The sequence below is a fragment of the Thalassophryne amazonica genome, chromosome 4 (genome assembly GCF_902500255.1).
Source record: "Thalassophryne amazonica chromosome 4, fThaAma1.1, whole genome shotgun sequence".
NCBI classification, from domain to species: Eukaryota; Metazoa; Chordata; class Actinopteri; order Batrachoidiformes; family Batrachoididae; genus Thalassophryne; species Thalassophryne amazonica.
In genome coordinates, this window is record NC_047106.1 from 98,681,553 (window position 1) to 98,889,436 (window position 207,884).

General features: G+C 41.0%; 5 protein-coding genes and 1 long non-coding RNA gene across 8 annotated transcripts; 4 read left to right on the plus strand and 2 right to left on the minus strand.

Annotated features, from left to right (window-relative positions):
• The first annotated feature begins 5,585 nt into the window (after positions 1–5,585).
• LOC117508536 lies at positions 5,586–8,768 on the plus strand. Its single transcript, XR_004560119.1, has 2 exons — positions 5,586–5,731; positions 8,707–8,768. It is a non-coding gene; the product is annotated as an uncharacterized LOC117508536 (long non-coding RNA).
• Positions 8,769–20,250: 11,482 nt separating this feature from the next.
• On the plus strand, positions 20,251–24,187 carry LOC117508538 (alpha-(1,3)-fucosyltransferase 4-like). The gene has a single exon (XM_034168319.1). It carries the CDS (start codon positions 20,371–20,373, stop codon positions 21,427–21,429), a length of 1,059 nt encoding a protein of 352 aa, XP_034024210.1. The 5' UTR covers positions 20,251–20,370; the 3' UTR covers positions 21,430–24,187.
• Positions 24,188–52,795: 28,608 nt separating this feature from the next.
• LOC117508539 (collagen alpha-1(XXVI) chain) lies at positions 52,796–152,755 on the minus strand. The gene is made up of 14 exons (XM_034168320.1): positions 152,191–152,755; positions 151,930–152,052; positions 151,695–151,798; positions 77,308–77,369; positions 76,995–77,118; positions 71,337–71,435; positions 71,105–71,224; positions 65,543–65,626; positions 58,624–58,667; positions 58,423–58,485; positions 54,108–54,143; positions 53,987–54,031; positions 53,829–53,913; positions 52,796–53,698 (listed from the first exon to the last, which is right to left on the minus strand). The coding sequence occupies exons 1-14, from the start codon at positions 152,361–152,363 to the stop codon at positions 53,604–53,606; spliced, it is 1,257 nt and encodes a 418-aa protein (XP_034024211.1). The 5' UTR covers positions 152,364–152,755; the 3' UTR covers positions 52,796–53,603.
• On the plus strand, positions 133,315–168,606 carry srprb (SRP receptor subunit beta). Of its 3 annotated transcripts, XM_034168323.1 has the most exons (9): positions 133,315–133,319; positions 137,673–137,677; positions 153,707–153,855; positions 154,168–154,262; positions 154,345–154,422; positions 154,505–154,587; positions 159,583–159,719; positions 162,857–162,911; positions 168,065–168,606. In XM_034168323.1, the coding sequence occupies exons 3-9, from the start codon at positions 153,714–153,716 to the stop codon at positions 168,273–168,275; spliced, it is 801 nt and encodes a 266-aa protein (XP_034024214.1). In that variant the 5' UTR covers positions 133,315–133,319; positions 137,673–137,677; positions 153,707–153,713; the 3' UTR covers positions 168,276–168,606. The 3 variants fall into 3 exon arrangements, with proteins under 3 accessions (XP_034024214.1, XP_034024212.1, XP_034024213.1); XM_034168321.1 differs by lacking the exons at positions 133,315–133,319; positions 137,673–137,677 and having other exon boundaries at positions 153,673–153,855; XM_034168322.1 differs by lacking the exons at positions 133,315–133,319; positions 137,673–137,677 and having other exon boundaries at positions 153,673–153,855; positions 154,345–154,419; positions 154,502–154,587.
• A 10,008-nt stretch (positions 168,607–178,614) lies between these two features.
• On the minus strand, positions 178,615–181,709 carry wdr53 (WD repeat domain 53). The gene is made up of 3 exons (XM_034168324.1): positions 181,652–181,709; positions 179,670–180,165; positions 178,615–179,569 (listed from the first exon to the last, which is right to left on the minus strand). The coding sequence occupies exons 1-3, from the start codon at positions 181,666–181,668 to the stop codon at positions 178,922–178,924; spliced, it is 1,161 nt and encodes a 386-aa protein (XP_034024215.1). The 5' UTR covers positions 181,669–181,709; the 3' UTR covers positions 178,615–178,921.
• A 6,701-nt stretch (positions 181,710–188,410) lies between these two features.
• neu4 (sialidase 4) lies at positions 188,411–195,404 on the plus strand. Its single transcript, XM_034168325.1, has 3 exons — positions 188,411–188,639; positions 188,968–189,223; positions 194,127–195,404. The coding sequence occupies exons 1-3, from the start codon at positions 188,439–188,441 to the stop codon at positions 195,254–195,256; spliced, it is 1,587 nt and encodes a 528-aa protein (XP_034024216.1). The 5' UTR covers positions 188,411–188,438; the 3' UTR covers positions 195,257–195,404.
• Positions 195,405–207,884: the final 12,480 nt, after the last annotated feature.

The following is a 207,884-nucleotide window of genomic DNA, read 5'->3' on the forward strand; positions in this document are numbered from 1 at the left end:
TGCCCAGTGTCAACTGCTGGTTCCTGCAGGAAGCAGCAGGTGACACTCTGATAGTCGGTAGTCCACAGCCTATGTTAAAGGCCACTGAATGCTCTGCACAGGCAGCAGTACCGTGCACAAGTAATGGTGGCCACTAACATGCCATGCACACACCTTCTGTGTGATAGCTGCTTTACGTAGTCCGTGTTTGGACTAAATTTTGTACACGTCATGTCATGCAATGATGTTATCTAAACATCACAAAAACTTCAAAAATTGATGTCAAATCAGAATATTCTCGTGGCATTATGATATAACAGTGACTCTAACAATTACTTCATGACACGCCCACTATATAATGTGGGCAGCGTAGTGGAAAGCAGAGGCACAATATATAGAGAGAAGGATGCTGAGGATAGAGCCACCCGGGAGGAAGAGAAGAGGGCGCGGTCAGTGAGGAGGTTATGGATGTGGTGAGGGAGGACATGCAGGTGGCTGGTGTGACAAGAGGAGGATGCATCAAAAATTATGGCCTGTTTATTTGCTCAGTAATGACAGATTAACTCGATCTAGCAGCATGAAGCTATAAATACCTACTAAAAATTCTAACACCTTTAGCATCCAAAATTGCATAAGACAGGCACACAAGTCTCAGATGAATTATTTGATGAATTAACACATACACTAAGCCATATTATTACAGGTATTTGTAATAAAATACTAAAAAAAAAAGTTAGACCTTCATAGGAACTACAGCCGGCAACCTTTGACCAAACCGCAACAACACAAGCTGTCACTCAAAGCAGCCACACCCCTGATGTGTTAGGAGATCTGGGCTTTGTTGCATAGTGACATGTGAGAGTGAATATTGTAATGATGATGTCTGAAAGACAATAAGTACATATTTCAAATCTACCACTGGCTTTAAACATGTATTTTGATATAAGTTGTTTTCATTTCTTCAACTTGCTTCAGCAGAGTATTGTGCAATAGTATATTGACAGATACTGACAATAACCATTGTTTACCCACAAAAAATGAGAACGCCCATGATCAGTATTTACAGTCTTTTTCAAACAGTTCTTTTCCCTGACTAATATAATATGATCACTGTGTGTGTGTGTGTGTGTGTGTGTGTGTGTATACATATATATATACGTGTATATATAAACCAACGGGTATTTCTCCTAGTAATATTAATCTGATGCCCAACTTTAATTTGAAAAGAAAAAAAAAGCTACTTCAAATTTGTCGATTTGCTTTTTTTTTTTTTTGTCTGAGTGAAGTCTTCTATGAGCAGCATTTAGTGGTATTTCTTGTGTTTTGGATTGATTTGCTTTTGGAAGAAGAGAATAAAGGCTTGTTTTATGAACAGTACATGATACTGTATTTCTTAAAAGACCATGACAGCACTTAAATCTCATTTGCAATAAATAAGTGTGGTCAAAGATTACACAATGCTTTTACACCTTATTAAACAAATATCCTGTTTCACTTTGAAATGAGCAGAAATGAAATTATTGCTCCTAACGATGGTTATGTTATTTCATAAAAAAGTATAAATTTGAGCTTGACTACCATTTAGGGGTCATTCCTCAAAAACAGTTCTTCACTTTTTAATTTAATAATAATCTGGAGATTCATATATTTTATTAAAGACTTGGAAATGATTGTGCAAAGTAAAACCGTGACCTTGATCCAAGAGTTATCAGTTCCCTGTTAAACTGGTGTGAGTGGAAATTTAAAAGTTGTGTTTTTAGTGATGGAAGATCCTATAGGAACTGGAAGGCATAGTAAATAGAGGATAAACCAGAAAAAAGACAGGGCAGAAGATATATTGCTTGTTTGAGATCATTTTCCCATCGCTGACACTTTCAATTTGCAAAATATAAAATGCTCAAAGTGCCCAGTGATGCCACACCCACATAGTATCAGGCATGTACAGAAAGTGAGTCAAGTTCATGAACAAGAAATCATTTGAAAATTAACCATTTTCCTGTGTACTAATATGGTGCTGGGAGTTTGACCTTGATCTCTGTCCTCACCACCCAAATCACATTAGGTGTTTATAAGAAATCTTTTTAACAAACATGGAGTCAAAGGTGATCACAAGAGTGCACGCTGTCAGCAGCGTCACAAAAAAAAAACCTTAAAATGGAGAGTGCATTTTTCTTTTCCAACTTACAAATGCCTACATTTATACAGTGTTTGGAGAATGCTAGACCTCGTCTTCTGTTGTAATGCTTATGTAAAAGCATCTTCTTTGGCCAGATTAAGATTCTAAAACGTAAAGACATTCTTCTTTTTATACGATCCTAAATTTCAGTCAGAGGGGGCAACGTGTCCCAAGGTTAAGCAATTAAAGGGTTGATTGTTTTGTGTCAAATATGTCAAAAACAATGTGAATATAAGCTGTGCTCCTTCTAGATAAGCCTTGAACATGAAAGTCTTTCTTAGTGCAGGCCTCTGTTCTTGAACTCTGTATTCATCAACAGTATCTCCATAAGGCACTGACTAAATCTTAACAAGGCTGTGGATTACTTTGAAGCAGTACGGAGAACACATTTATTATCAATTCACCTTTTTCCAACCACAGAAGTTCAAATAATATTCTGTAAAACTGGAGAGGAGGGGAAAATGTGCAATTTATTTGTGGAGCCCCCAGAAGGATTTATGAGACCACTGTAGTGTGTGTGTGTGTGTGTGTGTGTGTGTGTGTGTGTGTGTGTGTGTGTGTGTGTGTGTGTGTGTGTGTGTGTTCTCGTCTGGACAAGTACGTATCTCAGAAACCAAGTATGGTAGCCCTGAAGTGCAAGACACAACAGCAAATCACACAGCACAACAACAAAAGAGAAACGATAACATTAACCAAAACGGAAAAGGTAGGTACCTTCGGGCAACACGAATCGTCGCTGATTGGACAGTGGTCCATCCTGTCCTGTGAACCGGAAGACCATATACTCAGGTGCCAGATGAACAGAAACAAACGAACATGCCGCGATGTATTGCCAAAACTGTGGCAAAGAGTTCAAGGAAAAACTAAACTTCTGCAGTGATTGTGGGAAAAGGCTAAAAGAAGACGTGACAACACTCATGCGCTACCTTCAAGTTTAAGAGCACGTGCATTTTCACTAGCGGCACTCATATTTTGAAAACATGTAAACCTTCCGGTTCACAAGACAGGACAGACCACTGTCCAATCAGCAACGATTGTGTTGCCCGAAGGTACCTACCTTTTCCGTTTCGGTTAACGTTGTTGTCATTTCTGTTTTGCTGTTATGTTGTGCAATTTGCTATTGTGCTGTGCAATTTGCTATTGTGCTGTGCAATTTGCTATTATGCTGTGCGATTTGCTGTTGTGTTGTACGATTTGCTGTTGTGCTGTGTGATTTGCTGTTGTGCTGTGCGAGTTGCTGTTGTGTTTTGCACTTCAGGGCCACCGTACTTTGGACGATTTCATATTGCACATGATTTGCTGGAGATAACATCTTGGCATGACATTAGTATGAACATCAAGGTCAATGTCGGTCAAAGAACTATCTGGAAATCACATTTTCCACAATAACTTCAAAACTAAGAGAGTTAGACAGATGATTAAGAGTGCATATGAATCAGCAAACAGACTGCTATATGCTAATTTGCACAAGACTATAATTGACCTTGATCTTAGTATGTCATTAATATGAAGGTCAAAGATGATATCTTTTCTTTTTTTTTTTTTTGTAAACATTTAATGTTCTATGAGAGCAATTTTCATTTCTTCTGGTTTCCAGTTCCACCTGCTGCTTCCAACTTCTGCATATTTTTTTTTTCTCATCATTACACATTCATGGCTGTGATGTACATTCTGTACAGTTATGGTTTGTAGTGACCAATAAGGCTGATCTTGATTATGTCTGTTTATAAGCGAGTAGTTACTAACTTTTCTCACTTCTTATGATTGTAATTGTTGTGATCATCTCAGTGACTAATTTCCATCACTGTTACTGTGTCGGCAATATTTGTCAACACTTGTACAGGCAATACTGTGGATTCTTTGAATGCTTGTTTTGCATGTTTTTGAATGCCCAGTTGACCACATACGTATTTAGCCTCTCAATAAGTTCATCAGTTCATGTGTATTTGGCTAAAGTTTAAACGCAGAGAACAAAACACACATTCTTTGTGTCATTACCGTTATACGAGGTCTGTCCATAAGGTATCATACCTTTTTATTTTTTTTTTAAACTATATGGATTTGATTCATATGTTTTCAGTCAGACAAGCTTGAACCCTTGTGCGCATGCGTGAGTTTTTCCACGCCTGTCGGTGACGTCATTCGCCTGTGAGCACGCCTTGTGGAAGGAGTGGTCCCGCCCCGTCGTCAGATTTTCATTGTCTGGAAATGGCGGAATGATTTGTGGTTTTTTTCCATCAGAATTTTTTCAGAAGCTGTTAGAGACTGGCACCTGGAAACCATTTGAAACATTTGGACATGTCTATCTCGGCTTTCAATGCTTACCAGTCAAACTTGTCCTCTGACACGCCGAAACGGAGGTGTTCCTTTGTCTCGCTTCCAAAGCGAATCGGTCGTGACGCGCGAAGCCTCTGCGTGGCTTTCCATGACAAAATCTCTTGTTAAAAGTGAAATCTGCCGGAAAATGGCTGATGTCCAGCTCTTGTGATAACCAGAGAAAGAGCACACGATGGTCTCGTATCCACAGAGCCATCAGCTCAGAAATGGTCCGGTGGCTTGTGCCGTGTCGTCGCAGTTCGGAGCACGGCGCGCTGAGTGTCCTTAAAGGGGTCCTTAAAGCTGTACTACCAGACCTTATTCTCTGTGAAGCCCGTAAAATTTTCACCGAAAGCCAGATACATTTTTTCGAATAGTTTCCAGGTGCCAGTCTCTAACAGCTTCTGAAAAAATTCTGATGGAAAAAAAACCCAAATCATTCCACCATTTCCAGACAATGAAAATCCGACGACGGGGCGGGACCACTCCTTCCACAAGGCGTGCTCACAGGCGAATGACGTCACCGACAGGCGTGGAAAAACTCACGCATGCGCACGAGGGTTCAAGCTTGTCTGACGTGAAAACATATGAATCAAATCCATATGGTTTAAAAAAAAAATAAAAAGGTACGATACTTTATGGACAGACCTCGTACACAACCAGACCTCGTCCCCTGACAAAGCTACAGGACATAAAATAAAACGGCCTCTCTGTCCTTTCAATTTCCCACTTTCTGTGTTTTTGTCCATCTCCCTCCTGCTCATTGACTGTGCCTGTAAGGTGCTTTTAGCGGGCCCCGTGTGGCCGCGCTACAGACGGATGTGTGGCCCTCGGGAGCCGCAGGCGGAGAGCAACACTGATCATGTCAGACAGGCCAGGGAGGCTGCATAAGATCATCATCACCCAGAAGTGAAGTGAATTGCCGCAGTGGCACTTTCACACAACCTCTGACCTCTGGAGTAACCTTTCAGGTCATGATCAAGGTCATGGGTCACTAGGGGCCTCTGTGATCATAGACCTGACAAACCTCCTCTCTCCTTTTCCTCATCTTTTTCACTGCACTGCCTGTTTGTGTTTTCTTCCTGGCTATCTTTCTTTTTCCATTTGTTTTTCTATTCCTTACTCCCCGTCACAGACCAGGACGAATTGAGACATCCTGTCCCCTGGGAGTGCAAAAGGGAAAGCAAGAGAAAATCAATAGGGAGGATGAGTGAAGACCCAGGGGCCCCATCAAAAACAGAATGTTTCTCATCTGTGCTGGTATGATTCACATATGATTCACAGTAACATAGTGCAACTGCTTCTGACAAAAGGGAAGGCAGCAGTAAAAAGAGAGACCGTGCCAGTGTATAGCACTGACAGGGACGTCGTGTAAAGTCTGCAGTCTGTGCATCTTTTGTGTGCACTGTCTGTCACCAGCACTCCTGCCTCGACTAAGTGCAGTGTTATCATCTTATAAGGATTAGGTTAAAACCTAATCCTTATAAGATGGACGGCATGATCCATATAAAATTCCACGATGAGCCCTTGTGCGTGTGCATGTATCCTTCTGCCTCAGTTGCAGGCATGTTCAGACAAGATTGTGGCTAGCTGGGAGCAGATACTGTAATTTGTATATAGACCATTTGCAACAGGGTCTAACAGAAATTGATGCAAAAAAAGAAAGAAAAGAAAAAGATTTTGTAAAAAGAGGGGGAAGGAAAGAATAAACCAATGTGAATTCAAAACTTTGTATTGCATTTTGACCTTAGTTTGAGCTACGATTAAATATTAATAAAAAACTGACAGAAAAGTATGATTTTGACCTTGACTAACCAGTGCTTTTTTTGAAAAAAGGCATTCACCAAGATCAATATACAGTTAGTTCAATGATACAATGGCAACATTTCGTTATTTTAAATGTCCATCACAACATGTATGAGCTCACAGTGCAGACTGACATCTTCAGTTTGAGGGCACATATTTTATAATTTGTTGAACAATGTTGGAATGGTAGCACTGTGTATATATTTGATACCTGTTTTTAAGGGACCAAATGTAGTGATCTGATTAGCACATCAGCTCTTTCACAATTAGTGTTTTACCTCTTTTTATTTAGATGGAAAAGGTCTGGGGTTGATTAAATATTGCATCTGGAAATGCTTTTTATTAACTGCCAAACATGAAGGTAAAAGAACAATAACTACCAATGAGGCAAGCAATATTTAGGCTGAAAAAAAACCCCAAATCCAACAGACAGATAGTCTGGGTATAGGCATTAGAGTTTACCAAATCAGGTATTTGCTCTGTTCTTAAAATTAAAGAACACACCAGTAAATTCAGACATCAAAACAAGCGGAGATGTGTTGTACAGGTTGTCTGGCTGGAGGGTTGCCAACCAGGACCCAAGGTGGTTCCTTGATGCCGTGAAAGTGCGGCACCGACCCGTGCTCCCAGACTTGACTATAACAGGTGTGGTGGATTACAAAACAATTCTTTCCCTTGGTAAAAAAAACAAACAAAAAAAAAAACTCCTATAACAATGGGCTAAAACAAGAACACCCTCCACGGGGGAGGCATCAATGTGCAAAAGTCAGAGTTTACCAAAGAACACATAACTGAAGACATTTACAGTTCTAGAACAACATCCATTGGGTGGATGAGGAAAATATCAACTTATACCAGAAAGATGGGTCGAGAAGATTACAGTGCTGTTCAGAATTATTGACATCTCCATATTTAGGTAGATAAATGACCTTTTTTGTTAAACTGCCCCAATTGCTCATAGTTGCTAAAGTGAATCCAGTAGAGTTTCACATTGGAATTTGCCACTCTTTTACACTGGATGCCCTTCCTGACACACCTCCAGTTCCCCAGAGAAACACATGTACTCCATTGCTAAGCATGTGTCTCCCAGTCAAACACTAATCACAACATACTGTGCAAGACCAAACAGGATCAGGTGTGGTCAGAGTGGCACTGCTGTGCAAACACATAATTGACAATATGCAAATAACCTATTTTTCATAATCAAAATATTTAATAACATGTCCAAAGTTATTGAAAAACAAAAATGTTTTCATGTCATGAAAAAAGGTACTACCATTTTTGTAGCTTTTGCAGTTGATTTTCTTTAGACAAGTCAGGGGATGGATACATAAACATTTCTAAATCACTGAACATGTTTTGGAGAAACAATAGCATTTTCTTAAAGAAAAGAAAACTGAGCTACTGTCCAACTTCCCAGGAAGCACACATGAGAGATGAACCTAGATTTGATCTGTTTACTTGTATTAAAATGCTTCTTTGTACCACTCCATCATGAAGCAGATTAACTGGTGATGCAACTGAAAAAAGTGACACGAATCACAGTTTCTCCAATCTCAGCCACATATGCCTATAACACCTTCAGAGCTGTCATGGGTGTTTTCCCTCATGAATCTCCATTGTGCATCCTCACTCAATTTTTGAGAACTTCCTACTCTGTACAGATTTACTATATAGTACTACATGACTTGCAAGTCTTAATGATTGAGGTAAATGAAGTCCAAGACATATTAGGTCATTTGGAAATGTTTATGTATCCGTCCCCTGACTTGCCTCAAGTAAACTGGCTGCAAAAATTATAATTTCTCAAAATGTGCCAATAATTGTCAGGGGTACGTTTTATGTCAGTTTTAATTTCACTACATGAAAGTCTTCTTGTTGTTCGGCCTTTCTCAAAGAGTGGTTCATGGCCCCAAGTTGTACATGACTGATCTCTAGTGGTTCGTGAGTATATTGGTAAAATATCATATTTTAAATTAATATCATATTCTAACTGAAACCTGTTTAAAACAACTCTAAAGTCTAATAGATAATAACATATATTACCTTATATATATTAACTAACTTACATTATTAACTTAATGATGTAAATTATTATTGTTTTTGGATTTTTGAGGGGTTAGGTTATATTTTTTTAACTGGGCAAGCGGTCTTTGGTCTGAAAAAGTTTGAGAAGTATGGTTGTTGTTCATTGAATATATAATAACAACAGTATAATGCAAAATTGGTTTGTTTATATTTATGTCAAAATAAAACCTATAATTCTGCACTTAAAAATGAACTGTGCCAATAATTCTGATGAAGGTTGTGTGGTTTCTTTACAATTTTTAAGAACTTCTGGCAAAAGGAGCAGAATGAAGTCTGAAGTATATTCTGCACAAGACTGCATTATCTGCTCTCCTTCCAAATGCTTTCAAACTCTTTTCCAGTGTGGACAGACGGTGACCTGAAGCACGCTGTGAAAGCAATGCCCCAAAGAGTAAACAGGAAATGAAGACAACTGTAGAGTATCATCGGAGAACTAATCCAGCATCTGGTGATGTCTGTGGCTTCTACATTAAGGACACACTACTAAAGGTCTGCAACAAAGCACTACAAACTAGAAGGGGAACTAGCAGAGTGCATACCTCATGCAAGCCCCACGGTCTCCTTTATTACACCCACCAAGGACGTAATAAAATCATCGGCCTTTATTTATTTGTCTGTCTGTCTGTCTGTTAGCAGGATTACGTCTAAACTACTGCACGGATTTTGATGAAATTTTCACAACAGATAAATATTAGGCCATGGAATAATCCATTAAATTTTGGAGGTGATCTGGTTCCGGATCTGGATTCTGGATCAGGTTTCACGTTATATAGGCTTTGAAGGATTACTGTTAGCAGGATTACGTCAAAGCTACTTCACAAATTTTAAAGACATTTTCAACACAGATACATATTAGCCCATGGAAGACTCTTAGAGGTGATCCAGATCTAGATCCAGATTCATATTCTGGATCAAGATTTCACTTTATATCGGCTTTGAAGGATTACTGTACGTCAAAACTACTTCACGGATTCTCACCACATTTGCACCACAGATAGATATTAGGCCATGGAAGACTCCACTGAATTTTGGAGGTGATCCGGATCCAGATTGGTGGACATCAGAAATATCTGATTGCTCTTGTTTTAAATTAAGCCCCACATCAAATTCCAATCCTTAGTTCAAGATGACAGTATTTATTGGTTTTGAGTCTTCATGTTAACAAACTGGAAGGGATAGACTCTTTCACTGCACTGTGTCAGGACACATGCCTAGGCTTTTGTTATTTTATGTAAAAACATAATGCCAACGCCAATACATTTGTTTTTAACTCCAATCTTTTGTGCAGACAGCTAAAATTACAAGTCTGCCCATATCCAAATATTTACGGCCCTCAGTCTACATGCGCTTTTAAAGTTGTGTTTCAGTCGGTATGGATCCCAACACAAGACAAGCCCAGACGTTAAAATACTGACCGAAAATACTTAAGATGAAATGCAGAATTTAAAAAAAATGCAGAAAAAATACAAACCCTCTTATGAGGATGACTTGTCACACATAAACATGTGCACATACACAAGCACACACAGAGACCCCACCCCCACACCCCCACCCCCACTCACCCCACCCCCAGTGAGGAAAAGTGAATGGATGTAGCAGGAAGGAGGAGGACCCAGTGGAGACACATGCATCTTGTTTCATCTCCTCCCACTCCTCCTTGTTTGCCATTTTTTTCCCTGCTTACACTCAGACTTGATGACATCGTGTGTCTGTGGGGAGAAATCACGCTGTCCCACTCACCGCCTCGCCTGTTTTTCCTACCCATCTCACACCCACACACACACACACACACACACACACACACACACACACACACACACACACACACACACACACACACACACACACACACACACACACACACACACACACACACACACACACCTGTCTAATCATTTTCCCTTTGACTTTGGCTCATAGTCACATAATGACCTTATAGTTGATTCTTTACACAGAATAAAGTGCCATGAACTAATGGGACAGCTTTTACTTAGGTGTTTGTTCAGATCACCGAATTAAAAATTGGAGTCAGTTACTTTGATTTCTAGTTAGAGGGTGGTGCAGTTTTGGGTCTTATCTAATAAATAAAACATTCCTGACAAACCTTTTCAAAGCCACTCTGCATGCCTAATTTTCAGATCAAATGTTTATTCATTGGCTAAATTAAAAATGCATACTGTGAGATAAATCCCAAAAATCTCCATAAGATGCACGAGGCAGCTGTGGGTTTGAGTAGGGAGACACCTAGTGGCCACATGCTGACGTAGCGTTTTATGAAGGGCTGAGAGCACGTGCACTGTCGTTTTTTATTTCACAATTAAACAAAATCAACCAATCACATTCGGTATTTTAGAATGATCTGAATACGACTTTCCAAGCTTGGGATCTAAATTTAGTCCCAGTGATTTCATTTCTCCATGCTGTGGTAGATCCTTTAAAAAAAAAAAAAAAAAACAAACAAACTGAGTTTAATTTATTATGAGCACATAAAGGACAAACAATATAGGTTGATAAATAGTACCAGTCAAAAATTTCCTTTCTTTACAATTTTTTTTTCCACATTTTAATTTATAAATAAAGTTATCCCAACTCGGGCAGCATAGAGTCCCTTTATTCAGAGAACAGCATCAACTCAGAACATGGCGCCATTTTGGGGCCAATTGTGCTGAACTACTGAACCTTTTGTTTTCAACATTTTTAAAAAAATCAGTTAACCACATACAGCAACACATCAAGGTACAGGTACGATCAAAATAAATATAAAAATAGTTAAGCTATCAAATTTACATGAATTTACATTTTATGATGATTTATTTAATTAATGTAAAGCCTGATTTATGCTTCTGGAGCTCTGGAACTCTGTGTCATGCAGTGACATGCATGACAGTGTTAAAGTTCTCTGTCACTGGAATATACTTTATCATGGATTAATTTGACCCTCAACAAGCTTTTCTTTCTACAATCATCACTTCCAATTCAAAGGTAAGCTATACAGTTTTCTCTTTTTCTGACTCCGTATTGTAAATTTGCAGACTTTTCTGCCAAATGTATGTGATCCCGAAATATAATCGGAGTGCGCACTCCAAAAACTATTATTATATGAGCGATGCGTCGCAAAGCTCACTCATGGTACAGGGCATCCTAAACAGGATGTGCCAACTTTTAAATCCACAGTAAAACAGGAAATGTTCAAATGTCAAACAGTTCTTGGATCAACACTTTCTGGATTGATAGACGAGATCCCATGGAATCTCACGAGAACTCAGTGGCAAGCTCACACTCAAACAGGAAGTGCCAATTTATCAGTCAGAGTGAAACAGGAAATGTTGAACACTTCCTGGCATGGATGGAGCTACAGCGGAGGCCGGGGTTTCACTGGACTCTCCTGAAATCTGACTGGACACAGATGATTGACATATCACAGCACCACACGTCTGGTTGAAAGACCTGCATTTTCAAATTAGTGAGTCACATTGACTGCTAAGTTCCTCCTGTCCAGTAGTGGGTGCTGTGTACCACAAAAAGTTATAATACAACTTAGTAGAAGAAGAAAAATGTTTGACTCAGATTTGAACTGAACACGTTTGAACTATGGACTTCTAATCACACCAAACTTATATTGGCGAGTAAACGACCGTATTTTATGTCAGAAATGAGGTCCAGGTTGTTAAAAGCAGCATTTCTCCTTTAATTTGGGTTGGTTTATATGCACGTTTAAGCTAACAGACAGCAGCTGGTTCATGCTCTGTTGGCTTATTAGTGCAGCAGATAATTGAAACAATCCTTCAAATGGTGATACAAGCATCAAATCAGCACAAATACAGCTGGAGCTAAATTAATGGAGCAACTTTAACTTTTGACCCCTTTACAAACTGAAACTGACCTTTGTCACCATTCTTGCTGCTTTTACTTCATTCTCTGTAACATTCATTCACAGATTGTCCAAACTATACCTTTTTTTGGAAGCTTTATGATCAGGCAAATAATGTGGTGTAGTTATCTATATGATTGGAGCATCTTTTAATTTTGACCCCTGTCTAATTCTTCAATTGACCCCTACCTGGCTGCCTATTGAAAATTCAAGTGGCCAATCATTTTTTTTAAAGAGTTCATGTCTATGGATTATTTGTGCCGAATGTGCTTATATCACCTATTTCACACATTTTGTTTATTCCATTTCAAATATATATTTTTTTTCTAAAATTATCTCCCTTAACTCAAACTGAAAGAAAATCTCTACAACTTGATATAAATTAATTAAAAAAGATAAAATCCAGCTTCCTCATGAAGTGGTGTAGAGGAGGATTTTCCTAAAAAGAAGACCTGAAAATTCAGCTACAATTTGACAGAAAGTAAATTTGAGATGAAAGCCTAGATTTGATGTTTTGGTGAAATAAACTTTAGTATTTCTTCATAATTGTGGCATTATTACTGTTTTGTTTAAAAATGTTTAATTTTCACTGTTGTTGCACTTTGTGTCAAATCATAGTTCATATATATCATATTGATATGAAAATTCAGTAAGGTATATCTTCTATTATACATTCCAAAACTAAGGTGGAACTCTACTAGTGTTTACTAAGGTGCACCTAAATATCTTTAAATAAATAAAGAGAGAGAGTAGAGCCACTTTAGTGCCTGGTCATGAAAACCAGGAATGGTAGGTTGAAAAGCTTTATTTATCCCATGGAAACTCTCCTACCCACCTAAGCAGCTCAGGAATATGGACAGCATGTATATAAGTGACATTTACATGACAATTTATATGACAATATTGAGATACGATAATTTGTCCATATTGTACAGCCCTACTGTCAACCAGCTGAAAACTGAATATTAATTTATATCTACATTAAAAATGCTTAAAGTGGCAGGGGGCTAAGAGGGCTGTAATTGGGGGGGGGGGGGGTCAGCTGAAAAGTAAAAAAGAAAAATGCTTAAAAAGGTGGGTAGTATGGGGGGGGGGGCAGAGCCCCTCCAAAAGCTGAAAGGCAAAATAAGGAAAATGCTTATAAAGGCGGGGGGTCTGCTGAAATGTTTTAGTCATGCTCATGCTCTCAAGAAGTGGCGTTTGCATGTTCTCCCCATGTTTACGAGGGTTCCCTCCGGGGGCTCCGGCTTCCTCCCACATCCAAAGACATGCAGGTTAGGCAGACTGGAAACTTTAAATTGACCATAGGTGCACATGTGGGTGTGAATGTGTCTGTCTATATGTGGCCCTGTGACAGACTGACGTCCTGTCCAGGGTGTACCCTGCATCACGCCGCAATGACTGCTGGGATAGGCTCCAGCCCCCCATGAGTAAGCAGTTGATGATGAGTGAGTTATCCCAACTAATAAACATGCTCCCCCCCCCCCAATAAAAGCATTAAACATATTTAATGTTCTTTGTTGAGGAATTACTGTAGACTGTTCCATTATTTCAATTTCAATTTATTTTCATTTATTTAGTGCCAAATCACAACAAAGTTGCTTCAAGGCGCTTCAACCAAGTAAGGTCTAACCTTACCAACCCCCAGAGCAAGCATACAGGCAACAGTAGTAAGGGAAAAGCTCCCTTTGATGATTTGAAGAAGAAACCTTAAGCAGACCAGACTTAAAGGGGCGACCCTCTGCTTGGACCATGCTACCTACACAATTAACATAACAATTTACAAAACCAATGTACAGGAAATGTTGCCAGTGCACAAGACAGGAAGGTTTCAGAAACAGACACCACACCCATTTATGGATGGAGCCGCACCTCAGAGAGGGAAAAAAAAAAACAATCAGGCATCAGAAAGACAACAAATACAGTATAATTATTTATAGAACTATGCAAAAGTCTTAAGCCCCCTGATGTTTCACTGTAAATGTTGTTACTGATTTTCACCCTTTATTAGTATATAATTAAAAAGCAAAAGCAAACAAAAATATATATTTTAAAATTAAAGTTGAAATATAAATAAATAAAAAATACATAAAACTCTGGGGAATTTTGCCCATTTGTTAAATAATGAGTCAATTAAAACAGACTTTTTCAAAAGAAAAGCCAGATTACTTTGTAAATTTAGAGGTTAGTGCTCGATTCCATGAAGAAAATAGAGGATAATAATTAGAGAATAAAGTACTGATCAGCATGATGATCGTCGCATATTTATTTTATTTAGTTTTTAATGCACAGCACTGTTTACAATAACATTTCACATTTAGTTTTTTATTATTTTACAGCATCTTTATACAACCCCTGGCAATAATTATGGAATCACCGGCCTCGGAGGATGTTCATTCAGCTGTTTAATTTTGTAGAAAAAAGCATATCACAGACATGGCACAAAAGTAAAGTCAATTCAAATGGCAACTTTCTGGCTTTAAGAAACACTATAAGAAATCAGGAAAAAAATTGTGGCAGTCAGTAACGGTTGCTTTTTTAGACGAAGCAGAGGGAAAAAAATATGGACTCACTCAATTCTGAGGAATAAATTATGGAATCACCCTGTAAATTTTCATCCCCAAAACTAACACCTGCATCAAATCAGATCTGCTCGTTAGTCTGCATCTAAAAAGGAGTGATCACAACTTGGAGAGCTGTTGCACCAAGCTGACTGACATGAATCATGGCTCCAACACGAGAGATGTCAATTGAAACAAAGGAGAGAATTATCAAACTCTTAAAAGAGGGTAAATCATCACGCAATGTTGCAAAAGATGTTGGTTGTTCACAGTCAGCTGTGTATAAACTCTGGACCAAATACAATCAACATGGGAAGGTTGTTAAAGGCAAACATACTGGTAGACCAAGGAAGACATCAAAGCGTCAAGACAGAAAACTTAAAGCAATATGTCTCAAAAATCGAAAATGCACAACAAAACAAATGAGGAACGAATGGGAGGAAAAACTGGAGTCAACGTCTGTGACCGAACTGTAAGAAACCGCCTAAAGGAAATGTGATTTACATACAGAAAAGCTAAACGAAAGCCATCATTAACACCTAAACAGAAAAAAACAAGGTTACAATGGGCTAAGGAAAAGCAATCGTGGACTGTGGATGACTGGATGAAAGTCATATTCAGTGATGAATCTCGAATCTGCATTGGGCAAGGTGATGATGCTGGAACTTTTGTTTGGTGCCGTTCCAATGAGATTTATAAAGATGACTGCCTGAAGAGAACATGTAAATTTCCACAGTCATTGATGATATGGGGCTGCATGTCAGGTAAAGGCACTGGGGAGATGGCTGTCATTACATCATCAATAAATGCACAAGTTTACATTGATATTTTGGACACTTTTCTTATCCCATCAATTGAAAGGATGTTTGGGGATGATGAAATCATTTTTCAAGATGATAATGCATCTTGCCATAGAGCAAAAACTGTGAAAACATTCCTTGCAAAAAGACACATAGGGTCAATGTCATGGCCTGCAAATAGTCCGGATCTTAATCCAATTGAAAATCTTTGGTGGAAGTTGAAGAAAATGGTCCATGACAAGGCTCCAACCTGCAAAGCTGATCTGGCAACAGCAATCAGAGAAAGTTGGAGCCAGATTGATGAAGAGTACTGTTTGTCACTCATTAAGTCCATGCCTCAGAGACTGCAAGCTGTTATAAAAGCCAGAGGTGGTGCAACAAAATACTAGTGATGTGTTGGAGCGTTCTTTTGTTTTTCATGATTCCATAATTTTTTCCTCAGAATTGAGTGATTCCATATTTTTTCCCTCTGCTTGGTCTAAAAAGTAACCGTTAATGACTGCTACAATTTTTTTTCCTGATTTCTTATAGTGTTTCTTAAAGCCAGAAAGTTGCCATTTGAAATGACTTTAGTTTTGTGTCATGTCTGTGATCTGCTTTTTTTCTACAAAATTAAACAACTGAATGAACATCCTCCAAGGCCGGTGATTCCATAATGTTTGCCAGGGGTTGTAGTTTGTTTTGCTGTAAACACACACTGTGGGAAGAATTGCACGGATGCATGCTGTGTATTTTGTTTTCAGACAAACAACTCTGTACAACTTGTGACAACCCACAAAAATATATCAGACTAGAAGTGGCATTCAGAGTGCAACACCCACGTTACGTTTGACACTTATGAAAATTCATTCTTTGTGATTTAGTGATACCATAATATATGGTCCTGTGTGATCTTGAGCCATTTTACATGCAACCTTTCCACCACGTCTAATCCACACTGGTCCAAGCTGTTTGAGTTAAAGTTACAATCCTGAGTTTGATGTTCAAAGGTCAATGAAGGTCAAAGGTCTTATGACTAACTACTGAGTTGCCTGTGGGGATCCACGGGCTCTAGATTGGTGTGTGACTCCAGAATGTTTTTAGACCTTAGACTTCAACTGTTTTTAGAAGAGGAACTCAACCCTTTTATTTCCTGTTATTTATAACCCCAATTCCAATGAAGTTGGGACGTTGTGTAAAATGTAAATAAAAACAGAATACAATGATTTGCACATCCTCTTCAACCTATATTCAACTGAATACACCACAAAGACAAGATAATTCATGTTCAAACTGATAGACTTTGTTGTTTTTGTGCAAATATTTGCTCATTTTGAAATGAATGCCTGCAACACATTTCAAAAAAGTTGGGATTGGGCAACAAAAGACTGGGAAAGTTGATGAATGCTCAAAGAACACCTAATTGGAAACAGGTGTGTGTCATGATTGGGTATAAAAGGAGCATCCTCAAAAGATGGGGTGAGGATCAACACTTTGTGAACTGCGTGAAAAAATGGTCCAACAGTTTAAGAACAATGTTTCTCAATGTTCACTTGCAAGGAATTTAGGGATTCCATCATCTACAGTCCATAATATAATCAGAAGATTCAGAGAATCTGGAGAATTTTCTACACGTAAGCGACAAGGCCAAAAACCAACATTGAATCCCTCAGGCGGCACTGCATTAAAAACTGACATCATTGTGTAAAGGATCTTACCTCGTAGGCTCAGGAAGACTTCAGAAAACCTTTGTCAGTTAACTGAGTTTGTCGCTACATCTACAAGTGCAAGTTAAAACTCTCCCATGCAAAGCAAAAGCCATACATCAACTTCCAGAAACGCCACCGCCTTCTCTGGGCCCGAGCTCATCTGAAATGGACAGACACAAAGTGGAAAAGTGTGCCAAAGCCCCGCCTCCTCTGTGCTTACAGTGTCAAAAATAAGATAATTCTGTGCAGTTATACAGTTTTGTAGTATATTATCAAGACTTTTGTCTCATGGTCACCTTGAAAAGAAGCTGAGCTTCTTTACCTCCTGGATGTCCACTTCATAGGCAAAGAAATAGTCCTTTTGGGGAGAACCATAGATGTAGATGCCAGAATCACCAGGCCCCGCCCTGAAAAATCACAAGACTAAAAAGACGGGTGGAGGTTCGCCTTTGCAGGCCGCCGCTGGGAGAGATCTGACTGCTGTCCACAAGCTTCATGCCACGGTGATCTGTCAGCACTCTGGTGTCCTCAGAGCTGCTGGAGTGCTTCTGATAGAACCACACCACTGAGTGGACCTGAAAGAGACGGAAAAAGGAAAAAGTCGAAGAAAATCTGAGGATCAATGCAGCCATTTTGATCAACAATAATGTGGCCTGCTGTTATTATTGTTATTCATCAAGGCATCTTTCATCAGTCTTAATACTAACCTACAAGGGCTTACAAATGTACTTAGAAGAGTGCAAAGAAGTTTGTAGTTGAAATGCACCAATTTAAACTTTGTCCTAATTTTCATAAAAATTTCCCAGCTTTCAAAAATGATCCACTTTATCAGATCTCATCATCACTGAGCAAAAATGTCCAGTGTACACTGTGAAAATCATTTTACAAAAATGTTGTCAAATTCAAAGAATAAATCAACTTTCCCAGTGTTTGCAAATTTACATTGGAAGGTGTGTGTGTGTGTGTGTGTGCGTGCACGCACGTGCACGCACAAACACCAAGGATTGACAGCATCTTTCAGCTGACAGAACAGTCAGAATTCTGACTTTTATTCCCACCAGACGTCAGCGTCATGAGGTCAGAGTGCCACACAACAAGATGAAAGGAAACACGATCTGACAACAACAAAATAAGATGAAGATGCAGATAAAAAGAAAAATTCAAGCACACATTTGGATGACCACTTAATCATTTGATCAACTCTTGTCTGAGTCAAGAACAGTTCATCAACAAAATTTCCGTCATCTGTCGATCACTTTTTGACATCTTCAGTCTGTAAACACAACTAACTGTTAAAACATAATTTCTGCTGCCCTCTGTCTGTTACTGGATGTAACTACAAGGGCACCACTCTGATGCAGGTTACTTCCCCTAGTCAAGGCTCGTACCCATTTACAGCTGGATGGACTGAGACAATGCAGATGAAGTGTCATGTACATGGACACAGACAGGCAGCATGAGCAGGAATGAAACCTGCCAAACCCACGTCTACATATTCTCAAGGTCAGTCATCCAGGCATTTAACCTCAAGGGGCAGGTTTTCTCTGTGAAAATATCGCCGAACTCAAAATAAAAACATGCAATTTGGTCACTTTTCAAATGGGTCAGACTCATCATTAAAGTCAGTTTAATGGTTCATTTCAGGTCAGCTTGGTGTATAAGTTTCATCGTTCCGGGCAGTGAGAGCTGTCAGCCGACTGTTAGAAGCAACTTAGAGACAATAAAAAACTGGCTGATTTCAACAGAACAGCATACAGACCGAGCTTGTTTTCACCGAGCGGCCAGTCACGGAAGCGTGAATTCTCACCTTCAGATTGGCCACTTTGCTGAAGTGTTGACTTTGAGAATAGGTCGTCCAGCTCCTTAACCTCTCTCTCAGTTAAATGGCCTATCTCACAATATTAAACTGCTAATTTCCATTCTGTCATTTACTGTTTTGTGCAGTTTGAAACAGTGAATCAATGATGTGAAGTGAAATGGTTCATTTATGCCTATGTTTTGAACACACATCCAAAGTTAAAATTAAATGATTTCACTGATGAACTCATCCTGTCTGCTGTTAATCAGTGACATCACCTGGTGGAGTTGGTTTCAAAGAAACCTGCACCCCCTTTGCCTTTGAGTTCTGAGGCATTCTGCTGTCTCCACCTCGCTGTCCAGGTTATTTATTGTTCAAATTACAAAAAAAATCATTTTGTTTTTAATGGTGTTTATTTCTGAGATTTTATTTTGTTTCTCCACAGATTATAACTGCATTTCATTTTAATGGAAGAGATTATTTTGTATGTAAGTTTTATATTTTCAGGTAATTCATCTTGAGAGAATTTTATGTTCAAGTATTTAAAGAAAGAGATGTGTTTTGGAATATAGAGTATCAGTCTTTCAGCAAATAATTGAATCTAAATGAATTTGATTGTATTTTCAGTGCTTCCCCTACCAAGTAACTGTCATGCTTTTCTTTTCACAAACATGGGAATGACAGACAAAAACGTCAGTAACATGCACAGCTTTATGTAAAACGGTATCAAAATTTTCCACCATCCTAGCAGCGACCTGTGGGGGAGAGGGGGGGGGGCAGTCAGATTTGTTTTCACGGGGCCTATAATCCCTGGCTGCGCCCCTGCTTCTGGGTCTGGGCTTCAGGTGTTGACTCACCATGTGAGGCCTAGATTTTAGTGAAACTCACAAAAGCTCCTTTGAGTGGTAACAGGAACCCGGACAGACTGCCACGTCGAAATGTTTGCACACGCACACACACCACTAATATGCATCTTTGTGTACATTTTGGATTAAAAGCGATGGAAGTGTGTGCATTTGTGCTGTAACTCCTGACTCCTGGCTGTAACCTCTGTGACGTGCGTGTTTATTGACACGGCTGTAAAGGTATGATGGCACTGGGTGTGGCACAGCAGGGTGTCTTGAAGGTGCTTCTCGTCACATCTATCAGTTATTCCCTGAAGTCGTGCGCGGCTGATGAGGCGGCGGCTCGTAAAACACAGTTTTGGAGGTATTGGGGGGGGGGACGCCTAAAGCTGCACTTCGTCCAAACTGAAACTTTTACGCCTTGGGGGACACGCGCATATGAATGAAGATGCGCGTGCGCGGCCGCCGCTGGATCCTGCTGCTGTTCGGCGCGTGCCTGCTGTACCGCGCGGGCCGCCGCTCCCGGGAGCCGGCGGGCGCCTCCGCCGCCGCCGACGCGCGCTGGAACAGCTCGGCGCGGCTGCTGCTGCTCATCTGGACGCATCCTTTCGGCGTGTACCGACCCCTCCCGGACTGCTGGGCGCGCTTCAACATAGCCGGGTGCGTGCTCACGGACAGCTGGCCCGCGTACCCGTACGCTGACGCTGTGGTAGTTCACCACCGGGAAATTGCCGACGGCGACGCGGATCTGCCGCCGGAGCCGCGGCCGCCTCACCAGAAGTGGATATGGATGAACTACGAGTCGCCCACCAACACGTACGCGCTTCCGCGTGTGGAGGGCGCGTTTAACCTGACGATGACCTACCGGACGGACTCGGACATTTTCCTGCCTTACGGGTATTTAGTCCCACGCACGAGCGCCAGTGCGCTCAACCCGCGACCTCTCCGCGTGCGCTCGCGCGAGCAGGTTCTGCGGCCACGCCTCCTGGCCTGGGTCGTCAGTAATTGGTCGCCATCGCACGCGCGCGTGCTGTTCTACTACATGCTGAGGAGGTACGTTCGAGTGGATGTGTTCGGGCGCGCGGGCCGCCCCGTGCCGGGGGGAGACGTGGTGCGCATATTGGAGTACTACCAGTTCTACCTGGCCCTGGAGAACTCTCAGCACACCGACTACATCACGGAGAAGCTGTGGAACGCCGTGCTGGCCGGGGCCATCCCCGTGGTCCTGGGGCCCCCCAGACGCAACTACGAACGCTTCCTGCCCCCGCAGGCCTTCATCCACGTGGACGACTTTCCCACAGTCAGAGAACTGGCGCAGTACCTGGTGACGGTGAGCCACAGCTCCGCGCAACTGATGCAGCACCTCGAATGGAGGGAGCGCTACAGCGTCCACGTGCCCCCCTTCTGGGACGAACACTACTGTACAGCGTGCAGAGCTGCAAGGAAGACCAAAGGCCAGACCACCGTGGTCCGACACATAACACAGTGGTTCGAGTCATGAAACAAAATTGAATCATAAAGTGAAACTGCATCACTTAAAGGGGCCTTATTGTCAAACATCAGTTTGTAGCTTCCTTTAATGGGTGATGTTTCATGTGAAACATTTCCAGAGTTACACAGTTCTGTGAGTGAATGTAGAGATTCTGCTGTCAGGAAAAAAATGCAGGCGTGAAATTGCTCATGTTCAACTTGATAATAAATATCTTTATTCAGGATATCCTGGCTAGTCACAGTAAACAGTATTAAATACAGCACCCTGAGTCTCTTAACACCAGGGTGCTCACACATTCAAGCATTCGATTACCTATCATCATACCATTGCACATTGTGACTAAAATAAAAAATTTAAATAACAACATTAAAATTCAAAGTCAGTGGTATGTTAAGAGTGTTTTTCATTCGACAAACAGCACATAAATATCAGTAGTAGCACTGAGAGGCTGAGAGAGACAGCAAGAGAGGGAAGTAGGGGACCAGCCTATTTCCAGATGTGGACTTCTGTGACGAAGTCATCACCATGGAGATCCGCCGGTTGTGTCTGTTATATTTTTGTATATGTTCTTTCTTAGTGTTTTAAGTGTTTTCAATGTTATTGTTGTGCCTGACTAACATGGATGCCCTTCTCTGTTTGCTGCTAGTCAGATCTACCTACAAGTACAAATAAAGTCACTTGAACCTAATAAACACCTTAAACGAGGTTGGTCAGTTAGACTCAAAGATAGGGGAGGCTTTTTTTGTCACACAACTGAGTCACAAAAGCTCCACCTCTTTATCCATTTATGAGTTAGTTGTGACGTAGGCAGAGTAAGTGCTGTCACCGTTGCAATGCCCAGATATGTTTTGGTCACCATCTTGAGATGGTCAGCAACCAGAGGTGGGACAGAGTCACCATCAAGTCATGAATTAGCAAGTCTCAAGACATAATGACCACCAGTTGTTTGCAAGCTGACTTGGGACTTGCAGATTGATGACTTGACCGTGACTTCGTCCCACTTCTGTCAGCAACTATTCAGTATCAAGGAGTTTCTTGTCAGTGGCTCTTATGGGCCTTAACTTTTGTGCATTGCTTAAAAGAACCAAGGTAAGTTCACTGACATACGTCACAGAAGTCCACATCTGGGCTCCTGGTTGCTGAGACATGTTAATGAACGGCTTTGTATGATACACCAATGGTGGGTGGGGGTGCAGCAATCTAATGTCATGCACCTGCCATCACCGTGGAGATCCACCATACTGGATACAACTAGAAGATGTTGACATTAAACACTATAACTTAAGTGTTATTTACTGATTACACCTGCATGGCAGCACGGTGGATTAGTAAGCACTGTTGCCTCACAGCAAGAAGGTCATGCGTTTGATTCCCACTTGTGGTTTTTCTTTAGGGAGTTTGCATGTTCTCCCCCTTGTTTACGTTAATTAATAAATTAATGCATTAATTTATTAATGCATTACAAGTGTGACTCCTGCATCACTCAAGATGGAACCAAATGCAAAAAAATAAAATAAAAATATAGGTGATTACAATGAAAACATTCTCACCACGTGCAAGAAGATGTTTATTCACAAACTTTAAAAAAATGAAGTTGTACAGTAAAGTAGAATAAAACTGCTGTCCTTTTATAGTGGCTTCAGCTTGGCTTTTTAAAGTAAAACTTTCCCAGTGGTGCCCAGGGTTGGGTAGGATTACTTTGAAATGTAATCAGATTACAAGTAATCCAAATGTATGTACATACATACATGTAATCCACATGTATTCTCTCAAAGTAATCCTACCTAACCTTGGTGGTGCCATCTTCATGACATGTCCTGATTAGTTAACTACAGTCTCATCTCACCTGTTTAGCCTTGGCTCATCAGAATAGAAGGCAAAGCCAATCTGTGCCATCCTGCTGATTTGTTTGTAGCCCTCAAGGCTTGTTGTTGCGACACTGGAGCAGAATCAGACTGCTGTCATCCGCTGACATGAAATAAAAAACGTTCTCCATTAAGGCGGCAAACTTTGATGGTCTCAGATGAAGCTCACTCATAAGAAGAAAACGTTGCAGTTCCTTGACTGTCCGTTTGAGGATGGCTCCAAAAGTTGAGCTGTTCCCAATGAAATCAATGTTAAAATGTACAACTTTAGAGCAGAAATAAATATGTTTACAGCCTGGTACAAAAAAAAAAATTTTTTTCTCTCTATAGATAGTTTCTCCCTCCATGACAACTCTATGGGAGGTGATTTTTAATGTCTTTTTTTTTTCCTGACTTCTTAGTTTAGGGTACTTTAAGCCAAAAAGTTATGTGTAATTAGGGGCGTTGACACTTTGAGTAACAGCTGCTGAGCCAAGCGCCTCTGTCTCTCACAGTGTCGGCCATTCAGACGTCACTCAATACAGCCTAATATGGCTTGTTATGTGGTGAAATGTCCTAACAGATCATTGAAGACATCCCTGCTGCAATATTTGCACTGAATGAAATTCTCATCTCAATTAATGTTATATGTTAGCACTTTTAATATTTGTTGGTAGCGTCATACGCTACTGTCCGGTTCATGCATGACTACTGAGGAAATAAAGATGCAACCTTTTAATGCCCACACCAGTTAACAGTTATGAGAACCTCACGCAGTCCCCAAAAATATGATTTTAGTGGTTTAGTAAGCTTGTGAGTGCTCAGTTGTGCCTGTGTTATACTTTTGTATATGTTCTTCCTTAGTGTTTTCATTGTTATTGTTGTGCCTGACTAACATGGACACCCTTTTCTGTTTGCTGCAAGTCAAATCTACCTACTAGTACGAATAAAGTCACCTGAACCTAATAAACACCTTAAACGAGGTTGGTCAGTTAGCTGGTTCAGACTCAAAGATAAACGCAAAATAGACACAAAAGCTCCACCTCTTTATCCATTTATGGGTTAGATGTGACGTAGGCAGAGTAAGTGCTGCCAACATTGCAATGCCCAGATATGTTTTGGTCACCATCTCGAGATGGTCAGCAACCAGAGGTGAGACGAAGTCACCATCAAGTCACTCTCAAGTCATGAATCAGCAAGTCTCAAGTCATAATGACCACCAATTGTTTTCAAGCTGACTTGAGACTTGACTTGGGACTTGCAGATTGATGACTTGAGAATGTCTTGACAGTGACATTGTCCCACCTCTATTCAGTATCAAGGAGTTAGTTGTCAGTAGCTCTTACAACTGGGCCTTAACTTTTGTGCATTGCTTAAAAGAACCAAGATAAATTCACAGATCCAGGATCCGCTAATCCTCATCACACCAATCTGTTAACGTGTTTCTTTGAACTCATCAGGTTTTGATTTGACAAATTGGACCAAGTCATTAGAGATAATTGTGCACACTGGAGGTCTATGACTACAGTGTACTGTGTTTGTATGGTTTGGGTGAGTATGCGATCTGCAGAATTTTAGAATTTGGACACTTACAGAATTGAAACTGAGCCATAACAATTCTGCTACTGCAAAAGACAGAGGTGAGCAGAACTGTTAAACGGTTCTGGAAATGTCCATGTTTTCAGATTAAAAAGAAAATACATTTAACAGAAATGAAATCTTTAATCTGAAGTGATTTATGCAATGATGCTTGAAAATCTGTGAAACCAGAAAGGAGGGGTGGAAAAGAGTGACAAATTTATATCAGTGAGGATTGTTCGAGTGCAGAGGTCTTCAACTCATTCCAGAAAGGGGTGAGAGGGTGCAGGTTTTCTTTGCAACCACCCACACTCCAGCAGGTGATTTCACTGATTAACTGATTCCATCTGCTCAAAGTGATGTTAATCAGTGAATTGTTTTTATGTTAAGGATTGTTTTTATATTACCTGTCAGTACCTTCCTTCCCAGTGATAGAATGTACAGTAAAAGGTGTTAATTATTTAATGCTGCCAGTATGCTGTTAAATGCCTGCAGATCATTTCTCATTTGGCTGCATTGCCTGAATGAGTCCACAGCCACACAGCATACCGTTGGCAGATACCACTGATGGTTTCCAGCCAAAATGCTGTTCAAAAACTGCCACAGTGCACACAAAACCAACCAAAATATTAGATCTATGTTTTTCAGCATTTTAACTGTTCTGATTGCTTAGATTAGTGTATCATTAAATAGCAATTTTCTGAAGCGAAATAAATTTTTTAATCCACCCAATCTGGCAACACACACAATTTGTGCCATTTGTGCCTTGGCAGTCATGGCTTTTGATGAGCGGGGCGTTGAACTATACAGAGCTGAGAGCTGGTGCTGTGTCATATTTTGATAAATCTTGTTTTGGAAAGGAGTGAGAAGTTGGCAGAGGCTGCTGCCAGTGTAGTGTTTAGTGTCCTTCCGCATGCTAAAATGGAGATAATTTCAAAAATATCAATAGGTGTTTGTGCCATGGGGGATTATCAACTTACTAATGCATCGGGGTACTTTGAAGGATTTTGATGGCTGCACAATATTCTTTTATTATGTCCACCAAGGACATCGTAAAATCATTGGCATTTATTTATTTAGCTGTCTAAACTACTGCACAGATTTTGATGAAATTTTCATCACAGATATTAGGCCATGGAAGACTCCACTGATTTTTGGAGATGATCCAGATCCGGATTGACAGACATCAGAAATCTCAGATTGCTCTTATTAATGCACTGACTGCAGCAGGTACTTCCCATAAGAACAGCACCGCCAGGGGAGCAAGTTTTTTTCAAACATTTTTAAAAAAAAACCTTTGTGCTGGTGATCAACTGTAAACTTGTGTAGTTTCTTATGTCAAGTTGAAAAGAAATAGTTTCTCCTTGGTCAACAGCCTTTTAGGATGTGACAATGGAGTGTTCTCGAAAGGTGGATGATGTCATTTTATATACAGTAGTGTTCAGAATAATAGTAGTGCTATGTGACTAAAAAGATTAATCCAGGTTTTGAGTATATTTGTAAAAAGAGTGTGCATATCATGAATGCTTGGTCTTGTTGGATTTGTGAGAATCTACTGAATCTACTGGTACCTTGTTTCCCATGTAACAATAAGAAATATACTCAAAACCTGGATTAATCTTTTTAGTCATAGCACTGCTATTATTCTGAACACTACTGTGTGTGTGTGTATATATACATATATATATATATAATACCCCCAACTGCATTAGTTCCTGGTTTAGATCCTGAAGTTTTGTTGAACTTTTAAAACATGTTTTTAATTTCAGGGTGTTAATTTTGGCTGCTTTCCTCAATGATGTAACACTTGTACAGTCCCTAATCTATGGTAGTGCTGCTTGTGGTCCCATGATTTTTTTCAAGATGTTTACTAAGGAAGAACGTGACTTATTGAGATCCAAAATTTGGCTCCGAAAGCCTGAAGAAAAAGCATGTTGAAGAATATGGGAGAATATAGAGAATATAGTGTGGTCAGATGAGAGCCATAATACACACCATAAATGCAGAGGTGTCAAGTAACGAAGTACAAATACTTCGTTACTGTACTTAAGTACACTTTTTAGGTATCTATACTTTACTCCATTACTTATTTTTCTGCCTACTTCTGACTTCTACTCATTACATTTTCACACAAGTATCTGTACTTTCTATTCCTTACATTTTAAAACAAACAGCCTCGTTACTCTTGGCTTCAGTTTAATGTTTATATATATATATATATATATTTCACGTCATGTGCGCCTGTAATCAACTTTTCTGCAGCACGGCTTTGCTTTGAACCGTGAACCAATCGAAGCAGTGGTTCGCAGATTGAAGCAATGCTTCGACCTATTGCTTCGTTTATTCTTTCTTTCTTTCGCTTAATTTTCCCCCGCTAAAACCATAAAGAGCATACTTCTGTGAGTATTATTTACCTTTTCTATGTTAAACCGACCTGTTATGGTCTTCTGAAACAGTTGATAGATGTATTTTATAACTTAAAAACAGGAGCGATGCTAACGCGTTAGCATGTCTATGGCATTTTCAATGTTAAAACTTAGCATTAAGCAATTGCAGCTGTCTTCACGTTCGGGTGCATTTGTTTTCAAATTGTAATATTTCGTAAATTTATTTTTGTTTATATATTAATAATCTAATGATTATTATATACAATTTTAGAGAAAGAGGCAAAAAGAACCTGAATAGAAACACAACAGAAAATATAAAAGCAGCTAACAATGAACATACATAAATAAAAATAAATGTTTCCTGTGAACAAGTGACTCTTACACCTCCATTTCATCCCTGTCTTATTTAATGACAGTTTGTTTCGGTCAAACCATATTTTCTATTTGTTAATTTCTTCAGTGATTTCCTCCAGAACTATCTGCCAAACTAGAAAACTGTTGCTTCCTCATAAGAGCAGAATACTACTGGAATGAATCTGAATAAGGAAAGTTGTGTTTTGTTTTGTTTTTCCTTCACTAAATGGATGCTGCACTCACTGCAGTTTATTGTCTGGAATAGTCCCAGATTGCATTTCAGAGCTTCTAGAATTGAAACATTTTCGTGCAGGTGGTGTTTGGGGGTAATTTTGGGTTTTGGGTCTTGGGCCACATGTAGAACGAATCAGTTTTTAAATTAAGCTTTCAATTCATATAGTGGTATCTACCTTTTTTTTTTTTTTTTTTTTCAAGGTTACTTTATACTTTTATACTTTAAGTAGGTTTTGGAGCACATACTTTTTCACTTTTACTTGAGTAAAGAGGTCAAGTTGATACTTCAACTTTTACCAGAGTGTTTTTTATACTGCAGTATCTATACTTCTACCTAAGTAACAAATGTGTGTACTTTTGACACCACTGCATAAATGTCACTGCACATCACCCCAAAAACATCATGCCAACAGTGAAGTTTGGAGGTGGGAACATCATGGTGTGGGGCTGCTTTTCAGCATGCAGCACTGGCAAACTACATATAATTGAAGTAAGGATGAAAAGAAAATGTACCAAGACAGTTTTTTTTAATAATATTTTATTGGATTTTGCATCATCAGAATAAACCAACAAAGCACAGATCCTACTAAATAAAGTACATGGGTTACATCAGTACACTCTGGCTCTTATACATTGTCATTTGTATTAAGATCCTGTCAAAGTAAGACATTTAACACCCTGTAATTTGGATACAAACACAAAGTGCAGGTGTCCTTTCTGCAATAGATTAACAAGGTCACTGGGAAGATGATCAAGAAGGGGCTGCCATATTTTATAAAAGATGCTGCTATTATCTTTTAAAATGTCACTGAGATGTTCCATAGGAAACACCTTAATGCTTACCATTGAGCAACCGAGCAACCCGAATCCACTGAAACAGAACACATCGCCTTGCTAGAAGCAAAAGTTTACACATGAAAGTCTTCTGTCCAGTGGACAGAGAGAGCTGTGCGGTAGGTACACCAGAAGAAACAAAACTGGATCCAGTGGAACAGATTTGCGAAAAATGGAGCTAAATTCCTTAGCAACATTCTTCCAGTATTACAAGAGTCAAAACACAAGTCAGACTACAGAGCAAGAATTTTAGCTGAGGAAGCTTCTGTGCTTAGAAGCGAAACGTCCTCACGCCAAGCAACCCAGTCCAGTCGAAGATTCTAGCTTCTCTACTATGGAAACCACCTGGACAACTGAGAGCCTTCACAGAAACATTGCTTCCAGTATTTGGAGATTAATGAGCATTGCCAAATGCAGTGGTAGTAGGTCCCAACTTCTTTGTTACACCTCACACAAAGGGAGGATGTGGGGTGTGCACTGCACTCTGTGTAAAATTATATATTGACTCTCTCGGAGTCTATTACATGGAAATATTTTCTTAGCAGATACAAAGGCACCTGACAACACTTATGCAATTAGCTCCTCGCCCAAGTCCTTTTGCCATCATTCCCTGGCTTTGTCAGCATTAACAGTCTCACAAGAAAAATAATTTTCCATAAGAAAGTGAAATACATTTCTTCGTAGTGACCACATGATGAATGAAGCTGAATGATGAGTGTTTGGAACATAACTAATAATCGCCACACCCTGGTAAGTGCCAGTAACTGTGTGGTGTGCTCATGCCAGGTAATGCTGAGTTGGGAAGGAAGTGCTACACATAACTGCCATGAAATATTCGTACCATTGAACTCATGAACATTCATTATTTGTACAATATACTTGTATAACTGTGCAAAATTTATCTATCTGTCCTGTCTTGTCATGCATTTTGGATTTTACATTTTACATCTAATGCTACAAGTCCAAAACCACACATTTTTGTTGAGGACAACATGCACTGAGCTGATTAGGTCACCATCAGTGTACACAATATTAAAGAATTTGAACACACCATTTTCATTTTATTTATGTAAATCTGTACATTTTCTAATGAACAGATGTCATCCATGCTATTTTGGCACTCTGTGAATAATAATAATAATAATAATCGTTATATTGTAATTTTAGCCTTGAAATCACACACAATTCCTGGCAACTCAGCTACTGTAAATGTACAGTAAAATAATAAATTACAGCATTTTACTGTAAAAAAAAGTCACAGTAGCCCACTGTATAAATACAACACTGTACCAAATTTACAATAAATATTTCTTTCTGTAAATTTACTGCAATTAATTGTCAGGAATTTCCTGTAAAAATATAAGAAACTTCTAACAGTTCACCAGCAACGCATGTTGTAAGTAAATGTAAAATGTAGGAACAAATTATTAACTACAATTTTCATTGTCAGAAAAAGAGGGTTTAAGTTTTGAGTTCAATTATCATTGCTGCAGGTGCCTCACCGGTAGCTGCACTCAAAGTATATTTATAATGTAAAGCTGTATGACCTTTCAAATTTCACAAAACTAACAAAATGTAATTTCTACTCAAATCCAAGTATTTAATGTCCATTTATTGTTGAAACGTGTTGCAAAAATTACAGTTCATTTTAATAAAAACATATTTACTTGGCGGGAATTCTATAACAAATATTTTCTTTTCCTTTTAATGCTGTCTGCAGGAGGATGAGATTTTGAAATTACCGGAAATTACATTTGACCTCGCGTGATGCACGGACACATCTGCAAGATGTCTTGTATTCACTCCAGAGGTATTATCTGGTTTCAAAAACTGCATTTTTAGACTTAGAAGTACTTATTTCCAACTACAAAATATATGAGAAACTTATTAGATTTATTATTAGACAGAAATAAGTTGTTTTGGAGCATTTTCCACCATCTTGGATTATTTTGTGTGAGTGAGCATCTATCTGATGTCACCGTGCATCTCTACTCTGATTGGCTGTTGCCATGTGCTTCCCAGCTTCCTTCCCTCAAGCTGGGGGAAGCCCCAAGTGATCTATGACGTCACTATGGTCGCTGTCATAGACTGCCATCACTATCATAGACTGGGTCATTACCGAACGTAGTTCAAGGCAATCTGTTCATTTGAAATTTTCCTTTAGGGGAACTATTTTTTCGTGTTTTATCTCTGTTATCTGAGTAGCAATAATGAATAAGGGAGCAAGACTGAAGTGGAGCATCTGGAAGCATCAGGAGGAACCGGTCTGTCACTTGATAGCAGTCAGAAGCTGAGGATCGTTTAAATTTACACCTCTGTGTTTGTGCCCTGACACCGTATTAGCACTTTACACTGTAAAAAGAAACGCTTCCTCAGGCACTGGGTCAGGAATAGTGCTGCTTCCCATGATGAGCAGATGCCTTAGCAGCTGTTGAAATCCCTGACGGCTGTCAAGAATAATGCTTTCAGAAGGCTGAATCACCGGTGTCATGAAGTCATTCTTGTTCAAGACATCATTAAGAAATATTATTTACTGTGGACAGACGGCACACACAGTAAAAATCACTTGTGCCTTCAGTTGTAGAGCCAATAAATTGAAAATATCCTACACGTCTCACATCATGTTCCACTGAAGCGTGCACACAGTAGCCTCTTATTGCAGCAAGAACAGGCCCTGGACAGTAAAGTAAACAAAAGACACTCAGTTATGTATTGCACAGTTTTACAATGTTGGAGTGGTGACCTGAGTCATCAACAAGCAAATGAGTCACACTCAGATCACAAATAAAAAGATTACAATTAAAAAAAAAATGCAAATCTAAATTACACTGAAGAAGTATTCCACTTTATTTGACTAATATAAAGTCAACTTAATTTTCTTCAGCTAATTTTAGCCCAGAAAATGTTAAAAAGTCTGAAACATTAATCCTATTCTTTCTCCTGAATTCAGCTGTGTACAAAACCTGTAATAAGAGCCATGTAATGTGAGAGATTGAAGCGTGTTTGCAAAGATTTTTGCTGTAAGTAAACCCGGAAATATTATCTTTTACCAACAACACCAAGCATGCATTTGCCATAGACTTTATCTCTCTATCTATCTATTGATCGATATATCTTGCTGTTGTTTGAACAGGCATAGTCCACGTGCTATACAAAGACTTCCTTGTATCATGGACACATTTTATGAAAAGGTGATAGAGTCATTCAATGTAACAAAACATTATTTAAACAATATTTTTGCAGGAAGGTCCAAGTCTTCAGGGTCCTGGTGCTCCTTGTCTTGCTGTATGGTTGTGAGACTTGGATGCTAAATAGTGACCTAAAGTGACCATTGGATGTTGGTCTCGTCTCTTCTCTTGGGTACCACAGGAATGACTTTGTATCAAATGAGTAGTTACTTAGGGAGACAAAGGTCCCTCCCAGACTTGACCTGAACAGAAACAGATACTTCTATCTATCTATCTATCTATCTATCTATCTATCTATCTATCTATCTATCTATCTATCTATCTATCTATCTATCTATCTATCTATCTATCTATCTATCTATCTATCTATCTATCTATCTGTCTGTCTGTCTGTCTGTCTGTCTGTCTGTCTGTCTGTCTGTCTGTCTGTCTGTCTGTCTGTCTGTCTGTCTGTCTGTGTAACATCAGATGTACGAGGTCTGTCAATAAAGTAACGGTCCTTTTTATTTTTTCAAAAACTATGGATTTCATTCATATGTTTTTATGTCAGATATGCTTGAACCCTCGTGCGTGAGTTTTTCCACGCCTGTCGGTTACGTCATTCGTCTGTGAGCACGCCTTGGGAAGGAGTGGTCCCGCCCCCTTGTCGGATTTTCATTGTCTGGAAATGGCGGAATGAAAACGACTTTTTTCCATCAGAATTTTTTCAGAAGCTGTTAGAGACTGGCACCTGGAAACCATTCGAAAAATTTATCTGGCTTTCGGTGAAATTTTTACGGGCTTCACAGAGAATAAGGTCTGTTACTACAGCTTTAAGGACTGCTTTAAGGACGGTCGGCGCGCTGCGCTCTGAGCTGGGACGACGAGACACAAACTACCGGATCATTTCTAAGCTGATGGCTCTGTGGATACGAGACCGTCGTGTGCTCTTTCTCTGGTTATCACAAGAGCTGGACATCAGCCATTTTCCTGCAGATTTCACTTTTAACAAGAGATTTTGTCATGGAAAGCCGTGCGGAGGCTTCGCGCGTCACGACCGATTTGCTGATGAAGCGAGACAAAGGAACACCTCCGTTTGGGAGTGCCAGGGGACAAGTTGGGACATGCCTATCTCGGCTTTCAATGCTTACAGCCCAGTGAGTATAAGAGAAATTGTGGAGAGCTGGACATGTCCAAACTTGTCCTCTAACACTCCGAAACGGAGGTGTTCCTTTGTCTCGCTTCATCAGCAAATCGGTCGTGACACGCGAAGCCTCCACGCAGCTTTCCATGACAAAATCTTTTGTTAAAAGTGAAATCTGCCGGAAAATGGCTGATGTCCAGCTCTTGTGATAACCAGAGAAAGAGCACACGACGGTCTCGTATCCACAGAGCCATCCGTTTAGAAATGATCTGGCGTTTTCTGCCTCGTCGTCGCAGCTCAGAGCGCGGCGCTCCGACCGCGGCACTCCGACCGTCCTTAAAGCTGTAGTAACAGTCCTTATTCTCTGTGAAGCCCGTAAAATTTTCACCGAAAGCCAGATACATTTTTCGAATGGTTTCCAGGTGCCAGTCTGTAACAGCTTCTGAAAAAATTCTGATGGAAAAAAAGTCCTTTTCATTCCGCCATTTCCAGACAATGAAAATCCGACGAGAGGGCGGGACCACTCCTTGCCAAGGCATGCTCACAGGCGAATGACGTAACCGACAGGCATGGAAAAACTCACGCATGCGCACGAGGGTTCAAGCATGTCTGACGTAAAAACATATGAATGAAATCCATATAGTTTTTGAAAAAATAAAAAGGACCGTTACTTTATTGATAGACCTCGTATCACTTCTGCCCTGTGACAGACTGGCGTCCTGTCCAGGGTGTACCATGTCTCATGTCCTATGACTGCTGGGATAGGCTCCAGCCACGCAGCATTTTTTTTTTTTTTTTGGTATGAGAGGAGGTATTCAACAGTCTTGGGAGAATAGTGGCTCTGAGATGCTCTTAGAGGCAGAATATTCAGCTAATGAGCTCATCTTTGAGCATGGTGCTAATTTCAAAAAGTTCAAAATTTAGCAACAACAGCATGGGGCAGTTTGTGTACGGGTTACTACAAGGACAAACGAGGATTTAAAGGCATGTGTGTGGTGAGGGCAAGGCTGTAAAAGCCCATTATCCAAGCACCTGGCAGCTATGAGGACAGGACAAGCTATTTTGGACAAGCTATTTTGGCTCAGCCCTCTTGCACACTACAATTCCACCTGCTTTGTGCACTGGACACTGTATATAAAATAATTATTTTGTATCAGATTAATCATTTTCTGTCAGAGCTTGGATGCTGAAAACACCTCTAATCACTTCTGGAATCACAGAGGACTGTTTCATGTGGACCCTTTTTTCCACTCTCTGTCTCTTGTGCACTGAGGTGGAGAACATATTTGGAACAGCCTAAAAGGTAATTATTTGTAATGTTTTAATTGTAATAGCTTGGTAAAACAGTTGCATGTTCATTCCTTCTATATAATCAGCTGTGAAAGTATGTTTATGATAAATTTAACATCTTGTTATAATGGATAAGATGAGTTCCGCTGTGTGTGCACACTGATGCAATGACTCGCGCTCAAAACAAGCACTTAGGCAGAATGCCAGCTTGCAAAAAGAGATTTTGCAGTCAATAACAGATGGACAAAAATGACTGTGTGTTTAAAGCCACGGAAGAAATAAAGCCAGCGAACCTGCGGATGGAAAGGAAGCCAGCGAGAAGGAGCGCAGAGGTGACTGTCCAGGAACGCAGAATGCCAGCAATTTTGCAGACATTAGCGGACGAACACAAAGTTAAAAGTTGGATCGCGGTGTCAAAATGACTGTATAAGCTGCGGAAGAAATAAAGCCAGCGAGAGGAAGCACAGAGGCGACTGTCCAGGAACCCGTGGTTCAGTTCTAGCTGGTCTGGTGCATTTAATTACTGTGGAACACAGGGGAACAGCAGCCTGGCGCACAGCACACACTGGCCAGACTGTGCAGGAGCATGTTTTTTTTTTTTTTTTTTGTTGGACTGCGTTTAAAAAATCTTGAATGGATGCTGTGAATTGAAAAACCCACACTTTAAAGGGACCAAGTGTGGGAGGGCTGGAGGTTTGGACCAAACCCATGCCTCAACGTGCACCAACATTGCGTTACATGGTGCTACACGGATCATATGTGGCTTGACGTGGATCATATGCAACGACATGAGTCGTTCGAGGCTGGACAGGGCTCAAATGACAGGTCGGTCGTGGTTCACTAGAGGCGGATGCCTGGCACATGTGAGGTACAGAGAGGCACATAGAGGTGCCTTAGTAGCAGATATGTGATAGCTTAAAACATGGATCATTCTTTGGATAATCGCTGACAGGCCCATGCGTGGCTCATTATTCATGGCTTATTATTGGGTGGGACTGAGGCTTAAGTGGGTATAGTAAATGGATGGATGTATCACTTCAGTTTCTCAGGGGCGCTTTTGCTACACACTTTCATATTTGTTTTTATATTGTACGATCCTTTTGAAGAAAAATGTTTTTTAAAAAGAACAATGATACTCTTTAAGTGTCACATAAAATGTGTCACTTGGTGTGTGCATCATGTTTGCACATATTAATATAGCGTGGGCACCTTATTCCAGTTTTTGTTGTTGTGCTATGAACTGTCCTCAGTGAAGTGATTCTCACATCTTCAACAAAAAGGAGACCTCAGCTGGGAGGAGTGAGTGTGCCTCACACAAATAAATACACACCCGAGTGATGCACCACGAAAACGGCTCACTGACGAAGTTTGACAACTCACCTAAAGCAAAGCTTCAGCAAAGTACACTCAACAAAAATATAAACGCAACACTTTTGGTTTTGCTCCCATTTTGTATGAGATGAACTCAAAGATCTAAAACTTTTTCCACATACACAATATCACCATTTCCCTCAAATATTGTTCACAAACCAGTCTAAATCTGTGATAGTGAGCACTTCTCCTTTGCTGAGATAATCCATCCCACCTCACAAGTGTGCCATATCAAGATGCTGATTAGACACCATGATTAGTGCACAGGTGTGCCTTAGACTGCCCACAATAAAAGGCCACTCTGAAAGGTGCAGTTTTATCACACAGCACAATGCCACAGATGTCGCAAGATTTGAGGGAGCGTGCAATTGGCATGCTGACAGCAGGAATGTCAACCAGAGCTGTTGCTCGTGTATTGAATGTTCATTTCTCTACCATAAGCCGTCTCCAAAGGCGTTTCAGAGAATTTGGCAGTACATCCAACCAGCCTCACAACCGCAGACCACGTGTAACCACACCAGCCCAGGACCTCCACATCCAGCATGTTCACCTCCAAGATCGTCTGAGACCAGCCACTCGGACAGCTGCTGAAACAATCAGTTTGCATAACCAAAGAATTTCTGCACAAACTGTCAGAAACCGTCTCAGGGAAGCTCATCTGCATGCTCGTCGTCCTCATCGGGGTCTCGACCTGGCTCCAGTTCGTCGTCGTAACCGACTTGAGTGGGCAAATGCTCACATTTGCTGGCGTTTGGCACGTTGGAGAGGTGTTCTCTTCACGGATGATGTGAAGGAGATGTGTTGCACTGCATGAGGCAAATGGTGGTCACACCAGATACTGACTGGTATCCCCCCCAATAAAACAAAACTGCACCTTTCAGAGTGGCCTTTTATTGTGGGCAGTCTAAGGCACACCTGTGCACTAATCATGGTGTCTAATCAGCATCTTGATATGGCACACCTGTGAGGTGGGATGGATTATCTCAGCAAAGGAGAAGTGCTCACAATCACAGATTTCGACTGGTTTGTGAACAATATTTGAGGGAAATGGTGATATTGTGTATGTGGAAAAAGTTTTAGATCTTTGAGTACATCTCATACAAAATGGGAGCAAAACCAAAAGTGTTGCGTTTATATTTTTGTTGAGTATATGAAACAGTTCATTCTGAGTCAAAGATATTGAAACAGTTCATTCTTCTTCTGTCACCCTCCTGTTGTGTAAAATGTCACCTGGTGTCACCAGCAGATAAGTTTACACAGGCTGAGGTGAGGTGTTGCTTGGCAACAAGGTGAAATATTGGATGTATCAATGAGAGAGGGATTCAAAGGTAGTGTCGGTGGCGAGGGTGTTGAAGCTGAAGGTGAACATTGATGAATACCCAGAATCAGTGGCACTTTAATTTGATTTACACTGTTTAACTAGAAAGCTACAGCTTATTACAAAGATCCTTCTCTTCTCTCTTCCACGGCTTTTATTCAATAATTGTGCCATTCATAACCTAAATAGCTCCTGGCTGGAGACAGTAATCTCATTATACCGCAACAGATGTTTCTCTTAAAAAAAAAAAAAAAAAAAACCTGCCATTGACTCCGGAGTGAAAAGTCTGGCTGTCAATGTTGAAAATGCTGAAAAATGTCCCATCTCCATGTTACAGGTCATGTTTTGGTGCTTAGGTTTGATCTCTGGATTATTTTCAGCACGTTATCTGGTTAATTCTTCCCCGTGGTAAATATTCTCTTCTGCTTTCATGTTGATGTTTCTTCCATGTGGCTTTACTTCCCGGTTGTGGTTATGTGTCCCTGCACTTCTGGGTTTGATTGGTTGTCGAGTTACCTGCTGTCAGAGTTTTCCCTCATCACGAAATTGTACAGGCTGTTCCTGCTCCTACAGCCTGTATTTTGGATAACCCTCTGCTGCTCCTCTAGAAAGGCTATTGCCTTTTGGATTGATCACCCGTGTGCCTGCCCGCATCCTGTTTTTGACAAACCCTGCTTTTACCTTCCATTGTTGTGGTTCTCTCTGCTGGGATCCTTTTGCCAAACCGTTACATTCCCAAAGTTAAAGGAAAAAGAAAAAAATCTGGATTGTTCCAAAAATTAAAGGGACATTATCATGGTGAAGCATTTAACTCTGTTGTTAATACACAACACAAGGCACGTATGCAATACACGGCATGTACAGAATACAGGGCAAGTACACAATACACGGCACATACGCAATACACTACTCGTACGCAATACACGACTCGTACGCAATACACGGCTCGTACGCAATACACGGCTCGTACGCAATAAATAAAATCAAATCAATTTTATTTATATAGCGCCAAATCACAACAACAGTTGCCCCAAGGCGCTTTATATTGTAAGGCAAAAGCCATACAATTACAGAAAAACCCCAGCGGTCAAAACGACCCCCTGTGAGCAAGCACTTGGCAACAGTGGGAAGGAAAAACTCCCTTTTAACAGGAAGAAACCTCCAGCAGAACCAGGCTCAGGGAGGGGCAGTCTTCTGCTGGGACTGGTTGGGGCTGAGGGAGAGAATCAGGAAAAAGACATGCTGTGGAAGACAGCAGAGATCAATCACTAATGATTAAATGCAGAGTGGTGCATACAGAGCAAAAAGAGAAAGAAACACTCAGTGCATCATGGGAACCCACCAGCAGTCTAAGTCTATAGCAGCATAACTAAGGGATGGTTCAGGGTCACCCGATCCAGCACTAACTATAAGCTTTAGCAAAAAGGAAATTTTTAAGCCTAATCTTAAAAGTAGAGAGGGTGTCTGTCTCCCTGATCCAAATTGGGAGCTGGTTCCACAGGAGAGGAGCCTGAAAGCTGAAGGCTCTGCCTCCCATTCTACTCTTAAAAACCCTAGGAACTACAAGTAAGCCTGCAGTCTGAGAGCGAAGCGCTCTGTTGGGGTGAAGATAAGATGGGACCTGATTATTCAAAACCTTATAAGTAAGAAGAAGAATTTTAAATTCTATTCTAGAATGAACAGGAAGCCAATGAAGAGAAGCCAATATGGGTGAAATATGCTCTCTCCTTCTAGTCCCCATCAGTACTCTAGCTGCAATACACGACTCGTATGCTATACACGACTCATACGCTATACACAGCTCGTACGCAATACACGACTCGTACGCAATACACGGCACGTACGCAATACACGCCTCGTACGCAATACACGGCACGTACGCAATACACGGCACATACGCAATACACGGCATGTACGCAATACACGGCACGTACGCAATACACGGCACGTACGCAATACACGGCATGTACGCAATACACGGCACGTATGCAATACACGCCTCATACGCAATACACGGCACATACGCAATAGACGACTCATACGCAATACACGGCACATACGCAATAGACGACTCATACGCAATACATGCCTCATACGCAATAGATGACTCGTACGCAATACACGGCACGTACGCAATACATGGCATGTACGCAATAGACGACTCATATGCAATACATGCCTCATACGCAATAGGTGACTCATACGCAATACACGACACGTACACAATACACGCCTCATACGCAATACACGGCACGTACGCAATAGACTACTCATACGCAATACATGCCTCATACGCAATAGATGACTCATACGCAATACACGGCACGTACGCAATACACGGCACGTACGCAATACACGCCTCATACGCAATACATGCCTCATACGCAATACACGGCACATATGCAATACACGCCTCATACGCAATACACGGCACGTACGCAATAGATGACTCATACGCAATACACGGCACGTACGCAATAGATGACTCATACGCAATACACGCCTCATACGCAATAGATGACTCATACGCAATACACGGCACGTACTTAATACATGACACATATACCAAATGATCTCCATGTTAGCAGATGGGAGGCTTCTGCCACTCTAATAATCACCCTAAACCAGGGCTGCCCAAATCAGTTCCTGGAGGGCACCTGCCCTGCCTGTTCTCATGTCGACATGCTCCACTCATGCTTGATTATTTAATGCTGGTGTTTCCCAGCTTATCATTGGCCGAGTGCACCTATCAGAGTTAATTTGCTGTGGGTGGTGTTGGGAAAATTAAAAAAATATGCAGATCAGGAGCCTTCCAGGAATTAATTTGGGCAGCACTGGACTAAACAATACTCTGGCAGCTGCAGTTGTTTCTGACTTCTTCCTGCTAACATTTATCTTGGATAGTTAGATATGCATTAAGTGTGTGCAGCGGCATGTGCTCTTGGAGCACTCTAGTTTTATTTTTATTTCCTTTTCCATATTGACTCCTTCTGTGTGTGTATGTGTGTGTGGGGGGGGGGGTGTCAAGGGGTGGAATTCAAATGGGGTTACAATAACATTATAGGAATGTTATGTCACAATGTTCTTGCACAGTTCTTGGACTGCTGGACATTCTTAGTAACATCCCAGCAGTGCTCTGAATGAGTGTAATGTTGTGTTTGCTAGCTGGGAAATTAGTAATGACGTCACCAGTGGTTAATCGACCTCAACTTGACTTTCATGACATAAGCATCAATTTAAAAACAAAAACACTAAAATTGCACGGCACCTATGTCACATGTTTTTAAGAGGAAGGTTTCATGGAAAAAATAAGGGCAGAAACAGATGAAAGAATGTGTACGAAGCAACAAAACCTCAAGACAAATAAACAGTGTTCCCATGGCAGCTGAGCGTAGTAATCTGGTGACAGGTTTCCCATGGCTGTGCCTCTCCGCCTTACAGAACTCCACTCTGTCTCACTGATGGCTCCTGTGATTGCAATCATCCATCTTACTGTCAGAGGCAAAAAAGGGCAAAAATAAAAAAAAAGGGGGGGGGGGGGGGGGGGGGAAATGGTACATAGTGTCTCCCTTGTGTCCATGGGACCCCGCTGCGAGCAGAGCGACACACGGACCGCAGGCTCGCTGTAGACTGCTGTGTGATCTACAGAGAGAACACGTGTGGGTGTCTCTTTGTGCACATTATACTGCATGATCAGTCGCCTGTGATTACACAGGGGAGCGGCAGACGTGTCTGATCTTGCAGCTGATCAAAAAGCACCAGAGACGCGTTCTCTTGTGACCGTGCAAGCAGGCCTCATACCAACATGTCTCTGTTCAGCAGACAGGAAAACAAGAGGAGAGAAGAAAATGGAGACAAGTGGGCACAAAGCACAGATGAAAGAATGTCGAGAGAGGACATACGACATGTACTTATCCCTCAGTGCTGACGAGCTAATCGAATGGCAGAAGTCAGCGTCCTGTTTGTGTGTGATCCTCTCTGCAAAGATGACAGCTCTGCTACAAGAGTGCACTTTTGTTTTCTGTTTCCCAACAGGTAAGCCACATGTTTACCAGCCTGCCTGCCTGGATTTCGGCGGTAGCCTTGACTACAAGATCCTTATATGCTATCACCCACAGAGAGGACAAAGAGCAGGAAGCTAAACAGAAGGATCAAAGGACAACAAGGCAGCGGCGCTTCTACCTGTAAACAGTCTTCCCCTGCTGCGAGGTTGTGGCGTACAGTGTGTGTAAATGTAATTATATGTAGTAAAATGGTGACACGACAAAAAAGAAAAGATCCCTTTGTTGTTGCACACTTTAATCTTTAACATTGAAGTGGCATATCTGCTGTGTACAAGGTCTTACAAATTAAAGGACAACAAAGGAACAAACAGCCTCTACAATGTCAAGGAGAAAAGATTAACAAATGCACATATCAAATTCATGATAAGACTTTTTAGCTCAGCCAAGGAGGTCACATTTCTGCTTGCGTCTGACTGCTGATTCGTTATCAGTAGTCAAAAATCACTGAACCGAGCTTCACCAAACACAGAAACAACATTGAATCCGATCTGGTACAGAAACTTGCATTTCAAGATCCAGATAAAGCACCAGAGTCATGGAATTAAAACAACAAAGTTTAACATGCAGGGCCTGTTGCACTAATACTAGAAGTGTTCTACATTCAACAAAAATATAAATGCAACACTTTTGTTCTCGTTCCCGTTTTTCATGCATTAAAGTAAAGAATGTAAGTTTTTTTCTATGCACATGAAAAGATTATGTCTGAATTTTGTTCACAAATTTGTAAAAACAAATTCTCAATCTCAACTTGTCACATTTTGACATTCGGTCAGTGCTCCTTTGTGTGACATGCAGGGAAATGTTTTTTTCACAGCAGAGTCATTTGTGATAACAACAAAAATAACTATGTTTCCATGTCAGAGAACATTCATTTCTCCTTTGTGTCACTACTGTATGTGATGCAAAAGGGGAAACCCAGCTCATGACATAATGACAGTCAAAAAGAACTTTTTGCGTCCAAATGTTGGTTAAAATCCATGTCAGCGAGTGTGTCCCATCTACCAGTATAACCCATTAACCTGACAGGTGTGGCATATCAAGATGCTGATTAATCAGCATGATTGTTGCAAATGTGTGCACACTCAACTCTAAAATGTGCAGTTTTATCACATAAAGACAATACGTAACAGGTTTTGAGGGATCTATGCTGAGTGCAGGAATATCCTCCAGTGCTGTGACCCATGACCTGAATGTTTCAGTGAAATAAGGTGACTCCAACCAACCAGTCTCAGAATTGCAGACTACATGTAACCACGCCAGCCCAGCAGGACCACCACTTCTGGCTTTTTCACCAAATTGTTTTGTTTTTTTCTTCCCAAGTTCAACTGCGTATTTTAGGGCCCCTTCACACATAACATGATTTAAATCGACTAGCGCACGGAGGAGGAATTGCATGCCAATTGTGAAAAATCAGAGCTGCCTCCAACGCCTCATACACGTATTGCTACAACTATTTGTGCTCACCAGCGGCTGAAAGACAGAGAGTGCCCTGCGAGAGCCCGTTCAATCCCTTTCGTGGCAGGTGTCGGCCAAATTCCAGGTGATACACACGAACATCTAATGCCGTTCGCTTGGCACTTAGAAAATGTGTGGCTATTTGCGCTGTTAGCACGAAAACAGTTAGCAGACAATCACATTCGAGCTGGATGTGAAATTTGTTTAAAGCCCCTTTCTCACCAGCATCATGATGACACAGGAATGTGTGCATCAGGTGCGCGCAGCAGGGGGGCAGAGAGGAGATGAGGGTGCAGATAAAGGCACTGTAGGCGCAGAGGAGGTGCTGCAGACAGACTCTGCTGCAGCCAGTCTGTGTGCGCTCTGATTTCTCTTCTAGTTTCTATGTCTTGTGCTGAGCTGCAGGTCTGCGCTCTAGTTCTGTTATAGTTCATCTTTCTTCCTGTGACCAGGAGCTGCAGCTGGCTTTCGCATGTTCACCCGCACTGTCTGTGAGTGGACATAGAGACGTCTGGAATTTATACTGGATGTGGACATGTCCTGTCTCTGGCAGTCAGTCTGTGAGCAGGACTTATTTATGGACTTTAACACAATCTGAGGGAACTTGATAAGGTGAGCGCAATGAGCTGCAGTGAGGCTGCAATCTGAACATTTTTTTCTTTTAATTTTTAATAATGCGGTGTAGTTTTACTGTATTGTGTACATGGTATAAAAGGTTTGTGTCAACAATCCTGCATGATTTATAGCTTGGGAACAATAGAACACAGCAGGAATCATAAACTGGCACCGGGTAACGTTGTGTTGTGTGGGTGTGGCATCCAGTCACGTCGAGTACCGTCGCGTTGCCTGGACTTGCGTTGGAGCCACTTCCTTTATGTGTCCTGTGCTCGACGCAGAAAAAAATGAAACATGTTTAATTTTGGTGTCTGATTCGCTTCGTCCTTTGCGTCCATTGCGGTGTTGTGGCATTGAGCTACATCGTCTCGGCACTAGGTTGCATCCATGTGGCGTCATCATGATGCCGCATGACGCAACTTGAAGTGGGCCCGGTGTGAAAGGGGCTTAAGTGTCCCCATGACTGTGATGTTGCCAAGTATACATGTGGCATGCCAGAGTGTTGGTTCCCCCAACAACATGTGTGCATGCGTTTCGCGCGGGATCATCTGATCACACAATGACACCTTGGTCTGTGTGCTGAATGGGCAGGAGCGTGGCTGGCTGCCAACAGCAGAAGCTGTTGACATCTCTGGTCCTGGACGTCACAGCCACAGAACACGTACCGTGTTTTGACTGACACGTGCATGTGTGTGCTTGCTGTCCTCACGTGGAAATACATAAAAACATAGTGCTTTGCGATGGGCTGGAGAGCGCGCACATTGACAGGCTGCCCTGGGTGATACATACCGTCAGATCATAACACACAATGGGTGATATGAATGTCACGTCACCCATGTGACCTCTGTTCCACATGACGCGGCGTCTGTTCTGCAGCATGCCATCCACAATACACGGGTATCAGGCAGGACACGCACTCGGGGCTGGCTGGACATGCCGGGTTCAGCAGATGTGGCCATGATAAGAGCGCACTGTTCCATTAATGTCATTTCATGACTGTACGTCTGTGACCATGGGTCATCTACAGAGGAACAGACGGTTCATACTTATATTGCCCGCTTGATGAGAGGAATTAAAGTGTTGTGTTTTTTTATGGTGTGTGGTTTTATTATTTTTTTAATACAACTATGTCCTTGTTGATTTCAGGCATTTTTCTGCACCTTTTACAGGCCGGCGATGTTAGTGCAGTGGTAAAGTTTCTGGCTGGCAATCAGAGCTTTTAGAAATTGCAGGTTTGAATCCCGTGGGTGGCATGTATTTTTTTTTTCACAGCAGCTGCGCGATGTGGTAACACATGCTCCAGCTGCTCGAATTGTGTTCCCGCTGCAGCGGTTTTGTGCACGTTCGTGCACGACACCGTTGCGTGTACAACACTGTCGCAGTTGGATCGTTCACGCCTGCCCGTCGGATCAATGTTTTCATGGTTCGCTCATACTAACTGTTCTGCTGTAATTCGCCCTGATTTGTGCTATGTGTGAAGGGGCCCTTAGAGTACTCTTTTATTGTGAGCAGTGCACGGTACGTCTGTGCAATAACCATGCTGCTTATACAGCATGTTGATATGACACACCAGTCAGGTGGACGGGCAAAGGTGAAGTGCTCATCAACATGGATTTTAAATAAGCCATTTGTGTGCACTGAAGTTTCTGATCTTTAATTCAACTCATGAAAATATATGTGAAAACTAAAGTGATGTATTTCTATTTTTGTTGATTGTAAATTATGTTTCACTCTTATACAGCAATACCGGTAAAATACACTTAGGCACATAAATGACTGCACATTTACAATTTATGCATTTTAGCAGATTACCACAGCATAATGGATCTGAAACATAATCATGAAGATAAGATCAAATTATAGCTTGTCATCATTACTTTCAGGTTATTTAGTCATTTATTCTTTTATTTATAAGTAAAAGCAAGGTGTTTAATTTTGCACTGCTGCTCATCTGCATTGCCTGTGGCCAATGCAGAGAAAAGAAATATGCGTAATCAAGTGAAACAGAAACTTTTAGACATGCTGCTGTGCATTCACAGTGCTTTCAGGAGACGGATTTCACTCACTAGAAATTAAGCACTTGATCTTTGTAATAACTGTCAAGAATCGAAGAGGAACTTCAGTACATAGGGAAGCAGCGGTAATTGCTTTCTTTTATAATTTATTAGCCACGCCTGAGATGCTATGTTAGGCTAACAGGGTGAAAACCACACTCACAGAAATATTTACCCTAACTTCTAAGATTTATGTAATTTTATTACATGACAAATTCCCATTTACTTTTTTAGATAATTTTAATACAAACCTACAAAATAAACCTTACATGATGCATATTCATTAATCCTATTTATTTGAAATGCATAATCCTCAGCTTTATGTATTTAGTATTAATAAAATATAATTACTCTAAATCAATAATAATGACAGTATTGATTTAAAATACATAAAGTATATTGTTTGAATTGCATAATAATGTTACCTATGCCATTTTTCTTGTATAGGTAACATAATTATTATGCAATTCAGACAATATACTTTATGTATTTTAAATAAATACTGTCATTATTATTGATTTAGAGTAATTAGATTTTATTAATACTAAATACATAAAGCTGAGGATTATGCATTTCAAATAAATAGGATTTATTACAGTAATGAATATGCATCATGTAAGGTTTATTTGGTAGGTTTGTATTAAAATTATTTTTAAAAAGTAAATGGGAATTAGTCATGTAATAAAATTACATAAATCTTAAAAGTTAGGGTTAAATATTTCTGAGTGCACTTTAGGTTTCTTAACAGCCTGGAACACTGCCTCTAGTGGCAACATAGGACTCCGAACACTGATACCCAACAATGCAGAAGTAAAAAAAAAAACAGCTTTAAAATGATAAGAGGTCTTGAGCTGATTTGTAATGGAAACCTGTTGCTATATGAAGTTCAAAGAGCTGTCACTGCCGAGGAAACAAGCCATCATTTCACTGAAAAACTTCAGCAAACTCATCAGAGAGAAAACAAAAAGGTGAGGGGTAACAAAACCAGCTATTTAGTACATTTAAACCAACCAAACAAACAAACACACACACATCTTCAACCACTTATCCAAGATGGGGTCGCGGGGGGCTGGAGCCCATCACAGCAGTCATAGGGCGTGAGGCGGGGTAGACCCTGGACGGGACTCCAGTCTGTCACAGGGCCACATATGGACAAACAAACACATTCACACCCGCAAATATCCACTTTCCAGTTCAGCTAACCTGTATGTCATTTTGATGTGGGAGGAAGCTGGAGCACCTGGAGGGAACCCATGTAGATATGGGGAGAACATGCAAACTCCGCAGAGAAAGGTCCCAGGTGGGAATCGATCCCATCACTAACCACTAAGCCACCATGCTGCCCAACAAACAACAACAAAAAAGAAAAACATAAGGCTTCGTCTCCAAGGTATTGGGCAAAAGAGGTCAAACTTCACTAGATGTGTGAAATATGACATGTATTACCAGCTAAAATATTTATACATTTCATTTCAGCTGACTTACCTCAACCAATAATTTTTCTCCCTTTTTACAAAAATATGAATATTTTTTACCTCTGTAGAATTGAAACTGGTCTTTTTCACAATTTTTTACTGTTTTTACCCCTAATTATACCTTTTTGGACAGTTTGTGTGATGACTGATTACGAAATCTTTTCTCGTAATTAAGATATAAGGTGTTTAATTTTTTTATATCCAATGAATGCAATGCGTTTCTGTAAATCAGAAGTAAAATCATGGCAAAATTTGGCTCTTTATTATTTCTTTTAACTGGTCTTTTTCTAGGTTAGAATAGTTTAGTGCATTTAACGTTGCAGCCTTTATTTTACTCTGGCTTTCCTGGATCAACACATGGTCCAACTTATACTCACTCGTACATACGGATTGGGTCAGAAATACAGCACATCAAATATTTAGCTGGGTTAAGCCCAGGTTACACATAGATGGTTTTGTCCGCGGGTAGTACGTAGACCGAAGTTCGCGGTAGTTCCGGCTGTTTTCGCGGTGGAAAGGAGCGGAGCATTTCGCCGGCATTTTGAGCGCCGTACTAGCCGCAAATACGCGGATAAAACGCCGCTAAATCCGCCGAATAAAGCGGAGTTTTGACGCTGTAGCATCCGGCACACGTCAGGCAACGGGGGTTAATATTCAGTTCTATCCTTTACAATTGCAGGTTAAGACGCGCGTGAGAACGGCGGTGTTCTGCTACCGCCAATAATGCCCTGTGTGCCGCTGGATTTATCCAGGCAAATCCTGCGTTACTCCAGGAACTTTTGCTTATAGGCACCACCCCCAGAGTATAATAGGCTGAAGCAGCTGTCAGTGTGGGGGGAGGGAGTGACAGGGAGCTCATCTCTTAGCCTTTTTTCCCTCCTCAACGTGTTGCTTGTCTGCACCACAGGACCACCCTCTGCTTCTGAACCAGACCTCTTGGTACGTCCTTGCCGCTGCCAATTTTATTTTAGGAGGTATACTGGAGCTTCTCTGCAAAAATATCTGGAGCTGGCCGCAAGTGAGAGACCTGCATGCAGCGCGCTAGCGTTTTTATACTGACCGCCGCCTATCGGCCGTTTGGAACGCCGTTAACCAGGAGGTGGCATTTAGAACAGCATACTGTCCGCTAGCGCCGCCGTTTTGTATGCCTCTGTCGCCGGTTAAAACGCCTTTGAGGACGCCGATGTGGGCTCTATCGTCGTTTTACATGCTGTTGGTTAGGGATACAACGTCGGCCGCCAATTACGGCGGTGTAAATTGCGGGACTACAGGAAGGGGCAGGATGACACGGCGATTAAAAAGTATCAAACGCCGTTGTTCGCGTTGTCTCCGTCGTCAGGCCACTTCTCTGGGAGCGCTCCCGGAATTATTCAACATGTTGAATAATTTTTTCGACGATTCCCGGTGAAGCCGGAACCAAACCACACCCCCATGCACCGGCGTTAACTACGGCGTGGGCGTGTGATCCCTAAAACGGCCCGGAGGGGGCAAAATCTCTGCCAGGACGCTTCCGGGAGAGTTTACCGTCTATGTGTAAACGGGACTTTAGGTCCCTTAAGAATTTTCATCTTGACCAGACTTTTGTGGTAGCTATCAACAAGCTTCTGTCAGAATTGTTGTTGGATATTTGACCACTGTTCTTGGTACATTTAGTAAAGTTTAAATAAAACTGTGGGTTTTCTGGCATGGACCTGACATTTAAGCACAATTCAGATATTTTTGGTCGGGCTGAAGACAGGATTTTTTGGAAGGCCATTCCATATCCTTAATGTTAGCCTGTTTTATCCATTCTACAAACAAAGTTGATTGTAGAATGGATTACACTGTTTGAACACATATTTATGTCCAAGTTTCAATGATATACCTGATGGTTTGTGGTTTTAACAATTCTGAGGTTATCCTTTGTCTCTCACCAAAACATTAAAACTAGGCTTGTACGTATCTCAGATGCACCTTCTGTCAAATTGTAGCTGAGCTTTCAGGTCTTCTTTTTAATAAAACCCTCCTCTATACCACTTCATCATGAAGCTGTATAAATGGGGATACAAAATGCAAAACATGCATTGTGCAAAATTTCTCCAAATACAGCCAGAGAAGCCTATAACATCTTCTGGGTTGTCTGGGTGTCTTGGTGGCTTTCCTCACTCTTCTCCTTCTTACACAGTCAGTTTTTGAGAACTGTCTACTCCACACAGATTTATTATAGAGTGCCATACTGTTTGTATTTCTTCATAATTGATGTCAATAAAGTCTAAGACATATTCAGTGACTTGGAAATGTTAATGTATCCATCCCCTGACTTGTCTGAAGAAAACTGGCAATAAAACAGATTATTTACAGGTATTATACCAAAATGTTCAATTACTTATGTAACCCATCATCTTGGCTTTTATATTTATAATTAATTTATATCAAGTTGTAGAGATTTGCTTTCAGTTCGAGTTTTATTGAAAATAATTTTAGCCATCCTTATATTGAGAAGCCAGATATACTTTTTGTATTTGAAATGGCATAAATAAATTAAATGTGTGAAATACCAAGCAGCCCAATACTTTTAGAGGGCTCTGTCCATGAGTATTAATAGAGCATCTGTAACTGCACTCTCAGTACTGTGTTTCCCAAACCTTAAAGTTGCACAGTGTAGTTATAAATATATTGCTCGTAATACTTTTGTCTAGAGGGAGTATTTGTAGATTCCTAACAAATGTTACTACATACTGAATATTCACATGCAGGGATGTATATTTTATGATACTTGTGTTACTTATATTGCCTGATTTTGGTTTTATGCTATTGTTTCCTATACTGTGTGTTCAATATTTTATTAATAATGCAAAAATAAATAACAGACCTGCAAAGGAAAGGGCAGCATGATGGCTTCATCATTTGAACTGCTGCCTCACAGTGAGAAGGTCCCAGGTTTGCTTTTGACTTGGTCCTCTCTATTTGAAGTTTGCATGATCTCCCCATGTTTGCATGAGTTCCCTCCAGGTCCTCTGGCTTCTTCCCACTTCCAAAGACATGCATGTTAGATGATTTGGTGACAGTAAATTGACCGTAGGTGTGAATGGGAATGTAAATGTATTTGTCTATATGAGTCATCCCTGCTGTAGACTGGAGGCCTGTTCAGGTGTTCCCTGCATCTCACCCAGTGACTGCTGGGACAGGCTTCAGCACCTTGTGACCCATAATTGGAAGAAGTGGGTTCAGATAATGAATGAATAGATGGAACGGTAAGGCAAGAGCCATATGTAACATCCCTGGTGAAGAAACTCAAGTGAATTTCTAAGTCAATGAAGGGTTGATTTAAACAGGTATATAAAAATAAAATGCACCTACCTGGTCATAGTTTTTCAAATATTATTGTACTGTACCACTAACATACTAATGGTTACAATGGCGGTTTCTAACATTACTTTCATTGCTACATCCCTTCTCATTTATTAATTCTGAAACATTTTCTTGGATTTTTTGCAAACAAAGCAAATGTCAAAGGTGAGTAAAGCAGTCAGATGTTTTATTGCTCATAATGTTTTAATAAGACCAATGTTGTAAAAAAAAGTCAACTTTTCCTTTAAAGTTGGCACTCTGCACTCTGATCTCATCTCACATTTACTATTTGATAAAATAACAGCAAAAATAACAATAACTTTCCATGCACACTCTCTATTAGTGGATTCAAGTAAGTTAACAGTTAATGAACAACCAAAGATACAGAACTTTGGATCACTTTAACATGAGTAATGGTTAACATATGAATCTCATGAATGAGAAGATGAAGACCGTACCAAAGTCTGAGCTTGGTCTCTCCGAGACCTATTGTAAAATAATATCAGTTTGGATAAAAATCTCAGTGTAATCCTGGATTTCATGCTCCAGTCGCGTGAAGGTGTGCTGCATTTGGGGTCAGGTCTCAACTGTTTGTGCATCTTCCCTTTGCTTTCCAGATGCTATTCATTTCACCCCACTTATTTTAAGCAGATATTCTTGGCAGCGTGTCGTGTCTTACATCAGCTTTAACAAGGCAGAGCACAGATAGAGAGAAAGAAAAAATAAGAAATATATCTGACAAGTTAACATGAGATGAACACTGAGGCTGTCTAAGAATATATTTTACACTAAATAGTGCCTTTTGGGTCCAGGTATCTGGACCTCCCATTGTGGTCTCCAGAGGTTTACAAAATCAGGCAGACATACAGCCGTGTTTTATCTGAGGGAAAAAAAACCTTCAGAACACTTAATGAGGTTGCGTTGCACTGCAGAATATTTTGAAAGCTGCCTTCATGTCACAAAAGAGGAGTGGAGGATATCAAAATTTCACATCTGCAGAAGGTTCTGGTTTGTTTTTTTGGCACTTTTCCACTAGAATTACCAGCTTAACTCGCTTCCTTTTCCTGTACGTGCTGCTGATTTGTCATCAGTGTTGCGCAGAGGTCAGTTAACAGCTAATTACCCAAGATGATTTTTTAGGAATGGATTAGCTTTTGCTAACTCTGAAAACCACAATTGGACCAGTTAGCTTCCACTAACTTTAAGTCGGCCTAATATTTTTTAATAAAGTGTAACAGTCAAAAAGGTTAAAATCCCCCCAAAATCATGTTTGTTTTTAGGCAAAACATTGCACAAAGGCAACAAGCATCACCTCAACGCAATGGAGGAGCACGAGGTTAAGCCAGAGTAAATGCATTAGTTAGATTAGGCCCCATTAAAAAAAAGTTTGTCATCCTTATCCTTGACATCAGAAAAAAGTGGTGAGGGCTCGAGCTGGGTGGATCAGTCCTAATCGATTCACACACCAACGCTGGTATTGATACTGAATGATCCTCGCACTGACTGCTGCACACGCAGATTCATCAAAGTCTACTCTCTATAAGAGCAGCGCTGCGCTGTGTCACACAACACGGAGCAGCGCACCCTTATATTGTGGTTTGTCAGCCCTCTACCTGAGGAGATTTTGTTTTAAGTTGTGTTGAGTGATATTTTTTAAACAAAAATGTTGATTGTGATCATAAAGTACCTTTGTTGTCACATACATTTGGCGAAATTCTGTCCTAGGTCTTTTGGATCCTTTGGATCTGTGAAGCTTAAATATGAAAAAGTATCGGTATTGATATCGGTGATACTGGGCCTGTATTTACTTGGTATCGGATCACTACCAAAATTCCCGGTATTGCCCACCTCTAGTGAGGGCGGGTGTTTTTTTTTTATTATTTTCTTAGAAACAGGTAGGGGAAACCGGGGCACAGTGAATCAGAAATGTTTTTGGCAGCATAAACACATTATACATAGGTTTAGGTCATTCTATTGTAGATTTAATACAGCAAGTTATTGTTTATTAGGCTGTGTTATTTATTTCTCCCCAAGTGTAATTGACAGGTGTTTAAAATTGATTTTAAAATTTTTGATTCACTGTGCCCTGGACACTAATTCACGGGGCACAGTGAATCAACTTAGAATCTAATAAAAACACATGATTATAAAGATTTCTTCAAAATTATTAAATATATGCTGATGCATATACAAACTATAATCCAGCAAACCAGCTCTGTAATGTGTGAGTGTCTTATATAGTGATATAAGTCCTTTAAAATATATTATAAATACAACTGTCATAATTTCTGTTCAAATGTGAAAACAGTTGTTTATATACACAAATTATAGAAATAATTCATGCAAAAATAAGTAATATTTGTCATCCACTTGATACTGGGGCTTAGTAAATCACTTTCTAGACTGATTCACTGTGCCTCAGGTGCATGTGACACACATGAGTCATGTTATCAAATAGCTGATAGTCTGGAGAAGACATAACACATGCTCATCAGTTGGATGGGGTAGTCTTCTAATTAATAATTTTTTGGGCCACTTTTCCTCTGTTGTGAGAAAAACAATATAAAGACACTGACATCCACAAAATTTACTTTTGACAGGAAAACACTTACTTCACTTGCCCTTTTACCCTTAATGTATCCAAAAACAAAACATTAATTTATAAGGGGGATGTCTTTATGCATAAATACATGGCATAACTGCTGCAAATATATATGTAGTTTTGCAGATATACCTATTGTGCCCCAGTTTCCCCTACATACAATGTCATTTCAAACCTGAAAAATGACATATACAGCACCTGCATACCAAGTGAGGAACTAAAAATATCAGATATTTTTAAAAAAATCTTGTGTGCATGTTGAACACAGTCAGTGTACTGCACGCTTGTAGTGTGATAAACATCCACACTGTGTGCAAGTGAGATGCAGCAAATGACGGTGTGGTTGTCAATGACCGTCTTTGGCCAAAGCACACTCATCACCTTGCACTAGGTTCCTGCACCAGCTGTACCACCGTCAATGAAATTCACCCAAAAAAAAAAAAACAACTGATGGAGGCCAATTTTGGCATGTGGGCGGGGATGATAAACTATGTTTTTGTGTGTGTTTTTTACGGGGCCTTTTAAAAAACCTTTTTGGGAACATCCGTGTTTATGCTGCAACATATTCAAATTTTCAGTTCTTTAAGTCTGTTTTTCAGGGATTTAGAAATGGCACATTTGTTCAGGATGTCTTTTGTTTTCCATCTCGCACAGCGATGATGCACTGATAGTTAACGCTATGATTTTCACTGACCAGTCAGTAACTTTCAGTGCTGTCATGGCACTTTTTGGTATCACCTCATCTTGCTTGGAACTGTGATGGAGGTGATACCAAAAACAGGACCAGGTGACAGGTACCAGATTTAGCCAATGGAAAACCGAAAAAGGCAGGTAGAGTCATGTCAAGTCGAGCAGGTACGATGTGGTAGAAAAGCATCATTTTGCTATTGACAGAGTTAGGTAAATAATTTTTTAAAAATGCATATGATATGGAAAAAAGGTAAAATCTTACACCCAGTCATACAAAATTTGCAACAGATTCATCTGCACATACACAGATCACATACAGAAAAAAAAATGTCACTCTACTTTTAAACAGGATCTTGAATTTCTCCTGACAGTGGAGATTAAGGAAGGGTTTGACTCGGCTGGAGGCGCTTGATCTTAATACTAGAGAACAGGGCGTCTGAAATGCTGCCAAATCCAGATCCTTCCGAGTTTTCTGTGTAATGGCACAAAAGAGATAAAACACCATAAAAGCACGACAGAACTACAGTAATTGCTGTAATGGATTAATTCTTAATCCTGGAACAAAAAAAAAAAAAAAACCTCATCACCATCGTTATCCTTACCGTGAACACCGATCATGTGCTCCAGGATCAGGACTCTCTCTGCCAGGATCTTCAGGGCCTCTCTAAGCTGCTGTATGGCCTCGCCCTGAATGACAAATGCCACATTCACTAAAGAATGTTTTTCAAAGGGTAAGGACGCTAACGTCATCTTCTCTTACCTCAGACAAGCCCTCTCCAGGCTCTCCCTTTGTCCCTGGTGATCCCTGACAACACAAAAAGAAACAAGCTTGTCACATCTGCATTACATGTGTGTGTGGAAAAGAATAACTGGACACTCACAGGTAAGCCTGGCTCCCCTGTGATACCTGGAGACCCCTGAGAGAAGAAAAGGAAACAAACATAAATTAGGACTGACTTTCAGCGGCTTCCTTATCCCGAGCGTTAATCTGCCACATCAATAGATCTCTGATCTTAAATCATGATAGCAGAGATGGGGGATCAGGTTTATAGACAGAAGGGACCCGATGTGGCTGCTCTGATTAGTGAGGCCTGGCCTTGGATGAGAGAGGAGGATTAGTCACGGCTTGGAGTAAGTCTTTGAAGAAAAAGCTTATTCACTCTTAATTTGTTTTACATTGTATGACAGCTATGACCATTTATAAAATTGACAACAAAAAGGATTTTAATAGCTCAACATAACCAATAAGGCATTCTCCTGATTCAATAATGACCAGTATCTTTTAATGACTCTTGAGCAAACTAATACAGGTCACCAGGTGTTTTAAAAACAGATGTTAAAGTTTATATTAAAGAAAAGACTCTAGAAACGAAGATAATGCATCTTAAAACACATCTTCAGTTGTCAAAGAAAGTTGCTCAATCAGTTGCTTTAATGCCTTAAAAACAGAATGGCTCGAGGGTGGGCCCAGTGACCTGCACGTTACATTTGCAACTCAGTGTCAAGATGTTGAGATGTCAAGAAGCAGCAGCCATCCTCACTGGCGCCATCTTCAGTGTTCAGTGTCACATGAACCTGCTTATGTAAAACAAGTCTGAGTGTAATGCACTTTGTCTGTTGGTCAAGTCGCCCTATTGAGATATCCCATAATCCCTTGTGTGCCAGAGAGGTGCTGCAATCAAAACAACATGGAGAAACCACATGACAACAATTGTAAATTAACATTATACTACCAAAATGTAAATTTGTGTGCCTTTCATAACATTTATAAGAGACTGCATGAGACCCTTGAACACTTGCTAAAACAAATATTCCAAATATTACACATCTACTACCTTCAACCTGGGTGGAACTTCATAAACGCAAACTAAATTTCAGACATTTTATAGATATTACTCTGGAACAAACAGCACAAACTGTGTTGTAAACAATTGTGTAACAATAAGCAGGACGTTAAAGAGCAAACTTCAATTTCCTTCACAAACACATGAACAGGAAGCTCACAGGCTGCTGTTGTCCGTGTGCAGCAGATAAATTGCAGCTTGATCTGAGCGTCTCAATGCATTTTTCAACCATAAGTGTGCCAGGTGGAGACTTCAAATAACATTTGTGATGAGCTGTTTGGTGCTTTGCACCAGTTAGAAAAGTAAGGTGTTCAGCTACCACTCATTTCCAGAACAGTTGCTTTGGCATTGAATCTCAAATCAGGGATGGAACACGATTCTTCTAAAAGAAATTTCATTATTTCTTGTTTTTGATGCTTGTAGTGGAGAGCGCTGTCAAACACATTGGTTAAAAAAAAAAAAAAAAAAAATCTCCCATAGATGTTTAAATGGGTTGAGATTTGCTGACTGCATCCTTATACTTGCCACAAATCATGAGAAAAAAGTCCTACTAGCGCGTTCCCTGTGGAGATCCATGGGCTCTAGATTGGGTAGTGTTTATAAACTAGGTAAAGTTTCTATAATGAGTTGGAATGGCGTGTGAGTCCAGGAAGTAGAACCTTAGACCTCAACAATTTTTAGAAGAGAACTCAACCCTTTTATTTCCTGTTAATTATGTAATTTTTTTATGTTAATTTACTGTCTTAATGTATTTATAAATTGTTTAGGTTCTTGTTATCATATCCACTCTGTGTTCTCAGGGTGCAGGACTACTTTGTGTCCCTAGGGTGAATAATAAGTCTGTGGGTCACAGAGCTTTCTCTTATTGTGTCCCTGTTCTGTGGAATGATCTCCCTGCTTCAATAAAAGTCAGATTCTGTAGAGACTTTCAAGTTCAGACTTAAGATGCATTTATTTTCCCTTTCGTATGGCCAGCATACTGGCATAGTATGTTACTATGCTTTTTACACTTTTAAATTCATTTTATTAGGAAATGGAGCAGGCTGCGGCCTCAACTTTTTCTAAAGTCTGGGTCTTTTTGTGAAACTTAGGGCTAGTGGTCGGCAATCACCTTAGTATTTCTTCAGTTTTTCTTGAAGCTTAATGCTGACAAATTATACTGTATTTGTCTTTCTGATGCTTGATACTGTTTTTTCTTTTCTTTCTGTTTGAGGTGCGGCTCCATCCAGAGATGGGTGTGGTGTCTGTTCCAGAAACCATCCTGTGCACCGGCATTGTTTCCTGTATGTTTGTTTTGTGAATTGTGTCAGTAGCATGGCCCAAACAGAGGGTCAACCCCAACCTGGTCTCACGGCATGTCATGATTCAGCAGCACAAAATATACATTAATCTATTGGTTTGTCATATTGTCACGAAAAGTGCAAAATTTTCGTTATGGGAGCACAAATTTATTCTAATGCATTCTGTGACGGGTGCACATAATTACAAGTGTAGCGGGGGGTCGGGGGTGGTTAAGGTGAGGGTTGGGGGTAGGAGTAGAGTTAGTAATAGTGAGTTAAAAAAAAACCCAGTCACAAAAATTTGACTAATTTCGTGACGGGAGGATGAAAAACAACAACAACAAAAAACAACAACAACAACAAAAAAGTGAGATTGGGCTGCCTTTGAGTCTGGTCTGCTTGAGGTTTCTTCTTCAAATTATTATTATTAGTATAGTATAGTATTATTATTATTAATTATCAGTTGGAGTTTTTCCTTACCGCTGTCACCTGTGTGCTTGCTCTGGGGGTTGTTAAGGTTCGAGCTTACTTGTGTTAAGTGCCTTGAAGCAACTTTGTTGTGATTTGGCGCTATATAAATGAAATAAAATACACACTATTATTATTATCATTATTATTGTTGTCAGTATTACTATTATCACTGTTATTGTTTTATTTTTACTTCTATTTTGTCTTTTTTTTTTTTTTAAATGGACCACAATGGAAATAAGTGTTTTCACTTTCTCGTGTCATCCGTGTATTTTTAACGAAGCCATACGCATGCATGTAAACATGTAAACGTGTAAAGCGCCTTGGGGCAACTGTTTGTTGTGATTTGGCGCTATATAAAAAAAATTGATTGATTGATTGATTGATTAAACATATTATAATATAGATAAAGGTGCAGAGGCCGATTGGTGCTTTTTCCCAGATCCCACCACAGAACATGATTGGATTTGAACTATTTAATTGTATCTATCTGGCTGATCTAAAACCTTATGTACCAGTAAGTGCCCTGTATTCTTGGGAGGCAGGATTACTGTGTTTTCCAAAGGTTAAGAAGAAATCAGCACATCAAAGACCTTTTTTTTCACTGTGCACCTGTTCTGTGGAATAGTCTACCTGCTGAGATAAATAGTATGATTCTGTGGAATCACTAAAATCCAGATTAAAGACTCATCTGTTCTCTCTATCCTATGGCAAATATAGAGTTGGTAGTATTGAATCAGTTCTTCTCTCCACCAGTTATTTATGTTCTTAGGGCTCATTCGCACTGTGATGTGACTGAACACTGGCTGACGTAGCAGGTTCTCAAAACTCTGTGAAACACCGGAGAAGGCTCGCTCAAGGGGTCCAAACTTCCTGTCTTCAATGCAACTTGACGTTTGGTGACAGCCCACTATTGGATTTAGTTTAACTTTTGCTGTCGGAGGGCTGGTGCATTGGTTGCTCACTCCGCGGAGCAGTAGAGTAGCTTGGCGGAGCTGATTGTTGACTCAATGTTTGAGGTGTCATGTGACATAGCCAACCCAGTCTCACTTTTTTTTTCATGCTCCGATCACAAAATGATTCAAATTTTTGTGACTTTTTTTTTTAAACTCACTAACCCTACTCCTACCCCCACCCTAACCTTAACCATAACCTAACCCTACTCGTTCCCCTACCCTAACCATAACCACTCAACCCGCCTTTCACTTTTAATTTAGTGCAGCCATCACGGAATGTATTAGAATGAATTCATGCTTCCGTTACGAAAATGTGGCGCTTTTCGTGACAATAACATGAACAAATAGATTAGTGTATATTTCGTGCTGCTGAATCATGACATGCAGTAAGATATGGTAGGACGTATATACCTACAGTATATAAACTCAATGGAACTCTGATTGTTCTTCCTAACCACTGTTGCTTATGTTTTTGCTCAGGAGGTGAGTAAGGTTAATACCTTGCCTTTTGTTAAGAGCCTTGGAGCGGCTTATGTTGTGCTATTGTGCGATACAAATAAATTTAATTGACTTGAATTGACTGTACTTCGTAGTGCACAGTGTGTAAGTATCTACATTTGTGTTTCTCAAAGAAAAAAAATACCTTACCCTTTCTCCAGAATCCCCTTTTGGTCCAGGGTCTCCAGGCCTGCCATGGAGACCATCCTTGCCCTCATGTCAGAAAACAGAAGATATATTAGTTATCATACTCATAATGCGTCCAATGTCATATACTCGTACTGACTTTACTCAATAATCAGCTGTGAAATTGAGTTGAAAGCACAGAAACACGTCAAACACAGGACTTACATTTTGTCCTGGTGGACCTGGAGGTCCTCTAGATCCTGGAGGGCCTGTAGGAGCATTCATAAAAGGATGGTTAAAATGTTTAAAAACAGAGAATATTTTCTCACAACAAAACACATTTCAGTCAATATACCTGAGATATATTCATCAGAGTTTACCATGTAAACATCATTTCCATGGATTGGTTTGTTTTGTTATGTGATTGTTGATATGCTGTCTCAAAAAGTCATAAACAGATTTCAGTGACATTTAGTGGAACAGTTGGCTTTGAGTGAAGGAAGACAGATGCACATTCAAGATAAATTGTTTGTATTAATATTTACATCCACTAAGGAGGTTCTTCAAGATATATACACTCAACCAAAATATAAACGCAACACTTTTGGTTTTGCTCCCATTTTGTATGAGATGAGCTCAAAGATCTAAAACTTTTTCCACACACACAATATCACCATTTCCCTCAAATATTGTTCACAAACCAGTCTAAATCTGTGATAGTGAGCACTTCTCCTTTGCTGAGATAATCCATCCCACCTCACAGGTGTGCCATATCAAGATGCTGATTAGACACCATGATTAGTGCACAGGTGTGCCTTAGACTGCCCACAATAAAAGGCCACTCTGAAAGGTGCAGTTTTATCACACAGCACAATGCCACAGATGTCGCAAGATTTGAGGGAGCGTGCAATTGGCATGCTGACAGCAGGAATGTCAACCAGAGCTGTTGCTCGTGTATTGAATGTTCATTTCTCTACCATAAGCCGTCTCCAAAGGCATTTCAGAGAATTTGGCAGTACATCCAACCAGCCTCACAATCGCAGACCACGTGTAACCACACCAGCCCAGGACCTCCACATCCAGCATGTTCACCTCCAAGATCGTCTGAGACCAGCCACTCGGACAGCTGCTGAAACAATCGGTTTGCATAACCAAAGAATTTCTGCACAAACTGTCAGAAACCGTCTCAGGGAAGCTCATCTGCATGCTCGTCGTCCTCATCGGGGTCTCGACCTGACTCCAGTTCGTCGTCGTAACCGACTTGAGTGGGCAAATGCTCACATTCGCTGGCGTTTGGCACGTTGGAGAGGTGTTCTCTTCACGGATGATGCGAAGGAGATGTGTTGCACTGCATGAGGCAAATGGTGGTCACACCAGATACTGACTGGTATCCCCCCCCCAATAAAACAAAACTGCACCTTTCAGAGTGGCCTTTTATTGTGGGCAGTCTAAGGCACACCTGTGCACTAATCATGCTGGATGTGGAGGTCCTGGGCTGGTGTGGTTACACGTGGTATGCGGTTGTGAGGCTGGTTGGATGTACTGCCAAATTCTCTGAAACGACTTTGGAGACGGCTTATGGTAGAGACATGAACATTCAATACACGAGCAACAGCTCTGGTTGACATTCCTGCTGTCAGCATGCCAACTGCACACTCCCTCAAATCTTGCGACATCTGTGGCATTGTGCTGTGTGATAAAACTGCACCTTTCAGAGTGGCCTTTTATTGTGGGCAGTCTAAGGCACACCTGTGCACTAATCATGGTGTCTAATCAGCATCTTGGTATGGCACACCTGTGAGGTGGGATGGATTATCTCAGCAAAGGAGAAGTGCTCACTATCACAGATTTAGACTGGTTTGTGAACAATATTTGAGGGAAATGGTGATATTGTGTATGTGGAAAAAGTTTTAGATCTTTGAGTTCATCTCACACAAAATGGGAGCAAAACCAAAAGTGTTGCGTTTATATTTTTGTTGAGTGTATATGTATATGTATATGTATGTATATCTCAAAAAAGATCAAAAGAAAAAAAAGCTAAATGAATCAGGTCAAGTCAGGTCTGGAGGCATGCACGGGCACATTGCTACATCGACTGTACTGCAGAGCTGCCTTGGGCCCTGGATGGCAACCGCCGAGCAGTAGCCTTTTTCAGCTACTGAGGGCCTTAATACTAATTCAGTTTATTTCATTTCAACCTGGTCTCACGGCAAGTCGTGCTTCAACAGCACAAAATATATATTAATCTATTGGTTTGTGATATTGTGACGAAAAGCACCTCATTTTCGTCACGGCAGCACGAATTCATTCTCATTCATTCCGTGATGGCTGCACAAAATTAAAAGTGAAGCGGGAGGGTCGGGGGTGGTTATGGTTAGGGTGGGGGGAAGGAGTAAGATTAGGTTATGGTTAAGGTTAGGGTTGGGGGTCGGAGTAAGGTTAGTAATAGTGAGTTAAATAAGCTCCGTCACGAAAATTTGACTCATTTCGTCATGGGAGCATGAAAAAAAAACCAAAAAACCTGAGACTGGGCTGTTCATTTATATAGTGCCAAATCACAACAAAGCTGTCTCAAGGGGCTTCACACAAATAAGGTCTAACCTTACCAACCCCTAGAGCAAGCACACAGGCAACAATGGTAAGGGGAAAACTCCCTACTTCCCTGATATTGAGGAAGAAACCTCAAGCAGACGAGACTCAAAAGGGTGACCCACTGCTTGGGCCATGCTACCAACACAATTGACAATACAAATATAGAGGAAAATTTGGGAGTCCATGCTGGTGTCTAGGGCAGGAGGCCTGCAGAAAAAGACACCAACTCCCACTTCTGGATGGAACTGCACCTCAAACAGAGACAAAAAAATATATATCAGGTGGCATAAAAACTACAAATAAGGTACAATTTGTCAGTATTAAGCAACAAGAAAAACAGAAGAAAGACTAAGGTGATCGCCAGCCACTAGCCCTAAGCTTCTCTAAAAGACCCAGGCTTTAGATCAAGTTGAGGCTGCGGCACGCTCTGCTTACTAATAAAATTAATTTAAAAGGCTAGAAAGCATTGTACTATACTATGTCAGTATGCTAGCCATACTAAAGGGAAAATAAGTGCACCTTAAGTCTGGACTTGAAAGTCTCTACAGAATGTGACTGTTTTATTGATGCAAGGAGATCATTCCACAGAACAAGGGCACGATAACAGAAATCTCTGTGACCCACAGGCTTTTTATTCACCCTAGGGATACAAAGTAGTCCTGCACCCTGAGAACACAGAGCCCGGGCCGGTATGTAGGGTTTAAGTAGGTCAGCTAAGTAGGGAGGTACAAGTCTGAATAATTTTATAGGTTAGTAGCAGAACCTTAAAATCTGATCTCACAGGGACAGGAAGCCAGTGAAGAGATGCCATAATGGGTGTAATGTGGACTTTCTGCTTCCTGTCAAAAATCTGGCAGCAGCATTTTGGACCAATTGGAGACCCCTAATGCTGGACTGTGGTAAACCAGAAAATAGAACATTGCAATAGTCCAATCTAGAAGAAACAAATGCATGTATCAGGGTCTCAGCATCAGCCATAGACAGGATGGGATGAATCTTTGCTATATTTCACAGGTGGAAGAAAGCAGTCCTCATAATATCTCTAATGTGGAGGCCAAAAGACAATGTAGGATCAAAAATTACCCCAAGGTTCCTCATTTTGTCAGTGTGATGTATGACACACAAGCCTAGGCTATGCATTAGCTGGTCAAACTGATGCAGATGTCTCACTGGACCAAGAACCATCATTTCAGTCTCGTCAGAGTTTAAAAGTAGGAAATTGCTAGAAATCCAGCTTTTCACTGATGCAAGGCAATCCCCTAAGGATTTTACGTGGATGAGATTACAGGCAGATATTGGCATGTATAACTGGGTATCAACAGCATAGCAATGAAAGGTAATCCCAAAATGCCGCAATATGTGCCCAAGGGGTGCTGTATAAAGGGAGAAAAGCAGGGGGCCTAAGACAGACCCCTGTGGAAGCCCAAATTTCATGTCACTGAGGTTAGAGGTAGTGTTGTTGTACAAAACGCAGTGAGAACGACTGATCAGGTATGATGTCAACAATGCAAGGGCATTCCGAATAATCCCAAAATGATTCCCAGCCTATCGAGTAGAATATGATGAGCCACTGTATCAAACGCAGCACTAAGATCTAACAGCACCAGAACTGTAGTGGTGCCCAAATCCATTGCAAGCAGAAGATCATTCAACACTTTAGTGAGAGCAGTCTCTGTGGAGTGATATTTTCTAAAAGCAGTGGCTCAAAAAGATTATTCTTAGTAAAATAGTCCACAAGCTGCTGTAAAACCACCTTTTCCAGAATCTTAGAGCAAAATGATAGATTTGATAACATTAGATTTCTTAAGTAATGGTTCAGTCACTGCAGATTTGAAACATTTAGGAACAGATCCAGAGGCTAATGACAGATTAATAATCTGTCATTAATATTTATAATAACACTAACACACTAACATGGTGGTGCCCTGGATCATGCCCAGGGAAATGCGCCACATGGCCAAAATGTCATTAAATAAGCTTTTCCCAGTCCTTTCTGAATCTCAAAGGCAGAGGATCTAGAGACATGAGTGTCCCTGTAGTCATATAGAGAGACTTATCTCAGAGCTTTTACCAAATACAGGTGATGGCCATGCCCAAGACGACGTTGAAGCACAAATGCCTTAATTCATGACAATCACAAACACAGACACTCTGACTCCTCACTCAGCTTCTTTAGTGCTGCAATCAATTGATTCCACAAAACTGAACAACATCGTCCATAAAGTCAAGATCAACCAACTCAACAACCCTAAACCCCAAGTCCAAGCAAGCACTGTCCCGAACAGAAGTCAGAACACATCCCTGACAAACAACAGAATTCACTGAGAACACGTCAAACACTGTGTCCACTCTGCACGCCACTTGCAGTGACTGCAGTGTCGGCTATGATATCCAGTAACTTACTGAGGAGCCCACATAGAGCTTAGGCCAAGAGCTGATTAAAATGTGGTTTGGATCCAAATCAAGGAGCATATATTTGATCGTTGACTGTAGGCAATTAACTTGAAAGTTAGGGTAAGTGAATGACTTAAAGTAACTACAGAATTAAGGCGTAACTTAGTTAGTGAAGTAAATGGTGGCAGATCTCTAAGTAAATTTAGTTTGGCAGCTTGAGACTACTGTATTTTCCGGAGTATGTTTTATTTTATTTTTTTACTATTTTGGGAGGTCCTACAACTTACACTCTGGTGGCACTTAAATAACAAATAAATACAAACCTATGTGTAATCTGACGACCATCTAACTGCAATCTACATATTCTGACAAAATCAAAACAGCATCTGAAACAATCTGATCGCGGTTGATTGAGCTCTGAGATCGATTGATCACAGCACAGCCTGCTGACATGTTGTGCCACCTTTATCCACCTCCACTGGACCTCGGCCAGAGAGGGTGAAAGAAATGTTGTTATGTAATAACATGTATGTGGCACAGCCACATGATGACATAAATAAACATGTAACTCACCCCCGGTACCCCCCGTTCCACAGCGCAGCACAGACAGCTGATCAAGTTCCTTTCACCCGGCTGTGCTGTGCGCTGGCGATGTCGATGTCGATCAGATTAAATCAAATACATAATCTAAGTAACCATTAAGCCCCCATCATACATAGCAAGAATGTGAAGGAACCATTCCGACACAGCAAATATTGCCATAATCTGACGCAGTCGGGAGGAAAAGAGGCGTGGTCAGCCGTGGTCCGAACGATCAAATACATAATCCACCTCTGGTATAAATAAATCCTATGTGAAGCGCCCTCCCACAGCAATAATCCAACTACAGTTGTGTTAAGATGTGTATCAAGTAAAATGACAACAAAAAGAGTTTAAAAAAGAGAAAAGAAAAAGTCCACTGGCTGCAAATGAAAGTTGCACACGTGTGGGAAGTTGGTGCACTGCCAGCACAGTCAACAGCAGTTACAGAGTCCAGCCGGACAAATAAAATTTCGCAATGCAGGTATATACTGATGAAACACCTAAAGGGTTTTGTCACCGGACTAACAGCAGGCGATCACTGACAGCTGTCAAGCTGTTTGTGTGCTCTCTGGATGGACAGCGCCTGTGCTCGCGTGTGCACGTGGGGCGGAGTGGCTGGTACAGCGTTTATGAACACATATACACACAGCTGAGCGAACATTTCGGCCACACACTCGCACACTGCTTTGATCAACTGTTCTACACATGCAGGCACACACGGCTCATTCAGCCATTATAAACGCGCGCAGGTGGGTGGACACTCATCACTCAGATCACCTGTTCTATGCACGTACACGCGTGTACTCCATCATGTGAGACACACACTGATGAGAAGTGGAGATTTGATTGCGTGGGTGACTGACAGCTCCAATGTCAGTGTCAGTGACACCAGTCTGTGTCATCTGACTGTTGTCTGAAATATGTTTGGGCTGCATCCTGCAGGTGTGCATGAGGCAGTCCGGATGCGTTCGGACCACGGCTGACCACGCCTCTTTTCCTCCCGACTGCGTCAGATTATGGCAATATTTGCTGTGTCGGAATGGTTCCTTCACATTCTTGCTATGTATGATGGGGGCTTAATGGTTACTTAGAGTAACTAAGGGACTTAATATTTTTATGATGTTAATTTTCCTGTTATTTGTACATAAAATATCAGTACCAAGTGCACTTTGACTCAGATCATTTATGCAAAACAGAAGAATGTTGCATCTTGGGAAAGTTATTCCCTTAAGTTAACCATTTGAAATATAGGCTGGAATATTATCTTTAAATTGGACTCAAACATCCCGTTTTGCATGTCCTTGTGTTTGACTGAACCTACAAGCGTATCTTTACGGCCTACTAATTCAAATTTCCATATCCAAAACACACTTTTTGCACAAAGTTAAATTAGCAAGACATGTTTGTCAAACATGGGAATTTGAGCTGAATTGCAAATAAACCTGTGTGGGTTTGAATAGTGGTTTACTGCACAGACTTTTTTTTTCCAAACTTCAGTACTGACATAATACAGAGGACACATCATGAAGTGCTTAGACACATTGTTTGCTTCTTTCCTATGGACGGGAAATGTTACCTGAGGGGCCAGCAGGACCAGTTTGACCAGGAGGCCCGACAGCAATCTGAGAAGTGGGAAGAGATGGAAGGTTGTGGTTCTCCTCTGGCAAAAATCAAAAACACACTTTTAAAGAACACATTCTCATGTTTGGCATGAACATGATACAGAAATTGCAATAACAAGTTTGAAAAATGATGTTCAAGTGGCAGGAGGTTAGTGAAAATATGGTCTGATTAGCTACAAACGAGGGCACTGGGCAGTTGGAGTTTGTCACTTTAAGGCTTTTCCCGGGGTGTGTTCAGTTCTGGGTGTTACTGTACACAGTTTAATGATAGATTATAATGGACGGGGAAACCGGACACTCCCATTGTGAGCTTTTCTCTGTGCTTGACTGCATGATGGAAGGAAAATTTGACTGATTTGTTTCAGTACAACATGTAGGGTTGCCACCCCTCCCTTAAAATACAGAATTGTCCTTTATTTGACAATTAATTGTTGCATCCCGTATTGTTCCATATTTTCATAAATGTCCCACAGACACTCAAAAAATAAATAAATACAAAATAAAAGTAGCGAGGACTCGACGTGAGGACCTGACGTGAGGATAGACCTCAGACTTTCGCCTCTGCATCTCCGTGTGCCCACCTTTCTGGTCCTGTCACGGGTTGCCTGGTATGTCTACACCCGAAACTCCACCGCATCCAAAGAAGCAAAAATGTGTGCAAATGTACAGAAGTGAGCGGGAAAAGTCGAACCCCTGGCTTGACAGCGTTAGTGGCAATGGATACAAGGCAAACAAGTTTTTTTATTTTCTCTTCTTAAAGTAAAAATGTCCTCACTTTAAAGATGAAAATTATAGGTCTGTTTTCCTTAATATTTATGTTTATTATTGCACTTCAGTGACTGCACAGTTTATCCTTAAAGTAGACCTGCATTGAAATAAATGTGGTCAGATTTCAGAAAGAAATAGCTGATATGTATTTATAAGACCCTTGTGAATGCAGTAAAGTAAATCTGTAAGCCCAAATTTGTAATTCAGCGGAGAAATCTTCGTTTAAAAATGACAAATTTGCAGCTAAAATTTAGCCCTCTGTGAAAACAGTTTGTATAGCCGTATCATTTCCATGACGTCATGGACAAGACGACGCGCTCCCGCCTTCAGTCCGATCCCGCACTGAAATTGATTTTATCTGTTAGTAATGTTACTTATACACGTCCTGGTTTCAACATCCAAAAGTAAGCTGCAATGAATGTGAGATACAGATCTGTGTGCTCAGATCAGCAAGGACATCGACAGCGGGCGCCGTTCTTCCTCTCCCGTTCTCTGCCTCCGCTGCGCTTATTAAGTCTGCGGGCTCATTAACGAGCTCGTTAACCGCCGACGCAGGCCACTCACACCGCCCGTGTCTGCTTTGCAGCCGGTGTTGTGCCAGATTCAGCACACAACACTGGCATCACTGTCTACTGAATGGAGCTGCAGCACACTTGGCACAAGTCCTGAGATTACGCTCGCTGTTTTAATGCGAAGCGGCCGGTACACCTGTTGCTGCAAGGACAGACTTCTTGCGGCAAAATCCACAGCACCGCACGTCTCGGCAATCGGAGCCCCAGAGCTCCATGGACGCTGAGAGAGGTTTATATATGTTTAATGACTGGGATTCTTTGCGGGTCTCGCCTCCATATCCCGCGATGGTACCGGAGGCGAAAGACAGTAGATTTTCATTGCGACACCACTCAATCAAATGGTGTATGAAAAAGTCCCCCAAAATAATTTTCAAGCACAAATAAAAGAAATGTTTACTCACCAAATGTGCAGCAAGACAATATGAAGTTTTAAAAAAAGTAGATCCTTCCGTATAAGACAAGAAAAAGGTGCAGATGCAAACTGACGTAAATCCACAAATTACAGTTGGCGCGCAATGCATGCTGGGAGAGGGTCTTCTTCATGACGTCTCGGCAGCGTCTATGATGAGAGGGACAGTTTTGCGGAGGGCTAAATGTTAGCTGTAAATTTGTCATTTTTAAATGAAGATTTCTCCGTTGAATGACAGATCTGGGCTTCCAGATTTAGTTTACTACATTCAGAAGGATCTTATGTGTAAATGTAAGTCATTTTTTGGTCCAAAGATCTGACTGCATTTATTTCAGTGCAGGTCTACTTTAACAATTGTGTGTTAAGCACTTAAAGCTTTAAGTATAACTCACTGCTTTTTTCAAAATTAAATATACCACTCCTCAGGTGGTGGTAGTGGGCCTGAGGAGCCGTGGTGGGCTTCCTTTATTTTCATTTCTGAAAGGTGCCAACCCTAACAACATACGTCATTGTTAGCTTGCTAACATCTGTAAATGTCTTGTAAATCATTTCAAAGGTATTATCTGCTTACAAAATCAGCATTTTTCTATTTAAAAGTGTTTCTTTCTCATTAACGTTTACAACATACAAGAGAAGAAAACTGGCAAACGTCTGACCGGAAGATTTAAACAGAAATGCCGCTGTCTTGGATTATTTTGTTTGTACGTCACACTGCCTTCACTCAGATTAACAGCTGCTGTGTCACATCACTCAGCATTTGCATAAAATAGACTTCTCGTCTATGCGGGCTCAGCCTAGCTGGCAACATACTGTAGCAACCACTTGTCTCTTATCGCTGTAAAATGCCCATTTGGATTGAAACTGAATGTCAGCCGGTCATATTGCTTCTGTCTCTGGTAGCTAATGTGACCAAGGGGGTTATGTTTGAATTAATTCTAAACTCTGCAGGTGTTGTTTCTGGCCTCTAACTGATACAACAGTGGAAGGAAATCAGGGCACATATCCACAATGCACCTCAGAGTCCTCTCAGAGAGCTCCTAACTTAGCCTAAAGATTCCTGGCAAGGAATCTTAGCCTAAGACGTGATCCAGGAAGTGTCTGAGAGTGACTGAGTAAGGAGTGGACAGAAACTCTTGTCTTTGTGAGGAGGCGGGGCCGACCCCGTTGCTAGGTATGGGAAGGTCCTCTAAGAGCTGTGATTGGTTGTCACAGAAAGCGAAGGAGAAATAAAAAACAAATGCGCTCCTTGTTATGAATGGACAGTGAAATCAACTGATCATATAACCTGGAACTGTATTAATAAATGTGCAATTGTGAGGATAACTGTCACAATGATGAAACTCAGCAAGCTTCAATAAATTGTTATACAGCTTCAAAATGTTTGAACATACCTCGTTCACATGCCGATTCTATATATGAAACAATTTTATTTTGTACTTACAATGAACTCACGCATGAGTTCATTGTAAGTACATAATATAATTATAAATATGTTAAAAATGCATGCATAACACAAGAAAGTGAAAACACTTACTTCCATTGTGGTTCATTTAATCTACTGACACAATAAATCAATAACACGAGCAACATTGTTAAACTAACATAAACCACAATAACATCATTTAAAACCTCAAAATTCCAAATTCCCATGGTGCATTGCAGCACAGCATCCATTGTTATTGGTTAGCTAAAACTGCTAATTTCTCCAAAAATATTTGTCCTGTCAAATTCCGCTTTCACAGCGATACATACACTTGTGCTCAAACGTTTACATACCCTGACAGAATTTTTGCTTTTTTGGTTATTTTTAAGAGAATATGAATGACAACACAAAAACTTTTTTTTAACTCATGGTTAGTGGTTGGGTGAAGCCATTTATTGTCAAACAACTGTTTCCTCTTTTTAAATCAAAATAACAAGAAAACTACTCAAATGACCGTGAACCAAAGTTTACATACCCCTGTTCTTAATACTGTATTTCCCCTTTAACATCAACGACAGCTTGCAGTCTTTTGTGGTAGTTGTAGATGAGGCTCTCTGATGGTTAAGCTGCCGCTGAATATGTTTCAGACTTTATTTACATTAATTACAAAGAAATACAAACAGTATGGCACTTTATGGTAAATCTGTGTGGAGTAGACAGTTCTCAAAAACTGAGTGACTGTGCAACAAGTAGAAGAGTGAGGAAAGCCACCAAGACACCCACACAACATAGAAGAAGTTATGGGCTTATGTGGCTGTGATTGGAGAAATTGTGCACAGTGCAAGCTTTGCATTTTGCATCACTACCCTTAGCTTCATAGTGGAGTAGAGCAGAGAAGGATTTTCTTTCACCAAAACAGATCAAATCCAGGCTTGCATCTCAGATGTACCTTCTGGCAATTTGTAGCTAAACCTTCAGGTCTTTTTTTTAAGAAAATCCTCCTCTATACCACTTCATCATGAAGATGGATAACTGGTGATACAAAATGAAAGTGTCTCTGAGTGTTCTGGCAACAAACAAAACAGATGCTGGTTCCACCATCATCTCTCTTTCTGAACATTTATTTTGATGCTTTTTAATGTCAGAAGAAAACATAAATAAATCCTACTTCCCATATCCTGACATTTTTAAGACTTATGAAAGACTGATTTTAGATATTTTAATGCCAACTACGGCTTTATTTTTAGATTAACAAATTCAGTGCCTTTTTAAAGGATCTGCAGGAACGCTGCATTTGTTGTTCTTTGATGTATCCATCTTCCTACTCTGGAGAAAAAAAAAAAGAAGCTAAAATCTTGTGAGGTAAAGTCATTTCCAACATGACAGAAGAGTTAAGACTTCAGGGGCAACAGTCAGACTACAGAGTTCCATCTGCAGTCAACAGTAGGATTAACAGTGATCAGCACCAACAGCTGGCCCACCTCTAAGCAGCCCGTCGCCGCAAACAATTGGACATCATCCATGCACTTTGAAACTTCTGCCTTGTCCTCATGATGTAACGCATGTAGAATACATATTGTAATCATAAATTTGCTGGAGGCACTGGCACACTTTCTCTTTTTAACACATGCTCAGCGTCAGTCTTCCCTCATGTTGAGACGGCGCTGTTACATCATGGCTACATTCTACACAACGAGTCTACAAGGAGCAGGTTTCCCTCTGGAATTAATTTTCTAACATTACAGTCTGCCCCGGCCTGGCTGCCTCCCCGACAAACTCCACATGAGTGGCAGACGATCTCCCTGGTTCACAGCAGGCCCAGTTTTTGGCTCTGGGCCGCATGCCTCTTCCCCCCAAACGCAGCCTGTTGTGCTGACAGCTAACAAATAAGGGCTGAGTTACAGCCAGTTGGCCCCCCTGAGCTGACACAGTCCCACAGAACCAAATCTGCATAGTTTCAGACCCGCAGACACAAAGGACAACAAAGCCAAAAAGCTAATCTGAGCCAGCAGCCTGTATGAGGTCGTGATTATTCTACGGACTTTACTGCCTCCTGGTGGAGAAACGTAGAAATCAACAATAAGAGATGCTCTCGCCTTCAACGAAACACTCACTCACTCTTCAGCCGCTTATCCGGGATCGGGTCGTGGGGCTTCAACGAAACAAAATCTATGTTACAAACAACAAACACAAAGTTATGTTTAACTTTCCCCATAAAAGAAAAAAGCTTTAAAGACATGAAGCTGTGTTTGAATGGTTTTAATATTGGTCTTAGGGCAGAAGAAGGAAGTTCTAACACAGTTTTGTTCAGTTTTAAGAGCTAAATTTAAGGTGGAATGCTCACCTTGGTGGTCTACCTGAAAAATATCACCCCTCATTTGGATAGAGGAGGAGCTCGGCCCTGGAGGTCCAGGTGGACCAGGGAGGCCCACATCCCCTGGAAAACCTCTCTCCCCTCTCGGTCCTGAGCAGGAATGAAAATACAAACCAGCTAATCAAACTGAATGTTCCAACAGTCAACAGATGCCAAAACATTCTCATGTCTGCAGATTGGACAGATGCGCCTGCTATTTTACCCATTGGTCCAGGAAGGCCAGTTCTTCCCGATGGACCTGGAGGCCCAGCAGAACCAGGAAGCCCTGGAGGTCCAATGGGGCCTGGAGGGCCTATCCTCCCTGGGAAAGAGAGATGTTAATTTAAACATAGAAGTGAATAAAGAGTTTAGTCCAGAATTTTCAACAACTTTACTATATTTAATCCTTCACTGTGGTACTGAAAAACCTGAAGACATCATTCAAAAGCTCGGAGGAAAATGACTTGTTCAGTCCCAAACATTCAGTAAAATTTGACAAAAATAATCCAATATACAGCAAATAACTCAGCAGGATAAGGAGGTGAGCTATCAATATGTAGATTTAGGTTTGATTCCCAGTCATCTGCATTGTCTCAGTCCACCCAACTGTAAATGGGTACCAGCTTTGACGTACACCAGTCCATCTGCTGACTGATGGGCATATATGGGACTTATTGTATTTGCAACCACAGTAGACTTGACGGATTGGAACTACTGTGCAATCATTTTCTGTCAAATCACTGCACGTAAGTAGGGCTGCAAGTTTCTATGTGTGTGGTGGTTCATGAAATTTCAACAGAATCTCAGAAAAAAATCATGGTGGACTATTTCTTTAATTATCTCTGAATATTGAATTACACATTTATAACCCCAAATTAGCAAATGTTTGCATGGTGTTGGGGGGGGGAGCCTTCCTCCTTCAGGTATGCAACATGTTCCAAAAGAAACTGGGACACTAAAGTATTTACAATTCTGTAATGTTGCTATTCTGTTTCACATAAAAGATGTTTTGGGTTTGAGGATAAGTGATGAAACATTTTAGTTGTTATTTTGTTCCATTCTTCCTGCAAACAGGTCTTAAGGTGTGCAACAATACACGGGCCGTCGTCGTTAAACCTTTCATTTCAAAGTTCTCCACACATTCTATATTGCAGACAGATCAAGACTGCAGGCAGGCCGGTCCAGTGTCCTTACCATCTCCACCTACAGCCATGCCTTTGTAACGTGCTGAATTTGGTTTTGCATTTTTTTTTTTTTTTTTTTTGGAAAAAGATTCATGAATGACCCTGGAAAATGTCATCGTGAAGGCAGCATATGTTGCTCTACAATCTCAATGTACTTTTCTGCATTAATGCTGCCATCACAGAAGTACAAATTGCCTTTGCCAAGGGCACTTGCACAACCACATACCACGACAGACCCTGGCTTTTGGATTTGTTGCTGATAACAGTTTGGCTGATTCTTTTTGACTTTTAGTCCGGTGTTCTGACGAGATGTCATTCCTGACGAGAGGCCAGCTCTCCGCGCAACTGCGCATGCGCAGTTCTCTCTACACAGACTTTCACACATCCCCCCGTCGGGTTGACGTGCCTCTCTTTACCGCGTTGAACTCCCCGACCGAGAGATCGAGGAATGAAAATACAATGGCAATAAGTGTCATTTCAATTTTAAAAAGTTAAAATTTGCATGTGCACACTGTATTTACAGCATAGTATTGTCGGGACGCGGAACTGTCGATTTATGCGACGAGATGCACGATTTGACAGAACATTGGCACACATGGTGTCCATTTCTTCCACAATAAAAAGGTCTACAATACTGATTTGTCTGACTACGATACATGTTTCCACTGTATGATGGACAAACCCAGATGCCCCTGAGACTAGACACGTCAACACAGCTTCTGCACAAGGTTAACATACGTCTTCTATTTTTCACCGTAAGGTTTTAAGTATTCTTTGTGAATGTATGCTTGACCTTTACAAACTGAAATTCTTCCAGAGTCCTTGAATCGTCTGGCGATATTATGCACTGTAGAGGGAGAACCATATTAATCCCTTCTTGGCTGTCTTTGAGGAACACTGTTTTTAAATATTTCAATAATTTTCTCACACATTTGTTGACAAATTGGAGATCCTCTACCCATCTTTGCTCCTCCAAGACTCAGTCTCTTGTGGAATATGCTTTTGAGCAAAATCATGATTACAATCACCGGTTAGAAATAACATCATTATGTACGCCAAGGACGTAATAAAATTTATTTATTTGTCTGTCTGTCTGTTAGCAGGATTACATCAAAACTACTGCACGGATTTTAACGACATTTTCACCACAGATAGATATGAGGCCATGGAAGACTCCATTAAATTTTGGATGTGATCCAGATCCAGATTCTGGATCAAGACTTCACTTTATATAGGCTTTGAAGGATTACTTTTACCAGGATTACATCAAAACTAGTGCTCGGATTTTGACAAAATTTTCAACACAGATACATATGGAAGACTCAAATTTTTGAGGTTATCTGGACCTGAATCCGGATTCTGGATGGAGATTTCACTTTATATACGCTTTGAAGGATTACGTCAAAATTACTTCACAGATTCTCACCACATTTGCCGCACGGATAGGTATTAGGCCATGGAAGACTCCACTGAATTTTGGAGGTGATCTGAATCTGGATCCAGATTCTGTATCAAGCTTTCACTTAATAGTAGTTAGTGGTTCCAGCTAAAGAAATTAAACTGTACCCAAATAATAAATCATATGTGTCAAAGGACATCAAAGAAATTATAAATGTGAGGAACTTGGCTTTTAAACGGAAAGACAAAGGAACACTCAAACAGACTGAAAAAGAGATAAGAATCAAATTAAGAGAAGCAAAGTCCAGGCACCGGCAAGATTTAGAGATCGCTTTTAAACGCAAAAACTCGAAACAGGTATGGGACAATATGAAGACAATGACAGGAATGACTTCTTCTAATAAAGCTATCATTGTCGAAAATGAGTACAAATTTGCTAATGATCTAAACACATTCTATTCTAGATTTGAATCACCTGATATCTCTCAGAAATGTGACAGAATCCTTGCAAATATCCACCCTGGCTTGGACAGTATTGAAATCACTGTCGATGAGGTGAGGAAAACTTTTAAAACAACAAACATTAAAAAAAGCTGAAGGGCCTGACAAGAGCAGCCCCTATCTGTTAAAAAACTTTGCAACAGAATTAGCTCTGGCCTGGCAACCAGTCTTTCAGTTGTCAATTGATACATTCACAGTTCCCATAGCATGGAAAACTGCTCATGTCAAACCAATACCTAAAATCCCAAATGCCAAAGAAAGCAAGGATTTTAGGCCCATCGCGTTAACGTCAGTGATTATGAAGGCTCTAAAACTCTAAAGGCTCTAAAACTGGTTGTGGTACTGAGGATGCTGTTGCTGCTCTCATCCACATTATCACAAAGCACCTTGATAAGTCAAATAATTATGCAAGAGCTCTCTTCTTAGATTTCTCATCAGCCTTTAATACTATTAAACCAGACATCCTGATCTTCAAACTGTCACAGCACAGAGTTAATCCATATCTGATTCACTGGTACGCATCCTTCCTCACAAATAGAGTTCAACTGGTTAAATTGAACAACACACTCTCCTCTACCATCACGACCTCTGTCGGTGCCCCCCAGGGCTGTGTTAGTTCAGCCCTGCTTTTTACCTTATACACTGATGACTGTCGTGCAACATCCAGTAATCAGTACGTCATCAAATATTCAGATGATACTGTATTGCTGACACTGCTGTCAAACACAGACAGCCCTGAGCTGCACCAACAGGGGGTCGACAAGGTTGTGATGTGGAGCAAAAACAGAGGAGGTGGTTTTCTGTACAAAAACTGTAACAGTAGCACCCACCATCATAAACAACGAGAGTGTAAAACAGGCGGAGTCATTTAAATATCTGGGTGTGATGATTGACTGTTTATTGTCATGGAAACATCACATAGACTTTGTTTGTAAAAAGACCAAAGAAAGAAGCTATTTCCTTCGTCTCCTGCGGTCTTTTGGGGCCTCTCATCAGGTGCTGTTGCTGTTTTTCACTTCCATCATCCTCAGTGTTCTGCAGTATTGTAACGCTGTGTGGTTCAGCTGTCTGTCCATCACTGCTAAATCTGGGCTTAGACAACTGCTTAAAATCTGCTCTAAGATAGTGGGACAGTCTCTGGATGGTCAGTATGAAGCCGCATATCACAACAACATGATGCGGTTAGCTAAGAACATCGCCTTTGACCCCAGCCATGTCCTAAATTCTGAATATGTGCTTTTACCATCAGGGCGACGCTACTGTGTGCCGCGCTATAACAAAGTCAGGCTTAAGAACTCATTTATACATCAGTCTATTTTGAAACTAAATGAGGAGCTTAGTTCATAGAGTCAGAGTGTGAAGGCAAATGGATGATTGTTTATTGTTGTTTTCTTTGTGTGATGTAATTGTTTTAATGTATGATGTCTATTGTCCTTGTGTTATACGGAGCTGCTGAACAGGCAAAACAAATATCAGATCCATGATCTGACAATAAAGTTCATATCTATCTATTTATCTAATATAGGCTTTGAAGGATTACTTCAAAACTACTTCACAGATTCTAACCAAATCTGCACCATAGACTCAGATGCAACGCAATGTGAGTCTATGTAATGAATAATGAATTAATAACATTGTTGTTATGCGTGTGGACCCTACAACATTTTTCCAGGCACTATAGTTTCACTAAGTGTGGACATAGAGATTCCATATGTGGCAGCATCTTTTGTCTGGATGATTACTAGATGATGCATTGCTGTTATCTTATACCCATGTGTATTTTGGGGGTAAAAACCTGATTTTTGACCCCCCCCCCAAAAAAAATCTATGACATTGGCTATAACGTTAATACTTTATGGAATACAGTTTTTATATTCACTGAAAGTATATTATTAAATTATGGCCCTGTGATGAGGGAAACAAAACAAACTTCTGTTGATGTTTAAAGATGTCTTGTTTGTTTTTATATATATATATAAAATATAAACTCTTATCATAGGGACTGAGCAAGTTAGGCAGCAGGCAAGACCATACTGGTTATAGTTTTGATATGCCCTGAAATTGACCCTTGGAATTGATAGGGATGATACACAGGAATAAGTTTGTTACATGATAAAAGATGAGATATGACATTGTGGTCCTGTATTAGTGATTTTGGGGGGAAAATCTATTTTGAGAACTTTGATTTCACTCTTTGAGCATATCATTCTGTTAAAGACCATTCAGAATCTAGTTGTATCAGTAACCATCCATAGACATCCCTGATTCAATTTCTCCCTGATGTCTTACCAAGAGTTTAAATGATTACTGGAAAAAAAAAAAAAGATTATTCTTTAATTTCTGTGTTTTTGAGAACTCTGATTTCAGACTTTGATTGCAAGTACTATGTCACTTTATATGTCATAAATTCTTTGAATCGTGAGTGAGTGAATGTTGGAGTGTTGGTTGCATGTGAATCACGCTATATATATATGTATGGAACATGTTGTAGGCCTTAAATGCAGGAATGGATGCATATTAACGATATTTTTTCATTTTTTTTCCCCCTATACCATTCAAACTTTTTCTGGTTTGGCGTTGTGTCTTTTCCCCTCATTCTTGTTGGGGGTAATGGGCCCCACATCCTTCTGTGTCTTGTTAAAAGACACTTTGATATTGGGTGCTGAACCAAGCAACCATTCAGGTCATGGCCATTCGGCACTCCAACTGGGAAATTCTGTATATTGATTGACTGAAGCACAGCAGTTCAGTGTGTCCTTGGTATGTTCCACAACACGTGTTTTGTGTTATTTTGTCACCTGGTGGCAAGTTTGATGGTGGTCCAATAGGAGTGGGTTTGGACGTGTCCACTTCATTGTCAGTCGAAGCCTCCAGCAAACTGTTGACTGTTGGTGAGGAATGTTTATTCTCAAACAGCTTAATCTGGAACAAGATCAGTAGATATTAGACACATCTGCAAATTAAAAAAAAAAATGCATTTCTGTTATTGACAGAGTGCAACATTGTTCCAGGAGAGAGGGGGCGGTGGGGCGGTGGGGGGGGGTGAGAGAGAGAGAGCAAGCAAGCACAAAAGCGTGTACAATTATGTTCAAACAGAGAAATGTTCTTTACCTTGGTTTCAATGGCATTTATTCTGCTGTTCATCTCTGTGAAACCAGTACAGTTCATGCACTCTAAAAAAGAGAGATGAATTCACAAATTAATGCAACAATAACTTTATACTAGCCCTTTTAATATAAAGCACTTTTAATGGTTGTCCATTCGGCTGCTCCCATTTTGTGTTCGGGGTCGCCACAGCAGATACAACCAGATCCACATTGATATTTGGCACAGGTTTTACGCTGGATGCCCTTCCTGATGCAACTCCAGTGTTACCTGGAGAAGCACGCACAGCTGCCGGTGTTCCAAAGAGGTCTCCCATCCAAGTACTAACCAGGCCCCACACTGCTTATCTTCTGAGATCTGACGGGATCAGGCTAACACACAGCAGATCTGTTTTTAATATAAAGTTAATTTACTGCCCCCTGTTGGAAAGGTGTGTGAGTCCAAAATGTAATGAGCAATATTAGCTAATATTCATAGCTTCTCCAAAACTATTAGTCTCATCAACGTTCCATTTTGACGCCGTTCATCCTTGACCAAAATACTTAAGCATGTCAAACAGCAAATGTCAGCTATGCTGTTTCTCCCTGATTGAAGTTGCATGTGCGCACAGCTGCTGTAAGCGGGTGGTTTTAATTTGACAAACAAAGACAGTGGCTGAAGACATAAAACCACTAAACATTTCTCTTATGATACTAACATGCAACTTAAGTCTGTCATGGTAAGAGCAACATGAGACTTGTCTAAACTGACTAAACCAATTAAGCTACAAAAACATAATAAATTAACAACACAAACAACACTGTTAAACTAACATAAACCACAATAACATTTAAATCCTCCAAACCCCAAACTCCCATGGGGAATTGCAGCTCAGCATCCATTGTTTATTGGTTAGTAAAAATTGCTAATTTCTCCAAAAATATTTGTTCCTATCAACTTTCAGTTTGTGCAGCATTCATCCTTGACCCAAAATACATAAGCATGCCAAACGGCAAATGTCAGCTCTCCCTGGTTTTTGCGTGATTAAAGACACACACACACACACACACACACACACACACACACACACACACACACACACACACACACACACACACACACACACACACACACACACACACACACACACACACACACACACACACACACACACACACACACACACACACACACACACTTGGGTATTCTAATATAGATTCTTTCTTTCTTAGTCTTTTTCTCCAGCTTTCTAATCTTTTTTTTCACATCATGCCACACATTTTCACCAAACCTGATGAATTTTATGGTTGAGGATCTGCAAACAGGTGGAACTGGTAAATTCATTCATTCATTTCCTAAATGCACTGATTCCAGTTAAGGGTCATGGGGGCACATAGTCAGACAAAAGATATTCACATTCTCATCACACTAACACTGGGAAAAAGGAAATATGACTTAAATACAGTTGTATGCAAACTTTTGGGTACCCCTGATGATTTACACGATTTTCCTTTATAAATCATTTCTTGTTTGGATCAGCAATTTCAGTTAAATATATCATAAAGCAGACAAACACAGTGATATTTGAGAAGTGAAATGAAGTTTATAGGATTTACAGAACGTGTGCAATAATTCTATAAACAAAATTAGGCAGGTGCATAAATTTGGGCACCCCAACAGAAAAAATACATAAATATTTTGCAGAAATAACCAGTGATTCCGGTAACGCATTACTTAGTAACGCGTTACTCTAATCTAACCACTTTTTTTAGTAACGAGTAATCTAACGCATTAATCTTTCCGAATCAGTAATCAGATTAAAGTTACTTCTCCATGTCACTGTGCGTTACTATTATTTTTGCATTGTGGGTCGATAGCAGCATTAAACTTGGTCTGTGGGCAGGAGGTCGGGGTTTGACTGCACTGCCCACTTTAAGCGAGCTGTGAGCTTTTCATCCGCGGTTTTCTGCAGCAGCTACGACTCGTCCTCACCTCTTAAAGCGCGGTGACACCAGCACACCTGCACTGAGATTTACAAAGACATTTTTATGCTTTTTTTCTCCTTTATTTAGAATTCTGAACTGAGCCGCTCCGTATCTGTTGCTACAAAAACAGCTGATCCTCCGAAACGCATCAACAACTAACACTATTTTCCACTCAAATGCACCTAAACTCTCTTTCTGAGGACCACATGATGTGAAAACGCAATAAAACTTTCTTACCTGTAAATCTGGTCATGTTTTCTCCATAAATAAATGTTATCCATTCTTTGTGCTCAGACGCCAAAGCAGGGGCGAATCCAGATGGAATGGGGGCATGGGGCAGGGATGTGCCGCCCCCACAACACCATTAGATTAAAGGTCCAGTCTTTAAGCCTTTTTTTATGACAACTACTAATACTACTTATAATAATAATAATTCTGACAAGTAAAATGTTTAGAGACAATTTAAATGTTAGAAAAATGTTAGAAAGAATTTAATAGTTATATTTATAAACAATGAAGGTTAGAAATTGCAAGTTTTACTGTTACAGTGCTGTCAACAGTTAAATATGAGGTCAAGAAAGGGGTCTTTATTTTACTTTTTATAAAACAAGTATTTATTTTCGCTGAAGTCAAGAAAGGGTGACTATAAAGTGAGTTTTGGCAAAACAAGTATCATTGTCATGTTGAGGTGGCAGAGGGTTGTTGTCGGCAGCTTTACAAAACATCTCAGGTTTAGTCAGGTTTGTTAGTTTCCAAGAATGGACAACCCACTTAAAATCACACAACAGATTTTCAATAATATTCAGGTCTGTGGACTGAGATGGCCATTCCAGAACATTGTACTTGTTCCTTTGCATGAATGCCTTAGTAGATTTTGGGCAGTGTTTAGGGACATTGTCTTGTTGAAAGATCCAGCCCTGGCGCAACTTCAACTTTGTCACTGATTCATGAACATTGTTCTCAAGAATCTGCTGATATTGACTGGAATCCATGTGACCCTCAACTTTAACAAGATTCCCAGTACCTGCACTGGCCACACAGCCACACAGCATGATGGAAGCACCTCCAAATTTTACTGTTGGTAGCAAGTGTTTTTCTTGGAATGCTGTGTTCTTTTTCAGCTATGCATACTGCCCCTTGTTAAGTCCAAATAACTAAATTTTAGTTTCATCAGACCACAGCACCTTATTCCAAAATGAAGCTGGCTTGTCCAAATGTGCTTTAGCATACCTCAAGTGACCCTGATTGTATTGTGTACTCAGAAAATGCTTCCTCTGCATTACAGCATCATACAGCATGTCTTTGTGCAAAGTGCGCTGTATAGTTGAACAATGCACAGAGACACTGCAGCAAAATCATGTTGTTGGTCTTTGGAGCAGGTCTGTGGGTTGACTATGACTATTCTCACCATCCTTTGCTTCAGCTTATCTGAGATATTTCTTTGCCTGCCACTTCTGGCCTTAACTAGTACTGTGCCTGTGGTCTTCCATTTCCTCACTATGCTCCTCACAGTGGAAACTGACAACTGAAATCTCTGATATAGCTTTATGTATCCTTCCCCTAAACCATGATGTTGAACAATCTTTGTTTTCGGGTCATTTGAGAGTTGTTTAGAGGCTCCCATGTTGCCACACATTAGAAGAGATGCAAAGAAGGGAAACATTTGCAAATGGCCATATTAAATACCCTTTCTCATGACTGGATTCAACTGTGTAAGGAGGTCAAGGGTCAATGAGCTTACCAAACCAATTTTGTGCTCCTATAATTAGTGCTGAATGTATTCAAATCAATAAAATGACAAGGGTGCCCAAATTTATGCCCCTGCCCAATTTTGTTGAAATAATTATTGCACACTTTCTGTAAATACTAGAAACTTCATTTCACTTCTCAAATATCAGTGTGTTTGTCTGCTATATGATATATGCAAGTGAAATTTTTGATCCAGACAACCAATGATTTATAAAGGAAAATCATGCAAATCATCAGGGGTGCCTAAACATTTGCATACAACTGTATTTAAGTCAGTTGCACATCAATGTGTCCAAATTACATAATTTTCTTATGTTTTCTGAAAACATTTTGATTGTGTGCAACCAATGTACTTAAATCCATCATACTTCTTTTTGTTAGTCTACAATGAATTTAGAGGAACCAAGTCACCAAACCTGCAAATCCACACAAACCTGGGTCCTTCTCATTGTGAGGCAACATTGCTAATTGCTAATCCACCATGCTGCCCTTGGAGCCAGAAAATATGAAATCAATTTTTAATATTTATTTTAAGTATCAGTATTTTACTACAACAGGTTTTCAGAAATTATGCAAAAAAGGTTAGCCTGATCTGGGAATTGTGTACATTCAATTTTAGAGTGATGTGTTCTGGAAAAATGACCATTGTAAGCAAGGGGCAGAGCCAGAGATTTTAAAAATACATTGTTAACATTATGAGACAGAATCATTTGTGATCTTTAAAGGAGCAAAGCCAGAATACTTGTTTTACAAATTTTGGTTTATTTACTTATTTATTCTTCTTCATTTTTCAGTCATTCATTTATTCACTTAATTTTTAATTACAAAATTGGGCATTCTCCAGAGACAGGAAGGACAGTGATTTTTTTTTTTTTAAGAAGAAGAAATGCAGTTGAGTGTACATTCAACCAGGAAGACTTTCAAGATGTTTTCAAGCTTTAATTCAGATTCACCTCATCAGTAACAACTGCATCTCTAATAGGAAGCACCTCTCCCACATTTTAACTCACGGCCAATATGAAACTTTCATATTATTTAAAATGCCAGTTCTAACTCACCTCTCTGCTGCTTGCAGTTGCTGACCAAAACTAATGCCTCCTCCACCCTATCACTGCCAGTTGGTCCCTGTCTATTACCTGGGGTAGCCTCCACCCCTGCCTTCTTCTCATGGGAGAATTCAAGGTCAACGTACCCCTTCACAGTCAAGATAGGCACTGGCCCCAAAGACTTTCCTAATATTTTCTACAATAGCTATATGGATTAAATGTTTAACCATTTAATGGTAAAACTAGTTGAAGATACACTTATGATTACCATTAAACATTAACAGGGAGCATGGTTAGTCAAATGACATTTAACCTTGAAAGGTCAAACTCAGGGTCATAAAGTCAAACAGTTTGGAGCCAATTAGGATTAAATATGGGGAGAAAGTTGTTTGTTAAGCAAGGATAAAGTAGTTTAGTTTTGCACTGAATTGATAAAATGTCAAGGCTACACAGAACAACAGATTATGCAGGGCTGTTCTTGAGTAAACATGCCAATGGGCCAATGGCCCACTCATCATAAAACTAATGGGCTTTTTCCAGCAATATATGGTCTGACAATGGTTGCCCAGCCAGTCTCAGCAACTGCTGCATTCAGTTCAATTCCATCTAACTCACTCATCTTCAACCGCTTACTCCAATTCAGGGTCACGTGGGGTTGGAGCCTATCCCAGCGGTCACAGGGTGTAAGGCGGGGTACACCCTGGACAGGACACCAGTCTGTCGTAAGGCCACATATAGACAAACAAACAAACACAGTCACACCCGCATGCACACCTATGGACAATTTAATGTTTCCAATCCACCTGTCCTGCATGTCTTTGGATGTGGAAGGAAGCCGGAGCACCTGGAGAGAACCCACGCAAACACAGGGAGAACATGCAAAAACCACACAGAAAGGCCACAGGCGGGAATTGAACCAATGATCTTCTTGCTGTGAGGCAACAGTGCTAACCACTAACCACTATGCTATCCACTATTGCTTTATTATTTAATGTTAAACATTGTTAATCAAAGACCCACAGTAGTTACTATCATTCACCATTCTACTAGTTTTTATATTTTTCAATATTTTAATTGTTTTTTACAGTGTTGCTGTAATTTTTTTGAAATGCTGATTAGGATGATTATTAATATTATTAAATGGGTTGCATTTATATAGCACTTTTCCATCTGCATCACACGCTCAAAGCGCTTTACAGTAATGCCTCACATTCACCCTGATGTCAGGGTGCTGCCACACAAGGTACTCACTACACACCGGGAACAACTGGGGGATTAAGGACCTTGCCCAAGGGCCCTTAGTGATTTTCCGGTCAGGTTGGGATTTGAACCAAGGATCCTTTGGTCTCAAGCCCAACAGCTGAACCACTAGACCATCACCTCCCCATGTATTATTAGTAGCTTTATTATTATGTGCAAAAAATGTCAAAGGTGGACCTTTAAGGGGGGTTGGGAGGTTGTTCCCACTTCTCTGGCGCCGCTCCTGCACAGTCTGTGTGAGCAATAGAACAGACATGACAAGAAAGCGTGTGTGCTGTGTCGGTGCCGTGCTATGAAACAGCGAGACTTATGCATACTGTTGATGATGTTTGAATAAAATAAACAGCACCATTAGACTGGTTGCTCATGCCAATGACACATGTATATGAAACAAAGCTAGGGAAAACGCACACTGATTTAGTAAACCAGGTTTAATTTATCCTATACTGACCAATCAAAAAATGTCTTCATCTGGCCGATTCCAAATGGATTCAGTTAGAACGGGACATCCCTTAGGGCCCCTTCACACATAGTACGAATGTGATCGAATTGCGCATGAAGTGCACATGAAGCAGAAATCATATGCAATACGTGTAAAATCGTAGCTGCCTCCAATGCCTCGTACACCTGGTGCTACAGCTATTTGCACACACCAGCGGCTGAAAGACAGAGTGTGCGCTGTGAGAGCCCATCGAAACCTCTCACAGCAGGCGTCGGCCAAATTCCAGGTGACACACATGCACATCTAATACTGCTCGTTTGGCACTTAGAAAATGTGTGGCCATTTGCATTATTAGCACAAAAACAGTCAGCAGACGATCACTGTCGAGCTGGATGTGAAAAATGTCTGTGCCCCCACGAGTGTGGCGTGAAAGCAACACACATGTGGTGCATATGTCTTGTATGTGTGTGTGTGTCGCACACTTGCATAAAATGTTGATATGTATGTACAGATCTGATCACATGGGGGCCGGACAGCAAGGTCTGAGCGCACACAGCACAGGGAGGTTGGTCTGGGCGCTGAATGGACAGTGGGGTGTGTCTGCTCACAGCGGCTGCTGTTGTGATCTGTGCTCCTGGATGTCCCAGCTGGAGAACACCTACCGTGTTTTGAAGGACATGAACTTACAACATTCCTCCATGAGGCACGTGTCTCTGCTTGCTGTCCTTGCACGGAAATTCATAAAAACATATATCGCTTTTGCGATGGGCTGGAGAGTGCACACACTGACAGGCTGTTCCAGCTGGAATGGACTGTCAGTTCATGTGGACACGCACCAAGCGATCTGAATGTCACGTCGGTCTGCAGGACACGCATGTCCTGTGAGCGCTGCAGGACCATATGACAAGCCAACAGTGTGACAAATACGCCACTTTCAGTCATGTAACAGCAGAAATATGCTGTAACAAACGCTGTTTGGTCAGTTATCACAGCTTTTTTTCCTCTTTTTAAAAAAAATACATTTATCTGCTTGTTGATTTTAGCCATTTCACCCTCCTGTGATTGTAGCGCAGTGGTAAAGTTTCCATCTGGTAATCAGAGCTTGCAGGTTTGAATCCCATGAGTGGCATTTATTTTTTATTTAACCAGGGTGTTGTGTGGGCTGCTGAAGAGGAGGTACTGCTGGCCCACCACCACCAGATGGCGCCCTGCTTGGAGTGCGGGCTCCAAGCACGAGAGGGCGTCGGAGCCGCTGGGAGTGACAGCTGTCACTTATCAGCACCAGCTGTCATTCATCACCATCACTATAAAGGCCGGACTGCAACTCCACCTCCTCGCCGAGAAATCATCTACCACTTGAGGTAATTTTCTCTGCTGTGTTTATTCGTTGTCTGAAAACAGTGGTCTGTGTGCAGCCGTGTTCCTGCGGGGTCTATTGAAGGCTGGATTGGCGGACAGTGAGAGGACGACGGTCTTCGCCTCTCACTCCATCCAGGAAGGAGACCAACAAGAGCTGCACGGGTGACATTGTATCTGGAGGTGGAGGTTCTCCCTCCTGGAGGAACTGAGCAAGGGACGATTACTGGGTGTGTCTTCTCACACCCACCATTAACTGTTTCTGTTTCTGCCAGCAGTACCTGGTCTGACAGCTGGAGACGGTGGCCACCTGGGACTCGGGACTTGGCGGCTCCGGTGTTCTTCAGATCCGCTGGCGGTGGAAGCCGTGTGGGATCCGGCTCTTCTCTGGACAGACGTCTTCTATCCTCGAGCCTGCCCACATGTCACCTTTGTATATTGATTGCATACAAATTCTGTGATTGTCTGTATTTCGTTGTGCAATTCACAACATTAAATTGTTACTTTTTGGCTCATCCATTGTTCGTTCATTAACGCCCCCTGTTGTGGGTCCGTGTCACTACACTTTCACAACAGGATTTCTCGGCCAGTGTCACGGATCCAGAGGGGCATCAACCATCGCTTGAACAGCCAATGGAAGAGCGAGGTGAACAGGCGTCAGCAGGAGGCGTGTTAGGTGAGCTGCAGCAAATCTTAACCGCTTTCACTACTCGGTTGGACTTAGTCACTGAGCAGAATGTTATTCTCAATCGGAGGATGGAGGCTGTCACCGCCCAGGTGGAAGCGCGTGCTCAGGGCGCTGCTGCAGCACCTCCTCCTGCTGACCGGAGGCCTGAAACAGACATTCCGCTGGTCATTCAACGACCCCCCCACCATCCCCTGAAGCTTACATAAGCCCTCCGGAGCCGTATGGAGGCTGTGTCGAGACGTGCGCAGACTTCTTAATGCAGTGCTCGCTCATCTTTTCACAGCGTCCCGTCATGTACGAGTCAGACGCCAGCCGGGTGGCTTACTTAATAAATTTGCTTCGAGGAGAGGCACGCGCCTGGGCTACGGCGCTCTGGGCTACGGCGCTCTGGGAGCAAAATTCACGGCTCCTAACGACATATACCGGGTTTGTGAGGGAGTTCAGACAGGTGTTCGACCACCCTCATAGAGGCGAGACCGCTTCAAGCGTGCTGCTGTCGATAAGACAGGGGTGCCGGAGCGCAGCTAAGTATGCAGTCGACTTCCGCATCGCGGCAGCGCGAGCTGGCTGGAATGCTGTTGCGCTCCGCGCCGCCTTCGTAAACGGACTATCTCTGGTCCTTAAGGAGCACCTGGTGGCGAAGGACGAGCCGCGGGATTTAGACGGGCTTATTGACCTGGTAATACGGTTAGACAACCGATTAACAGAACACCGACGGGAGCGAGACGAAGGGCGTGGTCAGGCACAAGCTGTCCCTCTTCCTCCCGGGTCCGAAAGGGAGCCGTCTTCCCCACGCTCCACAGCCAGGGTACTCCACATGATGACAGCTCCCCCTGCTGCCGTTGTTAGGGAAACGAGCAGGACCAAAATGAGATCAGATCAGAGACAAAGAAGGCTGGTCCGTGGGGAGTGTTTTCTCTGCAGCTCAACCGAGCACATGCAGAAAAACTGCCCCAAACGGTCAATACAGCAGCACTCGTCCTTAGAGACTGGGCTAAGGGTGGGTGACAATACCCACGCAGGGAGACCCCAAAAATCTGCACGCATCCCAGTCACGATCCTGAGTGGGGATCTAACCCTTCACGCCCCAGCAATGGTGGACACGGGGTCGGAGGGGAATCTGCTGGACAGCAGATGGGCAAGGGAAGTCGGGCTCCCTCTAGTGGCTCTACCTTCACCTTTGAAGGTACGGGCACTAGATGGCACCCTTCTTCCATTAATCACACACCAGACACAGCCAGTGACATTGGTGGTGTCTGGTAATCACAGGGAGGAGATTGTGTTTTATATAACACCTTCTACCTCCCGTGTGATATTGGGTTATCCTTGGATGATAAAACACAATCCCCGGATTGATTGGCCGTCTGGGGTTGTGGTTCAGTGGAGCGAAACCTGCCACCGGGAATGTCTCGGATCCTCGGTTCCGCCTGGTGTGACAGCTAGTGAGGAGGTTAAAGTCCCCCCCAGTCTGACGGCGGTGCCAAGTGAGTACCACGATCTTGCTGACATTTTCAGCAAAGATCTGGTGCTCACCCTTACCCCCGCACCGTCCGTACGATTGTGCCATTGATTTGATCCCGGGCGTTGAGTACCCGTCCAGCAGGCTGTACAACCTCTCACGTCCTGAGCGAGAATCAATGGAGACCTACATCCGGGACTCATTAGCTGCTGGGCTGATCTGGAACTCCACCTCCCCGATGGGTGCTGGTTTCTTTTTCGTGGGCAAAAAGGATGGCGGACTCCGTCCATGCATTGATTACAGGGGGCTGAACGAGATCACGGGTCGCAACCGATACCCTCTGCCCCTGTTAGATTCAGTGTTCACGCCCCTGCATGGAGCCCAAATTTTCACCAAACTGGATCTTAGGAATGCTTATCACCTGGTTCGGATCCGGAAGGGAGACGAGTGGAAGATGGCATTTAACACCCCGTTAGGTCACTTTGAGTACCTGGTCATGCCGTTCGGCCTCACCAATGCGCCCGCGACGTTCCAAGCGTTGGTTAATGATGTCTTGTGGGACTTACTGCATCGGTTTGTCTTCGTATATCTGGACGATATACTCATCTTTTCCCCGGATCCTGAGACTCATGTTCAGCATGTACGTCAGGTCCTGCAGCGGTTGTTGGAGAACCGGCTGTTTGTGAAGGGCGAGAAGTGCGAGTTCCACCGTACTTCTTTGTCCTTTCTGGGGTTTATTATCTCCTCCAACTCCGTCGCACCTGATCCGGCCAAGGTTGCGGCGGTGAGAGATTGGCCCCAACCAACAAACCGTAGGAAACTACAACAGTTCCTCGGTTTTGCTAATTTTTACCGGAGGTTCATCAAGGGCTATAGTCAGGTGGTTAGTCCCCTGACAGCCCTAACCTCCACTAAAGTCCCCTTCACCTGGTCGGATCAGTGCGAAGCCGCGTTTAGGGAGTTGAAATGCCGGTTCTCGACTGCACCAGTTCTGGTGCAGCCCGATCCAAATCGCCAGTTTATAGTTGAAGTGGGCGCCTCTGACTCAGGGATAGGAGCCGTGCTATCCCAGAGCGGGGAGTCCGACAAGGTTCTCCACCCTTGTGCCTATTTTTCCCGCAGGTTGACCCCGGCTGAAAGGAATTATGACGTCAGCAATCGGGAACTTCTTGCGGTGAAGGAGGCTCTGGAGGAGTGGAGACACCTGTTGGAAGGAGCTTCGGTACCATTCACGGTTTTCACAGACCATCGGAACCTGGAGTACATCCGGACCGCCAAGCGTCTGAACCCCAGGCAAGCCCGCTGGTCACTGTTCTTCGGGCGTTTTGACTTTCGGATCACATACCACCCCGGGACGAAGAACCAACGGTCCGAGCTGTCAGACCCAACAGAAACCATCATCCCCGAGTCCACTGTCGTGGCCACCCTCGCTTGACACTTAGAAAATGTGGGGCCATTTGCACTGTCAGCACAAAAATAGTGAGCAGACGACCACTTTCAGTGCCCCCACGAGTGTGGTGTTGCAAAGCAACACACATGTGGCATGCCAGAGCGTCGCCTCCCCCCAACACATGTGTCGTGCGTGTGTATCGCGTGTACGTCGCGCCCCCAACATGTGTGCTGTGTCTTTCGCGCCACTCTGCAACACACGTGGTGTGCGGGGGTGGGTAGTGAGCACACTTGCAAGAAATGCTGATATGTATGTACAGATGGGGACTGGCCAGCCACGTCTGCGCGCACACAGCACAGCGAGGTGCCTCCCAGCTGATTGCCAGCCAGAGACACACTGACAGCTGCAAATGACGGCTCAGTGCACACAAAGTGTCACATTAAAAATACAAAGACCACTGCCAGGATAGGTATAAAAATAAGTACTACAATAACTACATACACAGTTACATAAATAACTAAAAAATGATCACATAACACAGAAACAGAGAGCGACACGGTGTGTGTGCTGAACGGACAGGGGACGTAGCCACTGACAACAGCAGCTGTTGAGATCTCTGGTTCTGGGCGTCACAGCTGGGGAACACATACAGTGTTTTGAAGGACATGACCTTACAACTGTCCACTGTGACACGCGTGTGTCTGCTTGCTGTCCTCACGTGGAAATACATAAAACATATATTGTTTTTGTGGTGGGCTGCAGCAAGGGAGCGCACAGCGCGCACATTGACAGGCTGTCCCAGGTGAAACAGACCATCAGATCATGTGCACACGCAGCGGGCGATCTGAATGTTACGTCACTCACGTGAGCTCTGTTCCACATGATGCAGTGTCTGTCCTGCAGTGCACCACCCACAGGACACGCCTGTCGGGCCGGAGACTCGCACAGGACCAACTGAACACACCGGGCCAGCAGATGTGGACATAATAAGAGTTCACGGCTTCATATATGTCATGTCATAACTGTACGTTTGTGACCCATGGTCACAGAGGTACAGCCCCGATTCCAATGAAGTTAGGACATTGTGTAAAAATAAAAACAGAATACAATGATTTGCAAATCCTCTTCAACCTATATTCAATTGAATACACCACAAAGACAAGATATTTAATGTTCATACAGATAAACTTTATTGTTTTTGTGCAAAGGCTGAGCCTTTTGGGGATTCTCCTCTTATACCCAATCATGACACTAACAATTAGTGTCCTCAGTTCCCAAATGCTTATTGAGTGTTGTTAGAAGGAAAGGTGATGTAACACAGTGGTAAACATATCACTGTCCCAGCTTTTTTGAAATGTGTTGCAGGCATCTATTTCAAAATGAGCAAATATTTGCACAAAAACAATAGTTTATCAGTTTGAACATTAAACATCTTGTCTTTGTGGTGTATTCAATTGAATATAGGTTGAAGAGGATTTGCAAATCATTGTATTCTGTTTTTATTTATACTCAACAAAAATATAAACGCAACACTTTTGGTTTTGCTCCCATTTTGTATGAGATGAACTCAAAGATCTAAAACTTTTTCCACATACACAATATCACCATTTCCCTCAAATATTGTTCACAAACCAGTCTAAATCTGTGATAGTGAGCACTTCTCCTTTGCTGAGATAATCCATCACACCTCACAGGTGTGCCATATCAAGATGCTGATTAGACACCATGATTAGTGCACAGGTGTACCTTAGACTGTCCACAATAAAAGGCCACTCTGAAAGGTGCAGTTTTATCACACAGCACAATGCCACAGATGTTGCAAGATTTGAGGGAGCGTGCAGTTGGCATACTGACAGCAGGAATGTCAACCAGAGCTGTTGCTCATGTATTGAATGTTCATTTCTCTACCATAAGCCGTCTCCAAAGGCGTTTCAGAGAATTTGGCAGTACATCCAACCAGCCTCACAACCGCAGACCACGTGTAACCACACCAGCCCAGGACCTCCACATCCAGCATGTTCACCTCCAAGATCGTCTGAGACCAGCCACTCGGACAGCTGCTGAAACAATCGGTTTGCATAACCAAAGAATTTCTGCACAAACTGTCAGAAGCTGTCTCAGGGAAGCTCATCTGCATGCTCGGCGTCCTCATCGGGGTCTCGACCTGACTCCAGTTCGTCGTCGTAACCGACTTGAGTGGGCAAATGCTCACATTCGCAGGTGTTTGGCAAGTTGGAGAGGTGTTCTCTTCACGGATGAATCTCGGTTCACACTGTCCAGGGCAGATGGCAGACAGCGTGTGTGGTGTCATGTGGGTGAGCGGTTTTCTGATGTCAATGTTGTGGATCGAGTGGCCCATGGTGGTGGTGGGGTTATGGTATGGGCAGGCGTCTGTTATGGATGAAGAACACAGGTGCATTTTATTGATGGCATTTTGAATGCACAGAGATACCGTGACAAGATCCTGAGGCCCATTGTTGTACCATACATCCAAGAACATCACCTCATGTTGCTGCAGGATAATGCATGGCCCCATGTTGCAAGGATCTGTACACAATTCTTGGAAGCTGAAAATGTCCCAGTTCTTGTATGGCCAGCATACTCACCGGACATGTCACCCATTGAGCATATTTGGGATGCTCTGGACCAGCGTATACGACAGCGTGTACCAGTTCCTGCCAATATCCAGCAACTTCACACAGCCATTGAAGAGGAGTGGACCAACATTCCACAGGCCACAATTGACAACCTGATCAACTCTATGCGAAGGAGATGTGTTGCCCTGCATGAGACAAATGGTGGTCACACCAGATACTGACTGGTATCCCCCCCCCCCAATAAAACAAAACTGCATCTTTCAGAGTGGCCTTTTATTGTGGACAGTCTAAGGCACACCTGTGCACTAATCATGGTGTCTAATCAGCATCTTGGTATGGCACACCTGTGAGGTGGGATGGATTATCTCAGCAACGGAGAAGTGCTCACTATCACAGATTTAGACTGGTTTGTGAACAATATTTGAGGGAAATGGTGATATTGTGTATGTGGAAAAAGTTTTAGATCTTTGAGTTCATCTCATACAAAATGGGAGCAAAACCAAAAGTGTTGCGTTTATATTTTTGTTGAGTGTATTATGGAGGTAGGAGAAAGCAGTCTTTATGATATCTCTAATGTGTATGTCAAAGAACAGTGTGGGATCAAAGCTCACGCCAAGATTTTTTACTTTATCACTGTAACGTACGCGTATACCACAAGAGTCTATGTTAAACATTAGCAGGTCAAACCTATGCCTGTGTCCTGTAGGACCAATGATCATCATCTCAGTCTGTCTGAATTTCAAAGTAAGAAGTTGCTGGATATCCAGTTTTTCGCTGAAGCCAGGTAATCCTCTAAAGTCCTTGTGTGAGTGATATTACCTGCAATTATCGGCATGTACGACTGAGTATCACCAGTGAAAAGCAGTGGTGGGCACTGTTCAGCTAATCCAATAATTATTGAAACTAATGTTTTTGTTAGCGGGTTAGCTTTTCAGATGAGTTTTAAAACCATCATCGGACCAATTATCTTCCGATAACTTCCAACAACATTCAGTCCGCTGACATGTTTTTTTTTTGCTATTAAAGTGAGCAAAGTTTAACAGTCAAAAACATTTGTAAATATTGGAGTAATGGAATATTTTCTTCAGAATTGAATGAATCACACTAAAACTAACAGGTAATTATTTATATTTACTACGTGTCTTTTACTCTACCAATCAATGCATTAATGGACGTATTTCAGTTGGGATATAGACCATATAATACAAAAAACAAGCTCAACTTCCAAAAAAATGATAAATACAGTAGGATCAGACCTAATGAAAAGTATAACCAACAACAGTAAACCATGGAAAAGGGAAGTCAACAAGATTAGGGAAAAACTGCAAATAACGGATCAAACAAGCAAAGGAGATATAAAAAGGAAAACAGGTGAACAGCTAATGAAGAATATCAAAGAACAAGGAGAGATCAAATCAAAGGTAAAACACTACATTGAAAACGTAAAAACGTTGGAAATAGGAAAAAGGAAACCCTACCTGGACAAACTAAACAGGATGGAAGTACACAGCATCATGATGGCAAGAACAAAAATGCTGGCAGTAAAATGCAACTATAGGAATAAATATGCCAATGTATCCTGTAGGTTCTGCAATGCTGAGGAGGAAACCCAAAAACATATACTAGAAGCAAATCAATAGACAAGAGTACCCGAAAGTAACAACTGAGGATATCTTTGAAGAGGATACAACCAAACTAAGAGAAACTGCGAAATCTCTTACACGGATCAAGGAAAATCTAAAATACTAATGTGCTGCTCCCCCCTCAAAATGGTAGGGTAGCACCCAGCAGACCTGGGAACGCACACGAAACGAGACGAGAGTTGTTTAAGACGCAGGGTTCAAAGCGTGTGAAAAAAGCAGCAGCTTTTAGTTCATAAATGACGGTGTATCTAATACCGAGATAAACTATGACTTCTAATACTGTGTTTTACTGTGCTTTTGAAAGATGATGACAGTGTTTTGGATTTTTGTGTTCGTGATCCTCAAATTTACCCAGCAGCCCCTACAGCGGTTAAAGTGAAACTGGTTTATCAGAAGCCGACAGTGTAATCTGATGTGGCCACGTCCAAATCAATCCTAAAAGTTATGTTATCTGTAATAAAGATACATTTTTTAGCAGTTTATCGGTTTAGCGTCATAAAAGGTAACTTTTCAGTTATCGGATTAATGGTTATTGGTAACTTTTTGGTTAGCTGTGCCCACCACTGGTGAAAAGTAATCCCATAACATTGCAGTATCTGTCCAAGGGAAGCTATATAGAGGGAGAAAAGCAGGGGGCCGAAAACAGACCCTTGTGGAACCCCATATTTCATAGGAACAAGATTTGAAGTGACATCAATGTATAGGACACACCAGCAATGTCAACGTGGTTTTCAGTATACAGTAGTATACATAATGAATGTTTATGAGTACAATGGTACGAATATTTCATGAGGTGAAAGCTAGAACATACCATTCAATGAGGCAAAGGTGAGTTGAATCATATGTTCCATCTTTCACCGAATTAAATATTTGTTCCATTGAAAGAATTTAAAAACGAAACCAAATTGCACTCTAAATGCAACGCAACATAAATGGGATGAATAATCCATGTCACGTGACATACAAAGCACCAATCAAATGACAAGGATCTACTCAACCGTTATATAATATAAAATGATCCACTGTGGAAACACAGCGGTGAGATCTAACAATAGTAGCGCCATAGTGGTATTTGTGTCCATTGCAAGCAGAAGGTCATTCACAGTGTTGCCAAAGTAACTTTGAAAAGTTACTTCATTAGTTACTTTATACAGTTATATTTTTACAGTTACTTTATACAGTTACTTCATTAGCAGCTGCAGACAACTTGTCGGCAGCTGCTGAATGTAATTAATAAAGTAACTCATAATCTAACTTGGTTATTATTAAGATTTAGTACTCAGAAAACTAACTATAGTTACTTTGCTGATTGCTCAATCTTAAGTGTAACCAAGTTAGATTACTCGTTACCTTATTAGTTACATTACTTATTAGTTGCAAATTTTCTTCAGATTCTAATAAAGTAATTGCATAAAGCTGCTAATGAAGTAACTGCATAAAGTAACTGTATAAAGCAACTAAAAAAAAACTAAAAAGTAACTTTTCAAAGTTACTTTGACAACACTGGTCATTCACAACTTTAGTAAGTGCTGTTTCTATGGAATCATGCATTCTAAAAGCAGACTGCAGTGCCTCAAAGAGGTTATTCTCAGTAAGATGGCCACAAGCTGCTGTGATACCACTTGTTCAAGGACTTTAGAGCAAAAGGATAGGTTTGATATTGGTCTGTTTTAAACTCGAGTACAGGTTATCTTTCTTAAGAACTGGTTGAATCACTGGAGATTTAAAACGTTTAGGAACAGAACCTCAGGTTAATGACAGGTTAATAATTGTCAACATAGAAGTGTAGCCCACAGGTCTTTAAACAGTTTTGTTAATATTGTGTCAAAAGGTGCTTTTAGCAGAAGTTCTTCCTCAATAGAAATGAGATACAAAAAGATGTAACTAGATAAATGTAATCCTATACAAATGGGTCTTCAGCTTCTTTTCAAAGGTCTTGTTAGATAATATCTGTGCTTATTCTTTATTTTATGTTAGCTATTAAGTATTTGTGTTATTTGTTTGGAAGTTCTGAGAAATATATTAAGTTTTACTCTATCATGTGTCCAGGGGAGACACCCCCTGTTGGTGAGAGCCAGTAGCATTAGAAATATGAGACTAAACCACACCCATGTTAACACCCACATTGTATAAAAGTGTTGTACAAGTTACTTAATGGGCCTTTTCACAAGATCGACACTGTCTGTGAGGGTCCCAGGCCTGGTTTCTAACGTGACCTTAAATAAACTCAAAATGAGGAATACAATGGTATGGTTTTTGGTAAGGGGCAGAATTTTACATAAAAGAACCAGGTAGAAATAACAGTCTGTTCCTCTGAAAAGAAGCTGGGAGTGTGTCCCATAATTTGGGAGTCACAACCTGGCAAGAAATCTGTTTGTTCCATACGGCCAAAGTTCATTGATGTGGTGATGCATTTGACCATGTGGATCCTTTAAAAGTGATCACCAAAATGTCTAAACCTAATGTTTATGACACAACAATCTGTGGCTGCATCCAGAATGTAACGTGGTGAGACCTCTTAGAGGACCTTGTACAGCATTTTGGATGGTTGTAAGTGATCCAGAGATGACTTACAGAGGCAGAAAAACAATGACTTCTATTAAACTAACTGTGATGAAATGAATGCATGATGATCATTCCATTTCAGATCATGATACAGTATGAATGAGGCAGACAGTGTCCTGTAATTGGGGGGAAAACAAGCTCATATAAGACATGATTATCTGAATTGTGGGCCTTTTCAAATATAACACCTGGATTTCTAAAAGTTACATCTGAAGATGACAAAGAACCAAAGTTCTCAATCACTCTCTGGAAAACGTTGCCCAGGTCACAAATAAGAACCTCACTTTTCCCTGTATTAAATGTCACATTATTAGCAGTTCTTTATAATGTCCAGTCCTGAAGGATAGATAATTACGGCCGCTAAGGACGTAATAAAATCATCTGCGTTTATTTGTCTGTCTGTTAGCAGGATTACATCAAAACTACTGCACGGTATTTGATGAAATTTTCATGACAGATAGATATTAGGCCATGGAAGAACCCATTAAATTTTGAAGTTGATCCAGATCAAGTTTCATTTTATATACACTTTGAAGGGTTATTATTAGCAGGATTACGTCAAAACATTTTGGCAAGATTTTTTTTTTGGGGGGGGGGGGATAAACTGTTACACCGGTGTAACACTATCTTCCCCCCCAGATACCCCCCCCAGGGGTAAGATATGTTACCCCCTTGGTGTCCGAGGATATCTTACCCCTTCCCCAAAAAAATTCTGTTTGTCAGTATGTTTGTAATCATTGCATTTTTCACCTTTAACTCGCTGTGCAGCACAATTTACATTGCAGGCTCTTGCAACTTCACATATAGCAGCCCTAGTAAGGTACCTTTCAGTACACAAAAGGATCAAGCTCAAGGTCAAATGTCAAGTTCACAGGAAGGTCAAACACTAAATTCAACTAAACGACTTTCCTGATTGCAATTTTTGAAATTTTGCCTACAAATTTGCCCTGAAAATAGTCATAGGCATTGCCCATTACCTGGGATAAGTGATTGACCTTGACCTTCAGGGTTTTGCTTGAGGTCAAATGTCACATTAATTCAGTCAAACTTCAGATTACAGTAAAACATGTGTAATACACCAAATTAATAATATTTTATGATTACATTAGTACTAACATAATATAGTTATATGATTACAAATAGATAAAACTTTAATTATAAGTAAAGTGTTCATTACAGCAAACTATTGCTATCATACTGGGTGTTGAAAAAGTAACAAATATGTTGTTTGCTTATTATCATACTGTCAGTATTACAAGAAGTAAACTGATTTTTGCTGGTAGAGAAGAATCTGTTTCAGGGACGTTGTTCTTTTGAATACATTTGATCTTCACTTATTGTGGGCTCACTTGCCGTGTAGATCAAAACCAGTTGGGACTCTAAAGTTTGACTCATTCTTCATATTACTAAAACTTGAAACCACTTTGCTGTAATATTTAGTGGATAAAAATGATTTGAACACATCTTTATTAATTCTTTCCCCTGCCGAGCTGCTCATCCTGTGAGAATCAGACTGTTTCAAATAATTATATTTGTCAATTTCATGCTACATTTATATTATTCTGTTGATTCCAATGTGCCACGCTTTATATTTATGACCTAGTTTGTACAAAAGAGATTTGAGAAAGGTGTCAGACATTATAGGCCCCTCATTTTCATTATGTTTCTTAAACATATGTTTCTTTGCATACTATTGTGTCTGTTTGTGTTTGCGTACACTAAAACTGTATGTTTTAGTGTACAGCACACTGGGTCAGCGGTTTGGTTGTGGTAAAGTACTTTATAAACTAGAAGCACTCAGAGAGTGCAAACCTCCGCCAAGGCCATGGGGTCACACTGACTCCATAACATCTACACGCCGTGGAATCATTGAACCTAAAAAAGTCTAACAATGATGTTTGCTAGTAAAAAATGTTTCATCTGCTGTGACTGGATACCATGTAATCTTAGCACTTGGCATCACAGTTTATTGCAACTTGCACCTTTCCCGGAAGCTACTGTCATCTGAGCACTGATATTGATATTGCATGTGCTTATAGACAAAAACAAATAAGACAAAATTCAATTTATTATTAACTAAACTGCAAATATATGAATTTTTTAACATTTATGAAACACTTCTCTAAATAAATAACAGTAAATTCTGAAATAGAACTATTTTTTAAGTGTTGCATGTGCTACACAAGGCCATAGGGTCACTGACCCTAAAGAGATTCCCTCCTTGGCACAGTGATCTATTCAACAATTCAGTGTTACAACCAAAACTATGATACATACACTTTTCTTTCCTTTATATTTGACATCCTTGACCATGAAAACATACCACTAGAACTTGGAATCACTTTTATGTCTTTATTAGTTCAAACGTTATTGTATAAAAACGATTTTTTGGTAATGGCAGTTTTCTTCTGGATCTAGCGCCATAACATTTGAAGCTACATCAAATCTGATGACACCTTACTGAATCAGTACAGATTCAGCTACAATTTGGTGTTAGTTGTGCATCTCTAGCTTCATTTGTCACCTCACACTGACACATTTTCTATTTTCCCTATATTTTTGCATATTCTGGATCACCACATCCGGAATCCGGATCCAATCATCACCAAACTTTGTTGTTTGATAGAACATTTGACTATGTTACACCCTAATTTTTTTCAAGCATTTCTTCCTTGTTTTTGTGGAGTTAGAAACTAGAATGTCAAAATTCCCCCTATCCCGCAATGGTGAAGAATCCTTTAAAAAATTCCTGGATCCGGATCACCACTAAAATGTAATCACTTTTTCCTCTTGTCATTTCCAACCACTCCACAAAATTTCATCAAAATCTGTTCAAAACTTTTTGAGTTATCCTGCTGACAAACAGACAGACAGACAGACAGACAGACTGACAAAAACTCAACCGAAAACATAACCTCCATGGCGGATATATATATATATTTGTTGAGTATATTTGGAAGGTGGATTTAAAGATACTTCAGAATAGGAAATATTACTCTTGTAGACAGCTTTAGATATATACAGAAAGAATACAATATTGTTCACCGTCAATCAAACTGCTTCATCTGTGACCGTAAAACATCCATGAAATATAGAGTTTAAAGGTTGTCCTGATTGGGACTTATCAAGATTTGGGTTAATCAGTGCTGCCCTGTAGGAATGTTGCCTGTCAGGGGAGGGGTGGGGGGTAAGATATCCAGGGGGCTAAGATATACTGTTACACCGGATCTGGATTGCTCTTGTTTAGCTATATTCTGAGGTTTGAATGAAATTTACAACTGGATGTCATCTACATAGAAATTATACAAGATGCCTTCAGAGGTACTCAAGATGTGTCCAAGCTGAGGAATATACAAAGCAAAATGAAATAACGTTTTGACCATTAGTTCTTTTGAGTCGTCCACCCCATCAACTGGTCATGGCAAACAACAGCACCAAAACAAGTAGTGTTACAGAGATGTGATTTTTTTTTATTAATTATTTTTAATAGAATGTATCTTCTTAGTGTCTGTTTTTAGAACAGCTGGTGGTCCATATTGGCTTGGAAAAAAATAAGGGCATAATATGACACCTTTATAGCAGAGAAGCCTTGACAAGGTGACGGTTTCACTTCTAATGAGTAAACGTGTGCATTCCTCATCTCGTTACATTCTGGATGCAGCCACAGATTGTCGTGTCATAAACATGCACCACAGGAAAACACCAAAATGTGAGCCTGAGGAAAACAAGGTTTTTTGCTGAACGTGGTAGGCGGGATTTCCATTCCTGGAGTTGACATTTAATTATGCTGGGTTATAAAACCAAACTTCCGCTGTATTGGAACTGATGCAATGTTTAGAATGGGACCACGGCTACAGACTCCTTTTAGATTCTATAATTGCACCACTGCAACATGAAGACGCAGTTATTTTTCTTGGATTGCACTCAGCTCATGGGAACATTTTCAGAATCATGTTGTCTTTAGAAGCCAAATAAACAGAAACTATGGGGAAGGATTTCTGTTCTAACACAAAGGAAGATATTTGTGTGCACTTCTTCAAACACTGAGACCCACACAAATCACACAAATATATTTCTGAAAAGGCAGTGAAACATATGCCAAAATGCACATTTGTTTTACTAGGGCAACATTCTGTCGTAAATGTAATACTCTTGGCATGAAGGAAAGCAAATGTAGTGGAAGTAAAATGGACAAACTGTGGAAGGCACACAGACTAAAGTCTATCATTTCTGCGTACAGTGAAAAAAGACTTATCTTAAAGGTGTCATATTGTGCAACATCTGTATTTTCTACATTTTACAGTTAAATGCAATTTAGGTTTCATGCTGAACATTCTAAAACTGTCACAGTTGTGTCTGTGCATGTAGAAAAACTCCCGCTAAATGCAACATATTTACGCAAAAAATAAATAAATAAATAAATAAATAAAAAATCAACTGGTTTGACACACACATGGACAAAATTGTTGGTACCCCTATATATTATGTACACATTTTAATATATGGCAAGAAATAAGTGCAAACAAAGAAATTTTGTTGAATCAAAATATTTTTTTAAAATGTCCAAAGTTATTTGGCAACAAGAACAAAACAAAATGCTTTCATAAAGTGAAACAAAAAATCCTGACATGAAATATATGCTGGACACACTTATTGGCACCCTTTCATGAATTTACTGTAAATTGTCACATTTACAGCGAGTTTTCTTTAGACAAGTCAGGGGATGGATACATGAACATTTCCAGCTGAATATGTCTTGGACATCATTTACACCAATTAAGACGAAATACAAACAGTGTGGCACTCTATAGTAAATCTATATGGAGTAGATTTGAGACAAATGAGGAAAGCCACCAAGACACCCAGATAATCCTGAAGACGTTACAGGCTTCTATGGCTGTGATTGGAGAAATTGTGCATCGTGCAAGTTTTGAATTTTGCATCCCTAGTTATACAGCTTCATGGTGAAGTGGCACAAGGAAGGATTTCCTTAAAAAGATGTGAAATTTCAGCTCCAGTTCACCAGAAGGTACGTGCGAGATGTAAGACTAGATTTTATGTTATGTTGAATAAAAATCCTTCTGTGCTCCACTTCACTATGAGGCTGTGAGTGATGATGCAACAGACGAAATTTGCACAATTTCTTCAACTGCAGCCACAGAAGACTGTCACTTCCTCAGAGTTGTCTTGGTGGCTTTCCTCACTAGTCTCCCTCTTGCACAGTCATTCAGTTATTAAGAACTGCCTCCTCCAGACAGATTTACCATAGAGTACCATAATGCTTGTATTTCTTAAAGATTGATGTAAATGAAGATTGATGTAAATGATGTCCAGGACATATTCAGTGATTTGGAAATGTTCATGTTCATTTCAGCACGCTTTACTTTTTCTTGTTCCCCCGTTTTAATATTATTATATTTATGGAAATACTGGAGGAGTGGGGTACAATTAGTTATACCTAACAGCTAACATTATCTTATCTAGCCCACTGTAGCACCGTTTATCCTAGCTTACAAAATAATTGGTTCTTTTCTGTTTGATAACCCACATTAATTCATACTTTTGTCCACATTTATTTTTTATATGTATTTGTTAATACCGTTATTGTAGGTTTAACTACGCTATTATACTTTATACACTAATTACCATTTTTGTTTATCTTGTTAGCTTGCTAGGTATGGCTGGCTTATTAACGGCTAATTTAGCTCTTCTAACTAGGACTAGCTTATTTTTGTTATTTACAATTTTATTTTACATGGTGTGGATTTTTAATGATTCATAAATGTGTTCTTTTTAAAGATATCAACATATAGTACCTTAGTTCTTAGGTTTCCATTTGATAGCATATAGATTATGCTTTTTATTTTCCTATAGTATGTTAGCAGAGTTACTTTAGATAGATAACAATGCACATTACATCATAGCTTCTGTTTCTATAATAAAATACCATGACCATATTTTCTCCTGTATTAATATTTAGGTTTTAATACCTACTCCTGTATATTATATAGTACCATATTTATTGTATATGTTATTACCCTTAATAGTTAAACATAGTTATATATATGATGCCTTGTCTTTCTTATGTCTTATTTATTATTATATATACTTTTTTTCTTGAGCTGCTTGGGTGGGTAGGGAGAGTTCCCAGGGGATAAAAAAGCTTTTCAACCTACCATCCCTGGTTCTCAAGACCAGGCACCTAAGTGGCTCTACTCTACTCTTTTCTACTCTCCTATTTTACTCTTCCTTTTTAGATATACCTTAGTATACTAGCATAGTTCCACCTTAGAATTGGAATATAATATACAACCCCTGGCAATAATTATGGAATCACCGGCCTCGGAGGATGTTCATTCAGTTGTTTAATTTTGTAGAAAAAAAGCAGATCACAGACATGACACAAAACTAAAGTCATTTCAAATGGCAACTTTCTGGCTTTAAGAAACACTATAAGAAATCAAGAAAAAAAATTGTGGCAGTCACTAACAGTTACTTTTTTAGACCAAGCAGAGGGAAAAAAAATATGGACTCACTCAATTCTGAGGAATAAATTATGGAATCACCCTGTAAATTTTCATCCCCAAAACTAACACCTGCATCAAATCAGATCTGCTCGTTAGTCTGCATCTAAAAAGGAGTGATCACACCTTGGAGAGCTGTTGCACCAAGTGGACTGACATGAATCATGGCTCCAACATGAGAGATGTCAATTGAAACAAAGGAGAGGATTATCAAACTCTTAAAAGAGGGTAAATCATCACGCAATGTTGCAAAAGATGTTGGTTGTTCACAGTCAGCTGTGTCTAAACTCTGGACCAAATACAAACAACATGGGAAGGTTGTTAAAGGCAAACATACTGGTAGGCCAAGGAAGACATCAAAGCGTTAAGACAGAAAACTTAAAGCAATATGTCTCAAAAATCGAAAATGCACAACAAAACAAATGAGGAACGAATGGGAGGAAACTGGAGTCAACGTCTGTGACCGAATTGTAAGAAACCACCTAAAGGAAATGGGATTTACATACAGACAAGCTAAACGAATGCCATCATTAACACCTAAACAGAAAAAAACAAGGTTACAATGGGCTAAGGAAAAGCAATCGTGGACTGTGGATGAAAGTCATATTCAGTGATGAATCTCGAATCTGCATTGGGCTGTTATGTGTCGGACGCAGCCCGGAGAACTGACCAATGTATGAAGGACCCAGTATGAAATAAGCAGAGCACGGTACAAAGGATAACAGAGTTTAATAAACATAACAGTGAAGTGATGCGAAAACAACAAAAGAGTGCGCGGTCTGGCGTGGTGGATTGCGGTGCGCTCCCAGCAGCGCTAACGGTCCGGAGCCAGAAAACTGTTCGGACCCAAGGACCCCGCCGACACCCCCCAGGTGGCCGCGACAAACCGAGTCTGTGAAAGAAGAAATCATTATGTGAGTCCACACTCAACACACAGAGAGACCACTCAAAGGTGTACAAACAGCAAACACTTCCTGGCTTAATTGCAAATCAGCTTCCCACCCTGCAGGCATAGAACACCCCGTTCACAAAACTCCACTGCAGTGGAAGCTGATTTAAACGACTAACATACAGCTCAATATAATAAGGTGTGAGGGACACCACATTTACTGACTGTATAAATGTTAGTCACAAAACCAAACGTACCTCAGGAAGTGTGCTGACGAGCGTGAGACCTCACCCCCTCCTCTTTCACAGACCATGCATCAAACCTGGACGTTCTCTGCATCCACTGACGGGAGATGGCTCTAGAGACGACAATCTCACCCGTCTGGTCACAAGGTCGAGTCTCTGGCAAATACACACTGTGTACCCCAGACTTAAATGCCACCATGTTCCAATCCGTGTAGATGCACCTCAGCTGTGAGTCCTGACGAGCCGCAGGTGATCAGGGTGAGGTCCTGATAAACTCAGCTACACAGCCACTCAGTCCCAAATGCGCACCACCTGGGAGGAAAACCAAAAGACAGAAACAAAAGACACACAAAAGCCAGCCAGGCACGCCAGCCACAACATCATCAATAAATGCACAAGTTTACGTTGATATTTTGGACACTTTTCTTATCCCATCAATTGAAAGGATGTTTGGGGATGATGAAATCATTTTTCAAGATGATAAAAAACTGTGAAAACATTCCTTGCAAAAAGACACATAGGGTCAATGTCATGGCCTGCAAATAGTTCGGATCTTAATCCAATTGAAAATCTTTGGTGGAAGTTGAAGAAAATGGTCCATGACAAGGCTCCAACCTGCAAAGCTGATCTGGCAACAGCAATCAGAGAAAGTTGGAGCCAGATTGATGAAGAGTACTGTTTGTCACTCATTAAGTCCATGCCTCAGAGACTGCAAGCTGTTATAAAAGCCAGAGGTGGTGCAACAAAATACTAGTGATGTGTTGGAGCGTTCTTTTGTTTTTCATGATTCCATAATTTTTTCCTCAGAATTGAGTGATTCCGTATTTTTTTCCCTCTGCTTGGTCTAAAAAAGTAACCGTTACTGACTTCCTGATTTCTTATAGTGTTTCTTAAAGCCAGAAAGTTGCCATTTGAAATGACTTTAGTTTTGTGTCATGTCTGTGATCTGCTTTTTTTCTACAAAATTAAACAACTGAATGAACATCCTCCGAGGCCGGTGATTCCATAATTATTGCCAGGGGTTGTATAAGATATACCTTACTGAATTTTCATGTATCCATCCCCTAACTTGTCAAAAGAAAACTGGTTGTAAAAGTGACGATTTACTGTAAATTCATCAAATGGTGCCAATAACTGTGTCCAGCATACATTTCATGACCGGAATTTTTGTTTCACTTTATGAAAGCATTTTTTTTTTTTTTTGTTCTTGCTGCCAAATAACTTCGGACATTTAAAAAATATTTTGATGAAACAAAATTTGCTTTGTTTGCATTTATTTCTGACCATATATTAAAATGTGTACATAATATATAGGGGTACCAACAGTTTTGTCCACCTGCGTATATGACATATATCACAGAATTCTCCCTATCATGTGTAGGTAAGATCAGCCCAGACCACATTGCATGCCAACATCTGATGTTTTTTTTTCCTGTCTCTCTCTGTCAGCCAAACCTCAAGCCACAGTCACACAGTGAATGCTTCTGCTTTGCAGCCCCTGACAATTATGTTTTATTTCTATGTGTGTTGACGGGAAATCTGCACAGCTTTATCCGATTTTGTAAAAGTGTGTGGCTGTAAAAGCTCAGCGAGTGGAAGGCTCTGTTCACAATCTCAACAAGACTGTTAACTGTTTTATGGAAAGCTCCTCTGTTGCTGCCTGTAAGGATGTTTGTCAGTTGGACAGATTCACTGTGTACCTGACCTCAGCCTGTTACAGCACCCAATCTCCTCGTCTGCCACTTCATGGACATTTGTTTGGTGCAGACTGTCGTTATTGTGTGCATTCACCCAGCCTTCCAGAAGTGACAATAAAAAAAAACCTGCCTTTTACCTCCCTTTGTTGTGGTTCTCTATGTTGGGGTCTCCTGTTGTGCCTTTACAGCTGTGTAAATAGCAAAGTGGAGCTGGCCACACAGCATTCTGCACATATGCTATATCCTTTAGTGTCTAGACTGATTTACCTCCACTGGGTGAAACATGGCATGTTGAACAGACTCACCACTGCCACCTGGCGGATCACTGCTGTAGAGGCAGCTTCAAAAAGGTTTGTAACCACTACTGGTCTGTGACGTATTTTGGCGTACCAACTTCTAAGCAACAAATCAAGTTTGCTGTTAGTTCGGAGCTTTATTTTGAAAATCTTCAGGAATACGGCTTTATTTTAATGATGAATGCAGAATGAGGAGAAAGCAAAGGCTGCTTTTAATCAAACACCTGCAACTCAAACCACATGTCAGAAAAGATAAAGAAGTCTACAAAGATAAAGTTTCTTTTTAAGGATCAGGAGAATCAAAACAAAGAACATATTTCAGCACAGGCTGAGCTGTTTAATGAATCACCTCTGCCGTCGCTGTGAGATCTACGGTGTGAAATATAAGTCTGGCTTTGGCGAAAGTCAGTCGAGACATTTGCAGTGGAACAAGATGAAAGAAACCATTCCTGCACACACAAACTCCAACCACAAAACAAACCATGATGTGCAGTGCAGTCATGCTCATAGCCGCTCAGTGCTCTCTGCGTCTGCGCGTGTGAGGACAACATGATGCATTGAAACGTCTCATTGGGTCGTCTTTACAGCGTTTGTCACAACCCCAACATACACAGACAAATGTGTAGCTAGCTTCTGAGTGTTTATGACCACAGACAGCCCAGGAGAACTGGCCGGGTCCCAGCAGTCTGCTGTGTGTCGCCTGCAGCCAGCAAGTGGTCAGCTATGGCCTGGAAGAAGAGCAGCTGGCAGAGAACACACACATACACACACTTAAAATGTGGTGAATGGCAGAGGACACAAGTAAAACTGATTTTGATTTTTTTGTGTTTGTTTTGATGAAAACCAAGACGCCTTGCAGCCTACAGTGAGACCATTTAACATGTTGCACCGTGATGCCAGTTGACACGCCACTGGCCAAGGAATCTGCGGCAAACTTCCCCACTGCGTTACATGCACAGTTCCACTTTTCCACACAGAAATGTAGATGGCAAATGATTAAATAATGGACTCCAAACCCAAAATAAGGCACAGTTATTAAATTGAAAGAACATCCCGCTGAATGCTGCTGCTTATCAAGCACGTTCATGACACAGTGACAAACTGAATCTCATTCAAATGTAGGATACGCAGCTAAGACTTTGTGAGATCTACAACCCCAATTCCAGTGTATTTGGGACGTTGTGTAAAATGTAAATAAAAACAGAATACAATGATTTGCAAATCCTCTTCAGCCTATATTCAATTGAATACACCACAAAGACAAGATATTTAATGTTCAAACTGATAAACTTTATTGTTTTTGTGCAAATATTTGCTCATTTTGAAATGCATGTCTGCAACATGTTTCAAAAAAGCTGGGATAGTGGAATGTTTACCACTGTGTTACGTCACCTTTCCTTCTAACAACACTCAATAAGCATTTGGTAACTGAGGACACTAATTGTGAGTGTCATGATTGGGTATAAAAAGGAGCATCCCCAAAAGGCTCAGCCATTCACAAGCAAAGATGGGGCGAGGATCACCACTTTGTGAACAACTGCGTGGAAAAATAGTCCAACAGTTTAAGAACAATGTTTTTCAATGTTCAGTTGCAAAGAATTTAGGGATTCCATCATCTACAGTCCATAATATAATCAGAAGATTTAGAGAATCTGCAGAACTTTCTACACGTAAGTGGCAAGGCCAACATTGAATGCCTGGGACCTTTAATCCCTCAGGTGGCACTGCATTAAAAACCAACATCATTGTGTAAAGGATCTTACTATGTGGGCTCAGGAACACTTCAGAAAACAGTTAACACAGTTCGTCGCTACATCTACAAGTAGAAGTTAAAACTCTACCATGCAAAGCAAAAGCAATACATCAACAACATCCAGAAACGCCGCCTTCTCTGGACCCAAGCTCATTTGAAATGGACAGACGCAAAGTGGAAAAGTGTGCTGTGGTCTGATGAGTCCACATTTCAAATTGTTTTTGAAAATCATGGACGTCGTGTCCTCCGGACCAAAGAGGAAAAATACCATCCAGAGTGTTACCAGTGCTAAGTTCAAAAGCCAGCATCTGTGATGGTACTCAATCAAGGGCCACAGCGGGGCGGGGTGCTAGAGCCTATCCCAGCAGTCATAGGGCATGACATTGGGTATACTGTGGACAGAACGCCAGTCTATTGCACGGCCACATACAAACAAACAAAACACATTAACTTGCACCCACATCTATGGTTAATTTAGTGTCACCAATTCAACGAAGCTGCATGTTGTTGGAAGTGGGAGGAGGCCACGCAAATAAAGGGAGAATGTGCAAACTCCCCACAGAAAGGACCAGAGGCCTCATGTTCAAAGACTTACGTGGATTTCCTGCTGAAACATGGCATACGCCAAAACCCAGAAACTGACGTAAGCACTAAAATATTCAGATGTATCAAAGTGTGCATATGCATGGATCCAAGCACGTTCTGTTTGTATATCCCAAGCTGGGAATCCCCACTCCGTCAGATCAGTCAACATGACATCACAGAAAAGAAATTATACTGAGTCTGCGCTACAGATGACTGGACATGATGTGGAGACATGCAGGGATGGTTTATTTGGTACCCTTGCAAATGGACTAAACATAAAATGGGAAAAATGTTGGCGCATGTGTGTGAGGCCGCTGTGGGCTCAGAGCAGCGCACACACACACTGAAGTTAAAAAAGTGAGGTGCACTGGCTGACAGTGTGTGACATTCACAGGAAGACAATTGTGAGCCCGATAAGAAGTGCAGCAGCTGTAGTATCACCATCAAGAAAAAGAAAACATTAATAATCATAAAAAAATAATAATAATAATAATAATTTGAATGCACACATGTACAAATGCGCCCGCACTGGTTTTCACTTGGAACAATTACACGAATAAACTATTTACCCACACAGCCATCCATCGCACACCATGCCAGCCTGCCTGTTCCCACCCCAATGCATTTAAGCATCACATTTGATTTGACAACTGCTGGAATGAAATTGCTTCCTATGAACAAAATCAAAAACAAAAACAAAATACAAAGCTGATCAAAGTGTGATGTAACTAAGTGTAACCTAAATGTGGAATCAACCCAAGTGACAAGACACAATTAAACATAAACCTGGAAGTAAAAGATCAGATCACATACGCAGGACTAAGACATTAACAGCAACCGACAGAGGTGGACAACAGAAAACATAAACACGAGGAAGAAATAAAAGACATGAAGCACAAGGAAGAAATACAATAAATGCACAAGGGGCGGGGCTCTTGCAGCAAACAGCTGTCAAAACGCCAAACCCTGATAATTGAGTGTGGCCGCAAACCCGGAAATGAACAGTAAACAAAAAAATAACAACATACAACAAACCAGGAAATGAACAGTAAACAAAAAAATAACAACATACAACAAACCAGGAAATGTGTTGTATGGTTGGGGGTGCCTGGCTGCTTTTTGTTTCTGTCTTTTGTTTTTCCTTCCAGGTGGCACGCGTTTAGGACTGAGTGGCTGTGTGGCTGAGTTATCAGGACCTCACCCTGATCACCTGAGGCTGATCATGTGCAGCTCATCAGGACTCACAGCTGTGGTGCATCTCTATGGATTGGGGCATGGTGGCATTTAAGTCTGGAGTACACAGTGTGTATTTGCCAGAGACTCGACCTTGTGACCAGACGGGTGAGATCGTCGTCGTGAGAGCCATCTCATCATTATGGATGCAGAGACCGTCCAGGTTTGATGCCATGGTCTGTGAAAGAGGAGGGGGTGAGGTCTCACGCTCATCAGCACACTTCCTGAGGTACGTTAGGTTTTGTGACTAACATGAGTACAGTCAGTAAATGTGGTGTCCCTCACACCTTATTATATTGAGCTGTTATGTTAGTCGTTTAATCAGCTTCCACTGCGGTTGAGAATGTGAACTGGGTGTTCCATGCCTGCAGGGTGGGAAGCTGATTAGTAATTAAGCCAGGAAGTGTTTGCTGTTTGTGTACACCTTTGAGTGGTCTCTCTGTGTGTGGAGTGTGGACTTCTTTCACAGACTCGGTTTGTCGCGGCCACCTGGGGGGTGTCGGCGGGGTCCTTGGGTCCGAACTGTTTCTGGCTCCGGACCGTTAGTGCTGCTGGGAGCACACCGGCATTCCACCACGCCAGACCGCGCACTTATTTGTTTGTATTATCACATCACTGTTATGTTATTAAATTCAGTTATCCTTTGTACCGTGCTCTGCTTATTTTATACTGGGTCCTTCAAACGCTGGTCGGTTCTCAGTCCTGCGTCCGACACATAACAAAATGAACAGTAAACAAAAAAATAACAACATACAACAATACAAATGTAACCCAGGAACCATAAGACAACATAAACAACATCAAGAACCAGGGAATGGGGACCAGGGCACACAGACACAGCAAGCTCTCAACCACCTTGACAACCACGTGTGGTCAAAGAACAGAGAGACAAGGATCGCACACATACTCTCACATGCATGACAGACAGGAGACATGGAAGGAACATGCTGATGAACCACACCTATATATAATTCGGGAGGGACACACGGCAGATCACACATGCACCACATGTGCTCATTTCCACACACACACACACACACACACACACACACGCACGCACTGGGACACAGTACCGGACAGGTGAAACATACACTGACAAGACAAGTGACGAGGACTCACAGAACAGCACACGTCCACACCCCATGAGTCAGAAGGAACTGATAGGGACTCAGACATAAAGGACACAAGAACAACTCAAAAAAACCCGAATCCTGACCACAGACCAAAACCCCAAGTGTGTCTCTGGTGTGCACATCACTCTGATGACTTCATGTTTTCACACGTAATGGTTCCCAGCATCACCTCTGTGTGTTGGCAGTGGAACGATAGCTGTAGAAACGTGCGTAAGCCAGCCAGGAATTTTGAGTGACGCACCGCGCATTTACCCGGTCATTTCACTTTTGATACATTTGAACGTTAGCATGGAGAAGGATATAGGCCACGTTTTTGTACGTACACACACTTGTACATGAAGCCCCAGGTGGGGAAGTGATTTCACAGCCTTCCTGCTGTGAGGCAACAGTGCAAACAACAAAGTCACCGTAACACCCATCTTCATTTTATGAAAGTCCAAAATTGTTCCATTCCACCATTAGTTTGTCCAATTACCTCTAGAGACATTCCCGGTGATCATCTGAAACAAAGGGCACATTTTTGAGGTTCAAATGGTCACTTACAATTCCTTTAAAAAGCACTCATCTATTAGTCCATGAGCCAGAAGCCGATTTTGACCTAATTGATACAAGTTAAAAGGTGACTAAATGACACTTTGAACCTATTCCATGGCCTACTAAAAATGTATACCGGCCATCCCAGGGTGGTAGCCACAGCCAATAAAGGATTACACAGGGGTCAGCATTTAAAAATGCTCCACTCATCCTGAAAGTATACCACATTATGTCTGATCATAAAAATTACAAAAAGGTATACTTTGGACCAGCTATGAGTAATTGTTATGGAGTTATGGGGTAAAATAAAATAAAACATGCTAACTATACACACATACACCTTCAACCGCTTAGTCCAATCAAGGGTTGTGGGGGGCTGGAGCCTATCCCAGCAGTGAGCGCAAGGCAGGGTACACCCAGGATAGGACGCCATTCTGTCACATGCTAACTATTTCTTTCTAAAACCCTATGAATTCAACCAATAATTTGCAATGCTTTTTTGTGTGTTTGTTTAACCAAAACTGGAGCTAATTAAACTTTTGACTCTTGTACAAATCAAGTGGTAAGCATCAGACACTCAAAATGAAATCACATGGAAGAAGGAAAAATATGCAGTTCCTTGACTTGGCCACTTGAAGCCAGCGCCAAAAGGCAGCAGATTCCCATAGAAATCCATGCTGGAAAATCCAACTTTAGAGCGGAAATAAATGTGTTACCCTGGTACAAAAAACTGTTTTCTATAGGTAGTTTCCCCCCTTCATGACAATACTGGGGTGTTAATTTTTTTCAAACTCCATAGTTTCGGACGTTTTAAGCATAGACTATATTTTAAGCACATACTGGACAAACCCCGCCTGATGTCACCGCCAGGAGAGCCGTTATAAAGCCCATATCTGAGCATCCTAATGTTGCCAGTTAGAACCCCCCCCCCCATACAGTTCGGTCATAAAGCCCAACTCTGTTTTCTGTACCAGGCTGTTTTTTACTGCTCTAAAGTTGGACATTTTGATATGAATTTGAACTGGAACCTGCTGTCTTTCACCAGAGTGAAGTTCGTTACCAGTTACTTATTCTGCAATTTTTTTAAATTATTATTATTTTTTGTATGAATGACATCCAATGGATCCACAGAGATACATAATCTGGGAAATTAGGACTATCTGTCTCAATTGCAGTCCAGTCCAGACACTTATTTGGTTACCAGTTACTAGTCACTTATTCTGCAAAAAAAAAGACATCCAGCAGATCCACATAAATGTATAATATACAAATAATGAATGTTTATGAGTTCAATGGTACGAATATTTAATTCATTGAAAGCTGGAACATTCCATTCAACGAGGCTTATTTGTTTAATATCGCAGCTAAAATAGATGCTTGTCATTTGATATTTTATTAATTTATAAACAACAGAGAATGGACTTACATTTTGGTGTTCCACTGCTGCTAAAGTCCAAATTGTAACGTGTAGTCCAGTGATACAGTGCGCTGCCTTCAGACTTCCATAAAAAATAGAAAAGAAAAAAAAAGACTTTGTGTAGTTCCTCAGTCCACAAATAGAAACCGAATGATCTGCACAACCACAGAGCTCCGATACAAAAAAAAAAGCTTTAATTAATAAGACATAATGTTTTGGGCAACCTGCCCTTTGTCAGACGTCAAAAATCATGTCAGCTTTTCATCTGAACAGCTCTTCATGCATCTGGACGGCTTCCAGGAGAGTGGATTTTGTGTGTGTGTGTGTGTTACAAGAATTAGCAGCGTCAGTTAGCTCGTTGGTCCCCGTGTGTGCACACGCAATCAGGTCGGCGCTTGTGCGCACATCCATCCATCCATCCATCCATTTTCTTCCGCTTTATCCGGAGTCGGGTCGCGGGGGCAGCAGCTCAAGCACAGCCGCCCAGACCTCCCGATCCACACACACATTGTGCGCACATGTACTACCAAAAAAAAAAAAAGATTGTGTACATCCTCAGTGCAGTGAAGAAAAAAAACAAACAAAACAATCACGTCAGAAATTATTCCACCTTTTCATTTTTTCTTTATTCTTGCTAACAGAATATCTGCCCAGTTGCTCATGTCATTGGACTAAATGAATACCATTCTTGCAAAAAATAAATGAATTTTTTTTCAGCCGAATAAGTGTCTCTACTGGACAAATATTCACAATTTCAGCCCGATTTCCAGTTGTAACGCAATTTTTTCCACTGAAAACCTATATTACTCATGCCATTTGACCAAATGAACAGCATTCTGACCAAAAATTTAATGAATTTTGTTTTGTTTTTTTTCGGATAAATAAGTGTCTGGACTGGACTCACTGTACAGAAATTTAGACAGATATTTGCAATTTCAGTCCTGTTTCCTATATTACGCATCTCTGTGGATCCATTGGATGTCATTCATACCAACTTCACTCTGGTCTCACTTTTGGAGCCAGCCTCAATCGGCTAGTCAAGGAGGTGCAACTTTTTCTTTTTCCGGGTGGACCTCATCTAAGATTGTTGAAGCTTACCACCTGGATTTAAGCCATAAATTTATGGCTAATTAGGGGCATGGTCCCTTTGAGTGAATGCCAGTCTGTGCCACTGACCTAAGTGCTCAGAGCTCCGAGGGCACAAAGGCCACTAGCCGTGGTTACTAGAAGTTGTCGAGGACCATCTGTCCTTTCTGAGCATTTTATTATAAATGTCTGTAATGATATGACTGGGCTGAGCCTGGTTCTGCTGGAGGTTTCTTCCTGTTAAAAGGGAGTTTTTCCTTCCCACTGTAGCCAAGTGCTTGCTCACAGGGGGTCGTTTTTACCGTTGGGGTTTTACATAATTATTGTATGGCCTTGCCTTACAATATAAAGCGCCTTGGGGCAACTGTTTGTTGTGATTTGGCACTATATAAAAAAATTGATTGATTGATTGATTGATATGACGGCTTTAACTGCATTTAATGCTTTATGCTGTCCATTATTTAGTATTTTACTCTATATTTATATGTAATTTAGACAATATAGATTTTTTTCAGCTTCTTGTTAAATGGCATTAATTTCTGTATAAAAAAGCAAGACTTTTTAAAAATTAGCTTTCAGACCATAATACCCTATTAAAGCCAAAGACACTTAATACTTTCCATAAGTGCCACATGACGTGTTGAGACAGTAAATGAGTAGTGACATGATGGGCCTGCTTTAAATGCACACTAGAAATATTGTGACTACAGAATATAAGTGACAGAATAAAATGTCAGATGAATGTCAGAATTTTCTCAGTTCAGTCTAAATCTTTAGTTTTTAGGGAGACATTGAGGTTTATTACTAACCACAGCACATACACAACATGTCATACAAGACTTAAGCAAGAGTTTCCTAGTGAGACATGAAGTCTGCATAAACAGAGAGGTGACAAATTCAAGGAAAAAACAACATATGAGTGTCCAAGTAATGCTGGGTCACCACGAGCTGCCAGAACAAATCCAAAGCCTCCTGGCACACAGTTTACAAAGCAGTGAATGCCATCTTTCCAAAAGATATTCTCTAGTTTGGTGGCTTGATGACGGAGACAGTGAGCCCTGTCTTGACAATCTATATAGTGCACGGTCGAAAGTGGAGAGCACAAGTGCATTTGGTGCATGTCCAACTCTACTTTGCTATTTGTACAATGCATACTGAGAGCAATGAGTAAGGTGCAGGACGCAAAGAGGTGGATTTAATCTGTTAATTAGTCATGGTGGTGGTGGGGGGTGTGTGGAGTTGAGAGTTTCAATTAAATAGATTACAATAGTAAGACAATGAGTGTACTGATGCACAATCAGTCACTGAGGTAGATTTCCCATAGCTCACCCAAAACCAGATGTACTATCAACATTCTCCCCAAAATTCCCCATCATTAAGCAAAGCAAGTTCTTGAATTCAAAAGTTCCAACACAGACTACACGCATATCGATGCAAGTTCACACCCATTCATACGTGAAATAACCATCTTAATAAGTTCCCGGTTCTTCAAGGTAGTGATTGTTGTAATTCATGGAATGCCAAAAATACATCCACAATTAAATAAGCAACTAAATGCAATCCCTTTGCACTGTGTACCTTACTTTATACTCAGATTGTACATCTTTTAAATAACAAAGTGGAGTTAGACACACCAAAATGCACTTGTGCTAATGTGCTTTGGGGCTCTATCTATAGACCCTTCATAGATAATGCCTCACCCAAACATGCTATAATGATCAGTGTATGTATGTGCGACAACCCTCCCTACACACACAAGCAACCCCTGTTACACACAGAACCCTCCAACACACACACACAACCCCCACCACAAATATATATATATATATATATATACGTATATGTGTGTGTGTGTGTGTGTGTGTATACGTATATATAGTATGTAGGTCCTCTTGCTTGCCTCTACTGGTGGTTGGCTCTCACTGCGGTATTGTATCACTTCCTGTTCCGGAGCACAGCAGTGTTTTTCTGTATCTGTTAGCTGTTTAATCTGCACAGTTAGATTGATCTAGTTATCTAGATTACGATTTGTTTCCCAGTGTAATCTTTACGTGCCTTAACTAAAGCACTCCTTCTGCTGAATCACCTCAAAATTATTTCCACATTATTCACTTTGCGTGTTTTTAGGAATCCGCTAGCTTAGCATAGCTACTAGCTCTTAGCCGATTTAGCATGGCGGCTTCTCCTGTCTCTCCCGCACTTCTCTGCTCTGGGTGTGAAATGTTTAGTTATTCCTCAGCCTCCTTTAGCAGTAACGGTACTTGTAATAAGTGTAGCTTATTCGTAGCTTTGGAGGCCAGGCTGGACGAATTGGAGACTCGGCTCCGCACCGTGGAAAATTCTACAGCTAGCCAGGCCCCTGTAGTCGGTGCGGACCAAGGTAGCTTAGCCGCCGTTAGTTCCCCCCTGGCAGATCCCGAGCAGCCGGGAAAGCAGGCTGACTGGGTGACTGTGAGGAGGAAGCGTAGTCCTAAACAGAAGCCCCGTGTACACCACCAACCCGTTCACATTTCTAACCGTTTTTCCCCACTCGGCGACACACCAGCCGAGGATCAAACTCTGGTTATTGGCGACTCTGTTTTGAGAAATGTGAAGTTAGCGACACCAGCAACCATAGTCAATTGTCTTCCGGGGGCCAGAGCAGGCGACATTGAAGGAAATTTGAAACTGCTGGCTAAGGCTAAGCGTAAATTTGGTAAGATTGTAATTCACGTCGGCAGTAATGACACCCGGTTACGCCAATAGGAGGTCACTAAAATTAACATTAAATCGGTGTGTAACTTTGCAAAAACAATGTCGGACTCTGTAGTTTTCTCTGGGCCCCTCCCCAATCAGACCAGGAGTGACATGTTTAGCCGCATGTTCTCCTTGAATTGCTGGCTGTCTGAGTGGTGTCCAAAAAATGAGGTGGGCTTCATAGATAATTGGCAAAGCTTCTGGGGAAAACCTGGTCTTGTTAGGAGAGACGGCATCCATCCCGCTTTGGATGGAGCAGCTCTCATTTCTAGAAATCTGGCCAATTTTCTTAAATCCTCCAAACCGTGACTATCCAGGGTTGGAACCAGGAAGCAGAGTTGTAGTCTTACACACCTCTCTGCAGCTTCTCTCCCCCTGCCATCCCCTCATTACCCCATCCCCGTAGAGACGGTGCCTGCTCCCAGACCACCAATAACCAGCAAAAATCTATTTAAGCATAAAAATTCAAAAAGAAAAAATAATATAGCACCTTCAACTGCACCACAGACTAAAACAGTTAAATGTGGTCTATTAAACATTAGGTCTCTCTCTTCTAAGTCCCTGTTGGTAAATGATATAATAATTGATCAACATATTGATTTATTCTGCCTAACAGAAACCTGGTTACAGCAGGATGAATATGTTAGTTTAAATGAGTCAACACCCCCGAGTCACACTAACTGTCAGAATGCTCGTAGCACGGGCCGGGGCGGAGGATTAGCAGCAATCTTCCATTCCAGCTTATTAATTACTCAAAAACCCAGACAGAGCTTTAATTCATTTGAAAGCTTGTCTCTTAGTCTTGTCCATCCAAATTGGAAGTCCCAAAAACCAGTTTTATTTGTTATTATCTATCGTCCACCTGGTCGTTACTGTGAGTTTCTCTATGAATTTTCAGACCTTTTGTCTGACTTAGTGCTTAGCTCAGATAAGATAATTATAGTGGGCGATTTTAACATCCACACAGATGCTGAGAATGACAGCCTCAACACTGCATTTAATCTATTATTAGACTCTATTGGCTTTGCTCAAAAAGTAAATGAGTCCACCCACCACTTTAATCATATCTTAGATCTTGTTCTGACTTATGGTATGGAAATAGAAGACTTAACAGTATTCCCTGAAAACTCCCTTCTGTCTGATCATTTCTTAATAACATTTACATTTACTCTGATGGACTACCCAGCAGTGGGGAATAAGTTTCATTACACTAGAAGTCTTTCAGAAAGCGCTGTAACTAGGTTTAAGGATATGATTCCTTCTTTATGTTCTCTAATGCCATATACCAACACAGTGCAGAGTAGCTACCTAAACTCTGTAAGGGAGATAGAGTATCTCGCCAATAGTTTTACATCCTCATTGAAGACAACTTTGGATGCTGTAGCTCATCTGAAAAAGAGAGCTTTAAATCAGAAGTGTCTGACTCCGTGGTATAACTCACAAACTCGTAGTTTAAAGCAGATAACCCGTAAGTTGGAGAGGAAATGGCGTCTCACTAATTTAGAAGATCTTCACTTAGCCTGGAAAAAGAGTCTGTTGCTCTATAAAAAAAGCCCTCCGTAAAGCTAGGACATCTTTCTACTCATCACTAATTGAAGAAAATAAGAACAACCCCAGGTTTCTTTTCAGCACTGTAGCCAGGCTGACAAAGAGTCAGAGCTCTATTGAGCTGAGTATTCCATTAACTTTAACTAGTAATGACTTCATGACTTTCTTTGCTAACAAAATTTTAACTATTAGAGAAAAAATTACTCATAACCATCCCAAAGACGTATCGTTATCTTTGGCTGCTTTCAGTGATGCCGGTATTTGGTTAGACTCTTTCTCTCTGATTGTTCTGTCTGAGTTATTTTCATTAGTTACTTCATCCAAACCATCAACATGTTTATTAGACCCCATTCCTACCAGGCTGCTCAAGGAAGCCCTACCATTATTTAATGCTTCGATCTTAAATATGATCAATCTATCTTTGATAGTTGGCTATGTACCACAGGCTTTAAGGTGGCAGTAATTAAACCATTACTTAAAAAGCCATCACTTGACCCAGCTATCTTAGCTAATTATAGGCCAATCTCCAACCTTCCTTTTCTCTCAAAAATTCTTGAAAGGGTAGTTGTAAAACAGCTAACTGATCATCTGCAGAGGAATGGTCTATTTGAAGAGTTTCAGTCAGGTTTTAGAATTCATCATAGTACAGAAACAGCATTAGTGAAGGTTACAAATGATCTTCTTATGGCCTCGGACAGTGGACTCATCTCTGTGCTTGTTCTCAGTGCTTGTCCTCAGTGCTGCTTTTGATACTGTTGACCATAAAATTTTATTACAGAGATTAGAGCATGCCATAGGTATTAAAGGCACTGCGCTGCGGTGGTTTGAATCATATTTGTCTAATAGATTACAATTTGTTCATGTAAATGGGGAATCTTCTTCACAGACTAAAGTTAATTATGGAGTTCCACAAGGTTCTGTGCTAGGACCAATTTTATTCACTTTATACATGCTTCCCTTAGGCAGTATTATTAGACGGTATTGCTTAAATTTTCATTGTTACGCAGATGATACCCAGCTTTATCTATCCATGAAGCCAGAGGACACACACCAACTGCAGGATTGTCTTACAGACATAAAGACATGGATGACCTCTAATTTCCTGCTTTTAAACTCAGATAAAACTGAAGTTATTGTACTTGGCCCCACAAATCTTAGAAACATGGTGTCTAACCAGATCCTTACTCTGGATGGCATTACCCTGACCTCTAGTAATACTGTGAGAAATCTTGGAGTCATTTTTGATCAGGATATGTCATTCAAAGCGCATATATGTAGGACTGCTTTTTTGCATTTACGCAATATCTCTAAAATCAGAAAGGTCTTGTCTCAGAGTGATGCTGAAAAACTAATTCATGCATTTATTTCCTCTAGGCTGGACTATTGTAATTCATTATTATCAGGTTGTCCTAAAAGTTCCCTAAAAAGCCTTCAGTTAATTCAAAATGCTGCAGCTAGAGTACTGACAGGGACTAGAAGGAGAGAGCATATCTCACCCATATTGGCCTCTCTTCATTGGCTTCCTGTTAATTCTAGAATAGAATTTAAAATTCTTCTTCTTACTTATAAGGTTTTGAATAATCAGGTCCCATCTTATCTTAGGGACCTCGTAGTACCATATCACCCCAATAAAGCGCTTCGCTCTCAGACTGCAGGCTTACTTGTAGTTCCTAGGGTTTGTAAGAGTAGAATGGGAGGCAGAGCCTTCAGCTTTCAGGCTCCTCTCCTGTGGAACCAGCTCCCAATTCAGATCAGGGAGACAGACACCCTCTCTACTTTTAAGATTAGGCTTAAAACTTTCCTTTTTGCTAAAGCTTATAGTTAGGGCTGGATCAGGTGACCCTGAACCATCCCTTAGTTATGCTGCTATAGACGTAGACTGCTGGGGGGTTCCCATGATGCACTGTTTCTTTCTCTTTTTGCTCTGTATGCACCACTCTGCATTTAATCATTAGTGATCGATCTCTGCTCCCCTCCACAGCATGTCTTTTTCCTGGTTCTCTCCCTCAGCCCCAACCAGTCCCAGCAGAAGACTGCCCCTCCCTGAGCCTGGTTCTGCTGGAGGTTTCTTCTTGTTAAAAGGGAGTTTTTCCTTCCCACTGTAGCCAAGTGCTTGCTCACAGGGGGTCGTTTTGACCGTTGGGGTTTTACATAATTATTGTATGGCCTTGCCTTACAATATAAAGCGCCTTGGGGCAACTGTTTGTTGTGATTTGGCGCTATATAAAAAAAATTGATTGAATTGATTGATTGATAGGTATGTACAGTGCGTCCAGAAAGTATTAACAACACTGCATTTTTTCCCATATTTTTTATTGTTACAGCCTTATTCCAAAATGGATGAAATTCATTTTTTCTTCAAAATTCTGCACACAATACCCCATAATGACAATGTGAAAAAAGTTTTCATGAGATTTTTGCAAATTTATTAAAGATGAAAAAAGAAATCACATGTTTTCACAGCCTTTGCCATGTAGCTCAAAATTGAGCTCAGGTGCATCCTGTTTCCACTGGTCATCCTTGAGATGTTTCTACAGTTTAATTGGAATCCACCTGGGGTAAATTCATTTGATTGGACATGATTTGGAAAGGCACACACCTGTCTTTCTGGCCACTCGTTTAAACTGAGCGATCGGGAGAGAAGGGCCTTAGTCAGGGAGGTGATCAAAAGTTAAACATTGGTTTGATATAAACAGATTGTCACTAAATATTAATAAGACAAATTTCATATTGTTTAATGATAGAGCGAAAAAAAATAATAATGTGTCATTACAAATAGATGGAATGGATATACAAAGGGTAAAAGAAATGAAATTTTTAGGAGTCATGATTGATGAAGATCTTACATGGAAGTCACATAAATTACATAAAAGGAAAAATAGCGAAAGCCATTGCTGTTTTGCATAAAGTAAAATATTCATTAAATAGTTATGGTTTATTAACATTGTACAATTCATTGATTGTCCCATATTTAACTTACTGTGTAGAAATCTGGGGATCAACATATACAACCTATATACAACCTTTATTTATTTTGCAGAAAAGAGCTTTAAAAGTGATTAGTAACAGTGGTTTTAGAGATCCATCTAATCCATTGTTTATTAAGTATAGGGTACTTAAATTTCATGATTTAGTCGATTTGAAAATATTACAAACGATGTACCAAGTTAATAAAAATACTTTACCAACAAACATTCAAAATATGTTTGAAAAAAGAGTAAGTAGTTATAAATTGAAAGGAATAGAAGTCTTTAAAAAACCAAGATTTAGAACCAAAGTAAAGGAAAGGAGTATTGCAGTAAATGGTGTCAAATTATGGAACAATCTTAATAAAGAAATTAAAGAATTAAGGTCGCTTAAATTATTTAAAAAACATATTAAATTAGACGTATTAAGTAAGTATGAAACTATGAAGTAAGTCAGTGGGCTGCAAGAAAGTCAAAGAAAAAAAAAAAAGTAAACTGTTAATAATGTTTGGAGTGTCTTAAGTTTAAATGTAACCTGTCAGTGATGTAATCTATTAATTAATGGTCATAATTATGAAATGGGTCAGTGGTATGTGACAAGTTAAAGAAATGCAATCTGTTAAATAATGTTGACTATGATGCTGTATATTGAAAGATTGTATTGTTAAAAGGGGCAGAAATCATAAGACTTGTTCTTCTTTCTGCTCCTTTTCATTCTGGTATTGTGGTGCTTTTGTTTTCTGTTTTTCTTTTAAATGAATGAAATAAATATTAAATAAATAAAAAAAACCAAAAAAAAAAACCTGATGGTCACTCTGTCAGAGCTCCAGCATTCCTCTGTGGAGAGAAGAGAACCATCTCTGTAGCAATTCACCAATCAGGCCTGGTATGGTCTGGTAGAGTGACCAGACGGAAACCACACCATAGAAAAAGGCACATGGCAGCCCACCTGGAGTTTGCTAAAAGGAACCTGAAGGACTCTCAGACCATGAGAAACAAAATTCTCTGGTCTCATGAGACAAAGATTGAACTCTTTGGTGTGAAAGCCAGGCATCATGTTTGGAGGAAACCAGACACCATCCCCACAGTGAAGCGTGGTGGTGGCAGCATCATGCTGTAGTGGTCTAGACAGAATTCATGAAGTGTCTTTATGAGAGGTTAACCAGCATAGAAATATATCAGTATTGTTCAAATGGTCCAGTTTATGGAAAAATAGGATACTAATGTAACATTTTTATTCTTAGCTTCTAAATGGACAAGAAACGTACACGGTAGATAAACAACAAACTTTAAGTAAAGCCTTCAACATTCCTATTTCTTTTCTGTATTTTCCTGAATAACATCATGACAAAAATCATATTACTCTTAAAATGTTGAGTGAACACAGTAAATGTCTTAATTCGTTACTTCTACAAGTTCTATGCCATTTCATTTAGAAGCTAGAGCTGACGTTTTGTAATTTATTGATTTAACAGTGACTGTGGAATACCGCTTATGAGGAACAAATGGCTAACAAACAGTACATGTATTCGCATGTCCAGGTTATGTTTTTTAAATCATGACCAACATATAAATGAACATTAGACCAAAAGCCAAATTAGATCAAAACAAGAACTAAAGACAAATATTCAACATCCACATCATAACAACATGCATGTTTGTTGCTGAGAGAACACATATTTTATGGACTGTCATTCAAACATCGATCACATTCTGCTTCTTTTGCACAAATGCAAACTTGATAAACTTGATATGTGGAAACATTATTAAACAATATTCAAAACTGAGACAGCAATATAAGATCACATTGTACAACCCCTGGCAAAAATTATGGAATCACTGGCCTCGGAGGATGTTCATTCAGTTGTTTAATTTTGTAGAAAAAAAGCAGATCACAGACATGACACAAAACTAAAGTCATTTCAAATGGCAACTTTCTGGCTTTAAGAAACACTATAAGAAATCAAGAAAAAAAATTGTGGCAGTCAGTAACGGTTACTTTTTTAGACCAAGCAGAGGGAAAGAAATATGGACTCACTCAATTCTGAGGAATAAATTATGGAATCACCCTGTAAATTTTCATCCCCAAAACTAACACCTGCATCAAATCAGATCTACTCGTTAGTCTGCATCTAAAAAGGAGTGATCACACCTTGGAGAGCTGTTGCACCAAGTGGACTGACATGAATCATGGCTCCAACATGAGAGATGTCAATTGAAACAAAGGAGAGGATTATCAAACTCTTAAAAGAGGGTAAATCATCACGCAATGTTGCAAAAGATGTTGGTTGTTCACAGTCAGCTGTGTCTAAACTCTGGACCAAATACAAACAACATGGGAAGGTTGTTAAAGGCAAACATACTGGTAGACCAAGGAAGACATCAAAGCATCAAGACAGAAAACTTAAAGCAATATGTCTCAAAAATCGAAAATGCACAACAAAACAAATGAGGAACGAATGGGAGGAAACTGGAATCAACGTCTGTGACCGAACTGTAAGAAACCGCCTAAAGGAAATGGGATTTACATACAGAAAAGCTAAACGAAAGCCATCATTAACACCTAAACAGAAAAAAACAAGGTTACAATGGACTAAGGAAAAGCAATCATGGACTGTGGATGACTGGATGAAAGTCATATTCAGTGATGAATCTCGAATCTGCATTGGGCAAGGTGATGATGCTGGAACTTTTGTTTGGTGCCGTTCCAATGAGATTTATAAAGATGACTGCCTGAAGAGAACATGTAAATTTCCACAGTCATTGATGATATGGGGCTGCATGTCAGGTAAAGGCACTGGGGAGATGGCTGTCATTACATCATCAATAAATGCACAAGTTTACGTTGATATTTTGGACACATTTCTTATCCCATCAATTGAAAGGATGTTTGGGGATGATGAAATCATTTTTCAACATGATAATGCATCTTGCCATAGAGCAAAAACTGTGAAAACATTCCTTGCAAAAAGACACATAGGGTCAATGTCATGGCCTGCAAATAGTCCGGATTTTAATCCAATTGAAAATCTTTGGTGGAAGTTGAAGAAAATGGTCCATGACAAGGCTCCAACCTGCAAAGCTGATCTGGCAACAGCAATCAGAGAAAGTTGGAGCCAGATTGATGAAGAGTACTGTTTGTCACTCATTAAGTCCATGCCTCAGAGACTGCAAGCTGTTATAAAAGCCAGAGGTGGTGCAACAAAATACTAGAGATGTGTTGGAGCGTTCTTTTGTTTTTCATGATTCCATAATTTTTTCCTCAGAATTGAGTGATTCCATATTTTTTTCCCTCTGCTTGGTCTAAAAAAGTAACCGTTACTGACTGCCACAATTTTTTTTCTTGATTTCTTACAGTGCTTCTTAAAGCCAGAAAGTTGCCATTTGAAATGACTTTAGTTTTGTGTCATGTCTGTGATCTGCTTTTTTTCTACAAAATTAAACAACTGAATGAACATCCTCAGAGGCCGGTGATTCCATAATTTTTGCCAGGGGCTGTACATGTTGGACGAAATCATTAGCAAATGGCTGAAACACTGAAATACCATGAAATTTTGCTTATTTAGGGATACATTTCTAAGTACGTTTTTTCAATGAAAAACTTATAATCTGAGCTTGGTATCCATTTTTCCAAGCTTCAGGAGAGTTTATTCCATCCAAAAAGAGTGTATATCAACTTCAACTAAAAAATGCCACTTCCTGCAATAAATAGTGGTAAGTGGTCTAGTCTACTGGGATGTTTTTCAGTGGCAGGAACTGGGAGACTAGTCAGGATTGAGGGAACGATGAATGCAGAAATGTACAGAGACATCCTGGATGAAAACCTGCTCCAGAGCGCTCTTGAACTCAGACGGGGGTGACGGTTCATCTTTCATCAGGACATTGACCCTGAGCACACAGCCAAGATATCAAAGGAGTGACTTCAGGACAACTCTGTGAATGTCCTTGAGTGGCCCAGCCAGAGCCCAGACCTGAATCTGATTGAACATCTCTGGAGAGATCTGAAAATGGCTGTGCACCGACGCTCCACATCCAACCTGACGGAGCTTTAAAGGTGCTGCAAAGAGGAATGGGCAAAACAGCCCAAAGATAGGTGCGCCAGGCTTCTGGCATCATATTCAAGAAAATGTGAGGGTGTAATTGCTGCCAAAAGCGCATCAACAAAGTATTGATCAAAGGGTGTGAATACTTATGTACATATGATTTCTTAGTTTTTTATTTTTAGGAAATTTGCAAAAACTAAAAAACAACTTTTTCATGTTGTCATTATGGGGTGTTGTGAGTTAAAAATGAATTGACTCCATTTTGGAATAAAGCTGTAACATAACAAAAATGTGGAAAAAGTGAAATGCTGTGAATACTTTCCGGATGCACCATATGTGAAAAACTAAGAAAGGAAAAAATGGGCAGAAAATTCATCAGGCGGATCAGATCAGGAACATCTGAGGTATCCCATACCTCCCCAGCAGGTCAAAGTGCACAGTCTGACCTATTTTTAACACAGACATCAGTCATATCCTCACATTGTATAGGCTGAGTTGTAGAGAAGCATATGTGGGTCTGTTTTATCGCTTTACTCCTCAGGAGAGGACAGCGAGAGATCTAAAGGAGGTAGGAAGTCAGATAAGTGGAAAGAAGCGAAGAATGTAGAAGATAAAACATGCAGTGGGGCCAAAAAATCAAGTGCAAAGCAAGGCTGAAAGAGCAAAGGACTGCAAGTGCACGAGAACGTATGATAAAATGGGAAAAGGAAGAAGTGAATGGTATTTTTTCTGATGATAAAATTTGCTGCTGTTCCAGATAATCCCTCCAACAATGAAGTTTAGTACACTTCATTTCCTCTGCATTCACCTGTAGCGTGCCAACATGCTGCAGCGTTATCAGATTGTTTTAGAAGCGTTTCATCGCCTGTTCACTTCTTTAATTAAATTAATCCAAACATCCTGCAGTAGATTACACAGCTTTTCTTCTGCACCAAATCAAAGGTTACTGCTTCATTAGGAGAAGCCCTGCTACTTTTTAAATTAGGCTCTCCCGCATGCACACTTTACCAACAATCCCTGGTAAAACAACCACGCGTGTAGATTGGATAGATTAGATTCGATAGAACTTTATTGTTCCCTTGGGAAGACTCCCTCAGGGAAATTGTGGTTCCAACAGCATTGTATAGCAGCACACAGGGTAAGAAGCACACAGAGTATCAAAAGTGGGAAAAAAAAGAAAAAAGTTTGCAAATATAAATGCAAATACACAATATAAATACCAGACATCCTGATCAATATGTGTTTACTGACTACTAGTGTTCCTCTCATTCCTGACCTCTGTCTTCCCGTTACTCCTCCTCATCCCGAGTGAGGAGTACATTAACACCAGGATGCTACTGACTGAAGAGGAGACAGGATCCAACAGCAGGAAAATGTCCAAAATGTTCGTGTTCCAATCTCTCATATGTGAGCTCAACTATGCTGAGAGTGAAACGTAAAGCTTCAGATGCGCCGCACACAGCCGACACAAAGCAGCCTGACAGTCAGGGTGGCAAAGAGATACATTCAGAAAACAGCCACTTTCAATCAGCAGGAGCATCAAAAATCAAGCTTTTCAACAAGAGAGCTGAGCGGTCATGAGCTGGGAGACATTTTCAAACCAGTGATGTCACACACTAACACCAGCAACACAATACAAAAATCCAAACCCCTCACTGACAGTTCACCCAAAAATTTGCTGTTGCATATTTAACATCAAACATCTGCCGGTTAACTGGATACAAAAGCATTGCTTTAAACAATGTCCACACGACTGGCGGGTCACAAATCATCAAAAGCGGGTTTTTTTTGTTGTTGTTGTCTTTTTTCCAAACAGAAAACATTCCTCAGATCTTAGAAGAGCTGTGGACTGAGTTATGCTTGTTTGTTAACATCTTGTTTCTGTGTGTTTCAAAAGGAGCAGTGGATTATTGGCAGAGTCGGAATAATATATGGGATGAAATTCCAGGGGCCCCACATCACATGGAGGCTGACATTTTCTCAGCAAAAATATGGTTGTGACTTAACAGAATAACCATATTTATAGAGCAGGTAAATCAGTGGGATGAGTTGTGATAAAATATGTAGATCTGGGTTTGATTCCTTTATGCTACAAGTTTGGGTCTTTGGACAAGACACTTCGTCTGCATTGCTTCAGCTGTCCCAGCTGTAAATGGCTGGGGACATGCGTTGACTAGGGGAGGTAACTGGAGTCCCGTCCAGGGAGTCTTGTAGACTCTTGTCTGCTTCATGCTGCACTAGCCGTGACGGCCAATACAGAACTTAACTTCTCAGAGAGTCCCAGCAAACTTCTGCCTAAACAGAATACTGCCACACACATATCAGGAGATCCTTCAGGTTGCACATCTTCTCCATGATGGTTAAATATTAAACATAGCATTCACACAGCCACTCAAACAACACATAGCTACTAGCAAGTAATAACACATCTGTTCATTATTACTCTTAGAATCCCCGGCCTGTGTATGTCTGAAGCCTCCTCACTGCATCAACCAAGTCAGATGTATAGCAGCAATGTGACTGCGTCATGGTTTGGACTGTGTATATTGTGTTATTTTGTTTGAGTATTGTCTTTGGTTGTGAGTTTTCTTGCTTGTCTTTTTCCTGCTTTGGGTTTTCTGTCTCTATAGCGCTTGTTTGTCTCTTGGTGCTTGGTGGTGGGTGCTCCTCTCTGTCTGGCCACACCTTTGTTCTGGTGCTTTCTCTCACACCTGTTCCTAATCTGTAGCTCATCACCTGGGTGTATATAAACTTCAATTGGTTCACTGGTTCCTTGCCAGATTGATGCGCCATGTGCCTTCGCTTCCAGCTCTGATCCTGTTTTTCTAGTCCTGCTTGCCTCATTGTGTTTTTTGACCACCTGCCTGTTTTTCGACCACGCCTTTTTGCCTGATGTTTTTTGGATTATTGCTCTTTTTCCCTACTTGTGTACCAAATCCAGCTGATGTCCCAAGTAAACTGTCTTAAACTCCAGAGCTGTGAGTTTGAGTCTTGCATTTGTGCCCTGCCATTCCTGACCACCAAGCCTGATAGACTGAGCATAACAACAAAAGTGTTGTGTGGGCCGCTGAAGAGGAGGTACTGCTGGCCCACCACCACCAGAGGGCGCCCTGCCTGGAGTGCGGGCTCCAGGCACCAGAGGGCGCTGCCGCCTCACAGGAGCAGCCGGGGTGACAGCTGTCACTTATCACTGACGACAGCTGTCATCAATCATCAGATCTACAGTGGTATATCAGCAAGACGGCATCTCCACCTCATTGCCGAGATACCGTTCTACCTGAAAGGTAATATCCTCAGCCTGACTGCTTGATAGAAAGCCTTTTTGTGATTTTTGTGAGTGATAACAGACTTTTTCTCCAACGAGAGGTGGAGGTAGCTTCCCTGCCGTGCAGACTGCTGGGTGCAGACGCACCCACGTTTAACTGTGTTTTTGTTCCTCGCCAGCAGTACCAGGTCTGACACGCGGAGGCAGTGGCCACCTGGGAGTTCGGGACTTGGCGGCTCCAGTATTCCCGGGGTCTGGTGGCGGAGGAAATCGTGTGGTTCCGGTTCTGCTTTGGACAGGCGTCTCCTATCCTCGAGCCTGCCCACACGACACCTTGTAATTTGACCTTTGATCTATTGTGTGATCTGTTGTGTTTGTTGTGCACGTTCGCAACAGTAAAGTGTTGTTATTTGACCTATTCCATTGTCCGTTCATTTGCGCCCCCTGTTGTGGGTCCGTGTACTTACACTTTCCCAACAAAAAGCTGGGTTTCCATGATAGACTTGCACATAAATTTAGTGATATTTTCAGAATGTCGACAAAGCAGAATAGTGAAATAACAGCATTTCCATTAGCCGATGGAATGTGACTGCTGGCCTCTGTGTTCTTGTGGTAATTGTTACAAAGTGAGGCTCTTGTGAGAACTGTAAATCTCACATAATATTTTGTGTATTTTTTACTCCAATATTGGCATCATGTTATTTTTCTTCCCTTAGTATGAGGGGTTATACCAATCAGCTTGTCCATCTGTCCGTCCATTTTCGATGTCTCAAGAACCAGTTGACCAGCTCCATTCATATTTAGCATAAGGGTGTACTTGGGTGATCCCTGACATCAGTTGATTACGGTGATCTTCGGGTCAATTTCAAGGCCACCGTGATATATTCAAGATGTTGTCATTGCCACTCTTGTTTGTGTGATATCTTAAGAAGATCAGTTCCATTTAGCATTAGGATGTACTTAGGTGATCCTCCAACACTGTGTATTACTGATTTGTAGGACCGGTGGGATATGTCATCTTCTGATGACTCTTGTTTTTATATGTCATGCGATGTCTCTGTCCGTCATGTGACCTGTAATGTGTTTCCATTACTATTGTTTGAAATAAGCTTTTTCAGATGGCCCAGAATATCACCTCATGCGAGTGCAACAATTTTTTTGTGATATTTGAGAGGTTAAAAAAAAACATGTCTCTATTAAGCATATTAGCAATTCAGATGGTAATGGAAACCTGATTCATGTTACTGAGCAGAACAACAGTGTGACTAAGCATAGCAATGCGGGTCACCATATATTTACTGGGTGCTACTGGAGTGGATTGTGTACATTTATAAATATAATGCATTGCTACCCATATGAGCATTGTGTTTTTTATAATTTGCAGTTTTTTAATTATTAAGATCCTGTTGTCTTACGTACAATTTGTACATGCTCAATAAAGCTCCTTGATCAATCATTCAATCAAAAGCAATATTTACATTTTAACGGCGTCTGCCGGAGGCTTTGCATGTGCATATATATGAGCTTTTGACAAGAGCGGAAGTTGTGCAAATCAGGGAATATTTGTAGATTACATTTGCTTGTGTTAATGAGAAAATTTAATTCCATAGGAAGTTAGTTTTGAGTTAGTGGAAGTTAGCGTGCATGCTAATGCTGCAAAATGTCTTGTAAATGACTCCACAGGTGTTATCAGGTTACAAAAACAGTATTTTCAGTTTTAGAAGTGTTTATTTCTCACTAGCTTTTACATAATATATGACAAAGGATATATTTACACAAAAACAAAACAGAGTTTTGCAGCTAGCTACCAGCCTGTGATGTCACCATGCTATCATCCGCGAAATGTATTGTAAATACATTCAGAGGTGTTATTAGGTTAAAAAAATGTGTTTTCAGTTTTAGAAGTGATTATTTCTCTCTAGCTTTTATGTAATATATGAGAGACATGTATATAAACACACAAAACAAAGTGGTTTTAGAGAGACCAGCCACTGACATCACGGTACAGCTCTACTCTGATTGGCTGTCACCTCCACCACTCAAAAACAAAATGGAACACATTGAAACAGAATGTGACTTTTTAACCTCTTAAAATACCTCTTAAAATAGGTCAAGCTTAGCCATCTTTGAACTTGTCCAAGGTTTGTGTCCCAAGAATGTTCCCTGTGACTTTGAAGACTGTGGCAGTAATAGGACTGGACTTATGCTAAGCACAGACGGATAGACGGACGGATGGACGGACTGACGTACAATGGCCATATTTGATGGCCTTGGGTAAAAAACAAAAATCATGTATGTTTCAAGAAGAAGTAAGTCCCACAAAGGCCCTTCAGTCCCAGTCCTTATTTCCAGATCCTGAAACAGATGAGCCTATGACCTCCCCTCGACAGGAGCCCAGTCCGATATAGGTTACTTCCTGAGCCAAGACCAGTATCCATTTACAGCTGGGTGGACTGAGACAATACGGATTAGTGTCTTGTCAAAAGACACAAACAAATAGTAGCATGAGCAGGATTTGAAACCAGGGCCTGTATCTATGAAGCAACTCAAAGCCCTCTCAGAGAGCTTCTAACTTAGCCTAAAATTTCTTGGCAAGGAATCTTAGCCTAAGAGTGATTCAAGAAGTGTCTGAGAGCAACTCTGAGCAAGGAGTGGACAGAAACTTTTGTCTTTGTGAGGAACCGGGGTTGATCCCATTGCTAGGTATGATGCAGTCCTCTAAGAACTGTGATTGGCTGTCACAAAATGGGAAGGAGAAGTAAAAAACAAATGCACTCTGCGCTCCTAGTTATGAATGGACAGTGAAATCAACCGATAATATAACCTGAACTGTATTAAGACGTGTAATCGTGAAAATAAGTCAGTGTCATGATGAAGAAACTCAGCAAAACTAAATGAATTGTTGCACAGCTTGAAAATGTTTGTTGTATGTTACTACTCTGGGTGGGAAAAGTAAGCTCATTCCTGATGAGGTCATTCACAAACATCATCTCTGCACCACCAAGCCAGTAGCGTGTTACTGAATCATGGCCATTCAACATCTGGAGAAAGTCTCTCCTTCCTTGCTGTCTTTCCGCCGTCTTGTCTGTTTAAGACACTCTTAGGCTTCTTAAAAGTCCTCCTCCCTACTCTTAACACTTTGGCACCTTAGGAGCTCTCTTAAGACCTAAGGTGCTTTGTGAAAACCATTTATCTAAATTAAACCATTTATCTATCTAAATTCTAAGAATTCGAGGAATTCTAAGATTTTCCTTAGAATAACGTCATTTGGAGCTAGTTTTAGCCTTAGCGTACTTCATGGATGCGTGGTCGACATGATAGCAGAGCAGCTCCTTACCCACTGAGCTACCCGCTCTTAAAGGACCTCTCTGAAAAGTGTTTCATTAAAATGGATATTGTCACAGTATTGAAAAGTACAAAAAGTATTAGAAAATGGAATGTGCAATATTTTTATTTGGCAGTATATATTTTTTATTTTAATAAGATTTTAGGGGCCAAAAAATAAGTGTAGCCTGGTGGCCTATGGCAACTTTAAACAAAATCCATCCCCATCCCCAACAAAAGAACAAATGAAAACATAATTATGGAAAATGTGTAAAGGTAGAAGAAACGAGTATATCTTCAAATCATGGGTTAAATTCCAAGACTTCTTCATGTACCCTCTGTCAGCATCTGAGAGCACATCAAGGGCCTCTGAAGTGGAGCCAGAATTCCACCAAACTTAAACCAGAGTTGATGTCATTTTCACTGGGACTCTCTGTCGCCGATGAAACAGCTGCAAGACTCACAGCCACTTTATGCAGACGAGCTGAATTGCTGATGACTGTGTGGCCAAATGTGCACAGACATGCGACCTCATTGTTCAAACTGTACATGGGAGCTACACTAAATATGGGCACACAAACATGAGAGAAAGCTGGCATACACCAGGACAAATTCAGATGCATAAAGTGTAATTTTATAAAACAGTCTGCTTTTGTCAAAGTTGTGATTTGATGTTGAGTATTAGTATTACAAAAAATTGTATTTCTTCTTCTTAACCCTCAGTGTGAGTGCTGTGTGTCATAGTGATAATGCTGCTGTGTTGTCCATTTTATTTCTGTCAAATTAATAAGTCAGATCGATTAACTTACACCCATTTCACTTGTCATTTGAACACAATTTAATTAAATTTATACACATACTCACCCACAGACCTAATATATATATATATATATATATATATATATATATATATATATATATATATATATATATATATATACGGTCTGTCCATAAAGTATAGGTCATTTTTATTTTTTTCAAAAACTATATGGATTTCATTCATATGTTTTTACGTCAGACATGCTTGAACCCTCGTGCGCATGCGTGAGTTTTTCCACGCCTGTCGGTGACGTCATTCGCCTGTGAGCACTCCTTGTGGGAGGAGTCGTCCAGCCCCTCGTCGGAATTCCTTTGTCTGAGAAGTTGCTGAGAGACTGGCGCGTTGTTTGATCAAAATTTTTTCTAAACCTGTGAGACACATCGAAGTGGACACAGTTCGAAAAATTAAGCTGGTTTTCGGTGAAAATTTTAACGGCTGATGAGAGATTTTGAGGTGATACTGTCGCTTTAAGGACTTCCCACGGAGTGAGACGTCGTGCAGCACTCTCAGGCGCCGTCGTCAGCCTGTTTCAAGCTGAAAACCTCCACATTTCAGGCTCTATTGATCCAGGACGTCGTGAGAGAACAGAGAAGTTTCAGAAGAAGTCGGTTTCAGCATTTTATCCGGATATTCCACTGTTAAAGGAGATTTTTTTAATGAAAGACGTGTGGGCGGATTGCAGCGTCGGCTCGCAGCCGCTGCGACGCTCCGCCACAGGAAAAACACCTCTGTTGGAAGCCTTAAGGACAAGTTGGAACATGTCCAGCTGTTAAACAATTTCTCATATACCCACTCCACTGAAAGCCATCAAAAGCCGCCTGGATTTTACAAATGGTTATCAACACGGAGGTGTTTTTCCTGTGCCGCTGCACCGTGCCGGCTGCGTCCCGACGTGCGGACCTGTCCGCACGTCTTTCATTAAAAAAATCTCCTTTAACAGTGGAATATCTGGATAAAATGCTGAAACCGACTTCTTCTGAAACTTCTCTGTTCTCTCACGACGTCCTGGATCAATAGAGCCTGAAATGTGGAGGTTTTCAGCTTGAAACAGGCTGACAACTGCGCCTGGGAGTGCTGCACGACGTCTCGCTCCGTGGGAAGTCCTTAAAGCGACAGTATCACCTCAAAATCTCTCATCAGCTGTTAAAATTTTCACCGAAAACCAGCTTAACTTTTCGAACCGTGTCCAATTCGATGTGTCTCACAGGTTTAGAAAAAATTTTGATCAAACAAAGCGCCAGTCTCTCAGCAACCTCTCAGACAAAGGAATTCCAACGAGAGGCTGGATGACTCCTCCCACAAGGAGTGCTCACAGGCGAATGACGTCACCGACAGGCGTGGAAAAACTCACGCATGCGCACGAGGGTTCAAGCATGTCTGACGTAAAAACATATGAATGAAATCCATATAGTTTTTGAAAAAAATAAAAAGGACCTATACTTTATGGACAGCCCTCATATATATATATATATATATATACACACACACACACACACGCAGACCTGTCCTCTGCATCTTCCTCTGTCACACCAACCACCTCCATGTCATCCATAAACCTCCTCTTTGGACTCCCTCTTCTCCTCTCCTCCTGCCTGGTTACTCCATCCTCAGCATCCTTCTCCCTATATACCCTGGGTCCCTCCTCCGCACATGTCCAAACCATTTCAGTCCCACCTGAGCTGTGCCTCTGATGTGTTCATTCCTAATCCTGTCCATCCTTGTCACTGAGAACTGCAACATCATCAGCTCTGCCACCTGTCTTTATGTTAGTGCCAACGTCTCTATGCCATTGTTGTGGTTGTCCTGTGTTTGTGTTCTCTGTGTTCAGTGAACTGCCTATTTCTGTGTTTGTGTGTTAATTGTCTCCTGCCCATGTTTGGTCTGTCTGTTCATCATCTTTGTGATTGGTCCTCTGTCTGTGTCTTTATGTGTTTTTGTCATTATGTTTCCATTCTGTGGTCACCTGATTATCATATTGAGTTTCCCCTGGTTTGTACTCTTGAGTTTCATGTTAATTTTCTGCTTGTGTTTCTTTGGTTTGGTTTTTGGTTATGTTGTGGTTCCCGTGTAGTTTGATTATTGATTGTCTTTTATGTGTTTTTAGTTCCTGGTGTTAGTTTTCCCTGATTTTGCACTTTGTAGACCTTTTTTTTTATATTTTATTTATAATTTTTTCAAATACTACAAGAAAACACACAAACAAAGAAGGCTCAGATGCATGACAGTTACAAATGATTACAGATTCACAATGTCAAAATGATGCCGAAATGGACCCCAGATTCTAAAAAAGATGTCCATCGAACTAAGACGGAGTTTCTCCATTTGAATTATGGTCATCATTTCACTGACCCAAAGCTGAAATGAAGGAGGAACAGGGGACTTCCAATCTCTCAGTATCAGTCTTTTAGCAACCACTAATCCAAGATCCAGGGATTTTCGAATATTGGCAGGCAGAGATTTCAGAGTCTGCGTGCAACCAAAAATAACCAGTCCAGGTTCCGGTGGCAGGTTCGTTTTTTATGCTCGGGAAAACCAGTCAAATATTTTTGGCCAAAACACTGTCAGAGAAGAGCAGGACCAGAAAGTGTGAGATAGTGTACCATCAGAAACCTTACACCTGTCCCACACTGGAGAAACCGAGGGATAGATTCTGTGCAATTTGGCTTTTGAGTAATGTACGCAGTGAACAATTTTGAACTGGATTAGTTGGTGCCTGCTGTTCAAAGAACAAGTATGAATGTTAGACAGACATGCGCTCCACCTGGAATCAGACAACTCTATACCCAGTTCACCACACCAGGTATCCCTGATTTTTCCAGTTAGTGCAACAGTGCGGTCATCAAGCAGGTGCACAATTTTTGTAATCACGTGTTTGGAGTCAGAAGGGCTATTAAAAATGTCAAAAAAAATCATGCTCAATTGGGAAATTTTTTAAATTTTCAAATTTTGTTTGGGCATAATGCCGGACCTGCAGGTACCGAAAACATTGTGAACTGGACAAAGTATACTTTTCTTTCAATTGATCAAATGATGCAAATTTACCGTCAATGTATAAATCTTTGATAGACACCAAGCCCCTCTGTCTCCAAACACAAAAAGACTTGTCATGCCAAGGAGGCATAAAACCATGATTAAAACATATAGGAACCTGTACTGATGTTTCTGGTAATGACAAAAAGCTCCTAATTTGGTTTAAAATTCTTACTGACTGCCTTAAGGGAAAAGATAGACTCTTATGAAACTCTGAATTCTCAAACTTTGAAAATAGCATAGCTGGCAGAGAGGAATTGTTCACACAGTTGGCTTCCATTTTAACCCACACTGGTGTTGTTGGGATCTGAGTATCTTGCAGGCCCTGTCGCCAAAAAATCAACACTCTAACATTAGCAGCCCAGTAGTAGCGTTTAAACACCAGGAGGCCCAGTGCCCCCTCCGTTCTAGGTTTCTGTAAATGTATTTTTGAGATCCTGGCATTTCTGCCATTCCAGATATAAGATAAGGTAATTGAGTCTAACTCTTTAAAGAAGGCAGCAGTAAGGTAGATTGGGAGATTTTGGCATAAATATAAAAATCTAGGAAGAGAGACCATTTTTATGGAGTTTATATGCCCCACCATAGACAGAGGTAGAAGTTTCCAGCATTCAATATTCTGCTTTAAGCCTGATATAAATTCCATAAAATTCAATTTAAATATCAACTTTGGGTCCTTAGGTATAAACAGGCCTAAGTAAGTGAAATAGTTGTCAATTATTTTGAATGGAACCCCTTGCAGAAAACCTGGCGAATACACCTTGGAAAGAGGCATAAACTCACTTTTGGACCAATTGATCATGTAGCCCGATATTTTACCAAAAGATGTAATTAAATTGAGTACAACCGGAATAGAGTCCTCAGAATTACGCAAATACAGAATTACGTCATCGGCGTACAAGCTGATGCACGTTTCTATGTCTCCGATCTGAAGTCCCTTCACTTGTGGGTGGGTTCTTATTGTTTCAGCTAGCGGTTCCAGAGCAATCGCGAAGAGAACCGGTGACAGCAAACAGCCCTGTTGTACTAAGTGCTGCAAAGAAAACGGGCCGAACGGTCTCCATTTGTCAGTACAGAACACATTGGTTTTGCATAAATCAGTTTCACCGAGGATATAAAAGTCTGACCAAATCCAAACCTGCGTAATGACTCTGTAAGGCCACTCAACCTGGTCGAAGGCTTTGTGTGCGTCAAGGGATAAGATGGAGGCACCTGGAGTGTTACTATAATCAGAGTAAACAGTGTTAAGTAATCCCCTAACATTGGAAAATGAAAATCTGCCTGGAATGAATCCAGTCTGATCGGGATGTATAATCGAAGCCAAATGTCTGTTCAGTCTAGTCGACAAGCTTTTGCTTATTATTTTACGATCAACATTCTGTAGCGCTATTGGCCTATAGCTTGCAGGGTCAGTTTCAGCTCTGCCCTTTTTCAAAATAAGTGAAATGTTAGCTTCATATAAGGTTTTTGGTAATTCTTCATTATTTTTCGAGTCACGAATCATCCTGAGCAGGAGTGGCGCCAGGATGTCAGAAAATTTCTTGTAAAATTCAGAGCTAAAACCATCAGGACCTGCTGCTTTACCTGACGGGAGTGATTTTATAGCAGCAGTAACCTCTTGTAGAGTAAAGTCGGAGTCAAGGTGCTCCTTAGCGGTGTCACTCAGGCTGGGTAACTGGAGAAAGTTAAAAAAGTCATCAAAATTTGATTGTGAAACAACATTTTTGGATGAATAAAGATCACTGTAGAATTCTGCAAAACGATTGTTTATGTCAACAGGATTGCTTAACCATGTGCCAGCTCTTGATTTTATATTGCGAATTGCTCTGGAAGCTTGTGCATCTTTAAGTTGTTGTGCTAGTAGTTTACCAGGCTTGTCTCCTAGCTCGAAGTGATTCTTCCTCAATTTCAAAAGCGTATTTTTCACTTGGTCACTCAAAATTCCGTTGTACTCATATTTAAGTTTAAGTATTTCTTTATAATCATCAGGTGACTTGGTGTTCTGATAAGCTCTTTCCAAACCAGGGAGAGTATTGTTGATTACTGTTAAACAATTATCTCTCTGTCTTTTCAGAGCTGAAGTGTAAGAGATCACATCCCCCCGTATTACCACCTTTAATGTCTCCCAAAGGGTCGAATCAGACACCTCACCATTATCATTCAGGTCTATAAAATCTTTCAACTTAGATGTCATGTCTTTAACAAATTCATCATCCCAGAGTAAATTTGAATTAAAACGCCAAGAATATGTCCGTCTGGGAAGAGAGAGATTCAATGATATTGTTAGAGGGCTGTGATCAGAAATTAAAATATTGTGATATCTAGAGCTAGTGATTTGGGAAATAAGATTAGAGCTAGTTAAAAAATAATCAATCCTACTATAAGATTTATGCACGTTTGAGTAAAATGAGTACTCCTTATCTGTTGGATGCTGGTTCCTCCAAGTATCCACTAAGTTTCTTGTTTTTAGCAGGTTGTTAAGAAGCCTTACAGAAGCAATTTCCAGTGCCGGCTTTGTAGATAATCTATCTAGAAAGGGGTCCAAGTAACAGTTTAAATCTCCGGCAATTATTAGGTTTGAATCATCCTCGTCAGGCAGCTGATCAAAAACTTTTCTAAAAAAATCAGGCTCATCCGCATTCGGGCCGTATATCAATCAATCAATCAATCAACTTTTTTTTTATATAGCGCGAAATCACAACAAACAGTTGCCCCAAGGCGCTTGATTGTGTATATGTTAAGGAATGTTAGTTTGACTGAGCACTTTGTAGACTTTTGAGTTCCATATTTGTTTTTGCCTTATGTACTTGGATTTGTATTTTGGTTTAGTGATTTTCACATTCTTCGGTTGTGTTTTGTTGTTATATTTTGTTCTTACTCACTCCCGGATTTAGTTATGTTTAGTTTAGTTATGAGTCACCTTCAGTTTGTTTTGTTTATCACGTGTCTCCCCTATTCACACCTGTCAAACGTATGTTATTTGTTCGTTTGTGTATTTAAGCCGCACCTGTTCCTTGTTTTGTTTGTCAGTTTCTTTGTGTTGTTCCTCCTGTGTAGTCATGAATTGTCTTTGTCATCCCGTTTGTAGCTGTGGTTAGTTTTTGTATTTTGATCAGTTCTTGTTCCCTTCGGATTGTTTTTTTTGTGGTGTTTTTAGACTCTTTTTCCCTCATCCCATTCACATTGTTTGTTGGAGTACATTTTGTGTTGTTGGAAAAAAATCACTTGTGTTTTCACCTCACCTACAGGTTTGAGGCTGCCTGCATACGTATTTGGAGTTCATTCTGACATTGTTAAAATGTAACAGCCGTACAAACATAGCTGGTCTCATTACTGTCTTCTAAACTTTCCCCTTCACTCTTGCTGATATTTTTCAGTCACAAATCACTCCTGCCACCTTTCTCCACCCACTCCACCCTGCCTGCACTCTCTTCTTCGCCTCTCTACCACACTCTCCATTACTTTGGACAGTTGACCCCAAGTATTTAAACTCATCTACTGTCGCCACTTCTACTCCTTGTAACAGCACTGCACTCCCTCTGTAATCCACTGTGCGCCCTCTCATTCACACACATGTTCTCAGTCTTGTGCCTACTGACTTTCTTTCCCCTTTTCTCCAGAGCATATCTCCACCTCTCCAGGTTAAACCCAACCTGCTCTCTTTCACTACAGATCGCAATGTCATCTGCAAACATCATAGTCCATGGAGACTTCTACCTGATCTCATCCGACAACCTGTCCATCACCACTGCGAACAAGAAAGGACTCAGAGCTGATCCTTGGTGTAATCCCACCTCCACCTTGAATAAATCTGTCATTCCTACTGCGCATCTCACTGCTGTCACGCTATCCTTGTGCATGCCCAGCACTACCCTCACATACTTCTCTGTCTCTCCAGACATCCTCATACAATACTACAACGCTTCTCTTGGTACCCTGTCATAAACTTTCCCTAAATCCACAAACACACAATGTTACTCTTTCTGGCCTTCTCTATACTTCCCCATCAGTATTCTCAGAGCAAACATTGCATCAGTAGTGCTCTTTCTCCACATGAAACCATATTGTTGCTCACAGATCTTCACCTGTTTTCTAAGCCTAGCTTCTACTACTCTTTCCCATAACTTCATGCTGTGGCTGATCAACTTTATGCCTCTGTACTTACTGCAGATCTGCACATCACACTTATTCTTAAAAATAGGAACCAGAAGACTTTGTCTCCACTCCTCAGGTATCCTCTCACTTTCCAAGATTTTATTAAACAATCTGGTTAGAAACTCCATTGCCATCTCTCCTAGACATTGCCATGCCTCCACTGGAATGGCATCTGGACCAACTATCTTTCCACTCTTCATCATCTTCATAGCTGCCATCACTCCATCCTTACTAATCTCTTGCACTTCCTAATTCACTCTCTGCACATCATCCAGCCTTTTCTCTCTCTCATTTTCGTCATTCATCAGCTCCTCAAAATATTCCATCCACCTTCTTAACACAGTCTCCTCACTTGTCAGCACATTACCATCTGCATCTTTTACCACCCTAACCTGCTGCACATCCTTTTCAGCTCTGTCCCTTTGTCTGGCCAATCGGCACAAGTCCTTTTCTCCTTCCTTACTATTAGATATTTTTATTTAACTCACTTACATTGTGATTGGGTGTGATCAGAGAACCTGAACACTGCAGAAATTACAGCGAAATGTCAAACCATGACCCAGGACTGTGATTGGTGATGCTGAAACATTTGCAGGAGAAGAAGGTCTAAATCATTAGGGTTCTGGGGCCTCTTTTATCAAACTGTTTCTAAAAAAAATTCTAAATGGTGATGTTCAAACAAAATTTAGTATGTATGTAAGTATAAAAAAGAATCAAAAATCTGCATTTATCTATCAGGCACACACCGGTCATAAGCACATAAGTATCAACTGTTGAAGATGCTTGTGTGTGATCACAGCAGTGACACCAAAAATATAAAACAGAAATTAAATAAATACACACTTTACAACAATCACAAAATATACAGAGTGCGCAACAATATGTCAATATCAAAGATAAATAATGGAGAAAGTGCAGCACAGCATATCGTGCATCTTAAAGGCAGCACTACACAGGCATGACTGCTGCATGTGTGCATGTCTGAAATATACATGCACACATGGTGTGACCAGATCCAGGACCAGTCCAGTATGCGAAAATGGAACAAGACAGAGTGAGAGATTAGTTCAGCTTCCACTTGTTTGTGTGTCACAATTTCTAGAATTTCAAACTTCATATCTATACTCAGGTACCCCAATACCATTTTCGACACCATTAGAGGGAGTAACAAAATATTAAGAGACACACACACACACACACACACACACACACACACACACACACACACACACACACACACACACACACACACACACACACACACACACACACACACACACACACACACACACACACACACACACACACACACACACACATTCAACCGCTTATCCAAGATGACATTGCGGGGGGCTGGGGCCTATCCCAGCAGTCATAGGGCATGAAGCAGGGTACACCCTGGACAGGACACCTAGTCTGTCGCAGGGCCACCCACTGGAAAAAAAAAACTTTAAAAAGTGTTAAAATTGGTAAAACCTGAATGAATTAAGTTGTCTCAACTTAAGTTAGCAAGTTAGATCAACTCTAACTTACAAACTTAAGTTCAAACAACTTAACTCATTTAGGTTTTGCCAATTGTAACACTTTTTTATGTTGGTTCAATTATTCTGTTTTTGATCTATCTTATTAACTTAAGTTCAAACAACTGAATTCATTTTAGATGTTACCAATTGAACCAACTTTTTTAAGTTGGTTCTTTTTTCAGTGTGATACAGCCTTCACTTGATGCTTCCTGACATGATGTTATAATGGTGCGTAAACCTCAAGAGTCCTTTGTGGTGCTGTAACTTCATGTGCATGAGAAGAGTCAGTGTTTCAGCATTTTCCAAGCACGGTCACGTGCGTTACACAGTGTCATGCACAGTAATCTCTACGGGGCCGCTTTCCCACAGATATGACTCGGCTGCTGTCTGGCCAGCTTGCTGCAGCTGCAGCCCCGGAGGACACAAAACTCACTCCACTGCCTTCACTGCACTCTTCTGCTCTCTTTGTCCCTGAAAAGTGCTTTTTCTACAGATTCTCACACCTTGTGGTACTCTGTTTTTAACATCATTGTCCTCTCTGTGCAAACTCCTGCACTCTCCTCCTGCACTCCTCAGACTCTTGGTGACATCAAACCCCTCACCCAAACCAACCTGGCCTTGTGTCTCTCCATATGGAGGTGATTTTCTTCATGCTCTGTAGCCATTAGAATGTGCAAATACATTTCAGCAAACGTTAAATAAACAGGCGCATTACTTCTTCACACTCCTGTAACCACTTTGCTTTCCAGTGAACCAGAATCTCTGGCGTTGCAGACGATGTGGATATAGCTGTGCAATAAACTGTGTGCACAATAATATCTGTGGCCATGCAAATAATTACTTCCAAAAGCTATACAATAATCTAATATGTTGTGTTTTCTTAACTTGTGGTAAATGTTGCCTATCCAAGAGCAACAAAGAATAATTATGAAAAATGAACCAAGGTGTTGTAATTATGAGCAATAAGCAAATAAGAAAAACTCCCACGCTGAGGTAATTGTGAATCTGGGAAGCACTCAGAGAAGAAATGCCAGTGTTTTTCACTGACATGCTAATTGCTGCGTTGCTATAATTGGACTCAGAAGGGTCGGTGCCACCCCTGGAATTTGATTTTCTTGTGTATTATTTGCTTCCATCTTGTGTCAACAGTGCTCTAACTCTTGGCTCTCTTGGCTTTTAGGGAGAAAGTGCGAGTGAAAATTACCGCTGCCCTCTGATTTTCTGAAAGTACCTACATTTTGAACTTGAGCAGCATTTTCACAACATAATACAATATAATTACCTCCGCCAACAAAGTTGGACGGAGGTAATATGATCGCCTGTGTCTTGTCGAATGAGTTCGACATGACTTTGCTGGTGTGTCTGTTGGTTTGTTTGTTTATATGTTTGTCTGTTTGTTTGTTTGTTTGTCAGTCTTGTCGAAGTCATTTGACAAGACTGACAAGAGTATGCTGCACTTATTATCGCTCAATGGTGAGCAAATTTTTCGAGGATTGGTCACTCTGAGATGCAATAGACAGGTGTCGGCTATAGTTTGACACACCCTGGTTGGGAAATTCCGCATTTTAGTACAGGCGGGCAAAAGCTGTCGGTGGTCATATCCCCCCTTTTCCATGTGAGTATGAAGTAAGACTGAATCATCATTTTCGCCAGTAAGTGAATAACTTCTCCAATTACATTAACAGTGGGAAGTATATGGATTGAATTTTATGTCCCTCTGTGATTTAATTACTTTGTTACAAATTACTGTCACAGTTGTGAAAATAATAATTTCAGATGTACATCAGTAATTTTTATCAATTGGCAGACCAAATTAGATTCAGTGAACAAATTAATATTTGCTTGATGACCCTCTTCCTGGCTGTTAAAATTTTTATTCACAAAAATGAAATAAATTACACACAACTGAAATGTGTTCAGTCACTGACAATGCTCATATTGACATGATTTGTGTCATGTTGAATTCTCCCCCAGGCATAAAGCTGCTAAGCGGAAAAACAGGTACAAATATAGTAATCAACATGGTACTTCTTGGAAACTACGTAAACTAAAGATCGGAGGGAGGAGTCAATTTAATTAATTGTTTCTGATATACATGTAATACACTGAAATTACATTAAAGATAAACATAATCCATCAACACTAGATGTACACCTTTCACAGTGCCTGGCATCAAATATTGTAGTGCATGCATTTTGCAGATGTAGGACCGAATGCATTATGGGACTGCATTATGATAAATTTCTCACAAAACATTATGAAACAGTTGACCCAGATCTTGATACTTTTCCTCATTCATTTAAACTCTCTAAGTGCAGGCCAAATATACATCGACCTATATTTGCACCAGCTGCAATTATATAAAATCAAATAACTAAAGCTGTTTGGTACAGATGTGCGTTATGATAATGTTTGACCAAATTTTTGTGAAGTTAATTCTATTGCACATTGTAACATTATGTGGAAAGTTATTCAATTTCTGATAGCAATCCAGATGGGGGTGAATACCGGAGGTAAACGTGATGAAAGACAAATCAAAGAAGCCAATTTTAAAGGATTTATATATGGAATGTGACTTGAATCCACCTGCTGGTAAAACCCAGAAGTAATACAGCAAAAAGGCCAAAAAAGACCCTTCTAGTAATCAGCTGTATATCAGTTCAACTTTTACCCTTGTTTTAATTGACATCAGGCAATCTGGTGGCAAATTCTGCAAGAAAGGAGACAGTCCAAACTAATGATAGTCATGGAGCAATATATATATCATTTTTAAGGATTTAAAACTGGATTATGACATGAATCAGTCATAAAAACTTAAAGTAAAAGAGCAAAAACACCTTTTGACAATATTTGTCAGTGTACCACAGACTTTTCATTTGTTTGTTCATTTGTTAGTTAATAGTCTTATGGGCACAGTTCTGCATCTATTGTCATAAAATTTGGACATACGGTTCAGATAATTCTAGAATAGAGTGAGTTCATTTTTCATGGTCCTAGTTCAATTTTCAATGTCAAGGTCACACAAAAAGTGAAAATCACATAATCAGGTGTAATGTCGGAACTACTCACCACAGAAACTTCCAATTTGGCTCATGTTGTTCCTCTAATGTGATTGACATTGGCCTTTGACCTTGACCTTCAAAAGTTCAGTCAAGGTTAAAGTTTCCCCAAAAAATTGATATTCTGTATTTAAATCTGGTGCGTGGAAGTGGTGTATTGGGTCCTAGAATACAGTGAGTTCACTTTCTAAGGTCACAGTTCAAAATTCAAGGTCACACAAAACATGAAAAATGCATAATCAATTTAGATCCAACTTGAAGTTCACCAGTCTGAAGTGTCATTTTAGTGAGCATTTAGTTGGAATTTTCAAGTGGAACCACTTGCGGGACATTGCTGGCTTCATGCAAGAAATCTTTCAGAAATGTTTAATCCAACTTGAATTTTACCATTTTGAAGTCAGTTCCATCAACGTTTATTTCATAGTATGACATTAAAAGTAACTATAGCTGGGGAACTTGTGCTCTCTGAGTGCAGCTCTAGTTTAGCATTGTTCTACCAAAGGTGGTGCTGCTTCGAGTAAAAATCAGAATTGTTAAAGCCACAGTAAGTAGGATTTACTGTCATCTAGTGGTGAGGTTGAAACGGCATTACGATGTCACTGGTCAGGATTTTGTGTCCCTTCATGTTTTTGCTTCTTTGATGATGTCGACTCATGTTTCCGTGTCTTGTCTTGTAATGAGCAGTGGTGGGCACAGCTAACCTAAAAGTTAGCGTCAATAACTGCTAAGCCGCTAACTAAAAAGTCAACTGTCTATAATGCTAAACCGATAAACTGCTAAAATATTTAGCTGAAGCTTGGATCCTGAAAAAAAAGACACACTTTCAGCTTGACCTCCTACTCCTGAAGGAGATGCTCGTTGCCTTCATGCAATGTGTCAGTTTCACTTACTGGATTAGTGTTACATATAGTAAGGATTTTTTTTTTTTTTTTTCCATTTTTGGCTGTCTTAAAGTTAGTGGAACTAAATTTCAAGGAAGCTATTTGGTCCACTGATGGTGGACTCTATGGTGGCTAAAAAGCTCATTTGTTAACTGTTAGATATGCTAATTAGCGGTTATCTGATTGGCTGAATTGCACCCACACTGGTGAGAAGCAATATGTATGATCTTCTATTTCACAAAAACAAGGGCTTACAAACATGCTAAACTGTACAAACAACCAGTAGACAATGTAGAGGTGATCAACCACTGATTGCTCTTATTTGTCTTCAGTCTTCCAGCCATGCTACACAACAAAAAAGACAGACTATGTCCCTTTTGGGCTACTTTATCAACATGGTGGTGCAACATAGTGGTTTCCATGAGGGAACCCACTCCCATGTAGATATGAAAGGCTCATTCTAAGCTTATGAAAACTAGGGTACCAAAACCCAGTATTAAAGGAGCCGCGGGGCTCAATTATTAAAGACAAGATTATCTGCAATCTCCAGCTGTTAATGGTACTGCTTTCGGTACTGCAAAATAAACTGGTGCATTTTCACTGTGCTGAAGAGCGCTCTCTTGCTGTCTCTCTCAGCATGCATGTGGAGCAGCTTCTACTCTTGCAAGCACGTGCGCACACACACACACACACACACACAACCTGCTGAGAAGTTACTGATAAGCCCCAACATTGACGGTACTGCTTTCTGTACTCGAAGATAAACTGACATGTTTTTGCACCTGATGCGTTCACTGCACGTCGGCCATTTTAAAGTGTCACCAATTATCGCCTCGTTTTTGCTTAAAACTGACTTTAGAATGATTTAAGAGGTTTTACTTTGTCATGTGATGGTTTTTCATTTACTCATATTTGCAGACAGTCTGAGTAAATCATGGGACCCACCGATTGTTCAGCTAAGGCTAAGATAACGTTAGTTGATTAAACTGGTGTGGTATACACCATAAAAGAAGAAAGGGTGCGCTTGACTTTATTCACAGGCACGTTTGGAGAAGCAATGCAGTTCCCGAGGGGGCCGACCACAGAGCCGTATATGAGTGGGGCCAACCCTGTAATGAAAATAAAGGTTTCAAAATAAAGATTAATTAAAATGCAGATTAATTATTTCAAAATCATATGATGTGATTTTCTGTTTTTTTTTTTTTCAGATTCTGTCTCTCACAGTTGAAGTGTACCTACGATAAAAATTACAGACCTCTCCATTCTTTGTAAAACCTGCAAAATCAACAGTGGCTCAAATACTTATTTGTCTCACTGTAAATAAAAACATAGAAATTATCCTGGTTCCACATCTGAGTTAAAATTGAACAAACTCTTCCTTGACTCAAAGTCTACCTCTCCACCAAGTCAAGTCTAGTTTGGGGGCGATGGCCTGGTACTGCACTTCAACACATCCATGACACCACAGAACTGCCTTGCACCCTGGATGGCAACCAATCTCTCCACTATACATCATAAAAATCTGTTTATGTTTTTTGACATATTCTGCTGTCAGTCAAACAAACAGACAACAAATGTGGCCTTAAACAGATGGGCCCAACCATGCAGCTTGTTGGAACTGCTCACTGATTCAGAGAGAACTCGCTTTCATCGCTGAAATGGGTTTTCTAGGACCAGAGAAAAAAACTACACCCAAGGAAGACTCATTTGACAAATGCTGCATTTGAAATGGCGCAAAACCACAGTCACAAAAATGAATGAAAAAACTTGAGTCTGCAGCACTTCAGTTCTGTAACAACACGATGCTTTTAACCCTTTATTGTTTACTGCTGTGGTTCATGAAATCATTCATTTAAACTTTGAAAGTTTGACTTTGTTGCATCACATACGTATAGTAGGTTAGGTCTGTGGTGGAATTTGTTTACAAGCCTTGGCTGTTGTGAAATTTTCCCCATCAAGATATGTTGGGGTAAGGTTTTGGTTGCAAACTGTTTGCCCGTCTCTGCTGGCCTGGAACTGGGACTGAGAAAAGATGAGCAGCTGATCCCATCGGAAATGACAGAACTGCCCCTGTTACTGTGTGACCTAAAATAAAATTTGACAAAGTTACCAGATCCACATAAATAACTTCAATTAAAGCCACTTTGTCTGAGCCCAAGCAGCTGTTATATTTAATTTATTGTTATTTGAGTCTATCTAAAACACACACACACACACACAGCTTGTTTGTCAGTGTGGCGGTGAGCAGTGTACTTATAAGTAAAGGAAGCCTTGCATTATCTCCAGCATCGTCTCCCTCTGTTCCTGTGGTGACTCAATCTGAGGTGAAATTGTTGAAGTTCACTGGGCCTTAGACTTTGTGTTTTGTGGTGTCCAAAAGCAGTGCTGTCCATCACCAAAAAATAAATAAATAAATATATAACAGACAGGCCTACTACTGCACAAGCTGCTGCTTTGGACATTCCTTGCCACCTTTTTATCATTCACTCAATCACTGTGATGTGGTGTTTGTGGAGGGTGAATCCTTCTTAATGCTATGCACACACACACACACACACACACACACAGATTATGATTGTAATCCTTTTTCCAGGCACAGAAAACTCTTAAATGTAGGGTTGTAAAAGAAAAGGTGCAACACTCTACAACACTGAATCTCTTTCAACTGCTGTTTTACTGCAGCCCGTGTTCCCAGAACTAATGTAAAACAGCCCGACCAGTTTAGTAAAAAACAGTTTTACAATCATATCAAAAAGGCTGCACAGTGGCACACAGCGACACACACTGGCACACAGTGGCACACAGCAACACACATTGCCACATTGTGGCACACAGCGACACACACTGACGCATAGTGGCACACAGTCAAACAGTGGCACACAGTGGCACATAGTGGCACACAGCAACACACACTGACGCATAGTGGCACACAGTCAAACAGTGGCACACAGTGGCACATAGTGGCACACAGCAACACACATTGCCACATATTGGCACACAGCGACACACACTGGCACAAAGTGGCACACAGAAACACACATTGCCACATATTGGCACACAGCGACACACACTGGCACATAGTGGCACACAGCAACACACATTGCCACATATTGGCACACAGCGACACACACTTGCACATAGTGGCACACAGTGGCACACAGCAACACACATTGCCACATATTGGCACACAGCGACACACACTGGCACATAGGGGCACACAGTGGCACACAGCAACACACATTGCCACATATTGTCACACAGCAACACACACTGGCACATAGGGGCACACAGTGGCACACATTGCCACATACTGGCACATAGTGGCTGTGACGGTCCCGCCGTCCTGTAGCGGGGCGGGCCCATAATCAGGGGCACCTGGGCCCGGTGTCCCTGTCTCTTATTAAAGTGGGCCCAACTAATTCATTTTATTCTCTCCCTCTCTCTTTCTAGGACGTCTCACTGCGCCGACCGGCAACAGAGCACCTTTTAATTTATTGATTTAAAAATTGTTGTAAATAAATACTTCTATTTTTCTAATCCTCTCGTTTGTGTCTCCTCCTTGTCACTGTCCTCTGAGCCACGGGCACGTGACAAGAGTGGGGACTCGTCCTTTAAATTTAATTTTTGTAGTCACCGCGTTTAGTTTTCGTAAATTTGGTTAAAGTTTGTTTTTAGGCCTGTTTTTTGTGTTGGGGCTTTGCCGCGCGCTGATTACATGATTAGAATCTGGTGCGCACCTGCTGATTGCGCGTTCGTTCGTTTGTTTGTTTGTTTGTGGAGACACGCGAGAGGTCTGAAACCAAATTGTGTTTTTTTTGTTTGTTTTTTTATCTGAGGTGAAGTTAAGTGCTGTCTCGTGCTGCATGCTGTTTCGGAGTCCTTCGTTAGGCTTTAGTGGCTTTTCTCATGAGGAGATTTGCCTGCTTTTGTTTTGTGAAGGCAGCGGTGAACGTGGCTACAAGCTTCGGCTTGGGAGCGCGTCCGTGGTGTTCTGGTGGTTGTCAGCTTGCTGGTCGCTGTTCAGACCCATCGGGTTTTAGCGCATAAATACCCACCATATGAGACCGCAAGAAGACTAGGTTAAGCAGGTAGATTTGGGTTAAGTAGTTCAGGGCGGGGGACTCCGAGGGACGCGCTGGCCCTCAGCCTCGGTGATGTGAGTTTGGCAGTTTGCATTCAGTTCGGTTCACATTACTTTTTTTTGTAACCATGGCTTCTGTGTCGCATTTTTTTCTCCACTCCTGAAAGTTTTTTGGAAAATTGTCAAAAGCAACATTTATTGCAGATAGTTAAACACTATGGCATTACAGTGGGAAATAATACATGCAAAGATGATGTTAGAGCAGACCTGGGCAAACTGCGGCCCGGGGGCCACATGCGGCCCTTTGCATGTCTCTGTCCGGCCCTCATGAGGTCTGTGATTATTATTACATATATTAAAAATGTCAAGCTTGTGTGTTGCAAATCATTAGAGAGGTTTATTTAGGTATATTTAAATATTTGCATATTATTACAATAATAAAAATTACCTATAAAAGCTATTAAATAGGTAATTTTTTGTAAAATTTGTAATGGGAGACAGTCGCATTATCGATGGTGTGGCCCTTGGGCATAATTCAGGTTCCCTATGTGGGCCCTTGTAAAAATTAATTGCCCACCCCTGTTAGAGATATAATCACTGCTGCGCTTTTTAATAAAGGCGTCCTGAGAGGGGGAGAGCAACAGTCGGGTTTATGTCAATTCTAAACCCGAGTTGTCTGTTTCGTTTGATGGACTGAGTTTTGAGCAGCGTAAGGAATTAATGTTGCTGCAAATTGAATAAGAGAAAAGCAGAAAAGATGCTGAACTTCAATTGGAACAAATGAGACTGAGAACTGAAGCTGAAAAAGAGGTTCAATTGGAACGTGTCAGACAAGAGACTGAAAAAATGAGATTGGAATTGGAACACTATAAACTGAATTTGATTCGGGAAAGGTTATGGGTGAGGTGAGTGAAGAATCATTTTCCTCTGCTGTTTGTAGGCCTGCTCCTAACTTGTTTGACGTGGGTGCTTGTCTGCACCTAATGCCAAAGTTTAATGAAAAAGATCCAGATACTTTTTTCGTTCTGTTTGAGCGCATTGCAGATGTTAAAAATTGGGTGGATTGTGATAGAGATTTGTTGTTGCAGTCCGTGTTTACTGGTCGTGCCCAGGAGGCTTATTCTGTGTTGAGCGCTGCAGAGTGTCTGGATTATACCAAAATAAAGGCTGCGGTTCTAAAATCCTACAAATTAGTCCCAGAAGCTTATCGCCAGAAATTCAGGAATTTTGAGAAAAATGAACGTGAAACTCACGTGGAATTCGTTAGAGATTTAACCTGTCAATTTAATCGTTGGTGTTCTGCTTTGAATATTGACACTTTAAGGTTTGTCAGTTGATGATCTTGGAGCAGTTTAAGAACTGTATTCCTCAGCATGTAGCTACTTATGTTACTGAACAGAAACCCAGCACTGCTCTGAAGGCAGCGGAGCTGGCAGATTTTGTCCTGACTCACAAGGGGGCTGTGCGTGAAAATTTGTTCCGTCTAGGACCAAGCCTATAGTCAGTGAAAGTTGCTTCTACTCGCAGACCTTTGTGCAGGGTCGCTGTGCTTCTCTAGCAGGTGTAACTATTGTCAGGCAACGGTCCACTGGAAGTCTCAGTGTCCTGTGCTCAAGTCTAAAAGCAGGCGTAAAATGTACGTACCTTCAGCTCCTGCTCTGTTAGCTTCAAACAATAAGTCCAGGGAAAAGTTCGATAAAGCTTTTGCTCCTTTTATCCATGATGCGTATGTGTCCATTGTGGGGAGCGAGCAGCGCGTTCATATTAAGATGCTGCGTGACACAGGGGCTAAACATTCATTTATAGTGGCTTCTGTGCTTCCATTCTCCTCTGCTACAGAAACGGGTGACTGTCCTTATGCATGGGATGGAGCTGGGTGTGGTCTCCGTGCCGAGGCACACAATTATGTTAGAATGTGGGTTTATTAATGGTCTGCTGATTGTAGGCATGCACCCCGCTCTGCCGCTTCCTGGGGTTTGATTGATTTTTAGGCAATGATTTGGTTGGTAATGCGGTGTGGACGAGGACCCCTTTGCTCGTGGTGACCTCTGAGCCACACGCATGGGCTCTGTTTGAAGAGCAGTGTCCAGAGGTGTTTCTGGCTTGTCGTGACGCAACGCTCAATTTCGTGCGTCTGAGTCGGATGTGCTTGAGAGCTCAGTCTTGTTGCCCAAGCTCCCCACATCTCTCTGTGAAGGAATGGAGTCAGCATCAAAAGTCTGATCCAACTCTTTCAGTTTTGTTTAAAAATGTTCTTCCAGGTGACAAGGTACAGAGTGTTGCTCATGGGTACTTCATGCAGGAGGGTCTGTTGGTGCACAAGTGGGTCCCATGTCATGGTGACTTCGTTGGTGAGCCCATTTTTCAGATTGTTGTTCCTGAGATGTTTTGTGATGATGTGCTCAGAGTTGCCCATGATGACTCTGGTCACTTAGGTGTGAAAAAAACGTTGAAAGCGTTGTTTCTACAGGCGTTCAGTTTAGACATTCGTCATATTAAAGGTTCTGATAACTTGTTGGCTGATGCTTTGTCACGTGCACCAGTTTAAAAAAGGAAAAAGCAAAGTTGCCTTAATTTTTGTGCCTGTCTCTCTTCTGCCTCTCCTCAGTTTCAGGCGCCGGAACTCTGGAGGTGCAGCAGAGGACGTGTGCTAAGCTTGTGACTTTACCAATTGGTGTCATCTTTAGCCTTGTATAGCTAAGTCTAATTTGATTCCTTGTAAATCGTAGAATTTCTCTTGTTTGATAATGGAAAATAAAAGAAAAAAACTTAGTCCTATCAGATTTTAAAGTAGTTTGTAAAGGAAAAAAATGTATAGCTGAATATAGGTAAGCTGTAAATATTGCAACAAAAAATAATGTAGTACTACTAAAAACAAAAACTGTGCTGTTTACAATTGGTTTGGAAAGTCCTTAGGTGGACTTCCCTTTTGAAGGGGAGGGTGTGACGGTCCCGCCGTTCTGTAGCGGGTCGGGCCCATAATCAGGGGCACCTGGGCCCGGTGTCCCTGTCTCTTTAAGTGGGCCCAACTAATTCATTTTGTTCTCTCCCTCTTTCTAGGACGTCTCGCTGCGCCGACAGGTAACAGAGCGCCTTTTTGCACAGCTGCACATTTTTGCACCTTTTAATTTATTGATTTAAAAACTGTTGTAAATAAATACTTCTATTTTTCTAATCCTCTTGTGTCTCCTCCTTGTCACTGTCCCCTGAGCCACGGGCACGTGACAGTGGCACACAGTCAAATAGTGGCACACAGTCAAATAGTGGCACACAGCGGCACACACTGTGCTGCATAGTGGCACAACAGCGACACAGCAGAAGCACATCATCAAACGCACAGAGGTCCTGATGTTGGAGAGCCTTCTACAAATTTGCGCAAAAACATCATCTCAGACAGTCCTCCAAACTCACCTTCACGACACTCTTGTCCCACAAACCCTGGGCAGCATCTCCACTCCAGTGCAGTCACTTGTTTGTAGGCCACCTTGAAGGATGGCCTGATCAGGGTCCTGTAGCTGTAACACAGCAGTAGATACACACTGAACACTGAACTGGCAAATTATGACTGGTATCAAAATCAGGATCATAAAAGAAGTGATGAGAAAAGAGCAGTAATTTGCTGAAAGGGAGGAGAGGATGAGGATACCTGATGATTTTGGAACAGGGTCCGGGCCATCTGCAGCCCTGAAACACCCTCTGTACTGTGGTCTCTGTCCCATTGTGCACTTGACAGGACACTGTCCTGGACACAGCATACTGACACCAGTTCCTACAGCACAGAAAGAAAGAACATGAGGGGATGTAACCTCAGCATTCGGGGAAAACCCACCTTTTATAGTCGGCTGATTTCTAACTAACTCACAGTATGCCAGCACTGAACTATTTTCGGATTTGTAAATGCCCTTACCTGAGCTGGGTACGGAAGCCGGTACCCGGCGGTCCGGTGGTGCCGTCCTGTTCCGATTTGACGCGCTGCCGCTGCAGCGTGATGGCTGGAAAGTGATAAACAAACCCGGTTCCCAGCGAAAGACAAACCAAACCCATCCACATGCACAACACGTAGACGAACGAAACTGCCATAACTTCCTTTTATTTATCCCTCATCCGAGGTCTCAGATTTTTAAAGCGAAATCCAAGTCCTTTTTCAGCAGAGGACAGTACCTGAACGAAATTCCACAAAAACCCTGCTGCAACCAAAGAGAAACAAATCCCTCTTAAGCGCCCCAGATGAATGACACTCGGCCTCTTCCTATGGAATAAGGCGGTTTTCTGACGTTTGACATCATGCCGAGAGCTGAGGAGTCAAATATCCAGCATGCGTAAAAAGCGCGCGGAGACGTGCAGGAGAAGCAATGCGTAAAAGCACAGCTGGTACTGATCGAAAAACCAACAGGCTTCATTCATTCAGACACAAAATATGAACGTTATGGCCACAAGTGGATTCAATGAACTATATTTACATGTTCCGGGCAGCACATCTGGTATCAATAACTGAGGTGAATTTTTATGTTTTATTGATTTATTATGTATTCTGAGATTTTTCTTTAAACGGTTTATACACAAGTTTAAAAAAGGGGGATTAAAAGTGATATTACCATCTCATATGCATGGCACTGAATAATAAATATCACTTTGTCATATTGTTCTTGTTGACTGTGGTTCACTACGAAACAGACTGACTACACGTAGTTTTACCGGTCTAATTTTTTTTTTCAATCAGATATCAGTTGCCTTCTTTCGGACATAATTATTATTTATGTAATATTATTATTAATATTAATATAACAACTTTCTGAGCGTTTCAACGGACCGTGTTGTGTAAACTACTGCCCCCTGCTGACCAAAGAGGTCTCATGCACACATTTTCATTATTGATCCATCTATCTATTTAGGTATGTCTTTTCACGCTCACATTCATCCATTCTTTCATTTTCTGGTGCTTATGACGTGGGGACACTGAACACAGCAGCCTTTCCTCTTTTGCTGTGTGACGCGCAGATCCACTGCACGAGAATCACCACGTAGCCTTCAAACGAGTTGCCAGGCACGTGTATTGTAAGAAATATTGAGCTTTCGTGTACGTATGCGCGCGGGAGTGTAAATTCGCTTGGACTTGAGGGTCACCTTTTGTTTATTTATTTGGGCATATATAGTAATTGCCACACGCGTTCTAATCGATTACCCATTTGAATGCTAAAATGAACGTATTTCTTTGCAAGAAAGTCACGTGTTTGTTTTACCTCTTTATTATTGTAGGGGTTGCTTCAATTCTATTAATTCAGGGAGGAAAATTATCCAGTCTCGTATATCATTATTATTTTTATTGTTATGTTGTTATAAAGACTATATTAGATTCTTTTGTCCTTGTTTCTGTTGTGAGATCTGGCAACACTGCCTCTCTTTCTGTAAGCGATGGACGGCAGCGGCAAGATGGCAGATAAAACAGACGTGGAGGAGACAGAAACGCCTTTTGAACGTTACGTTGAGTCGTTGCGTTCTCATGTGGAACACCAAGATCCTGTTTTCGTGATCGGAGTGATCGTGGCTTTGGCGGCTGTTATTGTCACCTGTGGTAAGATGCTAATGTTCGCTGTGCTAGGTCAGGCCTAGCTAGCATGCTTAGTTAGAAGGTTTCGGGTTACTGAGCAACAGGACATCCAGTTTTTTTTTTTTTTGTTATTTAATATGCAAGGCTGTAGTTCCAGTTTAATTAGTGTTTGTTGATGTGTGTGTGTGTAAGGTTTGTTGGAAGGATGAATTCGGAAGCTAATGCTAACTTGCAGGTGTCAGCTGTGTAGCTCAGGTCAGCAGTCACAGCTGTTTGTGGTTCATACTTAAATCAAAAAAAGCTGGTGATCCGCCTTTCTGATTTTTCTGTTTCTAGTTTTTCTAAAGTATTTTATCACCAGCAAGTCTGTCAGGAGTGCTGTGCTGTTGGTCGGTCTGTGTGACGCTGGGAAAACGCTTCTTTTCATCAGGGTGAGGAACCACTGAGTCAGTCTTCACCTTTCAGTTTTATAAACCTGCTTTAGAAATAACTACACACTTCATCTGTTGGCAGCTGCTGTCAGGAAAGTTCAAGCAGACACAGACCTCCATCGCTGACAACAGTGCTCCATACAAAGCCAAAAATGACAGGGTAAGTTAGAGACGCATCTTGGAAATGAAACGTTTGTTTTCTGAGATGATATTTGATGTTGCTGCTTTCCTGTTGGTTTCAGGGCAGCACCTGGACTCTGATAGACCTGCCGGGACATGACAGTCTTCGGCCTCAGTATGTGGAGAAGTTCAAGTCTGCAGCCAGGTGAGTATGGCGCAACTCGTCTGGATAATGTGTAAAGCCCCTTTCACACCAGGGCTGCTCCCAGTTGCTTCCTGTGGTGTCATGACGACACAGGAGTTTCTGCATCAGGTGCGCGTAGCTGGGGGCACAGAGGAGGTGAGAACGCAGCCTGCAGCTTCTCTGCACAGAGAAGTCAGAGTGCACAGTTTGGCTGCAGACAGACTGTGCACTCTGACTTCTCTTCTACTTGTTGTGCTGAGCCGCAGGGCTGCGCTCTGAGTTCTGTTATAGTTTATCTTTCCTCCCTTGACCGTGAAATGCGCGCGCACACGAACCGTTCTTAAGCAAATGTGGAGATGTCTGGAGTTCTGCTTGATGTTGACATGTCCTGTCTCAGGACTTATGTCCTTTTTTGTCCTTTTATTAACCGTGATGTGAGAGTTTGAGCAGAGAACAAGGAACTAATGCCTGCAGCCAGACTTTTTTTTTTTTTTTTTTTCTTTTAATTGTTCACGTGCACGAACGTCCATGAGTGGACTAGAGATGTCCTGACTTCTTACTAGATATTTCTGGCAATCAGTCTGCATTTTTTCCTATGGTTTTTTTTTTTTTTTCCAGCGTGTAGTTTTTACTGCATTAAATACACGGTATAAAAACTATCCTGCGTGATTTATACTGCAGGAACAATGGAACACAGCAGGAATCATAAATTGGCTTCCGAGTCACGCCGGGCAACGCCTCTTTGCCCCGACTTGCGCTGGAACCACTTCCTTTCTGCGTCGAGTACAGGACGCCAAAAAAATTAAACGGGTTAAATTTTTCGGCGCCCGACTTGCTTCCTCCTTTGCGCCCCTCGCGCTGTTGTGGCGCTGAGCTGCATCGTCTCGGCGCTGAGTTGCTTCCACGTGGCGTCGTCATAATGACGCACGGAGCAACTGGGAGCACCCCCGGTGTGAAAGGGGCTTTCGTCTCACACAGACACCAAGCTTGTGGCATTTAGCACTTGCCACTGTCCACCACTAACGTTATGTACGTCCACTTCTGGTTGACTCACCGTGTGCAGTATTGATGCTTTGTTACAATTACTGAAAATTTAGTGCAAAGAAGTAGTTGCTCATGGTAAAATAGCTGCCGAATTACAGAGGGAACATGGTGAATCAGAGGAGCACGTTGACTCAGCCAAGGTAAAGAGCTCAGAACGGTCACAGCCATATGATTTTGGCTGCTGCTCCTCACTGCTGAAAGATGGTGATGTAGCAGTAGATCAGCCTGATGTGATCAATGCTGAATATGGGGAGAGAAATGCTCCTGCATTCAACAGCCAGTGTTACCAGGAGAAATGTCCTCATGTTTGAGGGAACATTTCATTGAAGAAACATACTGAACTTGAAAATATGGAAACGGAACAATATGGGCAGACCCTCAGTTGGCTGTCTGTGTTTGAGGCAAAGAGGAAACAGTGAGCCAGGTAGTTAAAGCGAGTAAACAAATTATTTAAATTACAAAATTTAGGACAATTAATGGAATTGGGTTAATTTACCCTTTACTTCTGAATCATGAACCTAAAAGTAAAAGTTTACTGATGTGCATTTGTGTTGAATCGCTGTCCCAGGATGAGATCTGTGCGTATTTGAGTTCACACAGAAGATGCCACTATCTTTTAAATTGGTGTTATATATGAATTAGTGTAAAATTTCATAGATGAGATGGGCACCGAATAGCAACACTGCATACATCGGTTTCAAATCTGTACAGAGCGAGGTTTTATCAGAAGCTGTCATTTGTGCAAAAGTAAAACCAACTTAAAATGGACAAAATATTGAAGGATGTCTGGTTCCACATGTTGGGCAACATAAACAGACAAAAACAAAACACTTAACATGCTGCACAGTAACTTCATCCCAACGAGAATGACGAGATGTAATCCAATTCATCAACGTTTAATGAAAAAAGAGGGTTTACATTTTGTCTCACAGTGCTTAAGTGGCTGACAGCAGCTCTGTGATGCTCAGACTAAAGCTTCTGTACTGAACTTGTACTGAACCGTGACGTGTAAACACAAATATAAACTGAACCGTGACAAATGTAATATATATATATTCCAGGAAAGTCACCCTTGCAGAGTGACTTTCCTCGAAGGGGCTTTGCAGGAAAGTCACTCTGCAAGGCCTACAGCCTCCTGGGCATCACCGAAGCACGCAAGAGAAAGGTCATCACTGCAGCATCTGAGGCTGCAGAGAGAGCCTCACGGTGGCTGTGGATCAGGAGGGACAACCAGTGGGCGATGGCTTCTTGGACACAGGCCGGGAATTGATCACTCCCGGTCGGGTTGCCTGGGTGAGGGGGTCTGAAGTTGAAAGACCCGAAACCCCCCATGACCCCAGGTCAGGTACTATCACTGATGATGTGTCCAAGAATTTGCATTAATAGATGATATAATAATAATAATACATTTTGTTTGTAATGCACTTTACATTCATGGAATCTCAAAAGTGCTACAGAGCAGAGACTAAAAACAATGTACAGGGTCAAAAACAATAAAATATATTCATAAAACATAACCAGACAGATAAAATCAAACATTTTAAACATTTTTAACATTTTTAAAAGGCCCTTTTAAATAAAAATGTCTTGAGGCCTTTTTTAAATGCCCCCACACTCTGTGGGGCCCTCAGGGTCTTTGGTAGGGCATTCCAGAGCTGTGGGGCGACTACCTGGAAGGCCCTGTCTCCCATGGTGGAGAGCTTGGATCTGGGCTGGTGCAAGCGGTAGGTGGACGTGGTGGAGCGGAGGGTTCTTGGGGTGGTGTGTGGCGTGAGGAGTTCACTAAGGTAAGCAGGGGCAGTTCCATGTATGCATTGGTGTGTAAGAAGACAGAGTTTGTACTGAATTCTTTGTTGAATGGGTAGCCAATGAAGGGATCTGAGGACTGGAGTGATGTGGTCATATTTGCGCCTCCTCGTCAGGACCCGGGCAGCACAGTTCTGAATGTGCTGCAGCTTTTGTAGACTTTTGCCGGGGATCCCGACGAGGAGGGCGTTGCAGTAGTCCAATCTGGAGGAGACAAAGGCATGGATCAACTTCTCTGCGTCGGATTGGGAGAGGGAGGGGCGGAGTTTTGCGATATTTTTAAGGTGGAGGAAAGAGACCTTGTAGAGGTGACGGATGTGAGAGTCGAATGTGAGATGTGAATCAAATCTGACACCAAGGTTTGTAACGGATGAGGACAGGGAAATGTTATGGTCAAAGATCGAGATACTGTTTAGGTTTGAGAAGGACTGGGTTTGGTGAAGGGTACCAATAAGGATGGCTTCTGGTTTGCTGCTGTTCAGTTGAAGCCATCCATGCCCTTATCTCCTCCAGGCAACAGTGAAGTGCAGATGGCAGAACTGTGGTGGGAGTAGGGTCCATTTTTATATACAGCTGTGTGTCTGCGTAACAATGAAAAGAAACCTTGTGTTTATTGATTATCTGACCGAGTGGGAGCATGTAGATAGTGAAAAGGGTCGGCCCGAGGACCGACCCTTGAGGCACTCCGCAGCTAACTGTAGGAGGTGATGATTTGGACTGTCCTAGGGTCACAAACTCTGTCCTGCCCGTGAGGTATGACATGAACCAGTTGAGTGTGGTCCCAGTAAGTCCAGCTATAGACTGGAGGCGATGAAGTAGGATGGTGTGGTCCACGGTGTCAAAAGCAGATGATAAATCCAGTAGTAAGAGGAGTGATGGTGAGCCCTGGTCCACAGTCATAAGCAAGTCGTTCACGACGCGGACCAGGGCTGTCTCTGTACTGTGAGCTGATCGAAAACCGGGCTGAAATTTTTCATACACGTTATGGATGTGAAGATGACTGTGGAGTTGGGCTGCTACAACTTTTTCCTGGACTTTGGAAAGAAACGGCAGGTGTATATATATATATATATATATATATATATTTTTTTTTTTTTTTTTTTTATTGCAGGAAATGAAAATGGCAAACACAGTTGAAATCGTTATTTTTGTATAATGCATTAAAAATGTTTTTCCACAGTGAGACATGTTATTCAAGACCATTAACCATTATATCAGTATTTATGTATTTATTTTTATTTATCTGTCTGTATTGGTCAGGGTGTACCAGTGTACTCACCTCAAATGGCCAGCCACAGAAAGACTGTAACTCAACTGCTTGCTGTTGTGGAGGCTGTGTCTGTTTTGTTTGGAGAATTTTATTACAAACACCTGGAATAATACAGCTTGTTGTGTGGTGAAATGTTCTTCCAATTCATCCAAGACATTTCTGCTGTAATATTCACGCTGCCTGAAATTCTCCTATTTAATGTTGTGTGTTAACAGCATTGGCACCTGTCAGCAGCCTGATTCATTAAGCCCTGTTAATACACAATTACTGGGGAAAATAAACTTGCTTATTTAGAGTCGGCTCCTTTCTCTGCCCCTGACCAAGGCAGAGAAGGAGTCTACATCTAGAGTTGGTCACTGGGTGCCAGACTGGCTGCTCTTAGTGGTTAGATGGTGTCCAACTGTAATTAGAGTGGGTTAAATGCAGAGGACACATTTCATTGTATGTTTGTACGTACAATGGCATTCTATTTCTTTATGCATTAATGAGTTAATCATGAATCAGTGCAATATGGTGATGCCCAGATGTGGGCTTGATATCGGCTGTTCCAGGTCTCTATAGAAAACTTATGGGTGACATCATGCAGGCTTTGTCCAGTGTGTATATATACCGTCTGTGGTCTACAATGTAACTGCTGTGAAATCATCAAAATAACTTTGTTTGTCTGCTTTAACTGTTTGAATTGGAGGCTGTCCAGACTCCTGACACTTTTTCCCATTTGCTCTGCTCATGATGAAAAAATGGCATTAATTGGTCATTTACTAACTTGCCACGCACACACCATCTGTGTGAGAGAGGCTTTACTTAGAGAAAGGCTGTAATAATCTGTGTATTTATTTATTTACCTTTTGTCATATTGTTCTCATCATTACTGTCCAATGACCTGTCCTTTTCAGAGCCATCGTGTTTGTAGTGGACAGTGCTATCTTCCAGAAGGAAGTGAGAGATGTAGCAGAGTTTCTGTACGTCTTGTTGACTGACACTGTAATCTGCAGGAATGCGCCAATGCTAGTGGTGGCATGCAACAAACAAGGTGAAGCACCTCTTTGCCAGAAACACCAAAAATAGTTTGCGCCTCACTTCTGTTCACATTCATGTTCCTCCTAATGCTGGTATACCCAACCCCACAAGGGTTTGCATTAGAATTTTTGGCCACTGAGTTCTAGGACACACTAGGTATTGAAAATGTGAGTCCCAAGGCCCAGTACTGTGTCCCAGCACCTCGAGTGCCAAATTTAGTATATAGAGCTGCTTATTTCAGGAGCTACTCAAGTGTGCTGCAGGGTGCTAAGAAAGGGGCAAATGATGCCATGAAAGCAAAGTGAGTGTAAGATTATGTAGTTTTATATCTGAAAAAGGCAACATAAACAAAAGTAAATCCTTAACACTGCAGGTCTTTTTATTTTAATTTTTTTTGCTCGTTCAGAATGAGCTGGAAATTTGTTAAAATGAAGCAGAATAAAATAAATATTCTGTCTACTGTAAGAGCCACAACTTGAGCCAGTTTAACTTGAATATGATGCACACTTCATATTTCATTTTGTTTATATATATATATATATATATATACGAGGGCTGTCAATAAAGTTACGGTCCTTTTTATTTTTTTCAAAAACTATATGGATTTCATTCATATGTTTTTACGTCAGACATGCTTGAACCCTCGTGCGCATGTGTGAGTTTTTCCACGCCTGTCGGTGACGTCATTCGCCTGTGAGCACTCCTTGTGGGAGGAGTCGTCCAGCCCCTCGTCGGAATTCCTTTGTCTGAGAAGTTGCTGAGGGACTGGCGCTTTGTTTGATCAAAATTTTTTCTAAACCTGTGAGACACATCGAAGTGGACACGGTTCGAAAAATTAAGCTGGTTTTCAGTGAAAATTTTAACGGCTGATGAGAGATTTTGAGGTGATTCTGTCGCTTTAAGGACTTTTCACAGTGCGAGACGTCGCTCAGCGCTCTCAGGCAGCGTCATCAGCCTGTTCAAGCTGAAAACCTCCACATTTCAGGCTCTATTGATCCAGGACGTCGTGAGAGAACAGAGAAGTTTCAGAAGAAGTCGGTTTCAGCATTTTATCCGGATATTCCACTGTTAAAGGAGATTTTTTTAATGAAAGACGTGCGGACGGGTCCGCGCGTCGGGACGCAGCCGCCGCGACGCTCCGCCACAGGAAAAACACCTCTGTTGAAAGCCTTAAGGACAAGTTGGAACATGTCCTGCCTGTTAAACAATTTCTCATATACTCACGCCACTGAAAGCCATCAAAAGCCGCCTGGATTTTACAAATGGTTATCAACACGGAGGTGTTTTTCCTGTGCCGCCGCACCGCGTCGGCTGCGTCCCGACGCGCGGACCTGTCCGCACGTCTTTCATTAAAAAAATCTCCTTTAACAGTGGAATATCCGGATAAAATGCTGAAACCGACTTCTTCTGAAACTTCTCTGTTCTCTCACGACGTCCTGGATCAATAGAGCCTGAAATGTGGAGGTTTTTAGCTTGAACAGGCTGATGACGGCGGCTGAGAGCGCTGAGCGACGTCTCGCACCGTGGGAAGTCCTTAAAGCGACAGAATCACCTCAAAATCTCTCATCAGCTGTTAAAATTTTCACTGAAAACCAGCTTAATTTTTCGAACCGTGTCCACTTCGATGTGTCTCACAGGTTTAGAAAAAATTTTGATCAAACAACGCGCCAGTCTCTCAGCAACTTCTCAGACAAAGGAATTCCGACGAGGGGCTGGACGACTCCTCCCACAAGGAGTGCTCACAGGCGAATGACGTCACCGACAGGCATGGAAAAACTCACGCATGCGCACGAGGGTTCAAGCATGTCTGACGTAAAAACATATGAATGAAATCCATATAGTTTTTGAAAAAAATAAAAGGACCGTTACTTTATTGACAGCCCTCGTATATATATACAAACAAAATAGAATGTAAAATAATAGTGTGTGTGTGTGTGTGATAACAAGAACCTAAACAATGTATAAATACATTTACACAGTCAATTCAATTTCTTTTCATTTATATAGCGTCAAATCACAAAATTGCCTCAAGGTGCCTCACACAAGTAAGGTCTAACCTTACCAACCCCCAGAGCAAGCACACAGGCGACAGTGGTAAGGAAAACTCCCTCTGAGAAGAAACTTCAAGCAGACCAGACTCAAAGGGACGACCCTCTGCTTGGGCCATGCTACTGACACAATTCACAAAATGAATATACAGGAAATGTTGCTGGTGTACAGGACAGGAGGGTTACAGAAACAGACACCACACTGATCTCTGGATGGAGCCCCACCTCAAACAGAGAGAAAAAACAGAATCAGGCATCAGAAAGACAACAAATACAGTGTAATTTGTCAGCATTAAGTAACAAGAAAAACAGAAGAAATACTAAGGTGATCGCCGGCCACTAGCCCTAAGCTTCACTAAAAGACCCATCGCAGATGAGTCCAGTAATTCTGATGTGGGCCTGTACAGTGCCTGTTAGCAGGAGGATAGCACGGACACGGGATGATGATCTGTGTCTCTGAAGCGACACAGATCAAAGGTATGATTTAGAATCACATTTCGTCATGCTGATGGTGAGCGAACACAAAGTATGCAATCGAGTGGTGGCTGCAGCTCTGTTCAGGTGCTTATGAAATGGGCCAATCTTTGTGATTGGAACAGTACATCCCTAATTTCAGTGAAGCTTCAAATAGAAGGAAGATGACTTTGGTCCATTGTCTTTTAGAGGAGATAATTAAACTTCTTTATTATTACGCAATGCCAAAATATGGCCATCGGGTATTGCATCGACTTTGCGTCTGTCTGTGTTCAGCATAAGTCCAGTCCTGTTACTGCCAGGGTCTCCAAATTCACAGGGAGCATTCTTGGGATACAAAAGGTCACACATTCTTTCTACACACTCTTTCATTGATTACATGGTCATACGGCCGACTTACTTTTTTTTTCTTTTCATATTCATCATATTTGTCAATTTTGTGCATAAACAGACCTGCTGGGTTCTTAAATACAGAAGTTAACCTGCTTGTTGATAAATATTTCATCACAAAAGATTTGGTACAGCCAGTTTGTAATGCATGTAAGTTACTCAGGTGGTGGGGTTGGGGGGTGTCATTTTGTGAGTTTTCTGACAGATCTGGCTTTGCCACTCTTCTTTTTTTTTATAGATATCACCATGGCAAAATCAGCTAAACTCATTCAGCAGCAGCTGGAAAAGGAATTGTGAGTCCCTATTATGTTTCTGTGTCTTTGAATGTTACACTTGGATGTCATCAGCTTTAGGCTCATTTGGTTTCTCTTCAGTTTTCTTTTATGTTCATTTTCAGCCATATTTCCACTTTCCCCTTCAGATTCTATTGTTAAGTTAATCTAACTTAATGTAATAATATTGTAACTAATAGTAACTTGAATTTAAACAATTTATAATGTTTTCATTCCATTAATAACTTAATTTGATGAAGTATGGGGGCAATGGAGAAGTTTAGAGCCTGACCCAGAAAAAGTAGGGCATTCTGAGAAACTGACATTTCTCAACATTGCACCCAGTGGGTCAAAACGTCACACATTCTTGAGAAATGTTGGTTTCTCAAAATGCAAAAGATGGAGCCCTATTTTTTTCTGGGTCAGGCTCAAAACTTGTCTCTCATATCACAGTTGAGGAAAGAAAGAAGTAGTGTAAAATTGCTTCCTTTACTGAATTGTTTTTAAATAGGCTTACATTTGGGGCATTAAAAAGGAGCTGTGGCTACCAAATTAAGGGTTTGGTGGTCGGTGTTGCCAGTGTTTAAAAATATTAGCATCTGTCCATTATAAGAGCTGCATGTATTGTGAACAGTGTGAGAGACACACACACACACACATATATACTCCCCTTTTTTAAAGATATAAATATTCTGTTGCTGTACAAAAACCTGAGTTTTTGTACCCTTATTTGATTGCTTATGGATAGAGAACAACCAACCACAGTGGCTCTGGAGGCAGAGGAGTAAATGAGGGACACTCAGTAAAATCAATTCAAATTTTGCCACACATTTCTGTCCGGCAGAATGTTTCTCTAGCAAAAAGCAAAAGGAGCAAAGGGCAAAAATGTTATTCATGTCTACAAGTATTACTGGGGTTGTGTTACTGGGGTTAATGGAGTTCCATGTAACAGGGCAGCAGTAAAAGAAGACACAGTGAACAGGTTGCAGGGAAATAACTGTTTAAAGCACATATCAACATTAGTGAGCTTTGGAAGTAAAATTTTTGGTCACAAGGGTAAAACAATGTTTGCTTGTTTGTGTACATTAAGTTAGTACAGCATAGTAGAAATGTTGCCCAGAAATGACAGCTGGTTTATTTTTGCATAAACCTATTCTTTAAGTCTCAGAATTAAAAATTATAACTGAACATTGCAGGTTATCAATGTTTTAATTGGATTAAAAATTAATGCATGATGTTGCACTATGGATAAAATCTGACTTTTTTTTTTTCTTCATTTCAACACTTTCCACTTGAGGAGTGCAACTAAATTATTTGGTATTTTAGAACTGGCATGCTACTTTACACTACAGCTACAGTTGTTGATATAAATTTACAGGTAACCCTTTCAAATTTAAAGGGAAAGTCTGGGATTTTTCAATCTGTGCCCTATTTATTAATGTTTTTTGGTTTGACTTTTCTCTTGAGACAAAAACAATGAAGATTGTTCCAGTAATTCCGTTAGAAGGCAAACATTGTCAAGGGCCAAACAGTTATACAATGCAAGTCTGTAGGGCAGTCCTTCTTAAATAGTGCACTGCCAGGGGGACCACGGGGAACATGCTGTTTTTTTTTGTTTGTTTTTTTTTTTGTTTTCTCTGTACTAGAAAAAAGTGTAATTCCACTACAGTAGGTGGCAGTGGCGCTCTCATTTTCAGAGTGTGCGCAGGGAGTATCGAGGACTCTAGCATAATGGAACACAGCTCTATGTAGGGTGTTTTTTTTTTTTTTGCACTACAGCGGAAAACAAGGAAAGACCGGTGTCTTAAAATGTTGGCAGCAGACAGCATGAAGCCAAATAAATTAAAGCGTCACTTAGACATTACACCCCAATCACGCAGATAAGCCGCTTGTTTTTGTTTTTTGTTTCTTCAGCGAAAACGTGCCAAATATTGCCAGAAATCATCCTGCTTTGTGAATGCTGCTTCAGTAAACCAGCGAGCACCACTGATCTCTATATACAACCCCTGGCAAAAATTATGGAATCACTGGCCTCGGAGGATGTTCATTCGGTTGTTTAATTTTGTAGAAAAAAAGCAGATCACAGACATGACACAAAACTAAAGTCATTTCAAATGGCAACTTTCTGGCTTTAAGAAACACTATAAGAAATCAGGAAAAAAAAAATTGTGGCAGTCAGTAACGGTTACTTTTTTAGACCAAGCAGAGGGAAAAAATTATGGAATCACTCAATTCTGAGGAAAAAATTATGGAATCATGAAAAACAAAAGAACGCTCCAACACATCACTAGTATTTTGTTGCACCACCTCTGGCTTTTATAACAGCTTGCAGTCTCTGAGGCATGGACTTAATGAGTGACAAACAGTACTCTTCATCAATCTGGCTCCAACTTTCTCTGATTGCTGTTGCCAGATCAGCTTTGCAGGTTGGAGCCTTGTCATGGACCATTTTCTTCAACTTCCACCAAAGATTTTCAATTGGATTAAGATCCGGACTATTTGCAGGCCATGACATTGACCCTATGTGTCTTTTTGCAAGGAATGTTTTCACAGTTTTTGCTCTATGGCAAGATGCATTATCATCTTGAAAAATGATTTCGTCATCCCCAAACATCCTTTCAATTGATGGGATAAGAAAAGTGTCCAAAATATCAAGAAACTTGTGCATTTATTGATGATGTAATGACAGCCATCTCCCCAGTGCCTTTACCTGACATGCAGCCCCATATCATCAATGACTGTGGAAATTTACATGTTCTCTTCAGGCAGTCATCTTTATAAATCTCATTGGAACGGCACCAAACAAAAGTTCCAGCATCATCACCTTGCCCAATGCAGATTCAAGATTCATCACTGAATATGACTTTCATCCACAGTCCACAATTGCTTTTCCTTAGCCCATTATAACCTTGTTTTTTCTGTTTAGGTGTTAATGATGGCTTTCATTTAGCTTTTCTGTATGTAAATCCCATTTCCTTTAGGCGGTTTCTTACAGTTCGGTCATAGACGTTGACTCCAGTTTCCTCCCATTCGTTCCTCATTTGTTTTGTTGTGCATTTTCGATTTTTGAGACATATTGCTTTATCTGTCTTGACGCTTTGATGTCTTCCTTGGTCTACCAGTATGTTTGCCTTTAACAACCTTCCCATGTTTGTATTTGGTCCAGAGTTTAGACACAGCTGACTGTGAACAACCAACATCTTTTGCAACATTGCATGATGATTTACCCTCTTTTAAGAGTTTGATAATCCTCTTTGTTTCAATTGACATCTCTCGTGTTGGAGCTACGATTCATGTCCACTTGGTGCAACAGCTCTCCAAGGTGTGATCACTCCTTTTTAGATGCAGACTAACGAGCAGATCTGATTTGATGCAGGTGTTAGTTTTGGGGATGAAAATTTACAGGGTGATTCCATAATTTATTCCTCAGAATTGAGTGATTCCATATCTTTTTCCCTCTGCTTGCTCTAAAAAAGTAACCGTTACTGACTGCCACAATTTTTTTTTCCTGATTTCTTATAGTGTTTCTTAAAGCCAGAAAGTTGCCATTTGAAATTACTTTAGTTTTGTGTCATGTCTGTGATCTGCTTTTTTTCTACAAAATTAAACAACTGAATGAACATCCTCCGAGGCCGGTGATTCCATAATTATTGCCAGGGGTTGTATTAATATATAGAGATCAGTGGCGAGCACTGATAGCATCATAGCACCAACGCAGAGGAGCTGAGCAGCAATAGACATGGTCTCTGTCATGCTGGATGACGCAAGTGCTGCAAAAATAAAAACTAATAAAAAAAGAAATAAAAATCACAAAAAATAATCATTAAAAAAATCAGCACATTGTTTTATTCATTTTTGTTTTTTTCTGTTGGTGTTTTATATATTGTGCTCCTGAATAAGTGTTCTGATCTATTTGAATTTATTAATTTATTATTATTTATTGATTTTATTTAATTTTGTTTTTCAGTATCAAATGGCAGCTGGTCAAAAATGTTTATAGTTTAAGGATTTTTTTTTTCTTTTAACAAGGAAAATTATGCAATTTTGTTTGTTACAGACAAAAAAAAACAATGTTAATAAAGTTATTCTTTGCTGTAAGTTGATCAAAAAAATTTTGTCTTGTTCTCTTTATTGTTAATAAGGATACAATGTTATGCAGAGGTGTACTTATAACAATTTTATGGACAAATGATACTATTTCTAGTCATGGCGGAGAGTGGGGGGGGGGTGTTAACAGAAAATAGGGCAAGCAAAAACAATCTCACTTAACTGCTTCTTTTGTTTTTTGTTTTAACTTTGTCTTTACAATTTTATGAATATGATCACTGCATCAGCCTCAGTTTATTGGTTGTCCATTAGTCCATATATTATGCCACATCTTTGTAGTTGTTATTACACACAGAAGGCTAAAATGTAAGCAGTGATTAATTGAGTTTAAAATTTTGTCATGATTTAAGAATTGTGAAGGTTCAGGGAAGAACTGACGCATGATGGTTTAATTGTAACAGCTCAGTCACACTGACGGATACAGCAAAAGGATTAGTTACATATTTAAATATTTCGTCCGGTGGCAAATTCGTCAGTCTTCTGTGGAGTTGGGGCACTAATGGACAGATGTCACATTTACAGAGTTCTGCGCTGAGCAGAAGGATTTTCCCAGTTTACAGACAAATAGGCTGCATCTGAGCAGAGTTTGGTGCTCTGGAAGCATGTCATGTTTCCTTACTTGAACAGCTCTGCCATGTCTCCTCGCAAAGAGTGAGAGAGACACAGAGTGCGCTGTGTATTTTTTTTCAAGACATGGACTGTCTGTCGTTTCTCCGCTTGCTAGATGTTCGACCAATCAGAACACCAGAGTAAACAGTTGGACAGCTGCAGGAAAAATAAATGATATGCAGAGGACAAAATGAAAAACAAAGGTGCGAGTAAGTGGCAAAATTTTCCACCTGATCTCCGCTCAGTTTTTAACACGCCTAAAACTTTAACTTGGCAGACATCAGCTGACAAGGAAGGCATTTTACGAATGGGAAAAGGACTTTTGTTGTATAAAAATGAACACTAATGTATAGCATCAGTTCCCCATATGTTTTATTGATCTGTCAGAGTGTGACTGGGGCTTTACTTTAAGGTTCCCGCTCTCCCCACTCATCAAATTAATGTCTCCTTTTTGTTAGGAGCACTTTGCGAGTGACTCGTTCTGCAGCGCTGAGCTCTCAGGATGGCTCTGTGGGTGGCAGTGTGTATCTGGGAAAGAAAGGAAAGGACTTTGAGTTCACCCAGCTTCCCATGAAAGTGAAGTTTGTGGAGTGCAGCGCTCATGACAGCAAAGGCGAGGATGGCGATGCTGACATTTCAAGCCTGGAGAAGAGCCTGGCTAAACTGTGAATGTACCGATCTACACCTACTGTGCAGGAGGTGGAAAAAGTATCTGGATGGGTTGTCTGCAGGCTTTTTTTTTTTCCCCCCCAGTTGTCCAACTGTGCCCACTCAACAAAATGAAAAAGGACATGAAAAGTGGAAGTTTTCAGATGTTCAATCAAAAATACCAAAATAAACTGTGACGTGTACGTGAAAACAGGAAATGCTGTTGCAGTTGTTAAGTGTCTTTAAAAATAAGTGATTTTTGGCTTTATGAGATAAAGGTGTGGCTCGAGCCTCTTGGTAAATTATTTTTGAGTTGAAGAAAAAGAATTAAAGGTTAATTTTTTAATTGGCAGATTTTGACTGTGTACCTTGGAATATCCGGGAAATCATGTTTGCATTAAATCATTCAAATTAGATTTTTTTTTTTTTTTTTTTTTTTTTTTGAACCAGTGAGGCAGGGATGAGCCTGGAGGAGGTACATCTGCGTGGTTCTCATCTCGACAAGGGTGGGAAAAGAACAGTAACCAGCATAAACTGTATACAGTGCATCTGGAAAGTATTCACAGCGTTTCACTTTTTCCTCATTTTCCTCAGTTTTTTTAAAGCCTCATTCCAAAATGGATAAAATAAATCTCTTCCCCTCAAAATTCTGCATACGATACCCCATAATGACATATATATATATATATATATATATATGTATACACACGCAGTTGTATGCAAAAGTTTGGGCATGCCTGATAATTTTTAGGATTTTCCTTTATAAATCATTGGTTGTCTAGATCAGAAATTTCAGTTAAATATATCATATAGCAGACAAATACTGATATTTGAGAAGTGAAACGAAGTTTCTAGTATTTACAGAAAGGGCAAGAATTTAAATTTGGCAGGTGCATAAATTTGAGCAACCTTGCCATTCTATTGATTTGACTACATTTAACACTAATTATTGGAACACAAAATTGGTTTTGTGAGCTCATTGACCCTTGACCTCCTTACACAGGTGAATCCAATCGTGAGAAAGGGTATTTGAGGTGGCCATTTGCAAATGTTTCCCCTCTGCATCTCTTCTAATAAGTGGCAACATGGTAGCCTCTAAACAACTCTCAAATAACCTGAAAACAGATTTTTCAACATCATGGTTTAGGGGAAGGATACAAAAGCTATCGGTAGGGCTGCAACAAACGATTATTTGGATCATCGATGAATCTGATGGGGTTTCGATACGATTAATCGGATTAGCGGGGAATTTTTAAAAAATGTGCCAGGGAAACAGTTTTTCTCTCCATCACTTTAACAACAGAACATTATTTGAAAACTTAAAATACTTGAAAATCAACAAATCGTCAAATGTCGCTTGGAATGTTGAAATATAAAATAAAGAATAAAATAGTTTATATTAAAGAACAAAAATAATTATTTCAAGTGGCATTGCTTTATCAAAGTGCTGAGGTGCCATAAAACATTGAAACATATAAATGTTACAAAATATGGTGAAAAAAGAGGTATTTTTATTGCTACAAATGAGCAATTAGCATAACCAGTTAACCATAAAACCTAAATCAAAAACTAGCCTGACTCATATGTGCAGCATTCTCTGTATAACTTGTAAACTATGTGGTCATTTCACAATGACACGTTACTCATGTCTTTCTCTAAAATTGTAGCATTATTATTATTGTCGCTATTATTAATATATAAATAAAAATAAATTAAAAAAATTCTAATTTGTAATGCATTTGACTTTTACGACAACAAACGCTGAGACATTAATTATTATACAGAAAACAAATGCACAAACATGCTGAAATGCCAGCAGCTTAATGCTAACTTTAACATTGAAAACGCCATATACATGCTACCACATTAGCATCAGCATTAACATAAAATACATCTATCAACTGTTTCAGAAGAACATAACAGGTCAGTTTAACATGAAAAAGGTAAATATTCCTCACAGACATATGCTCTTTCTGGTTTAAGTGGAGAAAAATTAAGCGAAATAAAACAAATGAAACCAACGAAGCAGCAGCTCAAAGCACTCCTTCATTGGTTCAAGATTCAAAGCAAAGCTCGGTTGATTAGATGGAAGAAACGAAACATTTGCGGTAAAACAAAGTTATTTAGCAACTAATCGACTAAATTAGTTGACAACTATTTTAATAATCGATTAACTCGATTAGTTGTTTCAGCTCTAGCTATCGGCGATTTCAAATGTCAGTTTCTACTGTGAGGAACATAGTGAGGAAATAGAAGACCACAGGCACAGTACTAGTTAAGGCCAGAAGTGGCAGGCCATGAAAAATCTCAAATAAGCTGAAGCGAAGGTTGGTGAGAACAGTCATAGTCAACGCACAGACCTGCTCAAAAGACCTACAACATGATCTTGCTGCAGATAGTATCTCTGCATCGTTCAACTATACAGCGCACTTTGCACAAAGAGATGCTGTATGATGCTGTAATGCAGAGGAAGCCTTTTATGCGTACATGCCACAAGCAGAGTTGCTTGAGGTATACTAAAGCACATTTGGACAAGCCAGCTTCATTTTGGAATAAGGTGCTGTGGACTGATGAAACTAAAATTGTGTTATTTGGACATAAGGGGCAGTATGCATGGTTGAAAAAGAACACAGCATTCCAAGAAAAACTCTTGCTGCCGACAGTAAAATTTGGGAGGTGGTTCCATCATGCTGTGGGGCTGTGTGGCCAGTGCAGATACTAGGAGTCTTATTAAAGTTGAGGGTCACATTGATTCCAGTCAATATCAGCAGATTCTTGAGAACAATGTTCTTGAATCAGTGACAAAGTTGAAGTTGAGCCGGACCTGGATCTTTCAACAAGACAATGACCCTAAACACTGCTCAAAATCTACAACCCCGATTCCAATGAAGTTGGGACATTGTGTGAAATGTAAATACAAACAATACAATGATTTGCAAATCCTCTTCAACTTATATTCAATTGAATACACCGCAAAGACAAGATATTTAATGTTCAAACTGATAGACTTTTTGTTTTTGTGCAAATATTTGCTCATTTTGAAATAGATGCCTGCAATACATTTCAAAAAAGCTGGGACAGTTGATGAATGCTCAAGGAACACCTGTTTGGGACATTCCACAGGTGAACAGGTTAATTGGAAACATGAGTGTCATGATTGGGTATAAATGGAGCATCCTCAAAAGGTTCAGCAGTTTACAAGCAAAGATGGGTCGAGATTCACCACTTTGTGAACAACTGCATGAAAAAAATAGTCCAACAGTTTCAGAACAACGTTTCTCAATGTTCAATTGCAAGGAATTTAGGGATTCCATCATCTACAGTCCATAATATAAACAGAAGATTCAGAGAGTCTGGAGAACTTTCTACATGTAAGCAGCAAGACCGAAAACCAACATTTAAAGCCTGTGACCTTCGATCACCCAGGCGGCACTGCATTAAAAACAGACATTGCGTAAAGGATCTTACCATGTGGGCTCAGGAACAATTCAGAAAACCATTGTCAGTTAATACAGTTCGTCACTACATCTACAAGTGCAAGTTAAAACTATCAAGCAAAGCAAAAGTCATACATCAACAACATTCAGATATGCCATGGCCTTCTCTGGGCCCAAGCTTGGGCAGATGCAAAGTGCAAAAGTGTGCTGTGGTCTGATGAGTCCACATTTCAAATTGTTTTTGGAAATCATGGATGTTGTGTCCTCCAGGACAAAAGAGGAAAAAGACCATCCAGATTGTTACCAGCTCAAAGTTCAAATGCCAGCATCTGTGATGGTATGGGGGTGTGTTAGTGCCCATGGCATGGGCAACTTACACATCTGTGATGGCACCATCAATGCTGAAAGGTACTAGACTGGCCTGCCTGCAGTCCAGACCTGTCACCCATTGAAAATGTGTGGCCCATTATGAAGCACAAAATAAGACAACGGAGACCCCGGACTGTTGAACAACTTAAGTTGAACATCAAGCAAGAATGGGAAAGAATTCCACCTGCAAAGCTTCAACAGTTAGTGTCATCAGTTCCCAAATGCTTATGGAGTGTTGTTAGAAGGAAAGGTGATGTAACACAGTGGTAAACATACCACTGTCCCAGCTTTTTTGAAACGTGTTGCAGGCATCCATTTCAAAATGAGCAAATGTTTACACAAAAACAATAAACTTTATCAGTTTGAACATTAAATACCTTGTCTTTGTGATGTATTTAATTGAATATAGGTTGAAGAGGATTTGCAAATCATTCTGTTTTAATTTAGATTTTACACAACGTCTGAACTTCATTGGAATTGGGGTTGTACTGAGGCATTCATGCAGAGGAACAAGTACAATGTTCTGGAATGGTCATCTCAGTCCCCAGACCTGAATAATATTCAAAGTCTGTGGTGTGATTTTAAGCGGGCTGTCCATGTTCAGAAACCAACAAATCTGAGATGTTTTGTAAAGAATAATGGTCTAAAATACCTTCAAGCAGAATACAGACTCTCATTGGAAGCTATAGGAAGCATTTACAGGCTGTTATTTCGGCAAAAGGAGGATCTACTAAATATTGATGTATTTTTTCTGTTGGGGTGCCCAAATTTATGCACCTGCCAAATTTTGTTTAAAGAATTATTGCACACTTTCTGTAAATCCTATAAACTTCATTTCACTTCTCAAATATCACTGTGTTTGTCTGCTATATGATATATTTAACTTAAATTGCTGATCCAAACAACCAATGATTTATAAAGGAAAATCATGGAAATCATCTCCTTAAACACTGATTTATGAAGAACATTCATGCCAAATCTGATTCTTGTATCACCAAGTGAGCAATTTGGGCCTAAAGTTATACATATCTGCTTCACTATCGGAGGCAGCAGTGAGTGAACAGACTGTCTGTGGAGTTGCCATCTCTCGATGTCTGACGTATGGCTGTAAATGTGATGTTACTATTAATTATAGTTTGTCTAGTTACTTATGAGTACCGAAGGTAGCTTTGTAGTGTTGGAGGTGGACTATCAATATACGAGTATAGACCAGGGTTTGATGCCGGAGGTGCTACATTGTCTGTGTCTTCTGATAACACTGTCTGCATTGTCGTAGTCCAACAAACTGTGAACTTATATTTAACTTAAATAACCTGCACTGGACTGATGTCGTGACCATGGGGAGTTTATAACTCATCACTTGCAAGCTACAGAATCCAGGATTTAAAAACAAAACACCACAGGGCCTATACAGCTGACATTTTTCAAGGGTGGTAATAAATTATGCAAAGTTTCTATAATGAGTTGGAATTGTGTGAATCCACAATGGTTTTAAAACCTTAGACCTCAAGGTTTTTGGAAGAAGAACTTAACCCTTTTATTTCCTGTTAATTATGTATTTGTTTAAATGTTAATTTACTGTCTTAATGTATTTATAAATTCTTTAGGTTCTTGTTATATACACACTATTACCATTCATATTTTATTTTATTACTTCTATTTTGTAATTAGATTTTTAAATGAATCACAATTTAGTGTTTTCACTTTTTTGTGTCATCTATGTATTTTTTACATATTTACAATTATATTATGTACTTACATTGAACTTACTAAATAACATCACACACGGACGCAGTCATGCTTTTAATATAATTTACTGCCCTCTGCTGGAATGGCATGTTAGTCCAGAACATAATTAGCAGCATTAGCTAATATCTGTAGTTTCTCCAAAAATATCAGTCCTATGATATCAAGGTTGAGTTCTCACACCATTCATCCTTGACCCAAAATACATAAGCATATCAAACAGTAAATGCCAGCGCTTCAGTTTGTCTGTGATCAAAATTATACACACGCAGAGAGCTTTTTGTCTTTTCCACATTCTGCCATAAGCAGGTGCTTCTATTTTTAGACATGCCCAAACAGAGACAGTGATGGAAGACATCAAACACAATACACGTTTCACTTATGGTAATGGCAACATGAAACTTAAACTGACTAAACCAATTGAATGACAAAAACCCAAATCAGTAACACTAACAACACTGTTAAACTAACATGAACCACAATAACGTTTAAAACCCTGAACTCCCATGGTGCATTGCAGCACAACATCCACTGTTTACTGGTTAAATAAAAATCATTAATTTCTCCAAAAATATTTGTCCTATCAACTTTGTTTTTACAGCGTTCATCCTTGACCCAAAATACATGAGCATACCAAACAACAAATGTCAGCTTTCCCCGGTTTCTGAAACCATATGCATGCGCATGCACGCACGCACGCACACACACACACACACACACACACACACACAGGTAGGGTTGCCAACTCTCTGAAAAATAAATAAGGGACACCTCACCGCCAGGGCCGACCGGCCGACTGACCATTGCCTTCACCCTTCCCAGCGTCTGTGTGAAACGATTTGACTGTTGACTTGACTCTGAATTTAGGTAGATGCATACATGCATTTGTTCTGATATGAACACTGGAAAACAAATTATTATTTAGCAATTTATTTTTAGTGCAAAATAAATTTTCACTCACAATTTCAATATGAGCATTCTGTCTTCTTTAAAAATAAATCTCTGTAGTGCTGTTGCTTAACTTAAAATTGTATAAATTAACAAAAAAAAAACAATAGAAAATGTGCATCATCCAAAACAATGTAACAGTGCACATTTACACATTTAGTGTAATAAAAAGTGCAAAAAATAAAGTCTGAAAAGTAAACAATACTGTTGTCGCGCACCTTTTCCACCCAGCCATTTTCCTTTTCTCATTCTCCCCTGTATTTTTGCATTCTTTTTTGTTTTTAGGAGGAGTAGTAACGACGTTAGTCACTGCTGTCCGTAGGCATATCTGCAGTGCTAGTGTCGGTGTCTGTATCGATATCAGCCATGCTGCTTTGTTATTGTCGTCGACTCATGACGTCGGTATCTTCTTGCGAGCAGATGTCCCTCGACCAATGAGATGAGTGATTCTGTATCGTCAACTCGTGTCTGTCAGCTCATTGGTGAAAAGCAGGAGAGAGGCTGGGATCAAATTTACCGTAAGTTTCCATATAAAGCGCCAGTCAATTTCATTGACATTTTACAGACTTTTTGATTCTCACAGAAATACGGGACAAACTGCGTCCCGTTTCAGGTCAATACGGAACGCACACTTTTGTTTCCAAATAAGGGACGATTCCGTTTTTCAAGGGACGGTTGGCAACCCTACACACAGGCCACTTGGCTCTTATAATATAGATGAAATAAAATCCTCACTTGATTGTATACTTAAATGGACTGCATTTATATAGTGGTTTCCCATCTGCATCAGATGCTCAAAGTGCTTTACAATAATGCATCACATTCAACGCAATGTCAGGCTGCTGCCATACAAGGCGCTCACTACACACCGCGAGCAACTAGGGGATTAAGGACCTTGCCCAAGGGCCTTTAGTGATTTTCCAGTCAGGCGGGGATTTCAACAGAGGACCTTCTGATCTCAAGCCCAACGCATAACCACTAGACCATCACCTCCCCACTTGACAGTAAGTGGGGAGGTGATGGTCACTTCACCACTTATCCCACTGAATTACTGTCAAAGAAATACTTGACAGCAGTTCAGGCTTCTGAAGGTTCCAGGGGCATATGGCAGTTCTCTCTCTCTCGTTCCAGTTTGAAATCTACATAAAACCAAAAAATCAGATCAACACACGTTTCTGTAGCAGCCCATACATCCTTCAACTTCTTTTAGCTTTCAGGTATGGTCTTCGGGAAAATAGTCTGCACACTTTTTTAATGAAATTTTAAATCCAGGTGTCTCCTTTTGTTGGACAATCCACTGTTGCTCACACATGCAGCTGCGCAACGACAGCAGACAGTAAACCGGATGTTCCGCTGTTTTTAATGTGGGGATGGTGGAAAATTCGGCCACTGATGGCTGAGAGCGACAGCCACATACCAAGAGGGTACATATCCTCACCTTACTAAAATAATGGCCTAAATCATGTTTTGGAAAATATGACGTAGGCCATTATCTTAGGAAGGTGATACTATGTTGTCAAAATAAATAAATAAATAAACTTTGTGTTTGCGACAGTGACTAAGACAGATTAGATGTTTGACCTTTAATGATGGAGAAAGACTGTAGCGAGAGATTATTTCAGTACAGAGACAACAGGTTTTATATCATGTAAACAAGAAAACTGAGCAACTTTAGGTGTAATCTCAAAAACTTGGCATTCAGAGAAAGTTTCATGTATTAAGATAATGCAAAATCCTAAAACTGTAAAATATCGTCTGTCTCAAACTACAGGATTGTTGCACCTGACATCACCATCCGCTGCTGCACGTGACTCTACAGTATGACTTACCATGCGAGTGCAACTTTAGCCTTCAGTCAAGCAGTTTGGCACTTGCGTCAATGAGACCATGTGAACGCTGCACAAAATCAGGTTTTGAACAAATACGTACTTGTTGCAAACAGATCTATCACTCTGGACTGACTGACCAACTAATCATAACAAATATCAATCACAGTCAACAGTCCCTTCCACACATCTATAATGGCACACAGCAACAGCTTAAGCCCACCCCCCCAAATACACACACACCCAAATTATATGTGATGTGTCTTATTTTAAGGGTCGCATCCTTCAAAGGCTGTGTTCTACTAAGTTCTGGTCTTCTGAGACTGCAAAGGAGGAACCAACCTTTCTTAAGTGAGACATCTCACCCCACGGAGCAATTAGCGATTGCATTACTAGCTAATCCCGCCCTTACTCCCGTTTGCTGAGCAAGCTTGACAACTAGCCCGAAACTGTCCTTTTGTTCGTTTATTCATTTTTTTTTTTAAATTTACAAACCTTTGGTATCCTATTTTTGGGAGAAAGAAGGCTACATTCATCAGCCCGTTCCAAGGAGCCATCAAAATGAGACAGCCTAGTCTTGCCACTGTGATGTATGCAGTCAACGAAAGCAGTCTTCCAAGGATGCAGCCCATAAACTGAGACAGCCACAGGTCCATAAATATTTGGAAAGTGACACTTTGTGATTGTGCGCCTGTACACAACAGAGGTGAAATTCAACAGTCAAGATGTGCTTGTAGTGTTTTCACTTTAATCCAAGTGGTTTTACAAAAATATATTCAATACTTGACATACATTTAACAGATGGTAGTCCCTCCACAACTTAATGCTCTGAGGTAAGATTACAACATTTGCGGTGTATTTCTGTTAAATATGTCACAGATTTCAAACAAGCTGTCCGGCCTAAAGAGAGTGTCTGTCGAGATCTGTGTGACTATGTAGACCTTTAATATTAAACCGCAAACATGAAAATGCAAAGGGTGGATACAAAGTAGTTTAGCACGTTTTTTTTTTAATCATATTTCCATGACTGTTATGTTTTGATGTGCAATTGTTTTATAGCAAATTATTTCCATAAGAAAGGTCAACAGGTGTTTAACACACACATATATATATATTCTACAGTCTACGGTTTTGACTTGTGCAGTGCAACACAAGAAAAAGACATCAATCACGTCTTACAACAGCCTCAGAGCTGTAGTCCTGATGCGAGCAGTGTGGAGGCAGAGAAATTATTGATTTCCAAATTAATGGATATATGGCATTTTGTTGGCGTTACATTTTGATGGCATTATTATTAGTTTAATATCTGCCTTGGCATGCACTGTCATTAGCCTGGTGGCCTGCGCCATTATATCGCCCATGGGCCAAGCAAGTTTTTGGTACCACTAAAGGATACTAAACGTCACTTACAATGCAGCCTCAGTGTATCATGGCCTACAAACAAATGAATGACAGTCATCCCAGTGTGGCAGCTGTAGCCAGGTCACAGTCAGTGAGGAATTACACAAGGGTCAATATTGATAAATGCTCCAATCATTTTGAAAAGTATACCACATTATTTATCTGATCATAGATTCCAAAAAGGTATAGTTTGGACTAACTGTGACTGAATGTTATGGAGTTATGAGGTAAAAACAGCAAAAGTGATGATGACAAAGGTCAAGTTCAGTTTGTACAGGGGTCAAATGTTGCTCCAATTTTTGTCAAAAATGATGCCAATTATTGGTCGGGAATACGAGTAGTCTGCACACTTTCATGCTTAGTTTTAACGTTACGGGGTAACATATGTCATAGAACCCAATGGACATCGACCTTGTTTGACTTTTGGAGACCAAACATTCAACACAGTCAAAACTATTCCATTTATTAACCCTATCAGGTAACAGGAGGACCACTGCTATTTGAACTGCTAAATGATTCATGTAATTGAAGTCAAAGTCAGATTTTGACTTGGAAATGTTTTGATATACATCACCTGACACATCGCCAAAAAGAATAACAAAAAAATAAATAAATAAAAAACTGTAATAGTGATGATTTGTACCAACAGTAACATTCATACCTTGCTTGTTCAATTACTTATGACCCCTAAAAGTGGCAGAACTGTGTATAACAATGACTGTAACAGCTACTTTTTTGTGAAACTCCTTGGATTAAAGCTTAAAGCACCTCTTGTTTCAGTTCAACTCCTTTGTGGTGGTGGACAAATGCAAAATTACAGGCATAAGTTACGTCGCTGTCCACATACTTATGGACCTGCTTGTATAAACAATACAATACATTCAAAACAGTGTATTAACCACACCACACTAAAAATGAAATCACTTTGAAATGCATGAAACTACAGCTGAGAGAGAGAGTAGATTGTTAGATGGCAGCTTTGATCAGCAACGATCAGACTGGGTTCCCCTTTCAGCACTGCGGGACACAACCAGTTCACTTTGTCCCCATGGCTGATACTCAGTTTGGGCCCAGAACTCTCCGTCTCCTCCTCTGTGGGCTCTTCAGGTTTCTCTTTCTCTCTTTGAACCGTCACTCTTTTATCTTGACACTGCCCTTTGTGCTTTGTTCTGTTCTTACCCTTCCTGGGTCGGGACACCTGGGTCGATTTGGTTTTTTGTTCTGATGTGACTACTGGGTGCCTACTAAGATCCCACATGGCAACCTGACCATCATTTCCCCCGGTGGCGAGCCAATATGGATGAGGAAGGAAACTAATGAAGTGGGCCTGGGAGGCTCCTTGACTGTGAGCTTTGACTGTTCCCTGCTGCTCGAGTTTAGAACCACTGCCGACTCGCATCAGATGAACCCGTCCATCCTCTGCAGCACAACCAAAAATGTTTCCACAACTTGCCACAGAAATGCAATGGGCCAGCGGCGGGTTGAAAAGCTGCCCAGTCTGCTGCTGATGGTCCCCCTCCTCTTCTGCCAACTCCTGGAGGTTGAGGGTCCAATGGGGACGGATCTTCTGCAGGCCCCATAACATTACCTGACGTAATGAGGGAGAAATTTGAACATCAATCTTGGTACAAACACACATATTTCTTAAGGTAGGCATTGCCATGTAATTGTTCCTTTACTTTCCTCACCTGCATGTCCAGTCCAGCAGACACCAGGCTGTTGGGTCTGTGAGGTCGGAAAGCCACAGATGAGCAGATGTTTGTGTGTCTCCGAAGAGTCCTGCACACTTTTCCATCAGGAAGTTCTAATATCCTAACTGCTCCGGAGTCATCTGCTGCTGCCAGGACTGAACCAGATTCATTCAGTGCCAAAGCATTGATCTCTTCTTCCCCAGCACCTTGAAATGCTTCTACGCTACCCTTCAGGTTCCGCGGGTCGAGAACACTCACCGTGTCCCCGTGTGACACATACAACAGACCCAGGGCTGTGGGTGAAAAAACTACACTTGTACTGTCCTCTTTCTCAGGCAGAGTGAGACGCCCTATGATGCTACTGTCTGGGCTCCACAAAGTTACTTCTCCACCCTCGGAGCCTGAAGCCACAAGGCCTTCAGTGTCCTGAGAAACCCTGACACAAAGAATGGATGTGGAGTGGCCGTCACACCACTGCCTGGCCATGCTGACCCTATGAAATGTACAAAGAGAAAGATATAACAGTTTGTAGGTGGCAACCCCCCCCCCCCAACACACACACACACACACACACACACACACACACACACACACACACACACACACACACACACACACACACACACACACACACCCTTCTTTAATAATAAACAGTTAATACACAGTGTATTGATTGTGGAACAAAGAGGCCTACAGCCGTTTCACTACACAAAGCCAATTTCCAAACATGCTCACAATTTCTCAGTTCAACTCAGAAATTATCACATGGTTTTGAAACATGTCACATGTTGATCAAGAATAAAAATCAACTCAAACATATTATCCATATTGGATCTGCTGTGGCACCCCAAATGAACAAGAATCATCAAGAGATGACACCCCCGGTCCCCACAAATCAGTAATACACAGTGTCAAGGGATCACCCAAGTACACCCCTATAGTAAATATGAATGAAACTGGTCAACTGGTTCTTGAGACATCACATTAACGAGCAAAAACAGACAGGCAGACATGCTGATCATTACGTCCCCCCATATGTCATACCGGGGGATAAAAACAGAGAAGTTGAATAATTACTGGAATAACAGTGTTACCAGATTAGTTATTCATATTAAGATTAAACCAAACATTTTTTTTATACTTTCAGGAAGGAACCACTATGTAAAGTTTAAATTAAATAAATACATTTTACATCACTTTCGAATGGTAACACTTTCATAAATATGCCTTTTTGACAAATCATTGATTCAGATTAATTAAATGTTGGGGGATTTCCCCTAACATTTAGGATACCTTTGATTAGTTTAACTGTAAATTAAGTGATAAAGTTGTTGCTAATCACCTTTTTAAAAATCTCTCATCCCAGTGAACTTGCCAATCAGCGAGGAGATCCGGTCAAATAGCGCTAGGTGCGTGTTTGCCGTATCCGGCAAAATATCCAGTGCCTATAAATTAAATGAATGTGGGTCTTAGTGTTAAAAATCCGATGTTACGGTACAGTTAATTATTAAAGTTACACTTCTGACTTGCAACTAAACAACCAATAAGTCAAATCTATACTTCCTATTTTTTAATAAAGACATATAAATCCTGTTTGTTGTGAAAATCTCGGACAACATGCACGTTCAACCAAAGGTGCCCAAACTTCAATAATTATTTCAACAAAATTAAGCGAATTTAAATGTTTGGTCTTTTTGAATCCTGTCTTAGCGTGACTAGCATAAGAACAGCTGAAACTTAAAAGAATGTCATGGAAGTGGCTCCGCACGTAGCCGTATCAATAATTTGATTATTGTGATTAGGAATGGTGGTTATCTACGTATAGTATCAAATCACGTATAGCCTCAGGATCACGTGACCTATTGACCAATGAAAGTCGTTACGTACAAATAGAAAATGTGGCTAAGAGATATTTACAGCAGAGTAGTGATATCGTTAAAAAAAAAAAAAACGAAGTAAATTTTAATAAGAGCACTTACAGAGAAAACACGCTCATCTTCTTTTTCCTCCCTTTTTCTCGCCTTCTTCTTCGATTTGGGTTTCGGCGGTGGCTTTACACTTTGATGCATTACTGCCACCAAGTGTTTGGGGTGTGGATCTTCAACGCTGTAGAAGCGCATTGCATTCACAGGATAAAAAAAAAAAAAATTTAGACACCTTATCTCGTAATTCTTTTCTCGAAATTACGAGATAAGGTGTCTATTTTTTTTATCTAGTGAACGCAATGCACTTCCGTGCTTTTGTTATCAAATACAACCAAACATATCACTACACTGAACATTTAACTAGTTAAAATCAAGTAAACGTTAAACCGTGTTATACCGTCTCTCTGTGTCCACAAATCGAACATTGTCCGGTTAAATGTTTTTCTTTGTTAAAATAAGATTATGATTTGGGCTAGCATGCCCACGACGGAGGTGTGTGATAATTTCTTCTCTTCTCTTCTTTGAGAGAAGCGCAGGATAAAGTGTAGATGACACCAAAAATGTGCACAAATAATTACTAAAAATTATGAAGTCAATGATAAATGTGCAGGTGAAGGATAAACTACAGCTGTCTGAAGGCTCTATTTCAGCCCTTAACCGTGGCCATATTGTTGCTACGTCATCACCAGAACGGGACCTGCTGATTCAAGCCCAGATCAACTGTAAACATGGTGGAGTTTGAGCTGTTTTCGGGCAATTTTTTTCGAGTGTAGAGCACTTTTTACAGTCTGAAGGTGTTTTTAAGAAGGTGTGGAGGACACATGATTTTGAGCCTTATTTAGATGACAATGAGGGAGACAAAACCTTGGAGGAAAACCTTCAGTCTTACAACAGTGACGATATTGGCAGAGTTCAGATGGTGATTATAAAATAAATAAATAATGCAGGCGATTTCGGCATGATAAACTTTTTTCTTTTTTTTGCCATTTCTTCGGTCGTAATCAACTGATTAAAAAATTGTTTTACTATCTGTGACATCAGAAAAAAGTGATGAGGAAGTGTGGATTTTTTATTTATGTTTTTTTCTAAGAAACATACATACATTTCAAATCTGAAAATGACACCAGGGACTGAAAATGTCAGCTAGTTTCAAAATAAATATTGTTTCCTTCTTGAATACGATTAATATACTGTACATTAGTAGCATAACACATTATTAATAAATATTAAAACCATTCACACAAGGAGTAAATAATGTCTTACCTCTCCGTTTCATCTGAAAACTTATCCACCTTTACAAAATGACGTCTGAAAATAATTTAATTCCTTCTGTCCTGGTTGAAGAAAAGTCCTTTTGTCACAGGGGAGTTTGATGCCAATGAACCGCTTTACAGTTACTCTCAGAGCTCGCTTTATTCCCAGTTCCTCATCTGCTTATAACGTCTCAGTCTGTATGTGACAAAATGATCCCATAAAACAAGAAAATAAAATAATCTGAAAATACTCAGTTTTGCCTCTGTGTAGAGTGGAGAATCCCCATGACACCGTGTGCGCTCATCAATATGAAAGTGTTCCACCTGCCAATCAAAAGGATTCTGCTAGTGAAAATTAACCGTTCTGACACCAAAAACACGGTGCAACTCCGACCTGAACCACTCGGTGGAAACAGGGCTGTCAATAGCCTGTAAAAATCCATAAATTAATCCATAAATTAATGGCGTTATTAAGACAACGGTTCTGGTGGTGATGGAACTTCCTCCTTTTTCTCCAATGTCAGTACCAGCCAGGAAATTCCTGGTTTTTAGTGGCGCGCAGTTCAAAATCCGAATATGTATCTCTTCAGTAACTGCCCACCAGAAAAGGATAAATTTCAAACTGTTGTTTAATTTTAGTCTTAAATACTCAAAAAAAAATTACATATCGTATCATCTTCAGTTTAAAGAAGCATATATATATACGAGGTCTGTTAGAAAAGTATTCAAACTTTTTTTTTTCAAAAACCTGATGGATTTGAAGCACATGTGCTTGCATGAGCCAACCTTGAACCTTCGTGCGCATGCGTAAATTTTTTCACGCCTGCCGATTGCATCATTTGCTTGTAAGGAGCCTTTGTGTGAGGATGGGTGGAGTCTCTCGTCGTTTTTTCTTTGCAAGGAAATGGCGGAACGACTGGAGCAGCGCAACTGCCTCAAATTTTGCCAGAAACTGGGCGACAGCCAGGTGGAAACCATTCGGATTATTCAGATGGCTTTCGGTGACGATCCTTTGGGCATCACACAGATTAAGGAGCGGTACAAAAGAGCAGCAGACAAACAGCCAGACACAACGACACCATCTTGGTACTCCCTCCTATATATATATATATATATATATATATATATATATATATATATATATATATATATATATATATATATATATATATATATACGTGTAGACACACACACTCAACAAAAATATAAATGCAACACTTTTGGTTTTGCTCCCATTTTGTATGAGATGAACTCAAAGATCTAAAACTTTTTCCACATACACAATATCACCATTTCCCTCAAATATTGTTCACAAACCAGTCTAAATCTGTGATAGTGAGCACTTCTCCTTTGCTGAGATAATCCATCCCACCTCACAGGTGTGCCATACCAAGATGCTGATTAGACATCATGATTAGTGCACAGGTGTGCCTTAGACTGTCCACAATAAAAGGCCACTCTGAAAGGTGCAGTTTTGTTTTATTGGGGGGGATACCAGTCAGTATCTGGTCCACTCCTCTTCAGTGGCTGTGTGAAGTTGCTGGATATTGGCAGGAACTGGTACACGCTGTCGTATACGCCGGTCCAGAGCATCCCAAACATGCTCAATGGGTGACATGTCCGGTGAGTATGCTGGCCATGCAAGAACTGGGACATTTTCAGCTTCCAAGAATTGTGTACAGATCCTTGCAACATGGGTCCATGCATTATCCTGCTACAACATGAGGTGATGTTCTTGGATGGCACAACAATGGGCCTCAGGATTTTGTCACGGTATCTCTGTGCATTCAAAATGCCATCAATAAAATGCACCTGTGTTCTTCGTCCATAACAGACGCCTGCCCATACCATAACCCCACCGCCACCATGGGCCACTCGATCCACAACATTGACATCAGAAAACCGCTCACCCACACGACGCCACACACGCTGTCTGCCATCTGCCCTGGACAGTGTGAACCGGGATTCATCCGTGAAGAGAACACCTCTCCAACGTGCCAAACGACAGCGAATGTGAGCATTTGCCCACTCAAGTCAGTTACGACAACGAACTGGTGTCAGGTCGAGACCCCGATGAGGACGACGAGCATGCAGATGAGCTTCCTTGAGACGGTTTCTGACAGTTTGTGCAGAAATTCTTTGGTTATGCAAACCGATTGTTTCAGCAGCTGTCCGAGTGGCTGGTCTCAGACGATCTTGGAGGTGAACATGCTGGATGTGGAGGTCCTGGGCTGGTGTGGTTACACGTGGTCTGCGGTTGTGAGGCTGGTTGGATGTACTGCCAAATTCTCTGAAACGCCTTTGGAGACGGCTTATGGTAGAGAAATGAACATTCAATACACGAGCAACAGCTCTGGTTGAAATTCCTGCTGTCAGCATGCCAATTGCACGCTCCCTCAAATCTTGCGACATCTGTGGCATTGTGCTGTGTGACAAAACTGCACCTTTCAGAGTGGCCTTTTATTGTGGGCAGTCTAAGGCACACCTGTGCCCTAATCATGGTGTCTAATCAGCATCTTGGTATGGCACACCTGTGAGGTGGGATGGATTATCTCAGCAAAGGAGAAGTGCTCACTATCACAGATTTAGACTGGTTTGTGAACAATATTTGAGGGAAATGGTGATATTGTGTATGTGGAAAAAGTTTTAGATCTTTGAGTTCATCTCATACAAAATGGGAGCAAAACCAAAACTGTTGCGTTTATATTTTTGTTGAGTGTATGTGTGTGTGTGTGTATTTATATATATATATATATACACACACACACACACACACACACACACACACACACACACACACACACACACACACACACACACACACACACACACACACACACACACACACACACACACACACACACACAATTTTGGCCTGACTGGTTGCAAGAGGTGAGACGTGTATAATAGCCTGTGAGAAAATTAGCCGGACAAAATTTCCCACATACAATGAACAAATACAGCTGAGTATCTTGTGGAAAGCCTCAATTACTGTGTACTATGTTGTTTATGTTGTCAGCACAGTATGAACTCACACAATCTGGACCTTAATAAACAATACAGAACAAATACAATATTGTTGAAATCCATGCATTATGACTTTAATTACTCAAATGGGAACATGCAGGAGACTAAGTATGACCTAAAATCCACCAGCAGTATGTAGGACAATGCAACAAGCCATTTATTCTAACACATACTGAAGCAATTGAAAAAGAAGCACATAAAGGACAAACAGGACACAACACACTGTGCGTCCACAATGCCTGCTGCTTGCTGACTCATCGAAAGTTGTAGATGTGATGAGTGTGGTCCATTTCTAGGTCAGTGAGCAGCATGTGACACAGGCACTTCAAAGTCAGACGCCTCCTGACACATTTTTATTTCACACGCAGCACAGTGACTGTAAGTACTCAGCAGTATTCCACTCTGCTCAGGATTTCTGTATTTGAGGTTTCATTTTCTCTACATGACAACTGAGAGGTTCCACTGATGTGATACTGAAGCTGCTTAAAATATGTATGAATTTGTCACTAGATGACGTGACTGTTTGAGCTCTTTTAAGAATATTTTTTAGTGTCTGTTCAGAAAGCAGTCATCTTTTCTTTCATTTGTTTTAATTATAAATACAGTTGTATGTAAAAGTTTGGGCACCCCTGATGATTTCCATGCTTTTCCTTTATAAATCATTGGTTGTTTGGATCAGCAGTTTCAGTTAAATATATCATATAGCAGACAAACTCAGTGATATTTGAGAAGTGAAATGAAGCTTATAGGATTTACAGAAAGTGTGCAATTATTCTTTAAACAAAATTAGGCAGGTGCATAAATTTGGGCACCCCAGCAGAAAAAGATGAATCAGTATTTAGTAGATCCTTCTTTTGCAGAAATAACAGCCTCTAAACGCTTCCTATAGCTTCCAATGAGAACCTGGGTTCTGGTTGAAGGTATTTTGGACCGTTCTTCTTTACAAAACAACTCAGGTTTGTTGGTTTCCGAGCATGGACAGCCTGCTTAAAATCACACCACAGATTTTTAATAATATTCAGGTCTGGGGACTGAGATGGCCATTCCAGAACGTTGTACTTGTTCCTCTGCATGAATGCCTTAGTAGATTTTGAGCAGTGTTTAGGGTCATTGTCTTGTTGAAAGATCCAGCACCGGCGCAACTTCAACTTTGTCACTGATTCATGAACATTGTTCTCAAGAATCTGCTGATACTGACTGGAATCCATGTGACCCTCAACTTTAACAAGATTTCCAGTACCTGCACTGGCCACACAGCCACACAGCATGGTGGAACCACCTCCAAATTTTATTGTAGGTAGCAGGCGTTTTTCTTGGAATGCTGTGTTCTTTTTCAGCCATGCATCCCGCCCCTTGTTATGTCCAAATAACTCAAATTTAGTTTCATCAGTCCACAGCACCTTATTCCAAAATGAAGCTGGCTTGTCCAAATGTGCTTTAGCATACCTCAAGCTACTGTTTGTGGTGTGTATGCAGAAAAGGCTTCCTCTGCATTACAGCATCATACAGCATCACTTTGTGCAAATTGCGCTGTATAGTTGAAGGATGCACAGAGACACTATCTGCAGCAAGATCATGTTGTAGGTCTGTGGATTGACTATAACTGTTCTCACCATCCTTCGCTTCAGCTTATCTGAGATTTTTCTTGGCCTGCCACTTCGGGTCTTAACTAGTACTGTGCCTGTGGTCTTCCATTTCCTCACTATGTTCTTCACAGTAGAAACTAACAGCTGAAATCTCTGAGATAGCTTTTTGCATCCTTCCTCTAAACCATGATGTTGAACAATCTTTGTTTTCAGGTAATTTGAGAGTTGATTAGAGACTCCCATGTTGCCACTCATTAGAAGAGATACAAAGAGGGGAAACATTTGCAAATGGCCACCTTAAATACCCTTTCTCATGATTGGATTCACCTGTGTAAGGAGGTCAAGGGTCAGTGAGCTTACCAAACCAATTCTGTGTTCCAATAATTAGTGCTAAATGTATTCAAATCAATAAAATGACAAGGGTGCCCAAATTTATGCACCTGCCTAATTTTGTTTAAATAATTATTGCACACTTTATGTTCATACTAGAAACTTCATTTCACATCTCAAATATCACTATGTCTGTCTGTTATATGATATATTTAACTAAAATTTCTGATCCAGACAACCAATGATTTATAAAGGAAAATCATGAATCATGACTTTGTGTTCCTCTGGACAGCAGGTGGAATGTATCATGATTCCCCTTTTCGTTTTTGGTTTGCAGATTTTCTTCAGATTTCTGCATCTTTCGCATTATTTGTGAAGGAGCGCTAACATGGGTGAAACATAGTGGAACACTGGTTTGTTAGTCAAGGATAAACCGGTTCAGTTTGTGACAGAACTGATCAAATGTGAAGGCCACACAGAACCATATGTCATTGTATCACTGAATTACAAAGATTTCATTTGTATGACTGTGTCAAGCATGTAAGACGTGGCTGTTGCACTCTCAGGATGTCCCTTTTTGTTACACTGTGTTTCCAGAATTTCTTTCTGGGATTCCTGCTTACTCCAGAACACTCACACACGAGTATGGGAACGCCTTACTTCCCTGCAAGGTCAGTGCTGTTCCAAAAGGAGACAAACGGCGTGACATACCGAGTGCCAGCACTGCTCTACCTGTCCAGCTCCAGATCCTTCCTGGCCTTCTGTGAAGAGAGACTCAGCCCATCAGACTCTCAGGCTCACCTGTTGGTCATGAGGAAAGGCACTTTCTACAAAAACTATGTGGAGGTTAGTGTTACATTCTGAACCTGGGCTTGATACATATTCCAATATTGCAGGTTTCTTGCTCACAATAACTGGTGGCATCATGTGACTAGTGTCTATGGAAAGAGACAATTAAATATCTGAGGCATACCTACAAAAAGATAGGGCAAAGCTCCAAAATTTAAACTGTGTTTAAGGTATGCACTCTAATGACCCTTATAGTTAGTTCACAATGAAACATCTATTCTGCATTTCTCATTGTCTTGTTTTGCCTTTTTTTCTGATGGATTCCATCTCTGATTCAGTGTTCCTTTTCTTTTCTAATATCACGTATGACTTCCTGCTGTGTCAGTGGGAAGACATGCGCGTTCTGGGCTCTGCTTATCTGCCAGGCCACCGGTCCATGAACCCCTGTCCAGTGTTTGATGAGTTCACTGGAACTCTTTTCCTGTTCTTCATTACTGTTCTGGGCCACACCTCAGAATCCTACCAGCTGGTGACAGGAAGAAATGTAACCCGCCTCTGCTACGTTTCAAGCGCTGACGGTGGTGACACGTGGAGTCCCGCATGCGACATCACAGAGAGGGTCATCGGAGATACTATTAAAGGTCAAAGAAAGAGGGGGAATACACCTTTAAATACAATAAACAGTATCCAAATAATGTGTATAATATTCATGTCCAATGTAAAGTCAGTTTTCCGATGAATATTTTTGTCGGATATTTCAGAAAGTGAAAATTTTGCATATTCTTGACTTATTACATAATAAGTAAGTCCCTTTGGCTGCTCCCTTGTTTGCACTCGGGGTCACCACAGCAAATCCAAGGTGGATCTGCATGTTGAATTGGCACAGGTTTTACACCGGATGCCCTTCCTGACGCAACTCCACATTACATGGACAAAGTGGCAGGGGTGGGTTTTGAACCCGGAGCCTTCTGAACTGAAACCAAGTGCACCACCCCCTTCTTGACTTATTACATATGAACTAAAATGTTTCATTTTTTTATTTTAGTTTTAATAATTATGTCCCACATCTTAAAAAAGGTAGAAATACATATATCAAAAATTTTGAGTATTTCAGAAGACCAATAAAAAAAAGGAATTATGTAATTCAGAAATGTTTATGTTCTGGAAAGTATGTTCATTTATTCATTCAGTATTTGGTTGTGGCTCCTTTTGCAGCTACAGACAGTGTCACAGACTGCTGTCTGTGACACTGCTGAATGATATGGAAGCCCAGGTTGCAGTGGTACCGTTTTTTTTCTCGGTAGGCCAGGAAAGATGCATCTGCCATTGTCTCTGGTCCAGGAATGACTTGATACTACAATCCCAATTCCAATGAAGTTGGGACATTGTGTAAAATGTAAATAAAAACAGAATACAATGATTTGCAAATCCTCTTCAACCTGTATTCAATTGAATACACCACAAAGACAAGATACTTAATGTTCAAACTGATAGACTTTTTTGTTTTTGTGCAAATATTTGCTCATTTTGAAATGTATGCCTGCAACACATTTCAAAAAAGCTGGGACAGTGGTATGTTTACCACTGTGTTACATCACCTTTCCTTCTAACACCACTCAATAAGTGTTTGGGAACTGGACACTTATGATTGGGTATAAAAAGAGCATCCCCAAAAGTCTCAGCTGTTCACAAGCAAAGATGGGGCGAGGATCACCACTTTGTGAACAACTGCATGAAAAAAATAGTCCAACAGTTTAAGAACAATGTTTCTCAACGTTCAATTGCAAGGAATTTAGGGATTCCATCATCTACAGTCCATAATATAATCAGAAAATTCAGAGAATCTGGAGAAATTTCTACATGTAAGCGGCAAGGCCAAAAACCAACATTGAGTGCCCGTGACCTTTGATCCCTCAGGCGGCACAACATTAAAAACTGACATCATTGTGTAAAGGATCTTACCACGTGGGCTCAGGAACACTTCAGAAAACCATTGTCAGTTAACACAGTTCTTCGCCACACCTACAAGTGCAAGTTAAAACTCTACCATGCAGCGTGAAAGCCATACATCAACAACATCCAGAAACGCTGCCGCTGTCTCTGGGCCCCAACTCATTTGAAATGGAAGATGCAAAGTGGAAAAGTGTGCTGTGGTCTGATGAGTCCACATTTCAAATTGTTTTTGGAAATCATGGACGTAATGTCCTCTGGACAAAAGAGGGAAAAGACCATCCAGATTGTTAAGAGTGCAAAGTTCAAAAGGCAGCATCTGTGATGGTATGGGGGTGTGTTAGTGCCCATGGCATGGACAACTTACACATCTGTGATGGCACCATCATTGATGAAAGGTACATCTAGGTTTTGGAGCAACACATGCTGCCATCCAAGCACCGTCTTTTTCAAGGACGTCCCTGCTTATTTCAGCAAGACAATGCCAAGCCACATTCTGCACATGTTACAACAGCGTGGCTTCGTAGTAAAAGAGTGCGGGTACTAGACTGCCCTGCCTGCAGTCCAGACCTGTCACCCATTGAAAATGTGCCGCATTATAAAGTGCAAAATACGAGGTCTGTTAGAAAACTATCCGACCTTTTTATTTTTTGCAAAAACTATATGGATTTGAATCATGTGCGCTTGCATCAGCCAAGCTTGAACCTTCGTGCGCATGCGTGAGTTTTTTCACGCCTGTCGGTTGCGTCATTTGCCTGCGGGCAGGCTTTGAGTGAGCACTGGTCCACCCCCCTCGTCGGATTTTCATTGTCAGGAAAATGGCCGAGCAACTGCCGCTTTGCTGCATGAAAATTTTTTCAGAAACTGTGTGAGACAGTCAGGTGGAAACCATTCAGAAAATTCAGATGGCTTTCGGTGAAGATTCTATGGGGATCACACAGATTAAGGAGTGGTACAGCCGGTTTAAAGACGGCCCACCATGGCGCAGGGCGCGCCGCACTCCGAGCGGTGATCGACAGGCTGAAACGACCAGATCATTTCCAAACTGAATGCTGTGTTGATCCGGGACGTCGTCTGACTACCAGAGAAATGGCACAAGAGGTGGACATCAGCCATTTTTCGGCAGATTCCACTGTTACAGGAGATTTTGTAATGAAAGACATGCGGAGGCATTTGCGCCTCGGGATGGAGCCGCTAATGGCGGAGAACAAAAGCAAGTCTGTGTTGGAAGTCTCACAGGACATGTGACATGTCAAGCTCTCCACAATTTCTCGGATACTCACTTGACTAAAAAGCCACCGAAAGCCATCTGAATCTTCTGAATGGTGGAATGGAGCTTTTGTTCTCCGCCATTAGCGACTTTGTCCCGATGCGCGAATGCCTCCGCACGTCTTTCATTACAAAATCTCCTATAACATTGGAATCTGCCAAAAAATGGCTGATGTCCACCTCTTGTGCCATTTCTCTGGTAGTCAGACGACGTCCCGGATCAACACAGCATTCAGTTTGGAAATGATCTGGTCGTTTCAGCCTGTTGATCGCTGCTCGGAGCGCGGCACGCCCTGCGCCATTGTGGGCCATCTTTAAACCGGTTGTAATGCTCCTTAATCTGTGTGATCCCCATAGAATCTTCACCGAAAGCCATCTGAATTTTCCAAATGGTTTCCACCTGGCTGTCTCACACAGTTTCTGAAAAAATTTTCATGCAGCAAAGCGGCAGTCGCTTGGCCATTTTCCTGACAATGAAAATCCGACGAGAGGGGTGGACCACTGCTCACTCAAACCCTGCCCGCAGGCAAATGATGCAACCGACAGGCGTGAAAAAACTCACGTATGCGCACGAAGGTTCAAGCTTGGCTGATGCAAGCGCACATGATTCAAATCCATATAGTTTTTGCAAAAAATAAAAAGGTCGGATAGTTTTCTAACAGACCTCGTATAACAACGGAGACCCCGGACTGTTGAACAACTGAGTCGTACATCAAGCAAGAATGGGAAAGAATTCCACCTACAATGCTTCAACAATTGGTGTCCTCAGTTCCGAAACGCTTATTGAGTGTTGTTAGAAGGAAAGGTGATGTAACACAGTGGTAAACATACCACTGTCCCAGCTTTTTGGAAATGTGTTGTGGGCATCCATTTCAAAATGAGCAATATTTGCACAAAAACAATAAAGTTTAGCAGTTTGAACATTAAACATCTTGTCTTTGTGGTGTACATAATTGAATATAGGTTAAAGAGGATTTGCAAATCATTGTATTTTGTTTTATTTACATTTTACACAATGCTTCACTGTGGTGAATGATGCTGGTATTCCCACAGTTTCCAGTTCATTGCAGGCCTGAGCCTTGGTGGTTCTTGGGTTGGGTTGCATCCAGATTAACTTGCTTAGGATGTTCAGGAACAGTTCCTGAACATCCTAAGCAAGTTAATCTCATCTGAGGGTGACAGTTTTGGTCTTCTTCCAGACAAAGTGGCGACACATCAGACTAACGTCTACTTACGTACAATTGTTTGAACTGATGATCGTGAAAGCTGTGATTCTTTAGAAATGGCTCCAAGAGACCTTCCCGGCTTGTTTAAATCTGCTATTCTCCTTTGTAGACCTCTCTGAGTTCTTTGGACTTTTCCATTGTTCGGTCAAGCCATTGAGTGCCATCAAACACATCCTTTTATACTGACAAAGAAACTACCAGTTGTATTCAATCACGATCACTAATAAAAAGTTAAAAGGCCTTGAGCTTGTTGCATTAAAAGACACTGTAGAACCTTCAGCATCACTTATTAAAATATTTAAGTGAATAGTTAGTTCCTTTGGCTGCTGCTCCGTTGTTTTTCCAACAGAGCAGCCGGTCGCCACAGGAGATCCAAGGTGGCTCTGCATGTTGATATGGCACAAGTTTTACGCCGGATGCCTTTTGTGATGCAACTCCACATTACATGGAGAAATGGGCAGGGGTGGGGGTTTGAACCGGGAATCTTCTGCACTGAAAACCGAGCACACCAACCACTTGCCCACCAAAATATTTACGTGAATAAAGCACAACAGTACTTGTGCACAAAATCAATTCTTGAATGGAAATTTTTGGGTCAACATTCATTAACATACCAAAGTTGGTAGAAATCATTAAAAGGACCTGTGAGCAGTCGTCCAACAGGCAATATGACCTTAGGCCCTATGATTGCCCTTTGGCAGATTTGATCGTTTTGGGCAATTGTGGAAAGTTAAATTAAATTTTGATCTTTGACTCCAGTGACTTGACTTTGGGCACTTTAAGAGGAATTCTGGGCTTGACCTTACTAAGTTTGATGGAAGTCAGGAAAACCACATGGGAGAAGTAGGGGAACAAACAGACAAAAAAACCTCTCAAATTATAGCATGATACATCCAGTACAAATATTTGCAACAGAATGCAGCTTGTCCTTGTAGGATACGTTTGCCTGGTTTTTACATTATTGTTGGAAATATTGAATCTGTTCCATTTTGAGTGCTTAAGGTGAAGCTGTTTTATTGCTAGTTTAAAAATATTTAGATGCAACATGATTTTTTTTTTTCAGTCTAAGTGTATAATTTTGACTCCTCCTTTCCAGCAGAATGGGCTACTTTTGCTCTTGGCCCCGGTCACGGGATCCAGCTGAAATCTGGTCGCCTGTTGATTCCCGCCTACGCTTACCACATTGAGTGCAAAGAGTGCTTCGGACAGCTCTGCCAGACCACGCCCCATTCATTCTGCTTTCACAGTGACACTCATGGGCGAACCTGGAGTTTTGGGCAGGCGGTCCCTGGTCCAGAGAGTGTGGAGTGTCAGATGGTGTCAGTGGATGAAGAGGATGGGACTAACTTATTGTACTGTAATGCACGCAGCCCTCTTGGCTACAGGGTTCAGGCGGTCAGTCTTGATGATGGAGCAGTGTTTCAGGAGGGACAACTTGTGCAGCGACTAGTAGAGCCTCAAAATGGTTGTCATGGAAGTATTGTAGGATTCCCCGCCCCTTTACACCTACATCACTCTTTCAACTATTACTTATCCAAACCCATCCATTGCTCCAAACACTGGGCACCCTGTGCAGCCAACTCACACCACATCAGTGTGGATAAGACCAGTTCTCTGAAAGCCACTGTGTCACCAAGGATCAGCTCCAGTCACTCCAACTCAGACTCTTCCATTCTAAATGTCACTGAAAGACCAATTATGATGACCATCCTCTCATCACCACAGCCTATTGCGCCTCCAGATTTCCTTACCCCCACCTGGGTAGTGTATTCTCACCCAACATGGACTAGTGTACGGAAGGATCTTGGAGTGTTTCTCAACCTGTTTCCACGTGATCCAGACAGTTGGCATGGCCCCTGGGTGATCTACAAAGGTCCAAGTGCCTACTCTGATCTGGCCTATCTGGAACTCTCAGCCTCACCTGGGTCCCCGCCTGCAGTAGCCTTTGCCTGTCTATTTGAGTGCGGCACCAAAACACCTTATGATGAAATCTGTTTTAGCATCTTCACCCTCTACGAGCTTATTGATAACCTGCCCCGGGATGTGCAATCTGGACTGGACAGTACTGTTAATCAAAGGCATCACAGCAAGCGGCAAACACTCCAAGTTACAGAGGCAGGGTGTTGTAGTTCTAATAGATGTGATACACAAAATCTAAACTGTCTCTATGACATGATTCATGGAAATAAGAAAGATAACAAGCTGAGTCCCCTGTGTTCTTTGTCTTAGAGTTCCCGTGATTATTGGAATGACGCTTCCTTTTTAAGTCCTTGGGCGGCTTAAATGCTTTTTTTGGTGAGGAAAGATTTACTAACCTTGAATTAATGGACGGTGTTGTGATCTTTGCGGAATCAATGCACACCCCGATCGCAGCACTTCAGAATGAGAATTGCCTTTATTGTCAATGTAATTTGCATTACAACGTGATTCGAGTGCAACTCCAAAAAGGTGCTTTCCATGGTGCGAGTAATTTTTAGCCAAATAAAAGATAGTGAAATTTAACAGTAAATTATTCAGAGTATATGTACAACTATATAAACATAAGGTAAAATAAGATAAAATAAAATGAAATGTGGACTAAGTAATGTAAAACAAGAATTATATACAACTGTGGAATCATATTGCATGGGAATATTGCACATGGTTTACAGATACTGCACAAGAAACTTGAAAGGTGCAGATTAGAGTGATTTGTTTTTGTTCAGAGCAGTGATCGCTCTGGGGAGAAAGCTGGATTTCATTCATATGTTTTTACGTCAGACATGCTTGAACCCTCGTGCGCATGCGTGAGTTTTTCCACGCCTGTCGGTTACGTCATTCGCCTGTGAGCACACCTTGGGAAGGAGTGGTCCCGCCCCCTCGTTGAATTTTCATTGTCTGGAAATGGCAGAATGAAAAGGACTTTTTTTCCATCAGAATTTTTTCAGAAGCTGTTAGAGACTGGCACCTGGAAATCATTCGAAAAATTTATCTAGTTTTCGGTGAAAATTTTACGGGCTTCACAGAGAATAAGGACTGTTACTACAGCTTTAAGGACCCCTTTAAGGATGCTCGGCGCGCCGCGCTCCGAGCTGCGACGACGCGGCACAAGCCACCGGACCATTTCTAAACGGATGGCTCTGTGGATACGAGACCATCGTGTGCTCTTTCTCTGGTTATCACAAGAGCTGGACATCAGCCATTTTCCGGCAGATTTCACTTTTAACAAGAGATTTTGTCATGGAAAGCATGACTTTGGAAGCGAGACAAAGGAACACCTCCGTTTCGGCGTGTCATGGGACAAGTTTGGACATGCCTATCTCGGCTTTCAATGCTTACCAGTCCAGTAAGTATCAGAGAAATTGTGGAGAGCTGGACATGTCCAAACTTGTCCTCTGACACGCCGAAACGGAGGTGTTCTTTTGTCTCGCTTCCAAAGCGAATCGGTCTTACGTGCGAAGCCTCCTCGTGGCTATCCATGACAAAATCTCTTGTTAAAAATGAAATTTGCCGGAAAATGGCTGATGTCCAGCTCTTGTGATAACCAGAGAAAGAGCACACGACGGTCTCGTATCCACAGAGCCATCCGTTTAGAAATGGTCTGGTGGCTTGTACCGTGTCGTCGCAGCTCGGAGCGCCGAGCGTCCTTAAAGGGGTCCTTAAAGCTGTAGTAACAGTCCTTATTCTCTGTGAAGCCCGTAAAATATTCACCAAAAGCCAGATAAATTTTTCGAATGGTTTCCAGGTGCCTGTCTCTAACAGTTTCTGAAAAAATTCTGATGGAAAAAAGTCCTTTTCATTCTGCCATTTCCAGACAATGAAAATCTGATGAGGGGGCGGGACCACTCCTTCCCAAGGCGTGCTCACAGGCGAATGACGTAACCGACAGGCGTGGAAAAACTCACGCATGCGCACAAGGGTTCAAGCATGTCTGACGTAAAAACATATGAATGAAATCCATATAGTTTTTGAAAAAAATAAAAAGGACCGTTACTTTATTGACAGACCTCGTATACCGTCGGCCGGAGGGTAGTAGGTCAAACAGGTGATTGCTGGAGTGGGATGTGTCTTTGCTAATGCCAGCAGCTCTGCTGAGGTAGCGAGAGCTGGCAGTGTCTTCCAGGCTTGGCAGAGAGCAGCCAGTGATCCCCTGGGCCGTTTTGATCACCCTCTGCAGTGCTCTCCTGTCTGCTGCTGAGCACCCCCCGTACCACACTGTGATGCAGTACATCAGGATGCTCTTGATGGTGGCTCTGTAGAACAACACCAGCAGCTTCTCCTCCAGGTTGTTCCTCCTGAGCACCCTCAGGAAGTGGAGTCCCTGCTGGGCTTTCTTCACCACCACTGTGGTGTTGGCAGTCCAGGAAAGGCTGTCAGAGAGCTGCACTCCCAGAAACCTGATGGAGATGACCCTTTCGACACAGTCCCCTTGGAAGTAGAGCAGGGCTGGGTCAGCCCTGTTCTTCCTGAAGTCCAGGATTATTTCTTTTGTTTTTGTGGTGTTCAGCGACAGGTTGTTAACTGAACGCCATGCTGTCAGTCGATTTACCTCGTCTCTATTGTCGGTCTCATCCCCCCCTGAGATGAGCCCAATCACGGTGGTATCATCTGCAAACTTTGTGATGGTGTTTGTGGGATGGGTCGGAGAGCAGTCGTGCGTGTAAAGGGTGAACAGGAGGGGGCTCAGTACACAGCCTTAAGGGGAACCGGTGCTGAGTGTGATGGTGTAGGAAAGGTGGAGGCCAAGTTTCACGGACTGTGGGCAGTTTGTGAGGAAGTCCTTGATCCACTGGCAGATGGGGTGGAGATGCCCAGATGTGTCAGTTTCTGGACCAGGATCTCCGGGATGATGTGATTGAAGGCTGAGCTGAAGTCCAGGAAGAGCATCCTCACATAGCTCTCCTGATGCTCCAGGTGGCTCAGTGCAGTGTGGAGAGCTGTGGTGATAGCGTCTTCTGTGGAATGGTTTGCCCTGTAGGCAAACTGGTGGGGGTCCAAGTGGGAGGCAGACAGGCTCTGATGTGCTGAGAGACCAGTCTTTCAAAGCACTTCATGACCACAGGCGTAAGTGCAACAGGCCTGTAGTCATTTATGCTCTCCACTGCTGACTTCTTTGGGACTGGAATGATGGTGGAGGATTTGGGGCAGGGTGGAATGGTGGCCTGTGACAGGGACAGGTTGAAGATGCAGGTGAAAACTCCAGCCAGTTGGTCAGCACACACTTTCAGTACCTTTCCAGGTACACCATCGGGGCTGGCCGTCTTCCTGGGGTACACCGCCTTCAGCACACATCTCACTTCATGTTCCTGAAGTGTTAGTGTGCTAGTGCTGGAGGGTGGTGGGTGTGGAGTTGCTGCTGGTCTGTCTGCTTTGAAGCGGGCAAAGAAGCGGTTCAGCTCCTCTGACAGCAAGGCATCAGACCTAGCATTTCCTGGGTTGCTGCTTCTGTAGTTGGTTATATGATTTATTCCCTGCCACATCCTTCTGGGGTCATTTACAGTGAAGTGGTCCTCTATCTTTTCCTTATAGGCAGCCTTGGCCTCTCTGATGCCTCTTTTCAGATCGGACCTGGTCGCGCTGTACAGGGCACTGTCCCCTGATTTAAAGGCGGAGTTGCAGCTTTTTAATAGTTACTGGACTGCACTGTTCATCCAGGGCTTCTGGTTTGGAAAGACCCTGACCCTTTTGTTGACGGTGACAGTGTCAACAGAGTTCTTGATGTAGGAGAGTATGGTGTCAATGTACTCCTGCAGGTTGTGGCTGGAAAATAAATCCCATACAGTCCGTGAGAAGCAGTCCTGTAGCTGAAGCGCTCCTTCAGGTCAGGTTTGGATTGTCTTTCGTTGTGGCTTTGTTCGCCTCAGCAGGGGGGTGTAGGTGGGGGTGAGGGACAGGCAGAAATGGTCAGATCCAGCGAGATGGGGGAGGGGAGTGACTTTGTACACGTGTTTAATGTTTGAGTAAACATGGTCCAAAGTATTTTCCCCTCTGGTGGCACACTTCATGTACTGAACGAACTTAGGGAGCACAGTCTTTAAACACCCTTGGTTGAAGTCACCAGCAACAATACAAACGCCATTCGGGTGGGCCAGCTGCTGTTTATTTACACAAGCGAGCAAGAGGCTAAGGGCCATGCTAACGTTAGTATCGGGTGGGATGTAAACAGCAAACACAACGGCTACTGTGAACCCCCTTTGGAGATAAAAGGTCTGCATGAGAATGCCAGCACCTCTAAATCAGGAGAACACAGAGTCAATGACCCTGCTGCTACAGCACCACTCGCAGTTCATATAAACACAGAGCCCCCCACCTCTACTCTTACCCGAATCACTGGTTCTGTCCTGCCGGTGTAGCGTGCGGCCTGCTAGCTTGACTGCAGCATCGGGGATCAGCGGGTGAAGCCACATCTCCGTGATGAAAATAACGCTGCAGTTCCGCACAAAGCTGTTTGTGGCCATCTGTAGCTCCAGTTCGTCCATTTTGTGTGTGATGGATCTAGTGTTTGAGAGGAAGAGGCTCGGTAATGCTGCCCTGTGAGATTGTTTACGTAGCCTAGCATCAGAGCTGGACCGACATCCTCGCTTCTGCTTCCTATCTCTAGGCCGCCTTCCACCTGCTGGGCAGGCTGGTAATCCACAGAAAGCCCGGTGTTCTCACTTTGTCCTCTGGGATGTTGTGGTACTGGTGGAATTTGCTCGTAACCAACAGTTTGTACCTCAGATCGAGGTCGATAAGGTTCCACTGACTTGAGATGCTGAGTGAAGAATCGGAGTGTCTGGGTTGGTGATTGTCCTGGATCAAGACTAAGATGGAATCAGCCGTCAGATGTGTATCTGTATGTGGTGTAGCCATATTCACTTATCTCAGCAGTGACATTTGTGTCTCTGGGTCCTCAACCTTTGAGATCAAGAGTTGCCTGGGAAGAGATTATGGAGTCATGGAGTCACTGGACACAGGTGTTTGGTGACAGCAGTATCTGCAGAAAAACAAGCTCTATTGACTTTTTTAAGACTAGCCTTAAAATCTCTTTATTTTCTATTGCTTATCTTTTGGGCAACAAGGTGGCTTAGTGGTTAGAACTGCTGCCTCACAGCAAGAAGGTTGTGGGATCACATCCCACCTGAAACTATTCTTTGTGGAGTTTGCATGTTGTCCCCTTGTTTGTGTGGGTTGCCTCTGGGTACTCCGGCATCCTCCCACTTCCAAAGACATGCAGGTTCAGTGAAGCGGAAAATTTCAGAATGTGTTCATCTATTGTGGCCCTGCGACAAAGTACCGTCCTGTCCAGGATGTACCCCACCTCAAGCCCTATGACTGCTGTGATAGGCTCCAACTCCCCCACCCACGTGTGACCCTTACTTGGTGTAAGTGGGTATAGAAAATGGATGGATGAATGGATGTCTATCATTAGATTTATGGTTTTTACCTCTCCGTGTTACCTGTCTTACTGTATGGTTGTGAGACTTTGCCGCTAACCACTGACCTAATGTGATGTCTGACTAGACATCTGACTAGATGTCTTTGGTACTTGCTTTGGTACTAGGGTGGCCCTTATTTTGCAAAGTTTTGAAATTTAATACTCTGACCCCTGCATAGGTTCAAACTGATGAGAAAACATGCTGTGTAAAATTTTGTTTGTAGAAATTAATTTTTTAGAGGTAGTTCAAAAGCACTGAAATGTTGCCATTTTCATGCTATATAACACCATAAAGCGCTGAAAAACATCCCCACAGCGCGATGCTGCCACCACACATTCATGCCAAAGAGTTTAGCATTCCCGGAGTCAGTGTCGACAACATTTAGCATTTCCTGTTTCAGTGTTGACTGTGCATTGAATTCCCGCAAGATCTCCTTTTTCTCTTTTTAAAAAAAAATTTGTTTCTCTTTTTTCTTAAATGAGACATACATTTTTTTTGGGATGCACTTTATTCTTTTGGCATTTGTGTACATGAGTGCGTGTGGTCAGGTTAAATCAGGGATGCCTGCAGCCTTTCTTACTGGTCTCCAAGGAAAAAAGATTGAGAACCGCTGTGTTAACTCATGGATAAACCCTCACTATTCACGAGAAAATGTACTTTACTTAAATTTAAGGAATGGCAGTACTTTTGGACCGAAAACAAGCAAAGCAGATAGTGCAGTACCAACCATGCGCTAACTGTAGCTGTTCCTTCTAGAGGTGGGCGATACCGGGAATTTTGGTATTGGTCCTATACCAAGTAAATACAGGCCCAGTATTGCCAATATCGATACCAATACTTTTTCATATTTAAACTTCATAGATCCAAAGGATCCAAAAGACGTAGAATTTCCCCAAACATTGTACATGACAACAAAATACTTTATTTATCACAATCAACATTTTTGTTTAACAAATATCACTCAACACAACTTAAAATCTCCTGAGGTAGAGGGCTGACTCGAGGAGAGTGCTGAGTGGGCGGGCCAGGCTGAGCTTACATGCATGGCTGTTGGCTGGCGCCGCTGAGCCACGACGGCACAACAACAAAAGACCGAGGGGGGAGGGTGTGCTGCTCCGTGTTGTGTGACACAGCGCAGTGCTGCTCTTACAGAGAGTAGACTTTGATGAATCTGCGTTCGCAGCAGTCAGTGCGTGTGGGAGAGAAAAAAAGCTTGAGTATCGATCTTTTTACACGAGGATCGTTCAATATCAATACCAGTGTTGGTATTGATATTATCGATATTAGGATCGATCCACCCACCTCTAGTTCATTCACTCGCTTTATGTTAACACCAGCGGCAAATCATGCTCATCTGTACATAAACGCCAATGAGGCCCCACTTAGCAAAGCATGTGATGTCTTCCTTTTCAAGTTTTCCATTGCACTTGTGTTTCATTAGCAAATTAGCTTTCCAGCTAACCTTGAAAAGCATTAATGGACCAATGAGATTCCACTAAATTTAGTTCAGCTACCTTCAAGCCAATTAACATTTCTTTTTAAATAAACGTGAATGTCAAACATTTGTAAACCCTAAAATCATGTGTGTGTTCCTGTTGGAGTTTATACACTAGTTTTTCCACAGTGACAACATGCAACTCAGGCACCAACCCAACTCTGCTAAACTACAAGCTTAATTCCTGCTTTACACGGAAATTGAGGTTCTAAAACACACCTTTATTTTTCAAAACACTACACACAGTTCTCTGGCTTTGGTACAATTTTTATGAAGAAAATCTCTTGTTTTCACAAGGAACACACTGTCATTCAAACTTCTAAAGTTAACTGCCCTACGATGCACAATGACTCTTCACACAGGCCAACACCTGTAGTGCAGCAGATAAGAGAATATTCACAGAGGAATCCTTCAAATGGTGATGCAAGCAAGTACAGGAAGTCTTTTCTTGAGATGAACATTTCTAAAACAAAAAACATGATCACTGACTTTCGCAAAAACAGTGCTCCCAGTCAAGAGGCAACAGTTTTAAAAGGTCAGACAGTGGAGCGAGTGTGTCAGCACATACAAATATCTTGGAACGGTCATTGATGACAAACTGAACTTTGAGGCAAACTGCGACGCTGTGTACAAAAAGGGATGCCAGCACCTGTATTGTCTGAGAAAACTGTCCACTTTTAACATTGACAGAACCATGCTGACCTTGTGTTATCATGCTTTTATAGAATCGGTTTACCCTTTTGTCTTGTTTCATGATTTGGAAGTGTGTTCCTCAAAAACTGTTTAAACCATCCATCCATCCATCCATTTTCTTCTGCTTTATCCGGAGTCGGGTCGCGGGGGCAGCAGCTCAAGCAAAGCCGCCCAGACCTCCCGATCCACACACACATCCCCCAGCTCCTCCAGGGGAACCCCAAGGCGTTCCCAAGCCAGCCGAGAGATGTAGTCCCTCCAGCGTGTCCTGGGTCTTCCCCGGGGGCCTCCTCCCAATGGGACGTGCCCGGAACACCTCTCCAGCGAAGCGACCAGGGGGCATCTGGAAAAGATGCCCGAGCCACCTCAACTGACTCCTTTCAATGTGGAGGAGCAGCGGCTCGACTCCGAGCTCCTCCCAAGTGACCGAGCTCCTCACCCTATCTCTAAGGGAGCGCCCAGCCACCCTGCAGAGGAAACTCATCTCGGCCGCTTGTACTCGCAATCTCGTTCTTTCGGTCATGAGCCAAATCTCATGACCATAGGTGAAGATCGGAACGTAGATCGACCGGTAAATTGAGAGCTTTGCCCCCTTACTCAGCTCTCTTCACCACAACGGTCCGATACAGCGACCACATCACTGCAGATGCTGCACCGATCTGTCTATCGATCTCACGCTCCATCCGTCCCTCACTCGTGAACAAGACCCCGAGATACAAACTCCTCCACTTGAGGCAAGGACACTCCACCGACCTGTAGAGGGCAAAGCACCTTTTTCCGGCTGAGAACCATGGCCTCGGATTTGGAGGTGCTGATTCTCATCCCGGACTGTTTAACTGTTTAAACCAAATTGTGAAATGATTGAGCAAGCTAATTGGAGAGTCTCATCTTCAGCCAGAATCCCTGTATACTAAACAGGTACCGATAGCTGGTTCGATTCAGAGAGAAGTCTCCCACCCTCTTCATGGTGAGTTTCAGCTGCTCCCCTCATGTCAGAGGATCAGGAAAACCAAACGCTATAAAAACAGCTTTGTACCAGCAGCCATCAGTGCTGTTAACAAGTAACAGAAACTTAAATTTAATTGATGTATTTATTTTTTGTATAGTTTCTTTTACCTTGTTTTTATGAACAGCACATTTTTATTTTATTTCTTTTATCCTTTGGCTTGGTATTACATGTTTTTAGACTTTCTACCTATTGGTGTTATAACTCGTCTTGCTTTTTATTTTTATCTTGGGGCCATCCTCTTGTTCTTTTAGCCTTGGCAATGTTGTTCTGTGTTGCTGTGTATTTACAAAACGAGATGACTCACTCACTGTAATCCAAATTTACCCAAGGGTAAAAAATAAATTGAATCTGAAGCACCAAATTTGTGTCATGTGTTGTGCTTAGTTATATTACAGGGTAACATGTTATATGCTGTTGAATACAATGGATGTTGACATGGTTTGAGCTTTACTCTGGACACCAAAAATTCAACACGGTCAAAACTATTCTATTTATTAATCCTATTACCTCAACCAATATATATATATATAATAATTTATACCAAATCTGGAGTAACTTTAACTTTTGGCCTCTGTACAAACTGAAATTGAGCATGTAATAAACATTGTACAGTAGTGTTCAGAATAATAGTAGTGCTATGTGACTAAAAAGGTTAACCCAGGTTTTGAGTATATTTATTATTGTTACATGGGAAACAAGGTACCAGTAGATTCAGTAGATTCTCACAAATCTAACAACACCAAGCATTCATGATATGCACTCTTAAGGCTATGAAATTGGGCTATTAAGAAAAAAAAAAAGTACAAAAGGGGGTGTTCACAATAATAGCAGCATCTGCTGTTGATGCTACAAACTCAAAACTATTATGTTCAAACTGTTTTTTTTTTTTAGCAATCCTGTGAATCACTAAACTAGTATTTAGTTGTATAACCACAGTTTTTCATGATTTCTTCACTTCTGTGAGGCATTAATTTTGTTGGTTTGGAACCAAGATTTTGCTCGTTTACTAGTGTGCTTGGGGTCATTGTCTTGTTGAAACACCCATTTCAAGGGCATGTCCTCTTCAGCATAAGGCAACATGACCTCAAGTATTTTGACATATCCAAACTGATCCATGATACCTGGTATGCGATATATAAGCCCAACATCATAGTAGGAGAAACATGCCCATATCATGATGCCTGCACCACCATGCTTCGCTGTCTTCACTGTGAACTGTGGCTTGAATTCAGAGTTTGGGGGTCGTCTCACAGACTGTCTGCGGCCCTTGGACCCAAAAAGAACAATTTTACTCTCATCAGTCCACAAAATATTCCTCCATTTCTCTTAGGCCAGTTGATGTGTTCTTTGGCAAATCGTAACCTCTTCTGCACGTCTTTTATTTAACACAGGGACTTTGCGGGGGATTCTTGCAAATAAATTAGCTTCACACAGGCGTCTTCTAACTGTCACAGCACTTATAGGTAACTCCAGACTGTCTTTGATCATCCTGGAGCTGATCAATGGGTGAGCCTTTGCCATTCTGGTTATTCTTCTATCCATTTTGATGGTTGTTTTCCATTTTCTTCCACGCGTCTCTGGTTTTTTGTCCATTTGAAAGCATTGGAGATCATTGTAGATGAACAGCCTATAATTTTTTGCACCTGCGCATGTTTTCCCCTCTCCAATCAACTTTTTAATCAAACTACGCTGTTCTTCTGAGCAATGTCTTGAACGTCCATTTTCCTCAGGCTTTCAAGAGAAAAGCATGTTCAACAGGTGCTGGCTTCATCCTTAAATAGGGGACACCTGATTCACACCTGTTTGTTCCACAAAATTGACGAACTCACTGACTGAATACCTTGCTTCGCATGTAATAAGAAATATACGCAAACCTGGATTAATCTTTTTAGTCACATAGCACGACTATTATTCTGAACACTACTGTATTTTATTTAATTTTTGCAAATTCCAGAAACAGGACTTCCTGTTTTTGACTTATTGTGCTGACACTAGCTGGACTGGACTAACCCACTCAGCTGCACATATTTGTTATATGAGCCCAATGTTGTTAACAGTGCAGAGAATATGAAAATATGCCAGAAGTATAATATTTCTGTCCTGTACATGCAGGCACAGGCCATATATTAACAATTTCTCCTAAAAACAAAACGTTCCATTAGATGAACGTGCTCAAATAAAACGTGGTAAAAATAATCTATTTTGAGACTACTCATTCATTCATCTACTTAAGGAATCTAACATCTAATTATTGTGGGGTCAGCTGCTGTCTCTTGGCTACACGCGAAAAATGCTGTATTTCATCAGATATTCCACACAATCTGATTCAAGCTTCTTATCCGCTCTTAAAATGCAGTGAAGCAAGAGCAGCTTGCCTTTTTAGGGCATTTGGATATGGAGAAAGTGAAGCAGGAGTACTATTGTGATAAACACCGTTTTTCACAAGGTCCTGACATTGCTTTACTTCCCTCCCTGCAGACATGTACGTTCTGTTTGTTCAGAATTGCAGTATTTGTTCCAGCAGAAGGCCTCCGTTCTGTCACACAGTTCACCTCAGCACGGGCTACAAAGTGCAGCGATTATTCACACCTCCTGCTCCAACGTAGCACCTCACTCCATCGGAAGTTTCTGACTTAATCGCTTATTTTTGTGAGAGTGGCAAAAATGTTTAGGAGGCTCAGGAGGTCATAGCAGGAACACAAGCAGACAGTTTGTTTGGATAAGAGGAAAGAGAAATATGCTGTGGGGAGACAGCCAGATCAGCGGCTTCTTCCTGTCCTTCCTCTGTTGCATAATTATGCGCTGAAGGAGGTTTATTCTCCTCTCTGCACCCTTTGCAACAGACGTGCTCTTCTCTTCTCTTCTCTGGGATCACACAATATGAGTTTGGAGATGATCATTCTTCTGGCTGTGCTTGCCGGGGTACCTGGGGACACAAACGCAGCGGTGACCCCTGATGCTGACGCAGCTGAACTGTCAGCAGAAGGCTCATCCATCTCTGGCCAGGTGAGGAAACGGGCTTTGTTGGTGGGTAATTTTGCTTCTTTGTTTGATTTTGGTTTCAAGCCCACAAAATGATACACACCGCTCTGTCATCCTGTGTTCACACATGCGTTATATACTGGTGGTATTAAATGTTCTTGTGAAGCACTTGAATCAAACAGGTCACCTCTGTACATGTCACTGAAAAATATAATACATTTATAAAAGAAAAATAAATATCGCGCCTTAAAACATTAGACTGGACATATATTTCTTCATACAGTAGTGTTCAGAATAATAGTAGTGCTATGTGACTAAAAATATTAATCCAGGTTTTGAGTATATTTCTTATTGTTACATGGGAAATAAGGTACCAGTAGATTCAGTAGATTCCCACAAATCCAACAAGACCAAGCATTCATGATATGCACACTCTTAAGGTTATGAAATTGGGCTATTAGTAAAAAAAAAAAGTAGAAAAGGGGGTGTTCACAATAATAGTAGCATCTGCTGTTGACGCTACAAACTCAAAACTATTATATTCAAACTGCTTTTTTAGCAATCCTGTGAATCACTAAACTAGTATTTAGTTGTATAACCACAGTTTTTCATGATTTCTTCACATCTGCGAGGCATTAATTTTGTTGGTTTGGAACCAAGATTTTGCTTATTTACTAGTGTGCTTGGGGTCATTATCTTGTTGAAACACCCATTTCAAGAGCATGTCCTCTTCAGCATAAGGCAACATGACCTCTTCAAGTATTTTGACATATCCAAACTGATCCATGATACCTGGTATGCGATATATAGGCCCAACATCATAGTAGGAGAAACATGCCCATATCATGATGCTTGCACCACCATGCTTCACTGTCTTGACTGTGAACTGTGGCTGGAATTCAGAGTTTGGGGGTCGTCTCACAAACTGTCTGCGGTCCTTGGACCCAAAAAGAACAATTTTACTCTCATCAGTCCACAAAATATTCCTCCATTTCTCTTTAGGCCAGTTGATGTGTTCTTTGGCAAATTGTAACCTCTTCTGCACATCTTTTATTAACCCCTTCTAAGCCTGTATATCCTATTGATGGGAAATTTCACTTATTTGTGAGATACTGACAAGCCAAAATGAGGCAGGTGGTAGGGGGTTAACAGACGGAATTTAGGGGGATTCTTGCAAATAAATTAGCTTCACACAGGCGTCTTCTGTCACAGCACTTACAGGTAACTCCAGACTGTCTATGATCATCCTGGAGCTGATCAGTGGGTGAGCCTTTGCCATTC

Excerpts from the sequence above, each read along its gene's own strand:
- LOC117508538 (XM_034168319.1), top strand. The coding sequence starts at position 20,371 with ATGAAGATGCGCGTGCGCGGCCGCCGCTGGATCCTGCTGCTGTTCGGC.
- LOC117508539 (XM_034168320.1), bottom strand. The coding sequence starts at position 152,363 with ATGGCAGTTTCGTTCGTCTACGTGTTGTGCATGTGGATGGGTTTGGTT. Across the intron at positions 151,799-151,929 it reads CCCTGTTCCAAAATCATCAG|CTACAGGACCCTGATCAGGC; the intron begins GTATCCTCATCC and ends GCTGTGTTACAG. Across the intron at positions 54,144-58,422 it reads AAGGGGATTCTGGAGAAAGG|GGGTCTCCAGGTATCACAGG; the intron begins GTAAGGTATTTT and ends TTCTTCTCTCAG.
- srprb (XM_034168321.1), top strand. The coding sequence starts at position 153,696 with ATGGACGGCAGCGGCAAGATGGCAGATAAAACAGACGTGGAGGAGACA. Across the intron at positions 153,856-154,167 it reads GGCTGTTATTGTCACCTGTG|TTTTTCTAAAGTATTTTATC; the intron begins GTAAGATGCTAA and ends TTCTGTTTCTAG. Across the intron at positions 159,720-162,856 it reads GGTGGCATGCAACAAACAAG|ATATCACCATGGCAAAATCA; the intron begins GTGAAGCACCTC and ends TTTTTTTTATAG.
- wdr53 (XM_034168324.1), bottom strand. Across the intron at positions 179,570-179,669 it reads CTGCTGGACTGGACATGCAG|GTAATGTTATGGGGCCTGCA; the intron begins GTGAGGAAAGTA and ends TCATTACGTCAG.
- neu4 (XM_034168325.1), top strand. The coding sequence starts at position 188,439 with ATGGGAACGCCTTACTTCCCTGCAAGGTCAGTGCTGTTCCAAAAGGAG. Across the intron at positions 188,640-188,967 it reads TCTACAAAAACTATGTGGAG|TGGGAAGACATGCGCGTTCT; the intron begins GTTAGTGTTACA and ends CTGCTGTGTCAG. Across the intron at positions 189,224-194,126 it reads CATCGGAGATACTATTAAAG|AATGGGCTACTTTTGCTCTT; the intron begins GTCAAAGAAAGA and ends CCTTTCCAGCAG.